Here is a 244950-nt window from a genome sequence, read left to right on the forward strand (position 1 = left end):
AGCAGGGACATGGTAGAGGAATCCTCCAAAGCTTGGTGGGACAGTTTAAGGAGATCTACCAAAATAAGTTCAGGTTCATCCCTCTTATCTTGCCAGTACCCATTTATAACCAAAACACAGAACTGGCCATCGTAAGGGGATGTTGGTGTGCATCATGGCAGATGAAAACAAACGAGGTGGTCAGTAGGTCAACAGGAACCCAAGAGTTTTGTACGCCATGATGGGAGGTAGAGATAGGTGAAAAGGGATTGAATTTTGAGGAGGGTGGAACACTGTTGAGAGGCCGACCAGGCAGTCGTGGCATCAGGAACAAAATCACCCGGTGCTTGTAACACCTACCTATATACCAACTCAGCCACAGACAACTGCAGGTCCTATTTTGCACCTGTTCTGAGCCACAGCTGGACTCACAGGAGACGATCAGGCCAACACCCATTGGTCAGGGAAGTCCTCAGAGCAACTTTCAAGGAGCGTTGAAATCGCTTATATAGGTGATGAAGCCTAATGCTGAGGTTCTGGGCCATTGCAGCCCAGAGAGCGGATATGAACTGGGGACCGCAGTCAGAGGAACTATCAAATGGGGTGCAACCCAGGTGCTGATGAGCACCCGAGCCACATCTACAGCTATTGTCAGTGCTAGAGGGATGACCTCTCGTCACCTGGAGCTACAGTCCACCAAGGTTAGGAAGTGTGTGAAACCACGGGAGCGGGTTGAAGACCAACAAGGTCCACAAAGACATGGTCAAACTGTTGCTCGGGGACCTCGGAAGGTGCCATGGCACCTGGATACGAGGGTTAATATTTGCCTGCTGGCATTCTCCGCAGGCAGCACTCCAATCACACCCGTCCTTTCTGAGACTGCGCCACGCAAACTTTAGTGCAACCAGTTTCTGTGTGGCCTTCCGGCCCGGATGCGAGAGACCATGTATGGAGTCAAAAACAGTCTGCCTCCATTTTGCGGGCACTATGGAACAAGGATGACCTGTTGAGATGTCGCACATGAGAGAAATCCGGCTTCCCAGAACTTAATGTCAGCCGGCTACTGGCAGGCGTCTGCTGTTCGGTTAGCCTAGACCCCTGGGTCAGTTGCTTGGTCGCGGCTGCCATCTTGACAATGAGCCCCTGGCCAATTGTTCGTGCACAGCACCCTCAGCATATTCTGGAGCATCAGTAATAATAGCTATGGGTGCATCGTGGAGTGGGTGCACCAGTAGGTTGCATTGGAAAGAGCTCGTTTGGTATCATCAAATGCCATGGTCATGTCCCCTGACCAGTCAAGCACGTGATTGGAATAGTCTTTAAGTGCCCTCTACAGGAGAGCACAAGTTCAGCAGCTCATGAATGAAGTGGTGATAGAAATTCAACACACCTAAAAATTCTTGTAGTTTTTTTTAGTGGTGCAGGGCAGTGGGCAATCTATAATAGTGGCTACTTTTGATGGCAAGGGTTTTTCACCTTCTGTGGAGAAGCAATGGCTGAGAAAGCCAATGGTTGACAACCCAAGCTTGCATTTAGCAGGGTTAATAACCAACCTGTGTTGGCTTAAGTGCTGGAAAAGTGTGTTCAGATTTGGATGCACTGGTGTCAAATATGCCATCCAGGTAAACAAAAAGAAAATCTAAGTCTTTTAATACAGAATCCATCAGCCGTTGGAAAGTCTGTGCTGCATTTTTCAGCCCAAGTGGCATGCACGAAAACTCAAGGGCAGAGTTATCGCAGCTGTTTTGGGAATGCCTCTGAGCACACAAGCAGCTGATGGTAGCCCCTAACTGGATCGACTTCGGAAAAAAATTAACTTACCAGCTAAACGTGCTGAAAAGTCTTGGATGTGTGAGACCAGGTTACGATCAGGGGCTGGTGACCAAGTTAAGACGCCTGTTATCCCCACATGGTTGGCAACCACCATCGGACTTGGGGATCATATGGAGGGGTGAAGCCCAGGGGTTATTTGACTGGCATGTCTATTCAAGTGGGCAAACTCGGCCTTCGCGGTTGCCAGCTTTTCCGGGTCCAGTCTACGTGCGCAGTCATGGACTGGCGGGCCAGTGTGGGAATGTGGTGCACAGCCCCGCGTTTTGTGACTGTAGTGGAGAATGCGGACTTTGTGAGTTTTTGGGATTCACCCAGCAGTCGAGTAAACTCACATGCAGTGCTACTGGCTCTTGACAGAGTGGTTGTGAGGAACTTACTGGGAAGGCAGGGCAATGAACCGAAGTCTTTGACATCCACAAGTTGGCAGCTTTTAAGATCAACTAATTATCCATGGGCACACAGAAAATCTGCAGAGAGCAGAGGTCTAACCACCTTAGACTGGATGAAGTCCCATGTGTAATCTCACCCACTCAAGCAGAGTGTCACCCGTCATATCCCGTTAATCTGGATCTTGCTGCTGTTGGAAGCCTCCAGTGTGGTTTTGTTGTCCTTTGCCTTCTGATCAATAAGCGACGCTGGCAACACACTCACTGGGGCACCCGTGTCAGACAGGAAGCGTTGTCCCGAAAGGGTGTCCATAATGAACAGGAGACAACTCTGGCAGCTGGAACCCACGGTGTTCACAGACCCTCTGATGACCCGATGCACTGGCCCTGTCGACGTTGCAAGGTGGTCAACACTTCCTAACATGTTCACATGAACATGGTAAAAGCGCAGGTCCAGCATCGTCTTTTTCACAGCTGCGGGCATCCTTATGTTGGAGGCCTTGTTGTCTGGGCTTATTGAGGAAGAGAAAGGAGGAGGAATGATGCACCGCTGTCTGGCTGAGTGTAGACTTTCAGCCATCTTAGCAAGCTCCCTATTGTCCATCATGGGTGCATTAGCGAGGGCTATGTGAACTTGATTATACACTTGCTGCATGAACAGTTCTTTAAAAATAAAACAAGGATGGTGATTTCCCAGGAGAGACAGCATGTGGTCCATTAGCTCTGAAGGCTTACCGTTGCTGAGATCGGACAAGGACAGTAACTGTCTGGCGCGCTCAGACTCTGATAGTCCAAAAGTCTGTAAAAGGTGAGTTTTCAACAATTGGTGTTTATCGTGTTCAGGCGGGTGTTCTAGTAGACTCACCACTCTCACTGCCATTGAGATTCTGAGCGATGCCACCACATAGTCGCATTTTTATTGTCAGTAGTGATTTCTCACAGCACAAATTGGGCCTCAGCTTGCACAAACCAAAACTCCAGCAGTTTCAAAGCGACTTGGCTGGCAGACGTGTTCAAAAACTTTGGAATTGTCCTAGAGCATTGAGGTCACCAATGTAGGTTTTCGCAAATAAAACAACATGACGCATTTTAGGATTAAGAAAAAACCCACACCACTCTGATGCACCATCAATAATTCTAGGAGACTGGAATCATCCTCCGTCACTCCAAGGAGAAAAGGCCATGTTCACTCAACCTATTCTCATAAGGCTTGCTCCCCAATCCAGGCAACATCCTTGTAAATCTCCTCTGCACCCTTTCTATGGTTTCCACATCCTTCCTATAGTGAGGCGATCAGAATTGAGCACAGTACTCCAAGTGGGGTCTGACCAGGGTCCTATATAGCTGCAACATTACCTCTCGGCTCTTAAACTCAATCCCACGAATGATGAAGGCCAATGCACCGTATGCCTTCTTAACCACAGAGTCAACCTGTGTAGCAGCTTTGAGTGTCCTATGGACTCGGACCCCAAGATCCCTCTGATCCTCCAAACTGCCAAGAGTCTTACCATTAATAATATATTCTGCCATCATATTTGACCTACCAAAATGAACCACCTCACACTAATCTGTGTTGAACTCCATCTGCCACTTCTCAGCCCAGTCTTGCATCCTATCAATGTCCCGTTGTAACCTCTGACAACCCTCCACACTATCCACAACACACCCAACCTTAGTGTTATCAGCAAATTCACCCATCCCTCCACTTCCTCATCCAGGTATTTATAAAAATTACAAAGAGTAGGGATCCCAGAACAGATCCCTGAGGTCACCGGCCTCCATGCAGAATATGACCCGTCTACAACCACTCTTTGCCTTCAGTGGGCAAGCCAGTTCTGGATCCACAAAGCAAAGTCCCCTTGGATCTCATGCCTCCTTACCTTCTCAATAAGCCTTGCATGGGGTACCTTATCAAATGCCTTGCTAAAATCCATATACACTACATTTACAGCTCTACCTTCATCAATGTACTTAGTCACATCCTCAAAAAATTCAATCAGGCTCGTAAGGTGTGGTAAACTATGTATACCTGTCTGGACACGCCCCTTTGCTGACCACTCCTGTGGCTCCTCCCACAGACCCCTGTATAAAGGTGATTGGAGAGAGAGTCCCCATGGGGTGAAGTTTCTTACAAGTATATTTACAGGTTAAGTCTATCAAGCGGTCAAGTCTGTCACTGCGATTTACGTAGCACCGGTGGTGATTGCACCGGTGACAGTGGTTGTGCTGGCTCCGGCCTGACTTGAGATGCCAGCCCGTTAGGCGTCAGTAATCCCTCACGCGTGTGCATGTGCCCGGTATGGGAGTGTCGTGAGGAGTCTGTGTAGGGCTTGGTGTGCGCGGTGTCTCGTGGGTATATACATCGGTGGGTACGGGGTTCATAGTCACCGTGGAGTGTTCGGGGTAGGGGTCTGGTGCTCCTGTGGGCGCCAGGTCGCGGACAGAGACCATGTCCTCCCGCACATCAGGTAAGACCATGTAGGCATACTGGGGGTTCACATGAAGTAGGTGATCCCTCTCGACCATCGGGGAGTATCTATTGCTCCTCGCATGTTTCCGGAGCAGCACTGGCCCTGGGGACGTCAGCCAAGCCGGTAGGGTGGTCCCAGTGGCAGACTTCCTGGGAAAAGAAAAGAGTCGCTCATGAGGGGTGGCATTGATGGACGTACATAACAGGGAGCGGATGGAGTGGAGTGCCTCGGGGAGGACCTCCTGCCATCGAGAGACCGGCAATCCCTTTGACCTAAGGGCTAAGAGTGTGGCCTTCCACACAGTGGCATTCTCCCTCTCCACCTGTCCATTCCCCCGGGGATTATAGCTCGTGGTCCTACTAGTAGCAATACTCCTAGCCAGCAGGTACTGGCGCAGCTCGTCACTCATAAACAAGGACCCTCTATCACTGTGGATATAGCAGGGATATCTGAACAGAGTGAAGAGCTGGTGCAGGGCTTTTATGATGGACATGTCAGTGGTATCGGGGCAGGGGATGGCAAAGGGGAACCACGAGTACTCGTCGACTATGTTGAGAAAGTAGACATTGTAGTCGGTGGAGGGAAGGGGGCCCTTAAAATCGACACTCAGTCGCTCAAAGGGGCGGGTGGCCTTGATAAGTTATGCCTTTTCAGGATGGTAGAAGTGCGGTTTGCACTCAGCGCAGACTTGACAGTCCTTGGTCATCATCCTGATGTCCTCAAGGGAGTAAGGCAGGTTCTGGGCTTTCACGAAATGGTAAAGTCGGGTGACCCCCAGGTGGCAAAGATCTGCATGGAGGGCATACAGCCGGTCGAGCTGCGCGCTGGCACACACTGCCCGTGATAGGGCATCAGGGGGCTCATTGAGCCTTCCAGGCCGGTACAGGATGTCATAGTTGTAGGTGGAGAGTTCTATTCTCCACCTCAAAATTTTATCATTTTTGATTTTGCCTCGCTGTTGGTTGCTGAACATGAATGCAACTGAGCGCTGGTCGGTCAGCAAGGTGAACCTTTTGCCGGCGAGATAGTGCCTCCAGTGCCTAATAGCTTCCACTATGGCCTGGGCTTCTTTCTCCACCGTGGAATGCCGAATTTCAGGGCCTTGAAGGGTACGAGAGAAGAATGCTACCGGCCTTCCTGCCTGATTGAGGGTAGCAGCCAGCGCGAAGTCAGAGGCGTCACTCTCTGCTTGGAAGGGAATGGTCTCGTCCACCGCATGCATCGCTGCTTTGGCAATGTCTCCTTTAATGCGACTGAAGGCCGCGCGGGCCTTGGTTGAGAGGGGAAATGAGGTGGACTTGACCAGGGGGTGGGCCTTGTCTGCATAGTGAGGGACCCATTGGGCGTAATAGGAAAAGAAGCCCAGGCACTGTTTGAGGGCTCTGAGGGTGGTGGGAAGAGGGAGTTCCAATAGTTGGGGTCAGGGTCAGGGCCAATGACTCAGTTCTCCACGACATACCCAAGGATAGCAAGTCGGGTGGTTCCGAACACATACTTGTCCCTGTTATAGGTGAGGTTAAGAGCTTTGGCCGCTTGGAAAAATCATTAGAGGTTGTGGTGAACTACATATACCTGTCTGGACACGCCCCCTGCTGACTGCTCCTGTGGCTCTTCCCACAGACCCCTGTATAAAGGTGATGGAGGTCTGAGCCCGGCCTCTCAGTCTCCAGGATGTAGTATGGTAATCAATCACTGCTTGTTCCTTCTTCCAGTCAATAAAAGCCGATACCTCGCCTTTACGTCTCAAAGTGAGTTATTGATGGTGCATCAATTTTATTGACTGGAAGTTTTAAAACATGGAAACCGTTTTATGTCCGAAAAGATTGGATTTGGACCCCCAAGACCCTGAAGCAGCTCTTGCCTTTGAACTCTGGCTTGCATGCTTCCACTCATACTTGGAGGAGGTTCGTGCAACTGACCCCGCAGTTATGCATCGAATTCTCCTCTCGAAGCTCACCCCAAAAGTTTATTCACTTATCAGGAACCTGTCGACCTACGAAGGGGCACTGGACACCCTCAAAAGACAGTACCTGCGGCCGGTGAACACCGTCTACGCAAGACATTGCTTAGCTACCCGACGACAGCGGCCTGGAGAATCAAGCGCCCAATTTCTCCGAGCCCTACAGACACTCGTCCGAACTTGTGACTGCAAAACACTCACGGCGGAACAGCATGCGGAGCTGCTAGTACGAGACGCCTTTGTTACGGGGATCAGGTCAGTGTACGTACGCCAGCGGCTGCTGGAAAATGCCGATCTTACCTTACGCTCGGCGATCGAGACGGCGACGGGGAATCGCGCGATCCCCCGCCGGTTCCGTGGACACCTCAGACCCCGCCGCTGCTGGTTCCTGCGAGTGAATTCGCCAATGCCGCTGCCAGTCGCGATTCCACGAACTGCCCGAACCTGACCACGGCTGCGGCCAGGTGAAGGCCTGAGCTGTGTTACTTCTGCGGACTCGAAAAGCACCCTCGAAAACGCTGCCCGGCCCGAGAAGTGACCTGCTCCAGCTGCGGGAAGAAGGGCCATTTCGCCGAGGTCTGTAAGTCTAAACCACGAGCGGGGTCGGGCAGCACTGCGCGTGAGACATGGGGGCTGCCACCTTGCATGCCTGGATGTGGGTGGCCATCTTTGTCGGCGTCAGCATGCCCCGCCCCCGACCCTCTGGTGTTTACCGGGCACCAAGAAGGCTCAACTCTGGCCACCGTAACCCTCGACCAAAGCGCCCCACACCAACTTGCAAGGTCGATGATGGACATCCTGGTGGAGGGGCACAGGACTAGCTGCCTGTTTGACACAGGCAGCACTGAGAGTTTTATTGACCCGGACACAGTGCAACGCTGTGGACTCGTGACACGGCCGGTAAGTCAGAGGATCACCTTGGCTTCTCGGTCGCATTCCACAGACATCCAGGTGGGTTGTGTAGCGACATTGGTGGTGCAGGGCACAGAATATCGGAAATTTGCGCTACTGGTCATGCCTCGACTGTGCGCACCTGTGCTGTTGGGGCTGGACTTCCAGAACCATCTCGAAAGTGTGACTATGGCATATGATGGGCCCCTCCCACCACTCACTGTCAGGAATCCTCAGTTTTGTGGGACTTCGTCATATACCCCGCGACTGACCACACACACACACACACACACCCCCACATAGCACCATGCCGACAGCTGCACCACTGACACCACTTGCAGCCTCTCCACCCTCAAGATCCCTCCCCCACCGCTGTTCCCCAACCTGACCCCCGACTGTAAACCTGTGGCAACTAAAAGCAGGAGGTACAGCGCGGGGGACAGGGCCTTCATTCGGTCAGAGGTGCAGCAGCTGCTCGGGGAGGGGATCATTGAGCCAAGGACAAGTCCTTGGAGGGCCCAGGTGGTTGTTGTTCGGACTGGGCAGAAAAATAGGATGGTCATGGACTATAGTCAAACCATCAATAGGTTCACGCAGCTTGACGTGTACCCCCTACCCCGCATCGCGGATATGGTCAACCAGATAGCTCAGTACAAGGTGTACTCGACCATAGATCTGAAATGCGCTTACCACCAGCTCCCCATCCGCCCGGAGGACCGCCCCTACACCGCCTTCGAGGCGGGCGGCAGGCTCTATCACTTCCTGCACGTCCCATTTGGTGTCACAAATGGTGTCTCGGTCTTCCAGAGGGAAATGGACCGGATGGTGGACCAGTGCCAACTGAAGGCCATATTTCCCTATCTGGATAACATCACCATCTGTGGTCACGACTGGCCGGATCACAACGCCAACCTCCAATGATTTTTCCAAGTGGCCGAAGCCCTGAACCTTACTTATAACAGGGACAAGTGTGTGTTCGGAACCACCCAACTCGCTATCCTTGGGTATGTCGTGGAAAACGGGGTCATTGGCCCTGATCCCGACCGTATGCGGCCCCTGTTAGAACTCCCTCTTCCCACCACTCTCAAAGCCCTCAGACGGTGCCTGGGCTTCTTTTCCTATTACGCCCAATGGGTCCCCCATTACGCAGACAAGGCCCGCCCCCTGGTCAAGTCTACCACTTTTCCCCTCTCTGCTGAGGCCTGCGCGGCCTTTATTGGAGTATAAAAGTATAAACTTTAACTATGAAGTCAGTTATTTGCTATGAATGTACTCAATTTAGTAGAATGAAATCTTAGGAATGTAGAAGACAATGGTGTGTTAATGAGAGGTAGCTAAGAGATGTAGATTAAAACATGATTAAGCCAATTGATAGGAACAAAAGGGACATAATATACGTGCAGTACGTGTAAAATGCAACTAGAGATTGCTTTAAAAACTGCTGTGTCCAAGGATCGGTGGGCAGTCAGCGACTAGCTCAATGACCGTCTCAGCTTTGATTTGCAAATTAAAGTTTAACCCTTCTTGAAGAATCTTCTGCGTCTCCTAGTCATTTGTAAGGCACGAAAAACCACGACATAATTGGCGGCCGCGGCAGGACCGGATAGAGACCCGCGGAAGGGAAATGGCAGATTGGGAACGCTTCCCGGTCCTCTAGGGACCCCCACAAGGCTAACAGAATTAAGGGTGCACCCAAACAAAAGGAAAGCGCTTTTTGCGACAATTTGGACTAAGAATTCTGTTGGCTTTGGGGAGGTCTTGGAGTCTCAGAAGTGTGGAACCGCTGCCAAAGGGTCTCTCCGGTCCAAAGAATCTGGCAGAATTGGGGGTTAACGGAGGAGGCTCAGAGGATTGCTCAAGAACACTGCAGTGAGGGTAAGTACAAATAAGTTAATACGTTAAGAAAAAAGTCCACGTGGTGTTGGTAAGTCCCTGTGAGTACCGCTTCGTATGAAACGAAGGGCTGAACGGGCAGGGAAAGTAGAATACAATTAGAGTAGAAAGTCCTCGTGGTTACCGCCTTAAGAGATAAGGGTCTGCACGGGCGAGGTGTTGGAATAGAATTAGAGTAGAAAGTCCTCTTGGTTACCGCCTTAAGAGAGAAGGGTCTGCACGGGCGAGGTGTTGGAATAGAATTAGAGTAGAAAGTCCTCGTGGTTATCGCCTTAAGAGATAAGGGTCTGCACGGGCGAGGTGTTAGAATAGGTGTAGAATTAGAGTAAATAATATTATCCAGTAAACAAACTGTGAATCTCTGAAATACCTTAACAAGAGAGAATAACATGACAGGTAAAGGAACAGCAGTAGAGATTCTGAGCAAAAAATTCCCATTTTTTCAAAATGAGATCACAAAAACTTCAGAAAAATGGGAAAAAAGAACCAAAAACCTGGTCACAAAGTGGCCAATAGAAGGAACATTTGATGTAAGTTTGTGCAAAGAAATGGAGGGACTAATTAAAAAGTACAAATCAAAAGATAAATCTAAGAAAAGAGAGCAAAAAAGAGAACGAGAAATGGAAGTGCTAAAACTCTTCAGAACGGAGGGAGAAAGGCTGAGGAGGACAGGTAGAATATTGATTACAAGTGAGGAAGACACTAAGGTGCTGGAGAAACAGCCAGTTAGAGAGAGAGGAGGGTACGGTGAGAAGCTGGCTTCAGCTCTGTACCCGGATGCGAAAGAAACAGAAAAGCCCCTCCCTATAATGAGGAAGGAACCCCTAAGCAGTGCCCCCTGCTGACGGGAACAGTAAACATGCAGGGAGAAGTACAAGTTTGGGATAATGAAGAGGAGAAAAAACAATACAAGAAGGAAAAAGCGGCGATATGGCAGGAGATACAGGCAGAAAAGATAAAGATAGAACAGGTACAGAGAGAAATGCAAGAAGAGATTGAACGGATGAAATATTTGAGAGAGGAAAAGGAATATGAGGAGTATCGATTATACCATAGAAATAAACAGACTAGAAAAGGTGACTCATTGGAGGAGCAAGAGTTAAGTGGAGAGAGAGAGGATGCGAGAATTTATGGGAAAGAGGTAGGGGGCAGAAGCCTAGAAGGACAGAAGGAGGCAGTAGGGGAGCGACTTGCGGAAGTAGAGAGAGAGACAGATAAGTTACTAAAAGGGGATTGCCAGGAGAGATGCGAAAAATATTCTAGGGGCCAACCAAGTATTGAATCAAGACAGAAAGGAAGGACTCCACAGGGAGACCGAGGGAAGAACAGAACCCCGGAGATATTTGTGTGGGAGGCAGTAAAGACATACCCTGAGACAGATGGGGAGTCAGGCGAGGAGGAAAGCCAGGGCAGGTGGGAAGGAGGAGGAAGAATGATGCCGTTGTTAGTTAAAGGATCAGGACAAGTGCAGTATATCCCTTGGGGATCCCAGGACCCAGAAGGGCTGAAAAACACTCTGCCCAATTTACATGAAGGAGCAGGAAAATGGATTAGAGCCTTTGAAGAAGAAACAGCGGGACGATTATTGGCTATGGGAGATTTGAAGGCACTGTTGATAAGGTTGATGGGAACCTCCACATTTAACGAACTAATGGAAATGGCTGGCAAAGTAAACTCGAACGACCCAAGAACTGATGGAGATGGGTTTGACAGAGTGAGGCAGAGGGTATGGCAGGCCCTCAGAAAGCTTTATCCACCCAAAGTGGACCCCAAAGCCTTAAAAGGGGATCCATTGGGAGACACTGAAAACCCAGCAGCCTACGTAGAAAACCAGTTGAAAAGGTGGAGACTGGAGACTGAGCAAGAGGTGGAGAATAGCTTATTTATGACCTCACTGTTCCGACATAGCATTTTGGATGCAATGCCGCCGCAAGTAAAATCCAAACTGGAGGAGGTGGTTGGGCTAACGTCAAAGACCCCACAAGAATTTAGAGACCACGTAGTCCATGCGGTTGAGAAATACCGGAAAGACAAACAAAGGTTGGCTGAGCAGCAGGAAGAGGTGCAAAGAAAGCTCGAAGAACTCAAAAAGAAGGAAAAAGAGAAAAACAAAAAGATGCTGCCAACAACCACCGGTTCGAGTACAGCCATCGAACTGGACAAAGCACTGCTATATGGAGGGACCAATCATACTGTAAGACAAGGGCTGGAAAACCCCATGCCAATAATTAACTTTGAGGGAGCATTCCCACAAATGCCCGATCAGGAACAGACTAAATTCAAACAGCCCAGACAGAACTGGAAGTTCCAAGGAGGGGGACAGAGAAGCTATGGGCAGAGGGGAGGCAGATGAGATAGATAGATAGATAGATAGATAGATAGATAGATACTTTATTCATCCCCATGGGGAAATTCAACATTTTTTCCAATGTCCCATACACTTGTTGTAGCAAAAACTCATTACATACAGTACTTAACTCAGTAATAATATGATATGCATCTAAATCACTAACTCAAAAAGCATTAATAATAGCTTTAAAAAAAAAGTTCTTAAGTCCTGGCAGTTGAATTGTAAAGCCTAATGGCATTGGGGAGTATTGACCTCTTCATCCTGTCTGAGGAGCATTGCATCGACAGTAACCTGTCGCTGAAACTGCTTCTCTGTCTCTGGATGGTGCTATGTAGAGGATGTTCAGGGTTTTCCATAATTGACCGTAGCCTACTCAGCGCCCTTCGCTCAGCTACCGATGTTAAACTCTCCAGTACTTTGCCCACGACAGAGCCCGCCTTCCTTATCAGCTTATTAAGACGTGAGGCGTCCTTCTTCTTAATGCTTCCTCCCCAACACGCCACCACAAAGAAGAGGGCGCTCTCAACAACTGACCTATAGAACATCTTCAGCATCTCACTGCAGACATTGAATGACGCCAACCTTCTAAGGAAGTACAGTCGACTCTGTGCCTTCCTGCACAAGGCATCTGTGTTGGCACATTGTTCCATTGTTCAGGTTATTTTAGAAGGGCAACTGACACCAATGATGATAGATACTGGAGCCACGTACACTTGTGTACAGCCACAGTATGCCCTTCACCTTCCCATGTCAGGAAAGTTTATTAAGACGGTAGGGTTCTCGGGGAAAACACAGTTGACACAGTGCACGGCTCCAGTGCGGTTGAGAATGGGAAATAAAGAAATTGTTTTGCCGGTGCTAGTATTTAAAGGAACTCCGATTAATTTGTTAGGCAGAGATGCCTTGTTGAAACTGGAATTAAAATTAGAATGCACCAGAAATGGGCTGAGTGTGAAAAGAGCAGGGGCTCAATTGATAGTGCGAGAAGACAAGAAGGCTAATGTCTTTTGGATAGGAGACATCGCAGATCAGATTCAGGGAACCTGGGAAAAATGGAAAAAGGGTGTGCAGGCTATATTACCCAGGGCTGTAATGCCCAAATCTGAGCTACATTGTACAGTGATTTTTGACGAGACTCAGAACAGGGAGTTGGAGGAGAGATGGCACCTGGAGGCATGTACCCAACAGCACCTGGAAGGGGAGGCTGTGATAATTGGAAAGCAAGGGGCAGCTTTACAAGTTAAGTGGAACACCTTTTTAGAAAAATGGTACAGGATACCGGAGGCTGCGCCCCACGTAACGTTGTTGGTAAATAAGGGATATCAGTCTAAAGACTTAGGACCTTTAGTTAAGAGTGCTGAAACCGTAACAGTGTGGAGGAAAATCACGCCAGAGGTGTGGATATCAGAAGACAACAATTGTATTAAAATAATGGTAAGTGTAGATATGGTAGGGACAGTGAGAGAGGTCGAAATAACTCCCCAACCACACATGCCATTGCTGGGAAAGGAAAGAGGCCAGCAGAAAGATAAAAGGTTAGATGAGTTGCCATCTATTCTGTGGTCACAGCATGACACGGACGTAGGGAAAATAAAAACAGCTAGTCCGGTGGAAATAAGGCTGAAAAAAGGAGCAATTCCACCCAGGAGACCACAATACCCTCTAAGACCAGAAGCAGAAGAGGGAATAGCATCGACAGTGCAGGGGTTGCTTGAAATAGGAGTGCTTAAAAGAACAAACAGTCCATGCAATACCCCGTTGCTGCCAGTCTTAAAAGCAGATAAATCTAAGTGGAGATCGGTGCATGATTTGCGAGCGGTAAACAATGTGGTAGAGGACTGGCCAGCGGTAGTCCCCAACCCACACACGCTTTTGACTAATGTTCCACCAGAAGCAAGTTACTTTTCAGTGGTCGATTTGTGTTCGGCTTTCTTCAGCATTCCTCTAGCCGACCAGTGTCAGTATCTGTTTGCATTTACTTACAGAGGTGCTCAGTATACCTATACCAGAATGCCGCAAGGGTTTAAACATTCACCACACGTTTTTAATCAGGTGTTGAAGGCAGACCTAGAGGGCATACCATTGGAAAGTACATTGTTACAGTATGTGGATGACCTGTTGATTTGCTCCCACAGCGAGGAACAGTGTAAGCAGGACACTATAACTCTGTTAGAGAAGCTAGCGCACGGAGGACATAAAGTATCCAAAAAGAAACTGCAATTCTGCACGCAGCAAGTGGAGTACTTAGGCAGGGTAATAACCAAGGGAGTGAAGGCGATAGCACCAGATCAGATTGAGGCAATAACTAAGGCCCCAAAACCCCAGACTGTAGGGCAGATGATGACGTTTTTGGGAATGGCAGGGTACAGCTCAGATTGGATAGGAGAATATGCTGAGATTGTGGCACCTTTAAGAAAGATAATGAAAGAAGCAGGACATACAAATTTGAAGAACGGCTTACAGTGGAATGGAGAGGCGGAGGTAGCTTTCAATACTATTAAGCAGGAATTGCAGTCAGCACCAGCATTAGCTTTGCCTGACTACGAGAAGGTTTTTCATTTGTATGTATCCAACCGACAAGAGGGTTATGTCACAGCGGTTCTAACACAAGAGACAGGCACAGGAAAAGTAAAGCAGCCGATAGCATACTAGACTAGACTAGTACAAGACTAGATGAGGTGGCTCAGGGGTACCCACCCTGTTATCAGGGATTGGCGGCGCTGTACTATGCATATGAAAAGGCATCATCGGTAACCCTGGGCTATCCTGTAACTCTGTACACACACCACAAAGTAGCAGAACTGCTGGAAAGAGGGAAATTTGTGCTGACGCCAGCCAGGATAGCAGCGTATCAGATGCTATTGACACTTCCTGACATAACTATACAGAGATGCACTACCAGTAATATAGCTGATTTTGTCCCTTTGGGCTATGAAGGAGGACCCCATGATTGTGTACGGAAGACAATGGCATTTGCCAAATTGAGAGCAGATTTACGGTCAGAACCACTAGAGGATGCAGATAAAAAGGTTCTGTTCGTAGATGGCTCTTGTTAGAGGGATTATGATGGAAATCATGCAGGGTTCTCAGTAGTGCAGCAGGATCAGTCGAGCTATAAGATTATTAGGATGGAGTCCTGTCCCCAACCGTGTTCCGCCCAACTAGCAGAAATCAAAGTCCTTACAGCTGCGTGTGAAATGATGGAAGGTGAGAAAGTAGACATCTATACTGATTCAGCATGTGCTCATGGAGTATGCCATTTGTTCGGGGCAGTGTGGAAGCAGAGAGGTTTTAAAAAAGTAGCGGAGATCCCATACAACATTGTCAGCAAATTCTAGACTTAATAAAAGCCGTAATGAAACCTAAAGCATTGGCTGTGGTCAAATGCCAGGCACATAAAAAGGGAAATGATGTAATAACAAAGGGAAATCAAGCTGCGGACGAGGCAGCCAGAAAAGCGTCTGGATGTACATCAGCTGTCATTGCCCCCCAGGTAAGCCTAGCTCCAGAACCTGTCGTAGAGGACCTAATTGAAATACAAGGTAAGGCAACTTTGGCAGAACAGACAATGTGGAGACGAAGGGGGGCCAAGCAGAACCCGGAAGGCTTGTGGAGCATGGAAGACGGTTTGTTGGTAGCGCCCACCCTTCTACTGACGATTCTGATTTCAGAAGCGCATGGGATGGACCATTGTGCAAGGGGGGAAGTGATAAGGGAAATAAAGAAGGATGGTTTTTGGTCACCTTATTTACAGGCTTCAGTGGACTTTGTCTTGTCACAGTGCGAGGTATGCACACAAAATAATGTTCGGAAGGGAATTACAACCCCAATAGGTCACATTCCTGTACCTGAAGGACCATTTAAACATTTAGTGATCGATTACGTAGACATGATAAAGACAGTGGTAAAATTCCTGACAAATGAAGTGATCCCAAGGTTTGGAATACCTACAGAAGTTAGCTCAGACAATGGTTCAGCTTTTATCTAGAAAGTGGTCAAACTGGTACTACAGGCGCTGAGGATAAAGCAAAGGTTTGGATGTGTATACCACCTTCAGTCGCAGGGCATGGTAGAGAGAATTAATGGAACCCTGAAAGCCAAACTAAACAAAATTTGTGCAGACACTAAACTTAATTGGGTCGATGCTTTACCGTTAGCATTGATGAGTTACCGCATACAAACTAATCGAGTGACATGCCTGACACCGCATGAGATGCTCACTGGGAAGCTATCATACCTGTGATAGGGGTAAGCAAAAATGTTGAATGGATAAACTATATATACTACAATCAACAGAGATTCATCAACTACACTGATGATGCACTGGAGGCCTTAAGGCAACAGCCGGATGCAACTAGCAGGGTGGCGTGGCAAAACAGGTACTGGATTGGCTTTTGGCAGAGAAAGGGGGTGTGTGTGTAATGTTTGGAGAACAATGCTGCACTTTCATACCGAACAATACCAGCCCAGAAGGGTCTTTCACCAGAGCAATGAATAAGTTAAAGAATCTGCGGACGGAGGTCAAACAGAATGCAGGATTTGAACATCAGTTCTTTGATTGGTTAGAAAGAAGACTCGGAGGATGGGGAGCATGGCTGACTAAAATGGCAATAACTGTCAGTATTATATTGTTGAGCTGTGCGCTTCTGCTGTGCTGTTTTCTTCCTTGTCTCAAATCTCTTGTAGTGCTTGCTGCAACCAAACAATTTCCGATGCTCACAACAATTACTGAAGCAAGCTTAGTGGAGAAAGAAACACTGAAAATGTATCGTTACAGCCTACAACACCTGCAGGATGAACAGGAGCAAAACGACAGTGTGGGAGTAGATTGTAAGGGCTTCTGAGTCTTTTTCCCTGTCTCAGATACATAGAGACAGGTTTTTGGCTCAGCAGCCCAGGGTAACAGGGAGAGAATACTTTGAGGTCTTGGCGCAGAAAATTATAGTTTAACCCGAGATTTGGGAATAAGTGCTTGAGTTTATTGGGGCTTTTGTGCGCAGACTCTTCGTATTCTTTCTCTTTGTGAGACCCTCTGGGTCTCAAAGGGGGATATATTGGAGTATAAAAGTATAAACTTTAACTATGAAGTCAGTTATTTGCTATGAATGTACTCAATTTAGTAGAATGAAATCTTAGGAATGTAGAGGTAACTAAAGAGCTAAAGAAATGTAGATTAGAACATTGCTCAGTTCTGAGTTTTCCTATTTGCTATGCATGTACCCAATTTGGTAGGAGACTGCAGTCTGAAGATGACAATGGTGTGTTAAAGAAAGGTAGCTAAGAGATGTAGATTAGAACATTGCTCAGTTCTGAGTTTATTATTTTCTATGCATGTATTCAATTTGGTAGGAGACCGAGATCTTAAAAATGTGGAAGACAATGGTGTGTTAAAGAAAGGTAGCTAAGAGATGTAGATTAGAACATTGCTCAGTTCTGAGTTTATTATTTGCTATGCATGTACTCAATTTACTCAATTTAGTAGAATGAAATCTTAGGAATGTAGAAGACAATGGTGTGTTAATGAGAGGTAGCTAAGAGATGTAGATTAAAACATGATTAAGCCAATTGATAGGAACAAAAGGGACATAATATACGTGCAGTACGTGTAAAATGCAACTAGAGATTGCTTTAAAAGCTGCTGTGTCTGAGGATCGGTGGGCAGTCAGCGACTAGCTCAATGACTGTCTCAGCTTTGATTTGCAAATTAAAGTTTAACCCTTCTTGAAGAATCTTCTGCGTCTCCTGGTCATTTGTAAGGCACGAAAAACCACAACACCTTCAGTCGCATTAAAGGGGACATTGCCAAAGCAACGATGCATGCGGTGGACGAGACCATTCCCTTCCAAGTAGAGAGTGACGCCTCCGATTTCGCGCTTGCTGCTACCCTCAATCAGGCAGGCAGGCCAGTAGCATTCTTTTCTCATACCCTTCAAGGCCCTGAAATTCGGCACTCTGCAGTGGAAAAAGAAGCCCAGGCCATAGTGGAAGCTATTAGGCACTGGAGGCACTATCTCGCCGGCAAAAGGTTCACCTTGCTGACCGACCAGCACTCGGTTGCGTTCATGTTCAGCAACCAACAGCGGGGCAAAATCAAAAATGATAAAATTTTGAGGTGGAGAATAGAACTCTCCACCTACAACTATGATATCCTGTACCGGCCTGGCAGACTCAATGAGCCCCCTGATGCCCTATCCCGGGGAACGTGTGCGAGCGCACAGCTCGACCAGCTATACACCCTTCATGCACATCTTTGCCATCTGGGGGTCACCCGATTTTACCATTTCGTGAAAGACCGGAACCTGCCGTACTCCCTGGAGGACATCAGGACGATGACCAGGGACTGCCAAATCTGCGCTGAGTGCAAACCGCACTTCTACCGTCCTGAAATGGCGCAACTTGTCAAGGCCACCCACCCTTTTGAGTGACTGAGTGATGACTTTAAGGGCCCCCTTCCCTCCACCGACCGCAATGTCTATTTTCTCAATATTATCGACGAATACTCGCGGTTCCCCTTTGCCATTCCCTGCCCCGACACCACTACCACGTCCGTCATAAAAGCCCTGCGCCAGCTCTCCACTTTGTTCAGATATCCCTGCTATATCCACAGTGATAGAGGGTCCTCCTTTATGAGTGACGAGCTGCGCCGGTACCTGCTAGCTAGGGGCATTGCTACTAGTCGGACCACGAGTTATAATCCCCGGGGAATTGGACAGGTGGAGAGGGAGAATGCCACAATGTGGAAGGCCACACTTTTAGCCCTTAAGTCAAAAGAGTTGCCGGTCTCTCGATGGCAGGAGGTCCTCCCTGAGGCACTCCATTCTATCCGCTCCCTGTTATGTACGTCCACCAATGCCACCCCTCACGAACGCCTATTCTCTTTTCCCAGGAAGTCTGTCACTGGGACCACCCTACCAGTTTGGCTGACGTCCCCAGGGCCAGTGCTGCTACGTAAACATGTGAGGAGTAATAAATACTCCCCGCTGGTCGAGAGGGTTCACCTTCTACATGCGAACCCCCAGTATGCCTACGTGGTCTTACCTGATGGGCGAGAGGACACGGTCTCCGTCCGCGACCTGGCGCCCACAGGAGCAGCAGACCACTACCCCGAACACTCCACAGTAACTATGAACCCTGTACCCAAGGTGACACCGCGCACACCAAGCCCTACACAGACTCCTCACGACTCTCATATACCAGGTGCCCCACACACGCATGAGGGATCACTGACGCCTAGTGGGCTGACACCTCCAGTTAGGCCGGAACCAGTACAACCTCCGTCTCCGGTGCAAGCACCACCGGCACCTGTGCAATCACAGCCGGTGCTACGTAGATCGCAGCGACAGATTCGACCACCTGATAGACTTAACCTGTAAATATACTTGTAAGAAACTTCACCACATGGGGACTCTTTTTAAAACAAAGGGGGGGTTGAATGTGGTGAACTACATATACCTGTCTGGACACGCCCCCTGCTGACTGCTCCTGTGGCTCCTCCCACAGACCCCTGTATAAAGGTGATGGAGGTCTGAGCCCGGCCTCTCTGTCTCCAGGATGTATTATGGTGGTCACTCACTGCTTGTTCCTTCTTCCAGTCAATAAAAGCCGATACCTCGCCTTTATGTCTCAGAGTGAGTTATTGATGGTGCATCAGAGGTTGGTGTCGTGATCCTGCCAGTTGTGACTGCAGATGTTATCCAGATATGGGAACGTGGCCTTCAGTTGGCACTGGTCCACCATCCGGTCCATTTCCCTCTGGAAGACAGAGACACCATTCGTGACACTGAAGGGGACGTGCAGGAAGTGATAGAGCCTGCCGCCTGCCTCGAAGGCAGTGTAGGGTCGGTCCTCCGGGCGGATGGGGTGCTGATGGTAAGCGGATTTCAGGTCTATTGTCGAGTACACCTTGTACTGAGCTATCTGGTTGACCATATCCGCGATGCGGGGTAGGGGGTACGCGTCAAGCTGCGTGAACCTATTGATGATCTGGCTATAGTCCACGACCATCCTATTTTTCTGCCCGGACCGAACAACGACCACCTGGGCCCTCCAAGGGCTTGTGGTTGGCTCAATGATCCCCTCCCTGAGCAGCCGCTGCACCTCTGACTTAATGAAGACCCTGTCCCCCCACGCTGTACCTCCTGCTTTTAGTTGCCGCAGGTTTACAGTCAGGGGTCAGGTTGACGAACAGCGGTGGGGGAGGGATCTTGAGGGTGGAGAGGCTGCAAGTGGTGTCAGTAGCGCGGCCGTTGGCATGGTGTTGGGTGGGATGTGCGGGTCGGTGTGTGTGTGTGGTCAGTAGCGGGGTATATGACGAAGTCCCACAAAACTGAGGATTTCTGACAGTGATTGGTGGGAGGGGCCCATCATACTCCATTGTCACACTTTTCAGGTGGCTCTGGAAGTCGAGCCCCAATAGCACAGGGGCACAAAGTTGAGGCATGACCAGTAACGCAAAGTCCCGATATTCTGTGCCCTGCACCACTAATGTTGCTACACAACCCCCCCGGATGTCTGTGGAATGCGATCCAGAAGCTATGGTGACCCTCTGGCTTACCGGCTGTGTCACGGGTCTGCAGCGTTGCACCGTGTCCGGGTGAATAAAACTCTCAGTGCTGCCCGTGTCAAACAGGCAGCTAGTCCTGTGCCCCTCCACCAGGATGTCCATCATTGACCTTGCGAGCTGGTGTGGAGCACTTTGGTCGAGGGTCACGGAGGCCAGAGTTGCATCGCCGTCTTGGTGCCCGGTTAGCACCCGTGGGTTGGAGGCGGGGCGAGGTGGCGCCGACAAAGACGGCCGCCCCCATGCCTCGCACGCAGCAGGCAGGCGAGATGGCGGCGACCAAGATGGCGACCCCCATGCCTCGCATGCGGCGCTGCTTGACCCCGCTTGTGGTTTGGAGTTATAGGCCTTGGCGAAGTGGCCCTTCTTTCCGCAGCTGGAGCAGGTAGCTTCTCAGGCCGGGCAGCATTTTCGGGGGTGCTTTTCGAGTCCGCAGAAGTAACACTGGGCGGACTTGCGAGTGACAGCAGCCGTGGTCGACTCGCTGGTGGGTTGTGGGGACTTCACGGCAGCCGAGGTCTATTCGCTGGCGGGTTGTGGGGACTTCACGGCAGCCGAGGTCTATTCGCTGGCGGGTTGTGGGGACTTCACGGACTCGCGACTGGCAGCAGCCGAGGTCTATTCGCCGGTGGGTTGTGGGGTCTGCAGCGTCCACGGGGCCGGTGGGAGATTGCGTGCCTGGACAGCATCAGTGTTGTGCAGAGCGGCCTCCAGCGTGTCGGCCAGCTCAATCGCCAAATGTAAGGTAAGATCGACGTGTTCCAGCAACCACTGGCGCACGTACTCTGACCTGATCCCCATAACGAAGGCGTCTCTTACTAGCAGCTCCGCATGCTGTTCCGCCGTCAGTCCCCTTCAGTTGCAGGCCCGCATGAGTGTCTGTAGGGCCCGGACAAACTCAGCACTCGACTCTCCGGCCCGCTGCCGCCATGTTGCTAAGCAATGTCTTGCATAGACGGTGTTCACCAGCCGCAGGTACTGTCTTTTGAGGGCATCCAGTGCCCCTTGGTAGGTCAGCAGGTCCCTAATCAGGGAGTAGGCCCGCGGACTGACCCTGGAGAGGAGAACTCTCTGCATCGTGGCAGGCTCGGTCACACGAATCTCCTCCAGGTACGATTGGAAGCATACAAGCCAGAGTTCAAAAGTGATGTCGGCTTCCAGAGATTGAGGGTCAATATCCAATCTGTCGGGTCGTAAAATGCTCTCCATGTTTTAAAATTGCTGCTAATAAAATTGATGCACCATCAATAACTCTCGGAGATGGGAGGTGAACGATAGGCTTTTATTAGCAGCAAAATGGAGCACAGCATCTCGGAGACTGAGAGGGGAGCAGTGCCTCCAATCGCCTTTATACAGGGGTCTGTGGGAGGAGCCACAGGAGCGGTCAGCAGAGGGGTGTGTTCAGACAGGTATACATAGTTTACCACACAAGGCATGATCTGCCTTTGACAAAACCATGTTGACTATTCCTAATCATATTATGCCTCTCCAAATGTTCATAAATCCTGCCTCTCAGGATCTTCTCCATCAACTTACCAACCACTGAAGTAAGGCTCACTGGCCTATAATTTCCTGGGGTATCCCTACTCCCTTTCTTGAAAAAGGGAACAACATCTGCAACCCTCCAGTCCTCCGGAACCCCTACCGTCCTCATTGATGATACAAAGATCACTGCCAGAGGTTCAGCAATCTCCTCCCTCGCTTCCCACAGTAGCCTGGGGTACATCCCATCTGGTCCTGGTGACTTATCCACCTTGATGCTTTCCAAAAGCTCCAGCACATCCTCTTTCTTAATATCTACATTCTCAAGCTTTTCAGTCCACTCCAAGTCATCTCTACAACCGCCAAGATCCTTTTCTGTAGTGAATACTGAAGCAAAGTACTCATTAAGTACCTCTGCCATCTCCTCCAGTTCCATACACACTTTTCCACTGTCACACTTGATTGGTCCTATTCTCTCACATCTTATCCTCTTGCTCTTCACAGACTTGTAAAATGCCTTGGGGCTTTCCTTAATCCTGTCCACCAAGGCCTTCTCATGGCCCCTTCTGCCTCTCCTAATTTCATTCTTAAACTCCTTCCTGCTAGCCTTATAATCTTCTAGGTTCATATCATTACCTAGTTTTTTGAACCTTTTGTAAGCTCTTCTTTTCTTCTTGACTAGATTTACAACAGCCTTTGTGCACCACGGATCTTGTACCCTACCATCCTTTCCATGTCTCATTGGAACGTACCTACTCAGAAACCCCCGCAAGTATCTGCTGAATGTTTGCCACATTTCTGTACGTTTCCCTGACAGCATCCGTTTCCAGTTTATGCCTCCCTAGTTCCTGCCTGATAGCCTCATAGTTCCCCTTACTCCAATTAAACATTTCCCTGACTTGTCTGTTCCTATCCCTCTCCAATGCTATGGTAAAGGAGATAGAATTGTGATCACTATCTCCAAAATGCTCTCCCACTGCGAGATCTGACACCTGACCAGGTTCATTTCCCAATACCAGATCAAGTACAGCCTCCATTCCAGGCAATATACTTACCACCACAGATCAATAGGAGTTTGTCAAAGTTTTAGATGTCTTGCCAAATCTTTGTAAATGTCTAAGGAAGTAGAGATGCTTTCTTCTTTTTCCATCGGATGAGCTGGAACAACTCGATACCATTGTCCTTTCAGGAAATGAAACTTGAGTTGGTTTATTATTGTCACCTGTACTGGTACAGCTTTGCTTGCCAACCGGACCATTCCATAAATAAGTGCAGTAAGTCAATAAAAAGGGAAAACAGAATGTGGGATATAGTGTTACAGTTACAGTGAAAGTGGGAGTGGAGTGCAGGTAGACAAATAAAGTGCAAGGATCATCACGAGGCAGATTTAAAGATCAGAAGTTCTTCTTCTATCATACAAGAGATTTGTTCAAGAGCCTGATAACGGCAGGATAGAAGCTGTTCCTGAGTCTGTTGGAATGTGTTTTCAGGCTTTTGTATTTTCTGCCCATTTGAGAATATCCAGGGCGGGTGAGGGTCTTTGAATATGTTAGCTACTTTACCAAGGCAGCAAGGAGTGTGGACGTGGCCATTGGAGGGCAGGCTGGTTTCCGTAACGTGCTGAGCCGTATCGACGACTCTCTGCAGTTTCTTGTGGTCAGGGACAGAGCAGTTGCCGTACCAAGCTGTGGACCTCCAGGCACCATATTCTCAGGTGTAAAGTCCACAGCCGCGCAGGATTGCCTGGAGCAGACTCTGGGTTACCTGCACTCACATTTCAAGAGCAGGATTTGGGCTCACAATATCATGGTAAGCTGCTACTGATGTGGTCCTTGGCTGTTTGATAGTGGACTGAGTGGGTGCCGTATGTGGAACACCCCACAATCTGCAGTTCTGGATTCCACCTGGGGTTTTCTTTCAAGTACATGAGTCACTGAAAATGTCATGGCATTTTCCAAAGAAATGTCTACTGCCCCAGGAGCTTCCTTGGAACTGTAGAAGCTCAAGTTCAAGCTTATTGTTGTCACAGACGTGCATACACAGAGTAGGAATGGCATGAAAATTAACCATTTGCAGCAGCACTGTATGATTCATGGACTCATTTTCAGGGACTCCGCAATTTATGTTCTCACTGTTATTTACTATTTATTTATCTATTATTATTTTGTTTTTTACTTTTGTATTTGCACAATTTGTTGTCTTTTGTTCATTGCTTGTTTGTCCATCTTTGTGTGTAGTTTTTCATTGATTCTAAATGCCCACAAGAAAATGAATCTCAGGGTGGACTATGGTGACAAATGTGTACTTTGCTAAGACATTTACTTTGAACTCTGAACTTTGAAAATCAAAGTTGAGTTTATTGTCCTGTGCACAAGTCCATATATGTACAGGTGCAATATAAAACTTCCTTACAGCAGCACCACAGGCACAAAGCGTCAGATAAGCAGCAGTCACAAGAAAAGCATAAATTATACACAATTTTTACTAGGAAGAACACAATTAGAATTTTAAAAATATATTTTTGTGCGAAATGATCAAAGTGGTTATACAGCTACCATACTGGAGTAGCGATTAGGATTGTGCTGGCTGGTTCAAGGATCATATGTTTGAAGGGAAGTAGCTGTTCTTAAACCTGGTGGTGTGGGACTTCAGGACTGGAACCTCCGACTGAATGGTAGCTGCAACAAAATGGCATGGTCCAGATGGTTGGGGTCTTTGATGATGGATGCTACCTTCCTGAGACAGCACCGATGGTTGGGAGGGATTTGGAAATTCTCTACCCCAAGATATAGACGAACATAAGTTTACATAAACTTAAATGAACATAACTTACTCGTGCAAAATAAACAACAAAATAAGCATAACGATAGTGCAAGATTGAGAGAGACAAATGTAGTTCAGTGTAGTGAAAACTTGATTTTACAATCCCCAAACCAAATGGCTTGACAGTGACTGTGTCTCTCAAACACTGCCAACACTACTGCTGCTCAAACAAACCACTGCTTGACTTTCAAAATACTTAAGCTGTTCTCCTTTCAGATCCCTATCTGGCCTGAATTTCTAACTCTGTTCCACTTTCCACAGGCGTTGCCTGACCTGCTGAGGTTTCTGTTGTTGATGACAGTTACTGTCTACGAGAGCTCCTGCAATGGTCAGCCTGGGCTGAGCATACTGTCTCGAACTGACTCACTCAGAAGCAGGTTTACTATCACTGACGTATGTCGTGAAACTTGTTGTTTTGGTTGTCAGTAGTACAGTGCAAAGCATAAAAAATTACCATCAGTTACAATAAAAAAAGTGTGAAAGAGGAATAACGAGGTAGTTTATTTTTGTATCTTATTTAGAGATACATGACAGTAACAGGAGCGGGGGCTGTCCAATTACACCTATGTAATTAAAGCCTATCAGTATTGCAAGCAGTTTTGGGCCCCTTATTTGAGAAAGGCTATGCTGACATTGGAGAGGGTTCAAAGAGATTTCTCAAGAATGATTCTGGGAAAGAAAGGATTAGCGTATGAGGAGCGATTGATGGCCCTGGGCCTCTACTTGCTGGAATTTAGAAGATGAGAGGGGATCTCATTGAAACCTATTGAATGTTGAAAGGTAGAGTGGATGTGGAGAGGATGTTTCCCATGGTAGGGAAGTCCAGGACCAGAGGGCACAGCCTCAGAATAGAGGGATGTCCATTTAAAGCAGAGATGAGGAGAAATTGCTTTGTCAGAGGGTGGTGAATCTGTGGAATTTGTTGCCACAGGCGGCTGTGGAAGTCAGGTCATTGGGTGAGTATAAGGCAGAAGTTGATAGGTTCTTGATTAGTCATGGCGTGTAAGTCGGACCGTGAGGCAGCGGGAGTATTTAAAGAGAAGGGATTGGACAGGCTAGATGAAGGAAGATTGTTTCCGATGTTGGGGAAGTCCAGAACGAGGGGTCACAGTTTAAGGATAAAGGGGAAGCTTTTTAGGACCGAGATGAGGAAAAACTTCTTCACACAGAGAGTGGTGAATCTGTGGAATTCTCTGCCACAGGAAACAGTTGAGGCCGGTTCATTGGCTATATTTAAGAGGAAGTTAGATATGCCCCTTGTGGCTAAAGGGATCAGGGGGTATGGAGAGAAGGCAGGTGCAGGGTTCTGAGTTGGATGATCAGCCATCATCATACAGAATGGCGGTGCAGGCTCGAAGGGCCGAATGGCCTACTCCTGCACCTATTTTTGATGCTTCTATGTTACAGGGAGAAGGCAGGAGAACGGAGTTAAGAGGGAAATAGATCAGCCATGATGAAATGGTGGAGTAGACTCGATGGCCTAATTCTGTTCCTATGCTCTACGGTCTAACCTACTTTGGAATGTGCGAGGTCTGGGGAGACCGGAGCACCCAGATGAACTCATGCGGTCACAGGGAAAATGTACAGACTCCTTACAGACAGAGGAGGAAGTATTCACAGACCATTCAGAAGTCTGATAGCGGAGGGGAAGAAGCTGTTCTTAAAGCATTGGATATGGATCTTCAAACTTCTGTACCTTTCACCTCAGATCATGCGCTGTTGTCTGTAGCAGTCTCTATGTCCATGCCTCCTGCTCACTACCTCCATTGTTGCACAACTGTGGGTGCCCAGAGGCCACATGACAGCTCCTGATTGGGTCCCTAGGCCATGCTCTCCTCTTATCACCTGTGCCAGCTGCTCCTTCATTGTTAACTTCATAGAGCTTCTCTGAACCATTCTGAATACCGCAAGAGCCCAACCTTGTAAGCTGACCTTCACGAGATAACACAAAGGGCACAAGAAAACAGGAGTCGGATTAGGCCACTCAGCCCCTCACCCTACCCCACCATTCAATGTCATCGTGGCTGATCTATGCTGCTCTCAGCTCCTCTTCTGTACCAGTTCCACATTCCACGCAATTGCTCAATCTTCTAGTTAGATGTTTATCCATCTCTATCTTAAATACATCCACTCATCTGGCTTCCAGAATCCCAGAGATTCAGCACCTACTATCAATCTTCTTCCATCTATCAGCTCCTGCCTTTTTACATCATTCCCACTCTTCTCCCTCCGACATCTGCTGCCAGCACCCTCTCTCCACTTGGCTTGGATGCACTTATCACCATAAAACCATAAGTCATTGGAGCAGATCAACCATTGAGTCTGTTCCACCATTCGATCATGGCTGATTGATTTATTTATATTCCCTCTCCACACCATTCTCCTACCTTTCCCTCATAACCTTTGATGCCCTTATTAATCGAGAGCCTATCAACCTCCATTTTAAATGTATCCAATGACTTGACCTCCCTAGCCGTCTGTGGCAATATTGCACAGATTCACCACCCTCTGGAGAATTCCTCCTCAATCTTGTTCTAAAGGGAAGTCCTTGTATTCTGAGATGTGTCCCCTGGTCCTAGACTCTTTGAATATTGGAAACATCCTCTCTACGTCCAGTCTATCTAGGCCTTTTGATATTCGGCATGTTTCAATGAGATCCCCCTCATTCTTCTAAACTCCAGCAAATACAGGGTCAGAGCCATCAAACGCTCCTCATATTTTAACACATTCATTCCCGGGATCATTCCTGTGCATCTCCTATGGACCCTCTCCAATGCCAGCACATTCTTTCTTAGATAAGGGGCTCAAAACTGTGTACTATATTCCAAATCATCCACCAGCTCTTGTTCCAACAACCCCCCCCCCCAACCCCTGCGGCTCTCTCACCTCTTTCTCTCCAGTCCTGATGAGTCTTGACCTGAAATGTTACCATCGCAGACGCTGCCTAACTTGCTGAATTTGCTTTTGCTTTTGCTGCTCTTCAACTTGGTTTTAAATGAGTGGCCCTTTATGTTCTATTTATGTTTTTATTAATATATGACTTTGTGAGTCAAAGTTCAAAGTAAATTCATTATCAAAGTGCATGTAACACAATGTAAGGTTTCACCATTAAGGCTAATGTAATGGCTTCTATGTAATTTCCACTACTAAGGAAATGGTTTCTCTGTAGCAGCAATGTTTGGGTTATGGCTAGAGATAATGGGGCTTTGGAATGCAGGGGTTAGCCAATGAGGAAATGTTGTTCTTTCTTGTGTGTTTGGGAGCTGGGTTTTTCATGGTCTTTCATCAGGGAGTGATGGAGAGAGAGGACACGAATGGAAAGAGTTGGAAGACCCCCAGATGGAGTGGACTGAGGAGCGAGGGTCCGAGGGCCGACTACGCTCGGAGGTCGACTGGAACAAATGAACGAACAGTGAGCTCCAACGATGCGTAACAGACTTTTTCCTTAAAATGGGCCCTTTTACTTTTTATTTTCTTTACTAACCTTCTATCCAGATCAAGATTTATAAAGTTCAATCAGTTAATTGCATATGGTGTCCTGTTTGATATTTTGCGGTGCGGATTTGTAACCGGGCAACACATCACGCAGCATCCACACACACAAGGTTTCTCAGTTTGGCGGGGCCAGGAGTTGTTTTCCCCTGGACGAACACGTGCTGGCCGAGCCTGAGGGTTACATACATATGTATGTCACCACACACAACCCTGAAATTCATTTTCTTGTGGGCATACTCAAATCCATAATTGAATAATAACCATACTAAAGTCAATGATTGAGCACGCCAACTTGGGCGTTCAACCAGTGTGCAAAAGACAACAAGCTGTAGAAATACAAATAGAAAACAATAATAATAAATAAATGAGTAATAAATACTGAGAACAGGATGAAGAGTCCTTGAAAGTGAGTCAGTGGGTTTTGGGAACATTTCAATGATGAGGTGAGTGAAGTTATCCCCTTTGGTTCAAGAGCCTGATGGTTGAGGGGTAATAACTGTTCCTGAACCTGTAAAACACCTGCAGTATTTTTGAGCGGCATTTTTCCTACCTCGAAATCCATGACTACCTTTAACCATAGGTAGAGGGAGAGAGGGAGATAACTCCATGGTGTAAAATGGTAGATGGAGCACTTCAAAGGACAGCTCTGCTTTCTCGCCAATTGGTTCACCTCAGCCAGGAATCATTTTGAATTTTTTTACTAGCACTTAGTAACATTGACATGAAGATAAGGCACAGCAAACCGATACAATCACAAAGGAGGCATGCCAGCGGCTCGACTTCATTGGGAGTTTGAAGAGATTTGGTATACAACCTTAAGGGAAAGTTAAAAACACTGCGGATACTGGAAAGATGGAAAATGCAGGAAACATCCAGCAGGTCAAGCAGTATGTGTGGAAGAGAGAATTGTTTCATGGAGTACTCAGCTGACCCTAGTGTGTACCCAGGTGACTCCAGTGTGAACTCAGATGACTGCCTATGCCAGATCAAGTCAAGTCACTTTTTATTGTCATTTCGACCATAACTGCTGGTACAGTACACAGAAAAAACGAGATGTTTTTCAGGACCATGGTGCTACATGAAACAATACAAAAACTACACTGAACTACCTAAAACAACACAAAAAACTACACTAGACTACAGACCTACCCAGGACTGCATAAAATGTACAAAACAGTGCAGGTATTACAATAAATAATAAACAGGATAATAGGCCCAGTAGAGGGCAGTGAGTTGGTGTCAGTCCAGACTCTGGGTATTGAGGAGTCTGATGGCTTGGGGGAAGAAACTGTTACAAAGTCTGGTCGTGAGAGCCCAAATGCTTCAGTACCTTTTCTCAGACGGCAGGAGGGAGAAGAGTTTGTATGAGGGGTGCGTGGGGTCCTTCATAATGCTGTTTGCTTTGCGGATGCGGCGTGTAGTGTAAATGTCTGTGAATGGCAGGAAGAGAGACCCCGATGATCTTCTCAGCTGACCTCACTATCCGCTGCAGGGTCTTGCGATCGGAGATGGTGCAATTTCCGAACCAGGCAGTGATGCAGCTGCTCAGGATGCTCCTCTCAATACAACCCCTGTAGAATGTGATGAGGATGGGGGGTGGGAGATGGACTTTCCTCAGCCTTCGCAGAAAGTAGAGACGCTGCTGGGCTTTGAGATGTTGCCTGACCTGAAGAGAACCTCCAGCATTATCTGCATTTATCATGAACACAAGGCATCTATTCCACATGGCACTTTAACCCAAGCGACCTTTACACTGCGGGTCTCCTTCTGCTAGCTCTGAATGCGGAGTGTGCGCTGCAGCCCGGAGGGTTGTGAGTTTAGCTCAGATGCAGACTCAGGAGGTCAAACGTTCAGATGCTGACTCAAGCTGGATGTCAAAAACAATTACTCAGAGCAGTGCAGCAACTGAGGTCACCTGACTGCCTCCAGGAGTACTCATTGGCTGGCTGGAGATCTCTTGACAAGTGTTGGAGTACCGCTGGGAACTTCATTTGTTTCTCTTCCATGTCTGTGCTAAAGTGTTAGACGGCCACTGAAGCACTTCGAAAGTATAGGGACAGTAGGGGAACGGGGCAATCAATTGGGTCACAGCAAGATCCAAACACTGATATTTCCATTTACAGAGGGGATTTTGTACCTTGCATTGGATATCCCAAACTACATTTCAACTTTTTAAATAGTTTTAAAGAAGGATTGTCTCAGTTTAGTAAGATCCATTAACAGCAAACTGGCACTGCCTCGGTAATCTGTTCCAGTTGTATTAATTGAGGGCTAATTATTGGCCTGGATGCAAAAGATGCCACTGAATATCTAATGTCCACCTGAGAGGGTTAGTAATGGGTGGCATGGTAGCAGAGCAGATAACATAACATTTCATAGCACCAGCATTCAGAAGACTGGGGTTCAGGTCCCACCACAGCCTGTAATGATTACCACTTGTGAGCATTCTTTGACAGACAGACAGACAGACAGACATACTTTATTGTTCCCAAGGGAAATTGGGTTTCGTTACAGCCGCACCAACCAAGAATAGTGAAGAAATATAGCAATATAAAACCATAAATAATTAAATAATAATTTAATCATGCCAATTGGAAATAAGTCCAGGACCAGCCTATTGACTCAGGGTGTCTGACACTCCGAGGGAGGAGTTGTAAAGTTTGATGGCCACAGGTAGGAATGACCTCCTATGACATTCAGTGTTACATCTCGGTGGAATGAGTCTCTGGTTGAATGTACTCCTGTGCCTAACCAGTACATTATGGAGTGGATGGGAGACATTGTCCAAGATGGCATGCAACTTGAACAGCATCCTCTTTTCAGACACCACCGTCAGAGAGTCCAGTTCCACCCCCCACAACATCACTGGCCTCACGAATGAGTTTGTTGATTCTGTTGGTGTCTGCTACCCTCAGCCTGTTGCCCCAGCACACAACAGCAAACATGATAGCACTGGCCACCACAGCCTCGTAGAACATCCTCAGCGTCGTCCAGCAGATGTTAAAGGTCCTCAGTCTCCTCAGGAAACAGAGACGGCTCTGCCCCTTCTTGAGGTGATGGAAGCCTGGTGGCATTTGCGGGCTGCCCACCAGAATCCTCACTGATTTGATTTGGTGTAAAGGGTACATTTCCCTCTATGTTTCAAAGTACATGTGAAAAATAAAACTAATCTTTATTTTTAAATTTTATCCTTTACAAATCACTACCAAAAAGTTTGAGCTAAGGATTTCAAATTTTAATTGAAATGAAATTCACTCTCACAAAATTTATAAAGCATAAAGAAAAAAGAAGTCAAAATGTCTCAGTGCACATACAGATGATGCAGCTGATGTTACGAAAAGTTGTCACAAGCACCCGCACCCCTCCCAATCCCCTCGTCGTACAGGTGTCACCGGTATTTGTGAGGGTTTGTTCAGCTTGCTGTGCTTCCTTGCATTATGTCAGCGACTGGCTGTTACACTCTCTGGGATATGGAAAGGAAGAGAAGATCTTTGAGGAAATGCTGGTTTGTTCCTTTGTCGTCATAACAACAAAAAAACCACTCGTCTGTAAATGATCAGAAATGAATTGAAGCCATCCACATTAGGAGGTTAGGGGTTCAAGTTCCCTGGGAACTCACTACTGCAGCACTGAGTGAAGGTGCTGTCCTTCAGGAGAGATGGTAAAGCCAGCCATTTGTGAAACTTCCCATTGAACCATTTCAGGGAGGATCCTGTTTAGAATCACCCACGTCTTTGATGGGAGCATTCCACTGGGTCTTGGCCGAATTCCTTGTTTAGGGTAAGGTTTTCAGTGCAGGTTTTGTCCCCATTCATCGGCTCGGTAGCAACTGATGGGGAGAGGGAGAGGAACAAGAAAGGCTTTCTTGACTTCTTGAGAAATTCTAGGATGTTTCAGAGGACAGGTGAATGCGGATTGATAATAGTTTAGATCAGTGGTTCCCAACCTTTTCTATGCCCCACACCCCAGGAAATGTTTGATTAATGTTCGCAACCCCTACAAAAGTAACATCACATTTGAAGATGAAGAAGTCTAATTTCTAATTTTTGAACCACAAATTGAACCATGTACAATACTACGGGTGAACAAGTTGAACTTAAAAAAATAAGTTTTTAACTCAGTGCATAAAATGCAAATATAAATTGAGCAATTAGGTTCTAATTTATTCAGAAAAAATTGTGAACTGTAAAATCAATCCCAATTGTGAACATAAAATTCAATGACTTCTTTGCTCCTGCTTCCCATTCATGATTTTGTCAAAATGTGGAACTTTCTTGCTGACTGCGATCCGCAGGTCTGCCTGTGGATTCAGGCGATTCCTAGATTTTGTCTTGATTGACAAAAGAGGACTGAATCCAGATTCACACAAGTATGTTGTTGCAAATGGAATGAGGATACAGAGTGCTTTTCCACTAAGCCTTGGGAACATATCCAGTGCTGCACACCAAAACTCCTCCAAAGTCTTGCTTTCAAATTGCATTTCAAGAACTCAATTTGTCTGCAAATCAATAAGATCTTCCTTCAGCTCTTCATCATATGACATTTTCTCCAAATTGCAGGAATATGGATTCATGATCCATTCTTCTGAAATCTTCAGGTCTCCAGCAGCAAAATATCCATCAAACGATTCTGACAGCATTTCCAAATGAGCCACAATTTCTTCATGCACAGTAGGAGTTACGGATCCAGCATCATCAACCATCTCTTCTAGTGAAGGAAAATTTGAGAGACTGCCTCTTTCTATCCTTCAACACCAAAGACGTAACTTTTCTTTGAAGGCACTCAACTTTTCACAAGCCTTCAATAGGTTTATCCCTTTTCCTTGAAAAGAAACACTCAGGTCATTCATACGAGTGAAAATGACAGCTATGTAAGCCAGCATTTGGGTGAGTTCCTGTGATTCCATTGCCCCAACCAGATCACATTCACGCTCCTCCAGAAAAACTTTGATTTCTTCCCACAGCTGAAAGAAACGGGTTAAAGCTTGTCCTTGTGACAACCAATGGACTTCTGTGTGGAAAAGCAAAACTGAATGCTCACTTCCCAGATCCTCACAAAATGATTTGAAGATGTGATGGTTCAAAGCACGCCCCCTGATCCAGTTGATGATCTTCACACAAGTATCAAGGACTTTCTTCAGATTTGGAGGCAATAGTTTTGATGCCAAAGCATGCCGATGAAGAAGACAATGGGTAACTTGCAAGTCTGGAATTTCCTTTTTCATCAATGCAGAAAAGCCGGATTTATTTCCAAACATAGCAGGTGCCCAGTCAGTGCACACAGAACCAATGACTTTGATATCTAAATCATGTTTGGCAAAGAAGTCTTTCACCAGCTGCATCACATCCTTTGCAGTTGTGTTTGTTTTCAGATCTTTACAAAACAGGAAATCTTCCTTCACAGCACCATCATTGACATACCTCACTAATGTGATGAGTTGACTACAACTGGAGAAATCAGTTGACTCATCCAACTGAATAGAGATTTTAAGAGGACTAGCTCTGACATCTGAGATGACTTGGTCCAAAATATCTTCATTCAAATCACCGATTCAGTTGTGAATGACGTTATTTGATAGGGGCAGCTGTTCAAATTTTCTTCTTGCTTCTTTGCCCAGGATAATTGTTGCCATTTCCAGTGCACATGGCTTGATGAGATCCTCCGCAATTGTATGGGGCTTCTTGGATATGGCCACTTTATATGTCACTTGTTATGAAGTAGTAGTGGTTTTTCAACAGAAACTAAACCTAATTTTGGAAGAGTTCCTTGTGAATCAAAACAAGCTCTTTTGATTTTCACTGACCCAACATCATGTCCTTCAACATCAGCTCCGCCATGCTTGTTCTTGAAGTGCTCTTAGATGGCTTCAGATTTGAGTTGGATAACGCAACGCTACAAAGAATGTACTGGGGTTTTTGCAAGCCATCATTTCCTGTTGTGCAAGTGAAACCAAAGCACACATAGTCATCATTCCATTTCCTTCTTTTTGACATGATGAAGGGTTAAGGGTAAAGAGAAAAATATGAGCTAATATGAGAAAAACTATCTAAGTCAGGGATGACCGCTTTACTCAACCAGACACGCCTATAGCAAAGTATCGCGAGAAATACGCTTTTGAATATTATATTACGGTATTACCTGCGGTTACGCCAAGATAAATCGTCAGGTGGAAATGCTACGGGGACGTGACGCGACTTATTAGGTGACTCTCTACTGAATTTACACACCTATTTCTGATGATTACCAGAGATATGAACTCCCATCACACGATTCAAAGTCCTCGGTGCTAACCATGATACCTCCTCAACTAACACAATTCAAAATTATCAACGATTCAAGAAAAAAACCTTTCAAGAGAAAAAATACCTTTGAAATTCAATAACTTCTTTAATGCATTGAGACAAATATGAATGAATGACTTCAGTTGGTTTTTAAAATTTTATAATTGAATAATTTACTTACTGTCTGCGATTTTGGTTTTAACGTGGTCGTTACTCGATGGTTGATTCGGAATGTATAAAGATTTTGGCATTATGAGATGATTTTTAACTCTGAGATGTAACCTTCTAGCTAACATTGATGAGACTCCTCAACTCTGACTCGGGCAGTGGGAGACTGGAGTGAGATTACGTCTCTCTCGACTCGGGCAGCGGGAGACGAGTGAGTTTATGTCTCTCTCAACTCGGGCAGCGAGAGACTGGAGTGAGATTACATCTCTCTCAACTCGGGCAGCAGGAGACTGGAGTGAGTTTACGTCTCTCTCGACTCGGGCAGCGGGAGACTGGAGTGAGTTTATGTCTCTCTCAGCTCGGGCAGCGGGAGACTGGAGTGAGTTTACGTCTCTCTTGACTCAGGCAGCAGGAGACTGGAGTGAGTTTACGTCTCTCTCGACTCGGGCACCAGGAGACTGGAGTGTGCTTGGAGCAAACGTTACTACCACTTCTCAAGGCACACTGGCAGCTGGCTGAGTGATGACTCGTGACTCGTCACTCAAGGACACAAGTCACTCTTTGTCACACCCCCTGGGGGTGCGGGCACCCCAGGTTGGGAACCCCTGGTTTAGATGTACTTTACCTGGAACAAAGATCAGGAGCAGCACAATATCGTAGCTATACAACCCCCGTGACCCAGGTTCGATCCTGACCTCGGGTGCTGTCTGTGTGGAGTTTCTCTCCGTTACTGTGCCTGTTTCTTCCGGGTGTTTCCAATTTCCTCCCACAAACAGGTTGATAGATTAATTGAAGAATCAGACAGGTTATTAATTAACTTATTTATCTATCTAATGAGATGCAGCACAGAATAGACCCTCCTGGCCCTTTGTGCCCAGCATACTCCAATTATCCCTAGCCTGATTGCAGGAACATTTACAATGACTCATTAACCCACTAACTGTTACATCTTTGGACTGTGGCAGGAAACCAGAGCACCACACATTCCAAGGGGACTCCTTACAGATGATGTCAGAACTGAACTCTGAACTCCGACACCATGCTCAACGCTACGCCACACTGTCCCACTGATCCATGTTGTAAAACCCTTTGTTTTGTGTTCAGATGCCACTCGGTTAGCCACGCCCACATGGGAGGAGTTCACAAACTCTACAAGCCGAGTGATCAGTAGAGTTCATTTGAACATCCTGCAAGGCTGGCATCCAAGATGGCATGAGCAATCGACGATTTCTCAGCTGACAGCTTTTCAATAGTCAATTATTTAACTTTTTCTCCACCTTCTACTTATTCTTTTTATCTTTATTGTGTTTCAGAAACTGTTGGAGCCGGAGGCTTACAGTTTGGGGTTAGATCGAGTAATCTAACGCTCTGCTGTCCCCAAGAAAATTCTAGGAGAGGATCCTGAGTATGAGTTGTCTTGAGCATAAGATCGGAGACAGAGACATGGCCGACTCCACCTCTCACCGATCGACGTGTCGAGGAAGATTGAAACACCCAGGCGAATGCGGAGGAGGCTCTCCACTTAGGCTGCATCGGGCAGGCAGTCAGGAGGCTGGTGGCCAGCAGTCACTCCCCAAGGAAGGACTGAGTTCAAGCTGTCACTCTCCTCGACGCTGAAGGAGGAAGTTTTTGAAATTCCGAGATCTATGTGATTATTTGTGTGGACTGTAGTTTAAATGGTCTTCTTCAGTTATTAGTGTTTTCTTTCTTGTTGCCGTTTTCTGGGTGTGCGAGGGAGGGGTTGGGGATTTGGGGTCTGAATGTCCTTCTTGGTGTTTGTTAGTTTTTTGTGTGTGGGAGAGGGGTTTGATGTTATTGTCACTTTTTTGTGTGGGAGAGGGTTGGGGGTTTGGGGTTTGATGTTCTAGCTGTAGTTTTCCAGGTGGGCAAGCTGTTAGTTTTTGTGCAAAAGAGCGGTTTGTTTCTTTTTCCTTTTCTTATGGGGAGGGTGGGTGTTATTGATGTCCTTTCTTTTGACGACTTTTTGTTTTCTGTATTTCATGACTATCTGGAGAAGATAAATCTCAGAGTTGTATTCTACATACAAGCTTAGGTTATAAAATGGACCTTTGAACTTTAAACCTTTGCTCTATCCCTCAATAACAAACACAATATGTTGTCAGAAGTGGTTGGTCGTCAATGAATTGGTGCTACAGACCAAGTAAGATCCCCAAGTAAGAAAGAATTTGCAATAAGACTTCTTGATCACATATACAATATCTCTGAAAAATATCCAGAGACTTATCAACTTAAACTGCCTGTGCTAGTTTGTTAGCTGAGCGGAGAACAGGGTTGCTAGACAACACCTTCAAGCTGCACCCAAAAGTGGATACATAGTAATAATCTATGGGGCCACTAGCCTGGGGAAGTGCACAGAGACACTGACACATCAGAGAAGTCAGTCAAACTCCCGGGGAGAGAAAAGAAGACTTTTGTGGTTCAAATAAGTACAATAATAAACAAACAAACAAACAAACAGGAAATTGGTGCAGAAAGCTGCAGTACCTATGTCTACTTACCTAATAAAGCCCTCCAAGACATTTGATTTCTCTAAACCAGGAGACTTTGAGAGATGGATCAGACACTTTGAGAGATTTAGGGTTGCAAGCAATCTCACTCAAACTTCAGAAGAGCATCAAGTAAGCACACTGATATACTGCATAGGGGACAAAGCAGATGACATCATGGGGGAATTAGGACTGACAGATGTTCATGAAAAGGAGTACAAAACAGTGCAGGGCAAATTCAAAGACCATTTCACAGGAAAGCACAATGTGATATGTGAGAGGAAACAAGGTGCAGTCAGAAAGACTATAGAAAGAGGAGACAGTAGAGCTTAGCTCAAACAAAACAGACAAATGAAACAAAAAGCAGGTAAAATGTCCAACGCAGTAAGTCTCCATTGCACGTCAAAGAGCTCTGTCCAGCAAAAGAAGTGAATTGCCACCAGTGCAATAGAGCTGGCCACTATAAAAGCCAGCGTCACTCAAAAACAGTTCTTCAGGAGTTCAAAGAAGACCATGTTTTAGATGAAGTGAGAGCTTTCCCTGGGGCCCTAAGTTCAAATAGACAAGGCTGGTGTACTACAGTTCAGTTGCAAAATGAGGCAATGCGGAAGAAAATTAAATTTTGTTCCCAAGCTTTGCCCAGGATTTGGGTCTTAAGGGTGACAGGATAGGACGCAGACTCTCTCTTGCTTGTGTGAGCTAACAATAGGTCATGTCAATAATGAGATATTGCTGACCTTTGTCCGCGTCTGTCTGGCTAACAGGGGAAGTGAATGTGCACATGCAGTCCTAATTTTGTGCATTGTGCAGAAACTTTTGTAGACTAGTTGATACCTAACAAGTGCTTCTTGACAAAGCATGTTTAGCTGTTGGCCATTACCCAAAGTTTACTGTATAAATTTAAGATGCAACCTGACATCGCTAGAGCCTTGGAACAGCTTTCCGTGATCTTGTATTAAAGGGTTAACCGTACACCAAGGTCCATGTCTTTATTTCTGCTTGATAATGGGGTAAAGTCTCTTACAGTAAATTGGTGATGAAATTCTTCGACAGGCAGTGACAATCAAAATGGACACAGAGGCAGATGTCACAGCCATCCCCGAACATCTGTTCACAAAACTAGCAAAGTAAACGAGCATTACACCAAACACAACAAAGAAAGTGCTCGTGGGGCCAGGGAAACAAACTCAGTGTGAAAGTAATGTTTATTACTTCCGTCTGTAAAAATGAGGAATCGTTAAAAGAAGATGTCTACGTTGTTCAGAATCTCTTCTCACCAGTACTGGGAAGGCATGTTATTGAGATGCTGAACTTCATGCAGGGTTGGATTCGCTGAAGGACGTTCAGCGGCAGGAGAAGTACCCAGAGCTGTTCACAAGCCTGGGGATTCTGAAAGAAGAGTACCTTATCCAAACGTGGACGGGAGTAAAGTCATTTTGTCTGACCACATTGAGACATATACCAGTCCCATTGCAGAACAAAGTCAAAGCTGGAATTGAGAGAATGGAGGTGCTTGACGTCATAACTAGAGTGAAAGGACCTACTGACTGGCGTGCGGGCGTTGTTCCTGTTCCCAAGCCAGATGGCACACTGAGGATCTGACAAAACTGAATAATGCAGTGAGGTGGGAGAAGTTTATTCTGCCCTTTGTTGAGCACACATTGGGTTTGCTGGGTGGAGTAAAGTTCTTCACCAAACTAGATGCAAACTCAGGGTTCTGGTAGATCCATTTAGCTCCAGAGTCACAGAAGCTCACAATCTTTATCACACCATATGGACACTGTGCCTTCAAGAGACTCCCTTTTGGCATCTCGTCAGACACTGAACTCTTTCAGATGAGGATGAAACAAATTTTGAAGGAGTAGTCTGCCACATGGATGATATACTCACCTTCAGAGACTCAAGTGAGGAACATGACGAAAGAGCGGAAGCTGCCTTGGAGAAACTGAAACAGGCTGGAATCTCCCTAAACAAAAAGAAATGCGAATTTGGAAAGTTGGAAGTGAAGTTCTTATGCCACAAACTGTCCTCAGAGAGAGTGCAACCAAATTTAGACGAACTGGCAGGAGTTCAGAACATGGAAAAACCATGAATGTATCAGAGACCTGCCATTTCCTTGGAATGGTAAACCACTGGGAAAGTTCATTCCGGATTTGACAGATAAAACAAAACCATTATGTCACCTCCTCTTTCAGAGAGATGTTTGGACCTGGGCCACACCACAGGAGAAGTAATTCTCACCACTTAAGGCCGAGCTTATTGCTCTGCAGGTCGGAACAGTGGATGGCTTACTTACGTGTCTGCAAAAATTCAGAACGAGGCTTATGCAACACTGTGTTGACATTGAACTTGTCCTTGGGAAATCTTTCACAACACCAGACTCTCAGTCGAGGACGCCATGCAAAAGTGAGTGGACGGAAGCTGACTCCACCCTCGTGGAAGATACTAACATCTACTTAGCTCATACGTGAAAGCTTTCCTGCACCACAGAGTAAACGGAATGAAATTCACACTGAGTTGAAAAAGGACCAAATCTGCAGTAAAGTCTATGAACATGGACAGCCAGCTAATCCAAAAGGAGCTCACAAACTCAGACTTCACTGGCTTGAGAGAGACACACTCACTATTCTTGATGGTTTGCTGCTAAAGGGCTCCAGACTCATCATTCTTGCTTCTATGCACACCAAAATCATCAGTCAAATCCACTAAGAACATCAAGGCATTGAAAAATGTCACCTAATAACAAGGTAATCTGTGTGGTAGCCTGGTCTGAGCACACAGCTGTGAGATTATGTAAAGCAATGTGAAACATGCAGAAAACTGCACAGAAATCATGCTGAACTTCTCTGTCCCCCAGAATTCCATGGAGAATTCCAGACATTTTTGATCTGAAAAGGGGCAAATATCTTTTCGCTGTGGTTACTACTCAAAGAATGGTTCTAGCTGTCTTCTACATCCTCAGCAGCAGTGATTCAGCACCTGAAAGCTGTATTCACTCACCATGGAATACCAGAGACACTTGTGCCAGACAACTGCCTGCAATTTAGCTGCTCAGAAGTCAAAGCCTTTGCTCAGGACTGTGAGTTCAAACACCAGACAAGCAGTCCAGTGTACCCTCAGGTAAATGGAGAAGTGGAAAGAGCAGTGCAAACTGTTAAAAGTCTCCCGCTGAAGGCAGAAGTCCCCTACAAAGCACTGCTTGCTTATCGGTCCACACCTCTTGCAAATGGCTACAGTCCATCAGAGCTGTCAGTGGGCTGGAGACTGAGAATAAGCCTGCCTGTTCTTCCTTTCCTTCTCCAACCTCACTTACTGAACTTAGACAAAGTGAGAAGTTTTGAGACAACACAGCATGAGAAAACGAAGAGCATGCATGATCTCAGGCACAGAGCAAAGTATTAGTTGCCGCTCAGGAGTGATGAAGCTGTTTGAGTTTCAGACTAATTCACCAGAGGAACAATAGTCTGGCAGTATGTACCATGATCATTTGTGATCAGAACATCACCAGGTGAAATCAGACGATAGAGGCATGTCTCGTGCACCTTCAAAGTCCACATAAGGTAGAGAAAGAAATAGAATGGGCTGATCTTTATGACGAGGACCACTTGCCTGAGGTGGATGCACTTGTTCAAGAATCTCCATCTGCTCCAACACTTCCAGGAACCTACACCGGATTGGGTCGTCTATCTGTCCCACCACAGAGATATATTCCATAGCCATGGCATATACTTATGGCTGAAAAAAGGCCGTAGTTGGGAGCTTAGCATCAAAGGATATACTTTGTATCAAAAGGACAAGCAGGAAGGCATAGGCGGTGGTGAGGCTCTGTTGGTAAGAGTTGGAATTACATCCTTAGAAAGAGGTGACATAGGTTCAGAGAATGTTGAATCTTTGTGGGTGGAGTTAAGAAACTGCAAGGGTAAAAAAAAACATTATGGGAGTCATATATAGGCCTCCAAATAGCAGCCAAGATGTGGGGTTGAGATTGCAAAGGGAGCTGGAAAGAGCATGTAATAAGGGCAAAGTCACAATTGTAATGGGGGTCTTCAATATCCAAGGCGATAGGGAAAACTAGGTTGGTGTTGGATCACAAGAGAGGGCATTTGTTGAATGCCTACGAGATGGCTTTTTAGAGCAGCTTGCGCTCAAGCCTACTAGGGGAAAGGATATTTTAGATTGGGTGTTGTGTAATAACCTAGATTTTATTAGTCAGCTTAACATAAAGGAACCCTTAGGAGGCAGTGATCGTAATATGATTGAATTCATACTGCAATTTGAGCACATATCAGTATTGCAATGGAATAAAGGGAATTACAGAGGCATGAGAGAGGAACTTACACAGGTGGATTGGAGGAGGATGCTGGCAGGGAAGATAGCAGCACAGAGGTGGCTGAAGTTTCTGGGAATAGTTCACAAGGCACAAGATAGATATGTCCCACAGAAGAAATTGTTCTCAAATGACAGGGATAGGCAACTGTGGCTGACAAAAGAAATTAAGGACGGCATAAAAACCAAGGAAAGGGCATGTAAGGTAGCGAAAGTGACTGGGATGCTTTTAAAATCCAACAAAAGCAACTAAAAAGCTGTAAGAAGGGAAAAGATGAAATATGAGGGCAGACCAGCTGATAATATAAAGCAGGATAGTAAAAGCTTGTTCCAGTTATATAAGGAATAAAAGGGAGGTGAGAGTTGATATTGGACCACTGAAAAATGATCCTGGTGAGGTAGTAATGGGGGACAAAGAAATGGTAGATGAACTTAAGTACTGCTTTTAGTCTTCACTGTGGAAGACACGAGCAGTGTGCCAGAGGTTTGTGAGTGTTGGGGAGCAGAAGTGAGTACCATTGCGATTATAAAGGAAAAAATGTTTGGCAAACTGAAAGGTCTTAAGGTGGATAAGTCACCTGGACCAGATGGACTACATCCCAGAGTCCTGAGAGAATTGCTGAAGAGATAACGGATGCATTGATCATGATCTTTCAAGAATCAATTGATTCTGGCATGATCCCGGAGGACTGGAAAATTACAAATGTCACTCCACTCTTTAAGAAGGGAGGAAGTCAAAAGAAAGGAAATTATAGGCCAGTTAGCCTAAACTCAGTGGTTGGGGTCTATTATTAAGGATGAGGTTTCAGGGTACTTGGAGACTAATGATAAAATAAGTCAAAGTAGCATGGTTTATGTAAAGGGAAAACTTCCCTGACAAATCTGTTATACAGTAATTCTTTGAGGAAGTAACAAGTTGGGTGGATAAACGTGAGGCAGTGGATGTTACTTACTTAGATTTTCAGAAGGCATTTGATATGGTGCCACACATGAGGCTTCTTAAGAAGATAAAATCCTATGGTGTTACAGGAAAGATACTGGCATGGATAGCAGAATGGCTGACAGGCAGGAAACAGCAAGTGGGAATAAAGGAGGCCTTTTCCAGTTGGCTGCTGGTGACTAGTGGTGCTCCTCAGAAGTCAGTATTGGGACCGCTGCTTTACACATGGAATTTAGGTAATGGAATTGATGGCTGTGTGGCAAAGTTTGCGGATGATATGAAGATAGTGGGAGGGGTAGGTAGTGCTGAGGAAGCAATGCGATTGCAGCAGGGCTTAGACAAGTTGAAAGAATGGGCAAAGAAGTGGCAGATGGAATACAGTGTTGGGAATTAAACAATGATGCAATTTGGTAAAAGGAACTATAGTTCAGACTATTATCTAACTTGGGAGAAAATTCAAACATTAGAAGTGCGAGGGGACTTGGGAGTCCTCATGTAAGACTCCCTGAAGGCTAATTCACAGGTAGAGTCTGTGGTAAAGAAGGCAAATGCAATGTTGGCATTTATTTCAAGGGGAATGGAATATAAAACAAGAAGATAATGTTGAAGCTTTATAAGACACTAGTCAGGCTGCACCTGGAGTAGTGTTGACAGTTTTGGGCCACATATCTCAGAAAGGATGTGTTGTCATTGGAGAGAGTCCAGAGGAGGTTCATGAGGATGACTCTGAGAGTGAAGGGGTTAAGATATGAGGACTGTTTGGCAGCTTTGGGCATATATTCACTGGAATTTAGAAGAATGCATGGGGATCTCACTGAAACCTACCGAATGTTGAAAGGACAAGATAAGGTGGATGTGGAGAGGATGTTTCCTCTGGTGGGGATATTCAGAACTAGAGGGCACAGACTCAAAATTGAGGGGTGACCTTTCAGAACAGGAGTAAGGAGGAATTTTTTTGTTAAAGAGCGGTGAATCTGTGGAATGCTCTGCCACAGACTGCTGCTAGAAGTTGATAGTTTCCTGATTAGTCACGGCACCAAAGGATATGGTGAGAAGGCAGGTGTATGGAGTTAAATGGATCTGGGATCAGCCATAATGAAGTGGTGCAGTAGACTCGATGGGCTGAATGACCTAGATCTACTCCTATGTCTTATGGTTTTATGTTCTTATGATCCAGCCGCTTAGGGCAAGTGACTAAAGAGGAAGAATAATCCTCTCACTTCGCTGACCTTTCAGGTAGTCTGCCCTGACCTCCATTAGATTTAGTGTTTTTTTAAAAAAGAGTTGTAGTGTTGAAAACTTTTCAAAATGAGATTGTTCTTTAAAAAAAGGGAACTGGTGAAAAAAAAGAGGAAAACAAAGAGAGAGAGAGACTGTTAAAACAAAGAGAAAGTTACAACATTGACAATTCTTTTTCATGTTGATGCAAGGAGCAAAAGTTATGTGCGACATGTAAAGTGAACTGAATTGCTCAATTCCAGTGATTATAATTTCAGTGCATTTCTATGGACAAGAAGTACATACCTAGCTTTTCTTTTTTGTGGTGGTGGTTAACAGTGTTATTCCTCTGCTACACAGTCAGCCATTCCCACATGGTTCATATACTTCTCGAGCAGAGTGAACAATAAAGTTTGTTGAATATCCTGCATATCGTCTTCTCGTTGCTTCCAGGGAAGTGTTCACGGACCCTTCATTAATCTGATAGCAGAGGGGAAGAATTTGTGCCCGAAATGTTAAGTGTGTGTCTTTAGGCTCCTGTACTTCCTCTTCAATGAGAAGAGGACACGTCCTGGGTGGTGAGAGTCTTTAATGATGGATGCCCCGTTTTTGTGGCATCGCCTTTTGAAGATGTCCTGGATGCTTGGAGGTGTGGTGGTTGTTATGGGACCGGCTGAGTCTTCAGTTTTCTGTAGTGCCTCTTGATTCTGTGCAATGGCTCTAGTTTTGGTGATGCAGCCAGACAGCAAGCTGTCCCCAAACTCCTAATGAACTGGCATGCCTTCTTTGTGGTTCCATCAATACTGTTGTGCCCAGGAATCATCCTCTGAGATGTTGATGCAGCTCAATTTAGTCTGATAGTAAATTGCCCCTGGTGTTAGCTGAGGGGTAAAATCTGAGGGGGAAACTGAGGAAATATGGGTTAGGGTGGGAATGAAGTAAAAAATGTGTGCCTGACTTGGCAGGCTGAAAGGCCTGTTTCGGTGCTGCGTGAAACTCAGACAATTCACAGAGCTCTTGTACAATAGACCACTGTCAAAACCATTGTGAACTCGGACGAAGTGATGCACAAAAATACGAAGCCCGTTATGTTATTGCCACGGCTTAAAAATAGACCCCAAATGTCATTGGCCCCGATGGAGAAACTGAGAGGCTGCCTTTGATTCTGATTGGTGAAAGGCTCGGAGCCCGCCCCACGTGACCGGTGATCTCACCGTCTCGCTGACGTCGGGGGCGAGCCGGCCCCGCCCCTGCCCCTGCCCCTGCCCCTGATCAGGCTGACGCCGCGCGGAGCCGCGGACCGCTGTCTCTTCAGCACCATGTCTTCCGGGCCGGCGTACAACGACGAGAAGGGCTCGTCTCTGGGGGAGCCCGAGTACGGACACGACCCGGCCAGCGGCGGCATCTTCTCCAGCGACTACAAACGGTAACGGACGGCGAAACGTAACAAAAGCAGCTCGGGGGAAAGCGGCGGCGGTTGGCGCCTTTAAGAAGGGGAAAGGCGGGCGTGTGTACAGTCGGGCTGTTCCGGTGCACGGTTGAGCTTTGCACCTTTTTCCATTTGGCCGAATGCAGATTTTAAACGGAGATGCAAAGATGATGATTGATGGTGTGGGTCGCGGGGTTGCAAAACAAATCCCTTTCGGAGACTGCGGGAGATTGCAGCAAAGGTGGAGCGAGTTCGCGGGGAGGTGGGTAGGTTTGCACAGCCCATACGCCCTCTGAAGCATCCCCCCCCCCCCCCGCCCGCCTTACCACCCGGGCCAGTCTGGGATCCAAAGCCCCACCGGGCGGGACTGGCCGGGGAGGGCGAGCGCAGAACGGCACCGATTGCCTGTCCAAGCCCGGACTGAACTGGTGGGGCAGAAGTCGGCGGCATCACCTCCACCCTGTGCGGGGCTTTGTGGCGCTGACAGCGCCCTCGCAGCCCCTAGGATCTTGGCAACCACCTCCCTGAAAAAGCTGCCTTGCAGTCTCACACCGCAGTCAGTTCCTGTTGCATGACATTTCCTGTGAATGTCTCACTTTGCATCTGCTCTCCGCGCCGAACCGCTGCCATTGCCCGTGAAGGAGTTCCAGTCGCCGAGCCACATTTACATTTTAATAGCGCCTATCCAAATCTGAGCGGCCCAAACTGCCGCTGGAATACTAATGAAGCGCACTTGTGCTGATGCGGACATTTTATACAGAGCAAACTCCCAGAAATATTGATTCACAAAGGCATGGAGTCCAGAAACTGCCTTTCGGCCTAAATTGTCCCTACCGACCATCTAAGCTAGTCAGTCCCATTCTGCCTGCATTTGGGCCGTATCCTTCGAATTCATTTTTTTTTTAAATCCACGTACCTTTCTAAATACTGTGCATTTCAAATGTGCCAACCTGTGCTGCCTCCTCTGGTCGCTCATTCTATATAACTGCCCCTCAAATCCCTTTGGATTTTGGAGACACAAGAGACTGCAGCTGCTGGAATTCGGAGTAACAAACAATGTAGAGGAGGAACTCAGTGGATTGAGCAGCATTTGTGGCGAGGAATAGTTGATGCCTTGGGTCAAAACCGTGATGTAGACCTTTGATCTGAAACGCTTACAGTTCTGACCTCACAGGGATACTGCTTCACCTGATGGGCACCTCCAGCAGATTGTTTGCTGCCCTTCAGAATTTGCCCCTCTCACCTTAATGCTGTGCCTCTAGTTTTAGACTCCCTTATCCTGGGGAAAAAGGCTGGAACTATCCACCCTACCTACACCCCTCACAGTTGTATGCACCCCTGTGCCTTCTTTGCTCTAGGGAAAACAATCCCAGTTTATTCAATCTATCAAGAAGGCAAATCGACTGTTGGCCTTAATTGGCAGAGGGATTGAATTTAAGAGCAAGGGGGGAGGGGGTTATACTGTAACCAAATGTACAGGGTACTGGTGCGGATGCCTCTGGAGTACAGTGCAGTTCTGGTCTCCTCACTCGAGGAAAGTTGTACTGGGTTTGGAGGAGGTACACCAGCTTGATTCCGGAGAGATTCAGTCACTCGGACTAAACTCACTGGAATTTACTGGGATCTTAAAGAAACATAAAACTATGAAAGGGGGTAAATAAGAAAAAGGCAGGAAAGTTGTTTCCACTGGTAAGTGAGATTGAAACTCGGGGCTATCACCTCAAAATTATAGGGAATAGATTTAGGATGGAGATAAAGAAGAGCTGCTTTTCCCAGAGATGAATGAATCTGTGGAATTCTCTGCCCAGGGAATTATTAAGTTATTAAGTACATTTAAGACTCAGATTTTTGCAGAGCAGGGGAATCAGGGGTTATGGGGAAAGTCGGATAGGTGGAGCTGAGACCACAGACAGATCAACAATGATCTTATTGAATGGTGGAGCAGGCTCGGTGGGCCAGATGGCCAACTTCCTGCTCCTAGTTCTTATTGCTCCTTAATGTGGTGATGACTTTGCTTCAGGGATGCTAACTGAGGGAGAAGTGGGGAATCTCTGCAATGGTTTGATTCGATCTTGTGCCTGCTGTCTCTGGAGCAAGGCTTCATTTGATAGGGTTGTACTCTCACAGTGTGAGCCAGGACATTGGCGACCAATTTTGTGGATGGTCTTGGACCGCACCGTGTGGTAAGCATAGTAACCCACACAAGATGCTGGAGGAACTCAGCAGGTCAGGCAGCATCTACAGAAAGTGTACCTCTATGGAATAAATAGTCAACGTTTTAGGCGAGGAATGTTCATCAGGACTGGAGCAGGAGGGGGAAGAAGCCGGAATGAGAAGGTGGGGGAAGGGGTAGAAGCTGGAAGGTGATAGGTGAAACCAGGTAGGTGGGTGAGGGGCAATGAAGTAAGAAGTTGGAAAGTGATAGGTGGAAAAGGTAAAGGGCTGAAGAAGGAATAGATATGCAATGGCAAGCATTTAAAGATCGCATGGATGAACTATAACAATTGTTCATCCCAGTTTGGCAAAAGAATAGACCAGGGAAGGTAGTGCACCCGTGGCTGACAAGGGAAATTGGGGATAGTATCAAGTCCAAAGAAGAAACATACAAATTAGCCAGAAAAAGCGGCACACCTGAGGACTGGGAGACATTCAGAGTCTGGCAGAGGAGGACAAAGGGCTTAATTAGGAAAGGGAAAAAAGATTGAGAGAAAGCTGGCAGGGAACATAAAAACTGACTGTAAAAGCTTTTATAGATATGTGAAAAGAAAAAGATTGGTTAAGAAAAATGTAAGTCCTTAACAGTCGGAAACAGGTGAATTGATCATGGGGAACAAGGACATGGCAGACCAATTGAATAACTACTTTGGTTCTGTCTTCACTAAAAAGGACATAAATAATCTTCCGGAAATAGTAGGGGACCGAAGGTCTAGTGAGATGGAGGAACTGAGGGAAATACATGTTAGTAGGGAAGTGGTGTTAGGTAAATTGAAGGGATTAAAAGCAGATAAATCCCCAGGGCCAGATGGTCTGCATCCCAGAGTGCTTAAGGAAATAGCCCAAGAAATAGTGGATCCATTAGCGATAATTTTTCAAAACTCTTTAGATTCTGGATTAGTTCCTGAGGATTGGAGGGTGGCTAATATAACCCCACTTTTTAAAAAAGGAGGGAGCAAGAAACCGGGGAATTATAGACTGGTTAGCCTGACATCGGTGGTGGGGAAAATGCTAGAGTTAGTTATCAAAGATGTGATAACAGCACATTTGGAAAGAGGTGAAATCATCGGACAAAGTCAGCATGGATTTGTGAAAGGAAAATCATGTCTGACGAACCTTATAGAATTTTTTGAGGATGTAACTAGTAGAGTGGATAGGGGAGAACCAGTGGCCACAAACCAGGCACGCCCGGGATCCGCTTCAGTTTGCGTATAAGGAGAAGGTGGGAGTGGAGGATGCTATCACGTATTTGCTGCACAAATCACTCTCTCACCTAGATGGGGTCAGTTGTGCTGTGAGGATTACATTCCTTGACTTCTCTAGTGCCTTTAACACCATCCAGCCCAAGATCTTAAAGCACAAACTAACGGAGATGGGAGTAGACTCTCACATGGTGGATTGGATAGTGGACTACTTGACAGATAGACCTCAGTATGTGCGGTTGGGAGACTGTAGGTCTGACACAGTGGTCAGCAGCACAGGAGCGCCACAGGGAACCGTACTCTCTCCGGTCCTGTTCACCCTGTACACATCTGACTTCCAATATAACTCGGAGTCCTGCCATGTGCAGAAGTTCGCTGATGACACGGCCATAGTGGGGTGTGTCAGGAATGGACAGGAGGAGGAGTATAGGAAACTGATACAGGACTTTGTGATATGGTGCAACTCAAACTACCTGCGTCTCAATGTCACCAAGACCAAGGAGATGGTGGTGGACTTTAGGAGATCTAGGCCTCATATGGAGCCAGTGATCATTAATGGAGAATGTGTGGAGCAGGTTAAGACCTACAAGTATCTGGGAGTACAGTTGGACGAGAAGCTAGACTGGACTGCCAACACAGATGCCTTGTGCAGGAAGGCACAGAGTCGACTGTACTTCCTTAGAAGGTTGGCGTCATTCAATGTCTGCAGTGAGATGCTGAAGATGTTCTATAGGTCAGTTGTTGAGAGCGCCCTCTTCTGCGTGTTGGGGAGGAAGCATTAAGAAGAAGGACGCCTAAGCTGATAAGGAAGGCGGGCTCTGTCGTGGGCAAAGTACTGGAGAGTTTAACATCGGTAGCTGAGCGAAGGGCACTGAGTAGGCTACGGTCAATTATGGAAAACCCTGAACATCCTCTACATAGCACCATCCAGAGACAGAGAAGCAGTTTCAGCGACAGGTTACTGTCGATGCAATGCTCCTCAGACAGGATGAAGAGGTCAATACTCCCCAATGCCATTAGGCTTTACAATTCAACTGCCAGGACTTAAGAACTTTTTTTTAAAGCTATTATTAATGCTTTTTGAGTTAGTGATTTAGATGCATATCATATTATTACTGAGTTAAGTATTGTATGTAATGAGTTTTTGCTATAACAAGTGTATGGGACACTGGAAAAAATGTTGAATTTCCCCATGGGGATGAATAAAGTATCTATCTATCTATCTATGTGGTATATTTGGATTTTCAAAAGGCTTTTGACAAGGTCCCACACAGGAGATTAGTGTGCAAACTTAAAGCACGTGGTATTGGGGGTATGGTATTGATGTGGATAGAGAATTGGTTGGCAGACAGGAAGCAAAGAGTGGGAATAAACGGGACCTTTTCAGACCCCAACTGGGGTCCCAGCACTGAGCCTTGCAGTACCCCACTAGTCACTACCTGCCATTCTGAAAAGGTCCCGTTTATTCCCACTCTTTGCTTCCTGTCTGCCAACCAATTCTCTAACCACATCAATACCATAAAATGGGCAAATTCATGGCAAATGCAATTTAATGTGGATAAATGTGAGGTTATCCACTTTGGTTGCAAGAACAGGTAAGCAGATTATTATCTGAATGGTGGCCGATTAGGAAAAGGGGAGGTGCAACCAGACCTGGGTGTCATTGTACACCAGTCATTGAAAGTGGGCATGCAGGTACAGCAGGCGGTGAAAAAGGTGAATGGTATGTTAGCATTCATAGCAAGAGGATTCAAGTACAGGAGCAGGGAGGTTCTACTGCAGTTGTACAAGGCCTTGGTGAGACCACACCTGGAGTATTGTGTGCAGTTTTGGTCCCCTAATCTGAGGAAAGACATTCTTGCCATAGAGGGAGTACAAAGAAGGTTCACCAGATTGATTCCTGGGATGGCAGGACTTTCATATGAAGAAAGACTGGATCGACTGGGCTTATACTCGCTGGAATTTAGAAGATTGAGGGGGGATCTTATTGAAACATATAAAATTCTAAAGGGATTAGACAGGCTAGATGCAGGAAGATTGTTCCCAATGTTGGGGCAGTCCAGAACGAGGGGTCACAGTTTAAGGATAAAGGGGAAGCCTTTTAGGACCGAGATGAGGAGAAACTTCTTCACACAGAGAGTGGTGAATCTGTGGAATTCTCTGCCACAGGAAACAGTTGAGGCCAGTTCTTTGGCTATATTTAAAAGGCAGTTAGATATGGCCCTTGTGGCTAAAGGGATCAGGGGGTATGGAGAGAAGGCAGGTACAGGGTTCTGAGTTGGATGATCAGCCATGATCATACTGAATGGCGGTGCAGGCTCGAAGGGTCGAATGGCCTACTCCTGCACCTATTTTCTATGTTTCTATGAATCTGATAGGAGAGGTGATTGGACCATGGGAGAGAGGGAAGGAGGAGAGGTAACAGAGGCAGGAGATAGGTGAGGAAAAGAAGTAAGAGGGGAGCCAGATGGGGAATGGAAGAAGAAGGAAGGGAGAGGGGGAAATTACTGTAAGTTAGAGAAGTCAATGTTTGTGCCATCAGGTTTGAGACTATCCAGATGGAATATGAGGTGTTGCTCCTCCAGCCTGAGATTGGCCTCACTATAGCGGGAGTGGAGGCCATGGACCAACATGTTGGAATGGGAATGGGGATTGGAATTAAAATGGTTGGCCGCTGGGAACTCCTGCTTGTTGTGGATGGGCCAAAGGTGCTTGGTAAAGCGGTTCCCCAGTCTATGTCAGGTCTCACCGGTGTAGAGGAGCTGCATCGGGAGCACCAGGTACAGTAAATGACTTGCCTATATCTTTTATAAACCTACTGACCCTCACAGCTATCTTGACCATACCTCCCATTCCTATAAAAATGCCATCCCCTTTTCTCAGTTCCTTCGTCTCTACCACACCTGTTCCCAGGATTGGGCTTTTCATTCCAGAATGAGGTTTTCCTCCTTCCACCATTGACGCTGTCCTCACCGGCGTCTCCTCCATATCCCGGACATCCGCGCTCACCTCATCTTCCTGCTGCCTTAACAGGGATAGAGTTCCTCTTGTCCTCACCTACCACCCTATGAGCCTCCGCATCCAGCTCATCATTCTCTGCAACCATCTTCAACAGCATCCCACCACCAAACTTATCTTTATCTCCCTCCTTCTTCAGCCCTTTGCCTTTTCCACCTATCACCTCCGAGCATCTCATTTCATCCCCTACACCATCCGCCTTGCACTCTCGACCCCCTCCCACCTTCTAATTCTGCTTCTTCCCCCTTTCCAGTCCTGAAGAAGGGTCTCACCCCCAAACATCAACTGTTTGTTCATTTCCATGGATGCTGCCTGGCCTGCTGAGCTCCTCCAGCATTTTGTGTGTGTGTGTGTGTATTACTCTGGATTTCCCGCATCTGCAGAATCTCTCGTTTTTACAGTGTGGCGAGTAGGGCTACTGCTTCCCTAATTCAGTGACCCGATTTTGAATCCAGACCTCAAGTTCTGACTGTGTGGAGTTTGCACGTTCTGTGATTATGTGGGTTTCTTCTAGGTGCTCCTAGAAATAAAGACGTGCATGACTGTGGGTTAATTTGCCTCTGTAAATTGCCCCTAGTGTGTAGGTGAGGGGTGGGATCTGGAGAGTGTTGATGAGGGTGAGGGGAGAATAGTGTAAATGGTTAACAGACTCAGTGGGCCAAAGGACCTGTTTGATTGTCTATTCTATTTCGTTTAGAAATACACTGCATAATAGCCTTTTCTGGCCCAATCAGCCACACCGCTCAGCAACCCACTTACCTCACCCTCGCCTAATCACAGGACAATTTACAATGACCAATTAATCTATAACTGGTAGGTCTTTGGTATGTGGGAGGAAGCTGGAGCACCTGGAGGTAACCCACATGATCAAGGAGAGGATGTGCAAAGGCCTTATAGACGGAGCTGGGATTGAATTCCCGACTCTGCACCCTGAGCTGTAATAGCGTCCCACTTTGCCGCCATGCTGCCGCGTTCTTGTATTGTGTGACTATAATACTTATGAAGTGTAACCGCTGATATGACGAAGGCATGCAGAAGCCAACTTGTGCAAGGAATATCCCGTAAACAGCAGCGTGACCTGGCCCAGGTAATCTGGTAATAGTTGACAGAATTCCACTGCCCCTCTGAAATGGTGCCGTGGGATCTTTTAGAAGGGTGGTCATCTCTCCCATCGTGCTCAGGTTGATGGGAGAGTGGGGAGAATATTTGACACTGAACGTTAGTGGGCAATTGGATGGCTTCATGGTCTCCTATGTCATAAAGAGGTATGGATCATTAACAGTCAAAAAAAGTTCCTGCCTCAATGGGGAACATCACTTGATGTTCAACCATTGCTACAACGTCATAGACTGGTACTCATCCCTATCTGTAGGGAGCAGAGAACAGAACATCTCAGTACAGGCCCTTCAGCCCACAATGTTGTGCTGACCCATATAAATTAACTCCACAATCGGTGTAACCCTTCCCTTCTACAGCCCATTACCCTCCATTTTTCTTTCATCTCTCTGCCTATCTAAGAGTCTCGTAAACGTACCTAACGTATCTGCCTCTACTACCACCCCCGACAGTGCATTCCAGGCTCTTATCACTCATTGTATGAAAAGTCACCCACCTCTGACATTCCCCTCAACCTTTCCTCCACTCACTTTAAGCGGCTGTCATTTAAATCCGTGCCACCCCAGTTAGGGCTGGGCTGAGAAGTGGTGATGTGAGAGGATGGAGGAAATACTTACGCATGTGGTTCAGGGAATGGGTGAGGAACTGCAATAATGCTGGGCAGAAGTGGGGGTAAAATGGAGGAAACGCCGTGGAGACACATCGAGAGCCCAGACGACAGAGGATTTTGAACACGCGTGAGGTTTCTGTGCTGTTGTTAGCTTGTTCATTCATACAATGTAGATATTGTTGGCGGTTTCTTGTGTTTCATATATTCACTTGTGGAACATGGACCTGCTGGCAATGCCAGCATTTATTATTCATCCTTTATCGACCCTGAAATTGAGAGGCGCATAGGATTCAACCACAATAGTCAGTCTGTTGCCACACGGAGTCAGTGAGAGTTGCAGATTTCTTTCTGCAATGTTGTCACGTTGCTGAGGTTGCCTTTGCTTTTGAATTATTTAAGTAGTGCTGTTACCCTGGTGGGGTTTGATTCTGTGTCTCTGGATCGGTGGTCGATAGACCATGGTTATTGGTGTTTGGGAATCGGGAAGGTTGGGTGAGGGAATACCAATGGGAGATTCTGGATTATTAGAGGTGCAAGCACAGTTATTCGAGCTTCGGATGATCAGAGTTAATGGAAGGTAGAAAAACAGGTCCTCCAAGAGGACCACAATCTTGTAGGGTTTGGAGGCTTGTGTGCCTCAATAACCCAGAGAGCTATGTTGGCTGGAGTCAGTGCCTTGTGCTTTGGCTCTTGGTGGGGTCGCTCATGCCAAACAGGTCAAATGATACAGGCCAGACTAAGAGTGGTCCACCGGTCCTACAGGGTCAGGGGTTCGGCTCATGGCTAACAACCCTGATTAGTAAAACACAATTGTTTTGGAAACAACAATGAAGAATCTTTCTACATCTGAGTGTAACTGTATTCCTGAACCTCCACCTGGAGCTTGCATGACTGATAGTAGTGAGAACCAAGAGGAAGCTACTGACATGATGAAGGAAGCTCTGAACACTGCCAGAGATGGAAGACCGTCATTACTCCCCTAAAGGCCAGTGGTGTAACGGGCAGTAAGTAAGAAGGTGTAGGTCTGTGAAGGGTCAACTGTGCAACAGTCTAAAACCTCTCGAAGGTCAAGTCCCGTTCTAGGACCTCGTCCACAAGGCCCAAGGCTGATGTTCCCAGTTACTGTTGAGGGGATGCCTTGGTACTGTCTTGTGGATGAGAAACTGGACTAAGGTCCCTTCTGCTCTCTGTGGGTTGAAGACATCCTAATGTAGTTTTCTGAAGAATAACAGTGGCTTTCTTGTGTTGGGATCCAAGCCAATGTAAATCTTTAACTAAACAGAGACTAACCATTGTCATGTTGCTTATGGGAGCTTGATGGCCATTTCACACAGCCACATTCTGACGGTGACCACACTCCAAGGGTAAATGGTTGGCTGTGGTCATCTCTAGAGATTCTGAAAGGTGTAACAGGTTTCTTCAGTGAAAACAGGATGTGATGAAAAGGGTGATGGTTTGGAGGTTTGTGATATAATGGCTAATGGCCTTAGTGATAGAGCAGAGGGTGGAAATTTCACTTGGAATTGACCTGTGCAGATTGAGCTGAAACTGTGAGTGGGTGGGCGGGTGTCTGCACTGTTCTGGAGCAGGTGAGAAGTGGGGAAGGAGGTATTGTTAAATGGTGGGACTCTATGGGAAAGTGTCTCTGGCAGAGGCCGTGGGGGTGGCTGGAGACTGAACCAAGTGGTCTTCAAGTCAGTTCCATTTTTCATGATGTTGGATCTGGAGATGATATTGTCCAGGCGGTTCTGCGGAAGTCAAGAATGAGGTACAAATCTTAACGTAATAGCTGTTTTAATTGATGTTCATCATGATACAGATTAGGCAGTGTCAGCTGAAGCAGTAAGTAACACAAAATAAGTGCAGTCAGAAACAGCAAGCAACAAAGGACTGAAGACATTGCATTCTCTCCATACTACAAAGTAGTTTAGGCTGGTTAGTTAAGGGAACCTTCTCTGATCAGAACAGTCTATGAATAAGGACTGTCTTGATTTATGCTGTTGTGACATCTCAGGCTTACACACAGATATTTTAAAATCTACTACAAATTTACAGACAAATAGGTGACCTGGTTGCACTACTTATTTATATTTACAGGTATATTTATTTTAATTATACTATAAATTACAGGAAGAAGTACATATATACTTAATATATTGCACTGTACTGCTGTCACAAAACAACAAATTTCATGACATATGTCTGTGATAATAAACCTGATTCTAATTAAACAAACATAAAGAAAGTTAAACTACAAGAAAATAACTATTTAAGTAGCAATTTAGACCCTAATCCGACAATGATGAAGTGACCCACTGTTGGTTCTGCTGGCTAGTCTTCAAGGGGAGGTGAGGGTACAGATCAGAAAGATGAAGGGCAGGGGTGGAAATCTGACCTTGCCCATCCCAATCCGTTTTCTGATTCCTGGGACAATCACCAGTGGCAGTGGGATCTGCTTCCCACCTGTCTCCATCAGAAGAATACGCTTGTTCTGGGCATAGTATGAAGGTTGTGGTTAGATCAAGAGGAAGCCTTGTCATTTTAACCACTTCCCTCCTCCGAGCGGCACACAGGATGCTGGAGGAACTAGGTGAGACCTGAAACCTCGATTGTCCATTTCCTCTCACAGATACTTGCCTGACCCACTGAGGTTGCTCCAGATTCCAGAAACTGCAGTCTCTGTGAAGCTCTCCTCCTTAATTAAATAGGTATTATTGTGCCCACACATCTTCATTTATGATATTTATTTAGATACTCTATTGTGGTCATGGTCTTGTATACCTCCTTTGTTATTACACCAACACAGCTCTCTGAAATTCAAAATTGAGTTCATTGTTGTATGTATGCACAGCTGCGATTAAAAGCTTACTTTCAGCAGCATCACCGGCACAGAGCATCAGATAAGCAGCATTCACAAGAAAAATGTAAATTAAACACAAGTCTTTTAAATGCCCCTATTTAAAGAATTCTTAAAAAACATAAAAGAAAAAAATTAGCTAAGCAGGTGGATGACATAAAAATGGAGGACCACATAGGAGGGAAGGGTTAGATTGATTTTGGAGGAGGTTAAAAGATTGGAACAATATTGTGGGCCGAAGGGCCTGTAGTGTTCCATACCCAATTTTCACAAGAAAGAACACAACTAGAACAAAAAAGAGCATAAAGTTAATTTTAGTGTAAATAAAATAGAAAGCAAAACAGTCTCCATTTTTTCACCAGAAGGTCAACGTTATCTTCAGGTGTTTGGAGAAGAGCAACAAAAGATAGATCTATCAGCCGCACAGTGATTTTTTTGTCTGGGAAGTTTAAGTATGGAGTTTGCTCACAAAAGTTAATTAAAGCAGTGCAGTGTAAAGCCCGAACAATTGAAAGTGCGGGTGGGATTCAGCCAGTCAAGCAGCATTTGAGAAACCAGTCAACGTTTGGAGCAGAGACCTTGTATCAGATCTTGGGGAGAACGGAGGGGTTAGAGTTTTCAGAGTAAGGTATAAAGTAAAAGATTATGTGAGGATTGGTTAAGACTGGTCAGGAGCATGAACATTGATCATTAGGAAAGCACTTTATAAAACGGGATGAGAAAGGGCCATTAGCAGGATAAAGGGAAATGAGGCCAGTTAACATGAAGTTGGAAAATCAGATGTTCAGTCCTGACAGCCACAAAGGAAGAAAAGGTGTTTTTCTGGTTTACCTTGGACTTCCCTGCTTAACGAATCTAATTTGCCTCAGTCCTGCTGAAGGGTCTCAGCCCAAAACATTGACTCTTTATTTCCCTCCATAGTTGCTGCCTGACCTGTTGACTCCCTCCAGAATTTTTTGTGTTACTCTGGATTTCCAGCACCTACAAAATCTCATTTGCCTCTTTTATTTTGGTGGGGGAGGTGTTTGGGGGCTCTATTTGTAGTTTGGGAAGCAGCTTTAATTAATCGGTTGACCTTTGCCTGTACATCACTCGATATGTTTGGACTATTCTTGAAATCAAACAGCATATTGTCATGTAAAACATATCCAAGGATCATTTTAATAAATATGTGAGTCATATCTCCCTTCTTCCTTTGACAATGGATTCATTGATCTTGAATATTGATTGACATCATTGTTTTTGCTTTTCACTGAAGGTACTTTCTTCACAAAAATTGGGCTGACTTCCAAATTGCATTTCCCTTTGACTTGCTACCGTTGTAATCTGGTTTGAAAAGGTTGTGAGGTGAAATTTCTGTTCCCTGCTATTGTGGAGAGTTCCCTACACCATTCATCAGCCTTTCTCTTTACATACTCAAATATCCAACCTGCCTACAAATTCGCCTGGTCCATCTCCAACATTTCTCTCCCCTTTCTCGATCTCACTGTCTCTATCTCTGGAGACATCTTATCCACCGATGTCTATTATAAACCAACGGATTCTCACAGCTAGCTGGACTATACCTTGCCCCACCCTGCTACTTATAAAAATGTCATCCCCTTCTCTCAATTCCTCTGTCTCCACCGCATCTGCTCTCAGTTTATTCTAGAAGGAAGGAAATGTCTTCCTTTTTCAAAGAAAGGGGCATCTCTTCCTCCACCAAAAACACTGTGCTCAGTTGCATCTCTTCCATTTCACGCATGTCTGCTCTTAATCCTCCTGCCACACTGCCAGAGATAGGATTCCTCTTGTCCTCACCTACCAACCGAGCAGCCTCCACACCCAGCACATAATTCTCCATAACTTCCGCCACCTCCAACTGGATCCCACCACCAAACACATCTTTCCCTCTTCCCCCCCCCCCCCACTTTCTGCTTTTGGCAGGTATCACTCCCTATACGACTCCCTACTGATCTCCCTCTTGGCACTTATCCTTGCAGGTGGAACACTTGTTCCACCTGCCCCTACATCTCCTCTCTCACTACCATTCAGGGCTCCACAGTCCTTCCAGGTGAGGTGACATTCCACCTGTGAGTCTGGGGTCATTTAGTGCATTCAGTGTCCCGTTATGGCCTCTTGTATATCGGTGAAACCCGACGTAGATTGGGAGATCGCTTTGCCGAGCATTTGCACTCCGTTAGGCAGAACAAGCAGGATCTCCCAGTGGCCACCCATTTTAATTCCACTTTCCATAGTCCATCCATGGCCTCCTCCACTGTCGGGATAAGGCCACACTTAGGTCGGAGGAACAACACCTTGTATTTCGTTTGGGTAGCCTCCAGCCTGATGGCATGAACATCAATTTCTCAAACTTCCAGTAATGCCTCCTCCTGCCCCCTTCACCATTTCCCATCCTCTTGTCCCTCTCTCATGTTATCTCCTTGCTTGCCCATTGCCTCCTCAGGTGCTCCCCCTTCCCTTTTTTTCCATGGCCTTCCATCTCTTTCACCAATCAACTTCCTAGCCCTTTGCTTCATCGCTCCCCCTCCAAGTTTCACCTGTCGCCTGGTGTTTCTCTCCCCCCTACCCCCACCTTTCAAATCTACTCCTCAGCTTTTTTTTTCTCCAGTCTTGCTGAAAGGTTTCGGCCAGAAACATCGACTGTACTTTTTTCCATAGATACTGCCTGGCCTGCTGAGTTCCTCCAGCGTTTTGTGTGTGTTGCTCGGATTTCCAACATCTGCAGATTTTCTCTTTTGTACATACTCTGTACTCTACACAGGTTGCTGGCAGCAATGAATCAGGATCAGGTTAATATCACCGGCATTTGTCGTGAAATCTGTTAACTTAACGGCCTCAGTACAAAGCAGCACATGATAATATAGAGAAACATTATAAGTAAGTCAGTAAATCATTACAGTAGGTGATATATATACTGTAATGATTTACTGATTTACTTAATCGAGATATATATATATATATACACACACACACATACACACAAATTAAATAGTTAAATTTAAAATAGTGCAAAAATAGAAATAATATAAATACAAAAAAAGTGAGGTATTGTTCATGGGTTCAATGTCCATTTAGCAATTGTATGGCAGAGGGGAAGAAGCTGTTCCTGAATTACTGAGGCTTCTGTACTTCTTTGATGGTAAATGAGAAGAGGGCATGTCCTGGGTGATGAGGATACTTAATAATGGACGCCGATCCTTGAAGATGCTCTGCTCCTTGAAGATATCTTAAATACCTCAGAGGCTAGTACCCAAGATGGACTGACTAATTTTACAACTTTCTGTGGCTTCTTTCGATCCTGTGCAGTAGCCCATCACCACCACCCCCATACCAGACAGTGATGCAGCCTGTAGGAATGCTCTCCACACTACATCTGTAGAAGTGTCCAAGTGGCAGAGCTTGCTATCGACCAGACAACAAAGGTTTATTCTCATTCTCGGTCCCCCCCCCCCCCCCCCCCCTTGCTCCCCTGCCGCTGCCCCCTCTCGCTCTCTCTGTTACAGATGTGTAGGATGTATTGCCAGCAAAATTAAAACAGCCGGTTATGTTGGGGACAATGTTGAAACCACTGATGTGGACAAGAAACAATTTGTGGCGCTATAGGCAAGTGGTCTTTAGGAACTTTGGAGTGCAAAAGTAGAGAAGCTGGGTACAATTGTCTGGAAAGTTGGTGAGGTTGCATCTGAGGGACTGCAGACTGGATTTCTCTCCTTTATTTAGGGCGGTGTTGTCATGGAGGTGGTGCAGTAAATATCACACATTACTAGAATAAAGGCATTGTTTACTGAAGAACCTTTAGTAAGATGTGCTAACATTTTGCACCTTACAAGATTGATGGTTGATTGTACTGAAGACATAAGAGACTACAGATGCTGGAACGTGGAGCAAAATATACCCCCATCTCTTCCTCCGCTACATTGATGACTACATTGGAGCTGCTTCATGTATCCTTGCTGAGCTTGCCAATCTTATTAAATTTGCTGCTATCTTCCATCCTGCCTTTAAATTCACTTGCTCCATTTGTTGGAACATGGCATACTGAGAGGGCTAGATATTTTGGGTGACAGACAGGGAATCCAGGGCAGGTAGTATATTTCAGAATAAGGAAACCATGGGCATGTCCGGGCCATTTGGCCTTCCGATCATTCTCTGCCATTCAGTACAATCATGGCAGGAGCAGTTATCTCAATACTGTATTACTGTACTCTCCCCATACCCCTTGATATCTTTTTCTCTGAGAATATGCTCTGTTTTATGTCCTCCTCATAACTCACAATCCAGCATTTTATTATGATCAGCAAACTGAGAAATAAAACACTTAATTCCCCTATCCAAACTATTGATGGATGTTGTGAATAGTTGGGGCCTAAGCACTGATCCATTTCTTTAAGATTGAGATGATGATAATAAATTTCTTCTGAATCTTTGTAATTCTCTACCCCAGAGGGAGGCTGAGTCACTATTCAAAGTTCGAAGAACATTTATTATCAAAGTATGTTACAGTATATACACCTTAGAGAGTTGTCTCCTTATGGGCAGCCACAAAACAAAGAAAACCAATAGAAGACCGTCCAACGCCAAATGTGCAGGAAAAAAACAAGTCAATCAAATAATAAGAGTAAACAAATAACATTCAGGACTGATATTCCTGAAAGTGAGTCCACAGCCGTGCAGCCAGTCATCCCTGCAGCTGATCCAGGTGCCCGTTAGTTGCAGGCCGCAGCCTCAGTTTAGCACAGAGATGAGTTAACCTTGTGGGGCAGCGAGATGAACACCAGCCCGTCCCTCTCCTCCAGCCCTGACACCCTGACTGAATCACCTTGGCCCAGCCCTTAAATCAGCCAAACCTCAGGTCATTCTTCACTCTTAGACCCGGGCCCTTCTGCTTCCATACTCTCTCAGGCCTAGGCCCCGCCACCTAGATTCAGCCTGTACCTGACCTTTCCAATCTGGCCCGACGCTTAAATCGACCAAGCAGTGGGTCATTCCTTACTCGAGTCTGGGCCCTGGCCCAGGCCTTGTCGCTTTGACATGCTGGGATAGATTTTTAGGTGACAGTAGATCCGGCAGAAAAGTAGAACTGAGACTAATAATCAGATCAGCATTGAGTGGCACAGTGAGTCGAGCTACTAGCTCAGAGCGCCAGGGACCCCTGTTCAATCCTGACCTCCACTGTCTGCGTAAAGTTTTTGCATTCTACCTGTGACCGCATGGGTTTCCCCCGTGTACTCTGGTTTCCTCCCATAACCCAGGTTGCTGAATTATTTGGCTGTTAGTGTGCAAGTAAGTGGCAGAATCTGGTGAGGTGTTGATGGGAATGTGGGGAGAAGTGAAATGGGATTGGTGTAATTGGTGATTGACAGCATGAATACAGTGGGCTGAAGGGCCTGTTCTTGGTGCCATATGATTCTATAAATGTAAGAAATAGAGACAGGAACATCCACTCAGCCACATAAGTCTGCTCCACCAGTCAGTGAAATCATTGCTGATCTGACCTTGGTTTTGGCTTTATCCTCCCGTTCTCCATAACCTGTAACTCACCAGTGGACTACAGATCTGTCCGTCTTGGACTCAAACATCTTCACTGTACCAGCTTTGACATCCTTGGAACTTGAGAATTCTAAAGGTTCGTAATGTTCTGAGCAAAGATGTTTCTCCTCACGTCCATCTTGTGGACTGCACCCAATTCTAAATTCCCCTTACAAGGGGAAACACCTTCTCCTTGTTTATCCCATGGATCCCCATCAGGACTTTAGTTTCATCTCTGAGCTTTGGAAACTTCATTGAGTTTAGGCCCCGACCTGTCCCCATGTCCCAATGCCTTCAGTAAGCCAGTGAATTTTCTTTGCATTGTCTCCAGTGCAGGGGCTTTGGTCAGAATCAGGTTTCTGTTGTGAAATTTGTTGTTTTGTGGCAGCTGTACAATGCAAAGGGGTGAACTTACTATAAATTCCAACATAAATAGTGTAAAAAAAAACAATAGTGAAGAGATGGTCATAGGCCATTCAGCAATCTGACGGCAGAGGGGAAGAATCTGTTTGAATTGTTGAGTGTGGGTCTTCAAGCTCCTGCGCCTCCTCCCTGATGGTAGCAATGAGAAGAGGGTGTGTCCTGAATAGTGAGGGTCCCTAAGGCAAATGCTGCCTTCTTGAGGCCCTACCTCATGAGGATGTCCACGGTGGTGGGGCGGGTACTGCCACTAATAGAACTGAGTCTACAATCCTCTACAGCCTCTTGTCATCCTGTGCAGTGGAACCTCCATACCAGGCAATGATGTAGCCAGTCAGAATACTCTACATTGTACATCTGTAGACTGAACCAAATCTACTCAAAGTAGAGCAGCTGGCGTGCCTTCTTCATGATTACATCAATATGTTGGGCCCAGGATAGATTCTCTGAGATGTTGACGTCCAGGATATTAAAAGATGCTCACCCTGCTGGATTTTATGGGTCATTGGATGCTACTCCCTATTCATACCCAAGTGCTCACTTACCACTCAGTGGCCATTTATGTACACCCTTATTCCTGCTTGTTAGTGCAACTACCTAATCAGCCAATCATATAGCAGCATCTCCACGCATAAAAGCATGCAGACATGGTCAACGGGTTCAGTTGTTGTTCAGACCAAACGTCAAGATGGGGAAGAAATGTGATCTAAGTGTCTTTGACTGTGGATTGATTGTTGGTGCCAGATGGGGTGGTTTGAGTATCTCAGAAACTGCTGATCTCCCGGGATTTTCATGCATAGCAGTCTCTAGAGTTTACAGAGAATGGTGCAAAAAAGATTCAGTGTGCAAAGTTCTGTGTCTGAGAGAGGTCAGAGGAGTATGGCCAGACAAGTAGCAAATAATGAGATAAGAAAGGTTGAAAGGGAAGTAAAAGCCAAATGCAGGCCAGTGACACTCGATCAGGCAGACATTGGTCAATTCAAAGTATGGATGAGATGGGCTGAAGGGCCTACTTTTGTGCTGGAAACTGTGACTCTAAAGGCTGTCTGCTAAGTAAAGACACAGTTGGCATGGGGATAAGCTGCTGTTGAAGGGGTTACTCAGAGACTCCATGCAGTCACGGAGAAAGATCCAAATTCCGCACAGTCAGCACCAGAGGTCAGGATCTAACCAGGGACGCCACTGCAACATTAGCACCACTTTCGGGTTTCCTTCAGAACCCTCGTGTTTCGATTTGAACGAGTACTCGAAAGGCAAATACAGATTTCCATTTAGACTGAGAGTCAGTGCGTTAATTGATTGAACTATTTCCATGAAGGAAAATCAATCCAGATGTAAATTGTTGGAATTTATTCCCAGTGCTGAGATTTAATGTTGAACTTTATGCTGCATTTGTTACATTTCTTCTGGTATGGGTTTAGGTATTTTTCTTCTGACAGTTTGTATTTTTTTGCTCTGGAATTGGAATTGTTTGATCAATACCACTTTTTTATATTATTTGATTCTCTCAACATACAAAAATCTTGGGTGATGGATATATTCTTGCATTTTATCTGTGGGCTTATTCAAGGTCTAGCTGGCCAAGTGAGAGAAAGTGCATGCATGGGGAATTAAATGAGAGAATGGGATTGCAGCATACCCTCAGTGGGCTGAATAGCCTCAAGTTGTGAGAGAATATGAAATCAGCATACTGTGACATGAAGTCACTTAAAGACAATTGGACAGGTGATTGTATGGGGAAGATTTAGAGCAGAAGGTTCCCAACTTTTTTTTATATATATCAAGGACCCCTACCATTAACTAAGGGTTGGTGGACCCCAGGTTGAAAGCCCCTGGTTTAGTGGGATATGGGTTAAATGTAGGGAAATGAAAATAGGTTGGCACTGTGGTTGGCATGGACCAAATGGGACTAGATTGGCACCATGGTTGGCATGGACCAAATGGGACTGGATTGGCACCATGGTTGGCATTGACCAAATGAGACTGGATTGGGATCAAGGTGGTCATGGACTGAATGGGACGAGGTTGGCACCATGGATGGAAGGGCCTGTTTTTGTACTGCGGTCCTCTGACTCTTACAAAGAAGGACACTGTAAGAGACCGTTTGGGTATCCTGTTGTCATTGGGACTTGGTGATGTTCTGTTTCGGTGATGTTGGTTGAGAGAGACCTGTTGACAAAGGGTGACTTGTTATGGGACCAGGAATATCTCATCACTGTTGACTCTCAAAGCACCTTTAGGAGGCTGCAGGGAGAGAGAGTAGTTGCAGATCTGGACACCACAATGCAAAGGGAGGAGAGGTGGCCCCGGGGTCTGTACCCAGGGAGGGTGGAGGACTGGTAATGTTTCCAGTTCAGTCTGTGGAGGGGAGCCTGCATGTGACAGTGTTACCATGGTGGGGGCGGGTGTTAGCATTAGGTATTGAAGACTCATCTTTCTTGGGTTAATATAACTGCCCCCTCACCTGGGAGGCACTGATCTATCACAGGGCTGGGGGTCCCACCAACAGCCTCCCCACTGCTGGGACAGGCCAGGTCTCTGAAATCTCCACTGCTGTCTGTTACACCCACCACTCTGCTTCCCCTGGGCTGGGTCCACATGAGGTGGACCTGCTGCACCATCGCCGCTGTCACTGCCCCCTGGACCAGATGCCTTGAGCAGTGGGAGAGGGTGAGGGTATATCTGAGTGACTCGGGGAGAGTGGGGTAACCCTCGGTGCTGATGGACCCAGATTGAGGTACTGCCCAGTTCAGGGTAGCAGAATCGCCGTCCTCTTCACAATCACCGGTTAGTTCCAGCTTCGACCAGCGGGTCATTGTTAACTTATCAGTGAGCCCGAACTGCGCAAATTGACAGCTGTCCCTCATAGGCTGTGGAGATAGTTCTCATTCTCACCACCATCTTCACTCCCCACACACTTTCTCCCCATTCCCCTCACTCCGCACGCACGTCCTCCCCATTCCCCTCGCTCCCCACGCACGTCCTCCCCGTTCCCCTCGCTCCCCACGCACGTCCTCCCCGTTCCCCTCACTCCCCACACATGTTCTCCCCCGTTCCCCTCACTCCCCACACACGCCCTCCCCGTTCCCCTCACTCCCCACGCACGCCCTCCCCGTTCCCCTTGCTCCCCACGCACGCCCTCCCCGTTCCCCTCACTCCCCACGCACGCCCTCCCCATTCCCCTCGCTCCCCACGCACGTCCTCCCTGTTCCCCTCGCTCCCCACGCACGTCCTCTCCGTTCCCCTTGCTCCCCACGCACGTCCTCCCCATTCCCCTCGCTCCCCACGCACATCCTCCCTGTTCCCCTCGCTCCCCACACACATCCTCCCCGTTCCCTTGCTCTCCTCACATAGCCTCACCACTATCTTCACTCCCCACGCACGTCCTCCCCGTTCCCCTCGTTCCTCACACTCGTCCTCCCCGTTCTCCTCACTCCTCACACTCGTCCTCCCCGTTCCCCTCACTCCTCACACTCGTCCTCCCCGTTCCCCTCACTCCCCACACACGTCCTCCCCGTTCCCCTCACTCCCCACACACGTCCTCCCCGTTCCCCTCACTCCCCACACACGTCCTCCCCGTTCCCCTCACTCCACACACTTCTCTGGCTGCAAACAAACCTCCAACTCTGAACCTCTCAGTGGACTGGTTTCCTCTGCCCGGAGAGTACCTCAGCACAAAGCCAGCTGCGCTGTTGACAGCCACATCGAGGGAATGGTAACCCTATGTACTTCGCAGACAGACCCACCCGTTGTGAAGTACACAACACGTGAGCACCAACTCCACTAACATGTGGCAGGCCGCGACTGCTTCATGCTCCTTCCTGCTGCAAGGCCTTCACATTGCATGGACGGGTGCCATTCAGACCGTCGCTTCCATTACTAGCCCCTCAACTGATCTACTCCTACATTTCCCTGCAGCTTCCACCTTTCACACCCATCAACTTCTCACCCGCTGACTGACACTGGGGAATTGACATGGGGAGAGCTGAGCACCCGATTTGGAATGGGGAGGTTAGGTTTGCACAACACAGTCACAGAGAGAACCTGCAAACTCCACATGGACAGCACCTGAGGTCAGTATTGAACCTGGGTCACTGGATCTATGAGGCTTTGCCACTTTTACACACCATAAACTGGTTCAAAGTTAAATTAACTATTCCGATTTGAGGTAATGGGTTAATTTGTGTTTTCTCCTTCTTGCTAGTCTTCCTGTCAGCTGACCCTTGCCTCTGATCTGATGTACTCTCACAAGCCTGTGATACCCCCTCCTAAACTGGATGGAATGTCCTCCCCAATTTAGCTTGCTACTTTATTTCTAGCCATTAGATCTCACTACTTAATTGTAAATTTACCGTTGTTGATTACTTATTATTACGTTGTTAAGCAATTAACCTTTGACATCAGGTTGGCCATTAGATAATGGTTTGCATATATATTCATTAGTCAGAAGCACCTTTATGAGTCGAAAGATTTTTAATCAGTATTTAAATTTAACTTCCATGAGAACATCAAGTAATACTGTCCTTTTATTGAGGTCCATGTGTACTGTAATGTGTTGGTGAACAATAAAACTGCCTTCAAACTACAACTACATGGGGACTGGAGTTTACATTTCTGCCCAGCTTAAGAACACGGGGAAACTCTTGAACAAGGGCAGAACACCAGACTCTGAAGGTCCTGTTCCACTCTGGGACATCTCTGGTCTCTGAGCCAGTCAGTAGCCTTTGGCTGCTGTCCCAGGAATAGATTATTTCCTTGTTAGCAGATTTCTCTTTTTGTGTGTGTGTGTGTGTGTGTGTGTGTGTGTGTGTGTGTGTGTGTGTGTGTGTGTGTGTGTGTGTGTGTGTGTGTGTGTGTGTGTGTGTGTGTGTGTGTGTGTGTGTGTGTGTGTGTGTGTGTGTGTGTGTGTGTGATGTGTGTATCTGTTTCCTCTGCTACAACAGGGACCACATTGCCAAAGTGCTTTGCTTTGTGGAGTTAGAAACATAGAAGCATAGAAACATAGAAAACCTGCAGCACAATACAGGCCCTTCGGCCCACAAAGCTGTGCCTAACATGTCCCTACCTTAGAAATTACTAGGGTTACCCATAGCCCTCTGTTTTTCTAAACTCCATGTACTGTACCTATCCAAAAGTCTCTTAAAAGACCCTAACGTACCACCTCCATCACTGTTGCCAGCAGTCCATTCCACGCACTCACCATTCTCTGTGTAAAAAAAAAACTTACCCCTGATAGCTCCTCTGTACCTTCTCCCAAGCACCTTAAACCTGTGCCCTCTTGTGGCAGCCATTTCAGCCCTGGGAAAAAGCCTCTGACTATCCACACGATCAATGCCTCTCATCATCTTGTACACCTCTATTAGGTCACCTCTCATCCTCCATCGCTCCAAGGAGAAAAGGCTGAGTTCACTCAACCTGTTTTCATAAGGCATGCTCCCCAATCCAGGCAACATCCTTGTAAATCTCCTCTGCACCCTTTCTATGGTTTCCACATCCTTCCTGTAGTGAGGCGACCAGAACTGAGCACAGTACTCCAAGTGGGGTCTGACCAGGGTCCTATATAGCTGCAACATTGCCTCTCGGCTCCTAAATTCAATCCCACGATTGATGAAGGCCAATACACCACACACCTGAGTTATTGTGCTGAATTGGTTTGGCTCAGGAGTCGGTGCAGTAGAATCTGCCTCGGTTGCTTTCTGGAGGTTTTCCCAGAGGCTAGGACAACACCAAGCTGAGGCTTCTATCCTGCAAATCTCAGTGATGAGCACGGTGAAAGGTTTCACCGGGACATTGCAGTCATGGAGAAACAGTATCAGGGCAACTGGAATCCGTCAATACTGGCTGATTATTGTTGGACACTTAAGTGAGAAGCCTCAGACACGAGTGCAAATGAAAATCATCAACAAAGTATTTAGTGTAGTTGAACTATTGCAAAGCATCAGCACCGTTATGCAATTACACACATTATAGTCAATGAAGGGTAATTTCTCGTTTCTCCAAATTCCTATGTGATACAAGTAGTTGGAAATTATATTTCTATCCAGCTTCAAGTGGTCTATCATAAGCACAAACATTTTCTGAGGAAGCAACACTTTTGGAAAAAAAATTGTTGTCCAGTTTTAGTGGAACTGTGGGTGCATCCAGAGCTGGCAAGCCAGAGGTGCTGTTCATGTGCCCACCACACTACGGGCACATCCCTCGCCCCACCATCAGAAATATCTACATGAGGTTCTGCCTCAAGGAGGCAGCAGCCATCAGAGATCCCACTCTCCGGACCCTGCCTTCTTCTTGGAGCTACCAATGGGCAGGAGACACACAAGCCAGAAGTCCCACATTGCCAAGTTCAAAAACAGCTACTTCCCTTCAACTATTTGGTTCCTCAGCCAACCAGCACGGGCTTAATCACTATCTCAATATGGCCACATTCTGATCACTTTGCATCCCAGGAGATTTTGTTCTAATTTTTGTTTAATTTAAAATTTTTCTTGTGAATGTTGTATCTCCAATGCGACATGGTTGTGATGCTGTTGCAAGTATCGGTATAGGTTATTATTGTCACAGTTTTCAAAATACTGTGAAAAGCTTGTCTGCATACTGTTCATACAAATCAATCTATTATACAGTGCATTGAGCTAGAACAAGGTAAGACGGTAACAGTGCAGAATCAAGTGAAACAGCTGCAGGGAAAGTGCAGTGCAGATAAACAGGAAGGTGCAAGTTCCTAATGAGGTAAATTAAGGGGCCAAGAGGTTTGTGCAAGAGTTTGAAAACAGCGGGAACAAATCTGTCCTTGAGCCTGGTGTACGTGGTTTCTGGCTTCAATATCTTCTGCCTGATGGGAGTGGGGAATATAGAGAATGTTCGGGGTGGGTCTTTGATTATCCCGGCTGCTTTACTGAAGCAGCGAGAAATAAGTTTTTCATTTCATCCGTTCATACACGTACTTATGCTCATGACAGGTACACTTGACTTGGGTACACTGGGAGCTCCCCGGGTCACCTCCAAGATACACTTGTATGTCTGTTTTTATTTGTTTTGTGGGAGCTGGGCTTCACTGAAATCCCTAATGTTTCCTTGCCATAGGGCAGGAGTCTGTTCAGCCCATCGAGTCTAGATGGGGAATCAAGTTCGCATTTATTGTCATTCAACCATACATGTGTATGCAACTAAACGAAACATTGTTCCTCTGGGGCCAGTGCAAAACACAGTGCATACAGCTGAGTTTCTGGAAAGTTAGAATTCCCCTCCCCCCAATCCCACCAGCTGTAACCCATTCCCTGTATTTCCCTGTTACCCATTGACTTCGCATGTCCACCATCCTCTCCCCCTCTGATTTTCCTGCCCACGTTCTATTTACATTGCCCATATTTGAGATGTTGGAGGAAACTGGGGGGGGGGGGGGGGGTGAAATCAACTGGGAGGATTTGCAAACTCCACTACTATTTGGGAATCTATTCCCACTGTTCCGTTGGGGAAGAAGTTCTGGGATTTAGCCTCAGCATTGATATATTTCCAGTTCAGGATGATGTGTGGTGCCCCCCCCCCCACTTGCTTGTATGGGTAACAGAGGTGGTGGGTTTGAGAGATGCTGGCAGAGTGACACCCACACAAAATGCTTGAGGAACTCAGCAGGTCAGCCAGCATCTATGGAGTTGAATAAACAATCAACATTCCGGGCCAAGACCCTTCCTTCGTCAGGACTGGGAAGGAAGGGGGCAAAAGCCGGAATAAGAAGGTGGGGAGAGGGGAAGAAGAACAAGCTGGTACGTGATAGGTGCGGCCAGGTGTAGCCCGAAATGCTGACTCTTTTATTCCCCTCCAGAGATGTTACCTGATTTGCAGAGTTTCTCCAGCATTTTGTGTGCATTGCTGTAGATTTCCAGTGTCTGCAGGATTTCTTGTGCTTATGGTTTGCTGCCAGAGTAGCCTGGGTGTGTTACCTGTGCGTGTTGGGCACTGCACTGGTGACGCAGAGGGGTGAGGTGCTGATTGAGAAGGCCAGGATGGCGCTGAGCTTTTTTGAGAATGATTGGAGCTGCACTCATCCAGGCAAGTGGACAGTATTTCATCGCCCGCCTGACTTGTGCCATGTAAATGGTGAAATGGCTTTGGCATTCTGCAGCACACACTGTAGTTCCTTGAAAACGGTGACACAGGCAGATGGGGTGATGTAGAAGGCATTTGGCCCTCTTACCTTCATTGGACAGGAGTTTGGGTACAGGACGTTGGTATGGTCACATTTGGAGTGTTCTGTGCAGTTGTGGTCACCCTGCTATAGGAAGGAGGCCATTAGAGTGGAAGAGGTGCAAACAATGAAGATGTTGCTGAGATTGGATGGTTTGTGTTTTCAGGGGAGGCTGGAAAGGCTGGGATAGCTTTCCCTGGAGAGTAGGGGGCTGAGGGGTGACCTTGGAGAAGTTTATAAAATCATGAGGGGCATTGGTAAGGTGAATGGTCAGGCTTCTCCCTAGGTTCAGTACTAAAGGTCATAGATGATTGGGGAAAAGCTTAAAAGTGAGCAGGGAACCTCTGCTTTTGTATTCTGGCCTCCTCCCCTTTCCTCTGCCATTTTATTCTGGCTTTGATCCCTTTCCTTTCTAGTCTTGATGAAAGATCTTGTTTATTCTCCTCCTTTGCTGTTTGACCTGCTGACTTCCTCCAGCATTTTGTCTTGTTTTCTCTGTATGAGTCATAGACTGTCTTCTTTTGGGTTAAAATGTCAAATACTAGGGAACGTGTAGTTAAGGTGAGAGTGGGAAAGTTTAAAGGAGATTAGGAGGCTTTACAGATGGCGCAGAGAAGATTTACCAGGATGCTGCCTGGGTTGGAGAGCATGTCTCCAGGGGAAAGGTTAAGCTTGGTGGAGTTTTTGGAGTGAAGGAGGATGGGATTTGACTGGATGGAGGTGTATAAGATGATGAGAGGCATTGATAGAGTGGACAGCCAGCACATTTTTTTCTCAGGGTAGAAATGGCTAATACGAGGGACCATAACTTTAAGATGATTGAAGAAAAATCTAGGGCGAATGTCAGAGCAAGGTCTTTTCATGGAGAGTGGCGGGTGTGTGGTAGTGGTGGCGGTAGAGGCAGATGCATTAGGGGCATTTAAGAGACTCATGGATGTTGGAAAACTGGGAGGTCTATGCAGGAGGGAAGTGTGAGATTGATATCAGAGTTGATTAAGAGGTCAGCACAATATCATGGACTGAAAGGCCTGTATTGTATTGTACTGTTCTGTGCTCTGAGTTGTGTGGTGCCTGCAATGGGCTGCCTGGGGTGCTGATGGAAGCAGATCATTGGTGGTGTTTAAGAGGCTTTCAGATGTTTGTGTGCTTACCTCTCACGGTACTGGCGTTTGGGGCAGCAATGAAGTTCTTCCATCTTTGGCAGTGTTCAGGGCTTCCTTCATCCTCTCAGTAGCTTCCTCTCTGTTTTCACTACTGTCAGTCATGCAAGTTCTGGGTGGAGACTCAGGAATACCATCACACTCAGATGAGGGAGGATTCTACAGTTTTATTTTACCCATCGGAGTTGTTAGCCCTGAGCTGAACCCCCGAACCTGGAGGACCAGTGGACCACTCTTAGTCTGGCCTCTGTCCTTTGACCTGTTTGGCATTGGTGACCCTACCAAGAGCCAAAACACAAAACCCTGACTCCAGCCAGTATAGCTCTCTGGGTCACTGAGGCACACAAGCCTCTGAACCCTGTGACAAGGCTGTGATCCTCTTGGAGGATGCATGCTTATCTAAAAGCCTCTTAAACTCCTTCATATTAACTTACCCCAACACCTCAGACACCCTCCACTCTGTTTAAAAAGAACAACTTTCCTCACACATCTCCTTTAAACGTTCCCACTCTCCCCTTAAACTCATGCCCTCTAATATTTGACATTTCAACCCAAGAAAAAGACTGTCAGCTCTTATAATTGTATAAGTATTTCAGCCTCTGACATTTCAGAGGAAGTAGCCCATATTGGAAGGAGATTGAAAATATGGCTGAGTTGGCCTGTCCTGGGTCCAGCACGTAAGTACAATTACAAAGAAAGCACAGGAGCACCTCTACTTCCTTAGAAGTTTACAAAGCTTCAGCAAAATATCTAAAACTTTGACAAGCTTCTGTAGATGTTTGGTGGAGATGTATTGACTGGCTGTATCACAACCTGGTTTGGAAACACCAATGCCCTTGAATGGAAAATCCTACAAAATGTAGTGGATATGTCCCTGCCCATCACAGGCCAAGCCCTCCCCACCATAAAACACGTCCACATGGACTGTTGTTGCAGGAAAGCAGCATCCACCATCAGGGACTCCCAGGTCTCACTGCTGCCATCAGAAGGTGGTGCAGGAGCCTCAAGACCCACACCACCAGGTTCAGGAACAGTTGTTACCCCTCAACCATCAGGCTCTTGACTCAGAGGGAATAACTTCACTCAACTTCACTGAAATGTTCCCACTTTCAAAGTCTCTTCATCCCATGTTCTCAATATATATTGCTTATTTATTTATTTATTTATTTATTATTTTTTCCCTTTTTGTATTTACATAGTTTGTGGTCTTTTGTACACCGGTTGTCTGCCCTAGTGATGTGGTCTTTAATTCTTTTATGGTTAATTGCCCACAAAAGTTGTATCTCAGGGTTGTACTGTATATGAAGTGGTCCTTGTGCAATTGGCGATCCTGGCAGCAGGTGGCAGCAGTGAGCTGTAGCTAGCAGAGAATTGTTCACAGCAGGTTTCCCAGTCAACGCACACAGGTAGATGGAAATGAAAAAATATGTTTCAGGCTAAGGCCCTTCATCAGGACTGGAAAGGAAGAGGGAAGATGCCAGAATATGAAGGTGGGGGAGGAGAAGGAGGTAATAGGTGAAGCCAAGTGGGTGGGGGAGAGGGGATGAAGTAAGAAGTTGGGAGGTGATAGGTGGAAAAGGTAAAGGGCTGGAGAAAAAGGAATCTGATAGGATAGGAGAGTGGACCATGGGAGAAAGGGTAGGAGGACGGGTACCAGACGTAGATAATAGTCAGGTGAGGAGAAGAGGTAAGAGGCCAGAGTGGGGAATTGAATAAGAGGGAAAGGGGAGGAGGAAGATTACCAGAAGCTGAAGAAATTGATACTCATGCCATCAGTCTGGGGGAAGAATATGAGATGTTGCTCCTCCATCCTGAGAGTAGCCTCATCATGGGAGAGGAGGAGGTCATGGACTGACATGTCAGAACAGGAATGGGGTATTAAAATAGTTGGCCACCGGGAAATCCAGATTTTTGTGGATAGACTGAAGGTGCTCGACAAAATTGGGTCAGTCTATGCTGGGTCTCAACAATATAGAGGAGGCCACATCGGGAGGACCAAGTAGAATAGATGACCCCAACAGATTAGCAGGTGAAGTGTTGCCTCACCTGGAACGACAATTTGGGGTCCTGAATGGACGTGAGGAAGGAGGTGAATGGGCAGGTTGGAATTTCTGTTGCTTGCAGGGATAAGTGTCAGGAGGGAGATTAGTGAGGAGGGACAAATGGACAAAGGAATCACGGGGGGTGGGGGGGGAGCGATCTCTGCGGAAAGTGGAGAGTAGGGGGAGGTAAAGATGTGTTTGATGGTAGAGTCCTGTTGAAGGTGGCGGAGATTGCGGAGAATGATGTCTTGGATACAGAGGCTCATGGGGTGGTAGGTGAGGACAAGTGGGTAGATGGGTTGAGCGTGGATGTCTGGGAAATGGAGGAGACGTAGGTGAGGGCATCATCAATGGTAGAGGAAGGGAAATCTTGTTCTTTGAAGAAGGAGGGCATCGTGGAAAGGAAAGCCTCATCCTGTGAACGGATAGAGCAGAGACGAAGGAACTGAAAAATGGGAATCACATTTTTACAGGAGACAGGGAGGGAAGAGGTATCGCTGTGAGTATTGGTAGGTTTATAAAATACATTGGTAGACAGAGAGATCAAAAAAGACAAGAACAGTGTCAGAAATAGACCAAGTGAATTTAAGGACAGAGTGGAAGTTAGATGCAAAGTTGATGAGATCGATGAGCTCAGCAGGGTGCATGAAGCACCCAGTCTGTCAGTCACATGTCAGTCTCTCAGGATTTGCCGACATGCCAACCTAGTGGGTCACTGGCCGGCATGCCCCCTGCTCACGTGGACATCCCATCCCATGACGCACTCACAGTGATCCAGTGCTCGTTCTCTCTGCTGCTTATCCACATTGTTTGCCAGCTTCGCTTCCACAGATGTCCGTCACACATCCCCATGGCTGACCTTGGAAACTGGAGCTGAGGCCTAGACTCCGGCCTGACCTCTAGCTCCTCCACATCCCTAGCTTGACTCCTAACTCCCCTATATGTCCCAAAAAAACATTCCTATAAACTTAAACAAAACCTAACTCTGAGCCATGACCTCGACAGAGATAGCTGAGTGCCATCTTGAACAGAGCTGTAGAGCTCTAGGACATTATTGACTGCTGAAGGAACTCAGTAGTCAGGTAGTATCTGTGGAGGGGAATGGACAGTTGATGTTTTGGGTTGAGACCCTTCATCTGAGCTTCTCTGACGATGCTGGACCTTGGCTCTGTTTCATGGTTTGGACCAAGGCTGAGATGAGATCTGGAAGCGAGTGGACCTGACAACATCAGACCCAGCCCTCAGTGAGTGAGTGTCCTTGTTCAGACTGTACAAGGTCACGCTGCCCGGCTTAGATGAGTTGGGATAGACAGACTGGGTTGTAATTAGCAGGACTGGATGTGTCCTCCTTGTAATGCACAGGACTTAATTGGGCAATTCTGCTCACTCTCCCATGGATGTCAGTGTTGTAACTGTACTGGAACTAGAGGTACAGTTGGTTTTGGAGCACAGATATGCAGTAAAATTGCCGGTTGCTTCCACTGGTGGTGTAGCCTTTAATATATCCGGTGATCTCAGCCCCTTTCTAATATGCAGAGTGAATGGAATTGGCTGGGACTGGTTTCCATGGCAGGGGTCTCGGAGAAAGCATAAGAGGGCCAGAAGCCGACCATAAATGTTTCACCTCTGCTCTCGCTCCACTGAGGATGAGGATGTTCTTGGATCCTCCTCTTCCCATTGGCTGTTTCTGAACATTCTAGATGGGAGCAGGAGTGAGGCCACTTGGCCCCTCGTCCACCCTGGCATTAAACAAGATCATGTCTGATCTCACAGTCAAAGTTGAGTTTATTGCCACGTGCACGAGTGCACGTGCGGAGGTGCAGTGAAAAACTTACTCGCTAGATGCATCACAGCACATCGTATAAACTGCACTCACGAGAAAAGCCTAAATCAAATATAAATAATACACAAAAGAATGCAATTGGAGCTAAAAAGGTCCATTTACTGCAAAGTGATGAAAGTGATCCTTGTGTTACTGTGCTGAGGTAGTGATTAGGGTTGTGCCAGTTGGTTCCAGAACCGGATGGTTGAGGAGAGTAGCTGTTCTTGAACCTGGTGATATGGGACTTAAGGCTTTTGTACCCCCTGCTCGTCTGGTAGCTATGAGAAGTTGTCATAGTCTGGATGGTGGGGATCTTTTGAAGGATGTTGCCTTTTTGAAGCAGTACCTACTGTAGATACTCCCGATGGTGAAGAGCAATGTGCAAGTGATGTATTCCTCTCCGCAGCTACTGGGAATAATCTCTAATCCATCTGTACGTGGTAACCTTTCACACTCTCAGCCCTGCTTTTCAAGGACATCCTGTAAACATAGCCTTATGCTACTTTGGGAAAGCAACAAACATAATCAAGGACCCCTCCCACCACAGTCCCCCTCTCTCTTCCCCTGGTGGGCAGAAGATGGAGAATTTAGAGACATGTGTGACCAGTCTCAAAGGCAGCTTCAATCCTGCTCTTATCAGACTCTTGTATAGACCTTTTGTCCGGTAGAAAGGAAGACTTGATCTCCCAGTCTACCTCGTTGTGACCCTTGCACTTTATTTGTCTGCCTGCACTGCATTTTGTATCTTTTTTTCTACTGCACTGTATTTACATGTGGAATGATCACCATGTTTGGCTGCATTTCGGTACACATGACAGTAATAAACCAGGGTATTAATCTATTGTGGGGGAGTCTCAGACCAGAGGACACAGCCTCGGAATACAAGGACTCCCCCCCCCCCCCCCTTTAGAACAGACATGAGGAGGCATTTCTTTAGCCAGAGGTTGGTGAATCTGTGGAATTCATTGCCACAGACAGCTGTGGAGGCCAAATTATTGTGTATATTTAAAGCGGAGATTGATAGGTTCTTGATTAGTATGGGCATTAAATGTTACAGGGAGAAAGCAGGACAATGGTATCGGGAGGAATAATAAATCAGCCATGGTGGGATGGCAGAGCAGACTGGGCTGAATGGCCTAATTCTGCTCTTATATCTTATGATCTTATGGTACATTATTTTTCACTTACTCACTTACCAAGAATATCCTGTCTTAAATCTATTCAAAGACTCTGCCTCCATCCCTATTTGCTGGGAAGAATTCACAAGGCTAATGATCTCTCTGGAAAAGTATTTCATCTCATCTCACCTTAGTGCAAAGTGAGGCCACTTATTTTTAAACAGTGACAACCTCGCTCCTTGTTGTAGACTGTGTCACAAGACCAACCATCCCCTGCAAATCCATCCTCTCAATACCCTTCATGGTCTAGTGTTTCAGATAAATCCCTCTCACTCTTTTAAACATAAGGCGATGAAAGCCTGTCCGGTTCCTCAGAAGACAAACCACCAGTTCTAGGTCATTAGTTCAGTAATATCCTCTGATATCCTGGTCTCCAGGGGACAGGGACACAGGGCTTCCATTTGACCTGGTTCAAAGTAAATTTATTATCAAAGTACACCATATACAACCCTGAGATTTGTTTTCTGGCAGGCATTCAGAGTAATTTCAATAAACACAATAACGTTGAGAGTTCAAAGTAACTTTTATTGTCAAAGTACATATATGTCACAATATATTACCCTGAGATTCATTTTCTTGTGGGCATACTCAGCGGATCTATAGAACAGTAGCTATAAAAGGATCAATGATAGATCAGCCTGTGTCCAGAAGACAACAAACTGTGCAAATGCAAATATAAATAAATAGCAATAAATAACAAGAGCATGAAATAATGAGATAAAGATGAAAGACCCTACCCAATAGGAAGGACAAGCAACCAGTGTGCAAAGGACAACAGATCTTCGGTGTTCACTAAGGGGAAGGATATTGAATTGTGTAAGGTAAGGGAAACAAGTAGGGAAGTTATGGAAACTATGACAATTAAAGAGGAGGAAGCACTGGCACTTTTAAGGAATATAAAAGTGGATAAATCTCCGGATCCTGACAGGATATTCCCTAGGACCTTGAGGGAAGTTGGTGTAGAAATAGCAGGGGCTCTGACAGAAATATTTCAAATGTCATTAGAAACGGGGATGGTGCTGGAGGATTGGCATATTGCTCATGTGGTTCCATTGTTTAAAAAGGGTTCTAAGAGTAAACCTAGCAATTATAGGCCTGTCAGTTTGATGTCAGTGGTGGGTAAATTAATGGAAAGTATTCTTAGAAATGTTGTATAGAATTATCTGGATAGACAGGGTCTGATTAGGAATAGTCAACATGGATTTGTGTGTGGAGGGTCATGTTTGACAAATCTTATTGAATTTTTTGAAGAGGTTACAAGGAAAGTTGAAGAGGGTAAAGCAGTGAATGTTGTCTATATGGACTTCAGTAAGGCCTTTGACAAGGTTCCGCATGGAAGGTTAGTTAGGAAGGTTCAATTGTTAGGTGTTAATATTGAAGTAGTAAAATGGATTCAACAGTGGCTAGATGGGAGATGCCAGAGAGTAGTGGTGGATAACTGTTTGTTAGGTTGGAGGCCGGTGCCTCAGGGATCTGTATTGGGTCCAGTGTTGTTTGTCATATACATTAATGATCTGGATGATGGGGTGGTAAATTGGATTAGTAAGTATGCAGATGTTACTAAGGTAGGTGGTGTTGTGGATAATGAAGTAGGTTTTCAAAGCTGGCAGAGAGATTTAGGCCAGTTAGAAGAGTGGGCTGAACGATGGCAGATGGAGTTTAATGCTGATAAGTGTGAGGTGCTATATTTTGGTAGGACTAATCCAAATAGGACATACATCGTAAATGGTAGGGTGTGGAAGAATGCAGTAGAACAGAGTGATCAAGGAATAATGGTGCATAGTTCCCTGAAGGTGGAATCTCATGTGGATAGGGTGGTGAAGAAAGCTTTTGGTATGCTGGCCTTTATAAATCAGGGCATTGAGTATAGGAGTTGGGATGTAATGTTAAAATTATACAAGGCATTGGTAAGGCCAAATTTGGAGTATCGTGTACAGTTCTGGTCATCAAATTATAGGAAAGATATCAACAAAATAGAGAGAGTACAGAGAAGATTTACTAGAATGTTACCTGGGTTTCAGCACCTAAGTTACAGGGAAAGGCTGAACAAGTTAGGTCTTTATTCTTTGGAGCGTAGAAGGTTGAGGGGGGACTTGATAGAGGTATTTAAAATAATGAGGGGGATGGATCGAGTTGACGTGGATAGGCTTTTTCCATTGAGAGTAGGGGAGATTCAAACAAGAGGACATGAGTTGAGAGTTAGGGGGCAAAAGTTTAAGGGTAACACGAGGGGGAATTTCTTTACTCAGAGAGTGGTAGCTGTGTGGAACAAGCTTCCAGTAGAAGTGGTAGAGGCAGGTTCAGTATTGTCATTTAAAGTAAAATTGGATAGGTATATGGACAGGAAAGGAATGGAGGGTTATGGGCTGAGTGCGGGTCAGATGGACTAGGTGACTGTAAGCGTCAGCACGGACTAGAAGGGCCGAGATGGCCTGTTTCCGTGCTGTCATTGTTATATGGTTATAAATGGTGTAAGTATGAAAGAGTAAATAAATAAATAAGCAATAAATATTGAGAACATGAGATGAGAGTCCTTGAAAGTGAGTCTATAGGTTCTGGGGACAGTTCAGTGATGGGGCAAATGACATTATCTTGAACTCTTTGGTTCAAGAGCCTGATGATTGATGGATAATAACTGTTCCTGAACCTGGCGGGGTGAGTCCTGAGGCTGCTGCACCACCGTCCTGAGGGCAGCGGTGAGAAGAGAGCATTCTCTCTGGCTGGGAGGGGTCCCTGATGATGGATGCTGCTTTCCTGTGAAAATGCCCCATGCAGATGTGCTCAATGGTGGGGAGGACCCAGGAAAGATCCTCTGAGATGATAACAACGAGGTATTCACAGTTGCTGACCCTCTCCACATCTAATCCCCCAAAGAGGATTTGCACACAGACCTTAAGTTTCCTCCCCCTGAAGTCAATTATCAGCTCCTTGGTCTTGCTGACATTGAGTGAGAGGTTGTTGTGGTGGCATCACTCAGCCAGATTTTCAATCTCCCTTCTATCTGCTGATTCATTACCACCCTTGATTTGGCCACAACAGTGGTGTCATCGGCAAACCTAAATATAGTTTTGGAGCTCTGCATAGCTTCACAGTCCTAAGTATAAAGTGAATAGAGCTGGGGGCTAATCACACAGCCTTGTGGTGCACTGGTGCTGATGGAGGCTGTGGAGGATATGTTGCCAATCCAAACTGACTGGGGTCTACAAGTGAGGAAACTGAGGATCCATTTGCACAAAGAAGTATTGTGGCCAAGGTCTTGAAGCTTATTGATTAGTTTTGAGGGGATGATAGTATTGAATGCTGAGCTGTAGTCAATGAAGAGCATCCTGATGTGTGTATCTTCACTGTCCAGACGTTCCAGGGTTGAGTGAAAAGCCAGTGAAATGGCATCTGTCGTTGACCTGACGTGATGGTAGGCTGATTGGAGTGGATCCAAGTCACTTCTCAGGCAGGAGTTGATTCATTTCAAAGCACTTCTTCATGTAAGTGTTTCTGGATGATAGTCATTGAAGCAGGTTGCCATGTTCTTCTTAGGCACTGGTGTAATTGAAGCCTGCTTGAAGCAGGTTGCCATGTTCTTCTTAGGCACTGGTGTAATTGAAGCCTGCTTGAAGCAGGTTGGCTCTGTCCGTTGCATTCAGTTTTCCGCATTTTATCCTGCAGTATGTAATAACAGCTGCACCACAACTGGTAGAGCTGAGGCTTCACAGCTCTGCTGACTCCGGTTCGACCCCTGACTTGGCTGCTGTCTGTGTGGAGTTTGCATGCTCTATGATTGTATGGATTTCAATCCAGGTGCTCTGGTTTCCTTCCACATCCCAAAGATGTGGTTGGGTATTCATCCTCTTTAAATTACTCCTCATGTGTAGGTGAATGGGGGGTGGGGGTTGATGGGAATGTAAGGAGAATAAAATGGGTGGTCAATGGTCAGCATGGACTCAATAGGCTGAGTGGCCTTGTGGTGTGACTCTATGATACCTCAGTTTTAGACCCTTGTGTTCCTGTAGATGGTGTAACCTCACTGTGCTACTCTAATTCGATTTCTACTCAGAGACATCTGCTTTAATATTTTTCTCCTCTGATCTATGTCATTTCTAGTTTTATAAGAGGTGCAGATCTTTCTTCAGCCTGTATTGGCCACTGTCAAATGATCCAGTGTTCATATCCTCTCTGTAACATTCCTTGAATTTTCTGGTGAACTAGCTAAACTTGTGCTCCCTGTGATAGAATTACCAAGCATAACACTATCTATTACTCCTGACCCAACCGTAACCCTGCGTGTTCCGAGAGGCCCGTCAGGTCTAATTGTCTAAAGGTCTCATGTTGTCCTTTGCCATCTCCAACATGATGCCAGCTTTCTGTGCCCCTGGGGCGAGACCTTTGTTCGACTTCTGCTTGAAAAATAATCAGCTGTAGGAGCGTACTTTCTCGGTACCGAGTCTTCGTCTCGATCTGAACTGTCATCCATCCTTCTGCTTCTGCCGATACTGCCGGACCTGCAGAGTTCATCCAGCAGTTTGTTTCAGAACGTAGAATAATATCTCAGTAAATAAATAATTTGTGGCCAGCACAGTAGTGCAGTGGTTAGCACAGTGCTTTATAGTACCAGCAACCTGGGTTCAATTCCTGCCGCTGTCTGTAAGGAGTTCGTACATTCTCGTGACAGCTCCAGGTGCTCCGGTTTCCTCTCACAGTCCAAAGACATACCACGTAAATTGTCCTGTGATTGGGCTTGGAGACTGCTGGGTGGCGTGAAACCTACCAAATGTTGAAAGGACTGGGGAGGATGTGGAGGGGATGTTTCCTATGGTGGGGGTATCTAGAACTTGAGGGCACAGCCTCAAAATTGAGGGACTGCCCTTCAGAACAGAGGTAAGGAGGAATTTTTTTTAAACCAGAGAGTGGTGAACCTGTGGAATGCTGTGCCACAGATTGCGGTGGAGGCCAAGTTCATGGGTATATTTAAGGCAGAAGTTGATCGGTCAGGGTATCGAAGGATATGGCGAGAAGGCAGATGCATGGGGTTGAGTGGGATCTGGGATCAGCCAAGATGGAATGGCAGAGCAGATGTGATGGGCTGAATGGCCTTATTCTGCTCCTTTGTCTTCTAGCCTAAATGCTGGCTTTGCCAAGGATAGCTGCATCCTGAAAAATGATTTAAAAATTTCTGCCAAGAGCACTGATATGTTGAGTTTATTTATCAAATGTCAGAGGTGTTTCTAAAATACTTACAAAGGAGCATTTAATTTACTACATGACTGGGTCAGCCTCGCCAAAAACTATTCACTTGGGTGATTATTCAACAGGGTATTGCTCATCGCCAGGATAATAGGTTTCTGGTCCTCGTAGATACCTTCACCTAGAGCAGGGGTTCCCAACCTTTTTTATGCCATGGACCAATACCATTAAGCAAGGACTGTATGGACCCCAGCTTGGAAACCCCTGAGTTATAGACCCGTACAATAGGGAAGCAGGCCATTTGGCCCAACTCTTCCAGGCTGACCAAGTTGCCTGTGTTTGGCCCATATCCCACTGAATCTTTCCTGTCCATGTCTTTCAGACCTTGCAGGGAGTTGAAGGCTCAGTTAACCAGTTTGACCTTGTGGGTAGTTTAGTTGGAGGGAGTTGACTGTTCAAAGTGAGAGGTGTCTCTCCCCCCCCCCCCCCCCCAGGACCCCATGGCTGATTGCTGAAGCACATGCAAGTGTCCTGAAATGGGAAGACATCCCCAACATGGCTCCCCAAAATTGGTGGCATCCTTGGGATTAACATAGGCAACTCGTGTTGTTCGGGAACCTCCCTAGATACTGGAAGCGAACCCCTTGCCTCTGGGAGGTGGGCTGGTGGATTCAGGTTGGCGAGGGAGGAGGTGGGGCTGATGAGGAATAGTTGGAGGAGGAGGGGAGACATGGTCTCCCTGTGGAGAGGGTGGGAGGGATGTGGTGTTGGGAGTTGGGAAATGGGCGGAGAGTGGTGGTGGGGGGGGAATCGGAGGGACCAGAGTAATGGGTGGGGGTGGGAGAGATCAGGAGTTTAGGTCTATGGGAGGTGGGTGATGTTGGGGAGGGAGGCTTGAAGGGGTAGTGAGGAGGAGGGGAGGAGCAAGAAGGATTTCGAGGGGGGTGAGGAGCCGGATTCTGCCGGGAGGGTCGGGGGTAACATTCCCCACTCGGCTGTGACGTGAGGCGGCTCGGTAGGCGGGCCGGCCGGCCGGCTGGATGCTGACTCACACGTCAGTGGGATTGAGCTGCCGGGGAAGCGAGAGCCGAGGCTGTAAACGTGGCTGGGAGGCTGGGGCAGGCTCAGGGAGCAGGGAGGGAGGAACGAACTGCTCCCCGGGACAGGGACGGGGGCTGTGAGTGACACACACACACACACGTACAGGTACACTGACACAGACAGGCGCAGACACACACACACACTCACACAGAGTTCTATACACACAAACACAGAAGAGGGTTAGAGAGAGACAGGCAATAGAAACAAGCATAGCGAGACAGAAAAAGGCAGACACAGACAGACACGCACACACACACAGAGGCAGGAAGACACTGGGAGAGGTACTTGCAGAGAGACAGGGAGAGGCAGAGCACGGTGTGGCAGAGACAGAGAGAGTTTCACACAGACACGTGTGGTGTTGGTGAGATCTGTGAGAACAGAAGGTGATCAGTCGCTGAGAGACGAGCAGGACCGGGGAGGGTCGGAGCCACTGAGCGGGATTAGGAGGAACACTGACCTGGGCTGCGGTGACAGGGACCCGGTGGCGCTGGGTGAGGGGGTGGGGAGGGGGGGAACTGCTGGGAATGAAGCCGATGCAGAGGCTGCTGCAGCTGCCGTTGACAGCCGGCCTACTGAAGCCACTGTGCCCCGAGGAGAGCCGCAGCCCGGTGCTGAGCCCGGAGGGTGGACCGCAGACCTGGTATAGCGCGGTGCAGCCTGATGAGCTGAGGCTGCTGAGGACCCCACCAGAGCCCGAGCACCAGGGCCAGGATACGGTCGAAACGGGCTCTGCAACACCCTTCCGGTAGGGAGCACATTAGGTGGGGGGGGGGGGGCGTCCGTATGTGTTTCTCTTTTCCCTATTTCCTCCCTTCTTTCTCTCCCCCAACCTCGCTTGCCTCCTCCCTCTTGCTGTCCCCTTTCCCTCCTCCCTTTTGCCCTCACCCCTTCCCCTCTCTCCCCCACTGCCTTACCCCACTACCCCCTCTACTCCTCCCCTTCCCCCTCCTCTCTCTCCCAAGGGACCAGCACAGTAGCTCTTGACTCTTAACACCATATGATACAAGAACAGAATTAGGCTCATTGATTCTATTCCGCCATTCAGCCATGACATTTTTGCCACAAACTCTTACCTTCTCGTAACCCTTAACCCTTTTACCAATCAATAACCTATCAATCCCTGCCCTAAATATACCCAATGACTTGGACTCCACAGCAATGAATTCCACAGATTCGCCAACCTCTGGCTCCTCCTCCTCTTTGCTCCAAAGGGGGTTCCTTATTTTAAGGCTGTGTTCCTGTATTATGGGTTCACCTACACGCTCTCCTTGTTCACTCTATCCAGGCCTTTCAGTATCCGTTGGGTTTCAATGAGTTTTCCCACCCCGATCGGTGTTTGGTTTCATTGAGGGGTGTGCCCCAAGTTCCTCTGCATCTCGTTGGACTCTATTGAGTCGATGTGGTCCGTCAAGTGAAAGGGAATCGTCTTGTGGCCCAGGGTTTAATGAGAACAGGAGAGACAACTTCCTGAATACTCAATCAATACTTCCCCCTTAATCAGACTTCCTGTCAATTACCATAAGACCCTAAAATATCAGAGCAAAATCTGGCCATTTGGCCCATCAAGTCTTCTCTGCCACTCCATCATATTATCCCTCTCAACCCCATTCTCCTGCCTTTTCCCTATAACCTTTGACACCCAGATTAATCAAGAACTTGTCAACCTCGCCTTAAATATACCCAAAGACTAGGCATGCACAGCCATCTGATTCATCACCCTCTGGCTAAAGAAAATTTTCCTCATCTCTTCTAAATGGACATCTCTCAATTCTGAGGCTGTGCTCTCTGGCACTAGATTTCCCCCATTATTGGGAACATCCTTTATATATCCACTCTATGCAGACCTTTCAGTATTCAATAAGTTTCGATATGATTCTGTCCCCCTCTCTTCCTCCTAAACTCCAGTGAGGACAGACCCCGAGCCGTCAACGACCATGTTACATTACAGGGGCTTTGCTGTGTGAGAGTTGGCTGAGAGTGGTGGTCTCCCAAGCAATTAGATAGCAGTGAATTCCTAAGGGTTGGTGCAAGTAACTTGGCCCACTGCTTCATGCTGACCAGCTGGGTTGGTGGTGAAGAAGAGTGGAGCTGAGATCTCTGCTGTACTGTAGGGTCTCCACCTGATCCATGGGCCACCCCTTGACTCCTCAGAGGCCACCTGGCCTCCCATCTTTCCCCAGCGGTTTGTTTATCGCTCGGGCTCTGTGTCACTGAGTAGGAGCAGGCGCTCTGAATGAACGGTGACTCAGCTGGACCACAGGCGGCCCACTGCCCAGTCTGGAGAAGGCAGCTCAGTACGAAACCTGCTCCCCGTCTCTGAGGGAATGCAGTGGATCTGGCCCGTGGAGATCGCACAATATTCTACAGCGAGTTAGTTAGTGGGTTTATGAGTGATAGCGTCATACATAGAAATAGGCGACGTTGACCACGGTGTCTGGCCCACATCCCTCTAAACTTTTCCTATAGATTTGTTAATGTAAATGACATTGTATATTTCAATGTACATATCATTAATTGTTGTTGCTCCTCACCACACCCTGTGGTGCAGCTGACAGCAGCCTCCCTGTTTCTTTAGCTTTTGTCTGTGATGGAAAGCGTGCAAGGAGCCGGCTGGATTCGAACCCAGGACCACTCGCCTCAAAGTTGGGTGTGGATGCCACTACACCACCAGGGAGCACACGTGGTTAATGAATAAATCTTAATCTATCCGTGTACCAGCTCGCGTGTGCACACAGGATCCCATGAGTATCAGCAAAATTGATGTATTTTTGAACTCTTTGTTGATTTGACTGTCGAGCAGGAGTTGAGAATATGGAGAGCTCCATCATCTCAGCTGCAGATGATACTCTGAGGCTGCCTCATTAATTCTCTGTGTCTGCCCGATGTGACCGCATGGTGGCACAGTCCCTATGTCACAGCTACCGAGACCCGGGTTGGATCCCAATCTCAGGGTGCTCTCTGTGCAGAGTTTGCACATTCTCCCTGCGGACCATTCTAACCTATTCTTTGCAGTTGGAAGATGGGGGCATCAGACGGCCTGATCTCAGAGACACTGTGTCTTATTTATTCTTCCATCTTCTAGGGTCTGTCACTGCCAGCATTTATGGCCCACCTCTGATAACCCCGCCCATGGAACATTGTTTTTCAAGTCAATCATACTAGGAGGGATTGGAGTGCGATACAGACCACTCCACAGGGATAGCCGCCTTCCACTCCTGAAGTATATCAGTGTTCCTGATGAGCTTTGATGGGAATCTTTTGTATATCACAAACTCTACAGTAATTCCACAACTGCTGCTGTGGGATTTGAACTCTGGTCTTTGTGTTCTTGGCCCAGCCTCTGGATTCCTGATCTGGGAGTTTAACTCGGACATTGCCACCGTTGTGGTGGAGTAGGGTCACTCATGGCATGGGTCTCCATTGGAGTGTTGGGCAGTGGTTCGCCAGACAATGGGGCATTATGATGCCCCCCTCCTCTACATAGCTGCACAGTTGTTGCCAAGGTAATGGATCCTTTGAGATCTGAGGAAGAGTGCGATAGGGAGTGTAAGAGTCACAGTGTGGGTGTGAGGTGGCAGGGCATCACTGGGCAATATTGACCCAGGCCAACACAGAGCTGGGTGCTCGCCTCAGTCCAGAGAGCCTACCCAGAGGAGAGCCATTCTACTGGAAGCTGTTCTGCAGGAAGGAATACGGACTTTCTGAAGTGGTTTTGCTGGTGGCATTTACTTTGCTCATAGTGAGTGAGTGTGGGGGTGAAGGTATGCAGAGTGCCAAGGTCAGGGCAGGACTGATTCCCACAGATCTCAGCACAGATTCTCTGTCAAAGGTCACATATCTTGCCCGAGATGGTTGTTTGTCAAGTCCAAAGTAAAATTCCTGGCTGCAGTTAGGATAGATAGACAAAGCTTCAGGTACTAACACCAAGACAAAAGCATTGGGTGGGAACAGCGCTTGTAAGCCCTTTCAGCCACTTGTTCTGTGCTAGCTGTGAGATTACTTTTCTTGCAGGCATTCACGGTGAGTGAGTCAGGCCTCTGTCGGGCAGGGTTGACCATGAATGTTGTGTCAGAGCTGTGTAAGTATGTAAGCCAGGGTAGTTCAAAATGGAGAGCAAGCTGTTGCCCACGTAGTGAGCTCCCCCTCTCCATGCATCTGATGAACCCAAAGGAACAGCAGAGACTGACACAGTTTGGCACCAGCGGTGTCGCAGGAGTTGCCAGTCAGCATTGAACTCAATGCAAGACCACCTTGGGGACTCCAGCTCTGGACTTTTCCCTCGGGGCTTACTTGGGTGTCACCGCAAGGTAGTGGAGGTTTGAGATCAGAGTTCTCCTTCTCCTAGATGAGCAGCCAACCATGGCCGATGAGCCCCATCTGCCCAAAACAACTGGCTTTAGGCGCCAGTAATGCACCTTTGCCCCTTCTCTCAGTAGAACAGTTCTGCTGTTTCCAGTATCTGAGCCACACGTGAAGGCCAGGAGCTGGACTTGGTTGTCAGAGGCTTTTTGAGACGCAGGCCATTGGGAGCGTTGGTAGTGTGAGCTTGTCCCCATTACCCCTCCTGGATATAACAACCTTAAGAAACGAAGCAGAAGAAAGAAATACAGTAACATCAATGAAAAACCACACATAAAGGCTGACAAACAACCAATGTGCAAAAGAAGACAAAGTTTGCAAATACACAAAAAAAACCCAATGATTATAATAAATAATACTGGGAACATGACTTGTAGAGTTCTTGAAAGTGAGTCTATAGGCTGTGTTCAGTGATCACTTGTGTTGTGGGTGAGATTATCCACTCTGATTCTGGAGCCTGATGGTTGAGGGGTAATAACTGTCCCTGAATCTGGTGGTGTGGGACCTGAGGCTCCTGTGCCACCTTCGTGATGACAGCAGAGAGAAGAGAACATGGCCTGGATGGTGGGAGTCCTTCACGGTGGATACTTCTTCCTTGTAGATGTGCTCAGTGGTGCAAAAGGCTTTACCTGTGATGGACTGCGTTGTGTCCTTCACATTTTGTAGGCTTTTCTGTTCTTAGGCATTGGTGTTTCCAGAGCAGGGTGCAATACTGCCAGTCGAGATACTCTCCACTGTACATCCATGGAAGTTTGTCAGAGGATTGGATGACATGCTGAATCTAGGCAAACTAATAAAAAAGTAGAGGTACTGTCATGCCTTCTTCATAATGGCAGTTACACGTGGTCCCAGGACAAGTCCTCTGAAATTATAATGCCAATGAATATAAAGTTACTGATGCTCTCTATCTCCAGTCCCCTAGTGAGGACTAGCTGATGGACCTCCGGTTTCGTCCTCCTGTAGTCAATAATCAGCTCTTTGGTTTTGATGGAGTTGAGTGAAAGGTTATTGTTGTGGCACCATTCAACCAGATTTTCAGTCTCTCTCCTATATTCTGATTTGTCACTCTTTGATTCAGCCAATAACAGTGGTGTCATCAGCAAACTTAAGATAGCATTGGAGCTGTGCTTAGCCTCACAGTCATAAATATCCAGTGAGTAGAGCAGGGGGGCTAAGCACAGAGCTTTGCGTTGATGGTGATTGTGGAAGAGATGTTGTTGTCAATCCGAACTGACTCGGGTCTGCATGTGAGGAAATCGAGGATCCAGTTGCAAAAGGAGGTATTAAGGCCCTGGTCTTGGAGTTTAGTGATTAGTTTTGAGGTGATAGTAGTGTTGAATGTTGAACTGTAGTCAATGAAGAATATTTTTCCCCCTTATTTTCCCTTTTATGGTTTTATCCCTTTTGAAAGTTGTTCTTTTGCCTGTCTATGGTGACCGAGGTCCATCTCCCCCAGATCTTATTAAATGTCTTCTTGCTGCTGTCCTTTCCTTTCTACTAACGTCCTTAAACTTTGTGTGTCCTATGACTGACCTCCCTGCCCCAAGAAACTGGCTCGTTCACACTGTCAAAATGGCCCTTCCCCTGACAGAGACCCCTGGTTTCACCCCAAGGAACTTGAGTTGTGTGCAAATTAGATTGAACCATTCAGCCCATTGCTGTTGCTGTGTCATTCCACATCATGGCTCATTTACCTCGCTGCTGCTTTCTACACTAACCCCGTGATATCCAGACCTCTCTCTCTAGCTTCAATATATTCAGAAAAACAGAAATCTAAAGACCTACTACTCTCTGGGTGAAGAAAATTCTTCTCATCTCTGTCCTGAACAGAGGACCTCTAATTCTGAGATGGCTCTCAACACCCTGGGCGTTTAAACCCATGTAAGCATGTCAAAATGTTGACTGTTTCAATGAGTGCCTTTCATTTTCCTAAACTTCAGTCCCATCCTGAAAGGACTTATGGCGTGGATGTGGAGAGGACGTCTCCATTAGTGGGAGAGCCTTGGGCGCAAGGGCTCAGACTCAGAATAAAAGAAGGTCCAGTTAGAACTGAGATGAGGAGGAATTTCTTCAGCCAGAGGGTAGTAATTGTGTGGAATTCATAACCACAAATGGCTGTGGAGGTCAAGTCATTGGGTGGATTTAAGATAGAGATTGACAGGTTCTTGATTGTTAAGGCGGTTGTGTTAGGGGCACAAGGTCGGAGAATGAGGTTGAGAGCCATGGTTGAATGGTGCAGCAGACAGTAGGGCAAAGGGCCTAATTCTGCTCCTATATCTTAAGGTCTTATAATAGCTCATTGTAGGACAAACCCACCATCTCAGGAACCAGTCTGGTACTGTGGGATCTGTCTGGACAGTAAGAATTTGGCCGGGCTGGACAAAAGCTGGGCAGCAGTTCCTCACAATTTCAGGGCGTTGGCTCTCTTTCTGTGCTGGATCTGCAGTGGTGTCGGACCGTCCTAGCCACCATTGACAATGAGGTGTTTGAGTGCTTGGCTCTGATGTGTATCTTTCCATGGGTATCACATCCATTATTAATGTTTGGTGTTGGGTATCATGAACACTGCAGCATTTCACACAGCTGTGTTACCTTTTTCCACTCCTTGGTATCTATTACAGTGAGATCGATTACAGATTCAGAAAGGGGGTATGTACCGTCTGGCTGTTGAATAATGATGACAGGGTAGACAAGGCTCTGTGCTAGTGACACCAGCTGACTCGAGGCCCAGGGGCCCCTCCACAGTGGCTAATTGCAATTTAATCTTGAATGCTTTGCAACAAGCTGAGGTGAGTGTGAGCTGGGTTCAGTAAACGCCAGGGTAGTCAGCAATACCATGTTGTCCTGACTGTACCGAGCAGGACCCACTCTCAATCTCCAAGTTCAAGTTCAGCGTGATACCTCACTGCTTTCACCCAGCCCATTGCAGATTCAGAAACCTTGCGTAATCACAGGACTTTCTCTATTCACCCACATGGGCAGGGCAAGTGAGGGGCTATTGGGCAGTCTCAATGTGGCTCCGTGAAGGAGGTAATTAACTGAGTGAGGGTGAGCGTAGGAAGGGTTGGGGTCTGAGGCTGATTGTTAAGTGGAGGACCTGTGGCAATGATTGGCAGGGGAGTTCAGGCATATAGCGGACTCCTGGAGATTGGTGAGGGGAGCCCAGTGTCTGTGATTGGCTCTTGGCTGTGTGATTGGCAGTTGAGGTAGTTGGAGCTCATGGGGGTGGGGGAGGGGTGGTTTGTGCTGCACTGGTGGTCAGTAGAGATCCATGTGGGTCATCAGATTGGTGATTGTGATGTTGGACAAGGGTCACAAACTTGCAGAGGGGTGAGGAGGACAACCAATAAGAACTAGGAGCAGGAGTCGTCCACCTGGCCCATCGAGCCTGCTCCGCCATTGAATAAGATGATGGCTGATCTGGCTCCACTGACCTGCCTTTCCCCCCATAACCCTTAATTCCCCTACTGTGCAAAAATTTATCCAACCTCATCTTAAATATATTTAATGAGATAGCCTCCACTGCTTCATTGGGCAGAGAATTCCACAGATTCATTAATCTCCATCCTAAGCCTATTCCCCTGAATCTTGAGGTGATGTCCCCTTGTCCTAGACTCTCACACAATTTTCTGCCTACTATATCTTTCGTAATTTCATACATTTCTCTAAGATCTCTTCTCATTCTTCTGAACTCTAGGAATGTAGTCCCATCTGACTCAATCTCCTCTTTCAGGCTATAACCCTCTCATCTCCGGGATCAACCTGGTGAACTGTCTACAAAGCCAGTATATCTTTCCTCAAGGACAGAGGCCAGGACTGCACACACAACTCCAGCAGCGGCCTCACCTGTACTCTGTACAGTTGCTGTATAACCTCACTGCTTGACAATATTCCTTGTCAATTCAAGTGCTTGCCCAGATGTTTCTTAACTGCCGTGTCAGTCTCTGCATTCACTGCCTTGTCAGTGTGGTCTAGATTACATCCACCCCCTGTGTGGAAATTTCTTCCTCGGATCTCCTCCTCACTGCTAACGGACTTCAGAACCAATTCCTCTTTCCTATCCCCTTCTTGCTGGTGCCACCTCATTCTCAGACTCTGAGCTCTACCTCTCTCAGTCATTCTGTTATTGGCACCTTATTTCTCTTTGCACGACATTCTGCGCCACTCTGTTTTGTCGTCGCATTTATTGTTGGCATGTGTACTCGCAGCACTGTAAGCTTCACACAAGTAAGGAATTTCATTACACCCTGGTGCATTTAACAATAAACATCTGAATCTGGTATTCAATGCCTTCAACTGATGCCCTCCAGTCTCGGGCCTCTCTTTCTTGATGTCTCCACTCTCAATGGCCTTCATAATTTTCTGTACCTCCATTAGACACCCCCTCCCTCAGCTTCCTCTGTTCTGAAGAAAATAAATCCACCGTGTCTTCCAGCCTCCACACTGCAGGACTGAGAAGAGTGATGCTAAACCCCAGCCTCAATAAAACTCTTCTTACAAGGCAAAGCTTGAATAGGATCTGGCAGTGAACTTCTTGGGCAACATTCCTTCTGTAACTAAGCTCATATTTTCTGTCCTGTCAGGTTGACAGCAAAAACTAGAGGACATTGGTTTAGGGTAAGAGGTTCAGAGAGGATGTGAAGAGGAGATATTTTCACCCAAAGGATGGTTGGAATCTGCATTTGAATTTGAATCCCTAAAGCTCTTGAACCAAAGGAGAGAACTTCACTTGCCCCATCACTGAACTGTTCCCACAACCCATGGACTCGCTGTCAAGGACTCTTCATCTCATGTTCTTGCTATTTATCATTTATTTGTTTTTTTTTTCTTTTTGTATTTGTATGGTTTGTTGCCTTTTGCTCACTGGTTGTCCGTCTGTTGGTTACGGTCTTTCATTGATCCTATTATGGTTCATGGAATTTCTGAGCACATCCGCAAGGAAACAAATCTCAGGGTTGTATATGGTGACATATATATACTTTGATAATAAATTAACTTTGAGTTGCAGTGGCACAGCTGGTAGAGCTGTTGCCTCAATGCCAGGATTCTGAGTTCAATCCAGTCCTCGGGTACTGCTTGTGTGGAGTTTACATGGTCTTCCTGTGACCACATGCATTCCCTCTGGTATCCCCAGTGCTTCTCACCCACGGGTTCTTGTCCCTCCTGTCAGCTTCCTGCTGAACTCCAGAAATCAGGTATCTAACATTTGTGGGGAGATCACTTTTCAAAGCCAGACTGTGCCCGTTCAGGAGAACGGCAACAACTCTGTACCTGATTGGAGGCCCTGACGGAGTGGGGGAGGCTGTGTCTGATATTCCAGCAGACAATATTTGCTTGACCCTGTGCATGTCGAGGGTATGACTCACTGGGCTGATGCATCTGGCTCAGGCAAGATTGCAACAGGACACTAATTCAGAGTGAAGTGTGGTTGACGAAATGGTATCACACTGATATGATATCATGGGATTTTTATTTAATTTTTCAGCTGACTACCCTAAGTTATTCTTTTGGTTAGACAGTCTCTGACAGCCAGCTGATTTGCAGGCTGAAAATCTAGTTCTTGTCCACTAAATTTCTGTAGTTCTGTTTTCCCTCAGATTATCTAAAATTGTATCGTTAACAATGAAGAAAGTTATCAAAAATTACGGAGGGCTCTTGATCAGCTAGGTAATTGGGCCAAGGAATGACAAATGGAGTTTAATTTGGAGAAGTACAAGGTGCTGGATTTTGGAAAGTCAAATCAAGGCTAGACTTGAGTAGCGGGGCCCAGGAGGGTGTTATACAACAGAAGGACCAATAAGTACAAATACACAGTTCCTTGGGAGTGGAGTCACTTGTAGACAAGGTGGTGAAGGAGGCTTTTGGCTTGCTGGCCTGCACCAATCAAGGCACTGAGTATAGAGGTTAGAAGGTCATGTTGCAGTTGTACACGACGTCAGCAAGGCTGCACTTGGAGTATAGTGTTCAGCTTTGGTCAGCGTGCTGTAGGAAAGATGTGATTATACAGGAAATGGGGAAGAAAAAAATGACAAGGATATTGCCTGGACTCGAGGAGCTGAGTTACAGGGAGAGGCTGAACAGGTTAGGACTTGATTGGAGCATAGGAGACTTGAGAGGTGATCTTATAGAGGTGTATAAAATCATGAGGGGCATAGTTAGGGTGAATACATTCAGTCTTTTTCCCAGGGTTAGCGAATTAAGGAACCAGAGGGCATAGGCTTAAGATGAGGAGAAAGATTTTATAGGAAACTGAGTGACAACTTTTTTTAAGCCTCACAGGGTGGTCTGTATTTGGAATAAACTGGCAGAGGAAGTGGTTGAGGCAGGGTACACTAACAACTTGTAAAAGGCAGTTGGACAGATGTATGGAGAGGAAGGGCTTAGGGAGATATGGACTAAATGTTGGCAGAAGGGACTGACGTGGATGGACATCTTAGTTGGTACAGTCCAGTTGGGCTAAAGGGCCTGTTTCCATGCTGTATGACTGAGATTTAGTGCCACCCCAGAGATGAAGGCCCAGTGTGCTCTGAGGCTGAAGTGGGGCCTGTAGACTGCCACAGATGGGTTCGATTGCATCAGGCGGCTAGGTAGAAAGCTCCTTCCACTCCCTGTGAAGATACCTCCAGCTTCTCGATACCAGCCCAAGTTGCTCATTTTCCAGGGATTCTCGTGAGTTTGTAAAGGTGTTACCGTTTTTGCACGGAGGACTTAAGAACTGTTCCTCTGACCTTCCCGTAATTGCTTGCTGCAATGTCTGTTTGGGAGTGTGATGTGAGACACATTATGATCCGCCCTTCAGAACTATGGGGGTTGTCAGGGCAGGAGGACCTGCTGATGTCAGTTCATCTACCTTGCCAGTGAAGTTGGTTGATTTTCCTCTCCACCGCCTCAAGGTGCCTGGGAAAGGTCTCAGAAATGTGCAGGAGGTCAGCTGTCTGCAGACTGGTTCATCTTGAAATGCCAGGTCAAACAGCCAAAATGACGACAGTGAATTCCTTCATCCATGTTTGCTTTCTCAGAGGGCTGGCTCACGAGGTTTGTGCCCCGTATCTAAGAAAGGATGTGTTGACTGTGGAAAGGATTCTGAGGAGGTTTACCAAAATGATCCCAGGAATGAAAGGCTCTGGGCCTGTGTTCGCTGGAGTTTAGAAGAATGAGGAGGGAATATTGAAAGACCTAGATAGAGTGGACGTGCAGTGGATCTTTCTAGTAGTGGGCAAGTCTAGGACCAGAGGGCACAGCTTCAGAATAGAAAGATGTCCCTTTAGGGTAGAGATGAGGAGGAATTACTTTAGCCAGAGGATGGTGAATCGATGTGGAATTTATTGCTGCAGACGGCTGTGGACGCCAAGTCATTGGTATGTGTAAATCAGAGTTGATGGGTTCTTGATTAGTAAGAAGTGTCAAAGATTATGCCGCAAAGGCAGACGTTGAAAGGGAAAATAAATCATCCATGATCGAATGGTAGAATAGACTCGATGGGCCAAATAGCCTAATACTGCTCCTTTGTCTTATGGTCTGATATGGCAACTTTAAACAGTTTCACAATGTGAAGCTTGTTGGAAGTGAAGTCAATACTGGGACAAGAGAGTCTGGGGAAAGTGTCTGGCTGAGGGTCTGGGTTTCATCTGCACCAGTTTGCTGGGACGTGTTTGTTTTAGGGCTGTGTTGTTCTCTGGGAGGGGTTAAAAATATTGTCTTTTTCCCCCACCCTTACACACTTGGACTTCTAACCCATCCCACCTCCTGCCTTTTCACACATACTAATACCATACAGAAACCTGACTGTGACTGTTGGACATCTGTGTTGGGTTGGGGAGATATGAAACAATGCAATGTAAGATTCCAGGGTGACCCTGGGTGGGGAGTAAATCCAGCCATCCGGCCTTGCCCAGCTCGCAAGAGTCATTCCCAGAGCCTGAGGCACTCCTCCCCATTAGAAGGATCTGCGTTTTCTAGCCCCCACCCGAGTGAGGGCTGTGACCTGAATGCTCACGTAGAGGGGCCAAGGAGTGTTTATGAGTGAGCACATCCGCCAATGTGCGCTTGGGGTCGGGCTGTGGTTTCCTTCCCTGCAGATGGAGTGTGGTTTATGTGGTGTGGCTGTGATGGTAGGTGACCCCTCTACGGGGCCGAGCAATTTCATGGAAACTAATTTGGGCTTCACTGTCCCCAGACACGATGACCTGAAGGAGATGCTGGACAGCAATAAGGACTCGCTGAAGCTGGAGGCGATGAAGAGGATTGTAGCGGTGAGTTTGAGGCATCAATAATCAAGCTTTATGCTACTTATTTGGCCAAAACCAGTGGCTTAAAATGGTGCAATTTGCTGAGCGCCACACCCTAATTCTGAGGATTCACTATATACCGGCTGAAAACATTTCTTTTTTCAATTCTGAATGGATGGACCTTTCTTCCCAGAACTGTGACCTCTGATTCCAGGTTCCCCAGCCAGGACAATCACCAATACATCTATTGTCTGGAGCCTCAAGATATTTGTACCCTACCAGTGAAATGACCTTTTATTTTTCTTTAATGGAAAAAGTGTACACTAGGTCTGTTCTGTAAAATATATCCGCGTGGGTCCAACCCGGTGAACGTTTGCTGCTTTCTTCCTTCACGAGGACACTCAGTGCTACTTTATCAGGTATCTTCTGTGCTTAATAAATTGCCCACTGAGTGTATGCTTGAGCGTCTGCTGCCGTAGCCCATCTACTTCAAGGTTTACTGTGTTGTGCATTTAGAGACTATCTCTGCACAGCCCTGTTGTAATGCATGGTTATTTGAGTTATTGTCACCTTCCTGTCAGCTTAAACTATCTGGCCATTCTCCTCTGACCTCTCCAATTAACAAGGAGTTTTCATCCACAGAACTGCCACTCACTGGACGTTTTATTTTTCGTTTTACTGTAAACTCTGTTCTCTGTAAACTTTCTGTATAAAAAAACCAGGTATGACTTGGAGGAGGGCTATTTCAAGAGCAAAGAAACTGTTCTGAATGAGGTTGAGGCGACATTGGATGCATGATAGCTGTGGCAGGGTTTGCAGGACATTACAAAACGAAATCCAATAGCACAAATGACAGTGACGCTTCAATACCAGATGAGCTCAATGCCTTTTAAGCTCGCTTTGAGAGGGAGAGTAAAACCACGGTTATGAGGATCCCTGCACCACCTGGTGATCCTGTGATCTCTGTCTCGGAGGCTGACAACAGACTGTCAGGTGAACCCTCGCAAGGCGGCAGTGCCCAGTGGTAAGGCTCTGAAAACCTGTGCTAACCAATTGGCAGGGGTATTCAAGGACATTCTCAATCTCTCATTGCTACAGTCCTAAGTTCTCACCTGCTTCAACAGAGCAACAGTTATACCAGTGCCCAAGAAGAGCAGTGTGAGCTGCCTTAATGACTAGCATCCAGTAGCACTCATGTCTATGATGCTGAAATGCTTCAAGAGGTGGTTCATGGCTAGAATCAACACCTGCCTCTGAAGGACCTGGACTCACTGCAATTTGCCTTTCGCCACCATAGGTCTACAGCTGATGCGATCTCAATGGCTCTCCATGTGGCCTTGGATCGCCTGGACAATGCAAGTACCTATGTCAGGACGCTGTTTATTGACTACAGCTCAGTATTTAGCACCATCATTCCTACAGTCCTGATCTGAAAGCTGCAGAACCTAGGCCTGTAAACCAGAAGACCAGAATCTGCGTGGACAATCAACACTGGCGCACCACAAGGGTGTGTGCCTAGCCCACTGCTCCACTCTCTCTATACCCACAACTGCGTGGCCAGGAGCAGCTCAAATGCCATCTATAAATTTGCTAATGATACAGCCATTGTTGGCTGAATTTCAGATGGTGATGAAAGGGCTTTCAGGAGTGAGAGATAAGAGTTAGTTGAGTGGTGTCACAGCAACAACCTTGAACTCAGCATCAGCAAGACCAAAGAGCTGGTTGTGGACTTCAGAAAGGGTAAGACAGGGGAACTCAAACCAATCCTCACAGATGGATCCGAAGTGGAGAGAGTGAGCAATTTCAAGTACCTGGCACCTAACTTGGACATAACACATTGATGCAGCTATAAAGAAGGCAAGACAGTGGCTATATTTCATTTGGAGTTTGAGGAGATTTGGTTTGTCAACAAGAACACTCAAAAACTTTTATAAATGCACCATGGAGAGCATTCTGACTGGCTGCATCACTGGCTGACTGGCTGGTATGGGGGGGGGGGGGGCACTGCTACATAAGGTACAAGGTAAGTTGCAGGTATTTGTAAAATTAGTCAGCTCCAGCATGGGTACTAGCCTCCGAAGTATCCAAGACCTCTTCAAGGGGCTGTGCATTAGGAAGGCAGTGATCATCATTAAGGATCCCCACCACTTAAGGCTCGTCCTCTTCACACTGTTACCATTGGAAAGGAGGTACCAGAAGATTGAAGACACACACTCAGCAAATCAGGAACAGCTTCTTCTCCTCTGCCATCCGATTTCTAAATGGATATTGAACCCATGAACACTATCTCACTACTTTATTAAAATTTCTTTTTTGCAGAACTTATTTTAACTTAACTATTTAATAGAAATATATACTTAATGTAGCTCAGTTTTTTCTCTATATTTATTTATCACATATTTCATTGTACTGCTGCTGTAAAGTTAATGAATTTCACAACATACACCGATGATATTAAATCTGATTCAGACTGTGTGAAAATCCCAGGAGATCAGCAGTTCCTGAAATATTCAAACCACCCTGTCTGGCACCAACAATGATTCAAGTGTCTAAATCATTTAGATCACATTTCTTCCCAGTTGGTCTAAACAACAACTGAACCTTTGGACCATGTTTTCATGTTTTATGTACAGAGTTGCAGATACATGATTGGCTGATTGGAAATTTGCATTTGTGAGCAGGTGTCACTACAAATGCACAGTTGTGGTCTCCTTACACCTAGTGGCCACTTCGTTAGGTAAATTTTGTACAGCTGCTTATCGATGCAAATCTAGTGAACCGATCCTGTGACAGCAACCCAATGCATGCAGACATGGTTAGGAGGTTCAGACTAACCATCAGAATGGGGAAGAAATGTGATCTCAGTGACTTTGACCGTGGAATGTTTGTTGGTGCCAGACCGGGGCTGGGGGGGGGGGAGTGGTTTGAGTATCTCAGATTTTCACACACAAAAGTCTCTAGAGTTTACAGAGAATGGTGTGGAAAAACAAAAAAACATCCAGAGAGCTGCAGTTCTGTGGGGGAAAATGCTTTGTTAATGAGAGAGGTCAGGGGACAATGGCCAGACTGGTTCAAGGTGACAGGACACAAATAACCATGTGTTGCCACAGTGGTGTGCAGAAGAGCATCTCTGAATACATGACGTGTCTAACCTTGAAATGGATGAGCTACAGCAGCAGAAAGCCACAAACACTCACTGGCAGCTTTACAGGAGGCACCCAATAAAGTGATGATTGAGTGTATATGTTCGAAGGAATTTAACAGTTCACCAGATTTATTTGTGAAATGACTACTGTTACGTACCCCATAACTGGGTCACTTACCAGCAAATATAGAGAGGTCCGTTGAAGTCTGATGATACTATTTTTAAAAGTCTTTATTTATAAAGGGGCACAAAAATAAGATGAATACAAACATTCAGATAATATACGTCGTCAATACTCAATCTAAAAGCGCGGGTATAATAATAATCATCAATAAGACATAGCTCTGTCGTTTGTCTAGGGCATATATGTCAAACTCAAGGCCCGTGGGCCAAATCCGGCCCACGGTGGAATTATCTTTGGCCCGCGAGATAATATCTAATTATTATTAAAGCTGGCTCCAGTAATCGAAGCGCTTATGGCGTATGATATGGCTAATGCTGAGTTTATTCAGGTACCAGGTTTTCAGGGTTTTTAGTGTTTATTCGGCAGTCTTGCTCGGCAGTCTTCTTCATAAGAAACGGAATTTGTAAAGTGAAACACTTTGTAGTTATAGCAGAGACTGAGACACATGAGAGTAGGCTGAAAAAACGGAGGCAAAGAAAGCTGCGTTCACACGCGTCCGACTGATCCGGCCCGCATGAAGCTGCATTTTGCTCAATCCGGCCTGTGACCTAAAATGAGTTTGACACCCCTGGTCTAGGGGATAATATATTGTCCGATTGAAATATAAAAGTCACTCAGTTCCTGCAGGCTTCAGCCTTTGGGGACCGCTGGGTTTTCACTTGTTGGAGAGAGAGAGATTTGTGAGAAAAGAAACTTGCCCGGGTCCTTTGATGAGGCCAATCCGTTGAGTCGGGGGAGTTGGTTCCCCGTTGTTAGTTCAAGAAAATCGTTTCTGTGGTACCCGCCACCGGCTCCCAGGCAAGGGAACCGAACGCACGTGGCTTCCTTCAAATGGCTTCCCGGTATTACGGGATCGCTAGCGTTCCTTCTGGTGCGTCTGAGGGGCCGTCTCTACAGCCCCTCTTTTATCTTGACTCGCAGGGTAGCAGATGTCAATCAGATTGGGGGGGATGATGCAATCTCTCCCCTTCACCCAGCCCACTTTGCCCGAGGGCTGTCATGTAGCATAGCATCGCAATCCATAAACGTGTCTCCAAGAGACAATGGCCAATGTCCCGTGACTTTACATTGCCGGGGAACGAGGCAATTTGCACGTCTCTCCCTCATTTCCTGGGTCCCTTGACCCAACCCAAGAGTGCTATTGCAATTCTCACAAAGGAGGGGGCTGCGGGCATAACACCTCCCCTCTTCACAGCGTTTTTACCAGCGGTTAAAACGAAGTAGTACAGAGTCTTACAGGATTGGCGAATCTAACACAATACCAAAGTTTTTCTTTTCTACAGAGTAAAACAGTGATACATTCAATTCAGCATCCCAACAGTTAATGATTACAGTGTCACTTCCTTTACTAGCTTAACATCTTGTACCTTACTAAAGTCTTACAGCATCAGACTTCAACTTAATAACCACCTATTTTTTTTCAGCAAACAAAACTAACGAGTTGTGATCTTAAGCTTACGTGTATACTACCACAGGTCATGCAAATACCAATCGTTATGTTGCTTTCAACTTAACAGGCAGGCTTCCAAGGGGTTTGTCTTTTTTATTCACATGCTTTGCTGAAATCCCGTACAACCGGCTGGGCTATTTAAAAATGGCGCCCTTCATTAACCGTCGTCTCTTTTCCGGTGAGTTCCTACGGGAGGAACTCGGGTGGTTTGGCGAGGTAAACTCCTGCCCGCCTCGTTCATAGGGGTTATTTTATCAACACCGTGTCCCAAACTTAGACCATTTGCACCCAATTCTTTAATTTTACACAGGTGGGCTAGCCCTCTCGTCAGGACCCTTCAGGCTATTGGCTTTTAGTTCAAACTCTTTGTTCAAGCAGCATTTCAAATTCTGCCTCTTCACACCCCATTCTGGAATAACAATAGGGTGGGGGGCCCCAGCATCTCCCGGCTTAATCTGTAAGCGATCTGCAGGGTTTAAAATTTCTTCATTCGATTTGGGAACTGCAGATTTCCTGTTTCCTTCACTAATAATATTTATCTCCCCATTTTTGAGCTCCGCATTAAATTTCACCACCCCTTCGAGCACAAACATCGGGGAACTCTCACTTCCCACGATTACCAGGGTTAACCCCTTTTCCACTGAACCAAGTCTATTTGACCCAAAAGGACGGCCGTCTCGTTCAGCTGAATCAAATACCTCAGACTTTTTCTGAGCTCCGTGACTAGGTTCAGGACCACGTGCATCCCCATCTTGGACACACTCAAACGGGACATTGACCTCTTCCAGGCTTTCAATACCCGTACTTTTTTCAAATTCTAAATTCCCCTGATCCTCCCAGTTACTCTCTGGGCAACTCTCTTCCGGAGTAAACTCAACCCCACGGGCTGAAACAACCTCATCTGCCAACCCAGCAGACTTCTTCAAGGCAAGGGCACCCTTTTCATCTAGGGCTGCCCTCATTTCATTGTCGGGAACACCTTTAGAATTTTCAACTTCGTCAAACAGGTCTGCCACACCAGACAGATCATCCATGTCCAACTCTGGACCTCTTAACCGCTCTAACGGTTCCTCATCTTTATTTTCTGCCTCTAGAACCTTGCTCCCCGTTAATGGCAGATCTACCTCCTCTCCCTTACCCTCTTTCACTTTACTACTCTTCGCTTTACCACCCTCTAAACCCTCGTGGCACAGGGTTGGTAAAAACGTCTCGGCCAAATCGAAACTGGCCAGATTTAAACTGCTCTCGTTCTCAGCTGCCGCTCTCGACAGGCTGCGAGTGACCGCGCCTGCGGGATAGCTCTTGGAAGCTAGGGGCGGAGCCTCAACACTCACAGGCGGTTTTATTAGCGCCATGGCTGCCCAAACCTTACCCCCGGCTAAATCGTTACCAAGAAGGACGTCCACGTCAGTTCTCGGGAATTCTGATGGCACCCCTATTTCAACTGGTCCAGACACCAGCTCACAATCCAGAATGACCCTATGTAAAGGCACCACTTTGGTCCATTTTCCTATGCCTCTCAGGGCTACCTCTCCCATCTGAGGCCCGAACTCTAGCACTTTACTGCTAATCAATGACAGCTCAGCCTCCGTGTCTCTCCAGATTCGTATGGGAATTGGTGGGTCCCCCTTCCTCAAAGACACGGTCCCGTGTGACAGACAAGTCTCAGACCCTTCTCATACTCTGTCTACCCGGGGCTCTCTTGTCGATTTACTGATTACCACGGCACATCCGATAGGGACTGCTGCTTTCCCTTTTCCCGTCTCCCTCCTCGGAGCAAAGCACCGAGACGCAACATGCCCGCTCTTCCCACAATTAAAACAGGTCAAGCCCGGAAATCTCTGGCCGTCTGGACTTTCCCCCTCAACCTTACCACTAGCTCCCGGCGGGACCTCTTTCTCAGCCGGCGGGCTTTCTCGATCGTTCCCACGGTCTCTCTGGGAACTTTTATTCGAGGAAAACTTTGCCTTGTGGGTTAGGGCATATTCATCTGCGAATCTAGCAAATTCTGAGATGGACTTATTCGGCTTCTCATTCAAATACATCCGGATCTCCTCCGGAACACAACCTTTAAATTCCTCAATCAAGATTAACTCCCTGAGACGCCCATAATCCTCGTCCACTATTTCTGTGGTGCACCAACGGTCCAAGAGCACCCCCTTCTCATGGGCAAACTCGGTATACGTCTGATTCCACCCTTTCCGTAAATTTCTGAACTTTTGTCTATATGCTTCAGGTACTAGCTCGTAACCCCGGAGAATGGCCGCCTTTACTTGGTCATAATTCTCTTCCCCTTCCTCCTCCATGGACAACGCCACATATGCCCGCTGTGCCTTCCCTCTTAACACACTTTGTAACAACGCCACCCACTGTGCTCTGGGCCACTTCTGATTCACTGCCACCTTTTCAAAAAGCAAGAAATAACTATCAACATCCGTCTCCTTGAATGGGGGTACCAACCTCAACGCCCGACTAACATCAAACCGCTCCTCTCGGTCCGACCCCTGACTTCGTTGCTCTTGCTTTAACTTCTCCATCTCCAAGTCATGTTTCCTCTGGCTCTCTGCCTCCCTCTCCTTCTCGGCCCTTTCCTTCTCGGCCCTTTCCTTCTCCTTCTCAGCTGCTTCCAGCTCTTTTAACTGAAGTTCATGCTCTCTTCGCTTCTCAGCTCTCTCCTGCTCCCTTTTCACCTCTAACTCCTTTAGCTGGCGCGCATGCTCCCTTTCTTTCTCTCTCTCTCTTTCTCTCTCTCGACTGCTTCCAGCTGCTTTAACTTAATTTCATGTTCCCACCTTAATTTCTCCAACTCTTAACTGAGCCGTCCCACTAGCTGGTACCTTTTCAGGGATATTTTCCAATACCTCAGCTGCAAACACATTCTTCTCAATGTAATCAATGTAATACTGAGTTATGGCCCTTCGCACCTCCCGCTTTTTCATTGACGACCTCACTTTTGGGAGGTTTAACCCCTTCGCCAAATTGACCAAGTCTGATTTGGTGGCCGCCTCTAGCGCCCCAGAGTCGGGTTTCCTATAAATTCATCCACGTCCATCTTTGCTGGTTTCCCGTCTGGCTACCCGCGTACCAGATCCAAGTTTGGACTTACAACCCCGATTCACTGGCCCTCCAATTTGGGTTCAAATCCCGGACGAGCCCCCAAGTTGTTACGTACCCCGTAACTGGGTCACTTACCAGCAAAGATAGAGAGGTCCGTTGAAGTCTGATGATACTATTTTTAAAAGACTTTATTTATAAAGGGGCACAAAAATAAGATTAATACAAACATTCAGATAATATACGTCGTCAATACTCAATCTAAAAGCGCGGGTATAGTAATAATCATCAATAAGACATAGCTCTATCGTTTGTCTAGGGGATAATATATTGTCCGATGGAAAGATAAAAGTCACTCAGTTCCTGCAGGCTTCAGCCTTTGGGGACCGCTGGGTTTTCACTTGTTGGAGAGAGAGAGATTTGTGAGAAAAGAAACTTGCCCGGGTCTTTTGATGAGGCCAATCCGTTGAGTCGGGGGAGTTGGTTCCCCATTGTTAGTTCAAGAAAATCGTTTCCGTGGTACCCGCCACCGGCTCCCAGGCAAACGCACGTGGCTTCCTTCAAATGGCTTCCCGGTATTACGGGATCGCTAGCGTTCCTTCTGGTGCGTCTGAGGGGCCGTCTCTACAGTCCCTCTTTTATCTTGACTCACAGGGTAGCAGATGTCAATCAGGTTGGGGGGATGATGCAATCTCTCCCCTTCACCCAGCCGACTTTGCCCGAGGGCTGTCATGTAGCATAGCATCGCAATCCACAAATGTGTCTCCAAGAGACAATGGCCAATGTCCTGTGACTTTACATTGCCGGGGAACGAGGCAATTTGCACGTCTCTCCCTCATTTCCTGGGTCCCTTGACCCAACCCAAGAGTGCTCTTGCAATTCTCACAAAGGAGGGGGCTGCGGGCATAACACTACCTTGTGGTGTAAGAAAAGAGTGCGCAGGTGGGGTCCATAACCTCTAGTCTGGTGGAATGGGAAGTGATCTCAGAAAAACAGATCAGGTTCTGAGGTTTGGTTGGAGCCTGCAGTGGGGATGTTTCCCTCACTGGACTGACAAAAGAGTCACAAGGGAAATGATCTCAGAATAAAAGGTCTCTAAGGATGGATGGATGAGAAGTACTGTTTTCTCTCATAGGTACTTTTTGCTCCTTGGGTGTGTGGAGGTGGAGTATTCAAGGTGCAACAGACAGATTCTTGGGCCAAGGGTTAATGGGCAAGAAAGAGGAGCAAAGTGCAGTCATCAGCCATGGTCTGATTGAATGGGGCAGCAGGCTTGAGGGGCTGAATGGCTTTCTGGAATGGCACACTGCTGTGCCCTGAGTTGTTATTTTGGTGATGACTCGAATTGTCACTCACCCCCTCACTCCTCACTCACTTCCTTCCCCTTACTCCTCACCCACTCCCTGTTCCCTCCCCTCACTCCTCACTCCCTCCCCCACTCCTCACCCACTCCCTACCCTATTCCTCACCCACTCCCTACCCTATTCCTCACCCACTCCCTACCCCATTCCTCACCCACTCCCCTTCCCCTCATTCCCACCTCCTCCATGTCCCCTCCCTCCTCACTCACTCTCTCCCTCCTCTCTCCTCACTTACTCCCTCACCCTCACTCTCTTCACCCCAACTTCTCGCTCTGTCCTCTCGCTCCCCTTCCCCCCTCGCTTCCCTTAACCCCCCCCCCCACGCTCCCACCACTCCGCACCCACTCCCTCCCCCATCAGCCCCCACCCACTCCTTCTCCCACCACTCCGCACTCACTCGGGTCCACCATCGTTCCCGTCACCCACCCAGCACCCTCCATTCTCCTTCACCCCCCCATACCCCTCTCACTCATGCCACTCAGAATTTCTCCACCCTCCCCTATATTGCCCACACTGCATCCTCCCCCCCCCCCCCCCCCATATCTTGTGTGTACCCTACCAAGGAATTGAGCCACCTGAGACTGACCCTGTCACAGGTTCTTTGAGATGGAGATCCCTCCCTGTGGGAAGTTGGTCTTTGGTCAGGGGCCTGTTTCAGGACCTAGCTGCTGTGAGCGGACAGAGAACAGAGAGCTGTTAAATATTTATTGATGGTGTGAATGGCAGCCTCAGGCCTCTCTGCTCTGAATTATTCACACTGTTAATGCCTGCTTTATTTATTTACCAGCTCACATCTTGCTTGTTAAGCAAAAAAACATCAGGTTTCTCCAGCTTTGTGTTTGCCCAGTGAGGTGTTGTCTTTGGTGTCATAATGAAGCGAGAAATATTAATACCAGTGAGATCATACAGCAGGGAAGCAGGCCTTTCAGCCTCCCTGTCCAGGCTGACTAATGCCTCTGTGCCCTAATCTTATTTGTCTGCGTTAGGCCTGTATTCCCTCCACACCCTCCTTCCCACTCCTTTCCTCTCCAAATTCCATATAGCCATTGGAATTGTACCTGTCTCCACTGCCTGCTGGACAAGCACCACTCTGTTTTTTTAAAGACATACTCCTCAGGGCTCCTCTAAATGTCTCTACCCTCAGTATAATCGTCTGCTGTTTGTTTCTAGACTCTGCTACCATTGAGAATAAACTTGTCTTCGAGCAATGCAGCATTTATACAGGCCTTACAGTCGAAGGAGTGCATGCCAACGATGTCCTACCAGTTGTCTCAGTTTCCTGTGTTCATCCCATATCTCTCTAAGCCCCGCCCTCTGTGTACCTATCCAACTACTTACGAAATACTCTTCTACCTGCTTCAACTTGTATCTTAGAAAAAATACACAAAATGTGGAAGACGCAATAACTTTTACCACATTTTTAAATCATGTAGACGCCGTGTTTCTTTTATTACCATTTCGCTGTCTAGCAGTTTTCCCCCCCTAAGATGATCTGTTTTGAAGGGGCGTAGATAATCTTAGAGAAAAAAACTGCTAGCTTCCTAAAGTCCAATGAGGTTGAACTGTTGAGTTTAATGTGATGTGACTGCCGCCTTGCCTTGCTGGCAAAAGGCACTTAACCACACACAGTCACTGAGGCAATACGTGAGAGCAGAAACAGAAGCAGGGGTTTCATTACTGCCCTTCCCAGTTAGTGAGATCACCACATTATCCACTCCTTCCGCAATGTTGTTGCCCAATCGCTCAACCTGTCCATATCCCCCACAGCCCCTCCGCATCCTCTTTGCAGCCCACACCTCGCTTAGTGCCCTGAGACTCTGCTCTCCTTTTCACCTCCCTCAGTGTGATGTCTCCCACATAGGGAGTGGGATATTGGGATTGGATTATTATTGTCACATGTAGCAAGATGCAGAGAAACGATTTGTTTTTCATTGGTTTCCAGACAGATCGTTCCATGCTGACTATAGTATGATTGTTGCGAACAAGATGCATTGCAGTTAGACAAAAAGTTGCAAAGGCCACGACATTGCAGACTAGGAGATCAAGAGTTCATCTTTTAAGAGATGAGAGGGCCCTGGCCCGAAACATAGTCTTTTTTTGTTACCCTTTATAGATCCTGCTTGACTTGCTGAGTTCCACCAGCATTTTGTGTGTGTTGCATGTATGATCTGTCAAGTCTGATAACTGCAGGATAGAGGCTGGAGGTACGTGTTGTCAAGCCTTTGTATCTTCTGCCTGGGAGAGGGGAGAAGAGAGAATGCCCAGGGTAGGAGGAATCTTTGATTATGTTTGCTGCCTTCCCAAGGCAGTGGGGAGTGTAGACGGAGTCGGTGGGGAGTGTAGACGGAGTCAGTGGAGGGGAGTGTAGACGGAGTCGGTGGCGAGTATAGACGGAGTCAGTGGAGGGGAGTGTAGACGGAGTCGGTGGAGGGGAGTGTAGACGGAGTCGGTGGAGGGGAGTGTAGACGGAGTCGGTGGAGGGGAGTGTAGACGGAGTCGGTGGAGGGGAGTGTGGACGGAGTCGGTGGAGGGAAGTGTGGACGGAGTCGGTGGGGAGAGTCGACGGAGTCGGTGGAGGGAAGTGTGGACGGAGTCGGTGAGGAGTGTCGACGGAGTCGGTGAGGAGTGTCGACGGAGTCGGTGGAGGGGAGTGTAGACGGAGTCGGTGGAGGGGAGTGTAGACGGAGTCGGTGGAGGAAAGTGTAGACGGAGTCGGTGGAGGGGAGCTTAGACGGAGTCGGTGGAGGGGAGCTTAGACGGAGTCGGTGGAGGGGAGCTTAGACGGAGTCGGTGGAGGGGAGCGTAGACGGAGTCGGTGGAGGGGAGCGTAGACGGAGTCGGTGGAGGGGAGCGCAGACGGAGTCGGTGGAGGGGGAGCGCAGACGGAGTCGGTGGGGAGTGCAGACGGAGTCGGTGGTGGGGAGTGCAGACGGAGTCGGTGGAGGGGACGGAGTCGGTGGTGGGGAGTGCAGACGGAGTCGGTGGAGGGGAGCGTAGACGGAGTCGGTGGAGGGGAGCGTAGACGGAGTCGGTGGGGAGCGTAGACGGAGTCGGTGGGGAGCGTAGACGGAGTCGGTGGAGGGGAGCGTAGACGGAGTCGGAGGGGAGCGTAGACGGAGTCGGTGGGGAGCGTAGACGGAGTCGGTGGAGGGGAGCGTAGACGGAGTCGGTGGAGGGGAGTGTAGACGGAGTCGGTGGGGAGTGTAGACGGAGTCGGTGGAGGGGAGTGTAGACGGAGTCGGTGGGGAGTGTAGACGGAGTCAGTGGAGGGGAGTGTAGACGGAGTCGGTGGGGAGTGTAGACGGAGTCGGTGGGGAGTGTAGACGGAATCGGTGGAGGGGAGTGTAGACGGAGTTGGTGGAGGGGAGCGTAGACGGAGTCAGTGGAGGAGAGGCTGGTTTCCGTGATCAACCGGGTGGCACTTACAATGCTCTGCAGTTTCTTATGGCAAAGCAGTTGCCATACCGAGCTGTGATGCATCTGGGTCGGGTGCTATCTGTAGTACATCTGTAAAAGTTGATAAGGATCATTGGGGACATGCCGAATTTCCTTATTTCCTCAGTCCTGGGTGTGGCAGCTGAAACCCAGGCATCCTTGGGGCATCGTGGACCATCAATGCGAGTGTCTACACTCCATAATTTGTAACCTCATAGTTTGGGACCTCCCTCAATCTACCACCAGGCCACATTCCTAGTTCATGGTCCTGTGTGGCTGGGCTTCTCACAAGATGTTCCAGTGGTATTAGAAAACTCCCTGACTCAGTTTGGTCTTTAAAATGCCAGGGGAGGTCCAGGTCAGCTGGTTCTTGCCCCATCAGTCTGCTACACCAACAGTGTTACCAGCCAAGTAACCCACCAGCTCGTACTTACCTGCTCATCGGTGCCCAGTTATTATCCAAATGTGTCTAAATTGTACAACCTGAGATTTGTCTGCTTGCAGGCAGCCAGAAAGCAAGAAACCTGAAAGAGCCCAATTTTAAAAAAAGACCAACACCCAATGTGCAGAAAGAGAAAAAAACAAATCATGCAAACATTGAAAGCAAGCAGCAGCACTCAGAACCAGATTGAGTCCACAGACTCGGAGCCCAGAGCAGCTGGAGCAGGCCCATAGCCTCGGTCTCAGTTCAGCGGGGCAAATTGTCACCCAGCCTGGAGCAGTCCCACAGCCTCCTCAGCCTTAGTACTGTGAAGAGTGGGGTAACCGGCGCGGAGCAGCCAGCAAACCAGCCTGACGCTGGCCTCCAGTTCTGACACCCTGCCTTTCCGATCCATCTGGCCTGGTGTTTAAATTGTCCGAACACTGGGTGGTAGGACTTGGGCCTTGCTGGATGGATACGCTTGTGGCCTGGACGCCGCTGCCACGTTCCGACCCATACTTAACCATTCCAAATGGGCCCAGTGCTGAGATCGATCCAACCTCACTCACAGTTCAGGTGGATGGGCTCCGAAACTCCTCCGCTCCAATCCCATCTCCGACTTGACTTTGCTCCGACTGCTTCTCCTTGACCGTACCTCGACGTCGCTCCAACTCTGTGTCGCACCCGCAGTGTGAATCGGGACAGGACTACTCAGCTCGACCTGAGCACAGGCTTAGTCCAGACATCCGTACCACGAGGGTTGGACCTGTCGCCAAGGTTTATCCCATTGCCCATCGATCCCAGAACAATAGAGGGTCCCTTGTCCGTGTTCTGCTTCCTCACACATTGCGATGTGGAGGCCCGTGTTCTGCCCAGTACCAGTGTGAACGTGGTGAGACTGCTGGCCCTGACCCTCGCCTTTGAGGCACCCTCCTTCTGCCATCGCCTCCTGCCACCCATCCAGCTCGAGGACACACGCTTGCCACGTCCACTCCCACTTACTGAAAATGCACTGGTTTCTCCTCATCTGCAGTTTCTGTCACCTCTGTGAACTTTTCTTTTCCTTACACGAGCTGAGGCCATTCAGCCCATTGAATCTATGTCAGCTCCCTGAGCAATTCCCATCGGCCCCCATTCTTCCCATCTAGTTCCCAGTGTGTACAATGACTCTCCCAACTCTCATGCCAGCCATGATATACAATTTGAGCTGGTCAGCTAATCCCCTCACCCACCCACACTCCACATTAATTTTGGGATGCGGGAGGAAACGGCAGCAGCCAGGGAAGCTCACCCAGTCACCAGTGGAACACAGAGACCACACACACAGAGGCACAACCCCACACCCCGCCAGACGATGGGGTTGAACCCGGGCCTCTGATGCCGAGAGACAGCAGCACTACCCGCTGTGTTAACATGCTCACTCTCATCACTCTCCTACGTTGCCACATTCCATGTTGCCTGAAAACGTGGCATGGATTCCCTCTCTGCATGCTGGTGACTTTAGAATCAGGTTTATTATCACTGACCTGTGTCCTGAAGTTTCTTGGTTTGTGGCTGCAGCACAGTGCAAGCTGTCAGTTACAAAAATAAATAGATAACGCACAAGAGGAATAGTGAGGTGGTGTTCGTGGACCTTTCAGAGATCTGATGGCGGAATGGAAAAAGCTGTTTCTAGGATATTGAGTGGGGTCTCCAGATTCCTGTACCTCCTCCCTGATGGTAGCCATGAGCAGAGGGCATGGGCTGGATGGTGAGGGCCCTTGGTGACAGATGCCTCCTTCTTTTGAAGATGGCCTCGATGGTGGGGAGGGTTGTGCCTGTGATGGATTTGGCTGAGTGCACAACCGTCTGCAGCCTCTTGTGCATTGGAGCCTCCTCACGAGGTGGTGAGGCAGCCAGTCAGAATGTGCTCCACCGTACATCTTGAAATTGAAGGGAGTCGTGGGTGACGCACCAAATATCAAACTCCTAATGAAGTAGAGCCACTGGCGTGCCTTCTTTGTGATTGCATCGATGTGTCATGCCTGGGATTGATGCTCTTGAGATGCTGACAGCCAGGTACGATAGGATGGACGCTTGGCCTCACAATCTACCTCGTTATGATCTTGCACTTCTTTGTTCAGTTGCACTGCACCTTTTCAGTGGCTTTTACACTTCCTTCTGCATTGTTTTACCTTATTCTAGCTCAATGCACTGTGTGATCATTTGATCTGTATAAACAGTACGCAAGACGAGCCTTTCACTGTATCCTGGTAGCCCTGACGGTAACATACCAATACTTGAAGCTGCTCTACCACTGACCTCTCAGTGAGGATTGATATGTGTTCTCGTAATGGAGCCCCTTCCTCTGCTGCCCTGCCATCCTCTCAGAATTGTCCGCTCGCCCGGCCTCCAGAGCAGGCTGAGTAGAAACATTGGTTCTCGGCAAAAATGCTGTTTCCATAGCAACCAGTTTGACCCCTCTCCCTCAGACCTGCTTCAGACAATCATGTAATCCAGCTCTTTGAGCCCAAGGTGAAAGTGCCAACAGCTCCAAAAACCTCCCCATTCTCCATACCAATGGCTTCTCCAGTCCTTTATTCATATGAACCTTCCAGTCATATATCCTTGTAGACCTTTCAAAACACACTGTAGCCCTTCCCTCTCCTCCCACTCCTCTTCTTTATCCCAATCACAGAGAGCTTGATTGCCCGGGTCCCACCAACCAACAGCCCTGAGTTCTCTAACTCACATTGGCTTCCAGTTCAGTGGGACCTCCACAGTTTAATATCCTTTGTTCCCAAGTTGCCTCCTCCTGTAGGCACAGCCAGTAAAGCTGCATTCTCACAGCGCCTCAGGTTTTTCCTGATCTCAGGCACTGAGCGTGCGGAGTCTGCATGTTCTCCATGTGACCACATAGGTTTCCCCCAGGTCCTCTGGGTTCCTTCCAGTGACCTGTGGGTTGGTGGATTAACTGACCACTGTAAATTGCCCCATTGTGAGTAGGTGGGAGGGAGAGGGGGGGATCATTGAGCAAGATGCCTGCTCCATGTTTGTGGGAATTAGCACAACACCCTCCCCCTCCCAACCTGGCCAAACACAATAAGCAGCATCTTTTGCATTTTCCTAGTGCCTATAGTAGAACAAGGAGGCCATTTGGCCCTCATGCCTGGTTCCAAGAAGATGCACTCAAAGAAGTTTTGGTGCATCTTCTGTCTCAACGCCATTCCCTTGCCTGTCCTCATCATCTGATTCTTCTGATATTACTCAGAATGAATGAACTTCAAGGCCCCACAGCCCTCCAGACTCTGCACAGCTCAGGGAAGCTCTTTCTCCTCTGTCCAGTCCCCTGTCCTGAAGCTGTGACCACCTCCCACAGCCTCCACCAGCCCCCCACTCCCCACCCCAGGTTCTAGACACCTCAGCCAGGGGACACAACTTCACAAATATCGTCCCCAGTCACTGCTGGACTGAGTTAAGAAAACCATAGGAGGTAGGAGTAGAATTAGGCCAATCAGCCCATCAAGTCAGTCCATCATGGCTGATTTATTAACCCTTTTAACCCTATTCTCCTGCCTTCTCCCCATAATCTTTGATGCCCTCACTAATCAAGAGCCTATCAACTTCCACTTTAGATATATCTAATGACTTGGCCTCCACAACCGTCTGTGGCCGTGAATTCCACAGGTTCACCACCATGTGGCTAAAGAAGTTCCTCCTCATCTCTGTTCTAAAGAGATGTGTTTGTGTTCTGAAGTGGGCCCTCTGGTCCTAGACTCCCCCACAAATGGAAATGTCCAGCCTGTCAATATTTGATAGGTTTCAGTGAGTTCCCCCCCCCCCCCACACACACACACACCATTCCTCTAAACAGCAGCAAGTACAGGCCCAGTACTCAACGAAGAACATGAACCTCTTCTGTGTGAGACTCCATCCCTGCGTGTCAGTGAAGGATTACACGCGCTTTCTTTTTTTATTGCAGATGATTGCCAGAGGGAAGAACGCCTCTGATCTCTTTCCTGCGGTGGTGAAGAACGTTGCCTGCAAGAACATTGAGGTAAGCAAAGACACTCATCACCATTTTCCACATGGAGGGACAACCGAAGGAAGCTTCCCACAACATGCTGTGGTGAACAGAGGGTTAAATAATTTCAGTGATAATCCAGGGAATGTGACTTGTAATTCAGTTTAAAAGAATGTACTGTATTTGATGTGCCTTATGAAGTAGGCCATTTGGCTCATCATCCCTCCGACTAATCCTTTTGTCCTGTTAGCTCACACATTCCCCTGTAACCCATTTTCTCTCAGGTGCCCATCAACCCACCCCCCCCCCAACCCCCAACTCCACTCCTCTTGTTCCTTTTCCCATTTATTTATTTGTTGAGATACAGTGCAGAATAGGTCCTTCCAGCCATGCTGCCCAGTATCCTCCGATTTAACCCCCTTTGACCCACCCTGAACCCCAGTTTGGACCACCAAGGACCCTAGATACTCATATTCAATTGACTGCTTCTTCCTTCTGTTTTCTACGTGCCACCCTTTCCACCTCGATGGCCCTGTCCAAGTCACTGCCACAGCGCCGGGAATATCTTTCCTCTGCATGCAATGACCTTTCCAGTCCTGAAGAAGAGTCTCGACCCGGAACTTCGACTGTTTACTCTGCTGCCCGGCCTGCTGAGTTCCTTCAGCATTTTGTATGTGTTGCTTTAGATTTCCAGCATCTGCAGATTTTCTCATTTAACCGTAACCTAATCATGGGACAATTTACAATGACCAACTAACTTACCAACCGGTATGTCTTTGGACTTTGGGAGGAGACCCACGCAGTGACAAGGGGAACGTACAGGCAGTGGTGGGTCTCTGGTACGGTAAAGCGTTGTGCTCACCACCAAGCCCACACTTAACAATGTACGAGAGCTAATTCACCCCGCCAGACAGTACGCCATTGGGTTGTACGCGGAAACTGAAGTACCCGGAAGAAACTCATACAGTCACAGGGAGAGCGTGCAGACTCCACGCAGACAGCATCGGAGGTCAGGATTCAGCTTGGGTCACTGGAGCGGTGCGGCAGCAGCACTACCTGCCGCACTACTGCCCGCAGAGTCACACAGCACGGAAACAGGCCCTGTAGCCCAAATGGTCCACGCTGGCCGAGACACCCAACTAAGCTGGTCACGTTTGCTCATGTTTCGCCCAAAGGTTTCTTTTCCCGTGTACCCATCCACGTGTCTTTTAAACATTTTAATGTATCCGCCTCAATTGCGTCATCTGGAAGTTCAGCCCATATAATGACCACCCTCTGGATGAAAAATTTGCCCTTCAGCTTCCTGTTAAATCTTTCCCCTCTCACATTAAACCTAATGCCCTCTATTTTTTGATTCCCCGACCCTTGGAAAAAGATTGTAGGCATTCACTATAACTGTGCCCTCATGATTGAATACAACTTCATAACATCAGACCTCAGTCTCCTACGTTCCAGTGAATGAAGTCCAAATCTGCTCAGACTGTCTCTATAACCTAACCCCTCCAGTCCTGGCAACATTCTCATAAATCTCCTCTGCGCGCTTTCCAGTTTAATGTCATCGTTCCTGAAGTGGGGCAACCAAAAATGAACACTCCAATGTCTTTTTCAGCTGCTGCAAAACACACCAATTTCAGTATTTGATGGCCTGACTGAAGAAGACCAGCATGCCAAAAGATCTCCTTCACCAGTTCATCTATATATATATGTGTGTGTGTGTGTGTGTGTATATATATATATATATAGATACATATATATATCTAGCATCACTAAGCAATGATTTTGTAGATTGTAGTGGTTCGTTTTTAAGGAAATGGACTCTCTTGACCATTTCTCTGAATGTGACCAGTCTCAGGTCCATAAGGCCAGTATCTCTCAGTGAACTTCATCTGAAGCTTGGCAGCTTGGAGGTTTGGGCAGTAATTGTGGATCTCTGTCCCAGAGGTGATCCACCCCAGCTGCCCCAGTCCCACACCACGACCTTAACTTGAAGCTCTCCAATCTGTGGTGGTTGATAGAGCCCCAGGAGACTCAGGCTGCACTGGCCTGAGTCCCGATGAAAGGTTTTGGCCCGAAACTTTGAATATTCATCTCCGTCCATAGATGCTGCCTGACTTGCTGAATTTCTCCGGCATTTGGTGGGTGTTGCTCAAGATTTCCTGCATCTGCAGTATCTCCTGTGCCTCATAGGACCATCTCCGCAGGCAGGAAGTCAGGAACATCGCAGTGAGTTCTACATCCTAAAAAAATCATAAAATCCCCTCAAAATCCGGGGTGCCAGAAATCTAAAATTCCAATAGCAAATGTAATATATTAAAATATATGTTAATTTAGAACATGAAATGAGCTGCCAGAGGAAGTGTTTGAGGGATGTATAATAGTATCATTTAAGAAGAGTTCAGACAGACATATGGTGGCAGGGTGGAGATACGTCTATCAAAGGAGGTGTGAGGCACTGCTTCCCTCCGCAAGCCTGCAGGTTACCCTCGGGCAGGTATAGCACCTGCTTAGTCCCCCGATCAGGGTCACGTGAAGCTGTGGGAGCAGGTGGATGGTCAGATGAGCAGCTGTGGCAGGGTTTGAATACCATAACCTCCTACAAAGTTAAATCAAGTGACACGGGAGACAACAAAGCTTTGCTTCCAGGTGAGCCAAATACCTTCTATGTTCGCTTTGACCACCAGAACCTTTGTGAACCCCTCCCCCCCAACTCCTGATGATCCTTTCATCTCAGTATCTGAAGATAATGCACGGTTTGCCTTCAAGAGGGTGAATCCAAGGAAAGTATCCAGTCCAGATGGAGTACCTGTCCGAGTACTGAAGACCTGTGCTGACCACGGCTGGTGTGTTCACGGATATCTTCAACCACTCACTCCAGCAGTGTGCTTCAACCAGGCTTCAGTCGTACCCGTGCCCAAGAAGAGCGTGGTAACCTGCCTCGATGACTGTCGTCCAACGGCATTTACATCCACATTGATGAAGTGTTTTGAGAGGCTGGTGTTGAAGCAAATCAGCTCCTGTCTGAGTGCTGATTTGGATCTGCTCCAGTTTGCCTACCAGAGCGACAGGTCCACAGCAGATCCCATCTCATTGGCTTCTCACACAACCCTGGAACATCTGAACAGCAAAGATGCATACATCAGGATGCTCTTTATCGCTTACAGTTCAACAATGAATACTATCATCCCCTCAGAATTAATCAGTAAACTCCAAGACCTGGACCTTAAGACCCCCTTGTGCAATTGGATCCTGGATCTCCTGACTTGCAGACTCCAGTCAGTTCGGATTGGCAAAAACATCTCCTCCCCAGTCTCCATCAGCACAGGAGCACCACAGGGATGTGTGCTTAGCCCACTGCTCTATTCACTTTACACCTATGACTGTGTGGCTAGGTACAATTCCAACAGCATATACAAGTTTGCTGATGACACCACTGTTATGGGCCATATCAAAGCTGATGATAAATCAGCATTCAGGAGGGAGATTGAAAATTTGACTGAGTGGTGCCATGACAACAACTTCTGATTCAATGTTAACAAGACCAAGGAGCTAATTGTAGACTTCAGGAGAAGGGAAACCAGAGGTCCACGAGCCAGTTTTCATCAGAAGATCAGAGATGGAGAGGGTCAGTAACTTTAAATTCCTGGGTGTCACTATCAAAAACCTTGACAAACTTCTGTAGATGTGTATTGGAAAGTGTTTTGCCTGTCTGCATTACGGCCTGGTGTGAGAATACCAATGTCTTTGAACAGAAAATCTGACAAAAGGTAGTGGATTCGGCCCAGTACATCACAGGTAAAGCCCTCCCAACCACTGAGCGTATCTAGATGAAACACTGTTGTAAGGAAGTAGCATCTATCATCAAAGATCCTCACCACCCAGGTTATGCTGTCTTCTCACTGCTGCCATCAGGTAGAAGGTACAAGAGCCTCAGGACTCACGCCACCAGGTTCAAGAACTGTTACTATCCCACAACCATCAGACTTTTGAACAAAAGAGGATAACTGCATTTATCTATTGAGATGTTCCCACAGCCAATGATCTCACATTAAGGACTCTATCTTGTTATTTGATGCTCTCGTTATTTATTTATATTTGCATTTGTACAGTTTGTTGTCTTCTATGCTCTACTTGCTCTTTCATTGATCCTTTTTACAGTTACTATTTTATAGATTTTCTAAGTATGCCCGCAGAAAAAAGAATCTCAGGGTTGTATGTGGTGACATGTATGTACTCTGATAATGAATTTTACTCAGCTGGTACACATCACAAGTCCTGGTTATGCAACCATTGATGCCAGGCAATCTCTGAAAAATATTGATAATGGCTGGGGTTACCCATCTTGGAAAGACACTGCCCAGAAGAAGGCAATGGCAAACCACTTCTGTAGAAAAATTTGCCAAGAACAATCATGGTCATGAGACCATGATCACCTGCATCATACGACATGGCACACGACAATGATGTCATGCAGAGGCGGGGCTTAGAAGGAAACGGGCTGAACACAGGAAATTGGGGCAGGCTGGATGAGCACCTGGCAAAAACTTGGGACGTCCTGGCACAGTTTGGGTGGTCTACTCTTCTATATGGTACCCCACTTCTGCTGCCCAAAACTCCCAAGTTGCTGAGCTTCAGATGTGATTCACCGAGAGACCCTGGCATGGGTGTCCAGCATGGACTCAATGGGCCAAAGGGCCTGTTTCTGTGCTGTATTGCTCTACGACTCTTAAGAAATGCCAGAGGTCCTCAGATGGTCAGGCAGCATCAATGGAAAAGGAAATGGTTAACGTTCTGCCTTTTTTTAAAACTGTGGATTCTTGGTGAGAACCAAAGGCTGGGACAAAGGGATGGGTGGTGGGTGGGAGATGAGGTACCTGTGAACAGGAGCCCTTTGCTCTGCCCCTGACTGATCACTGTGATCCCCGCAGGTGAAGAAGTTGGTTTACGTTTACCTGGTTCGATATGCAGAAGAACAACAAGACTTAGCCCTGCTCTCCATCAGCACCTTCCAGCGGGGGTTAAAGGTCAGTATCTTTCCAATTTGTTAATTCACAAGGGGCTCTGTTGTTAAATAGTGTCTAGCGTGATTTATAATGAAGAGCAACGGTAAGAAGCAGTCGAGTTTCTCCAGGGTATGTTAATCTGGGCATAGTCTCTACATTGTCAATCTGTTAAAGGCATTCCAGTCTGTGTGTTCCTGTTGGGGGATTGGAAGAGCCCTCTTGGTTATAATTGGCTGTTTTAGATCGTGCAGCCTCTCAGATCAGAGGGGAACAACTCTCCACAAAGGTGGAGTGAGACTGCACAGGATACTGTGCTCAATTCACTGAGCGAAGCGTGTGTTGGTGCTCAATTACTAAGCGTTAAACTGACGGGTTGTGCAAACCAGACTTGTTATCTGGATGAAAGGACTCGACTTGGAAATGTGACCTGTCCATTTCCCTCCATAGATGCTAGCTGTCCTGAGTTCTTCCAGTGGTTCAATCACCTACTTGTGATTAAACTGAAGTTTTAAAACGGGGTTCCCAACCTTTTTTATGCCGTGGACCCCACCATTACCCAAGGGGTCCATGGACCCCAGGTTGGGAGCCCCTGTTTTAAAGCATGGGATAAGATGGATGAGTTTCCCTTAATGATGTCACAATTACACAGCACAGAAACAGACCTTTCAGCCCATCAGACCCATGCTGATCATCAGCCACCTACCTAAAGTTACCCCATGTTATTCTCCCCACCTATCCCAGCAAACCCCCCGCCCCACAAGACTCTACCATTCACCTACACACTAGGGGCAGTGTACAATGGCTAATTTACTGACCCTCACATCTTGGGATGTGGGTGAAATCTGGAACATCCAGGGGCAACACATGTAGTCACTGAGAAAACATGCAAACACCACACAGAAAGTGCCCGAAGTCAGGATCAAACTGGGTCCTTGGAGGTGTGAGGCGGCAACTCACAGACTGTGTCACTGTGCCATCAGGTCTTTGTGGACAGGGAGGAAGCAATGGAAAGAGGCTTTCACAGAAGCGGACTGAAATGCTTGAGTGTATGGACATTAAGAAAGAGGATGTGCTGGAGGTTTTGAAAGGTATTAAGTTAGATAAGTCATTGGGACTGGATGAGATGCACCCCAGGCTACTGTGAGAAGCAAGGGAGGAGATTACTGAGCCTCTGGCAATGATCTTTGCATCATCAACAGGGACGGGAGAAGTACTGGAAGATTGGAAGATTGCAAATGTTGTTCCCTTGTTCAAGAAAGGGAGTAGAGATAACCCAGGAAATTATAGACCAGTGAGTCTTACTTCAGTGGTGGGCAAGTTGTTGGAGAAGACCTTGAGAGGCAGGATTTATGAACATTTGGAGAGACATAATCTGATTAGGGATAGTCAGCATGGGTTTGTCAAGGGCAGGTCATGCCTTACGAATCTGATAGAATTGTTTGAGGTTGTAACAAAGCACATTGATGAAGGTAGAGCAGTGGATGTAGTGTATATGGATTTCAGTAAAGCATTTGATAAGGTTCCCCATGTGAGGTTCATTCAGAAAGTAATGAGGCATGGGATACAGGGAGACCTTGCTTTGTGGGTCCAGAATTGGCTTGCCCACAGAAAGCAAAGGGTGATTGTAGATAGTTCGTATTCTGCATGGAGGACGGTGACCAGTGGTGATTCGCAGGGATCTGTTTTGGGACCCATCCTCTTTGTGATTTTTATAAATGACCTGGATGAAAAAGTAGAAGGGTGGATTATAACTTTGCTGATGACGCAAAAGTTGGGGGTGTTGTGGATAATCTGGAAAGTTGTTAAAGGTTACAGCAGGACATCGATAGCATGCAGAAATGGGCTGAGAAATGGCAGATGGGGTTCAACCCAGATAAGTGAAGTGGTTCATTTCGTTAGGTCAAATTTGAAGACAGAATTTAGTATTAATGATAAGACTCTTGGCAGTGTGGAGAATCAGCGAGATCCTGGGGTCTATGTCCGTAGGACACTCAAAGCTGCTGTGCTGGTTGACAGTGTTATTAAAGAAGGCGTATGGTGTGTTGGCCTTCCTCAACCATGGAATTGAGTTCAAGAGCCATGAGGTAATGTTACAGCTATATAAGACCTTAGTTAGACCCCACTTGGAGTACTGCATTCAGTTCTGCTCACCTCCCTACTGGAAGGATGTGGATACTATAGAGAGAGTTAGAGAGCATGCCTTATGAGAATAAGTTGAGTGAACTTGGCCTTTACTCCTTGGAGTGACAGAGGATGTGAGAAGACCTGATAGAGGTGTATAAGATGATGAGGGGCATTGATCATGTGGATAGCCAGGGCTGAAATGGCTAACACAAGGGGGCATAGTTTTAAATTGCTTTGAGGTAGGTACAATGGGGATGTCAGAGGTAAGTTTTTCACAGAGCGATGGGTGCGTGGACTGAACTGCCAGCAAAGGTGATAGAGGTGGATACAATACGGTATTTTAAGAAACTGTTTTAGATAGGTACATGGAGCTTAGAAGAATAGAGGGCTATATGGTAAGGAAATCCTAGGTGGCTTCTAGAGCAGGTCATATGGTCGGCACAACATTGTGGGCTGAAGAGCCTGTGATGTGCTGTAGATTTCTATGTTCTGTGTTCTTTAACTGCAAACAAAGAATTTGATGGACAGTTCACACCACTCTGTAGACCCATTTACCTTGGCAGGTAGCCAGTGGCCGTGATGGCATGGCTTGCTGGAGTAGGGATTTGAGACGGACGGAAGCAATGTTTTTTGGGGCTGTCTGAGGGGAAGCAAAGACAGGAACCCTCATTCTGCTCCATGTTTCAGGACACGGACAACTTGCTCGATAAAGTTCTAAGTGCACATATTATCAAAGTATGTATACATTATACAACTTGAGATTTGTCTCCTAACAGGCAGCCACAAAGCAATGACTCCCAAAAGAACCCATTTAAATAAAAGACCGTCAAGCACCCAATGTGCAGAGGAAAAAAAACAAATCGTGCAAACAATAAACGCAAGCAAATAGTGTTCTGTACTGAAGTCTGCAAAGAAAGTCCGTCCACAGTCCCTTAGTTCAGAGTGGAACGTCAAGCTGAACCGGCCCATGCCCCGCCTCGGGTAAAAGTCTATGTCCCTGCCAATAGGTTATGTCTAGTGCTGTTTTACAGACAGCAGATGATGGGCTAAAGGGTCTCTTCTATGTTGTTGATGTCCATTATTTCCAGACGGGGATTAATCTCAGATTTGGAACTTGTTGATTATGAGCTGCCTTATCTGGCTGAGGCAGCTGGCAGACATTCTCAGGATGAACAACAATATCCCATGTGTTATACAGCTGATTATGTTGCCACTTGCTGCAGACTTTTAGTGGATGTTGTGCTGATCAAGGTCAACAGGAAACACAAAAAAGTAGGAGCAGCGGTCAGCCAGCTGATCGCTCAGACCTGCAGTATGACACCTGGGGAGATCAGCCAGGGTCAACACCTCCTCTCTGCTTATTCCCCATGGCCCTCATCCCAAGATCTCTCAAATGTGTCCACCTCCACTTTTAAGTAGTGATCCAGCCTCCATAACGCTCTGGAGCCGAGAATGCCGGAGGTTAACCACCTATTGCAAGAAGGGATTTCTATGAGTCTCCATTTTAAATAATCAAAGTTCAAAGTAAATTTATGATCAAAGTAGCGTATGTTCCCAGACACTACACTGAGATTCATTTTCTCACAGGCATTTACAAGGATACAAAGAAATACATTGGAATTCAACTAAAACCTAAACATGACCAGCCAAGGACTGACAAACAATGTGCAAAAGAAGATAAATTGTGCAAATAAAAACAATGCTGAGAACATGAGTTGTAAAGAGTCCACTCTCTGCGTGAAAATGAAAAAAAACTCGCTCACACATGATCTTTGAACTGAGCCCCTTTCACCTTAAATGCATGTCCTCCGGTGTTAAAAATATCGATCCTGTGGGAAAAAGATACTGACTGTCTGATTTAATTTTGCCTCCCATTATTTCATAAGCCGCTCTCAGGTCTCCCCTCAGCCTCCACCACTCCAAAGAAGGAAACCCAAGCTTGTCCAACCTTACCTTGTAGCCCATGGCCTCTAATCCAGACAGCATCCTGGTGAACCACCTCCACACCCTCTCCAAAGTTCCACACCCTTCCTGTAATGTGGCTATCAGATTTTATGCTGAAAGTGAGTCCCCTTGATCGAGATTCACCCACTAGTGAAAATATCAGCATCTGCCTTGTCAAACCCCGGAGGATCTTTCAGTTCTGTGCAAAAGTCTTAGATACATATATATAGCTAGGGTGTATAAGACTTTTGCACAGTACTGTACTTGTCAATGTGGAGCGGAGAACAAGTTTGTAAATCCGTTGGGAGCAAAGGATGTTGGGAATGGTGAGGGTGGAACGCCAAGGGTGGGGTATGGGACAGGTGGCAGAGGAGGAGTGCCGGGGTGGGGAGTTTGTGGCGCAGGTGAAGACACACCCATCACTGAGACAGCAGGCAAGGTCATTTGATTCCAAGCATTTGGTTTATTGATCATTACAGAATGTCTCTCTGGTCCCTCACCTCTCCCTTCCCCTTTTCCCAACCATGGTTCCCCACTTTCTGCCCTCTTCCCACTTTTAGTCCGCAACAGAGACCCATATCAGAATCAGGTTTGTCATCACTCGCTAATGTCATGAAATGGGTTCTTTGTGCAGCAGCAGTACAGTGCAAAACATAAAATTACTACAGTACTGTGCAAAAGTCTTGGGCATCCTAGCTATATATGTGTGCCAAAGACTCTTACACAGTTCTATATATCCTTTCAAAAACAACAACTTGGATTTGTATTGTCTCTAACAGAGCAGAACACAGTCTTTGTAGAACTGTACTCAGGTGAAGGTTACAGTGAAATATTACTTCAAGTGGAAGGGTGGTATGTAGAGCAGGAGAAGATTATAAAGGAAATCCAAGAGCTTTAAAATTGCCTTGGATGGAAAGGGATGGACACATGATGTAAAGCTAGGTGATGTGACAGGGATTGACAGACAGTGCGTCAAAGGTTTACCCAGGGCATTGGAAGGTTCATCAGTTGGGACAGTTGCCTTTGGAATGAGTCCATGAACAGGGTTTGGGTTTATCTCCCAGCCGAGTTCCCTTAGGGTTTCTCAGAATCTGGTTTAATATTCCCATCAAATGTTGTGAAATTTGTTGTTTTTCGATAGCAGTACATTGCAATACATAATAAAAATCTATAAATTACAATAAGAAGTAAATAATTAAGAACATTAAATAAGTAATACAAAATGAGAGAAAACTGAAGTGTACATCAGTTCATTGTCCATTCAGAAATCTGATGGTGGAGGGGAAGAAGCTGTTCCTGAAATGTTGAGTATGTGTCTTCAGGCTCCTGTACACCACTTTGATGGTAGCAATAAGAAGAGGGCATGCCCTGGGTGATGGGGGTTCTTGATAATTGGTGTCACCTTTTTGAGGCATTGCCTTTTGAAGGCATTGTCAATGCTGGGGAGGCTAGTGCCCATGATGGAGCTGAGTTTACAACTTACTCCAGCTTTTTCTGATCCTGTGCTGTGGCCCCTCCATACTAGACGATGATGCAACAAATTAGAATGCTCTCCATTGTACATCTGTAGAAATTTGCAAGTCTTTGGTGACATACTATTTCTCTTAAAACTCCCAATAAAATATAGCAGCTGTTGTGCCTTCTTTGTAATTGCAACAATAGGTTATGCCCAAAATTGATCCTCAGAGATATTGAAACTCAGGAACTTGAAAGTGCTCATCCTTTCAACTTCTGATCTCTCAATGAAGACTGGTGTGTGTTCCCTTGATTTCCCCTTCCTGGTCCACAATCAGTTCCTTGATTGAGTGCAAGGTTGTTGTTGCAACACCACTCAACCAGCTGATTTATCCTGCCCCTGTATGTCTCCTCATCACCATATGAAATTCTGTCAACAATAGTGGTGTCATTGGAAAATTTATAGATGGGGTTTGAGATGTGCCTAGCCAGACAGGTGTGAGTGTAGAGTAAGTAGAACAGTGGGTTAAGCGCACATCCTTGAGGTGCGCCAGTGGTGATGGTCAGCGAGGTGATGTTATTTCTGATCAGCAGTGACTGTGGTCTCCAGCTGAGGAAGGCAAGGATCCAGTTGCAGAGGGAGGTAAGAGGCCCAGGTTTTGGAGCTTGTTGATTAGAACTGGGGGTATGATTGTGTTGAATGCTGAGCTGTAATCAATAAACAGCAGCTTGACATAGGTATTGCTATTGTCTGGTGATCCAAGGCTGAGTGGAGAGCCAGTGAGATTACATTTGCTGTAGACCTATTGTAGTGATAGGCAAATTGCAGCAGGTCCAGGTCCTTGTTTAGGCAGGAGTTGATTCTCCCAAAGCACTTCATCACAGTAGGTGTGAGTGCCTTTTGACGATGGTTGTTGAGGCAGCTCACCCTGTCCTTGCGCACTGGTAGGATTGTCACCCTTTGAAGCAGGTGGGAACTTTCAGCTGCCGCTGTGAGAGATGGAAGATGTCCTTGAACACTCCCACCAGTTGGTTGGCACAGGTTTTCAGAGCCCTACCAGGTACACCATCAGGGCCTGATGCCTTGCGAGGGTGCACCCTCTTGAAAGATGTTCTGATTTTGGCATCCAAGACGGAGATCACAGGATCACCAGATGCTGCAGGGAATCCCAAAGGTTTTATTCTCCTTTTCAAAGCGTGCATAAAAGGCATTGAGCTCATCTGGGAGTGAAACATCACAGCCATTCAGAATATTAGCTTTCACTTTGTAGGAAATAATAGCCTGCGAACTCTGCCAGAGCTGATGTGCATGCAATTCCATCTCTAGCTTCAATGAGAATTGCTTTTCACTTTTAAAACAGCCTTGCATAGGTTGTACCTGGATGACTTGTATAATTCTTGTATTCTGTTCTTCCCTCTCCAGGACCCGAACCAGCTGATACGAGCCAGCGCTCTTCGTGTCCTCTCCAGTATCCGTGTCACCATCATTGTTCCTATTATGATGCTGGCCATCAAGGAAGCTGCTTCAGACATGTCTCCCTACGTCAGGAAGACAGCTGCTCACGCCATTCCCAAGCTACACAGGTAAAACTCAGCAGCCGCTCCACATCTTCCTTCTCAACTAAGTTTCAGCAATTACCGTAGCAGGCTTAAATCCTCGATGATATGTCAGCTTCACGAGATTCGGATATTGATTTTGCAGTGCAGAACCTCAGCCTCAATGTTCAAAGAGATGCCTGAACAGGAATCAGTAATCACTGACATACTGGATGTCATGAAATTTGTTGTTTTGTGGCAGCAGTACAGAGCACAGCATAAAAAATATTACTATGTTACAATAAATAAATAATGCACAGGAAGAATAGTGAGGTGGTGTTCATTGACCTTTCGGAGATCTTATGGTGGAGGGGAAGAAGCTGTTTCTGAATCATTAGTAATGAGAAGAGGGCATATCCTGCATGGTGAGTGTCCTCAATGAAGTTTGCCACTTTCTTCAGGCACTGCCTTTTGAGGATACCCCTAATGGGGTGGGAGCGTTGTGCCAGTGACAGAGCTGGCTGAATGTACAACCCTTTGTGGTATTCATACTAGGTGGGGATACAGCCAGACAGAACGCTCTTCACTGTACATCTGTAGAAATTTGCTAGTCTTCAGTGACACACCAATTCTTAAATTCCCAATCAAGTAGAGCCACTGACACGCCTTCTTCCTGATTACCTCAATGTGGTGGGTCCACAATAGATCCTCTGAGATGGTCCTGCATTTGTATAACTCCTTTCGCAACCTCAGACTGTCCCGATGTCTTCACAGCAACTGAGTGCTTCTGATGTTGTTTAGTGTTGTATCGGATATGCAGCAGGTGATCTCCCGTAAACAGCAAGGTGATGAGGAAGAGCTAGCTAGCGGGGATACCCGCATTTTTCATCATTTACCTCTGAGTTTTGACAGCATTTTAACAGAATGTTCACATTTTCAGTAGTACCTGTTTGTGAATTTCAGCGACATCCTCAAGTATTCTGTTTCCTTGACAGCCTATGGGCATGACTTAACCAGCTGTCAAAGAAGACAGCAAACGAGGAGGAGGAGTGGCCACTCAGCCCCTCATGCAGCCCCAGCACTCAGTTATGACCATGGCTGATCTTCGTGAGCTTTACCTTCTGCTCTGGGCCAATTCTCCACTTCCTCAGTTTTTCAAATACAGTGGATTCCGGTTAATTGGCACACATCGGAGCCAGTACATTTTGGCACAATTAGCCGGTTTCATGGAAATACCTAATTAAAAAGGTATAAAAAGACAAACTACCATTTAACTGAATAATACATTATGTATTTAAATGAAATACAGAACAAATGCTACTAATACTACTTGTGATTATCCATCGTGTCTGATGATGACAGGAAACCTGTGTGGGAAAGTTTTAAAATGAGAAAATCTATTGCACTGGGACAGATACACACTCTTTGACCTCGGAAGTCTGCGTCCAGTGGTACGAATGGTCATCACAGCTGGGATCTTCCTTGGTTGCGGTGGATGACCATGATTTCTTCTGTGCCTTGTCATGCTCTTCGCTCTCCACTGAGCGTTGCAGTACCACCTTCTTGGCTACTGGATCTCAAAGCAGATTTCATTCACCCAGTCTGCTGGAGCTGAATTCGTATGCTAGGGTAGGCATGACCCTATCTGACCAGGGTTTGAAACCTGCCGGCCACCCCCACCTGGTTTTAGCCCACCTGTCGAAGCGGTGTACCAGAGTGTGGCTGCTGTCGCATGCAAGCAGCTACTTGGAGCCACAGGTGAGAGCTGCGTGTCCAGCGAGGACCAAGGGTAACATTCAAGATGGTTGTCGATACCTTCAAATTCTTTGTAGTACTTAACTTGTTGAAGTAATGAAATCATTTCATTTTTACTCTCAGTTGTTCCTGGCATCTCCAAGCCTGAATGCTTGAAACTGCAGTGAGCAAAACAGTTCTGAATTGTCTTGCTGCATATTTCCCACCAACTATCAGTGACAAAAATCACTGCTTTTTGAACACAAACACATGCAAGTGACAGTGTCTAAAAACTGTTTGCTGTAAGCACGATGTGGTGTCTAATGGCCACAGAAATGTACACAACTGACTCTAATTAGAAACCATTTGGCAACAGTCTCCTATTCCAATTAAGTGGCATTGTGTCCCAAATAAGCAAAAGGAATCCTGACTATTTTCTTCATCAGTTTTTGTTCTTAAAGGTTTGTCCCAAATAAGCGGCTGTCCCGATTAACCATTGGCTCAATTAGCCAGAATCCACTGTATTTGTATATCTCCATCTAAATATTTCTAATGATTCAGCCTCCACTCGCCTGTGGGGCAAAGAATTCCAGAGGTTCACTATTCTGCAGGCAGAGTTTGTTTTTCACAGTCAGAGTCCCCATCCCTTGGCTATTGATGTTGGAATTGGTTTATTATTGTCACATGTACCTTATACAATGAAAAGTTTGTCTTGCATTCTGTTCATACAGATCAGATTATTACACAGTGCATTGAGGTAGAATAAGTTTAAAAGTTCAAAGAAGTTTATTATCAAAGTGTGTGTGTACGTATGTATGTATGTGTATATATATAGTAACCATATACACCCCTGATATTCATATTCTTGTGGGCATACTCAGTAATTCCATAAAAGAATCAATGAAAGACTGCGCCAACTTGGGTGTTCAACCTGTGTGCTGAAGATAGCAAACTGCAAATACAAAAAGAAGAAATAATACTAATAAATAAGCAATAAATATCAAGAATGTGAGATGAGGAGTCCTTGTAAGTGAGTCCATAGGTTGTGAGAGCGTTTCAATGATGTTGAGTGAAGTTATCCCCACTGGTTCAAGAGCTTGATGGTTGAGGGGTAGTAACTGTTCCTGAACCTGGTGGTGTGAGTCCTGAGGCTCCAGTACCCACCTTCCTGATGGCAGCAGTGCGAAGAGAGCGTGAACTGGGTGGAGGGGTTCCCGATGGTGAATGTTGCTCTCCCATGATAACGCTTTGTGTAAGTGAGCTCATTGGTGGGGAGGGCCTGTGATGTACTGGGCAGTATCCACTACTTTTTGTAAGACTTTCCATTCAAGTGCATTGGGTGTTTCCATACCAGGCTGCGATGCAACCAGTTAATATACTCTCCACCACACATCTGTAGAAGTTTGTCAAAGTTTTAGATGTCATGCCAGATCTTCACAAACTTCTAAGACAGTAGAGGCACTGCCATGCTTTCTTTGTAATGGCCTTGTGTGCTAGGCCTAGGACAGGTCCTCCAAAATTTAAGTTGCTGACCCTCTCCACCTCTGATGAGGAATGGCTCATGGACCTCTCATCGTCATTTTAGTTCTTGGCACCATTACTAACTGCAGTTCCCTATTCCCTCTCTCAATGGCAAGATCTATTTCTGTTATGCACAGTGACTCAAACTCAAACTACACACGAACTACTCATTGCCACTGTGCTGGGCTCTACTATCCCAGGAACTGCTCATTACCACTATGCACTGCTCATTACCACTATACAGGGTCCTACCATCCCAGGAACTGCTCATTGCCACTATGCAGGGTCCTACCATCCCAAGAACTGCTCATTACCACTATGCAGGGTCCTACCATCCCAGGAACTACTCATTGCCACTGTGCTGGGCTCTACCATCCCAGGAACTGCTCATTACCACTATGCAGGGTCCTACCATCTCAGGAACTGCTCATTGCCACTGTGCTGGGTCCTACTATCCCAAGAACTGCTCATTACCACTATGCAGGGTCCTACCATCCCAGGAACTACTCATTGCCACTGTGCTGGGCTCTACCATCCCAGGAACTGCTCACTGCCACTGTGCAGGGTCCTACCATCCCAGGAACTGCTCATTGCCACTGTGTAGGGTCCTACCATCCCAGGAACTGCTCATTGCCGCTGTGCAGGGTCCTACCATCCCAGGAACTGCTCATTGCCACTGTGCAGGGTCCTACCATCCCAGGAACAGCTCATTGCCGCTGTGCAGGGTTCTACCATGTTTTATTATTCAGCATGGACCTTCATTACTCTGGGAGGACTGCTCACATCTGTAGATTTGGAGAAGTCCAAGGCAAGCATAGTCATGGGGATGAGACATCTAGTTATATTCTCAGAATGTCCTGCCCCAACAGAGATGAGTTGTGTGTCAGTGTGAGATCTTGTAGGCCGCTCCCATCATCTGAAAGCTTTGATGGTTCTGGCCCAGTTTGTGTGTTCTGTAGTTGTGCCTGTCAGTTGGACCTTTTCAACAGTGGGAATCAGTGAATTGAATGGGTGGAGTTCTGGTGAGGTGACGGTGATGGGCGAGATTTCATGTGGGATTCTGCATTGTGAATTAGCCCACATCCTTCATTTTCCCTAAGGGGTTTTCCAGAGTATTCCCAGTCAAACACATGACAAAGACTTTATTCGTTCCTCTGCTTGGAAGGAGGAAGTTCCCCATGGAATTGACCCTGATGAAGGGTCTCGGCCCAAAATGTCTCTCCAAAGATGCTGCCTGACCTGCCGAGTTTCTCTGGCATTTGTGTGTATTGACTTTAATTTGTTGTGTCTCTTGTTTCAGTCTGGACCAGGATCAGAAGGAACAGTTGATTGAGGTGATTGAGAAGCTGCTGGCCGACAAAACCACGGTGAGGAGAAGGAGCTGGATCACTCTCTCGTCCACATTTGGAGTTGTCTATCCTGCACCATTTCCCCACATCTTGAGCCACCTGTCATGTAGCATGTACTTCCATATTTGTATCATCCATTACTGTCACATCTAGAGTCTACCTTTCTTTAATATATTCACAGTTCGTATTTCTGAAGACACTTACCACATCCACATCTGGAGCCACCCCTTCCTGCTCTCTGTGATTTTTATTAATGACTTGGATGAGAAAGTGGAACGGTGGAATTAGTAAGTTTGCAGACGATATGAAAGTTGGTGGTGCTGTGAGTAGTGTAGAAGGCTTGTAGGTTCAAACAGGACATTGACAGGATGCAGAGCTGAGAAGTGACAGATGGGTTCAATCCGATAAGTGTGAAGTGGTACACTTTGGAAGGTCAAACTCGGAGGCAGAATACAGGATCCTTAATGGTGTGGAGCAACAGCAGGATCTTGGGGTCCACATCCATAGATCCCTCAAAGATGCTGTGCAAGTTGATAGGGTGGTTAAGAAGTTATGTGGTGTGTTGGCCTTCATTAGTTGGGAGATTGATTTCAAGAGCTGTGAAGCTGTGTTACAGATAGACCACACTTGGAGTATAGTGTGCAGTTCTGGTCAGCTCATTATAGGGAGCATGTGGAAGCTTTAGAGAGGATGCAGAGGAGATGTACCAGGATGCTGCCTGGATTTGAAAGCATACCTTCTGAAGAAAGTTTGAGCAATCTAGGGCTTTCCTCTTTGGAGGATGAGAGGCTACTTGATAAGGGTGTATAAGATGCTAAGAGACATAGGTGGGATGGAGAACCAGTGCCTTTTTCCCATGTCAGACGTGGCAAATAGAGGGAACAGAATTTTAAGAAGATTGGAGGAAATAATAGGGGATGTCAGAGGTAGGACTTTTACAAAGAGGGGGTGAGTGCATGGAACACGCTGCCGGGGGTGTTGGTAAGGGTAGATACACTCGGGACATTTGAGAGGCTCTTGGACACATGGATGAAAGAAAAATGTTCTGTTCTATGTCCTATATTCATGGTTTCCTACATCTGCGGTTGTCTTCCTGCTACCATTCATTACTGCCACATCTGGAATCAATTCTGCATGACATTTGCCACAATTGTTCTCTACATTTCTCATATACAGTATAATTCACCATGTCCTGATCTGATGTCATCCTTCCTGTGCTTACATCTGGAATCACTAATTGTGCTGAATTAGTGGTCGTGTTTATTGTAGTGATCATTGTTCCCACATCTGGAATCACCTTCCTTGTGTACTCGCCATATCCATGTCTGGATTATCATTTCCTATTCTCTAAAGATATATTTGTGAACTTCCTTGGAATCTTATTGCATGTCTCACTGACAGTGCAGCAGTTCCGTGCTGATCAGGCAGTCCCATCAACACAAACCTATTGTGGCTGGAGCATTTGACTTCAGTTTAAGACTCTGTAAACCAAAATGCTAGAGATGGCAGAGGTGAACATGAAGCTGTGGCCACTCTGCCCGTCAGTTTTGTACTATTTATTTTAAAGCCATTTTGTTAGACCCACTCTCCTTTCCTTTTTTTCCCTGCTGTGTATTTAACCATTTCTTGTCAATTGAGTTTTAAACACCATGTGTCTCTCTCGTACAGAAAAACTGGGTTTCCAAGCTCATCTTAATCTGGCACTTTAGGGACTTTGGCCGTGCCATTTTGGGAGATTTCCTGGATTGTTGGATGTTACTCCCATTGATAGTTCGGCACACCTTAATTCCCATTTGCTACATGTTACACAGCAGTACGACGACATTTTCAGAGAGTTCAAAGGCAGTAGGAAACAAAACTCGGTTTGTATGTAGACACAAAAGAGAAGCAGACAATGGAACCTGGAGCCAGAAGCAACTGTCGGAGGAAGCCTGCAGGTCAGAGAAATGGGCAGTCAGCATTCTGAATGTGGCATTTTCTGATTGTTGTTCCCAGCCTTCACAGTGGCTCGAGCCACGTGCCCAGCCCATCCTCCGGACCCTGACCCTGACTCTGACGCTGACCCTGGCTCCATACCCCGGCTCACATTCCATACCACTGAGTGAGCTGGATACTGCGTTTATGCTGCCTGACCTGCTGAGTTCCTCCAGCACTTTGTGTCGCTTCTGATCCCAGCATCTGCACTCATTTGTATTTTCACTGGATAATCGAGGGAGTGCTTAGACAGTTAACGGGACAACCCTGAGGGAGAGGACAGGCTAATGGGGTCTCAAACACATATAACACAGAAGTTGACCCTTCAGTCCATCTATTCCCTGCTGACCATCACGCATCTAATTTCACCCTAAACCCATTTTTTATTCCCTCTCCCCTACATTCCCCTTAACTACCTCCAGATTCTACCTGGTGTTTTGCAGCAGACAATCAACCTATTAAGCCACATTTCTTTGGAATGTGGGAGGAAACCAGAGCACCCAGAGGAAACCTGTGCAATCACAGGGAGAGCCTGTAAACTCCACTCAGACAGCACCGACGTTCAGAATTGACTTTGGATCTCTGGAGCTGCAAGACACCAGCTCTACCACTGTGCCACAAGGAGGCCATATTGTTTTGGGGAAACAAGTAGACCATATTTTGGTCTACATACTTTGGTAGGACTAATCAAAAAAGGACATACATGGTAAATGGTAGGGCATTGAGGAATGCAGTAGAACAGAATGATCTAGGAATAATGGTGCATAGTTCCCTGAGGAATCTCATATGGATAGGGTGGTGAAGAAAGCTTTTGGTAAGCTGGCCTTTATAAATCAGAGCATTGAGTATAGGAGTTGGGATGTAATGTTAAAATTGTACAAGGCATTGGTAAGGCCGAATTTGGAGTATTGTGTACAGACCTGGTCACCAAATTATAGGAAAGATGTCAACAAAATAGAGAGAGTACAGAGGAGATTTACTAGAATGTTACCTGGGTTTCAGCACCTAAGTTACAGAGAAAGGTTGAACAAGTTAGGTCTTTATTCTTTGGCGCATAGAAGGTTGAGGGGGGACCTGATAGAGGTATTTAAAATTATGAGGGGGATAGATAGAGTTGACGTGGATAGGCTTTTTCCATTGAGAGTAGGGGAGATTCAAACAAGAGGACATGAGTTGAGAGTTAGGGGGCAAAAGTTTAGGGGTGACACGAGGGGGAACTTCTTTACTCAGAGTGGTAGCTGTGTGGAACGAGCTTCCAGTAGAAGTGGTAGAGGCAGGTTCGATATTGTCATTTAAAGTAAAATTGGATAGGTATATGGACAGGAAAGGAATGGAGGGTTATGGGCTGAGTGCAGGTAGGTGGGACTAGCTGAGAGTAAGCGTTCGGCATGGACTAGAAGGGCCGAGATGGCCTGTTTCTGTGCTGTAATTGTTATATGGTTATATGTGGTTGTATTAGGATTAATTCACATATTCATTTTCCTGATACAAGAGACTGCAGATGGCTGCAATCTGGAACAACAAATGATCTGCTGTAGGAACTCAGCAGGTTAAGCAGCATCTCGGGGGGGTAAGAACTGTCAATGTTTCAGGGTTGAGACCTAAAATAGACAATTTCCTTAATCCTCACAGATGTTGCTTGACCAGCAGAGTTCGTCCAGCAGATTATTATTTAATGTAACGGACACCAGGCAAGTCAGACATGTCCAGAGTGAGCAGGCTTTTCCCGTATATAAATAAATAGAGTTTACAGGAAAATGAAGAGTCTCCTTGCCTGGGTGTCTGTGCCCCGCAGTTCACAGGGTCTAGTCAGCAAGTCACTGAGGTTTGGGTTGTTAACACCAGCGACAGTCATGGGTTAAAGTTGCTCCCTGTCTGCCTGTTCGTAGCTGGTCGCTGGGAGTGTGGTGATGGCTTTCGAAGAGGTTTGCCCCGAGCGCATCGACCTCATCCACAAGAACTACCGGAAGCTGTGTAACCTGCTGATCGACGTGGAGGAGTGGGGCCAAGTGGTCATCATCAACATGCTGACTCGATACGCTCGGACTCAGTTCCTCAACCCTAACCACAATGTGAGTGCTCCATCCGCGCCCTCCGCTCTCCCTCCGTCCGCGCCCTCCGCCCTCCCCTCCCTCCCAACCCAGCCAATCCTCAGTGTAGCTCACTTCATGCATTTGATAGTCATTGCCTGCTGTCGAGTTCATTGTCATGTGCACAAGTGCGGTAGAAGTACAGGGTGAGTGGAAAAACTTGTTTGCAGCAGCATCTCAGGCAGACAGTGCACAAACTATAAACTGTACATGAATTGTGAAGTAAATTACACTAGACAGGAAAAACAAACTGAAAAACAAAGTAGTAGTTCAAAAACAAACCTGAGAAAAGTCCGTGGTGGTGCAAGAGGTGGTCTGAGGTAGTGTATGAAGGGCATGTGTGATGGCTCGGGATTCCTAGATGAATGAGGGAGAATCTCATTGAAACCTGCCAGATAATTAAAGACCTAGATAGTGAGGATGTTTTAGATAGTGGGGGAGTCTAGGACCTGGGTGCACAGCCTCAGAGTAGAATGGAATTCATTGCCACAGATGGCTGTGGAGGCCAAGTCGCTGGGTATATTTAAAGCAGAAACTGATGGGGTCTTGATTAGTAAGGGTATTAAAGGTTACAGGGAAAAGGCAGGAGAATGGAGTCGAGAGGGAGAATAGATCAAACGTGATTGAATGGGGGAGCAGATACAGGGCTGAATGGCCAGTTCTGCTCCCTGTCTTGTGGTCTTCGAGTGCACCATTGCTGCGGTAGGATTAGGGTTGTGCAGGGCAGTTCAGGAACCTGATTGGTACAGTTTGTAATTGGCAGTGTAGTTAACTCCAGAGAAGTGGCAGGGTTTTGAAGCCTTGCCTCAGTGAGTCAATGCAACGCTTATGATTGATCAGGACTTGCTGCTCACACCAGCGTTGTTTCCCCGTAACCCACACTGACGGTGGTTTCTTTTTGAATTATTATCAGAATCTGTTTCATCATCACTCACATATTTCATGAAATTTGTTTTTTTTTGCGGCAGCAGTACAGTACAAAACATAGAATTACTACAGTACTGTGGAAGAGTCTTAGGCACCCTAGCTATGTGTTTTGCACAGTATTGTATGTAATCTGCAATTCCACCTCACAGTTGCCTGTACAATCCTTTAGTTAATCACACATCTCCCTGTAAGATCCATCAGTTTACCGCACACTGAACATCATAGGACTCACCAATAACGATGCCATTTTGTCCCCGTTCACTGTGGCCAGGAGAACTTACTGGAAGACAATACAGAGAAAGCCTTTTATGGCTCAGATGAAGAAGATTCCAAGCAGGAGGAAGTGGATCCATCTGTGCTTCCCAAGCGGAAACCCTACGTGATGGATCCGGACCATCGCCTGCTCCTTCGGAACACCAAACCCCTTCTCCAGAGCCGGAATGCTGCGGTAAGTTGGAACCCATTTCCCAGGAGAAAAGCTGTTGGTACGGAACCTGCTCACAGTGAAGGTTGATTTCTTGATGTGCAGTTTAATTTCATCTGATCCAGTCTGTTTGATTTAACTGTGCGATCCGTGTACCCGGAGCCCTGAGTGCTACACAGTGCTGTGTCTCTCTCCAATTCTTCTTCCCAAATGCCTTCCACTTCCACTTCCATAACGTAGAACAATACAGGCCATTCAGCCCACAATGTTGTGCCAACCCTTAAATCCTGCCTCCCATATAACCCCCCCCCCACCTTAAATTCCTCCATATACCTGTCTCGTAGTCTCTTAAATTTCACTAGTGTATCTGCCTCCACCACTGACTCAGGCAGTGCATTCCATGCACCAACCACTCTCTGAGTAAAAAACCTTCCTCTAATATCCCCCTTGAACTTTACTCCCCTTACCTTAAAGCCATGTCCTCTTGCATTGAGCAGTGGTGCCCTTGGGAAGAGGCGCTGGCTGTCCACTCTATCTATTCCTCTTAATATCTTGTATACCTCTATCATGTCTCCTCTCAACCTCTATAAAGCCCTAGCTCCCTTAAACTCTGATCATAATGCATGCTCTCTAAACCAGGCAGCATCCTGGTAAATCTCCTCTGTACCCTTTCCAATGCTTCCACGTCCTTCCTATAGTGAGGCAACCAGAACTGGACACAGTACTCCAAGTGTGGCCTAACCAGAGTTTTATAGAGCTGCATCATTATCCCGTGACTCTTAAACTCTATTCCTCGACTTATGAAAGCTAACACTCCATAAGCTTTCTTAACAACCCTATCTACCTGTGAGGCAACTTTCAGGGATCTGTGGACATGTACCCCCAGATCCCTCTGCTCTTCCACACTCCCAAGTATCCTGCCATTTACTTTGTACTTTGCCTTGGAGTTTGTCCTTCCAAAGCTCACATTTCTCCACGTTGAACTCCATCTGCCACTTCTCAGCCCACTTCTGCATCCTATCAATGTCTCTCTGCAATCTTCAACAATCCTCAACAGTATCCACAACACCACCAACCTTTGTGTCGTCTGCAAACTTCCCAACCCACCCTTCTACCCCCACTTCCAGGTCGTTAATAAAAAGTAGAGTTCCCAGAACAGATCCTTGTGGGGCACCACTAGTCACAGCCCTCCAATCTGAATGTACTCCCTCCACCACGACCCTCTGCTTTCTGCAGGCAAGCCAATTCTGAATCCACCTGGCCAAACTTCCCTGGATCCCATGTCTTCTGACTTTCTGAATAAGCCTACCGTGTGGTACCTTGTCAAATGCCTTACTAAAATCCATGTAGATCACATCCACTGCACTACCCTAATCTATATGCCTGGTCACCTCCTCAAAGAACTCTATCAGGCTTGTTAGACACAGTCTACCCTTCACAAAGCCATGCTGACTATTCCTGATCAGATCATGATTCTCTAAATGCCCATAGATTCTATCTGTAAGAATCTTTTCCAACAGCTTTCCCACCACAGTCATAAGGCTCACTGGTCTATATTTACCCGGACTATCCCTACTACCTTTTTTGAACAAGGGGACAACATTCACCTCTCTCCAATCCTCCGGTACCATTCCTATGGACAACGAGGACATAAAGATTCTAGCCAGAGGCTCAGCAATCTCTTCCCTCACCTTGTGGAGCAGCCTGGGGAATATTCCGTCAGGCCCCAGGGACTTATCCGTCCTAATGTATTTTAACAACTCCAACACCTCTTCTCCCTTAATATCAACATGCTCCAGAACATCAACCTCACTCATATTGTCCTCACCATCATCAAGTTCCCTCTCATTGGTGAATACCGAAGAGAAGTATTCATTGAGGACCTCGCTTACTTCCACAGCCTTCAGGCACATCTTCCCACCTTTATCTCTAATCGGTCCTATCTTCATTCCTATCAACCTTTTGTTCTTCACATAATTGAAGAATGCTTTGGGGTTTTCCCTTACTCTACTCGCCGAGGCCTTCTCATGCCCCCTTCTTGCTCTCCTCAGCCCCTTCTTAAGCTCCTTTCGTGTTACCCTATATTCCTCAATAGACTCATCTGATCCTTGCTTACTAAACCTCACATATGCTGCTTTCTTTCATCTGACTAGATTCTCCACCTCACTTGTCACCCATGGTTCCTTCACCCTACCATTCTTTATCTTCCTCATTGGGACAAATTTATCCCTAACGTCCTGCAAGAGATCCCTAAGTATCAACCACATGTCCATAGTACATTTCCCTGCAAAAACATCATCCCAATTCACACCCGCAAGCTCTAGCCTTATAGCCTCATAATTTGCACTTCCCCAATTAAAAATTTTCTGTCCTCTCCGATTCTATCCTTTTCCATGATAATGTTGAAGGCCAGGGAGCAGTGTTCACCATCCCCCAGATCCTCACCCACTGAGAAATCTGTGACCTGACCTGGTTCGTTACCTAATACTAGATCTAGTATGGCATTTCCCCAGTCAGTCTGTCAACATACTGTGACAGGAATCCGTCCTGGATGCACTTGACAAACTCTGCCCCGTCTAAACCATTGGAACTAATCAGGTGCCAATCAATATTAGGGAAGTTGAAGTCACCCATGATAATAACCCTGTTATTTTTGCCCCTTTCCAAAATTTGCCTCCCAATCTGCTCCTTGGTATCTCTGCTGCTACCAGGGGGCCTATAGAATACTCCCAATAGATTAACTGCACCCTTCCTGCTACATTACCCACCCTTTCTGTAGCTGTAATGCCACCCCTCCCCCCCCATACCTTTTAAAGCACTGAAATCCAGGAATATTGAGAATTCATTCCTGCCCTGGTGCCAATCAAGTCTCAGTAATGGCCACTACATCGTAATTCCATGTATGTATCCAAGCACTCAGTTCATCACCTTTGTTCCTGATGCTTCTTGCATTGAAGTACACGCAATTTAGCCCTTCTGCCTTACTACCTTTACACCCTTTATTCTATTTCTCTTTCCTCGAAGCCTCTTTATAGGCTAGATCTGGCTTTACTTCATGCACTATACTTGCAGCTCTCGCATGACCTTTATCCTCCTCCACCTCACTATCTGCTCTAACACTCCGGTTCCCCTCCCCATGCAAATCCAGTTTAAACCCCCAGGAGCAGCACTAGCAAGCCTTCCCGCAAGGATGTTAGCCCCCTCCAGTTCAGGTGCAACCTGTCCCGTCGGAACAGGTCCCACCTTCCCTGGAACAAGGCCCAATTGTCCAGAAACATGAAGCCCTCCCTCCTGCACCAACTCCTTAGCCACATATTTAGCTGCATTATCTTCCTATTTCTGGCCTCAGTAGCACGTGGCACGGGTAGCAATCCTGAGATTGCAACCCTGGAGGTCCTGTCCTTCAACTTTGCACCTAATTCCCTAAATTCTCTTTGCAGGACGACCTCCTCCTTCCTATCCACGTCATTGGTCCCTATACGGACCATGACATTTGGCTGCTCACCCTCCCTCTTGAGGATACTGAGAACTTGATCCGAGATATCGCAAACCCTGGCACCAGGGAGGCAACAGACCATCTGGGATTCTCGATCTCTTCCACAGAACCTCTTATCTGTCCCCCTAACTATCGAATCCCCTATCACTACTGCTGTCCTCTTTTCCCTCCTTCCCTTCTGAGCTGAGGGTCCAGTCTCGGTGCCACTTGTCCCTGGTAGGTCGTCCCACCAACAGTATCCAAAACGGTATACTTATTATTGATGGGAACGGCCACAGGGGTGCTCTGCTCTTTCTGTCTATTCCCCTTCCCTCTCCTGACTGTCACCCAGCTACCTGTCTCCTGACTCTTAGGGGTGACTATCTCCCTGTAACTCCTGTTTATTTCTGCTTCTGCCTCCCGAATGATCCAAAGTTCATCCAGCTCCAGCTCCAGTTCTGTAACTCAGTTTGTCAGGAGCTGCAGCTGGATGCACCTTTTACAGGTGTAGTCATCAGGGACAATTGTGCTCGCCCTGACTTCCCACATACTGCAAATGGAGCACTCGACTGCCCTAACTGCTGCCTCCATTACCTACTCCTAAGCTAATTAGATCAATTAAAGGAGCTTACCCGACCTTACCTCACTGGGAGCAAGCTCGTCCTCAGCCTCTGCTCGCCGAAGCCTCTCGAGCCAAAGCCTTCCTACTCCGTTGCCCACTCTGCTAATCTGCTCGCTTTTTAAACTCTTGCGCTAATCTCAGAGGCCAACCTTCATGCGCTTGCGCAGTTGTGCCCCGTTCAAACTGCTGAAGAAATAACCTTTAAAATGTTTTAATTGATGTTTTTAGTGAAATTAGGGTTTCTTTTTGCTAGATTTAAGCAGGTTTTTCATAAATGGAATCTCTGTTCCACCTTGCTCTATGCTATGTCAATTGGATCCAAAGTATCCTCTTGTGTCCCATTCCGTTACACTCTGTTTCATCCTATCTTATCCTGTTCTATCTCATCCTATTTTGCGATTCTCAAAAGGGGGGGGGGGGTGACTTTGCACCCTTCTGCCCATCAGAGTTGCTCCTCATTCGTAACACCCCCATCCTTCTAAGAATTTTCACCCAAAAGGGGAAAATTAACTAATACAGAGTCTTACAGAATTTCAGAATCTAACACAATACAAAAGAGTTTTCACTACAGAGTAATACAGTTATACATTCAATTTAGCATCTAAACAGTTAGTGATTACATTGTCACTTCCTTTAATATCTTAATATCTTGTACCTTAATAAATTCCTGTAGCATCAGACTCCAATTTAATAACCACTTATTTTTTTATTCCTTTTCTTCAGCAAAAACAAAACTTAAGGGTTGTGATCTTAAGTATATAATACAAAATGTGAACCAATACATGTGTGATTATTCTGTAGTACATTACAAAAGTTTATTCAAATACTAATCTTTATTTTACTTTTAAACTTAACAGTCAATCTTCCATGGTGTTGTCTTTATTATTTACATGCTTTGTCGAAATCCCTTAAAACCAGATCCTGTTATTTAAAGTGGCATTTTTCAACCTTCGCCTCTTTTCCACTTAACTCTCACGTGGTTAGCCTGCTCACCAGTATGGAATAGGCTTTTGCATACTCCTTTCATAGGAGTTATTTTATCAACAATATTTTCCAAACTTAGCCCATCTTCTGAACTACCACACAATTCTTTAGTTTTAAGCAGGTCATTAATTTTATCTTCAGGGCCCTTCATTCTATTAGTTTTCAGTTTAATATCTGCAAGCGATCCCTCTTTGTCCAAACAACACTTCAAATTCTGCCTCTTCACAGCACACCCTTGAATAACATTAGCAAGTGGGGTACCTTTACATTCCAAATCAAACTGTAATTGATTCGCAGGCACCTTGTTAACAAGCCATTATTCCTTCAGCCTGGTTACTGCTTCTGAAACCAATCCAGACTTTAAATTTTCTTTATTCAATTTAGGAACTACACTTTTCCCTTCTTCAATAATAATATCCACATCACCACCTTTTATCTCCTCACTAACTTTTAACACACCTTCTAACACAAATAACTGGGAATTCTCACTTCCTACTAGTACCAAGGTTAACCCATTCTTCACTGAACCAAGTCCATCTGACCCAAAAGGACTGCATTCCTTTTCAACTAAATCAGATACGTCAGACTTTTCCTGAGTTTCATTACTAGGTTCAGTACCATGTGCATCCACATCTTGAACACACTCAGATGGGACATCTGCCTCTTCCAGGCTTTCAATACCTGTCCCCTTTTCAAATTATAAGTTCCCCTGATCCTCCCAATTACTCTCTGGGCAACTCCCTTCCGGAGTAAACTCAACCCTGCGGGTTAAAACAACCTCATCTGCTAACCCAGCAGACTCCTTCAAGGTAATGGCATCCTTTTCATCTAGGACTGCCCTTATATCATTATCGGGAACACATTTAAATTCTTCAACTTCTTCAAACAGTTCTGTCAAGCCAGACAGATCATCCAGGTCCAACCCTGGACCTTCTAACAGCCTTATCTATTTCTCATTTTTACTCCTTGCCTCTATAAATTTCCTCCTGGCTAAGGGTAGGTCTACCTCCTCTCCTTTACTCTCTTTCACCTCCCTATTCTCCGTTTTACCATCCCCTAACCCCTCTTGGTACAGGATCGGTAAAAACGTCTCAGCCAAATCGACACTGGACTGATTTAAACTGGTCTCTTTCTCAGCTGCCTTTCTCGACATGCTGAGAGTGATCGCGCATGCGGGATAGATCTTGAAACCTCGGGGCGGGTCCTCAGCCTTCACAGGCTTGCTTGTCAGCTTCCTTGCTGAACACACTTCACCACCTGCTAAATCGTTACCAAGAAGGACGTCCATGCCTTCTCTTGGTAATTCTGACCGTACCCCTATTTCAACTGGTCCAGATACCAGATCACAATTTATAATGATCCCATGCAAAGATACAGCTTCTGTCCCTTTTCCTATGCCTCTCAAAACTACCTCTCCAGTCTCAGGACCAAAATCTAGTACCTTACCAAGAATCAATGACTGCTCAGCTCCAGTATCTCTCCAGATCCGCACTGGTGTTTCTCCCTCTTTCACAGACACGGTCCCTTCTGAAATAAATTTCTCAGGCCCCTCTCGTATTTTATCTACCTGGGGCTTTCTCGTCGTTTTGCTGATCGACACAATACACCCTGTAGGGACTGCTGCGTTCCCTTTTCCTGTCTCCTTCCTCGGAGCAAAGCACTTAGATGCATTATGATCAACCTTTCCACAATTAAAACAGGTCAAGCCAGGAACCCTCCTGCCAGCTTGCCTTTCTTCCTCCTTACTTTTACCACTAGCTCCCGGCTGAATTTCTGCCTCAGCCGGCAGGCTTTCTCTACCGTTCCTATGGTCTTTCTGGTAACTCTTATTCGAGGAAAACTTTGTCTTGTGGGTTAGGGCATATTCATCTGCGAACCTGGCAAATTCTGATATGGACTTATTCGGCTTCTCGTTCAAATACATCCGGATATCATCCGAAACACAACCTTTAAATTCCTCAATCAGAATTAACTCCCTGAAATGCCAAAAATCCTCTTCCACCCTTTCTGCCGCACACCGGCAATCCAAGAGCACACCCTTCTCATAGGCAAACGCTGCATACGTCTGATTACACACTTGCTTTAAATCTCTGAACTTTTGTCTATGTGCCTCAGGTACCAATTCGTAAGCCCGAAGAATGGCCTGTTTTACTTCCTCATAATTCTCATACTCCTCCTCTTCCACAGACAACACCGCATATGCTCGTTGTGCCTTCCCTTTTAACACACTTTGTAACAACGCCACCCACTGATCTCTGGGCCACTTCTGATTCACTGCCACCTTTTCAAAATGCAAGAAATAACTATCAACATCCATCTCCTCGAACGGAGGTACTAACCTAAACTCCCTACTAACATTAAACCTCTCCTCTCGGTCTGCCCCTTGAACCCTTCTCTCTTGCTTTAACTTCTCCATGTCCAGCTCATGCTGCCTCTGTTTCTCCTTCTCCCTTTCAGCTCTTTCATGCTCCCTCTGCTTTTCAGCTCTTTCCTTCTCCTTTTCAGCTGCTTCCAGCTGTTTTAACCTAATTTCATGCTCCCTCTTCGCCTCTAACTCCTTTAGCTGGAGCTCATACTCCCTTTTCTTCTGTTCCAACCTTAATTTTTCCAACTCTAACTGAGCCGTCCCAATAGCTGGTACCTTTTCAGGGGTAGGTTCCACTACCTCAGCCGAAAACACCTCCTTATTAACATAATACTGAGCTATGGCCCTCTGTATCTCCCACTTTTTCATTGACGACTTCACCTCTGTGAGTTTTAATCTTTTCGCAATATTTACCAAGTCCGACATTGTGGCATCCTCTAACGCCTCCGGAGTCGGGTTTTTTGTAAATTCGTCTACGTCCATCTTTGCTGGTTTCCCGTCTGGTTACCCACGCAACCAGATCCAAGTCTGGACTTAAAAGCCCGATTCCCTGGCCCTCCAATTTCGCCTCAAATCCCGGACGAGCCCCCAAGTTGTTACGAACACCGTAACTGGGTATCTTACCAGCAAAGATAGGAGTATCCGTTGGAGTCTGGTGATACTATTTTTAACAGTATTTATTAGTAAAAATACACAAAAATAATATCAATGTAAATATACAGATATATACGTCATCAATACTAAACCTAAAAGTGCGGGTATAATAATAATCAATAAGAAATAAGCTCTATCGTTGTCTAGAGGATAATGAATTGTCCGATGGAAATATAAAGTTCAGTTCAGTTCATGCAGGCTGCGGTAGTTGTTGATCACTGTGTTGCAATTGTTGGAGGGAGAGAGAGAGTAACAGCTATTGACTTACCGACTTTCCTTTTACGATCTTGATCCGTCGATGTGTTGTTGTTGTGGCCATTCACATATGACCCCTCCGTCCTTTAGCTAGACCGTTCCGTGGAGGACTCATCACCCAGGCAAGGGTGGACACACACACAAGCCCCCACCGGTCTCGTAGCGACTCTCCTGGTGTGTCTGAGGGGTGTTCCCCAGACCCTACTTTTATCCCCACTCACGGGGTCTCAGGTGTCAATCAGGTTGGGATGATGCAACACATCAACCAGACCACTCTGGTTGCCCCCTGAGGGGTTTCAATGAATAGCACAGTACTCAATACACAATCCTTCTCCACGAGACAATAGCAGTAATCTCTCTTTTCGTCAATAGGAGACATTCCAACCTGTGGCTTCTCTCTCATCAATTTTTCATGAGCGTTGTCAATAACAACTGCCCTTGCTGTTATCTCTTTCATTTCTTTGGTATCAGACCCGAAATAATAGCGATTTTGCGATTCTCAAAAGGGGGGGGGGCGACTTTGCACCCTTCTGCCCATCAGAGTTGCTCCTCATTCGTAACACTATCCTGTTTTTTATGTCCTGTTCCCTCACCTCATTCCATCCAATCTTATCCCACCCTGTCCGATGCTCTTCCACTCCAGCTAGTTCCCTCCCATTCTATGCAATCCCCTTACATTCCGGCTAGTCCCCTCCTGTTCTGTCCAATTCCCTCCCATTCCATTCCATCCCATCCCAATCTGATTTCATTGCAGCCTTTCCCATTCCACTATCTGACTCCATCCTGCTCAGATATTCCCAATGAAAATCACATCCTCAGACTTGCTGTGCGAACGAGAAGCCAGACCAGAACCAAGAGAGTGGGAATGCCCATTAGATTGGGTGACAGAATTGTCCATCCGGAGCAAGAAATGAGCATCAGCTGGAAAAGTTGGAACTGGCTGGGGCTGGGCAGAGGGGACCCTCAGTTGTTAAACTGAGATCACCAGAAGCCCTGGTCCATCAGTTGTCTCCCAGTGAAGTGATGCACATTCCATACCCTGAGCTCACAGCCTGGCCCTCTCTCTAGCAGCTCCGTGTAAATGGACGCGGGAGTCCCAGGAGCCATTAGCCATGAGATTAGCTTCCTGCATGAGAGCCCAGAGTCCTGGGCTATTGATCTATGGATACAAGTTCAAATCCCATCAGGTCATCTGGGAGTTTTAAATTTAAGTAAATGCATACAATTATAATAATTAGAGTCAGTAGTTTCTATGTTCAATTATTGCTTTACAAACTTGGCTGTTTCACTTGATGCCCTTTAAGGGAGGAAATCTACTGTCCTTGAGAAAAGCCAAGTTTATTGTCAGGTGCGCTAGCATAGTGAGGGTACACTGCAGTGAAAGACTTACAAGCAGCATCACAGGCTGCAGACAACATACTACATATAAATCGCACATCAATCATTCAAGGCAGTGAGGAGAGAGAGAAGAAAAGACTGCAAAAAAAAAGTTTAGCACAAAATTAACAGACAAAAGCAGAGACAAGTCTGTGGAAGTGCAAGAGGTGATCTGTGGTGCTCCACTGCTGAGGTAGGGTTGGGTTGTGCAGGTCAATTTAAGAACCAGTTGGTGGAGGAAGGTAGCTTCTCCTGAAACTGGTGGTGAGTCACTAAGGCTCCTGTACCACAAAGTACATTTATCATCAAAGTATGTGTGGAGTCCTGAGACTCGTCTTCCCACAGACAGCCACAAAACAGAGGAACACCACAGAACTCCTTTAAAGAAAAACATCAAACCCCTGCCCCCACGCACAAAAAAAACACAAATCGTGCAAATGGGAACAAAAATAAAGAATGAAAAACACAGAATATAAAACACAAAATCGAAAAGGTCCAGGCACCTTCAGTTCAGCTCAGTCCGTTATTTGCAGGCCGCCCTGATTCAAAATGGCAAGAAAAAAAGGAGGGACCAGAAACACATCGTAACGTGAACTTGAACTACAAACTGCTTTGATTAAACCTTGCCCAAGGACCAGGACTCCAGCACTATCCTCCAACAGCATCGAGGGGGAGAGAGAGAGAGACTGTCACATGCAAACACCTTCCGGCAGCAGTGGGCAAGAGGCTAGTAGACGGTGCCGAATATCCGCTTGCCTACCGCATACACCTCGATGATTTCAGTCTTCCTCGGTGCTTTAATTGGCAAGATCAGCATTAAATGGAGTTGATCATGGGCTTGTGCCCCATCTCCAGGCTTCTTGGCCTGGAGTTTGCACGCTTTGCTTCAGAGACAGTAGAGCGCCAGATTGCTCAATCAGACTGAAAGCACACCACCAGAATGTAGATCACAGTATCCAACAGTAGCAGAACCACATTTGAACAAAAAAGATGATGTAAAAGAAGTAGTTTTGTGAACCATCTGAAGGATGTCGCACTTGGTCGTGATGTTCACTGGCGCCATCCTCTGGCCAGCGGTAGCAGTGACAAGAGGGCATGACCCGGGTGGTGAGAATCTTCGATAGATGCTGCCTTCTTGAGGCAGGTGCTTCCTGTAGATGCTGCCAGTGGCAGGTAGATCTGCTCTGAAACGAGAAAATCTGCAGATGCTGGAAATCCTGCCGAAGGGTCTCGGCCCTAAATGTCGGCCGCACTCTTTTCCATGGATGCTGCCTGGCCTGCTGAGCTCCTCCAGCATTTTGTGTGTTACATAGACCTGCTCTGGTTCGAATGTGACTCCAGACTCTCCAGTTAGGCGGAAACTGTCTCTGTGGAAATGGTCACTGTGCACAGGAGATGATCAGGAACGTGCACTAAATCCTGGCCTCTCGGGTGACAACCACACACTGTGAATGCAGGAGAAAATGGATTAACAGAGTGGGCATGAGAAGTATTAAACAGGAAGAAGACACTAGGCCCCTTCTGGCTGTTGCAGTCAGACCATGATGGACCTTTTCCTCTCGGCACCAGTCTCCTGTGCTATCTCCTCAATTCCCTTACTCAATAAACACTTTCTGTTCATGCAATTTGCAGTGAGCCCTTAACTTTAGTGTATCTAACATTCCATGGTTTGCAGTTTACGTCTAGCTGGACAGTAAAAGGTGCCGGCTGAGCTAATGTCAGACTGAGAGTTCCCATGACATCCAGATGTTAATGTGGCAGCTCCTCTGTGCTGTCCAGATGTGGTCCCCAGGATGGGCTGGCCTTCACAACTGCCACAATGCCAGTTCTTGCATTGCTTGTGACCTGTCTTGAGTGATTATAACAGTGTTCCATTCCTGTTTATTACACTTCACACACTGAGCTTTCATTCAACTTCCATACGTCCATTAAAATGGTATTTGTGGTTTTCAGGATTCGCAGTAGTTTCCATAATGCATCTTGTATCAAGGTTAAACAGTTACTGCGAGTCAGGTATTAAGTCTGCCAGCAAATCAATGTGCGGACACAATACAAACAGAATTTAAGTCTTTCCAGACTCGCTTTCAGTTTCTGGTGGCTGGTACAGGGGTTTCTGCAGGTGCTGCAAGTCCGAAGTGGCACAACAAAATCCCGGAGGAGCTCAGCAGGTCAGGAAATGAATAAACAGTCGACACTTCGTCAGGACTCCGGAGCTGCTGATTTCCTCTGGCGTTTTGTGTGTGGTTGAGGCCAGGACTAGGCAGGGTTGTGGGCTGTGAGTAGGAGACATCCATTGACCTGGAGGAGGTTGGAGGGGCTGGTGTGGAGAAGGTGGGAGGAGGAGGAGGATTGTTCCATTAGACTCAGCTGTGCTTCTTGGCTGCTGGAGGGAGGGCTGCCCCTTTGAGAAGGGGAAGGGAGGGTGGGAATCACAGATGGGTAGGCTGTCTGTCAGCTCCAAGGTAGCAGAGAGCTGAGGCAATGTAACATCTGGGCAGCAGAGAACACAGGGCACTGGGAATTCCAGGGCTGTTTCTGGGAATACCAGGAGCTGGTATTAGGACACAGAAGTTTATACAGGAATGCTCTCAGCAAGCACCAAAGCTGCCAAGGACAGGCATGAGAAAACCTGCGAACAGACAGTGGGATGATTGGGTGTTGTTGCAGGGAATGCCAAGAGCAGAGATTGAGGAAGTAGGAGCATTTACTGGAAACCTGGAGCAGACACTGGGAATACCAGAAGTAGTGAATGGGAATGTTGGGAGGCATCTCGGGTAAGTTGGGAACAGTTAGTGAATACTGGGAACTGAGGCCCGGAATATTGGGAACAGTCGCTGGGGTTATGGGAATGTATGGTGGTAGATTGGGAGCAGAAAATGGAATACTGGGATTGAACAGTAGGCGATTGGGGACAAATGTGGAGACTGGGAATACTGGGTGTGAGACATTGGGAATACTGGGCATGGACTAGAACAAACAGTGGAAGGAAGATTGAGGGCAGATACTGTGAAATCAGGAGTTGGGAATACAGGAGTGAATCTGACTGAGCTGCCCCCTGACCATGACTGGCCCCTCACTGTTGGCTGCTCCCACAGGTGGTGATGGCCGTGGCCCAGCTCTACTTCCACCTAGCACCCAGGGCAGAGGTCGGAGTCATCGCCAAGGCCTTGGTCCGTCTGCTGCGGAGCCACAGGTACAGGTGGGGGAGGGGTGGAGGGAGGGGAGGTGGGCGGTTGTCTGGAGACAGAACCATCCAGCAGGCAAGGGGGCAGAATTGACCCCCACCCCTCCCCACCCCCATCAGTGCTACTCTGACCAGGGGCTTCTCTCCCTCCGAGATTCCCCCACTCACCTGTCAGGAATGGGGTTAGAACAGATATGAGGTGAGAATACATTGGGATGGCTGTTTTGGTCAGTTTGTGCCACTCCTGAGACCGTACGGTCAGATTACCTCCCCCCTCCTCCCGGGGCTGTACAGTCAGACTGTCCTAGTCCAAAGCTGTTTAGTCAGATAACACCCCCCCCCCCCCACCCAGGGGTGTACAGTCAGTTTGTCCTACTCCTAGCGCTGTACAGTGAGACTACACCCTCCCTCTGCCCCAGGGCTTTACAGTCGGACTACCCCCCCACCCCACCCCAACCTGGGATCTACAACCAGACTTGAGTGCTCTGTACTGTTGTGCTGTACTGTCAGGCGAAACCTTTCAGTGGTACATTGCCAGACTAAATCAACCCCCAACACACACAGCCTCACTGGCCCTGAAGCCAGCCCCAGCCCCAGCCCCAGCTCATGATGGAGTGAACAGCTGGAAGCACACAATCAGAATGACCCACCCACGAGCTATATACTCACAATCTACAGGCAAACCGACCTGGAGAAAGACAGGGTTCAGCCAATGGAACGGCGTTTAGAGTCCCATTCACTGTCCAGCCTCCTCCTGGTTCCAGTGCTGTTGGTGAGGAGGCTTCCCCTGACTCCCCTCCCCAGCTCGGAATGATCAAACCAACCACCCCTACCCTGCTGGCGGCTGGAGGAGAGGCTTCAAACCACCCAGACCCCTCCTGGTGCCTCTATCTCACAGCCCTCTCTCATCATCATCGGAACAATTCCTACCTTCTTCAGTGACCGAGGGAGACCTGTGCTGTTTGTCCTCACTCCTCTGCCCCCTTCTACACTACCAGTCCTCACTGCTCCACCACCACCCCCCAGCACCTTTCATTTGCAGTGGCACAGCTGTTAAAGCCACTGCCTCGCAGAGCCAGAGACCCAGGTTCGATCTGAATCACAGTGCTGACTGCGTGGAGTTTGCACGTTCCCCCTGTGAGCAGCAGGGTTACTCAGGTTACTCCACACATCCCAAAGATTGGTGGGTTAGTTGACCTCTTTAAATTGCGCCTGGTGTGTGCATGAGTTGGGGAGATGTTTGGAACATGCAAGAGAGTTGCACTGAAATGAGGAGCGGTAGAGATTGATGGGATTTCTCTCCAGGGGCTAGCATGAGCCTTGTGGGCCAAAGGGCCTCCTCCTGTGATGTGCGTCAACCCCTTCATAGCCACTCTCATAATTGGGACAGCTCCCGCCCTCTTCAGTGAGCAAGGGAGACCTGCACTGCTTGTCCCTCCTCCCCTGTCCTCATCTGTACTGTTGATGTTGATGTTGTTGGGGTCCAGGAGATGGATGGATTGTGGATGTAAATCCTCCTCCTCCTGTTCGTTGCGGGAGCAATCCCACTAAGCAAGCTCCCACTTCCACATTCCCTAAGCAAGACAGATGCTTGCATTTGTAGAATGGCTTTCACAACCTCCGCGCTCCCGCCAAATGCGCTGCACCAGCTGGGGTCTTCTGACAGATCACGTCATCGGCAACACCGCACCCAATCTGTACACAGCAAGATCCCTCAAACTGTGCCATGGCAACAACCCACACTGTTGGTGCAGATACAGGCAGTTTCCAGGAGGACAGGGAGAGCTCCCAAGCTCTAGAGTACTGTCGAGGGATCTCGGTCCGAATTGACCGAGCATTCCCTGTGTTCTCCTTACTTGGAGCATAGATAGTCCGAAGTTGTGGCATGCGTGCTTGGGGTGTGGGGGCCACGGCTCGTTCACATGTGCTCACTGCCTCTTCCCCTCTGACTTTCCACATAGTGAGGTGCAGTACGTGGTTCTGCAGAACATCGCCTCCATGTCAATCAAGCGCCGGGTGAGTCACTACCCTGATCGTTCGTGCTGAAGTGGAGATAAGTCTCTGTCAGTCTGATGGGATTATTTTGTGGGTTATTGAACATTATTCTGTTTACCAGCGATCTTCGCCTGACTGTTAACTCCTGATTGTGAGGGAGGCCTGACGTAGGGAGTTAAGTCAGCTTTGCGAAGGGATGCAGCAGGTAGTGCAGCTGCCTCACTGCTTCTGCAGCCTGGGTTCAATCCTGATCTCCGGGCGATGTCCATGTGGTTTGCACTCTCCCCGTTGTGTCCTCCACTTACCTCCCAAGTTTGAAAGTTACAGCATAATTAGCCACTGTAAGTTTCTCGTGGTATGCAAAGAGTTGTGGAAACTGCGGGTGGGGGGGGGGGTGTTGATGGGAATGTGGGGAGAATAAATGGGATTAATGTCACTGGGTGGTTGTGAAAATTGAGTGGGGAGGAGGGGGCCTGTTTCCATGCTGTGTGACTCTGATGTTCGGTTACTCTGAGGGAGGATAGCACACTGGTGGGGGGGGGGGGGGGGGGAGATAATCACCAGACCAACTCAAGAGGAACCATGAATGTAGCTCTCACCCTGTACGAGAATGAACAACTGTCAGGTCTGAAGGGCCTGTGTTGCTTGAAGATCTGAAACTTAAGGGGAGATTTAGTGGAGGTACTGAAAATGAAGGAAAATTTTTCTAGATCAGAGAAGAAACTTTTCATTGGTGACCTGATGAGAAAGGTCAAAGGTAACTGGGGTTGGGGATTCACAAAATGCTGGAGGAACTCAGCGGGTCAGGCAACATCTATGGAGAGGGACATTCAGTGCTTCAGGTACATCAGATGAAAAGTCATTTTCCTCTATAGATGCTGACTGACCTACTGAGTTCCTCCAGCACGTTGAGTTTGATTCTGCAGAGTTCCAGAATCTGCATTTTCTCATGCCCTGATGCTGGGTATAGGTCTGAACACTTTTCACACTATAAGTTGCTGTGGGCTAGGACGTTCTGTCAGTGACACAGGGTAGATTCAACAGTGATCTTCCATAGAGAATGAGGTGCGTGCTTATGAAACCTGCAGGGCCCCGAACAGAGAGCAGTGATTAGACTCGTCGTTCCCTCAGTGAATGATAAGGCGTGAGGAGTGGAGTGTCGTCTGTGCTGTGCATGGTCCATGAGCAGCAAGTGATGAGGAGAATAGAGGGGAGAGACCAGGGATGGTGGTGTGGAGATCTGAGTGAAGTTGTCATTCACTTCTCTGTGTGTGAGGTCCTTGATTCAAGCATAGAGTAGCAGATTACTATCGGCCAGGGACTCTTCATAACATTTAGCTTTCTATTCCTCAGGGAATGTTTGAGCCTCATCTGAAGAGTTTTTATATCAGGTCCACGGACCCTACCCAGATTAAGGTGCTGAAGGTGAGCCACTCTTACAGACAACGTTGACTCTCTATGATGAGAATACACTCTGACTCTCCTTTCCTTGTCTTGCACAGTTGGAGGTCCTGACGAACTTGGCCAGTGAAACTAACATATCGACGATTCTCCGGGAATTCCAGGTGAGGAGGGGCGGAGCCTCAGAATAGAGGTACATCCCTTTAGGACAGAGATGAGAAGGAATTTCTTTAGCCAGAGGAGGGTGAATCTGTGGAATTCATCACCATGGATGGCAGTGGAAGCCAAGTTATTGGGTATATTTAAAACGGAGGTTGATACATTCTCGATTAGTAAGGGCATCAAATGTTGTGGGGAGAACACAGGATAATGGGGTTAAGAAGGAAAATAAATCTGTCATGTTTGAATGGCAGGACAGGCTTGATGGGATGAATGGCCTAATTCTGCTTCAGTGTCTTTGGATGGTATGGTTTAAAGTGGCTAGTTCTGATTCAGACAGTCAGCAAGTTACTTGAAATTGGATGACTCCGTTCTGGGCCAGGAAGGTTGCAGTAACCACAGGGGGAAGATGAGATTTGGTTTCTCAAGTTTACTCATCTGTGCAGGGGTCGGGATGGGAGTAAGATGGCGAGTTGTAGTGGCATCAGCCGGAAACTCGGGGCCGCTGCTGTGGACTAAGTGCTGGTAAATCTGTTTCACCTGAAAGGTCCATCTGGGTCCCTGACTTGGGGAGGGGAGGGAAGGGGATAAAAAGACAAGTATAGTTGCCTCAAGACGAGTGGTCAGTGGGGATAGAAGAGTGGCCAAGGAATCACAAAGGGAACAATCAGTTCGGAATGCTGAAGGGAGCAGGAAGGTTGATAGGGCAGTAAAGCAGGCATGCTTGCCTTTATTAGTTGAGTGATTGGGCTCAAGAGTTGGGAAGTTATATTGTAGCTTTATAAAATTTCCGTTAGGCCATTTCTCCTCCCCCCCCCCCCCCCCGCCCCCCACAAACATTATGGGAAGGATTTCAAGGTTTTGGAGAGTATGCAGATGTGGTTTACCAGAACGCTACCTGACTTGGAAGTATTGGTGCGTGGCCTAGTGTATAAGGCATCGATCTAGTGATCTGAAGGTCACTGGTTTGAGCCTCAGCTGAGGCAGTGTGTTATGTCCTTGAGCAAGGCACTTAACTACACATTGCTCTGCGATGACACCAGTGCTAAGCTGCTTGGGTCCTAGTGCCCTTCCCTTGGACAACATCGGTGGCATGGAGAGGGGAAAGTTTGCAGCATGGGCAACTGCCGGTCTCCCATACAACCCTGCCCAGGCCTGCGCCCTGGAAACCTTTCAAGGTGCAAATCCATGGTCTCACGAGACTAATGGATGCCTGTTACTATTACCTGACTTGGAAGATGTGTACTATACTGAGAAGTTGGACAATCTTGTTTTCTGTGGAGTAGGGAGAACTGATAGAGGTTTACAAGATCATGTGAGGCATAAATAGACATGGTGTATCTTCATCCGAGGATTGAAATGTCTCATACTAGAGAGACCTTTCTCTCTGAGAATCTAGGGTGGAGGGGCAGGTAGTGTTGAGGAAACAGGTAGGATGCAGAAGGACTTAGACAGATTAGGAGAATGGGCAAGAAAGTGGCAAATGAAATACAATGTTGGAAAATGCATGGTCATGCACTTTGGTAGTAGAAATAAATGTGCAGCCAATTTTCTGAACAGGGAGAAAATCCAGCAATCTGAGATGCAGAGGGACTTGGGAGTCCTTGTGCAGAACACCCTTAAAAGTTAACTTGCAGGTTGAGTCGATGGTAACGAAGGCAAATGCCACGTTAGCATTCATTTCAAGAGGTCCAGATTACAAGAGCAGGGATGTGATGATGAGGCTTTGTAAGGCACTGGTGAGGCCTTACTCTCACAGCCTCAGGATAGAGGGGTGTCCTTTCAAAACAGAGATGCGGCAATTTTTTTTTTAGCCAAATGGTGGTGAATTTGTGGAATTTGTTGCCACGTGCAGCTGTGGAAGCCAAGTTGTTGGCTGTAATTAAGGGTTCTTGATTGGACATGGTATCAAAGGTTATGGGGAAAAGGCCAGGAACTGAGGTTGAGGAGGAGAAAAAAAAAGGTCAGCCTCAATGGAATGGTGGAGCAGACTTGATGGTCCATTTGGCCTAATTCTGCTCCCATGTCTTATGGTCTTAATGGCTTTTGATTACTTTAACTAGTCTGGTACACCATTGAATTTGAATTTATTTAAATCTTACATCAGTCCCACAACGTGAGGGAGTAAAAATCATTGCATTATGACTCTGTCGCAATGTACAGACATGTGAATTTATGTCTAATGGCTTGTAGAAAGAAGTTGTCCCATTGCCTGTTGGTCCTGGCTTTAAAGCTGCAGTATCGTTTGCCAGATGGAAGCAGCTGAAACAGTTTACGGTTGGGGTGACTGTGTCCCCAAAAATCTTACAGGTCTTCTTTACGTAAATTCAAATTCAAATTGAAAGTATCCTGACTGGCTGCATCATGGCCAATTATAGTAATTCAAATAGGCAGGAATATAAGAAGCTGTAGAGAGTACTGGACTCAGCCCAATACATCACGGGCACTTTGCACTCCACCATCAAAATTAACTTATGAGGTGCTGCCTCATGTAGGCAAGATCCAACAAAGATCCTCATCCTCTGGAGGTACTGAAGTCTGGTCCCACACTACTTGTTTCAAGAACAGCTACTTCAGAGCTCAAAGTAAGTTTATTATCAAAGTACAGTGGATTCCAGTTAATTGGGCCATTGGTTAATCAGGACAGTAGATTATTTGGGACAACTCTTAAAGAACAAAAACTAATTGAGAAACTAACTGGAATTCCCTTTGTTTATTTGGAATGCTATGCCGCTTAATTGCAGCAGGAGACTGTTGCTGAACAGCTTCTAACTAGCATCAGTCGTGTGCACTTGTGTAGCCATTAGACACAGCACCGTGGTTCGAGTGAACAGTGATTTTTGTCACCGATATTTGGTGAGAAAGAAACAGTAAGACAAATCAGAACTGTTTTGCTCACTCAAGCAATAAGGCTTGGAGATGCCAGAAATGACGAGGAGTGAAAATTAAACTATTTCACTAATTCAGTAAGTTAGAAACTTTGAAGAATCTGAAGATATTGACAATTATTTTGAAATTTACAATGAAAATGAAGATTTGGAAGATGTAGTAGTCAACAGTCTATTATCTGCACCAGGTGTCTGCTGATTTTTTCTTTTAAAGTCAAAAGAATGTGACACAGATGAATTCCTCTGTTGATAAGTATTAGGATCTAATTTACAATTTTATAGTATTGCAGTAGTATTGGTAATGTACTAATTTGTTCTGTATTTTATTTAAATACATAATTAGTTAATCAGTTTGTCTTTTTTTATACCTTTAACTGCTTGCATGAAACTTTGGCTAATTGGGCAGTGCTTAATTAGGCCAAAATGTACTGGTCCCGATGTGTCCCAATTAACTAGGTCCACTCCACCCATATGTCACCATTTGCAATCCTGAGATTCATTTTCTTGCAGGCATTCACGTGAAACACGAAAGACACAATAGAATCAAAGACTGCCTCCCCCCCATTGGATGGACAACATCCTGTGTGCAAAATACAACAAATTGCAAATACTAAATAAGGAAAAAAACAAAATAATAATAATAAATAAAGAAGTGTGGCGACCCACTTCCTAGCGCACTCGAACCGGCTCACAAATAGCCAGTGCGCCAGCACAAAGGCCAGGTCTGCTTCACCAACAAAGGGAAAAGCCTGCGGGGGTTTGTGAGTTCGTGCCCCTTACAGCATCCGCACCCAGGGAGGGCGGGATGAGGGAGGCTTTAAAGCAAGGCTGTGAAGTTCGAATAAAATCTTCTTTAATTGCAGTTTACCAACTCCGTGTCGTTATTTTAGCGCTGCGTGTAGCACACCGCTACATAAGCATTAAATTTTGAGAAAATGAGTTGCAGAGACTTTGAAAGTGAGTCCAGAGGTTGTGGAGACAGTTCAGCAATGGGGTGAATGAAGTTGAGTGATGTTCAAGAGCCTGATGGTTGTGGAGTAATAACAGTTTCTGATCCTGGTGGTGTAAGTCCTGTACCTTCTTGATGGCAGAAGTGAGAAAAGAGCATGGACTGGATGGTGTGAGTCCTTGATGATAGATGCAGCTTTCCTGCGACAATGCTCCCATGTCAATGTGATAACAGTGGAATTTAAAGTTGTTGACCCTCTCCAACTTTGATTTCCCAATGAGAACTGGCTCATGGACCTCTGGTTTCCTCCTCCTGAAGGCAATAGTCAGCTTCTTGGTCTTGCTGACTTTGAGTAAGAGGGTGGTGTTGCGGCACCACTCAGCAAGATTTTCAGTCTCTCTCCTACATGCTGATTCATCACCAATCTTTGACTGGGGTAGTGACAGTGGTGGCATCAACAAACTTAAATATGACGTTGGAGTTGTGCTTAGCCTCTCAGTCATTAGTGTGAAGTGAGTAGAGCAGGGGGTGTCGTGGTTTCTCGTGCCCCACAAACGACCAGGAGATGCAGAAGATTCTTCAGGAAGGGTTAAACTTTAATTTGCAAATCAAAGCTGAGACAGTCATTGAGCTATTCGCTGATTGCCCACCGATCCTTGTACATAGCATTTTTTATAGCAATCTCCTTGGTTTAGTTACATTAGCATATCCAATCGGTCTATAGTTGCGTATCACTAGTACATCCGCCACTATTGTTTCTACCCATTGACTTAATCATGTTCTAATCTACATCTCTTAGCTACCTCTCATTAACAAATCATTGTCTTCTACATTCTTAAGATTTCATTCTCCTACTAAATTGGATACATGCATAGGAAGTAGCAAGTTCAAAGCTGACTACATAGTTTTGGTTACACAGCAAACTACATTGGATACATGCATTGCAAATAGCAAACTCAAAGCTGACTGCATAATCTACATCTCTTAGCTACCTCTCATTAACAGACTATTGTCTTCTACATTCTTAAGATTTTGTTCTACTAAATTGGATACATGCATAGCAAATAGCAAGTTCAAAGCTGACTACATAGTTTTGGTTACACAGCAAACAATGCAACTTTTATACTCCAATAAGGGGCTCAGCACTGAGCCTTGTAGTGCACTTGTGCTGATGGAGATTGTGAAAGAGATGTTGTTGCCAATCCAAGCTGATTGGGGTCTACAAGTGAGGAAATCGAGGATCAACGTGTTGCACAAGGAGGTAGTAAGGCCAAGGTCTTGAAGCTTATTGATTAGATTTGAGGAGATGATGATATTGAATGCCGAGCTGTAGTGAATGAAGATCATCCTGATGTGTGTATCTAGATGTTCCAAATGTTACTTTCATTGAATCACTTGGTTCTTCAACCAACCACTACAATGCTAATCACTTCCTCATTCTAGCAACAAATGATTAATTTGCATGGCGATGTACTTTTTTGTTCTTGTTGTGTTCTTTCTTGTAAAAATTGTGTATCGTTTATACTTAAAATATGTTTACCTTATGAATGTTGCTTATATGATGCGATATGCCGCAGGTAAGCTTTTCATTGTACCTGTGCAGGCAGTTGTGCACGTGACAAACTCAGCTTTGACTTTGAAGGAGGAGGGGAGCCGTAGAGAATAGTGAGGGTGAGCAAGAGGAGGGATTGGAAAGCATAGCAACAGCAGGCGGACCGGTGTAGATGTGCTCCTCTACAGTGTGTTCCCTTTGCTTGGTTCAGTGAAGCTCTCTTTAGTAGTGATGTGTGAGTTGATGAAGTAAATGATTTTACTCGTTTTTCTGAATTGGTGAATATTGGAAGTTTTTGTGGCCTTTAGTTCTGAATATCAGTGTTGGTTTTGCTGAACCAGCGATTATTGGTGTTTTGTATTGTGGTTTTGCGCAGCTTACAACACAGGAGGTAGTTTGGCCCATTGCATCTGTGCCAGCTCTCAGAACTATCCCATTGACCCAATCCCCCTACTAATCCCATTGACTCATCCCCCCCACTATCCCATTGACTCATCCCCCCACTATCCCATTGACTCATCCCCCCACTATCCCATTGACTCATCCCCCCACTATCCCATTGACTCATCCCCCCACTATCCATTGACCCATCCCCCACTATCCCATTGACCCATTCCCCCACTATCCCATTGACCCATTCCCCCACTATCCCATTGACCCAATCCCCCACTATCCCATTGACCCAATCCCCCCACTATCCCATTGACCCAATCCCCCCACAATCCCATTGACCCAATCCCCCCACAATCCCATTGACCCAATCCCCCCCTATCCCATTGACCCATTCCCCCACTATCCCATTGACCCATTCCCCCACTATCCCATTGACCCATTCCCCCACTATCCCATTGACCCATTCCTCCACTATCCCATTGACCCATTCCTCCACTATCCCATTGACCCATTCCTCCACTATCCCATTGACCCATTCCCCCACTATCCCATTGACCCATCCCCCCACTATCCCATTGACCCATTCCCCCACTATCCCATTGACCCATTCCCCCACTATCCATTGACCCATCCCCCCACTATCCCATTGACCCATCCCCCCACTATCCCATTGACCCATCCCCCCACTATCCCATTGACCCATTCCCCCACTATCCCATTGACCCATCCCCCCCACTATCCCATTGACCCATTCCCCCCACTATCCCATTGACCCATTCCCCCACTATCCCATTGACCCATTCCCCCACTATCCCATTGACCCATCCCCCCACTATCCCATTGACCCATCCCCCCACTATCCCATTGACCCATTCCCCCACTATCCCATTGACCCATTCCCCCACTATCCATTGACCCATTCCCCCACTATCCATTGACCCATCCCCCCACTATCCCATTGACCCATCCCCCCACTATCCCATTGACCCATCCCCCACTATCCCATTGACCCATCCCCCATTATCCATTGACCCATCCCCCCCACTATCCCATTGACCCATCCCCCACTATCCCATTGACCCATCCCCCACTATCCATTGACCCATCCCCCCCACTATCCCATTGACCCATCCTCCACTATCCCATTGACCCATCCTCCACTATCCCATTGACCCATCCTCCACTATCCCATTGACCCATCCCCCCACTATCCCATTGACCCATCCCCCCACTATCCCATTGACCCATTCCCCCACTATCCCATTGACCCATTCCCCCACTATCCCATTGACCCATTCCCCCACTATCCATTGACCCATTCCCCCACTATCCATTGACCCATCCCCCCACTATCCCATTGACCCATCCCCCCACTATCCCATTGACCCATCCCCCACTATCCCATTGACCCATCCCCCATTATCCATTGACCCATCCCCCCCACTATCCCATTGACCCATCCCCCACTATCCCATTGACCCATCCCCCACTATCCATTGACCCATCCCCCCCACTATCCCATTGACCCATCCTCCACTATCCCATTGACCCATCCTCCACTATCCCATTGACCCATCCTCCACTATCCCATTGACCCATCCCCCCACTATCCCATTGACCCATCCCCCCCACTATCCCATTGACCCATCCCCCCCACTATCCCATTGACCCATCCCCCACTATCCCATTGACCCATCCCCCACTATCCATTGACCCATCCCCCACTATCCATTGACCCATCCCCCCACTATCCATTGACCCATCCCCCCACTATCCCATTGACCCATCCCCCCACTATCCCATTGACCCATCCCCCCACTATCCCATTGACCCATCCCCCACTATCCCATTGATCCATCCCCCCACTATCCCATTGACCCATCCCCCCCACTATCCCATCCCCCACTATCCCATTGACCCATCCCCCACTATCCCATTGACCCATCCCCCACTATCCCATTGACCCATCCTCCACTATCCCATTGACCCATCCCCCCCACTATCCCATTGACCCATCCTCCACTATCCATTGACCCATCCCCCCCACTATCCCATTGACCCATCCCCCACTATCCATTGACCCATCCCCCCCACTATCCCATTGACCCATCCCCCCACTATCCCATTGACCCATCCCCCACTATCCCATTGACCCATCCCCCACTATCCCATTGACCCATCCCCCACTATCCATTGACCCATCCCCCCCACTATCCCATTGACCCATCCCCCCACTATCCCATTGACCCATCCCCCCACTATCCCATTGACCCATCCCCCCACTATCCCATTGACCCATTCCCCCACTATCCCATTGACCCATCCCCCACTATCCCATTGACCCCAGTCCCCCCTCACTAACCCATTGACTCAGCCCCCCCACTTACTCTCCTGCAACCTTCCCATTCATTCCCATTATCTATTCTCAGGATCTATCACTCACCCACATAATTGTGCTAATTGACCCACCAACCTGGTCATCTTTGGGATTTGGGAGGAAACTGGAGCAGGGGAAAGCCACAGAGTCAAAGGGTGAATGTGCAAACTCCACACGACCACACCCGAAGTCAGCATTGAACCAGGATCGCTGCAGATGAGAGGCAGTGGGTTCTATTGGCTGTGCAATGTTGCAGCAGCTTCAGAGTATCGTTTAACTTTTATTTTTTCTCCCCCATCTTCTTGTAAAACAATAGATGTTTGATCTGGGACATGTGGGCACACTGAAAGGAAACTCAATAATTGGCAAGGAAATGAAATGTGGTACGTTATGCATCACGTGATCAAATTCGTCAGATGGGTTGTCAAGTGATTAGATCTCCAGGAGTACATGAAGGCAGAACTGGAGCCGAGATGTTTACAAGGAGATGTTAATTAAACAGACAAGTGGTGGGGGTGGTGAGAAGAAGCAAGTAGGTCAGAAGCTGCCCGCTGTGAGGTGTAAACTCAATACTGGAGCAATTGTATAAAGCTGATCCCTCAGAGCTGTAGGTTCTGTTTGAAGAACATTAACCTTTCAGTGGGTGAGGACAGTGACAAAGATAACAAGATTCAAGATTGTTTATTGTGATTGTTCAGTAGAAGAGTGTAAAGCAGAACAAAATAATTGTTACATCGATCCCATGCAGCATAAAAACACGATAAACAGAAGGAACACAATAAAGAAACACAAAAAAATAAACCTAAGAATAAAAGCAACCCTATGAAATGCAATGTACAATATCTGTTGTATACATAGACTGCTTTTATGTACATGAAGTGATGCTGGGTGAAGTGTATGCAGGGGTGGTGGGGGTGGGTTAATGGATGAAGGTGTTGATCAGCCTGACAGCTTGGGGGAAGTAACTGTTTTTGAGTCCGATGTTTCTGGCGTTGGTGTTGTGTAGTCTGTTCTCTGGGGGTGGGATAAACAGTCCATTTTTAAAAAGGATCAAATGCTTAGAAAGGGTTTTCTTTCCCAGCATATCTAATGAATAAACTCTTCTCGAGCTTCCAGCCGGGTACAGGTGTTGATTATAACCGACGTTTCAATGACAAACTCTGCCATCTTCATCAGGGTTGATGCCTGGGCAGGTCTAGTCAGGTGGTATTTATATCTCTGTCGTCCGCCCTCCTGATTTCTGTAAGCAGGGTGGTTGGGATCCTTCATGATATTGTTGGCCTCTCTCCGGCACGTTACTGTATATATGTTCTGGATGGTGAGTTGACTAGTGCTGGTGATGCATTGGGCAGTTTTAACTACGTATTGCAGAGCTCTCTTGTATGCTGCAGTCAGGCCAGCTTGGATATTCCCCGCTTCCCACCTCACCCACATACAAAAATCCCAGGTTTTAGAGTCATACAGCGAGAACAGATCCTAAAGGCAGCCTGCTCTGTGCTGACCAAGATATCCTTCGAAGAATGTCCCACCATAAGGGCCTTGTCAGCATGGATCCTTGGGTGGTCAACCTTCCCAGGAGTTCCCTGTTTGACCAGTTTGCCTTCTGATGGACTCAAGGAACCTATGGACGAGTAACCATCTCTCTTTGATCTGAATGCTTCAGTTTAAACAAGAGGTCAGACTGAGGTCATATGGGTATTGGCTCCAATGTAACTCGAGTAAAGAAAGCCAGGCAGACGACAGTAGGGAACACGCACAAAATGCTGGAGGAACTCAGCAGGCTGGGCAGCATCAATGGAAAAAAGTAAACAGTCGACATTTCTGGCCAAAACCCTTCAGCGGGACTGGAGGGAAAAAAGATGAGGTGTAGGTTTAAAAGGTGGGGAGAGGGGATGGAGAAACACAAGGTGACAAGTGAAACCAGAAGTGGGAAGGGGAATGTAAAAGAAGACAGAAGGCCGTGAAAGAAAGAAGGGGGCGGAGGGGCACCAGAGGGAGGCGATGGGAAGGCAAGAAGATAAAGTGAGAGAGAGGGAAGGGAATGGGGAATGGTGAAGGGGAGGGGGGTGGGACATTATCACAAGTTTGAGAAATCACTACAACACTAGGGCTGGTGGAGCAGCTGCCAGAGGGGTGAGATGACTTCCAGATTCCATGGTTGAAGGGGAGGTTCTGCATTTCCGCTTCATCTTTCTTAAACAGGACAAAAACAGGCCATTCAGCCCATCAAGTCTGTGCTGACTGCCAATCATTCATTTGCAGTTTTCCTACATTAACCCACTTCTTAATTCCACCCCCCCCCCCCCCCCCGGCATTCACATTAATTCCTTCCAGAATCTCACACAGCTACTCACCAGGGACGATTTACAGTGGCCAGTTAACCCACCGACCTGCGCACTTTGGGGCGTGGGAGGAAAACAAAGCCCTCGGGTGTGGGTTTGGTGAGAGGGAGCCACAGTCACAGGAAGAACATGCATATTCCCCGCAGACAGCACCCAAGACATTGTCAGTGTCACAAGCTCTATATTAATCTCTTGGTCACTTTGATTTTAATGGATTTATCTTTGTACGGATTAATTGTGAATTTTTCATGTGTCAAAGACTCTACTTAAATTGGAATGGAGAAACGATTTGTGGATATAAAAGGAGCAGGAAGCAGGACTATTGGGTTTCCTCTACTAGAGGCATGCATAGATTCAATGGGGGAAAAAATACCTAATTTTGTGTTGTAGTCCTGTGTAGTTACCATTGCAAGTAACCAGATGGAAATCTCAGAGAGGGTTTGCATGAAATTTTCATTCTTGCCTTTGTTTCGAACGGTTTTGCTAAGTTGTTGCTTTGGATAGATGAGGAGGATGGAGACTGAACCTTAAATGATGAGACCTTCCATTGACATATCCCTGGGGAGAACTGCCAGCCCTGTTCTAAATGTCTTTAATGCAGCTTGTCTGGAATGAGCAGTGGTTTAGAGACTTGACTCTGCTGTGGTAGACAGCATGTAGAGTCCTAGAATCATACAGCGTGCAAGCAGGCCATTCGGCCCAGCATATCAATGTTGACCAGTGGCCACCTGTCCATTTCAGTTCCATCTTCCAGTAAAAGTTCTATACAGTTCTGTATTGCAACTTGTACCACTCTCTCCAGCAGTGTGTCCCGGGTGCTCCGCACTCTCTGGGTGAAAAAGATCTCCTTCTGACTCCTCTGTGCATCTTCCCATTGACCCTAAACCTGAGTTCTCTAGTTTAATTCACTTCTGATAAGGGCAAAAGATTCTTGCAGTCTAGCCCACCATATGATATAATTCAATCATTCACAGGATTGAATCCTGTGAACCATAATCCCATATGATTACCACAAAGACACCTTGCCTTTGTGTTGTCCTTTGAGATTCTGCCAACCACAGTGATCTCATCAGCAAACTTCTGGGTGGCGCTTGAGCTGTGCTTAGCCACACAGTTAGAGTGCAGAGAGAAGGGAGCAGCAGACTAGTTACTTAGAAGACAAAGCACACTGAGCTGTCAGTGAAACTGGAAATCTGAAGTAAAGTCGGAAAAGCAGGAAACGCTCAGGAGATCAGGCAGCTTCTGCGGAGGCAAAGACGTGGTTGATGTTTTGGGTCCAGACCTGACATTAGGATCTATGTAATGCCGCTGATGGTCAGCACAGACTAAATGGGCCTTTTCTTGCTCTGTGACTCACCAACTATCTCCCTTGCTGTAAAAGACTGATCAAAGTGCCAGGTTTCAAGGCACAAATGAGGAGGAGCTGAGGGATGGATTGGGGGTGGGGGGGGGGGAGATAAACTAAAGAAAAATTTCAAGGCCAGGCCACTTATTCTGAAGTGATTAGAGGCCAATGTTGCGAGAATCAAGCAGTACAACCTGATTATCCAGCCAGCATCTTTCCCCACCTCTCTAGACGTACATCAAGAGCCAGGACAAGGACTTTGTGGCAGCCACCATTCAGGCCATTGGCCGCTGTGCTACCAACATCGACGAGGTCCGCGACACCTGCCTTAATGGCCTAGTCCAACTGCTCTCCAACAGAGATGGTAAGTATTTACTGTACCTAATAGTGATCATAAAGCCCCTGCCTTCCACTTTAAGGTCAACGTGCTCTGAGTTCAGAGATGCTGTTCTGCACACCACTGTTGTAACGTGGTTATTTTGAGTTACTGCTGCCTTTCTTTTGGCTTGAACCAGTCTGGCCATTCTCTGATGCCTCTCATTAACGAGGCACTTTTGCCCACTGGATGTTTTTTTTTTGTTTTCCCCACCATTCTCAGTAAATTCCACAGATTGTTGTGTATGAAAATCCCAGGAGATCAGCAGCCCTCTGAGATACTCAAACCACCCTGTCTGGCACCAGTAACCATTCCAAGGTCAAAGTCACTTAGATCCCATTTCTTTCCCATCCTGATGTTTGGTCTGAACAGCAACCAAACCTCTTGACCACATCTGCATGGTTTTATGCATTGAGTTGGTGCCACATGATTGGCTAGTGAGGAATTAATGAGCAGGTATACCTAATAAGGTAGCCACTGAGTGTGTTTCCTTGCACACATCACTGACAGAGATGGGTTCGAGTGACAGCTTCTGACAGCATCACTCCTGTTCATAGGTTCCTGATTAGTCAGGGTGTCAAACGTTACAGGGAGAAGGCAGGAGGATAGAATTGAGAGATGTAATAGAAGAGCTATGATAGAATGACAGTGCAGACTCGATGGGCTGAATGGCCTAATTCTGCTCCTTTGAGGCTAGGGGAGAAAAAAAAAAACAGAGGACATGGGTTAAGGGTGAAGGGGGAAAAATTTAAAGGGAGCATTAAGGGGAGGCTTCTTCACACAGAGTTGGTGGGTGTGTGGAATGAGCTGCCAGATGAAGTGGTAAGTGCAGGCTCACTTTTGACATTTAAGAAAAATTTGGACAGGTACATGGATGAGAGGTGTATGGAGGGATATGGGCCAGGTGCAGGTCAGTGGGACTAGGCAGAAAAATGGTTCGGCAGAGCCAAGAAGGGCCAAAAGGCCTGTTTCTTTGCTGCATGTTCTATAGTTCAATGGTTGTCTTATGATAGAAGATCTCACCAGCACTGTCTCCTCCCCATTCTACCTCCTACTATCCTACTGTAGCAGTTAGTGCAACACTATTTACAGCTCAGGGATCGGAGTTTGGAGTTCAGATACAGCATCTTCTGTAAGTAGTCTATGTATTTCCTTTCTGTGGAATGCCTGGGATTTCTCCAAGTGCTCCACTTTCCTCCCACAGTCCAAAGACATACCGGGTAGGTTAATAGGTCATTGTAAATTGTCCCTTAATTAGGTTAGGGTTAAATCAGAGTTGTCGGGGGTTGCGGGACGGCGCAACTCTTAGGGCTGGAAGTGTCAATTACATGCTGTATCGCCAAGTAAGTAAATGCTGGTAATCCCATGCAGGCACGAGAGACTGAGTATGCCGGAATGTGCAGCCAGAAATAATCTGGTAGAGGAGTTCAGTGGGCTGAACAGCTTCTGTGGGAGAGATCTGATCCAGGGTCTCGACACGAAATATCGACAGTTCCTATCTCCCACAGGTGCTGCTTGACCTCCAGCAGACTGTTTCTTCCTTTGCAGTCCGATGACTTTGTTTCTTACCCAGCAGACTGACGGAAATCCTTCTGATACTCTGTTCTGTCTTTGCTGGGGAGTTTTCCCACTGCTCAGACCCTCCCTTTTGTGTTGTACGTTTGCCCCGTGACCCTCTGTTCCATGGTGTGAAGAATGGTTGCTGGGGCTCCCAGTGCTTTGTAACGACGCTGCCGTTCCATTGCAGAGCTGGTGGTGGCAGAGTCCGTGGTCGTCATTAAGAAACTGCTGCAGATGCAGCCTGCGCAGCACAGCGACATCATCAGACACATGGCGAAGCTCATCGACAACATCATGGTGAGTGCCGGCCGAGACCTGTCCTTGTGAACCGATCCATCCTGTCCTGCTGTGAATCCCTGTCTCCCTATCGCTGGCTTTCAACCTGGGTCACCGAAACTGTGGGGAATGCATCTTTACCAGCTATGCCACTGAGCTGCCACCCATTGAGAAGTGGAAGGCAGGGGCTTTCAGGCCAATAATAGTTGTCTCATGGGACCCTGAATTCACATCTGCGAAGATTATAACAAGACCCAGTAGATTTCAGACACAGTTACCAGCTTTCCCAGTTTGATCAGAGCTGATTTGATTGAGAAATGCGCATTGCAGAACATGCAACAGTGCAGCACTCCCTCAGCACTGCACCTGCTTCTGTGGGCAGGTCTTGAGTGGGACTTGAATCTATAATGTCCTGTCTCAAAGGCAAGAGTGTTACCACTCAGCCATGGATTACACCATGCGGGGCTGGTAGAAAATGCCCAGAGGTCCAACCTCATCCTGCTGTTTCTTCCAATGTAATGGCATTTGTTTTATTCTGGGTGAAATAATATCCCCATTTCCAGCTTGTTTTGTGTCCCTCTAAATTTTCCACGGGCTCCCTGGAGTGATCCAGGTCTGTTACTGTGTCAGGAGCACGGAATGATTTCACTTTGCATGCCCCACTTCTCTCAGAGAAATCGGGCAACATTGTTCATCTTTGTCTGCACCACCAGGTTTCATGGACAGAGCACTGGAATTCCCCTGGAGGAAGGTGGTGCTTAACTCTGAAATCATCCACCCCACCATCCCACTCTCTGGGACAAAGCTCACTCTCGTCTCCTTGCATTCCGGTCCAGCAGTCCCCCACTGGGTGCCCGGATCTCCGATCTGTCCTCCCAGCCCATTCCTCACCCACTGCCTCACGCTCTGATGCTCATCACATGAGAACTGGTTTTCTCACTGTTCTGCTGTATGTATCTCATTGTGGCAGCTCTGTAAGAGCAGTCTGTTCTGTTTTCATGCTTGTTTGGGTTACTGTTGAAGATAAGAGAGGAGAAATGTGTGCCATCCAGTTAGGATGGTCAGATTAAGTGGAGGTTTCTCTGGTGAGGGACACCGAGGTTGGGCTTGGGGCTTCTGTTCAAGAGGAGATGAAGAGAGAGGACACTGGGGAGAACTGGTCGTAGCATACGATCTGGTTGGAGACCTGTTTGTTCGAGATGGATTGTGAGTGGCGTTTGGAAGGTGGTGTGGGCTTTCACGTTGACTGAGGGCGTAGCACGCGAGTGACAGAGAAGTTCAAGATGAGCTCCAGTGTGTGCACATTTGACTGTTTAATTAGAATGGGTCCTTTTTTTTGTTATTCTTTACTAATCCTTTAGTTAAGATTCATAAATGTAATTCCTTTACTCGTATGCAGTGTACTGTCTGTTATTTTGTGGCATTAATTTGTAACAGGGTAGCAAATGACACAGTATCCACACAAACCGGGGTTCGGAGTGGGATCATGCGTGCCTCGATCTCATGAGTTTGGTGGGGCCAAAGGTTGTCTTCCCTAGATTTACGCAGCCAAGGAAACCAGGCAGTTTCACTTGTAACGGAGCGTCCAACCCATGTTAACCTCGCATTCTTGAAGCGAATATATTTGGGAGCTGTGGAATTTCTAGACCAACCTCTTAACTGATGAATTTTCCCTCACCTGCCTTTCTTTGAGTAGGTACCAATGGCCAGGGCCAGCATACTTTGGCTAATCGGCGAGTATTGTGAGCACGTGCCCAAGATCGCACCTGACGTACTACGGAAGATGGCCAAGTCCTTCACCAGTGAGGAGGACATTGTGAAGCTGCAGATCATTAACTTGGCTGCCAAGCTCTACCTCACCAACTCCAAACAGGTGAGTGGGGTTAACATGAAGGTGACAGGTGATGGCATAGAGCAGGGGTTCCCAACCTGCAGTCCACGGACCCCTCAGGTAATTGGACGGGTACATGGCATTAAAAAAGGTTGGGAACCCCTTGCGTAGAGAGAGCCACACTTAGGTGATGGGATTTCTAATTATTAAGATTGTGATTTTTAAGATTAGCTTTAATCGTCATATCTGCATCGAAACATCAAAACAGTGAAATGCATCGTTTTGCATCAATGACCAACACAGTCTAAGAGTTGTGCTGGGGGCAGCCCACCAGTGTTGCCAGGCTTCTGGTACCAGCATAGCATGCTCACAACTTTCTGACTCTAACCACGTGACCCTGGAAAGTGGGAGGAAACCAGAGCATCTGGAGGAAGCCCATGTGGTCATGGGGAGAATGTGTAAACTCTTTACAGACAGCAGCGGGAATTGAACCCCAATCGGTGATCGCTGGCGCTGTAAAGTGATGGTGCTAACCGCTATGCTACCATGCCACCCACCCCCTTTGAGAATGTCAAGTCCCTCTGGCCTTGAGCTTGTCCCATGGATTTAAAATGTAACTGGCGGTTGACTGACTGAGGAATAAATGATTGAGTTGAATGAGAATCCCTGCAAAATAGAAGAAGTATTAATCATTTCCCTTTACTGATAAATCTCCAACATGGATAAAAACATTTTATTTTGAACACACATTAGGCAGGAGTTCAGCTGGTCCAGCAACCCATCGAACGCTCCGTGGAATGAATACATGGACCCTTTCCTCCATCATCTCCCCATTCTCTCCCATCAGACCTTTTAGGACAGATCCTGGGAGAGGGAAACTCAGGACCAACTGGGAATGAACACTTGGAAAAATTCTTTTCTATCTTCATGATCTTTGGAATCTCTCATGGAGATTCGTGCTATCTGTCCTCCCACGGGATCCGATGAGAAACCAATGCAACTTCTTGTTAAAGGTGTAGTGGTCTCTTGGAACCCCGTATGGTAGCTCAGTCAATGTCTCTATGGGAGTGTTGTAAATCTGCCTTCCTAAGCAGATATAATGTGACTCCTGCTTAGTTAGTTGAAGTCCTGAATGTGTGGTTCTCACCATAAATCTATGTTCTCTAGTTTTAGACTCCCCTACCCTGGGAAAAAGACTATCATTCACCTTATCTATTCCCCTCATGATTTTCCAGTCCTCTGCACGGTCACCCTCTGCTCCAGGGAAAACATTCCCAGCCTATCTAGTACTAAAAAATGCTGGGGGAACTCAGCATTGCAGGCAGCATTTAACTCCTTTCCAGTCCTGATAGAGACATAGAACAATATAGCCCAGAAACAGACCCTTCGGCCCATCTAGTTTATGTCAAATTATTGACCTGCCGAGTCCAATTGATCTGCACCCAAACATGTACCTATACAAATTTCTCTTAAATGTTGAAATCACACATCCACCATTTCCGCTGGTAGCTCGTTCCACATTCTCACCATTCCTTGAGTGAAAAAGTTCCCCTTAAACATTTCACCTTTCACCCTTAACTCTTGTTCTAGACTCACACAACCTCAGTGGAAAAAGACTGCTTACATTTACCGTATCTGTACCCATAATTTTGTATATCTCTATCAAATTCCCCCTCATTTTCCTTCACACTAGGAATAAAGTCCTAACCAATTCAACGTTTCCCTATAATTCAGATCCTCAAGTCCTGGCAACATCCCTGTAAATTTTCTCTGCACTCTCTCAATCTTATTGATATATTTCCTGTAGGTAGGTGATTAGGACTGCCCACAAAACTCCAAATTAAGCCTTACCAGCATCTTCAACATGGCATCTCCACTGCTGTACTCAATACTTTGATTTATGAAGCCCAATGTGCCAAAATCTCTCTTTATGGCCCTATTGTTGTACCGTATTCTTCAGAGTGCTACCGTTCACCGTACGTCCTACCCTGCATTCACGTAGCCATGTTGACTATTCTTACTCAGTCCCTGTCTATCCAAATACTTTAGAATACCTTCCAATAACTTACCCACTACTGATGCTACAAGTCATAATTTCATGTGCTGATCTATGCCCTAAGATCAAGCATTTCCCACAATACTCCTTGCATTGAAATATATACAACTCAGAACTTGAGTTCCACCATGCTCAACCTTTCGATACCTGACTTTGTATATGGGCTTAAGAACATCTCTCCCCACAACCACTCCACTATCTGCCTCAGTAGACAAGCTCTCTCGCCTGTCCTGTCTGAGCACTGCTGTGATGTTTTCCCTGACTAGTAATGCCACTCCTATCCCTGATGAAAGGTCTTGGTCCGAACTGTTGATTCCTCCTCTTAGATGCCGCCTGGCCTGCTGAGTTCCTCCAATAATTTTGTGCATTGCTCTGGATTTCCAGCATCTGCAGAATCTCTTCATCCCAGCCTATCCTGTGTTTCCTTGTAACTCCAGACCTCCAGTCCAGCAACATCCTTGTGCACCTTGTCTAGCTCAAACACATCATTCCGATATGTGGCGGTATGAACTACACCACTTGTACAGCTCTAATGTGACATCCCCTATATTACGTTTCGCACACTGAAAGATGAACTCTTGATCCCCTCATCATGACCCTTGCCCTTTGTTTGTCTGCTTGCACTACACACTCTCTAACTGTAATGCTATATTCTGCAATTAATTTAATATCAGAGTGTGTATACAGTATACATCCTGAAATTCTTACTCTTCGTTAACATCCACGAATCAAGGAACCCCGAAGAATGAATGATAGAAACATCAGAACCTCAGCACTCATCCCCCCACACATAACCAGCAGCAGAAACGTCAACCCATACCCCCACTTGCGACAGCAAAAGCACTGACCCTCCCCCACCACCTGCCCCCACTGTGCAAGAAATAGCAAAAGCCCACCTCCCTTTCTCCCCAAAGAGACCTTGATCTAGAGTGCATCAGAAACTTTAGTCCATAAACTAGAACTTCGCTATCTCAGACAGCCTCACTCTCACCGTCGAGGGAGAGAGAGACCGCTCCTGCAACAATGAGGGCGGTGACCAGCAAGTTGCTGTTCCGATGTTACAAACTTCTGCAAGACCTCCGACGTGAGGACCAACAGGCTCTCACTTACCATCAAGAGAGAGAGATGGATCGCTTGAGTACAGGGGCCTTCTTCCTACAGCAGCACACACCGCCTGCTGTCCCGATATTTCAGTCTCCCATGACACTTCAGTGAGGAATCAGGTTGTCTATGGGCCAGACACGCACGTCTTCCAGGCCGTTCCTGGAAGTAGCGAAATGCCAGGCCACACAGCTGGTCCGAAGATCCAATGCTGCGAAGATCAGTAGTTTGAGCTGTGGGTCATTGCCTCTGACGGAACCTCAGCCACCTTGAAAAGAAAGGAAAGGCATAGGAGAAGAATAAGCTGTTTCGTAGACGAACTGGAAGAAGTCGCCTGGGTCTGCAAAAATCACTGGAGTCATCTTTCCACGCTCCTCCTCCTATCTGTTTTCTCTACTCCATCGATCTCCTTGCGTATGGAATGATCTGTCAAGATAGCATGCAAAACTGAAAGCTTTTCTCTGTATCTTGGCACATATCACAGTAATAAACCGATACCACTAATTAGTGTCCTTGACCCTCCCATGGGCTGCACCTCCCCTGCCTGTATGATTGACCTAATGGACACCACTTGCCAGCAGATCGAGCATAGTAACAGCATCTCAGAACATTAACCTCAAAGATAACCAGTGAAGCAAATAAAGCCACAGCTTTGTGGGCCGAAGGGCCAGTATTGTTCTGTAGGTTTTCCATGCCAGTAGTGTAACGGTTAGTGCAACGCTGTTACAGCTTAGGGTGTCGGCGTTTGAAATTCAATTCCAGTGTTCTCTGTAAGGAGTCTGCACGCCCTCCCTGCAGAATGCGTGGGTTTTCTCTGGGTGTTCCAACAGTCCAAAGTCCTGCCAGTTGGTAGGTTAATTGGTCATTGTAAATTGTCCTTTGAATAGGCTGGGGTTGCTCAAAGGGCCAGTAGGGCCTGTTCTGTACTGTATCTCTAAATAACAATAACAAGTAAAAGAGATGCAGATGTTCTCTGATTTGTGAAAGGGATGTATTCTTGGAAAATAGTTTGGAGAGTGGAACTTTGTGTGAAGTGAAAAGGCCAGGCTAAATATGTTGTAGATAATTTGGTACAGTGTGTTCCTGTGTGAGAGGAGTGGCACTATTTTTTATGGTGAAAAAAAATATTTTTGTAAGTCAGAAACATGTACCTCAAAGATGCATTACTGTGCAAAAGTCTTGGGTGTATATATAGCTGGTGAGCCCAAGACATTTCATAGTACTGTATTTGTCGACACGGAGCGGAGAGCAAGTTGTAAATCTGACGGGAACAACGGATATTGGGAATGGCGAGGGTGGAGCACCACGGGAGGGGTGAGGGGCAGGTGGCAGAGGAGGAGTGCTGGGGGCGGGGGTGGTGTGGGTGCAGACACACCCCACCCTGAGACACCAGGCAAGGTCATTTGGTTCCAAGCAATTGGTTTATGGGTCATTACAGAATGTCTCTGGTGCTTCCTGCCCCCTCCCCTCTTCCCTTCTTTGCCAAACCATGATTCTCCTCTCCCTGTCCCCTTCCCACTCTCAGTCCACAATAGAGACCCATATCAGAACCAGGTTTATCACCACCCACGTCTGTCACGAAATTTGCTTTTTATTGTGGTAGTGCAGTGCAGTACATAAAGTTACTACAGTATTGTGCAAAAGTCTTGGGCCCTCTAGCTGTACATATATGCCTAAGACTTCTGTAGAGCAGCAAAAAAAACCAAATAGTTCATAAATCTAGGAATACCTTTGTTTAACAGGTAGGCAGCATTAGCATCTTCTCACTCTATACTCCCCTGTAATGTGAGCAGCTGCACATCATTCTGTTTTATTTTAAAGATACAACATGGTAAACAGGGCTTTTCACCAAGCCTGCACCACCCAGTTACACCATTGTGAGCAATTAACCTACTGCCTTGTACATCTTTGGAATGGGGGAGGAAATCCATTGGGTCACGGGGAGGATATATAAACTCCTCACAACCAGCAGCTGAACTGAACCCAGGTCGCTAATGCTGTAATTGGTTTACGCTAACAGCTAAGCCCCCAAGGTTGCCCGTTGTCTTGTTTTCAGCTTTTATTTCCCCTCCCCACCATTTGGAAGCTGTGTCCCGTGATGTGAATTTGTTTTTGATTCCAGACCAAACTGCTGACCCAGTACGTTCTGAACCTGGCCAAGTATGACCAAAATTACGACATCCGTGACCGAGCTCGCTTCATTCGCCAGCTCATCGTCCCCACGGAAAAGAGCGGTGTGCTGAGCAAGTACGCCAAGAAGCTGTTCCTGGCCCAGAAGCCTGCTCCCGTGCTCGAGTCTTCCTTCAAAGGTAGGAGGGATCCACACACGGCAACATGAACCCCAGCGGGTGGGGCAGAAATGGGTCAGAGTGGTCTGTCGTGTGTGGGTTTCTTGGGCAGAGTAAGAGGGGCTCTGAGGTTGGGATGGACTCTACAGGATAGGATAGGAGCTCACCCTCTCCTCATTGGGACAGGACGTGAATGCAAGACCAGTTTCACCGAAATAAGAACAGTAGTAGGCCAATCTAGCGTTTCTGCTCTACCTCTCATCAAGGTGGTGTTTGACCTCTGCACCATTTTCTTGCAGTGCTTCCCTCCCCCACCCAATCTCTGGATTTCTGTAGACAACTGCAGGCCTGTGTTTAGACTCATTGACCGAACCTCCACATCAGAGGATTTCAAATGTTCACCAACATCTGCATGAAGAAATTTCAAAGTTCAAAATAAACTTATTATCAAAGTACATACGTGTCGCCACATACAACCCTGAGATTCATTTTCTTGAGGGAAAACTCAATAAATCCATATTAGAATAATAACCATAGTAGAATCAATGAAAGCCAATGCCAATAAAAAGATAAACTGAAAATACAAAAAGAATGAAATAATAATAATAAATAAATAAGCAATAAGTATCGAGAACATGAGATGAAGAGTCCTTGAAAGTGAGCCCCTGTGTTGTGGGAACATTTCAATGAGGGGGCAAGTGGAGTTGAACCCCTGGGTTGAAGAGTACTAACTGTTCCTGAACCTGGTGGTGTGGGACCTGAGTCTCCTGCACCTTCTTCCTGATGGCAGCAGTGGGAAGAGAGCGTGTCCTGGGTGGTGGTGGTCCTGACGATGGAGGCTGCTTTCCTGCGACAACGCTTTGTGCTCAGTGGCTGGGAGGGTTTTACTTGTGATGGACTGAGCCATAACCATAAATTTTAGTGGGATTTCCCCTTCCCCAAATCAGTTTTCTTCTTATTTATCCTGGAACAGTGCCTCCCCCCCCCCAGTCCTATCTCCTCAGCCAGGGGAGAAGTTCTCCCCACGTGTGACATGTGGCGGCAAATTCAGACTCACTGGACCAGCTTCCCAAGCAACTCTGGCCTGTCGAGCCCCACAGAATTTTGTCAGGTCCATTGAGGTCTCCCTCAGTCCACTGAGGAGGGGTGGTAGGGGGCAGGGGGAGGAAGCTGTAGGCTAGATGGGGGAGAGGGTGTAGACACAATGGGGGGAGAGGGTTATGGACCAGGTGAGAAAGAGGAGTAGAACTCTGAACTTGATTGCAACTCATGTTCTCAGTATTATTTTATATTTGCATATCAGTCTTGGTTTATGTATTGTTTTTTTTTTATAAATTCCATTGTATTTCTTTATTTTCTTGTAATTGCTAGCAAGAAAATGAATCTCAGTGTAGTATATGGTAACATATACGTACCATGATCATAAATTTACTCTGAATTTGACCTGGTGGGGAGGGGTGTGATTGGCTGAGAACCTTCATTCTTCACCTACTATCTTCCATGACTCACCAATGACTCAGCTTGAGTTGAACCACCAGATGGAGCACCCCATTACTTTCCTTCTCCGGAGGAACGGGGGGGGGGGGGTCAAGGGAAGGCCAGAGTTTAATGTCCTTTCACTGCTGCTGTGTCCTCCACCAGCAGTGCAGTCCCAAGGTTATTCTTGGGCTCAGGTGCCTGTGAACTGGGTCAACTTATAGGTGGCATTTGGAGAGCCATGGAGCTACTGGAGGAGATGGGTGTAAGGGGTGTGAAGGGCTAAAGGAAAAGGAATCTGATAGGAGGGGAGAGTGGACCATGGAATAAATGAAAGGAGCTGGGGAACCAGAGGAAGGGGATGAGCAGTTCATGAGGGAAGAGAAGGGGTGAGAGGGCTACCCGAATGAAGGAAGTGATCCTCCCCTTTTGTTTCTCCCCCTTTTCCTCCTTAGATGCTGCCTGACCTGCTGAATTCCTCCAGCATTTTGTGTGTGTTGTCCCAGACCACCCAGGAATACCCAAGACAGCACAGCACACAAACTCTGCACAGGCAGCACCTGAGGCTGGGATTGAATCCAGTGCACTGGAGCTGTCAGCCAGCAGTTCTCCCTTACTGTGCCATGGAGGGGTCTTACACTGGGGGTTCGGACACAGTTTTTTAACATGGGAAACTTGTCTTCCTCATAGATCGGGATCACTTCCAGCTTGGCTCCCTCTCCCACCTGCTCAACAGCAAGGCCAGTGGATACCAAGAACTGCCCGACTGGCCGGAATCAGCCCCTGACCCTTCAGTCCGTAATGTTGAGGTAAGGCAGTGTCATGGGTGGGGAGTGGGGAGGGTGGAGTCAGCTATAACAACAGAAGCTGCGTACGTTTATATATCACCGGTAACAAAAGCATTGCCAATATCGGAGACTGAGGTATTGGGCCAGGCGATCAATAACTTGGTAGGAAAGCTGGGATGAAGGAAGAGAGAGATGGGGAGACTACACAAGGGGTGACTGATACCTGAGACTCACTGTGAGAGAAGAGGATGGAATCAGATGCAATGGACATGGCTGAGGCATTTAGACATACTTAAATAGAACACAACATAACGCAGTGTGGGTCCTTTGGCTCACGATGCTGTGATGACCTTTGAACCTATTCTGCAATCAGTCTAGCCCTTTCCTCCTACGTATCCTATAATCCATCATTTTTTTTCATCCTTGTGCACTTCTAAGAGTCCCCTAAGTGTCGCTAATGATTCTGCCTCTACCACCACCTCTGGCAGTGCTTTCCAGGCAAAAAAACAAACCCTACATCTCCTTTAAACTTTCCTCCACTCACTTCAAACTGATGTCCTCTGGAGTTAGCCATTGCTGCTCTGGAAAAAAGGTGCTTGCTGTCCGCTCTATCTATAACGCTTCTACACCTAAATAAGCAAGGTTTAAAAGGGTCACCATCATCATTATGTGCCGTGTCGTATGACGTGGGTGGTCATGGTCTCATGACTGTGATTGTTCCTGGCAAATTTTTCTACAGAAGTGGTTTGCCATTACCTTCTTCTGGGCAGTGTTTTTACAAGATAGGTGACCCCATCCATGATCAATGCAAGAGATTGTCTGCCTGGTGTCAATGGTTGCATAACCAGGACTTGTGATATGCACCAGCTACTCATACGACCATCCACCACCTGCTTCCGTGGATTCACATGACCCTGATCGAGGGGCTAAACAAATGCTACACCTTGCCCAAGGGTGACCTGCAGGCTAGCAGGGGGAAGGAATGCCTTACATCTCCTCAGGCAGAGATGTATCTCCAACCCACCACCCAACCTAGAAGGATAATGGTACTAATGATGCAAATAGTATTAATGTAGATGTGCATAAAAGTTAGCATGAATGCAGAGGGCTGAAGGGCCTGTTTCTGTTCTATACAACTGTAAAACTAACACAAGAGAGGGTTAAGGAAGAGATTCCACACCTTAGCAACGAAAAGTACGACCACTAGTTGTGCAGCAGTAGAGGAGGCCAGAGCTGGAGGAGCGAGGAAGGGATGATGGTGTCAAAGAGAGGGTGTTTGCCAACACTGCTTTTACCCCAGTTAGCAAAGACTTCAGAGAGGTTGGGCTGGAGTCTTTCTGCGAGGCCCATGTTTTCTGGGGTGACAGTTGTCTTGGGAGGGGTGGGGGTTCCTCCAAAACTGAGGCTCAGCGCTGGAGCTTGACCATTCAGAGCTACTGTCGTTACACAATCTACGACCTCCTTCTCCCAAAAAGACATAGCACCTGGGGATTGGCTGGAAACTTTGATTGCCCATCTCTGTTAGGGGTTGTGAAGTAAACAGCCTAGAGGACCATTACATGTGGTGGGATGGATTAGTATGACCACCTAACAGCAAGGAAACGGTGAAGAACTGACGGGGTTCATTTCGACACGTGTGAACCACGAGTGGCTAGAAACAGTCAGTGGGAGCATCTGTGGAACGAGGAAAAAGAGTTAATGTTTCAGGGCCACGATGCCTTGAGAATATGGCTACAGGTTGTGATAAACATTCTGACAAAAGCACTCATTATCTCTGTTTCTCTCGCTGCTGTTCCACCAGCTGATGACAGGCCGTCCCCAGGTTATGAATTCCTGGCATATGGACACCTATACATACAAACAAGCTCCCTTGATATTATTGAACTCAAAAAGTCCAACTTATGTACAGACATTCATTCCAATGAATGATGAAATTATTTTCTACTCTCTCCATTTTCAGTAATTCTCCTTACTTATCAGTGCTTCAGATGCCATTCATTATAATACTGTAGAGATATGGTTACCATAGTGTGATTTTCGTTTACTTTCTGACTTACAGGCAAAATTAACTTACAAATGCTTGTTTGTTACCCAGGAGCCAACTTTTTCTGGTTTCCCCTTACTGCAGTTCCATCTCCTTAACGTAAATATTCCAAAGCGAAGTCTCCAAGTGCTCTCAAGTCCCACACACTGCATCCCTTATACCTGAAATGCTTTGAAGGAAGGCAGAGTAGGCTGGAGAGGTGACTGTAGATGGGGAGGTGGGCGGAAACGTGACAATGTGGGTTTGTAGTTGCAGCAGGAGGAGGTGCATGGACAGTGACTTGAGGATTTAGGCGTTTTCCCAATAACATTGCTCGACAGTTTGATGACTCTTGAGTTGCTGCTCAGTTGAGTAGCTGCCTGAATATCCTCTGCGATGCTGTCCACAGAAGGAGGTGTCCGAGGAGCCGGAGGTGCGGATCGGCTTGCTGGGAGACTGGAGAGAGGTGCGAGTGTGCTCTGTTTGCAGTGCTGTGTGCTTTCATGCTGGGGTTCCCATTCAAGCTGTCCCTCAAGGATCAGGCGTGATAGTTGAGTCAGAGTGCAGGGAGCCTTTCAGCAGATGCTGGACGTCCGAAATGGAAACGGGGGGGGGGGGGGGGGGGGGGGGGGGTGACAGAAACACTCAGCAGGTTAGGCAGCATTTGTGGAGTGAGAAACAAGGCCAATGTTTCACACTGGAGGTGCTTTATCAGAACAGAGAAAAGCAGATAAAAAATCTGCAGAGAAGGTTGTGGGAGGAATGGATAGATAGGGCAAAGGGAATGCCTGTGATAGGATGAGACCAAATGGGTTAATGGGGCAGTTGGAGAGTGATTACTCTTCCTTGTCTCACACTAAATCAGACATTTCCCTTTGATCTATCTGTCCCTCCTGGCAACTTCTCTCCAAGTTAGTGTCCCCTTCTAATCAGTGACAAACAGTGACTGCTCTGACTTGTTAAATCTGTTTCTCTCTCCAACAGGCTGTCTGATTTGGAGATTACTGATGAGAGTCTATTGTCATTCACTGACCCTTCACACGACCCTAGTGCTCCTCCCATCCAAACCCAAAGCCTCACCTCACCTTAGACCCCCCCCCCACACCAAACACCTGACCACAGTGCTCCTACTGGATCCCAAAGTCCTGGAGCCCCCCCCCACCCCCACTGGATGTCGATGCCCACGCCCCTCCCACTGGGCATCGATGCCCACGCCCCTGCCACTACATAACTGTGGTGACAGACTGTGCAGCATTTAAAGAACTGAAGTATTGAGGAGGAACGTCTGAAGCGTTAAGTCCAGGAAGAACGTTCAAGAGACTCACCATCATGACAACCACCACCGAGAGCTGTGTCACTGGACTTTTGATCCTGTCACACATTGTGCAGAATGGGGGTCCCTCAGCCTCCCCCATGGGCTAGCCTCAGTTCCCCTGTTATCATTACCTGCACCACCACCCAGCCCTTCCTGTGGGCAGCAACACAAGACAGGCATGTGCTGGAGCCACCAATAAGAATGCTGAGAGAGGATCCTATAAACCTTCAACACAAAATAAGTTTGGAGGAACTCAGCAAGTCAGACAGCATCTATGGAGAGAAATAAACAGTCAACATTTCGGGCCAAGTAATTGTGGATTTTCCCACAGTAAACAAACAGATTTCGTCCCACAGACAAACATTAAAACAACTAGGCAAAGTTGGCTTCCAACATGGGTGTTCATCAAACTTGTTGGCAGAATGTCCGCTGGTCACTGGGCGCTGACGTTGATTCACTGAGATGCATGTGTTGTGCTGTGAGTGGGTTTGCTGTCTGTGCTGTTCATGCTGTGCCACTTCTTGACATAAAATCTCTTGCCACTCTCCTTGCAGCTGGGAGCTGGAACCATTTTGGCCCAAATAGTTCAGAGTGAGGATCATTTTCTGACGTTTACTGTACGGTGTTTTATAGTTTTGTAAACACGGATACAGACCCTTCAGCCCAGCTTGTCTGTGCTGACCAACGTACCTATCAACCCTAATCCCATTTGGTCTCTGTCTCCGTGTCTCGCCACACTTCTGTCCGCCTCTGTGTCTCTGTCGCCTTCTCTCTTCCTCTGTCAATGCTGCTGTGTCGGGATGGGGTGAGGCTCAGCTATTCCCTTGGCACTCCTACCGCAGTGAAAACAGTTAAGTTGCCACGTTGAGCCAGCTGCAAATCAATAGTGCAGCCACACCAGCAGCGCGAGAGAGCAGGTCTCCTGGCACCCAGCAGGCAGTGGTGAGAGAGACTGTAGAACCCTGGTGATCTGTCTGCACCTCGAGGAGGGGGTGCCAGTTTCCAGTACTGCTCTCAGTCCCTTTGCCAGACCGGGTACAGCCCACCTCTCCACTCACCAGCTGCGTCACTCACCCCATCGCCAGTGCACTTGACCGTGGTTTGCTGCAGGGGTCCATACTTGATTCCCCGCACACAACCCAAGCAGACGCAGGGGAGCACACATCCGTGGGAACCCCAGGACTAAAAGTGTATGATAAGTTTGTGCTCTGATTACACTTCCACTGATTGATGAGCTGATACAGTGTCTCCAGTTCCACAACCCCTCCCCTGGTTCATGTCTGACCTCAAGAAGGCACAGTGCAGCATGTCTAGCGCCCTGGGTGTCCACTGTCAATAATTCTAATGTCATGGGGCAATGGCATGGCCATTTGTGCACACGAGATTCTGCAAATGATGAAAATCTTGAGCAACACACACACAGAGTGCAGGAGGAACTCAGCAAGTCAGCAGCATCTATAAACAGTAAACATTTCAGGCCAAGACCTTTCATGATGAAGAGTCTCAGCCCAAAACCTCAACTGTTTATTCCCCTCCATACCTGCTGACTTCCTCCAGCATTTTGTATGTGTTGCTTAAGATTATCAGCATTTGCAGAATCTTCTGTGTTTACAATAGACAGAGGCTTTCCAGTCCTGATGAAGGGCCTTGGCTTGAAACATCAACTGTTCATTCAACTCCATAGATGCTGCCTGACCTGCTGAGTTCCTCCAGCATTTTGAGTGTGTTGCTCTGTCCCAAGTTTTGGCAGCATGGTTATTTCTAGAGGAGTGTGACTCAGGTCAGTACCGATCCTCTGTCCGTATGTGGCTCCGATGCCTATTTCTCCCGCTGCTGTCCGGACTATAGTTTTATAAAACACCCCCTCTTGTTCCTCTCTTCCCAGTTGCTTTCTGACTTCTGTTGTGATGTGGCTTAACTAAAAAATTAACTTAAGTCCAGACCATCCAAACAGATTGAACTGCAGAACGTTACAGATGGCGCATCAGTCACAATTTGGTGATAACCTTGGATTCTTGATGTGGCAATAGCCCTCAAACACAAAGGGTTTATGTTGCTAGGCAGCAGAAAATGGGCTTGACAGGAAAATCAAGAATCCAAAGCTGAGTTAGCAGCACCAGAAACATAAAAACACTGCAAACACACAACAGTTTGGGCAGCATCTGTGGAGAGAGTAACAGGGTGAACGTTTCTGACCCTTTGTCAGGGCTTTGCATCTGCACTTTTATTGTTCTTCATCTTTTGAGTTGGTAGCACCTACCACTTGGAGTCATACAGCAGGGAAACAGGCCGCTCAGCCCCCACCTCATTGCTTCTACCACTCACTTGCATACTGGGCCTCTGTACCTCCCTCTGCAATTGGATCCTCAACTTTCTAACCGGAAGACCACAATCTGCGGATTGGTGATAACATATTCTCCTCGCTGACGATCAACACTGGTGCACCACGGGTGTGTGCTTAGCCCACTGCTCTACTCTCTCAATACACATGACTGTGTGGCTAGGCACAGCTCAAATACCATCTGTAAATTTGCTGACGATACAACCATTGTTGGTAGAAACTCAGGTGGTGATGAGAGGGCGTACAGGAGTGAGATATGCCAACTGGTGGAGTGGTGCCACAGCAAAAACCTGGTACTCAACGTCAGTAAGATGAAAGAGCTGATTGTGGACTTCAGGAAGGGTAGGACTAAGGAACACATACCAATCCTCATAGAGGGATCAGAAGTGGAGAGAATGAGCAGTTTCAAGTTCCTGGGTGTCAAGATCTCGTAGGATATAACCTGGTCCCAACATATCGATGTAGTTACAAAGGCAAGACAGGTGCTAGACTTTATTAGGAGTTTGAAGAGATTTGGTATGTCATCAAATACACTGAAAAACTTCTATAGTTGTACCGTGGAGAGCTTTCTGACAGGCTGCATCACTGTCTGGTATGGAGGGGCTACTGCACAGGACTGAAAGAAGCTGCAGAAGGTTGTAAATCTAGTCAGCTCCATCTTGGGGTACTAGCCTAAAAAGTACCCAGGACATCTTCAGGGAGTGGTGTCTGAGAAAGGTAGCGTCCATTATTAAGGACCTCCAGCACCCAGAGCATGCCCTTTTCTCACTGTTACCATCAGGTAGGAGGTACAGAAGCCTGAAGGCACACACTCAGTGATTCAGGATCAGCTTCTTCCCCTCTGCCGTCCGATTCCTAAATGGACATTGAATCTTTGGACACTACCTCATTTTTTTTAATGTACAGTATTTCTGTTTTTGCATATTCTTTAAAATCTATTCAATATACGTTTATTATTATTTTTTTTTAAATTTTATTTATTTTTTTGCTCTCTGCTAGATTATATATTGCATTCAACTGCTGCTGCTAAGTTAACAAATTTCATGTCACATGCCGGTGATAATAAATATGATTCTGATTCTGGGGACAGTTTCTAGTGATCAATTAACCCTACCAACCCAAACTTGTATCAGGCTTTTCCACCTTGCTAAGAAGCCAGCCGATGCTCCTGTGGGTGGGGAGGACGCTCTGCTTGGCTCATCTCTGAGATAGTTCTCATTGACCAGAAGTAGTTAAGGATGGTATTCATGGCCTCTACCACACTGGTGGACAAGAACTTATAGAAACACTGCAGCCTGAAGGTCCCTCCTCCAAGTCACACGCTGTCTTGACATGGAGATATATTGGTGTTTCTCCATGGTCACGGGGTCTAAGTGATTTAGGAAAGCAGCTCACACCACCACTCCCCCCCCCCCCCCCCCCCCCCCCACCTTCTCAAGGTAATTGGAGCAATAAATGCTGGCCTGGCCAATAATGACCAGAACAAGCTTTCTGATAAACAGATAAACATAAGTATTTCTGCGCCTGACTGTTAGTGTTGAGTGTTTTATTGAATAATCTCCGTTTTGTTAATTCTGCCTGTGGCAGCGTGAGTTTCCTCTGGGTGCTCACTTTCCTCCCACTTTCCAAAGACATACGGGTTAGTAGGTCAGTTAGGCACGTGGGAGTAGATCGGCATCCCGGGCTCGTTGGGTTATAAGGGCCTGTCACCATGTTGTCACTCTAAATAAGTTAAATAAGACATCTAAAATAAGAACGAGAAAGTCCAGGAACATTCAGCATCTACAGAACAGGAAACAGAGTTAACATGTGGTGTGAAACATTCTTCCTCCATGGAAGCTGCCTGACCTGCTGAGTGTATCCAGTGATTTGCATTAGTTGCCATAACGAGTTAGTGTGGCTTCTGCCTCATTTGAGGTGAACGGAACAGAGCTGATGTGTAGCGTGCTGGCCGCGTTAGTCCAGTACAAGGCTGGCGAGTGTTGATCTTAATCTCAGCTAAGAGGAGACAAATCTCTAAAGGTGAAGGATGTGAGGGTTGGGCCCTTTGCCCTGATATTGGTAGGTACTTCAGGAGTGTGCAGCTGTTTCTCTAGCTGTGGGGACAGGGGATGGTATCCAGTGTCACAGTATTGGGCAGGCTGCACTGCAGCATCTAATCACAAGCACAGATCCAGTACAGAAAAGTAAGGGAGCTTTGACCTGCTCCGTTGCCAACCTGGGCTGGTTCAACCCTCTTTATCACATACAATGGTACCAACTTTCCTGGAAGCACAGTATGGGTATGGAATTTAATTCGGACGCCCGATGGGCATGGGTCACAGCAACCCAGAGCGCCTAACCCCGAGCAATCCTACAGCCTCTGGATAGAAGCACACGTCTGGCTCACCTCAGACTGACAGAGCCTGGCCTCAGTGGGATGTTGGATTTTGCACTCAGCAGTCATGTTGGGAGGTCGGGTGGGGGGGAGGGGGGACATTCCTCGCTCAGAGCATGTTTGATGTTCCTGTTTCCAAACCTGCACTGGAATGTTTTATCTGCTTCCCCTCCTCCACCACCCCAACCCCCAGGTTCCGGAATGGACCAAGCCCAGCGGCCGAGAGAAAAGGAAGGAGAAGGTGGAGAAACCTTTCTACTCTGAGTCAGAGGGAGAGTCTGAACCCACTGAGTCAGCAGACAGTGGTGAGCCACGAGTGGGGATGGTTTTGAAATGTAACCTCTTCCCTGTCCCCTCACTACTTCTGCTCCTGTCATGAACGTCTGCCCACCTGCCTGCGAGAACCAGCAGCTACTGTCTCAGAATTGTAGCTGACCCATTTCGGAGCACCTTTAGGGAATCTAGAAGGAATGGTGGGGGAGGAGAGGAAGTAGGGGAAGGGGTACACCTATTTGTGTGAAAATTGACATTGGGAACTCATTTGATGACCCCTCAAATCCCAACCAAACAAAAATACAGCAAATCCTCTGGTTGATGTTGAATGTCTGCTTGGTGCTGCCTTAAGTTGATGCATCCACAGGAGGTGGCCATCTCTGAGATGATCAGCATTTATTGCCCTCTGAAATTAGTGGTTTGACAAGCATTTTGGCATTCAGCTAAGAAACTGGAGCCACTGTCTGGGTCAGGTTGACTGACGTACTTCTTCGAAGACTGAAGCAAACCAGTTGGATTCTCTGATCGACCCAGCGATCCCATTGACGGAGTCACTGAGTCGTACATCAGAACCTTCAGCCCAACTGCTCCATGCTGACCAAGAGGCCTTTTTGACTTCTGCTGGTCTTGAAAGTTTCTGGGATCCCTGAGTCTATGAATCACAATTTAGAGTCATAGACAGACATAGCATAGAGATAGACCTTTTGTCGCACTAGGTCTATATTGACTGTTGACCCCCATTCAACTGCCTTGAGTCCTGGTTTCACCAAACAGTTTAGTTTGATCCTGCCGATCATGTTCCACACAGTACTTGTGAACCTGCTCTGACAGAGGAAACCACACCTCCCCATCAAACATCTCAATGTCGGGATATTTTTGTCGTCTGCCACAGAGGGATCTAAAAGAATATTGGGAACTGAGTGCTGAGCAGGGATCAAGCTCATGGACTTTCCCTCCCAATTCTGGCCCCGAATTCCCACCCTGCTCCCAGAACTGTGGGGATGGGGGTGTCTTGAATAGAAAGGAGTGTCTGCTGTATCGCGCATGCTATCCCCTCGAGACCCATTGAGGGCCGTGGGTGGGGACTGCAGCAGAGACCAGCTGCTCAGGGTGACCGGCCCGCCTCTCTGTTAATTCACAGAGTCTCCCAGCACCAGCGACTCGGAGAGCATGAGTGAAATTGAAAGTGAGAGCGCCTCAGGGAACGACGAGGAGAGCGACGAGGAGGGGAAGTCCGACAAGCAGAGGAAGAAGAAAGCAAAGAAGGAGAAGAGCAAACAGAAAGATGAAAGTGAGGACAGGTAGGAGGAGTTGATGGACCATAGAAATGAGGACAGGTGGGTGGGGGTTGATGGAACACAGAAGGCAAGAACAGATAGGCGGGTTTGATGGACCATGGAACATGAGCACAAATTGGTGGGATCGATGGACCACAGAAAGAGAGGACAATTATAACGCAATGAACCAGTGCCACTCATAATCCCTCATATGATGCATCCACAGGGTCCAGCCCCTCAGAGACCAGTAGGGGTGGGATCCTAGACTGTGTACCTTCTCCACAGACCCCTTGCATTGGCTGCTCTGAGCTTCAGAGTGTCCCTCAGCGCATATTCCTGAAGTCTGGAAAGTGCCAGTCAGCAGCTTACCCTCGTTACTCTGCGGGGTGAACAGGTTTTGCCCTTTGAGCATATCTACACGAAGTGTTGTCGCAGGAAAGCATCATCCTTCATCAGGGACCCCTACCACCCAGGTCATGCTCTCTTCTCACTGCTGCCGTCAGGAAGAAGGGACAGAACTTGCACCACCAGGTTTAGGAATGGGTATTACCCTCAACCATCAAGCTGAACCAGAGAGGATAACTTCACTTACCCCATCACTGACCTGTTCCGACAACCTTATTATTATTTCTTCCTTTTTTGTATTTGCAGTTTGTTGTCTTTTGCACACTGGTTGAACGCCAAAGTTGGTGCAGTTTTTCATTGATCCTATTATGGTTATTATTCTTATGTATTTATTGAGTATTCCCACAGGAAAATGAATCTCAGGGTTGTATATGGTGACATATATGTACTTTGACAATAAGTTCACTTTGAACTTTGAAAAATGTTTCAGAGATACAGACTGTTATTCACTGAGCTGCTAATCACACTTGCTGTTGTCTTGGTCTGCAGCTTGTGGACTAAGTGACTCAGCAATTGATCAGAGCTCTCTGTAGATGGCATGATCCTTAGAGTGTTGTGTCTCCCTCAATAACCAGAGGATGGATGGTAACCTCACTGTTGTATTTGTCAGCGGGCAGAGTGAGGGGGAAGAGCGGGTGAAAAAGCAGAAAGTGGAGGGGTCGAGCTCCTCATCAGCCTCTTCCTCTGAGGACAGCTCCTCTGAAGACAGCTCTTCCGAATCGGAGCCAGAGGAAAACTCGGAATCAGACACTGGGAAGAAGCACAAGACAAAGGTAAGGAACAAAGAATTTCTGTGAAGATTATTGAAGGGATACACCAGTGAGTTAAAGCACTACTCTACTGATGGAGAAGTTACAAGTTCAAAGCCCACCAACCCCAGCACTAACTAAATCCAATAAATCTAGGAACTTGAGAACCAGGAAAGTTTCAGGATTGTTCAAAACCTATATTAGTGACTTTGAAATGGACAAGCCACCCCACTAGTCAGGTCAACATGAGGGTCATTTGGGGGTAAATTCCCTCCCATTTAGTGTAACCTCTGAGAAGGGGAACCTCTGAGATCTTCAGGAAAATTCCATGGAACAGAGAGAGTCATATAGCACAGAAACAGGCCTTTTGGTCCCTGCTGACCATTAATTACCCATCTTTACTAACTTCTGTTCACCAGCACTTGGTCTGTAGCCTTCAATGCCTTTTGATGATTCAAGTGCTTCATAAATGTTACGAAGTCTCATCTTCTGCCACCTCTTGGTCAGTGCAGTCTAGAAGAAAAGTTACCCTCTCTCAACTGGGGATGATGATCAGAATTACGAGTGTTTTAATTTTGAATGTTCAGAGCGTGCACACACAGATTTGCCACCTTCCTCGGTGGTTTGCGGTGGTGATGTCTACACCCAACAAAGCTGCTCATTGATTTTGGCATCGTGACCATTTGCCTCGGGAAACTCGGCTGTCTGCCTGCCACAGGTTCTGAGTCTGCATGGGAGCCGGAGAACTTCCTGATGACTTCAGATTCCCACAGCTCAGCAACTGCAGGGATTCTGGAGTCTGGTGTGGGGGGGGGGGGGGCATCGTTGGGCTGGGAACCAATTGCTTTGAATTCTTCCTCCCCATTCAAAAATTAATCCGTGTCTTTCCTTCATCATCCCAGACCCTTGCTTGCAGGCAAGTAAATCAGTCACAGCAGTGCATATAGTGATGGGGGGGTGGGGGGGGGGAAGGGAAGATAATGTCACATACCCCGTGACGGGTTAAAGAACCAGCAGAAATAGAAAACGCCGTGGAGTCTGGTATCGCTATAAACTAATACTATTTATTAGTAACTACGCAATACAGTAATATAAATGCAGATATATCAAACAGGTTAGCAATGATTTTATATATATATCAATGCCGTCAATCGTCCCATTGTCCTCCAAAATAGTTTGAAAGTCACCGACTGTGACCACAACAAAGAGGACCGTTCTTCTGTGGTGGAATTATTAACCCAGGCGAGGGTTGGACACACGAATAACTCCCCTCCGGTCAGACCCTTTTCACACTGCGAGAGCCACTGATCAATTTTCCTGATCGATCCTTTGAAACCCACCTTTCCTGTGGGCACAACAAAGCTCATTCAGTGTCCAAAACCATGTGTCTGTAGGTCTATCAGCTGACCCACTATTTATCTCTGCATGCTGAACACCAGCTGCCCATCGAATAACGCCGCCCTCAGTCACCATGGCGACCCATGAGCTGCTGGTTGCTCTTTCTCTGCAAAAACTCACAAGCAGGCAGTCTATTCAAAACAAGCTTGCAGAGAAACCATAACACCATCTCCAGGCATTCTTTGTTACTCTCTCTCTTAATAACAAGGTGTCCAGTGTTGAACAACAACTTTCTCTCTCTTTTCAAAAACACAGTTCATGGGGGTAATTCAGGACCCCGTCACAATAGTGAGGGGAGGGAGTGAGAGTCAAAGGAAGGAAGCAGCAGGACTTTAACCCTGTTCTGCACCAATACAAGTATCCATCACCCAGTTGCCATTGGCAGACTCACTCTGACATCCCAGTCTCTGCCTGACTCTGATTACCCCAAATCCCCACTGGGCACGTCATTGACTCCCTACATCTGACAGAACTTACCACAGTAGTAAGGTGCGGACTGATCCAGCATTCCTCTGCAATGGCTGTGCTGCAGTCATCTACTAAATACCCCTGCCAACATCGTGTAGGGCAAGTTGTGGAGGGCACAGCCCATGCATGATTGAACAGCAATGGGCAGAGATCTGCTGTGGAGCAGAGTCCAGGAGATGTGGGGCAAACTCCAGGCTTCCCTCCTGCAGTCCAAACACGACAGCCTTCTGCATCTGAGAGCACACTTTGCACCCGTCACAAACGTAATGCAGGAGTGTTAATCCCAAAACTGTAGGCATTGGTAACTTGGAATATGCAGTTATAGAAACTCATACAAATGCAAAGAAACTTCTCTCATCCTCTCACTGATTAGTCAGCAGTTGAAGGATGCTGCCTGGATTAGAGAGCTTGCCGTACGAGGATGAGCAAGTGAGACCTTCTCTTTGGAGAAAAGGAGGACGACAGGTGTCTTGATAGAGGTGTACAAGATGATAAGAGGTATTGATCAAGTGCATAGAGACTTTTTCCCAGGTGGAAATGGCCAAATGAGAGGGTATAATTTAAGATGAATGGAGGAAAGTGCAGGGGTGATGTCGGAGGTAGTTTTTTACAGAGAGAGTGCTGGAAGTGTGGAAAGCTTTGCCAAGGGTGGTAGTGGAGGCAGATACATTAGGGACAATTCAGGGACTCTTAGATAAGCACATGGATGTAAAAGTAATGAAGGGCTGTGTGGGAGGGAAAGCCAGGAGTAGGTTAAAGTATCAGCACAACATCAGGCGTCAATGGGCTTGTACTGTTCTATGTTCTATGAGGATATCATTTCCCCAGAGGAAGTGGGGAGGAGGAGGGGTGCAGAAGGATACCGCCTCTTCTCTGAGAGTGAAGGAGCTGAGGGAGGGTGGTGAGTCAGTGTAAACTAGATCCTTCAACAAGATTCAAACATCTAACAAACCTTCCCCTTCCCACACCTTTCAACATTCCAAAAGGATCATTTCCATTGTGATTCCTTGGCCCACTCTTCCTTCCCCATCTACCACTTCTCTCACAGCAACTACAGGAGTTACCACACCTGCCCATTTACCCCAACCTCAGGTGCTGTCTGTGTGGAGTTTGCATACTCTCTGTGTGACTGCGTGCATTTCTCCCGGGATGTCTGGTTTCCTCCCACATGCCAAAGGCAAAGATTGGTAGCCCCTGTAAGAGGAATATTCTGACAGAAGAGAGATCATGAGGAGAATAAAAACTGTTAGGATTAATGTTAGATGAGAGTAAATGTGTGTGGACTTGATGGGCTGAATGGCCTGTTTTGCGCTCTATCTCTTCTATAAGCCAAAGGTACTCTTTTTTTAAAAAAAATTAATTGAATTTTCAAATAGGTTACAGAAAGAAAAAAAATTATCAGCCCTTCCCCCCCCCCCTTAAACCCTCCCCCCTAACATATCCCTATAGAAGAAAAAAGAAAAAGAAAGAAAGAAAGAATGCCTGGATATCGGAAGATCCCCATGTGCTCCATGGAGTTCATAATAGCTTTAATATGTATATTTATTTCTTTCCCTAGATAACCAATAATTTTATCTTCGGAGCACCTATATATTTAATCCTATCTTTTGTAAATAAGGGCGCCAAATTTTCAGAAATATTTCGTATTTATCTCTTAAATTATAAGTAATTTTTTCAAGTGGAATGAAGCTAAAGATTTCATTCTTCCAATGATCTATACTTAAGTATGAATCCGATTTCCAAGTAACTGCAATAGCCTTTTTGGCTACTGCCAATGCAATTTTTATGAATTCTTTCGATATTCGATTTGGATTTCGATTTTATCCCTTCAATATCGCCTAGTAAAAATAATGTTGGATTATGTGGAAGTTGTATTCCAATAATTCGTTCCAGTAAAACTCTTAAATTTGTCCAAAAAGGTTGAATTTTAAGACAAGACCAAGTAGAGTGTAAAAAAAGTACCAATTTCTTGATTACATCGGAAGCATTGATCAGATAAATTTGGGTTTAATTTATTTATTTTTTGTGGTGTAATATATAATTGATGTAAAAAATTATATTGCACTAGTCTTAGCTGGACATTTGTTGTATTTGTCATACTGTCAAGACATAGTCTTGACCAATTTGTTTCTTCAATTTTAATATTCAAATCAGTTTCCCATTTTTGTCTTGACTTATGAATTCCTTGTTTAATTACCTGCTGTTGAATCAAACTATACATACAAGAAATAAATTTTTTAATTTTTCCTTTTTGAGTTAAAATTTCTAATTTCATTAGGTTTCGGCAATAACATTGTTTGACCCAATTTATCTCTTAAATAAGCCCTTAATTGGAAATAACAAAAAAGAGTGTTGTTTGATATTTTATATTTATTCTTTAATTGATCAAGTGACATTAATATACCTCCTTCAGAACAATCTCCAATATATCTAATCCCTTTTTGAAACCAGTTGTATAAAAGTTGGTTATCCATTGTAAAAGGAATAAGTTTATTTTGAATTAAAGGTCTCTTTGCTAATAAAGATTTCTTTAGCTCATTATCAACATTTATCTTATTCCATAAATCAATCAAATGTTTTAATATAGGAGATTCTTTCTTTTCCCGTATCCATTTAGATTCCCACTTATATATAAAATCTTCTGGTATATTTTCTCCTATTTTATCTAGTTCTATTCTAATCCATGCTGGTTTATCTTCATCAAAAAAAAATGCAATAAATCTATGTTGATTTGTTTATAATAATTTTTAAAGTTTGGAAGTTGTAACCCTCCTAGGTCAAATTTCCATGTCAATTTTTCCAATGATATTCTTGACATCTTACCTTTCCAAAGGAACTTCCTCACACATTTACTTAACTCTTGAAAAAACTTCTGTGGTAATTATATTGGTAGTGTTTGGAATAAATATTGTAATCTAGGGAATACATTCATTTTTTACAGCATTTACTCTGCCTACTAATGTTATTGATAACATCATCCATTTATCAAGATCTTCTTGAATTTTTTTCAATAATGGTAAATAATTTAATTTATAACTCTTATATTATTATCAACTCTTATACCTAAATATTTTATACCATTTATTGGCCATCTAAATTGAGTTATTAATTGACATTGACTGTAATCTCCTTTAGTAAGGGGTAGAATTTCACTTTTATCCCAATTTATATTGTAGCCTGATATTTTCCCATATTCTTCCAATCTAGAAGATAATTTACGCAGCGAATACAATGGGTTTGTTAAATAAAGCAAAACATGGTCAGCAAATAAATTAATCTTATATCCCTCCTGGTTAACTCTGAAACCCATAATATCTGGGTCTGTTCTAATTAATTCAGCTAATGGTTCTATCGCCAACAGAAATAAAGCAGGTGATAATGGACAACCTTGTCTAGTTGACCTTGTTAACTGAAATGATGTTGAAATTTGACCATTTGTTATTACTTTAGCTTTGGGATTAGTATTTAAGGTTTTAATCCATTTTATAAAAGATTTTCCTAACCCATACTTTTCCAATACCTTAAATAAAAAATCCCATTCCAATTTATCAAATGCATTTTCTGCATCTAAAGCAACTGCCACACTCATTTCCTCCCTCTTTTGTGCCAGATGAATTATACTAAGTAACCGAGTTACATTATCTGCCGATTGTCTATTTTTGATAAATCCTGTTTGATCCATATGTATTAATTTTGGTAAGTATTTAGATAATCTATTAGATAAAGTTTTTGCTGTTATTTTATAGTCGGTGTTCAACAAAGAAATAGGTCTATATGATGTTGGCTTTAAAAGATTTCTATCTTTTTTTGGCACTACTATTAAAATAGCTGTCGAAAAAGATTCTGGAAGTTTATGCGTTCTTTCCGCTTGGTGTATTAACTCCATAAAAGGAGGAATTAATAAATCTTTAAACTTTTTGTAAAATTCAGGCAGAAAACCATCTTCTCCTGGGGATTTATTACTCTGAAGTGATCCTAGAGCTTCTTCGACCTCTTTTAATGTAAAAGGCATATCTAATCCCTTCTGTTCTTCCGAATTCAATTTTGGAAGAGTTATTTGTGATAAAAACCCTTCTATCTCAACATTATCATTTTGTGATTCTGATTGATACAGTTCAGAATAAAAATTCTTAAAAATTTCATTAATTTCTAAAGGTTTATAAGTAATTTTATTTACACTTGTTCTAATTGCATTTATCGTTTTGGAAGTCTGGTCTGTTTTTAACTGCCAAGCAAGAATCTTGTGTGATCTTTCACCTAGTTTGTTATATCTCTGTTTAGTTCTCATAATTGCTTTTTCTGTTTAGTATGTCTGAAGTGTACTATATTGTAACCTCTTGTTAACAAGTTGTCTTTTTTTTGTCATATATCTTTGAGATTCTTTTTCTAATTTTGTAATCTCTTCCTCCAATTGATCTGTTTCTACCATATATTCCTTCTTAATTTTAGAAGTATAACTTATTATCTGACCTCTCAAATATGCCTTCATTGCTTCCCATACTATAAATTTATCATCAACTGAATGTAAATTTGTATCTAAAAAAAACAATCTGCTTTTTCATGAAATCACAAAAATCTTACCGTTTTAATAATACTGAATTAAATCTCCATCTGTAAATCGATTCCTCTTTATCCATCATTATCATTGTCATTATCAAGGGGGAATGATCTGACAATATTCTTGCTTTATATTCCATATTTTTCACCCTGTCTTGAATATTCGCTGATAATAGAAAAAAATCTATCCTTGAATAAGTTTTATGTCTATTTGAATAAAATGAATAATCTCTTTCTTTTGTATTAATTCTTCTCCATATATCAATCAAATTTAAATCTTTCATCAATGATAAAGTTAATTTTGCTACTTCTGATTTTGTAACAACCTTTGTTGATCTATCTAAAACTGGGTCTAAACAAAAATTAAAATCTCCACCTATTAATATTTTGTCATCTGCGTCAGCCAAATTCAAAAAGGCCTCTTGTATAAATTTTACATCATTTTCATTTGGTGCATAAATATTCATAAGAGTCCTTAGTTCTGAAAAAATTTGACAATGTATGATTACGTATCTCCCCGCAGAATCAATTAATACATTTTGTATTTTAATTGGCAAAGTTTTATTAACCAAAATTGCAACTCCCCTCGCCTTTGAGTTAAATGAAGCTGCGATAACATTTCCAACCCAATCTCTCTTTAATTTCTGATGTTCTATCTCTGTTAAGTGTGTTTCTTGTAAAAAAAAAAGCTATATCTATTTTCATTTTCTTAATATATGTTAAAATTCTTTTTCTTTTCACCGGTCCATTAAGCCCATTAACATTAAAACTTTAAAAATTCAGTAAATTAGTCATTATTTTTAACAGGGTTACTCCAATCTATAATAATACCTAATCTTTCAACTTTCGTAGTACCTTGGGGAATCTTTTTAAAATTCTTCATGTTGTTATGTGTCTCTCTTCACCCCCCCCCCCCCCCCCCGGTTGTCCAGGCAAAGAAAGAAAGATAAAAGAAAAATAGATTTTAAAGGAAAAAAATAACAAAATAACCCCCGACTAATGTTGTGAATGAAAAAAAAACACATTACTTCCCTCCGTTGTACGGGTCATGGCAATCGCCATGATTACACACGTGAATCCCGTAGCAATTGATCCGAAGTTCCCCCAGCTCCCCTGTAACATAAAAAAGTATATATAAGAAAAAAATATCACTACTCTCGATTAATATTTCTCAAATTTTAACCTTTCTCCCCCTGTAGCATATAATTAAGAATATATTTAAATATTCTTCTGTCCTTAAACATCCATCAGTTCCATTCACTGTCCCTATCTTCATCTTTAATCCGTTTCACTTTTAAATCTTTGACTGTAATTAGCGAATATTTGGGAGTTCTTATGCGAATTCTTCTGCATCTCAATAATCAGTAAAAAATCTTCTTTTTCCGTCATCCAAAAGAATTATCAGGGTTGCTGGGTGGCGCAATATAAATTTATAGCCTTTTTCCCATAAAACTTTTTTCGCTGGGTTAAATTCCTTCTTTCTCTTCAGAAGGTCATAACTTATATCAGGATAGAAAAGAACTGTTTTCCCTTCTATCATCAATGGCCCGTTTCTCTTTCTGGCACGTTGGGCAGCTGCCTTCAGGATCTTTTCTTTTTCTTGATATCTTAAGCATTTTATCAAGATTGATCGTGGGTTTTGATCAACTTGAGGTCTTGATCTTAAGGCTCTGTGAGCCCTTTCAATTTCAATTAACTGGGTTCCTTCTTCCATTTCCAAAATTTCCGGGATCCATTTTTGAAAAAAAATTATTGGATCCTCTCCGCCTATACCTTCTTTAAGTCCAACAATCTTAATATTGTTTCATCTGCTAAAATTTTCAAGCACATCCACTTTTTCCAACAAATGTTTTCTTTCTGATGTCCAGGCAGAAATATTATCTTCCATTTTATTCACTGTATCAATGGTGTCTCCCATTGCTTCTTCCAAATTTTTAATTTTCTTGTCCATTTTGTCCTGTCTTTTCATCATTTTATCAAACATAATCTTCATATTTTTAATATATTTTTTATTACTTTTAATGCTTTTAATTCATGCATTATTTGTACCAAAGTTTTTCTTATGTCTCCATCACCTCCAACCTCTTCCTGTTGCTCTTCTTTGTTTGTCTCTTCATCTTCATCTGATTTATCCAGAGAATCTGATTCCACCTCATATTCACTTTCACTTTCAGTTCCGATCATAGCTGGGATTTGTAGTTTGGGTTGGTCGTGTTTGCGCATGCCCCTTCCTTCACGCGTGCGCAATTCCTGTTGCTCTTTTTTTTGGAAACAGTTGATGTTGCCACAGTTTCCTGTTCTGTATCGCCAGAGGTAAAATGCAGTTGAGCCCGAGGCTCTTTCATAGCGACCAGCCTTGATTCTTTTCCAACTTGTGTTGTCTTCAAAATAGTAGTTTTCTTCTGCTTCTGTTTAGGAGGCATATCTAAATAGTTTATAAGTAGTTTTTAAAAAGTATTTACTAACTTTTCTTCACTTAAGCGATATTTTACTGGTTTTTTACGGGAGAGCTGGATTTCCACGTCTCAATCCTACGTCATCACGTGACGTCCCCCAAGCCAAAGGTACTCTTGAGTCAAGTGGAGGAGTGATGCAGGGGGCATGGGAGAGGGAGTGGGACAAATCAAAGAGTTCTTTGCCTTTATGTGACAAGCCTGTTTATTTCTTTTCAGTCTCCCGCCACCAAATCGCACTCAGAAGCATTTAAGGATAAAGAGAAGGAAATCTCCCTCCTTGACCTCGATGATTGTGAGTCTTTTGCATTCAAGTGCTTGAGGAGTGCTTAGGAAAGTTTGTTAAGAGACTCATCAGTGGCTCTGTAGATTGAGCAAAACATACAAAATGCTGGGGGAACTTGGAGGGTCAGGCAGCTTCTATGGAAGGAAATAACGGTCTGTGTTTTGGGCTAAGACCCTTTATCAGGACATACGAAGATTGTTTATTTCCCTCTATAGATGCTGCCTGACTTGTTGAGTTCCTCCATTATTTTGTATTTGTTGCTCAAGATTCATAGTGGGATTCGGATTCAGATTGATTTATCACTTATATAATGAAACAGACAGTGAAATGCATTGTTTACATTAACAACCAATACAGCTAGAGGATGTACTGGGGCCAGCCAGCAAGTGTCACCAAACATTCCAAAGCCAACATAACAAGCTCACGATGTTCAGCAGAACAACAGCAAAACAAGACCTTTTCCCATCCTCCCACCCACTCCAACACATGGACCATCACTACGTTTGGATATGGCCCAAGTGCGGCGCGAGAGACTCTGAAGCGGGTCAATAGTTCACAGACTTTAATGTGAAAAGAGTTAGAGGCAAAAGAAAACAATAAATGCTAGGCCAAACAGGGCCATTAACTAAAACTCTCAAATGGAGAATGAAGCCAACACTGTGGCAGAAAAGAATAACTGAATATAAAACGAATACAGCTTGTCTTCAGAGTCAGTTGACACGACAGTCCAGTTTGTCAGGCGAGGCTGAATGCAAGCAGGCAGTGAAATGTTGCTGTGCTTTGCTCAAGTCTAGATAAGTACTATGACAAAATGGAGTTAAGTACCACCACAATGAAATAATAATTAGCTGACACATGCAGATTCACGAGCACAATTGCTGTATCTGCTGCACTGTCGAATCTGTGGTTGTGACATGGACAGGCTGCCTCCAGGACTCTGGTTCTTGGCCCCCGACTCTCAGACTTGTGGACATTGGGCTTCCATCCTGCAGCCTTTGGCCCAGTTTCACAGACATCAGGCCTCGTTACCCCAGGACTCGCTGATCACTGGACTTTGACCTTCATGTCTTGACTTCCCGAATTACCCACCTTTGACCTTTGGGCCTTTGCCTACCGACATCTATTGATTCTCTTGTATCCCTGTAGATTGTATACCTCTGAGACTTAAATATTTGTGACCTCTGGCTTAGCAAGGTAATCATATTCAACAGGCGGGGTGAAAGTTGATGTGAATTCCCTCGGAAGATGACTATTATGAAGGAATTGCTTTCACCTGAGATCCAAATTCCAGTTAAATTCCAGAACATTGCAGTCTTCTGAGCTCTATTACTGCAAGATTGAGTACTAGGACATGGGAAAGAGATACATATCATCTCCTCCACTTTTTTAAAATGACATGCTGGCCCTGGCTTTGCTTTCCTGCTGTAAATGGAGCAGGCTCTGGAATATCCTGATATAGTTCACCACAGCTGAACTTCAGTGGAGCTGTTCCATGAGGCACATGACTGCCACAACATGCAATTCTTTCCCTAGGATACATTTCCTGCTTTGTCCCAGGATCGCTTTCTCCCCGGGATGTATTTAAGCTTTATTTCCAGGGTCTCTTCCTGCACTTTTCCTAAGATTTCTCCAGCCTTTCCTTCAGATACCTTCCTACGTTTTCCCTCAGCTAACTTGCCATTCTCTTTCCCCAGGATCACTTCCTGCTTTTTCCCTGAGATTACTTCCCACTCTTTGCTGGGATTATCTCCTACTTTTTCCCCAGGATTATTTCCTACTCTTTGCCTAAGACTTCCCACATTTCATCAGGATCAAATCCTCTTTCCCAAGTATCATCCCTGCTCTTTTCTCGACATTTATGTCTTACTCTTTCCCCAGGTTTACCTCCCACAGTTTCCCTGGGATCACTTCCTGCTATTTCCACAGTTCCCTCGTTTCCTGAAACACTCCTCCCATTTTTTTCTGAGGCACAACTCTCCAGGGATGCATCCTTCTCTGTTTCCCTGGATACTGTGGTCTCCTGGGTCACAACTCCCCCTAGTATACCGCTGTTCCTTATCTGGAGTGTGTTGTTTTTAATTGAGCTGTCCTTGGTGCTGAAACACTGTTGCTGAAACCTGGGCAGTTTTGGACAGCGCCACATTATTCAGCAGTGTTCACAAATGCCATTTACTAATGCTGGAGATGTCAGTCTTTGGTTCCCACAACATTTTAACACATTATCCTCCTTTCTTCTTTAATTCATGCATGCAATTTACTTTATTTTACTTGGAATCATCTAAACATTTAGATTTTTAGTCACAGATACCATGTGAAGCAAAATAATTTGAAATCTACTTTTCACAAATAATGGGCTTTACACTAATTAAAATTCTTAAAATTTGTTTTATTAATTTTGTTCTGTATTAGTCAATATTACACCAGCTTACTACAGATATTGGTATTGGTTTATTATTGTCACCAAATTTCTTGGTGTTCACCTGACGGAGAGTCTCACCTGGTCCCTCAACACCAGCTCCATAGCAAAGAAAGCCCAGCAGCGTCTCTACTTTTTGTGAAGGCTGAGGAAAGTCCATCTCCCACCCCCCCATCCTCATCACATTCTACAGGGGTTATATTGAGAGCATCCTGAGCAACTGCATCACTGCCTGGTTCAGAAATTGTACCATCTCAGATCGCAAGACCCTGCAGCGGATAGTGAGGTCAGCTGAGATGATCATCGGGGTCTCTCTTCCCGCCATCACGGACATTTACACTACACGCTGCATCCGCAAAGGAAACAGCATTATGAAGGACCCCATGCACCCCTCATACAATCTCTTCCCCCTTCTGCCGTCTGGGAAAAGACTCTGAAGCATTTGGGCTCTTACGACCAGACTATATAACAGTTTCTTCCCCCAAGCTATCAGACTCCTCAATACCCAAAACCTGGACTGACACCTTGCCCTACTGTCCTGTTTATTATTTATTGTAATGCCTGCACTGTTTTTGTGCACTTTATGCAGTCCAGTGTAGGTCTGTAGTCTAGTATAGCTTTCTCTGTTTTTTTTATTACGTAGCTCAGTCTAGTTTTTTGTACTGTGTCATGTAAACCATGGTCCTGAAAAACGTCTCATTTTTACTATGCACTGTACCAGCAGTTATGGTCGAAATGACAATAAAAGTTGACTTGACTTGACTTAACATGTACCAAGATAAAGTGAAAAGCTTATCTTGTATACCATTTATACAGATCAAATCATTACATAGTGTATTGAGCTAAAATAATGTTAAACAACAACAATGCAGAATAAAGTCTGAAAGTTACTGAAAAAGTGAAGTGCAGGTAAACAAAGTGCAAGATTAAAATAAGGTACATTGTGAGGTCAAGAGTCCATCCTATTGTACAAGAGGTCTACTTAGGAGTCTGATTTAAGTGGAATAGAAGCTGTCTTTGAGGTGGTACATGTTTTCAGGCTTTTGTATCTTCTGTCCAAATGGAGAGAGGAGAACAGAGAATCGCTGGGGTGGGTGGGTCTTTGATTATGCTGTCTGCTTTACTGAGGCAGCAAGATGTATAGACAGTCCCTAGAGGGGATGCTGTTTCCTGGGATGTACTCTGCTGTGCTGACAACTCTCTGCAGGCATTTGCTCAGCAGTTGCCATACCAAGCCAATATCCATTCAGAGACAATGCTTTCTGTGCTGCATCAATAAAAATTGGTAAGAGTCGATGGGGACCTGCTGAATTTCTTCTGACCCCTGATGAAGTAGAGGCATTGCTGACCTTTCTTGGCCATGGTATCAACATGCTTGGACCAGGAGAGATGATGTTTAAACTTGAAGCTCTCAACCCACTCAACCTCAATCATGCTAATATACACAGGAGCATGTATACCACCAAACAACACCCCCCCCCCCCGCCTCTTTCTGAAGTCAATGACCAGCTCTTTCGATTTGCTGACATTGAGGGGAAGATTGTTAAACCTATCAATCAATATTTTTTTAAAGCAAAGATTCTTTCAATAAAAAAAAAGATGATTTTCTGATATGTTGCTGACTGGCAGATTTCCCATGCAATATACCAATTTATTGGTTACAAAACAAATAAACTTTACATCCTATCATCTTTGCTTTGATTGCATATTTTTACCAAGACATTGTGTGGGTATACCAGTGCCTAAGAAGAATAACATGAGCTGCCTTCATGACGATCGCCCGGTAGCACTCACATCAACAGTGATGAAATGCTTTGAGAGGTTGGTCATGACTAGACTGAACTCCTGCCTCAACAAGGACCTGGACCCATTGCAATTTGCTTATTGCCACAATAGGTCAACGGCAGATGCAATCTCAATGCCTCTTCACACGGTCTGAGACCACCTGGATAACACAAACGCCTATGTCAGGTTGCTGTTCATTGACTATAGCTCAGCATTTAATATCATCATTCTCCCAATCCTGATTGAGAAGTTGCAGAAGCTGGGTCTCTGTACCTCCCTCTGCAATGGGATCCTTGACTTCCTAACCAGAAAACCACAATCTGTGCAGATTGGTGATAACATATCCTCCTCGCTGACAATCAATACTGGCACACCTCGGATGTGTGGTTAGCCCACTGCTCTACTCTCTATATACACATGTCTGTGGCTAGGCATAGCTCAAATAGCATCTATAAATTTTCTGACAATACAACCATTCTTGATAGAATCTCAGGTGGTGACGAGAGGGCATAAGAGTGAGATATGCCAACTAGTGGGGTGGTGCCACAGCAACAACTTGGCACTCAACGTCAGTAAGACGAAAGAGCTGATTGTGGACTTCTGGAAGGGTAAGATGAAGGAACACATACCAATCCTCATAGAGGGATCAGAAGTGAAGCGAGTGAGCAGCTTCAAGTTCCTGGGTGCCAAAATCTCTGAGGATCTAACCTGGTCCCAAAATATCAATGTAGTTATAATGAAGGCAAGACAGCAGCTGTACTTTTTTTTAGGAGTTTGAAGAGATTTGGCATGTCAGCAAATACTCAAAAACTTCTATAGTTGTACCGTGGAGAGTACTTCTCTTAAACATTGAAATCAAAATTGCATCCACCACTTGTTCTGGCCACACTCTCACCACCCTCTGAGTGAAGAATTCCCCCTCGTGTCCTCTTTAAGTTTTTCATCATTCATCCTTAACCCATGACCTCTTGTTCTAGTCTCACCCAACCTCAGTGGAAAATGCTGCTTGCATTTATCATATCTATACCCATCACAATTTTGTATACCCCTATCACACTTCTCAATCGTCTATGTTCTAGGGAATGAAGTTCTAACCTATGCAATCTTTCCTTATAACTCAAGTTCTCCAGTCCCAGCAACATCCTTGTAAAAATTTTCAGGACTTTTTCAACCTTATTTGCATCTTTCCTGCAGGCAAATGACCAAAACGACACACAATATTCCAAATTAGGCATCCCAAATGTCTTTTACAACTTCAACATGAGACATTGTAAAGATCAGACATGGGCAATGGGTCGTTTTCCAGTAACAATGTCTGATACTACAGATGTTGTCAGGCACCTATTGTAGGATTGACGGGTGCTCAGTGGGACTATTTGTGACAGTAATGCTGTGTATGCTTCATTGTTAACTCTCTCCCTTCAACTTGTCTTCTGTAGTCAGTGGACCCTCCGTCCTACCAACCACCCCATCACCTAACACTTTCTCCAAGAGTCTCAACCTGGATCTACAAGGACTAACCTTGTCCAACTCCACCCTGACATCAGAGGTGAGTGTTTGGTTATCTCAAGGTTCTGGGGGGGTGGGAGAAGAACACGTGGCCAAATGGCTGTGTGGTGTGAATACTGGGGGTGGGAGTCAGAAATATCCTCTGTTTCATGTTTGTGACGTAGAGGTTAGTCACCAGAGAATAGGTTACAGAGGAAGGAAATGGGGAATGGGATTAATGGGGTTGCTCAGAGAGCTAGCATAGGCTCAGTGGGCTGAATAGTTTCCTTTATGTCATAAGAAAATATAAGATGTATTATAATATAAATGTGGCACACTGGCACTGCATCACAGCAGTACTGACCCAGGTTCGATCCTGACCTCTGGTCTGTCCCTGTGGAGTTTGCACCTTCTCCCTGTGACCCTGTGGGTTTCCCTCAGGTGCTCTGGTTTCCTGTATCCCAATGACATCATGGTCGGTGGGTTGATTGGCCTCTAATTGCCCTGAGGATGTAGGTGACTGGTGGAATTTGGGAAGAGTTGATGGGAGTGTGGAGGAGAGTCGATGGGGTGAGTGTAAAAGGGTGGGTGATGGTCAGCACTGTCTCAGTGGGCAGAAGGGCCTGGTTCCATGCTGTGTGATCTCTGACTTTAGTTCAAGGTATCTCAGGAGGTGCTGATGGAGCAGATGAACAGTAGCTTAACAATGGTGGAGCAAGGATTAGGGTCTGAATGGTTTCTCCAGTTCCCATGTTACCCAGTCCTCAGAGGGACAACGCCCCAGACTGGTGTGTGGACAGCACACTTCCTTTTACTGTTTCATGCTTGCTGCTCCAGGGTGGTCTGAGACCAGTGGTGACGGAGGAACCCTGGGTGACTCAGGTGTTAGTCATAGAGTCATACAGCACAAAACTGGTCCATGCCATCTGAGCTCGTCTCATTTGTCTGTATTTGGCCCATATCCCTCTAAAACTGGGATTCCCAACCTGGGGTCCACAGACTCTTCGGTTAATGGTAAGGGTTGGGAACCCCTGCTCAAAACCTTACCTATCTATATAATTGTCCAAAATATCTTTGTACCCATTTCAAACTTCTTAATGTATCTGGTTCAACCACTTCCTCTGGCAGCTCATTCCATATACTACCCACCCTGATGGAAGGTCTTGGCTTGAAACATTCACTGTTTATTTCCCTCTATAGATGCTGTCTGACCTGCTGAGAACAGTACAGGCCCTTTAGCCCACAATGCCGTGTGCCCACCTTTTAACCTATTCTAAGATCAGTATAATCCTTCCCTCCTCCATAACCCTCCTTTTTTCTTTCTCCATGTACCTACCTAGGAATCTCATACCGTCCCTAATGTATTTGGCTGGACCACAATCCTTAGCAGTGTGTTCTGTGCCTGTGTTTTAAAAAAAACCTATCTCTGACATTTCCTCTATTCTTTACTCCAATCACCTTAAACGTATCCCTTTTGCATTCGCTATTGGCTCCTGAGGGAAAAGGTGCTGGCTGTCCACTCTAGCTATGCCTCTTGTTTTACACCTAGTTCCTCCGATCTTAGGCCATAGCTCAGCCTCCCCCACCTCCCCAAGCCCAGGCCATGTCCTCATCAATCTCCTTGTCACCCCCTGTAGGCGTTGAGCCCCTCTCTCGGCAAGGTGAAGACGTACGAGCTGCTGCACCGGCTGACGGGCGAGGGGCTGTCGGTGCAGTACCACTTCACCCGGAGACCCTTCAGCCCCGACCAGGCCATGGTCTCCGTCCAGATGCAGTTCACTAACAACTCCGAAATGGAAATCCGGCACCTCCGCATCAGCGAACCCAAGCTGCACTCGGGAATGAGGATACAAGGGTTCAAGGAGATTGGTAAGCAAGTAGGAATGGCTGCTCAATGTGCACTCGGTGAACGGAAACTGACAGGATCTGGAAAATGCTCAGAGTGGGCAAGGGGGATTAATGTTTAGAATATAGAACAGTTCAACACAGTACAGGCCCTTTGGCCCACAATGTTGTACCTACATATAAATTTACTCCATGATCACTCTAACCTCTGCCTCCGTTTCACTGGTCCATCTGTACCCTCTTGGTCCTTTGATAATCCATCCCCTCCCCTTTTTCCTATCCACACATCACCAGTCCATCACACAGGCACCTCCCAGGGCTTCTGCAGATACTTCAGAGGCAACTTGGTCACTGGCTTCTCTTCGGAAACTCTCGGTGAGCAGGGCTGCAGGAGGTCCACTTGTCATCAGGCACGTCTCAGATTTATGTACGGCTGGGTCCGTGTCACGGTCTGTGCAACAGTGGCTGTGTGACTGGATGTGTGTTGTGGTGACTGGGTCTGGATCAGTACAGGCCTGGTTTACTATCAACTGACACCTTGTCAAGGTTGGTCAAGCCACAGGTTCTGTTTCTGCAGTCTCGGGGGAGTGGTGAGAGGTATCAGCAGCTGCTGTATTGGATACCCATCCAGTGCTTTATATTAACCAAAGCCTCAAGCTTTGGTCATTGCTGCAAACACATCAGTGAGTGACGTTAGATGATCAACAAACATTAATTCACATCCACTGGTCACTTGTTCATCAGTGGAAATCTGATGGATGTTAAGTTTCTGGGTTTACAAAAGAGCTTCAGGAAAAGTTGGGAGTGTCAGTCACGTGTTTGAAGACATCTCAGTTCATTGACCAGCTAACCTGAAAATCCTCAAATGCAGAGGGCACTTAACCAAGTCCAACTTTAATCAATTTCCCAACCAGCTCGAAGGAAATATAACCATATAACAATTACAGCACAGAAACAGGCCATCTCGGCCCTTCTAGTCCGTGCCGAACGCTTACTCTCACCTAGTCCCACTGGCTCGCACTCAGCCCACAACCCTCCATTCCTTTCCTGTCCATATACCTATCCAATTTTACTTTAAATGACAATACCGAACCTGCCTCTACCACGTCTTCTGGAAGCTCATTCCACTCAGCTACCACTCTCTGAGTAAAGAAATTCCCCCTCGTGTTACCCTTAAACTTTTGCCCCCTAACTCTCAACTCATGTCCTCTTGTTTGAATCTCCCCTACTCTCAATGGAAAAAGCCTATCCATGTCAACTCGATCCATCCCCCTCATTATTTTAAATACCTCTATCAAATCCCCCCTCAACCTTCTATGCTCCAAAGAATAAAGACCTAATTTGTTCAATCTTTCCCTGTAACTTAGGTGCTGAAACCCAGGTAACATTCTAGTAAATCTTCTCTGTACTCTCTCTATTTTGTTGACATCTTTCCTATAATTCAGTGACCAGAACTGTACACAATACTCCAAATTCAGCCTTACCAATGCCTTGTATAATTTTAACATTACATCCCAACTCCTATACTCAATGCTCTGATTTATAAAGGCCAGCATACCAAAAGCTTTCTTCACCACCCTATCCACATGAGATTCCACCTTCAGAGAACTATGCACCATTATTCCTAGATCACTCTGTTCTACTGCATTCTTCAATGCCCTACCATTTACCATGTATGTCATATTTGGATTATTCCTACCAAAATGTAGCACCTCACACTTATCAGCATTAAACTCCATCTGCCATCGTTCAGCCCACTCTTCTAACTGGCCTAAATCTCTCTTCAAGCTTTGAAAACCTACTTCATTATCCACAACGCCACCTATCTTAGTATCATCTGCATACTTTCTAATCCAATTTACCACCCCATCACCCAGATCATTAATGTAAATGACAAACAACATTGGACCCAGTACAGATCCCTGAGGCACACCACTAGTCACTGGCCTCCAACCTGACAAACAGTTATCTGTCGAGAATTCCTGTCATGAGGGGTCATCATCGGTCAACCTGGTCCTGGATTGTCCCATTGCACACCGGAGTGGATTTGCTTTCAGTGATGTTTTCCTGAGTGTGCTTGAAGTAACATCCTGTCAATGTAACCGGGCGCTCCAGTCAACAGCAGCAGAAACAGTGGACCTGCTCCAGAACAGATCCCAGCAGCGTCCGTTGACATCAAGTCGTTGTTTGCTAAGTTTTCACTTGAGCAAAAACAATTGGTGGGTTGGAGCTGGGACAATCTCAGGCCGATGAAAGACAATGGGGTAGAAGATGTCACAGAATGTGAGGCTGATTCTTGACAGCTCCACATGTGACAGCTTGGATGTGCAGTTGCTCACTATTGTGAAAGCCTCACCCTGATTCCCAAAACTTTAAAAATCTGCACTCCCCACTGTAGAAATAAAACAGACCCCACTCCCAATAATGTGGTGCACCCAATTGACTAAAGAGGCTTAGTCACAGAGTGTACTCAAAGCATATCAATAGTTTTGTTTAGATACTACAGGGAATCAAACAAAATGGGTTTGTGCAGGAAAATATGCTGAGTTAAGAATCAACCATCAATTTACTGACTGCTAGGACTGACATGAGAGGCTGAATGGCCTACCCCTTCTTCTTTTCCATCTTGTTGTTGTTGCGATGATTTCCAGGCAGCATCCACAGTTTGTTGTACCCCATCAGGAATGTCCTTTGGACTGGCAGCCCAGTCGCAGTGCAGTTGGGAGGGCTGCACACCTATGTGGGGTTCCTGAAATCAATGCTGGAAAAACTCAGCAGTTTCAGGCAGCATCAGTGGAGAGGTTTCAGGCTGAAAGTTCTTTATCGGAGCTGAGAAAGAGGGACGACAAGTTAGTCCAGGCAGGGGAAAGGGGACAACAAGTTAGTGCAGGTGGGGGAGAGTGGTGAGTGGAACAAAAGGGGGGCTGTCTGAGATGGGGTAAAATGCATTGCAAAAGCTCCTGTGTTAGTTAATGTGTTGCTTATGTTATGAATTTTAGGTAATGTTGGGCCATGAGACACAGCCAGAGACCAGAGAAGACAGATGAAAGAGTGTGTGAGGGGAATGACAAGGAAAACTAACCAACATTCCTAAGAGGGAAGACGAGGTGCTACAGAGTCTGAGAGTTGTACAACACAGATTCTTAGGCCCACCATGTTTCTATCCATCCACATTAATCCCTTTGCCTGCATTAGAACCGTACCCTATGTCTTGTCTATTTAAGTATCTGTCTAAATGCATCTTAAATGTTGTGATTGTATCTGATTTCACCAGCTCCTCTGGCAGTGCATTCCAGATATTGACCAGTTTCTGTTGGGGGGAAAGATTACCCCCACCCCCAGATCTCCTTTAAAACTCCGTGCTCTCACCCTGACTTCCACCCATTTTTTTGATACCTTGTTCTGAAGCTCACGTTGGACCTCATGGTAACAGTGCAGGAGGGTGTTGACAGGTCAGAGTGGGAGGTGGGTTAAAGTGACAGGTAATTAAAGTTGACCTACCGAGTCTTATGAGCGTTTTCTGTTTTTTTTTAATCATAGTCTTCCAGCACCTGCAGTTTTTTTTTTGATAGTCAGCGTTAGGTTCCTGCCAGCTCTCCCAGGTGGAGATGGAAGATTCTGACCAGTAGCAGTGTTCTGGGCAGTTCCTTTCTGATCAACATCCCTGAAACATAATTTGGGATTAAATTGCATTGCTGTACCCGGCACCTTGCTGCTGCATTTTCTAAAGTGCTTCAAACTTCCAAGTAGATTTATTATTTCATTGTACAGCAAGCAATTTGTTTTGCATGCCATCATACAGATTGTTTCAAAGTACATGGAACGAATACAAAGGGGAAAGTAACAGCAGAATGAAGTGTTACAGTTACAGAGAGAGTGCAGTGCAGGGAGGCAAATTAGGACTGTGGGCTCAAACAAGGTAGATTGGAAGATCAAGAGTTCATCTTTATCACACGAAGGGGTCCATTCAAGACTCTTGGAACAGCGGGGTAAAAGCTGTGCTTGAGCCTGGTGGGGACAGGCTTTCAGGCTTTTGTATCTACTGCCTGAGGAGAAGAGAGAATGCCCAGGGTATGTGGGGTCTTTGATGATGTTGGCTGTTTACCCAAGGCAGTGAGATGTGTATGTAATCAAGTCCATGCTGGTTTGCATGATGGAGTGTCCTCTGGTTTATGCGCATTTCACTGTAATTTAAAGCATTTCACTGTATGTTTTGATGTACATGTGACAATAAAGCTAAACCTTTTTTTAAAAAGTTGTAAGGTGCATTAAAAATGCAGCTCTCTTTCTTCCTCGATTCAATCTGAAGAGACTTTTTTCACCCTCTTTTCAACATTCACAGATGTCCTCCCGCCTGGTGAAGTTGCCTTGGAAACAATGGGCATTGACTTCTGTGATTCCACGCAAGCGGCCAACTTCCAGCTGTGGTGAGTGGCTGCACATCTGGTTCTCTGCGGAGCTCCCACTGTAGAGATAGTCAAGGAGAAAAGAAAAGCTGTCTGCGTGCAAGCTCAGGAAACAAAATAAGTGGAAGGACCAGAGAAATGTGAAGGTTTTATTGAATCGATAATTCTTTAATTAGCCCAAGTACAGTTGCTCACACTGGTCTGTGTGTACAGCGGGTGTGTGAGTACACTAAAAACACAGTCGTACTAATCGATAAGACAGAATATTGTGACGATTAGAAGGGGGAAAGCTGAATCCTCTTGGAGTGACCCTCCCCATAATCTTGCTACGTGAAGGTCAGGGGCAGGAGATATATACTGTACCTTTTACTACTCAGCAACAGTGGAGAGAGTTCAGGCTGAAGATCCTCCCTCAGAACTGAGAAAGAGATGCATGTCCCAGAACACCCATGGTTTTGAGGTGATAGATCAGTGTCTGTAGGCAAGGAAAGCACAAAAAAAGGGAGAATGTTACAAGGGTAATGTTCACTCTAGGATTCAGATAGACCAGTCATCTTGCTAAAGACCAGAAGCTGCGTGGCATTCAGAGTCCAGATTGTTGGAAGAAATAAGGCAATTTCTTCCATTCCCTTCCAGAGTAGGATAGGGACAGGTTGAGATCTGTCTGGGCTACGGCTCTAGTGGTGTCCATGTCCCAAACGGAAGGATGGCAAGGTTTTAATGTGGCTAAACTTGGGAATGAGATTAGGGATTGGGGCAGGGCCTTGCAATTGGAGTTAGTTTATTATTGTGAATGTACCAAGATAGAGTGAAAAGCTTTTCTTGCACACTGTTCATACAGATCAGATCATTGCACAGTGCACGGAGGAAGGACAGGGTAAAACAACGAAAATGCAGAATAAAGTGTAACAGTTACAGAGAAAGTGCAGTGCAGGTGAACAATAAAGTACATGATCATAACGAGGTAGAATCAAGAGTCCAACTTAATGTACGAGGGACCTTTTTAATTGACTTATAACAGCTGTGTAGAAGCTGTCCCTCAGCCTGGTACATGCTTTCAGGGTTTTGCATCTTCTGTCGGATGGGAGAGGGGAGAAGATAGAATGTCTGGGCTGGGTGGGACTGTAGGTGGGGAGTTTGTGACACTTGAGATAATGCCAAGGAATGCCTTAGGCAGTGGCCGGAGGGAACTGGACAGAGAGGTGAAGTCCGGTGTGGAGGCAGATGTTTGGCCAGAGGAGTCTACAGTGCTGGGGGTGTGGGGTGGAAGTTGGGAATGGCTGGTAGAGAGGGGCCAGTTAGCAATGAGCCGAAGCTGGACAACAAGTTTGAGGACTAGGATGGAAGCTGGGTGTTGGTTAGGGATGGGGTCTGCAGGTGGTGGTGGGCAGGGGGAGCGAGTTTAGGCGTTGGATTAAGGGATGGTGATTGGATAGAAGATATGGATTTGGGTAGAGGGATAAGGGTTAGGTAAAGAAATGTGGTTGGATAGCTGCATAGTGATTAGGTAAAGGGATAGTGATTGGTAGAGGTTGGGGGTTGGGTAGGAGCATGGTGATTGGGTAAAGGGATAGTGATTGGTAGAGGTTGGGGGTTGGGTAGAGGGATGGTGATTGGATGGAAGGGATTGGGCCAGGTAGAGGGGGTGGGAGTTGGGTAGAAGTTGGTGATTCGGTAGAGGGAATGGCAGTTGGGTAGAGAGATGGTGATAGGGTAGAAGGGATGGGGTTGGGTATAGAGATGGTGATTGGGTAGAAGGGGTGGAGGTTGGGTAGTGAGATGGTGATTAGGTAGAAGGGGCTGGGAGGAGGGAATATGGGTAGGGTCTGTCTCCAGGACAGGCTTGTAACAGGGTCACAGGCTCACTGTTCTAGGGGCTACAGTGGGCTCCACTGCTGAGGGTGTGGTTGGTATTTTCCAGCTCCCAGACCCGGCAGTTCTACGTGTCCATCCAGCCGCCTGTGGGAGAGTTGATGATGCCAGTCTTCATGACCGAGAACTCTTTCAAAAAGGAGCAAGGTGAGCGTCTTCTTGGCAACGCTCAGCACATTAGAGGAAAGGAAAAGTTGACGGATCAACAATGGTTGTAGCTGCACACAGGGACGGGCCCGCCAGTTTGTCCAGTACAGTCTTTGGACAAGCTCCAGTCTGCTCTGGAGCAGTCGGTCTCTCTCATTACTCACTGCAAACATCCACCATTACCTCTCAAGAGATTCTGCAGGGGCTGGAAGTCTTAAGCAACACACACAAAATGCTGTAGGAACTCAGCAAGTCAGACAGCATTTATGGAAGAGAACAGTCAGTGTCTCGTCCTGAAACGTTGACTGTTTATTCATCTCTGTAGATGCTCCTTGTCTTGCTGAGTTCTGTGTGATGCTCACCATTACCCTTCAGTGTCTTGTACCAGAGCAGTGAATGCCCTTCTTGTTCAAGCTCAAGATTCATTACACCGGATTGTAGTTGTTCTCCCACTCTGACAACTCCTGGGGAGCACTCCCCAAACCACTCCCTCTGTTTCCTCTCCATCCAGCATAAGCCAATGTGTTGAGTGTGTCCTTTATTGGATCTGTGATCCAGAGAGCAAGAATTCACATCTCTCTGCAGAATTGGCCAGAATGTCATGTAAAAAATCCTCAATAATGTCCTTTTTAATGAACCCTCCCCCCACCAAGGCTTTAAACTGTGCGGGATCCTAGTCTTAAATCAATTGTGGTTGTCCACCCCCAACACTACGAGCCAGCAGGTGGGAATGGGGGCGACTAGGAGTGGGTAGTGGAGACTAGGCTTGGCATTAACACCTGCATCCTGAGAATTAACTAACATGAAAACAAACAGAACAACTGAATCTCCTTTCCTGCTCAGCATTTCCGTGCATGAATAGCAACCTTTAGCCACCAACTGACAGAATAGCAGGGTCAGTCTCACCCTGTTCCCTCACCCTCATTCGCAGGCTGACAGAAAGGGTTTGAGATCACTGGCCAGTGATTTCTTTTTCTTTTCTGAACCTGCAGCTGGCCTTCACCCATCTGTGACATCCGTGTACTGGGAGAATTCAGAACTAGTCCATGGGAATTTGATTTTGGTGAAGAGTGATCGACTGTGGAAAGGCTCCCTGCGGACTTGGTGGAAGCAGTTGTTATCTATTTTAAATACAAGTTAGATTGGTTTGGGAAGTAACGTGTGGACACACTTGACTTTGTACCTCTGCTTCCTGAAGCATTCCACCATATAATGTTACGTCTGGGTCTATTGTAGAGTAACCGAGAAAGACTGACCAAAGGGCAGTTCAAACATATTTCATCATAAGATACAGAGGATGAATCGGATTTAATTCAAGCAGAAAAATTTGGGGAAAAAGGACTAAGTGATAAAAACATAGTGGACAGAGTTGTGGATGGAAGGGAAGGATTTGCCTCAAAAGGACTGAACCCAGCAATGTGGAAGGGTTGATCTTAACACCAGTAACTCAGTAACTTACTAGTGGTTAAACAAAAGTCAAAGTATTGCAGATAGCGGCATTCGTAAGCACGAGTACTCAGCAGGTCAGGCAGCATCTGTGGAGGGAGAAGCAGCTATCGTTTCAAGTCAAATACTCTCATCGATCAAAGTGTTTCTCTCACTGCAGTGAATCACTGATTTACATTTCTGTTGCCAGTTTTCACTGACTGGTTCAAAAATGCCAGATATATCATTAGATCTGACAGTTGACATCCAACAAACAGAACTAATGGAGATGGGCGAATCATCTAGGGAAGATTAATCATAGTTCCCTGCAACCAACAGCTCCTTCACATAATATGTCTTCATGCCTCAACTAGTATGAATAATTACCAGCACACTCTTGAAGCTAATACAACATCGATCACTCCTGCCTTTCGAAATGCTCTCAGCTGATAACCTAATGGCTTCGAGTTACAAATTGCCCATAAATTTCTTTATTTGACAGCAAATAGATTGCAGGTGACTTGTAATCACTTGCTCAAATGGGAAGGTGATTTAATTGGGTTACTGTTTTCCTTGAAGTGTACTGCGATGGAATACCAAGCAGTTAGATTCAAATGAGGCAAAGCATTGAGAAGAGGCATGGGATTCCACCATTTGGACTTGCGTTGGACAGGCAGTAATGATGTTGGGAGACAATCGCGTGAAGGAAGGACCCATTTTTATACAGTGTCCTGCAGATCCTCATAAAGTCCCTAAGGACATCAGATGGAGTACATTTGAAGTGTGGTCACGTGTGAAGTGGGAAACACAGCAAGCACAATGGAAGGATCCTAAGGGCAAAAGTGAGATAAAAAAAACTTTGTCGCCCAGCAGTAAATATTGGTGGTGTTCGGTCCTGATGCTTTTGCAACCTGAATATTTTTTCGCAGTCAAGAATTATTTAGCATTACAAGAACAAAGAATGAGAGACAGAGACTAAAAAGTAGTCATGGCCGTCTCATACTCAGACTAGATTTAGCAGCAAAGGCCAGTGATAACAATTAACCAAGAAGATAGCCAGATTCAAGTGATGTGACACTGAAAACTAAGAAGCTTCTCAAAAAATACAGAGGATACTGTACCGCAATTTCTGAAAAATTCACCATACAATTACATGTATACAGGTGATTATGTAAGAATACAAGCAAGCATAGGAAATGTAAAACTACAGAAAAATAACCCCAGTTCAATAGTGGGGATACCAAGAATTATTCCCCTCTCTACATGGCATCCATGTACTGTTGTATTCCATTACCAGCTGTAACCCAACTGCCCTGCATTCCTCCCTACCAGTGGTAGGTAATCAACCCTGGTTCAATGAGAACTGCAGGGAGTAACCTCCTGAGCAGTGAGGTTCCTGCCTGTTGGAGGTGCTATGGGCAGAGCTAAGCAATCCAACATGACCATAAGATATAGGAGCACAACTAGATAATTTGGTCCACTGGGTGTTTCACCATTCAAGACTGTTTGTTTTTCATTGAAGCCCATTGTCCTACCTTCTGCCCGGAACCCTTAACCCCCTTACCAATCAAGAACTTATCAAACTCTGCTTTAAATACCAATGACTTGTTCTCTAAAGTCATTTGTGACATCAGATTCCACTGGTTCACCACCCTCTGGCTGAAGAAATTCCTCCTCATCTCAGTTTTAAAGGGGTATTCCTTTATTTTGAGGCTGTGCCTTTGGATCCTAGACCATCCTACGAACTGAAATAGATGCCCACTCTATCCAGGCCTTTCAGTATTTGGTAGGCTTCAATGAAATCACCTGCAGTATTTGTGACTTGTCAATTAGACAGCTCAGGAGGAGGAGGTTGCAACATTCCTGCCCTCAACGATGAGTGAGTGTTAAAGGGATGGCTGAGGTATTTGCAACTCTATTCAGCTGGAAGTGCCAAGTGAATGCTTCCTCTCAGTTTCCTGCTGAGGTCCCCATCTTTGACCAACTCAATTCACTGCTTGCACTGCCAGGTTACAGCCAGACCACTGGTTGCAGCAAAGGTCTCTGAACCAGACAACCCCCCCCCGCCCCAGACATGCTCTGGATCCAGCCTAGCTTCTACTGTTACAGCACCAGCATCTGTCTGACATACAGTGTGGAGAATTGGCCCATATGCCCTGTCCACCAAAAAGAGGGGTTGCTGCAGTCTGCATGTCAGCACACAGGACTAGAGCAGATGCAATCTCACTGGCTGTCCACTTGGTCTTGGATCACTGGGACAAAGCATGACGTCAGGCTGCTGTTTGTGGATTACAGCTCAGCGTTCAACATCTTAGTACTAATCAACAAGGTTCAAAACCTGGGCCTCTGTACCTCCCTCTGCGACTGGATCTCTGACTTCCTCAGCGGGATACCACAGCCAGTGTGGATCAGCAGTAACATCTCCTCACTGACAAACAGCACTGGTCCACCTCAAGGATGCGTGCTTAACCCACTGCCCTACTCTCTCTACACCCATGACTGTGAGGTTAGGCACAGCTCAAAAGCCAGCTATAAATTTGCCAATGGCACAACCATTGTTGGCTGAATTTCAGATGGTGATGAGATGTACAGGTGATGGAGCAGTGTCGCAACAACAACCTTGCACTCAACGACAGTAAGACTGAGGAATTGATTGTGGACTTCAGGAAGGGGAAGTCGAGGGATCAGCAGTGGAAAGATTGAGCAGTTTCAAATTCCTGGATATCAACACCTCTGAAGAACTATCCTGGGCCAACATATTGATGTAATTACAAATAAGGCGTAACATCAGCTATCTTTCATTCAGTGCTTGAGGAGACTTGGCATAACACCAAAGACTCTTGCAAATTTTTACAGATGTCCCGTGGAGAGCATTAGAACAGGTTGCATCATTATCTGGTATGGAGGGGCCACTGCACAGGATCAGAAAGTGAAGCAGAAAGGTGCAAATTCAACCATCTCCATCATGGGCACTAGTCTCCCCAGTATCAAGGATATCTTCAAAAGGCGATGGCTCAAAAAAGCAGCATCCATCATTAAGGACCCCATCACCCAAGGACCTCATCTTCTCATTGCTACCATCAAGAAGGAGCTGTAGGATTTTGAAGACACACAGTAACATTTTAGGAACAGCTTCTCCCCCACTGCCATCAGATTTCTGAATGGACAATGAACTCACGTACACTACCTCAATTTTTTTTTTTGCTTTCTTTTTGCACTATTTATTTAATAATTTACTTTTAAAATATCTATTCATAGTGTAATTTATAGTTTTTTAATTATTATTATTAAGTGTTGCAATGGTTGCTGGGAAGGCTCATGCCCACAATGGACTTGGTGTGACTTCTTCATGATTGTATCGGTGAGTTGGGCCTAGGATAGATCCCCTGAGATGTTAATGTCCAGGTGCTTGAAGCAAAGTGATGGAAGATGTTGTTAACGGTTTCATTAAGTGACACTCCTGCATCAATGATCTGCTCACCAATGTTCGTATTGGGTGCTGCCAGAAACTCCAGACCTCATCAGTGCCTTAGTGTAAACATCGAGTGAAGAACTGGATCCCAGACCTGAAGTGAAAACGATGTGGACTGATTGAGACAACAAGGAGCTCAATGAGCAGCCAGGAGTAAACACTGTCGTTGCTGGAGTCACAACCTGTATGAGGGAGGTGGTGTTGGAGGTCAATCATCCAAGCCCCTATCATCACTGCAATGTTCTTAGCTCATCTACCTGACTTCATCAAAGACCATCTAGACGTGAGAGTGTTCCTACCTACTGTGACATAGATGAAGGCCAGTGGAGCAATCCCACCCGTTCTAATTCACCTTTCCCTATTCTCTCTCACGTGCCCAGTGAATCTCTCTTTGCACCTTCCCTACTAGATGGTTATGGGTGGAGAGGGGGTGGGGGTGAGGGAACAGAGCATCACATAGAAATGTTATGGGGCAAGTGTGCAAACTTCAAACAGTCGACCTGAGGCAACAGCACGAACAGTGTGTCCTTATTCAAAGTTCGAAGTGCATTTTTTTTACCAAAGTATGTATGCAGTATACAACCCAGAAACTCGTCCTCCCACAGACAGCCACGAAACAAAGAAACGGCATAGAACCCATTTGAAGAAAAATTTCAAACCCCCAATGAGCAAACGAAAGAACAAACCACACAAACAGCAAAACAGCGAGCAAAAGACACAGAATGCAAAGCACCAGATCACAAAGTATCGGAAGAGTCCGGGCATATTCAGTTCAGCCATGTCGCTCACTATCTGCAGGCCGTCCCGATCAAACTCGCACAAAACAGCAACAACAAAGCAGTGACCAGAAGCACATGGTAATATGAAATACAGAGTCCAACCCGCAAACCGCATTCACTAAACCTTGCCCATGACTCAGGTCTCCGACAGCATTGAGCAAGAGGAAGAGAGAGCGAGGCCAGTCACACGAAGGTAGACAGCGCTGAGCGCCCACCCGCCTTCCGCTCGTTTCCAATCTTCCTCGACTCTTCAATCGGTCAAGATCCGCAAGAAACAGTCACTCATGGGCTCGCACCCCGTCTCCAGGCCGTACACTTCACTTGAAACCTCACTGAACTCCCTCGGAGACAGCAGAGTGCCAGATCACTTAATCGACCCTAAAGACACACCATCAAAATGTAGGTCACAGGCTCCAACAGTAGCAGAACCACATGTGAAAGAAAAAGAAGACATAAACGAAGCAAGCGAAGTAGTTTTGTGAACCATCAGAAGGATGCTGCCTTTGGTCAGGCTGTTCACTGGCGCCATCTTCTTCCTTATCGTTCAATATGTGCACAAGGCTCAATTCCTCAGCTTCACAGTTATTCATGAGATCCTCACTCTGCAGGCAGCAGGACTTGGATAACACTGCAGCACAGAGCAGATTTGGCAAATAACATTCGCACCACAGAAGCGCCAGATCATCCCCAATAAGAGAATGCAACCTTTATCTTTGACATCCCTAGACTATAGAACAGTACAGGCCCTTTGCTGACTTTTTAAGCTACTGCAAGATCACTCTAACCCTACCCTCCCACTTAGTGCACAGTAGCTGCGGTGTGTACCAGCTACAAAACACACTGGAGTTACTCAGCTAGACTACACTGCTAGCACAGTCTCTGCTGCCAGGAGAGATCAAGGCAATAGGTGCAGGGGAACACCTCTCCCTCCCCCCACACCCAACCCGATTTGAAAATCTACCATTGTTAATTTATTGTCACAGGGTCTAACCATCCCCAAATTCAACAGAAGGACTGCAGTAGCTCAAGAAGGCTGCACACGCACGCACACACCCCCCCCCCAAACACACGTGCGCGCGTGCACACACACACACCCCCAAACACGCGCGCACACACCCCCAAACATGCACGCATGCACACACACCCCCAAACACATGTGCATGCGTACACACACACCCCCAAACATGCACACACACCCCTTTTTTCAGGGGCATTTGGGATGGGTGATAAATACTAGCCTTGACAATGATGCCTATGACCTGAAAACTAAATAAGTAAAACAGAAATCTGAGGGAATAGCTGAGGTTCTTTGGAAGTTCACTTTCACTGACCACTCATCGACAGGGTTTGAACTCTTAACCTCCTGTTTCTGAGGTAAAAATGCCACCAAAGAGCTAAAGCAGCATTTAATGCTGCCAGGAGGCTTGGTACAGCAGTGGGTTAGAACACAGAACCGGTTCAACTTGTCAAATGTTCTCTTTCAGATTAAGATGAGATTAGCTCCTCTTGTCACGTGTACATCAATGAAGTCTGTCATTTGCCTCGATTGCTAACGCAGTCCAAGGACATGCTGGGAGCAGCCCACAAAGGTTTCTATGCTTCTGAAGTCAACGTTACCATGTCCACAACTCACTAACCCTAACCCGTACGTCTTCGGACTTTGGACTGTGGGAGGAAACCAGAGCGCCCGGAGGAAACCCACGCGGTCACGGGGAGAATGTACAAGCTCCTGACAGACCGCGTTGGAAGTGAACCCTGGTCACTGGCATTATAATAGTGACACACTACCCTGCCGCCCTATCAACCTCTACTTTAAGTGACATGGCCTCCACTGCAGTCTGTGGCAGTGGATTCCATCAATTCACCAACCTCGGGCTTAAAACAAACTTCCCGAGTGAAATCGGGGCAGAGTTTCCCACCCCAAATGAGAGAGGGACTCAGTTGAAAGTACAAAGGATATAACTGTCACCGTTATTCCAATTTTCTTACCTCATTGCACTTTGTTTCCTCTCTTGCTCTCGTAGAACAGCTGTTAAACCCCAGCACTGGTAAGTCAATGCACTGCAGAGCTCAGTGTCTATCCCCGTGGATGTAACCTCCTTCTCACACTGCCGCTGTGTTTGTCTGTAATGTCTGTGCTGTATAGAACTCCCGGTCCATGTTGATACCCTTCCAAGGGGATTCAGGTCCAGTGGTCTTGGGCAAACACCTTTCCTTTCCCCAGCTGGTGTTGGGAAGGTTTGGGTGCGGTGATGTCACGCCACGGAAGTACTGCATTGCTTGCGCATGTGTCATTGTGAGAAAAATGATGCATGGCTGCTTGGCTGCTCCCTTTCCCTAGGCTTAAAGGGCCGTCCCTCCCTCCTGGCGTGGTGTCTCCTGTGTAGCAACCAACTGTGGAGAGATTTTCCCCTCCAGTCTTCTCTCATGTGGACCTTCAATGTTTAGTTCTTGCTGTGAATCCTAGAGTTGGGAAAGAGGAAGGAAAACAGGGAATTCAGTTTAATGTCTTGCCGATATTTCCTTGTTTTTTTTTGAGGGCAAGACACCAGATGTTAATGGAATCAGGGACAGTGGATTGAAGTAAGGAACTGGTGCTGAGGTATAAGATTAGCTGTGGTATTAAATGGCAGAGCAGATGTGATGGTCCAAATGGCCTGCTGGTTACCATTCTTATAATTTGACTGAGTGACATTATCATGGTCTTATCCTTCTTTGCCCATCATACCTCAACCCCACCACCTCAAAAGCACATGGAACAAAAAATATTCCAGTTATGGCATCAGAGAATGGAAACAGGCCCTTCAGCCCAGCCTGTCCGTGCTGATCAAGTTACCTACCTAAGCTAGTCCCATATGCATGTCCCTCGAAACGTTCCTACCTACACCTGTCCACATGCCTTTCGATCATTGTAATCATACCCACCTGCCACTTCCTCCATCACCTCGTTCCACGTATGCACTACTGTGTAGATCAGAGGTTTCCAACCTGGGTCCACAGATCCCTTGCTTAATGGTATTGGTCCATGGCATAAAAAAGGTTGGGAGCCCCTGGTGTGGATAAACTTGTCCCTTAGGTCCCCTTTAAATCTTCCCCCCATCACCTTATACCAATGCCCTCTAGTTTTAGACCTCTCTACCTCGGGGAGAAAACTACCTGCACATCTATGCCCCTCGTGGTTTTATAAACCTTTTAAAAAGTCACCCTTCATTCAATGGAAGCGGTCCCAGCATACCCAATTTCTCCAGCATACTCAAGCTGTCCAGTCCTGGCAACATCTTCGTGAATCTTCTCTGCACCCTCCCTAGCTTAGCCACATCCTTAAAGCATGGCAACAAGAACTAAACACAGCACTCCAAGTGTGTATAGGCTACTCATTTCATAGCTCGTCGGAACCAGACTAGCTGAAATCACCTGCAATTTCTCCTTAGAATCCAGGGTACAATGAAAGCCTGGTCATATTCGAACCTAGAAGAACAAATTCATGGCCAAGACTCAAGCCTCAGACATACATTTCCTGAATGGGGTTGCGTTGGGCTGTGGATAACGAGGACGTTCCTGATGCCTTCCTTTCAGATGCCCCGGGAGAGGGATTGGGGAGGTAGTGCGTTGGTAGCAACCATTGCGAAGAGAAGGGCTGCAGGCTGATTCTTGTGTTCCTGCTGCATTCATCTCAGCCAGCTCTCTCCCCCGTGGGGAAGGTGTGTTTGCAACAGAAAGGATGCACTAAGTTACATTCTCAAGGGCTACACTATATATTTTTTTTAATTTTGAGATGTAGCACAGTAACAGGCCCTTCCGGCCAAACAAGTCCATGCTGCCCAATTAAACCCATCTGACCAATTAACCTACTAGCCCACATGTGTTTGGGCTGTGGGAGGAAACCGGAGCACGCAGAGAAAACACACGCGGTCACAAGGAGAACGTGCAGGCTTCTTGCAGACAGCAATGGAATTGAACCAGCCTTGCTGGCACGGTAATGGCATTACACTGCCACACTGCCCTTTCTGTTCATGGGCACTGTGGCTCATCCATCCACCACAGGTAATACAGAGAGACTGTGGAGCAAACCCTCAAAGGTGATCTCTGATACAAGAGGGTTTCTCTCCCCTCAAACTGTCTTAAGGCCAAGGAAACCTGCTTGGGATTGCGCTGGTGGCTCTCACCTGGGCTTAAACTGTGGTAATTTTACACCACCTCTAAATCTGGAAACAGAGACTGCCAATGTGGGAAAACTGGTGCAACAAGCAATCTTGCTAGAGGAAACGAGAGAAAATCTGCAGGTGTTGCAAATCCAAGCAATGCACACAGAAAACGCTGGAGGAACTCAGCAGGCCAGGCAGCATCCATGGAAAAGAGTACAGTCGACGTTTTGGGCCTGAAATGTCGTCTGTATTCTTTCCCTGCTGAGTTCCTCCGGCACTTTGCGTGTGTATCTTGCTAGAAGGAGATTGGTAGGTCAGGCAGCATCCCTGAGGAGAAAGGAATTGTCGATGTTTTAGAGTTGAAACTTCCTCATGCAGGGTTTTGACCAGAAAAGTTGAGAGTCTCTTCCTGCCCTCTCCCCCCACCCCTCCAAAGAGATGTTGCTCAACCTGCTGGGTTCCTCTAGCACATTGTTTGTTGTTACCAATCAATCTGTTCATTCCAGCAACATACAAGCCCTTTGGTCCGCGATGTTATGCTGGCCTTTTAACCTATTCTAAGATCCATCTAACCCTTCTCTTCCATCTATCCATCATCCATGTGCTTGTCTAAGAGTGTCTCTAATATATCTGCCTCTACCAGCACCCCAGGAGGGTGTTCTACACACCTACCACTCTCTGCTTAAGAACAACTTACCACCCATACTTTCCTCCAAGCACCTTAAAATGACGCTGCCTCATATTGGCCATTTCTGTCCTGGGAAGCAGTCTCTGGCTGCCCTCTATCTTGTACACTTCTATCAAGTCACTCCTCATTCTCCTTCGCTCCAAAGAAAAAAGCCTTAACTTGCTCAACCAATTCCCATAAAACATGCTCTCCAATTCCAGCAGCATCCTGGTAAACTTCCTCTGCACCCTCTCTATAATGAGATGACCAGGACTGAACACAATTCTCTAAGTGTGGTCTAACCAGAGTCTTATAGAGCTGCAGCATCACCTTGTGCCCTTGTGGGAGACACGGATTGTTGGTGCCTTAGGGCTGAAACCTCCTGAAGCAGGGTTCTGATTTGTCAGTTCTTTTCTCCCCCAACAGATACCACTCAGCCTGAGGGACTCCTCCAGCAGATTGGCTGTTGTTGCTATTAAATCTGTTCACCCGTTGGAGATTTTTAATCACAGGGATTCCTTGGTTTTGGTAGAATAAGATTTCAAAGTTCAAATTTACTATCTAAGTATGTATATCTCATACAACCTTGAGATTCATCAACTGTAGCTGAACCAAGAAGGAGGGTATTACATACTGTACTGTGCAGATGTCTTTGGCACATGTATATAACTCGGGTGCCTACGACTTTTACACAGTTCTGTATTTGTCGATGCAGTGCAGAGAGCAAGTTGTAAATCTGACAAGAGCAAAGGATGTTGGGAATAGAGTGGAGCGCCATATGAGGGGTTTGGCACAGGTGGCAGAGAAGGAGTGCCAGGGACAGGGGGTGTCACAGGTGCAGACACACCCAGCCCTGAGACACAGTCATTTGATTCCAAACAATTGGTTTATTGATCATTACAGATTGTCTCTCCGGTGCTTCCTTCTCTCTCCCTCTCTCTTCCTCTTTTCCCAACCATGATTCTCTTCTCCCTGCCCCCTTCCCACTCTCAGTCCACAATAGAGACGCTTCTCAGAATCAGATTTATCATCACTCACGTCTGTCATGAAATTTGTTTTTCTTTTGCAGCAGCAGTACAGTGCAATACATATAATTACTACAGTACCGTGCAAAAGTCTTAGGCACCCGAGCTATATATATGTGCCTAAAACTTTTGCACAGGATTGTAACTGAACTACCTCTTCATTGCTTAGGGTGGACAACAGGACATTGGTTCCTTTATCTAGCAGCAAAAGTATCTCAGTACTATTTAGGGGAAAGAGCAAATTAATGCTGATGCTCAGTTTCTAACAGTCCTTGCTTTCCTTCTGTCACCTTTCAAAGGAAAGCTAATGGGAATGAATGAAATCAATGAGAAACTGACCCTTGGAGAGCAGTACCGGACTGACCAAGCCATTGTCCAGCAGGTGATGTCAACAGCTAACCTCGGGCGAGTACCCTGTGGGCAGAGTGCCGAGTACAGGTAAGCGCAGGGCCTTGTGTCAGTCCCACAGATGCACAAAAATAACTTTATTGATTTTGGCAGGGAGAGAACGACACTGCCAAACGGGCCATGAAATATTCTATAAGTCAGTAGATAGAAGATAATGATGATTTGTGTTATGCGGTACTCAATCAATTCTGCAGCTTAATGGAAAAGATTTATGACAGGTGTAAATTGGGTAAATGTAAGAAAGCTTTTTCCACTGAGTTTGGATGGGACTAGAACTACAGGTTATAGGTTAAGGGTGAAGGTTAAATATTTAAGGGAGTTTGAGGGAAACTTCTTCACTCAGAAGGTGATGTGAGTGTGAAACAAGCGGCCAGGAGAGATGGTTGATGCGATTTTGATTACAACATTTTACGAGAGGTACATGAATGGGCGGGGAGCGGTGGGCTGTGGTCCAGGTTCAGGTCAATGGGACCAGGTGGAGTAACAGTTTTGCATGGACCAGATGGGCTGAAGGGCCTGATTCTCTGCTTTCTGACTCTAATGCATTGGCACTGTGGTGACCAATAGCACACAGTGCAAAATTCCAATCCTGGCTATGAGGTCTTCGAGACAGAGGCTTGGTCTGCTTAGAGGGAAGAGGAAAGGATCCATCTGCTTTTGTAACCAATGGGCTAATTGTGAGAATCATTGCAGGAATATCCATAGGGAGAAGGAGCAACCACCTGATAACACACCTTGAGAAAGTTCACATGGAGGCAAGAAACCAATGTGCTTCAGTTATAGTGCAGATTAAATGATTGCATACCCAACAGTTCACTAGTATGGTTTTTTATCAGTAGTCATGTGATCATTGTCCAATTCCTCCAGGACGTGAGACTGATTACGATGGACTATTAATTCTTTCACTTTGATATTGGTTCATTATTGTCAAATATACCAAGACATGGTGACGGGGTGGTGAATCATCTCTACCAAAGAAGGTGTGAGGTGCTCCTTCCCTCCACTAGCCTGCAAGTCACCCTTGGGCAGAGTGTGACACCCGCTTAGCTCCCCGATCAGGGTCATGTGAAGTCATGGGAGCAGTTGATGCAGATCTCAAGTCGTGGTTATGCGACCACTGATGGATGCCAAGCAGACAGTCTCTAACGAGTATTGATAATGGCTGGAGGTCACCCGTCTTGTAAGGACACGGCCCAGAAGAAGGCAATGACAAACCGATTCTGTAGAAAAATTTGCCAAGAACAATCACAGTCATGAGACCATGATTGCCCACGTCAAATGACATGGCACATACTGATAATGATGATAGCAGGATATGGTGAAAAGCTTGTCCTGCATATTGCTTACACAGATCAGATCATTGCATAGTGCTTTGAGGTGGAACAATAACAATGCAGAACAAAGACCTACAGAGAAAGTGCAGTGCAGGTAAACGATAAAGTGCTAGAGTCCATCTCATTGTACAAAAGATCCATTCTAAGGTCTGATAGCAGGACAGAAGCTGTCCTTGAGTCTGGTGTCAGGCTTTTGTATCTTCTGCCCCGTGAGAGAAGGGAAAAGAGAGATCGTTTGGGATGGGTGGGGCTTTGATTACATTGGCTGCTTTACTGAGGCAGCAAGAACTAGAAACAGTGTCCATAGAGTGAGGCTGGTTTCTGCTACGTGCTGAGCTGTGTCCACAGCTCTTCGCAGTTTCTTGCGGTCCCATGTAGAGTAGTTGTCATGTTACGTCCAGATAGAATGCTTTCTAAGGTGCGCAGGTAAAAATTGGTAAAGAGTCGAAGGGGACATGCCACATATCTTTATTTTCCTGAGGACTTAAGAGGCACTGTGAGATTTCTTGGCCGTGTCATCAACATAGTTGGACAGGCAAGTGGCGATATTCACATTTAGGAACTTGAAGCTCTCAACCACCTCATCCTCAACACCATTGATGTAGACTGGAGCATGTGCACTGCCCCCTCCCCTTTCTGAAGTCAATCACCGACTCTTGTTGACATTGAGGGGAAGTTTGTTATCGTGTCACTAAGATATATACCTTCTTCCTGTACTGCAACTCAGCATGGCCCACTATAGTGGTATCATCTGCAAACTTGTAGGTGGTTAGAGCAGAATCTGGCCACCCAGTCATGAGAGAACAGGGAGTAGAGTTGGTGGGCGGAGAACGTAATCTTGTGGATCACCTGTATTTGGAATAATCACGAGGAGGTGCTACTGTCTCTCCTTACTGATTGCAGAAGGTTGATCAGAAAGTCAGGGATCCAGTTGCAGAGGGAGGTGTTGACTCTCAAGGTCCAGAATTTGCTTGGAATAATGGTATCCTGTGGTTAGCCCAATGATGAGATGTAAAGTACTGTATATCCTCAAGGCTCCCTGATGGGAGAGTGTGCCAGTGAGATTAATTCTGCCAAGATTAGGCACAATATTAAAGCTACAAAAGCTCCCTTTCTGCAGATGTAACAAATAAATACAGTTGCTAAAGTAACGGAAAACTAAACTATTACTTAGAGAGTCTGGTTCTAGAGGTCAAATTGCATCGCATTACATGAAGAAGCCTGCAATATTGATCTAGAGAAGTGAGTTCAAAATCAATAATAGCAACAGAAAAAAAATTAATTTCAGGCAAAATTAATTTTGTTTTCTGTTAGTGAAGCTCTTGCCTGTAATTGTAGAACTCGCCCATTGTTTGCAAAAGTGAATTTGGTTCACCAGCCAGCCGTGACTGTGCACCTAGTAACTTGCTCAGTTAAGGGGCAGTTAGGGATGGATAATAAATTCTCCCATTGCAAATGATGGTCATGAATTGGTGCATTTTCTAAAAGTAACATTACATTTAAATTTAAGTGAAGAAGAACTTTTACATTCGAGTGGTGTTTTGCTGTAGTTTCTTGTTCTGCCTTCTTCCCCCCGGCAGGTTTGCTGCTCGGACTGTGAGTGGTGGTGCTTTGGTCCTCATTTCCCTGATAACCAAGGATGCCGGTGCTGCCCAGCTGACTGTGAACTGCGAGAAGATGGTGATTGGTACAATGATGGCAAAGGACATAATGGAAGCACTGGCACAGTGACATCCGCCACCAATCCCTCAGTGGGATGGAGCTCCCCCCTCCCTCCCTCCCCCCATCAGCATTTGCATTCCGTGCAACCTCCAGTCAAACCACCAACTGCAGGAGAAACCGGATTGAAGAGCAACTGCTCCATTGTCCCTTCTGAATACATGAAGGGATTCCTGAGTGGCTGAGAGACATCCAGGCTGTTGATGTTGCTGAAATGCTTTACAGACAAGTAGTCAATTATTTTGTCCTGAGCCTGCTCTGGTCGAAGAACATTGCCCCTTTATTTGATGTTGGACCCCTGCATCCACTCCCCACCCGTTATCCACAAGTACGTCTGAGAAGCAAGTTGAACACAGAAGCTGAATCAAGTTTATTATCAATGATGTATGTCGTGAAATTCGTTGTTTTGTGGCAGCAGTACAGTGCAATACATAATGATAATATAAATTACAATACAAATATATAATAAATAAGTTGTGCAAAAAGAGAACAAACTGTGAGGTAGTATTCATGCGCTCATGAACAGTTCAGAAATCTGGTGGCAGAGGGAAAGAAGCTGTTCCTGAAACGTGGAGTGCGGGTCTTCGGGCTGCTCTGCCTCCTCCCGGATGGTAGTAATGAGAAGAGGGTGTCCTGGATGCCTCTTGACGCATCACCCTTTGAGGATGTCCTTGATGCTGGGGGGGCTAGTGCCCAAGGAGGAGCTAGCTGAGTTTACAACTTTCTGCAACTTTTTCTGAGCTTTGACACCACCACACCGCACAGTGATATAACCTGTCAGAGTGCACTCTCCGTAGAAATTTAGTAGAATCTGTGGTGATATACCAAATTTCCTCAAACTCCTAATGAAGTATAAAACAAAGAACAGTACAGCACAATGCAGGCCCTTTGGCCCACAATGTTGTGCTGACCCTTTAACCCACTTGAAGCTCAACCTAACACTTCCCTCCCACATAGCCCAACATCTTCTATGTGCTCATCCAAGAGGCTCTCAATGCCCCTAATGTATCCGGCTCTACCACCAGCCCTGGCAGTGCATTCCACACAGCTACCACTCTGTGTAAAAACAAAAATGACTGCCAACATCCCCACACCCACCCTCCAATTACCTGAAGATTATGCCCTCTTGTATCAGCCATTACCATCCTGGGAAAGAGGCACTGCCTGCCCACTCTATCTATGCCTGTTGTTATACAGCATCGAAACATGTTGCATGAAGGAGGTGCCACTCAGTATTAGGGAAGTTAAAGTCACCTATGACAACAACCCTGTTATTTTTGCATCTTTCCAAAATCTGCCTCCTGATCTACTCCTCAGTGTCTCTGTTGTTTTTTTTTGGGGGGGGGGAGGTGGTTGGAAGTCTCTTGAATTCTCCCAGGCGAGTGATTGTTCCCTTCATCTTTCTGGCCTCCACCCACACTGACTCAGTAGACAATCCCTTCATGATATCCTCTTTCTCTGCAGCAAATAGATTCAGAAGTTAATTCTTCTGAATTTTCATCATGTGTGAATAATTCTTCCAAATCTCTCTCATTTCTTAAAGCTTAATGTTTGCATAAAACTTTTAGTAATGATCCTTTTTGTAGTGAGCCGAGGCAATGTAGTACTCTGAGCTCACTGGTCTCCGGGACCAGTCTGTCTGTAGCCTTGGGATACTTGGGTCTCTAGAACTGAATTACCTGCAGCTTCTCAGCCCCCAGATCTGGTTGCCCTGCAACTTTGAGTTAATTGGTGTCTCAGGTGGTCCGCCTGTAGCTTTGGCATACTTGGTCACCAGGACTGGTCTGCCTGTAGCCTGGGATACTTAGTCCCCATGAGTGGGCTGTAAGGAGTGCATTGACTTAGAAATCGGCATTACCCCTGACTGACAGGTGTTTCTGCCACTTCTTTTAAACTGCACCATCCATGAACAAAACACAGTTGTCTGTGGAATCAATCCCTGCATATCACATGTAATTTGTAAGGATCAAATTGTATTTCTTGTTAGAGGCCAAGAATTTAATTTGTTTAACAGCAATGGTTTCCAAAGTGTTGGTGTATCTAAGGAGGGAATCTGCATTTTGAGGAGAATCTCCTCGCTGCCTAGGAACTGCAGAGTTAACGCTACATCATTTTTTAGCAGCAGCAGCAGACAGTTCCTGAGCTGAATCAATAGCCAAGAGGTGCTGAGGGTCTCTTCTGCTTGTGTTGCTAATTGCAAGCAACTCCTTTGAATAGCTCTGAAGCAGAAAACATTTTCCCTCTCTGGATGAGGCCCTGTGGACTCAACCCATTTATGGATAAAGGTCAACACACAAATGTGAGTGGATGTTGGGACTTGGTCCAGGGGAAGGAAACCAGTCCAGTGGATGCAAATGGTGTCAAAATGGAAAACCAAACATCCCATTTCAGGCACATCTGGGTTAGCCTGCATGACCAAACTCCATATGATTGATTAGTTTATACGGATCACTTTAATTGATGATTGTAGCAGTCATGTGGTTCCAATGAACCAATAAGACAATCTGAATTATGGATAATGTTTCACAAATAGTTTTCTCAAAGACTCCTAGCTGACCAGTTCCAGCTCAGTGCTTCTCAGGCAATGCAAGCCAATTATTTGCAATATTTTTCAAGAGAAACAACAATACAATGTAGTCTTCAGAGGAAGTGGAGGTAGAATAGTGTTGGGTCAAGTGGAAGTTATTTCTTCATCTACCTAGACTTACACTGATCTGCCTGACAGCTGTGCTTAGTCGACAGGGCCTCATCCAGAGAGAGAAGTGTTTACTGTCTTGGAGCTGTGCAAAGAGACTCTCGGCACCTCTTGGCTATTGATTTTGTTTAGAAGAGGCACTTGGCACCTCCTTGCTACTGGTTTGGCCCAACATAAAGACATACCCTTTGATGTTATCTTTTATATTATAAATTGCTTTTTCAATTATAATGGAACTAAATAAATCTGTTAACACTGACATTATACCCTCCTGTGCCAGTTTCACGGCAGCCACTACACTGCATCGTGAATGTGTAAATTATGAATTGGAAATTTAGACTTCAGTAAATGGAGAGCAATGCAAAATAAAATTCAGCAAATTTGAGATATTTTTTCATCAGTCAAATCTGATTTACTTATTCAAGAGGCAAAAGCATAACTGCAGTTACTGGAAATCTGAAATCAAAACGGAAAATGCTGCTGTTAATCAGCGGATCCCGCAGCATCTGTGGAGAGAGAACTTTACAGCTCATCAGAATTAAATAGAGTTGACCTAGTCTATTCTTTGTTCTCACTTGTTAGGTTTTATTTGGTGCTTGAATTCTGTTGAAATAAAATGCAAGCGCAAGCACATTATCACATGAATAACACTTCCTATAAATAGGACTTCAGATAACACAGCTAATTAAAATATATTGCATAAAGGTGATTTGTGCAGATTGAAAGTTCAAGTAGGGAAATGAGCAACACATTTAATGGTTTGAGTATATAGATGTGTTTAAAATTGCTTTGGAAGTAAAGAATGGTGCATTTTCATTATTGTACATTGTAATTTATGTTCTTGTCCAGACTCAACACACTCTGTCTATGATTCCTCATTTCATTCATCCAAATTTTAACTTCCACCTCCTGAAAGACTGAGTGGAGAACAGAAGAAAATGAAGATGTTCTGCCCCTCTGAGTTTACTCTTGTCACTCAACTAGATCACAAAGGGTCTGACCATCATTCCAGCTCCGTGTCCCCTTGCCCAGCAAAAATCCAGAGCTTTCAGTGCTGACTCTCCACGTGTCCTTTCCTCTTTGCATGGAAACAGAGCCTGAGGTTTTTGCTAGTAAATTAACATTAGAGAAACTGTAGGTGCTGGAAATCTACAATAAAAACAAGCCACAGTAAATCAGACAGCACCTGTAGAATGACAAATAGGGTTGATGTTTCAAGTCAAAGAATGAGAGCAAACAAGTTGTCTTGCGGAAGTCTTTCAGTATCTGGTATATGAAAAAGCAGGTTATGTATCTCCACATAAAGATAAATAATGATTCCTTAATGTTATACTGTAAATCCCATGTTCTTTAGTAATAGAATTATAGAAACTCATTTTGCTGCAATTACATCCTTCCAGCAGTCCTGGCATTACAGCTTTGCCACATAACACTTGTTTCTCTCCTGGTTCAATCCATTTCTGTCTCCACAGATGCTACTTGACCTGCTAAGTGTTTTCAGCAATCTCTGCTTCTCCCTCTGATTTTACTTTTTGGCTTATAAGAAGATCCCAAAAAAGGTGCAACTTCCAGCCGCCATCCCAAGAGGAAATACTGCAGCAAAAATCCAATAATCCTCTGCTTGACAATTCGAAAATTCTGATGGTTCAGCTTTTGGCTCAGCCGGTGCAGATTCTCAATTCCAAGTTTATTGTGATCTGACTGTACATGTATACAACCAAACGAAACAACGTCCCTCCAGACCACAGTGCACCCATGCAACATATATCACACACAACACATAAACCAAAATATTACACTATAAATAGGTTAATAAAACATAACTCAAAATGCACATACGTTGTGCATACCACAAGTAAACGACTCCCTGTTCTGATGACAGTCTACAGTGGGGGGCAGGGTATTCATTCGTCTCACAGCCTGAGGGAAGAAGATATTACCCAGTCTGGCAGTCCTAGTCCTGATCCTTCTGTACCTCCTTCCTGACATTAGTGGGTCAAAGAGATTTTGGGATGGACGGTAGGGATCCTCAACAATGCTTTGGGCCTTCATCTGCAATGCTCCTGGTAAATGACACAAATGGGGGAGGGAGACCCCAATGGTCCTCTCGGCGGTTTTTACTGTCTTCTGACAGGTCTGTGTTCTGACGCCTTGCAGCTTCCACACCACACTTCCTGATGATGCAGCCAGACAGGACACTCGACGGTGCTCCTGTAGAAAGTTGTTAGAATGGGGATGGGGAGCCTTACTCAGCTCAATCTCTTCAGAAAGTGTAGACACTGCTGTGCCTTCTTGACCAGTGAGGAGGTGCTACAGGTCCAGTTAGAATGTCTGTTATGTGCAATCCAAGGAGTTTTGTGCTCCTCACTCTCTCTGCAGCAGAGCCAATGATGTGCAGTCAACCTGCGCCTTCCTGAAGTCATCATCTCTTTTGTCTTGTCCACATTGAAACTCAAGTTGTTGTCGTTGCGCCATTTGATAAGGCTCTCTACGTCTTCACTGTATGCCAACTCATTGTTGCTGATGAGGCGAACCACTGTTGTGTCATCAGCGAACTTGATGCAGTTTGAGCTGAATCTGGCAGTGCAGTCGTGAACAGCCGTGGGTTGAACACACAGCCCTGGGGGGGGGGGGGGGGGCACATGAAGGAGTTTGAGATGTTGCTGCTAACTCGTACTGACTGGGGTCTTTCCATCAAGATCCAGTTACAGAGAGGTGTGTTGAGACCCAATGAGGACAGTTCACCCACCAGCCGCTGAGGGACGATTGTATTAAACACCGAGCTGAAGTCGATGAGCAATATCCTAACCTATGAGGCATTGTTTTCTAGCTCAGACAGGACAGAGTGAAGGACCAAGGTTATGGCATCATCCGTGGACTGGCTGAGCAGTAGGCAAACTGGAGAGGGTCCAATGTAACTGGAAGATGGGATTTTATACGATCCATTACCAGCCACTCAAAGCATTTAATGGTTGTTCAAGTCAGTGTTACTGGCCAGTAGTCATTTAATCCCAATACTGTTGCTCTCCTGAGCACCAGAATGATATTGGTTGCCTTGAAGCCTGCAGAGACAGTGAAGTGTTTCAGAGAGATATTAAAGATGTCCATTAAGACCTCTGTTAGCTGGGCCGCACAGTCCCTCAGTACCTGGCCAGGTAGTTGCCCGGCCCTGCAGCTTTGCGTGGGTTTACCCTGGCTAGGGTCCTCCTCACCTCAGCGGTGACCAGACAAGGGAGCCTGTTCCTCAGGAAGAGAGGGAGCTTTCCTTGATGCCTCACCATTCAATTGGTCAAATTATGCATAGAAAGCATTCAGCCCATCAGGAAGAGAGGGGTCGCTGTCGTCAACACACGGGGTGGACTTGTAATAAGCTTCTTCTTTCTCTTACCAGCTTCTCAATCTCCCCTCCCGTCACTGGAGCCCCAGTGCCAGCTCTCCCCTCCACCTATGGGGTCCTGGAAACTCAGCTCCCTTAAAACTCACCTTGCTCTGTTTCCATCCTCTTTAAACTCACCTGCCCCTGTTTCTCCATTTAAGCTCCCAGGATTTATTGGAAAATGTATTATTCTACTGCATAATATCTTAGAAAAGAAATGAATTAAAGGTGTGTTGGAGGATATAACATCCAGTAGTCAGGAAAATCTTCTAGTCCAGCACCACCAAAGTCCCAACAAGCAGAATCGGGTTTATTATCACTGACTTATGCCATGAAATTTGTTGTTTGGTGACAGTGAAATATAGTGCAGTAAAATCACTAAGTTATAATAAGAAATTAAATAGTGCAAAAAGTGAGGAGGTGCTCATCGTGTGACAGAAGATGCTGGGAATGCTCAGTGGGTCAGGCAGCGCAATGGAGGGAAGACTGGGAACAGCTGGAGGTGAAGCAAGTTTTGAACAAGGTCAGAGGGAGAGGGCAAGATAGATGAGTAACATCGGATGGTAGTGTAGACCTGGAAGTTGTGGAGAGCAGTAATGAAGCAAGACACAAAGGAAGGGTTTAGAAGTGGTATTGAAGTTCCTTATCTGCTCATAGTGCATCCCGGGGAAGGACTCAGCACAGAGACAGGGCTTTCGGCCCATTTCGTCCACGTTGACCAAGCTGCCCCCTCTGAACTGGTCCAATTAGCCTGCACCTGGTCCCTTCCCTGTGCGGAATGGATGGAACATTTGCGTTTTTCCACAAGGAAAGCTGCTGTGTGAGGGAATTGCACCACCATGACCTCACCTCATCCTGCGCCTGTAGGTTAGCTGCACAGTTAGCCCCACCTTCCCCTCCCCCTGCCCCACCACCACCCCCTGTATTGGCCTGTGAGCCTGATTAGAGTCTCTTCTACAGTACACTAATGATCGGTTGCCCTCTCTCTATCAGCCCTATTAAGATGAGTGAATGTTTCCTCTGCCCCCCCCCTCACCTGTTCAGAGAATATCCTCCTGTATGTCCCACTGCCCGGTGTACAACAGAAGTAAAAATAAACACACAAGATACTCAGTGGGCCAGGCAGCATCTGTGGCAGGAAGACTGAATCAACCCTTCAGAGGTTGGCCATGGGTAATTGGGTATACTTGTGTAGGCTGATACGTTCTTACTCACTAAGGGCCTTGGAGTTTATGGGGAGAAGTCAGGGGAATGGGACCCACTGCAATTTGCCTATCGCCACAATAGGTCTACAGCAGACGCAATCTCAATGGCTCTCCACATGGCCTTAGACCACCTGGACAATACAAACACCCGTGTCAGGATGCTGTTTGATGACAATAGCTCAGCGTTTAACACCATCACTCCTACGGTCCTGATCAATAAGTTACAGAACCTGGGTCTCTGTACCTCCCTCTGCAATTGGATCCTTGACTTCCTAACCAGAAGACCATAATCTGTGCAGATTTGTAATATCTCTTCCTCGCTGACAATCAACACTGGCACACCTGGGGTGTGTGTTTAGCCCACTGCTCTACTCCCTCTATAGCCGGGACTGAGTAGCTAGATAAAACTCAAATGCCGTCTATAAATTTACAGATGATACAACCATTGGTGGTAGAATTTCAGTTGGAGATGCAAGTGAGTACAAGAGCAAGATATACCAGCTGGTTGAGCGGTGTCACAGCAACAACCTGGCACTCATCGTCAGTAAGATTAAACAGCTGATCGTGGATTTCAGGAAGGGTAAGACAGGGGAACACAAACCAATCCTCATAGAGGGATCAGAAGTGGAGAGAGTGAGCAACTTGAAGTTGCTGGGTGTCAATATATCTGACGATCTAACCTGGTCCCAACATATCGATGCAGCTATAAAGAAGGCAAGCCAGTGGCCACAGTATATTTCATTATGAGTTTGAAGAGATTTGGTTTGTCACCTAAAACACTCGAAAACTTCTATAGATGTATCATGGACAGCATTCTGACAGGCTGCATCACTGTTTGGTATGGGGGGGGGGGGGGAGAAACTACTGCACAGGACTGAAAGTAACTACAGAAAGTTGTAAAATTAGTCAGCTCCATCTTGGGTACTAGCCTCCGTAGTATCCAAGATATCTTCAAGGAGTGGTGTCTCAGAAAGGTAGAATCCATTATGAAGGACCTCCACTATGCAGGTCATGCCCTGTTCACATTGTTACCATCAAGAAAGAGGCACACACTCAATGATTCAGGAACAGCTCTTTCCCCTCTGCCATCTGATTACTAAATGGACAGTGAACCCATGAACACTACCTTACTTTTTAAAGTAAATATTACCTCTGATTTGCACTATTTTAAATTTAACTATTTCATATAATATATATACTTACTGTAATCTACATTTTTTCTTTCTATATTTCCATGTATTGCATTGAACTGCTCTCACAAAGTTAACAAATTTCAGGACACATGTTGGTGATAATAAACCTAATTCTGATTCTGAATAAGGACAGAGGAAAGAGAAGTCAGGAAAGATACATAACTAAAGATAATAGTGAGGAGTGGGAAGATGGGAAGGGTTGTAATGGATCAAGAAGTAAATGGAGAGTTTAAACATGATGAAACTGATGTAGCTGGAACATTACTGTTAGCTGAAAAATGTGGGACACAAAATAAGAACTGACATCGTGGGGCAGTTTGAGGAGGTTGTAGTATGAGCAAACAAATAAATGGTCTTTTCCCCAAACTTTTACTGAGCTTTCCTGGAATAACCAGAGAGGAAGATGATAGAGAATGGATTAGGGTGGGAGAATTTAAATAACAAGTGACTGGAAACTTGTTAGATTTTTTCCCTCGAAATCTCAGTGGCACCTCGCCAGGATGCTCATGTTAAACTTTGCCTGATTCAAGTATGAGCTCAGTTGCTGGGACAAGGCGTGGTAATACCGGGAGAAGGAAGGCTTGGTCACATGCAATGCAGTAAGAGAGACTTATCTCTGCAGATGTGGAGCAGGTGACTAAATTTTCCACGACACTGAGTGCAGAATTGAGGAGCCCTCTACTCTCTGCTGTGACGTATCTACACCAGTGCAGTTGTATTTTTGCAGTGTGTGCAACGGGAGCGTCTTGCAGTGTTAGTTAGTGACCAAGGAAAGGGAACTGCCCATTACCCAAAAGAGCTGAATTCACCACCCGTGCTGAGATATTCAGTGTGTGTCACAGAGAACCTTCTCAGTGAGGGGATCAAATGAAACCATAGGAGTATAGTTAATATCACTGTACATTTAGTAATGAAATCTTGATTCCACCATTGCCAAGCGTGTGAGAGAGAGAGGCCCTGCTCCTGATGCAGCTCGCTTCAATGATAGATAGTTTCTTGGTGTTTTGCTGAGTGTATTCTTTCCAATGTCTACCTTTGTGCAATATTACCTCGCTGTTTGCACAACTGCTCCGGCAGATTAATTTGCTGTACAAAAACATGGATTAAAATCAAGTAAGAAACCAGAAGTTTTGTGTTTGTCAGCTGTTAACCATGCAGGTGGTCTTGCTTTCTATATAATAAAGGCAGCACAGCCTCTCACAAAAGGTCCATAAAGCATTGATTCTATCAGCTCATGACTGCCTCAACAAGAAGATTTTCTCAGAGTAGTTCTCACTGCACCAGTACTTAACCTAGCTGTAAAACACTTGGAGGTTGTAAAACTGCTTATATAAACATTATCTTCTTTTGGAGAGACTAAAGATCCATTTAATCACAGTTTTCTATATGCATAACAGCTCCAGATTCCAGCGTCTGCAGTATCTTGTGTTTCAACAGAGCAGTTAACTGTGAACTGTCCAGTCAGGAAGGAAATATCCATCTTTCCTTAAGAGACCATTTGTCCCATTGAGTGTCTGCTGCCTTGCTGTGCAATCCCATTCTCCCTCTTACTTTCTCTGCAGCTCATTCTCTCTCCAATTCCCATTGACTTCTCCCCAGATCCTACTACTCACCTACACACCAGGGGTGAATTACAGCGGCCAATCACCACACCAGCCCACTAATCGGCTTCTGCCAAATTTGGAGAATGTGTTCTGTGCTGAGGAACCATGAGATCTCTGCGGGACTTATCCTGCTAGGACTGAACTTCACCAGTCTACAAGTTGGGAGCAAGATAGTTTTTTATTTATTGATTGATTTGTTGGTATTCTTGGAATTGTTGGCAAAACCGGCATTTATTGCTTATGGAGACACATACTGACAAGGTAAGGGCTCTTAGGAGGCAGTGATCGTAATATGTTACAATTCATCCCTCAGTTTGAGAGGGAGAAACTAAGATCAGGTAATTGCTACTACAGCTGAATAAAGGTAACTACAGAGGCAAGAGATCGGAACTGGCCAAGTTGATTGGTAGGGATAACAGGAGAACAATGGCAGGAATTTTTGGGGAACAATTCAGAAGACATAGGGTCATTTCATCTCACAGATGAAGACACATTCTAAAGGGAGGTTGAGGCAACCATGGCTGACAAGGGAAGTCAAGGACAGCATAAAAGCAAAAGAGAGGGCATACAATATTGCAAAAACTAGCATGAATCTTGAGGGAGCTTTTATAAACCAACAAAAAGTAACTGATAAGGCAATAAGGAGAGAAAAGATGAAATATGAAATTAAGCTAGCCAATAATATAAAAGGGAAAATTACCAGTTTTTGTCAGATATGTAGAGAGAGAGGTGAGGGTGGACATTGCACTGCTGGAAAATGACACTGGAAAGGTAGTGTTGAGGAACAAAGAAATGGTGGGCGAAATGAATGAGCATTTTGTGTCGGTCTTCACTGTGGAAGACACTGGGGGCAGAAATTCGAGGGTGTTGGGGGCAGAAATGAGCATAGTCGCTATTACTAAGGAGAAGGTGCTTATGAAGCTGAAAGGACTGAAAATGGATGAGTCACCTGGACTGGATAGAAACACCCCAGGGCTCTGAAAGGAGTAACTGAACAGATTGTGGAGGCTTTAGTAATGACCTTTCAAGAATCACTAGATTCCAGAGGACTGCAAAATTGCAGATGTCTCTTCACTCTTTAAGAAGGCAGTGAGTTAAAAGACAGGAAACTATAGGCGAGTTAGCCTGACTTCAGTAGTTGGTAACATGTTGGACTCCGAGTTTTCGGGTACTTGGAAGCACATGATAAAATAGCCCAAAGTCAGCATGGATTCCTTAATGGGAAATCTTGCCTAACAAATCTTTTGGAGTTCTTTGTAGAAATAACAGGTAGGATAAACAAAGGAGAGTCTGTGAATGCTGTTTACTTGGATTTTCAGAAAGCTTTTGACAAGCACATGCGGCTGCTAAACAAGAGCCCATGGTATTATGGGAAAGATACTAGAATGGATAGAAGATTGGCTGTCTTGCAGGAGGCAAAGAGTTCTGCATGGCTGCCAGAATCTGCATGGTGTTCCGCATTTTTGTATGATTTCTATTTTTTTCTTTCTCTTGAATATCAGATGTTTGTCTTTTTTTCTTTAATTGGTCTCTTTCAGGTTTCTTGCTTTGTGTCTACATGTAAGCAAACAAATCTCAAGTGCATTCTTTGATAATAAATGTACTTTAATCTTTGATGAAGTGGCAGATGGAATACAATGCAGCCAAGTGAATGGTCATGCACTTTAGTAGAAGGAATAAAGCTGTGGACTACTTTCTAAATGGGGAGAAAATTCAAAAAATCAGAGCAGCAAGGGGATTTTGGAGTGCTAGTGCAGGATTCCCTAATAGTTAGTAGAATAAGGAACACAAACTCAATGTTAGTATTCGTTTTGAAATGACTATAATATAAAACATAAAACCTCATGTAACGCTGAGGTTTTATAAGGCATTGGTCAGACTGCACTTGGAGTGTTGTAAGCAATTTTGGGCCCCCTGTTTAAGGAAGGATGTGCTGACATTGGGGAAGATCCAGGGAATGTTTACAAGAATAATCCTGGGAATGAAAGGGTTAATGTATGAGGAACATCTGACAGCACTGTGCGTGTACTCATTGGCATTTAGAAGGATGAGTGAGGGGGGGGGTGGTGGGATCTCATTGAAACCTACTAAATATTGAACGGTCTAGATGGAGAGTGAGAAACCTCGGACCAGAGGGTACAGCCTCAGAATAGAAGGACATCCTACTAGGACAGAGATGAGGAGGAATTTCTTTAACTGGAGGCTAATAAATCTGTGGAATTCATTGCCGCAGTTGGCTGTGGAGGCCAAGTCAATGATGTATTTAAAGCAGAGGTTGATAGGTTCTTGGTTAATAAGGATATCAAACATTTGAGAAGACAGGAGAATGGAGTTGAAAGAGAAACATAAATTAGTCTTAATTGAATGACAGAGCAGACTAGATCAACCGATTGGGCTAATTCTGCTCCTATATCTTCTCGTCCTGTGGAGTTATTGAACTGATGCATTGTTAATATAAACTGGTAACTTAGCAATCATCATGACTAGTTTTTATTGCATTCCATGTAACTAAATTCAAACATCTGTACTTTTGCCTCTAAATCAAACTGTGCCTCTACAGTTAGCAGTGAGACTAATCTGAATATCAAAATATACAACTTCAGGTAAACTGCTCCCCATCTATCTCTTTTCTCTCTTCAGATCTATCCACTTCCTCCTCGAACCAATCCATCTGCTCATCACCCACACACCAACCCCCAACTGGGTCCTCTCCTCCCTACTGTTCCCATCTGCCCCAACCCCCATCTCCCTTAGTTCCATGCTCCGTCTTCCTCTCGTAACAAATTCCACCATCTGCCCTCTAGGTTGCCTCCACCCATCACCTCCCAGCCTCAGTCCTCTTTACACTCTTCCCCCTTTCAACTTCCTCTCTCTCTCTTCACCTGGATCCACCTGCCAGCTCCACCCATTCTCCCCAAATCTTTATACCACCATCTCCCTTCTACTGTTTAGCCTCGACCTGAAACAAGGACTGTCCTTTTCTTCCATGAATGATGCCTGACCCACTGAGTTCTTCCAGATCCCAGCCTCTGCAATCTGTTCTGCCAATCCGAAATAAAATCACAGGGAATTCCCAGCAGCCCAGTCAGCATGAGTAGAACAGAAAACAACGTTAGTGCTTCAAAGTGATCTCTTAGCTCTAATGATTCATTTGCAACCTGAAACATTAACTCTGTTTCTTTCTGCACAGATGCTGCCTGACCTGCTGAGCATTTACATAATTTTCTGGTTGCCAAAGGATTGAATAATGATGGAATCAGAGTGTCTAGTGCAGGGGAAGAGTTATAACTGTTCCATTGGGAGAATTATTAAATATCTGGTTTTACAAAGCTCTCAGATCAATCCACAAACCTGAAGACGAAGTGTTTTACATCATTATCCAAACATCTAAGTCCAAAACTGCTGATTTCCTGGGATTTTCACGCACAACCGTCTCTAGAGTTTACAGGGAGTGGTGCGAGATCCAAAAAGCATCCAGTGAGTGGCAGTTCTGTGGGCGAAAGTGACTTGTACCGAGAGAGGTCAGAGGAGAATGGCCTGACTGGTTCAATCTGACCACAAGGCAACAGCAACTCAAATAACCATGCGTTATAACAGTGATATGTACAAGAGCATCTCTGAACTGAATGCACAACACATTGAAGTGGCTGGGCTGCAGCAGCAGAAGACCATACCAGCTTCCATTCCTGTATCTAATGATGTGACCACTGAGTGTACATATATATATACACATCACAATCCGAATCATGTTTATTAGCACCGGCATGTGACATGAAATTTGTTAACTTAGCAGCAGCAGTTCCATACAATACATAATATAGAAGAAAAAAATAATAATAATAATAGATAATTAAGTACAGTATACATGTATTGAATAGATTAAAAATTGTGCAAAAAATAAGAAATACTCTATATTAAAAAAAATGAGGTAGTGTCCAAAGCTTCAATGTCCATTTCGGAATCAGATGGCAGAGGGGAAGAAGCTGTTCCTGAATCACTGAGTGTGTGTCTTCAGGCTTCAGTACCTCCTACCTGATGGTAACAGTGGGAAAAGGGCATGCCCTGGGTGCTGGAGGTCCTTAATAATGGATGCTGCCCTTGTGAGACACCGCTCTTTGAAAATGTCCTGGGTACTTTGAAGGCCAGTACCCTAGATGGAGCCGACTAAATTTACAACCTTCTGCAGCTTCTTTCAGTCTGTGCGGTAGCCCCCCCCCATCTCCACACCAGACAGTGATGCAGCCTGTCAGAACGCTCTCCACGGTACGTCTATGGAAGTTTTTGAGTGTAATGTTGACATACCAAATCTCTTCAAACTCCTAATGAAATACAGCCACTGTCTTGCCTTCTTTATAACTGCATCAATATGTTGGGACCAGGTTAGATCCTCAGAGATCTTGACACTCAGGAACTTGAAACTGCTCACCCTCTCCACTTCTGATCCCTCTATGAGGATTGGTATGTGTTCCTTACCCTTTCAGAGGTCCACAATCAGCTCTTTCGTCTTACTGTTGTTGAATGCCAGGTTGTTGCTGTGACACCACTCCACCACAAAGCCCTCAGATCAATCCACGAACCTCAAGAATGAAAAGTTTTACATCATTATCCAAACGCCTATGTCAGAAACTGCTGACACAGCAGTTCCTGTACACCTTCTCGTCACCACCTGAGATTCTACCAACAATGGTTATATTGTCAGCAAATTTATAGATGGTATTTGAACTATGCCTAGCCACACAGTCATGTGTATATAGAGAGTAGAGCAGTGGGCTAAGCACACACCCCTGGGGTGCACCAGTGTTGATCATTAGCGAGGAGGATATGTTGTCACCAATCCGCACAGATTGTGGGCTTCTGGTTAGGAAGTCGAGGATCCAGTTGCAGAGGGAGGCACAGAAGTCCAGGTTCTGCAACTTCTCAATCAGGATTGTGGGAATGATAGTATTAAATGCTGAGCAATAGTCAGTGAACAGCAACCTGACATAGGTGTTTGTGTTGTCCAGGTGGTCTAAGGCCATGTGGAGACCCATTGAGATTGCGTCTGCCGTTAACCTATTGTGGTGATAGGCAAATTGCAATGGGTCCAGGTCCTTGCTGAGGCAGGAGTTCAGTTTTGTCATGACCAACCTCTCAAAGCATTTCATCCCTGTTGATGTGAGTGCTACCGGGCGATAGTCATTAAGGCAACTCACATTATTCTTCTTAGGCACTGGTATAATTGTTGCCATTTTGAAGCAAGTGGGAGCTTCTGGACGTAGCAGTGAGAGGTTGAAAACGTCCTTGAATACTCCCACCAGTTGATTGGCATAGGTTTTCAGAGCCTTACCAAGTACTCCATCTGGACCTTCCACCTTGTGAGGGTTCCCTCTCTTTAAAGACAGCCTAACATCAGCCTCTGAGGTGGGGATCACAGGGTCATCAGGGCAGCCGGGATCTTCACAGCTGTAGTTGTATTCTCCCTTTCAAAGCGGGCATAGTTCATCTGGTAGTGAAGCATCGCTGCCATTCATGCTATTGGGTTTGGCTTTGTAGGAAGTAATGTCTTGCAAACCCTGCCAGAGTTGTCATGCATCTGACCTCATTCGAAATTGTCTATTTGCCTTTGAAATAGCCCTCTGCAAATCATACCTGGTTTTCTGGTACAGACCTGGGTCACCAGACTTGAATGCCAGAGATCTAGCCTTCAGCAGATGACATAGCTCCTGGTTCATCCACGGCTTTTGGTTTGGGAATATACAGTAAGTCTTTGTAGGCACACACTCATCCACACAGGTTTTAATGAAGTCGGTAACAACTGCAGCATACTCATCCAGGTTCGAAGATGAATCCCTGAATACAGTCCAGTCCACCGATTCAAAGCAGTCCTGTAGGCGTTCCTGTGCTTCCCTTGTCCAAACCTTTTTGCTCCTCACTGCTGGTGCTGCAGTCTTCAGTCTCTGCCTATACTCAGGGAGTAAAAGTACAGCCAGGTGGTCAGACTTCCCAAACTGAGGGCATGGAATAGCACGGTAGGCATTCTTGATGGTGGTGTAGCAATGGTCCAGAGTGTTGTCTCCTCTGGTATTGCAAGTGATCTGTTGATGGTAAGTGCGTAGTGATTTTTTCAGACTGGCCTGGTTAAAATCTCCCAAAACAATGGCAAAGGCGTTAGAGTGTGCAGTTTCGTGCATGTTGATCCCGTTGTTCAGATCATCTAAAGCCTGATTGACATTGGCCTGAGTTGGAACGTATACTGCCACCAAAATGACCCCAGAGAATTCCCGTGGTAGGTAAAAAGGACAGCACTTTACTGCTGGATATTCCAGGTCTGGTGAGCAGAATTGGGACAGCACTGATATATTTGTGCACCAAGAAGAGTTGATCATGAGGCACACTCCTCCACCTCTGCTTTTGAGAGACTCTATAGGTCTATCCTAATGGTAAACCCTTGGATCTAAATTTAGTGATTGATTTTGGCTACCAGTTTTCACATCCGAAAATGTATTGCGGATTTAATTTGGAGTCCCACTCTGAACAATGGGTTCTGGAAAGCTGTGAATCTCAAACCGGACAATGCTGATTAAAATTCGTCTGATGTCTGTGGTGTGGATGTGAATCAGGAGGTGTTAATGTTGTACGTAGTTTCAGAGAAAGTATTGTTCATACTTTGTAAATATGGAATTGTCCTTTGATGTTTGGCACATAAAGTATCGAACCCACATTGGGCCCGCAGACTTTTCCACCGAAAGTGTCTCCGTGTGATGCCGGCTGTACCTTGTTTTGTCGAATAAAGAGGCTGCTTTGTGTCTACCAGTAACTCTCTCCGGTGACTTCATCCACGCAAACACCAGTCACTAGTCACAGATCTCCAGCCAAAATAATTTCTACCCTCTGTCTTCTGTGGGCATGCCAACTTCAAATCCAGTTGGCCGAGTCACTATGGATCACATGCACCTCAGACTTCTAGGTGACCTTGCTAAAATCCAAGTAGAAAACATCCACAGCTCTACTCTCATCAATCACCTCCTTAAAAAGACTCCATCGAGTTAGCAAGACATGATTTGCCACCCATCATCATTTAAATACTCCTGCTGTCAGCCTAACCTTATATGAATCTTAAATCATATGAAGCATTCAGTCCTATTGTGTTGTTAGGTAAGACTCAATCCGTCATCTCCAATGTTCAATTGCGGGCTTAATTCTTACTTCATTATCACAGTGACAACCGGCCTGCATAATCATTAAAACAGCAAATCAGACAGCAGTCAGTGAGGACATCCATCAAGCCTTTGACTGCTTGAAGAGTCCCACTCCCCCGCTCTGTCCCACAGAATTTATTTTTACTTTTCTTAAGTAACCCAGTTCCCCTTTGATACCTTTTCCTGGTCCCCACCCATTTCAGACAGGTCAGTCCATTTTCCCCATTGTTTTTAATGGAAGTGACTTTGAATCTGTCAGTTCTGAGTCTGGACAGTACTGGCAGTGGAAGCAGTTGCTCTCCATCCAGCGTAACACATACAAAATGCTGGAGGGACAGTATTGATGGAAAGGAATAAACAGTTGATATTTTGGACTGAGACCCTTCATCGGGGCTGGAAAAAATGGGGAAGAAACCAGATTCTTTCCGTGCTCCTGAACACCTCTACTAATTCTCCCCTTAACCTTCTTGACTCCAAGGAAAACAATCAGTTTCTCCAGTATTGCTTTATATCTGAAACATCTAATATCATATTGCCACATAACAACAAAGGAGGCAATTTCAGCCCATCCGGTCTATGGCAGCTCACAGAGCCCATCCATTGCTATATTTTCCCTACAACCAGTTGTCCCCACACTTCCACCAGCTCCCCTGGATTGACCACCCGTCCACACACTGCGGGTGATTTATAATGGCCAATTCGCCTACTAATCTGCGTTGGTGTTTTTTTGGGAGGTGGGAGGAAGCTAGAGCTCCCATGGGAAGCCTACACATTGACAGGGAGAAGGTGCAAACACTACACAGACAGCGCCTGAGGTCAGGATCGATCCGGGGCCGCTGGAGTTGTGAAGAAGCAGCTCTCCTACATGCATCACTGCACTGCCAGTCCATCGTTGTGAATTCCTTCTGCATCCTCACCCGGGCTCTTCCTTTCATGAATCATCAGTGATAATTAGTGAGAAGTCAATCCTTATTCCAGTAACCTCCCGCTGTGGGTAACCGTTAATTAACAAGGGAAATATCCCCCAGTGGAAATGATGGCCAGTTAATCGATTAGTTGCACAGAAATCTCAATAGGCTTATTTATTTTATCACTTTTCTCTAACAGTGAAATTCTCTTACCATTTTCCTCAGTATATCTCCTGTACATGTTTTTTGTGCATTGGAGATGCCAAGTAGAAATTTATTGCTTCTTTTGTACTTTCGCCAAACACTTTGAAGTCAGGTGGATTTTTCACTCATCTTGCCAATTTCCAGATCAGCTGCATTATGAGGGCAGTGCAGCCCCTTCCTGTCGAAGAATCGAGGTCAGGTTAGACGGATAGGCTGCAGAGGGTTGTCGATTCAGGCTGCTCCATCAGGGACACAGCCTTCCCCACCATCGAGAGCAGCCTCAAAAGGGTGTTGCCCCGACAAGGATGCTCACCATCTGGGACATGCTCTCTTCTCACCACCACCGTGGGGGAGGAGGTGCAAGAGTCTGAAGACACCACCACCACTCAACATTTTAGAAACAGCTTCTCCCTCTCCACCATGAGATTTCTGAACAGTCCATAAACCCATGAATACTACCTCACTCTTCCGATTTTGCACAATTAAGCAATCTATATATTTGTTTGTTTGTTTGCTTGTTTATTTATTTTTCTGCCTTTATCCATTGTAATTTTTAGTAATTTTCATGCCTTGTATTGTACTGCTGCCACAAAAGAACAAATTTCACAAGATACGTCACTGATTCTGAGCTCTCTGATTCTCACTCATGCTGTCCAGTTCTGACTCCCTCCCACCAGCTTTTCGGAAGAACTGGTTGTTTATGTTTGGGTTGGGTTGTTCTCCGATCTTGGCAATTCACTTGCAAACGTTTCGTCACCATACGAGGAGACATCGTCAGTGTGGTGTGTCCTCCAAATGCCTGGTCTTTCATCAATCAGCTGAGTGGTTGTCAGTACGCAAGCACAATTGTGATGTACGGCAGAAACCTTGTTGCTGATTGGTTGCACGGCGAACTTTGTGAATTGTGGTCTGGAATTTTGCCCACATTGTCTCATAAATAGGATCGAGGTCTACATGTCTGTTTACATTACAAAATCGCTTGCGGAAAACCACGTTTCTCAGAATTCTCTAGTCAAATTTGTGCCCCTCTTGATCTTCATGGGTAGAGACCAGGGAGAGGTGGTCATGCCACTTCACAACTGGCTGTACGCTGATCACGTCTCTCGCATGGTGATGGAAAGTAAATGACCAAGATTGGAGAACAACTCAACTCAAGCCTCAACCGCCCAAGCTACACACTTTCCAAATTATTTCTAACCAGTTGTTTATGCTGCCAATGTTGCTCAGCAACACCAAACATTTGCTTTATGACAAAGAACCTTGCTGCATTGTCTGCCGACAGGTGAGCCTGACGTCGGGATCTATGGTTAAGTGTCCGTGATGTCCCTGTTTTCACTCAGTCCAATACCTGACATCTTACATCTGGATGGAAAATAAACGGAGTTATGTGGATCTTCAGTATCAACACGTAAACTCCTTCAGATTCACAAATCACCCAAGCATTCATTAAATGAACATTTTCAGAGTTACTGAATTAATTTTAGTCCATTTTTGGCACCTGGGTGTTGTTGGCAAGGTCAGCTCATATTGGCCATTCCTCTGCCACAGATAAATAATGAATACAATAGAACATAAAACAGCAGAGCACAGAAACAGAACCTTTGCCCCTAATTAAAGCAATAACTAAACACCTACCTAAACTAGCCCTTTGCCTACACAATGTCCATGTCCCTCCATTCTCTGCATATCCCTGTGGCTGCCTAAGACCCACTTAAACACCTCCTTCATATATCCTTCCACCATCACCCCAGCAGAATCTTCCAGGCACCCACCACTCCCTGCAAAAATAAACTTGTCCTGCAACATCTCCTTTGAATTTCTCCCTCTTACCTCAAAGGCATGCCCTCTGGTATTAGACATTTCAACCCTGGGGAAAAGATACTTGCTCTCTATTCTATATATGCCTCTTCTTAACTTACAGACTTCTATCAGATCACCCATCGGTCTCCGCCGCTCCAGACAAAACCATCCTCTACTCCAGGCAGCACCCTGCTGAAAGCCTTTCCTGTACTCTCTCCACATCCTTCCTATAGTTGTCTGACCGGAAACGAACGTAAATGAGGCCTAACCAGAGTTTCATAAAGCTGTCACATAACTTCCAGACTCTTGAGCTCAGTTCCTCTCTAATAAAGCCCAGCAGGCCGTACACCTTCTTGACCACCCTATCTGCATGGGCAGCCACTTCCAGCAAGCTATGGGTCGCTGAGGTACCCCCGTATGTCGGCATTGTTAATGACCCTGCTGTGACTAGCATACTGACCCTCAACATTCTGTCTCCAAGGTACATACAACACCTCACGTTTGGCCAGATTAAACTTCAATAGTGAGAGTGGAGTATCCATGGATGTAATGGCCTTAGACTCCAACTAGTGATTTTAAACTTTCAGATTCAGATTTATTTATTTATCTGTCATGTGTACATGGAAACCTGTGCCATTTTGCATTTACAACTATCACACTGTAAGAATGTGCCAGGAGCAGCCCACCACACATTCTGGTGCTAACATAGCAACCCACGATGTTCAACAACACTCACACACACACACAGCGCTCCAGCCCGACGGCTTCTCAGTCCACCAGAGGGAAAGGGGAGAGCGGTGGGTCTGCTTGATAATAAACTCATTACGGTGCTCAGATGTAAAGATCTTGTCTCACTCTTATTCTGGAGCATCTAATGATTAAGTGCCAACCGCTCTACTTACCAAGAGAGTTCTCCGCAGTGATCCTGACTGCAGTTTACATACCAGCAAAGGCAGAAATCAACTGAGCTCTCGAGGTATTGAATTCTATGATTAACAAATAAGAAACAGTCTATCTTTCACCTCCTTACTGGGGACTTAAATCAGTCTTGCTTGAAGAAATCTCTACCCAGTTACCATCAGCACCAGAAGAGCCAGCACACTCAACGTTGCTACACCAATATCAATAATGCTTACTGCTCCATTCCTAGACCACATTTTGGGATGGTGGATCATCTAGTTGTTCTCCTCCTACCCGATACATCAAAAAGCAAGGCACCAGAGGCAAGGACAAGAAAGAGGTGGTCACAGGAGGTAAAGGAGCAGATAAGGAACTGCTTCAAGTCGGTGGACTGGGCCATGTCCATGGACTCATTAGAGGACCTGAATGAATATGCCATGCTTTATGTTTATACAATTACAAATACAATATATATATTTATATGTTTATACAAACTTTATAAAGACACTCATGGATAAGTTTGTCCCCTCAAAATGATTCAGCGCCTTCCTCAACCATAAACCCTAGATGAACCAAGAGATCTGCGGTCTGCTGAGGGCCAGAATGGTGGTGTTCAGG

General features: G+C 46.1%; 1 protein-coding gene across 8 annotated transcripts; it reads left to right on the forward strand.

The window, feature by feature from the left end:
- Positions 1-44813: 44813 nt before the first annotated feature.
- On the forward strand, positions 44814-228579 carry ap3b2 (adaptor related protein complex 3 subunit beta 2). Of its 8 annotated transcripts, none has more exons than XM_073024951.1 (29): positions 44814-44989; positions 95163-95238; positions 112226-112300; positions 117193-117288; positions 124214-124374; positions 128882-128948; positions 132794-132976; positions 134193-134369; positions 147173-147270; positions 149223-149277; positions 150610-150681; positions 150759-150821; positions 162894-163026; positions 164786-164895; positions 166571-166747; positions 171985-172171; positions 174317-174435; positions 176847-176903; positions 182664-182775; positions 183885-184044; positions 185036-185198; positions 194270-194345; positions 199977-200086; positions 201663-201894; positions 206213-206297; positions 208198-208295; positions 215996-216019; positions 220108-220246; positions 223131-228579. In XM_073024951.1, exons 1-29 carry the CDS (start codon positions 44883-44885, stop codon positions 223279-223281), a joined length of 3363 nt encoding a protein of 1120 aa, XP_072881052.1. In that variant the 5' UTR covers positions 44814-44882; the 3' UTR covers positions 223282-228579. The 8 variants fall into 8 exon arrangements, with proteins under 8 accessions (XP_072881052.1, XP_072881054.1, XP_072881053.1 ...); XM_073024946.1 differs by lacking the exon at positions 44814-44989 and adding an exon at positions 83152-83372; XM_073024953.1 differs by lacking the exon at positions 215996-216019.
- Positions 228580-244950: the final 16371 nt, after the last annotated feature.

This window comes from Hemitrygon akajei, chromosome 21 (assembly GCF_048418815.1).
Source record: "Hemitrygon akajei chromosome 21, sHemAka1.3, whole genome shotgun sequence".
NCBI lineage: Eukaryota > Metazoa > Chordata > Chondrichthyes > Myliobatiformes > Dasyatidae > Hemitrygon > Hemitrygon akajei.

Excerpts from the sequence above, each read along its gene's own strand:
- ap3b2 (XM_073024946.1), top strand. The coding sequence starts at position 83,152 with ATGAAGCCGATGCAGAGGCTGCTGCAGCTGCCGTTGACAGCCGGCCTA. Across the intron at positions 134,370-147,172 it reads TCCAGAGCCGGAATGCTGCG|GTGGTGATGGCCGTGGCCCA; the intron begins GTAAGTTGGAAC and ends CTGCTCCCACAG. Across the intron at positions 216,020-220,107 it reads GCTGTTAAACCCCAGCACTG|GAAAGCTAATGGGAATGAAT; the intron begins GTAAGTCAATGC and ends CACCTTTCAAAG.